The sequence below is a fragment of the Gnatocerus cornutus genome, chromosome 7 (assembly GCF_029298725.1).
Source record: "Gnatocerus cornutus isolate USDA-ARS CGAHR chromosome 7, icGnaCorn1.1, whole genome shotgun sequence".
Classification (NCBI taxonomy): Eukaryota; Metazoa; Arthropoda; class Insecta; order Coleoptera; family Tenebrionidae; genus Gnatocerus; species Gnatocerus cornutus.
In genome coordinates this window covers 13144144-13420873 of record NC_142239.1, presented here as the reverse complement: position 1 = coordinate 13420873, position 276730 = coordinate 13144144, and the positions used below count along the sequence as shown (strand labels likewise).

General features: G+C 35.7%; 34 protein-coding genes and 8 long non-coding RNA genes across 58 annotated transcripts in view; 25 read left to right on the top strand and 17 right to left on the bottom strand.

Annotated features, from left to right (window-relative positions):
* Positions 1–5245, top strand: part of LOC148171211 (uncharacterized) — a 28692-nt gene extending 23447 nt beyond the window's left edge. For both annotated transcript variants that reach the window (XM_088042431.1, XM_088042430.1), the window contains one exon: positions 3569–5245. In XM_088042431.1, coding sequence (XP_087898557.1) covers positions 3569–4052 — 484 coding nt within the window. In that variant the 3' untranslated portion in view covers positions 4053–5245. The remainder of the gene's footprint in view (positions 1–3568) is intronic.
* On the bottom strand, positions 2187–3565 carry LOC148171212 (uncharacterized). The gene is made up of 6 exons (XM_088042433.1): positions 3295–3565; positions 3087–3249; positions 2783–3035; positions 2614–2724; positions 2463–2565; positions 2187–2417 (listed from the first exon to the last, which is right to left on the bottom strand). The coding sequence occupies exons 1-6, from the start codon at positions 3548–3550 to the stop codon at positions 2269–2271; spliced, it is 1035 nt and encodes a 344-aa protein (XP_087898559.1). The 5' UTR covers positions 3551–3565; the 3' UTR covers positions 2187–2268.
* Positions 5246–5263: 18 nt separating the features above from the next.
* Positions 5264–6991, bottom strand: LOC148171210 (PAT complex subunit CCDC47). Its single transcript, XM_088042432.1, has 4 exons — positions 6889–6991; positions 6215–6837; positions 5649–6168; positions 5264–5593 (listed from the first exon to the last, which is right to left on the bottom strand). The coding sequence occupies exons 2-4, from the start codon at positions 6833–6835 to the stop codon at positions 5355–5357; spliced, it is 1380 nt and encodes a 459-aa protein (XP_087898558.1). The 5' UTR covers positions 6836–6837; positions 6889–6991; the 3' UTR covers positions 5264–5354.
* Positions 6992–7275: 284 nt separating this feature from the next.
* STUB1 (STIP1 homology and U-box containing protein 1) lies at positions 7276–8772 on the top strand. The gene is made up of 6 exons (XM_088042440.1): positions 7276–7604; positions 7666–7864; positions 7915–8159; positions 8209–8265; positions 8312–8428; positions 8476–8772. Exons 1-6 carry the CDS (start codon positions 7485–7487, stop codon positions 8599–8601), a joined length of 864 nt encoding a protein of 287 aa, XP_087898566.1. The 5' UTR covers positions 7276–7484; the 3' UTR covers positions 8602–8772.
* Positions 8773–8869: 97 nt separating this feature from the next.
* Positions 8870–10219, top strand: LOC148171208 (PI-PLC X domain-containing protein 3-like). The gene is made up of 3 exons (XM_088042439.1): positions 8870–9267; positions 9311–9964; positions 10019–10219. Exons 1-3 carry the CDS (start codon positions 9183–9185, stop codon positions 10189–10191), a joined length of 912 nt encoding a protein of 303 aa, XP_087898565.1. The 5' UTR covers positions 8870–9182; the 3' UTR covers positions 10192–10219.
* A 318-nt stretch (positions 10220–10537) lies between these two features.
* LOC148171207 (PI-PLC X domain-containing protein 3-like) lies at positions 10538–11639 on the top strand. The gene is made up of 3 exons (XM_088041910.1): positions 10538–10678; positions 10723–11000; positions 11045–11639. Exons 1-3 carry the CDS (start codon positions 10594–10596, stop codon positions 11609–11611), a joined length of 930 nt encoding a protein of 309 aa, XP_087898036.1. The 5' UTR covers positions 10538–10593; the 3' UTR covers positions 11612–11639.
* A 5-nt stretch (positions 11640–11644) lies between these two features.
* Positions 11645–13428, top strand: LOC148171206 (PI-PLC X domain-containing protein 3-like). Its single transcript, XM_088041909.1, has 4 exons — positions 11645–11925; positions 11969–12270; positions 12541–12913; positions 12969–13428. Exons 1-4 carry the CDS (start codon positions 11799–11801, stop codon positions 13175–13177), a joined length of 1011 nt encoding a protein of 336 aa, XP_087898035.1. The 5' UTR covers positions 11645–11798; the 3' UTR covers positions 13178–13428.
* Positions 13429–14882: 1454 nt separating this feature from the next.
* spz4 (Spaetzle domain-containing protein 4) lies at positions 14883–19527 on the top strand. Of its 3 annotated transcripts, XM_088041134.1 has the most exons (5): positions 14883–15075; positions 17903–18209; positions 18489–18603; positions 18655–18933; positions 18983–19527. In XM_088041134.1, exons 1-5 carry the CDS (start codon positions 15052–15054, stop codon positions 19380–19382), a joined length of 1125 nt encoding a protein of 374 aa, XP_087897260.1. In that variant the 5' UTR covers positions 14883–15051; the 3' UTR covers positions 19383–19527. The 3 variants fall into 3 exon arrangements, with proteins under 3 accessions (XP_087897260.1, XP_087897259.1, XP_087897261.1); XM_088041133.1 differs by having other exon boundaries at positions 18489–18933; XM_088041135.1 differs by lacking the exon at positions 14883–15075 and adding an exon at positions 17701–17846 and having other exon boundaries at positions 18489–18933.
* Positions 19528–20221: 694 nt separating this feature from the next.
* Positions 20222–22094, top strand: LOC148171204 (serine/threonine-protein kinase RIO3). Its single transcript, XM_088041363.1, has 3 exons — positions 20222–20737; positions 20790–21772; positions 21820–22094. Exons 1-3 carry the CDS (start codon positions 20401–20403, stop codon positions 22054–22056), a joined length of 1557 nt encoding a protein of 518 aa, XP_087897489.1. The 5' UTR covers positions 20222–20400; the 3' UTR covers positions 22057–22094.
* Positions 22081–23715, bottom strand: LOC148171203 (uncharacterized). The gene is made up of 2 exons (XM_088041364.1): positions 23561–23715; positions 22081–23511 (listed from the first exon to the last, which is right to left on the bottom strand). The coding sequence occupies exons 1-2, from the start codon at positions 23634–23636 to the stop codon at positions 22118–22120; spliced, it is 1470 nt and encodes a 489-aa protein (XP_087897490.1). The 5' UTR covers positions 23637–23715; the 3' UTR covers positions 22081–22117.
* A 23-nt stretch (positions 23716–23738) lies between these two features.
* Positions 23739–25860, bottom strand: LOC148171202 (transcription termination factor 2-like). Its single transcript, XM_088042297.1, has 8 exons — positions 25845–25860; positions 25749–25757; positions 25576–25707; positions 25180–25525; positions 24859–25126; positions 24390–24812; positions 23976–24340; positions 23739–23927 (listed from the first exon to the last, which is right to left on the bottom strand). Exons 1-8 carry the CDS (start codon positions 25858–25860, stop codon positions 23747–23749), a joined length of 1740 nt encoding a protein of 579 aa, XP_087898423.1. The 3' UTR covers positions 23739–23746.
* Positions 25783–29230, bottom strand: LOC148171201 (transcription termination factor 2-like). Its single transcript, XM_088041451.1, has 9 exons — positions 29035–29230; positions 28401–28990; positions 28122–28350; positions 27609–28059; positions 27285–27555; positions 26950–27238; positions 26553–26902; positions 26139–26503; positions 25783–26091 (listed from the first exon to the last, which is right to left on the bottom strand). Exons 1-9 carry the CDS (start codon positions 29078–29080, stop codon positions 25941–25943), a joined length of 2742 nt encoding a protein of 913 aa, XP_087897577.1. The 5' UTR covers positions 29081–29230; the 3' UTR covers positions 25783–25940.
* A 131-nt stretch (positions 29231–29361) lies between these two features.
* Den1 (SUMO peptidase family member deneddylase 1) lies at positions 29362–30239 on the top strand. Its single transcript, XM_088041459.1, has 2 exons — positions 29362–29767; positions 29815–30239. The coding sequence occupies exons 1-2, from the start codon at positions 29442–29444 to the stop codon at positions 30119–30121; spliced, it is 633 nt and encodes a 210-aa protein (XP_087897585.1). The 5' UTR covers positions 29362–29441; the 3' UTR covers positions 30122–30239.
* Positions 30119–35201, bottom strand: LOC148171199 (fatty-acid amide hydrolase 2). The gene is made up of 4 exons (XM_088041456.1): positions 35028–35201; positions 34599–34818; positions 34413–34545; positions 30119–31497 (listed from the first exon to the last, which is right to left on the bottom strand). The coding sequence occupies exons 1-4, from the start codon at positions 35199–35201 to the stop codon at positions 30450–30452; spliced, it is 1575 nt and encodes a 524-aa protein (XP_087897582.1). The 3' UTR covers positions 30119–30449.
* Positions 35202–35734: 533 nt separating this feature from the next.
* Positions 35735–59651, top strand: LOC148171198 (cytochrome b5 reductase 4). Of its 2 annotated transcripts, none has more exons than XM_088041454.1 (5): positions 35735–36063; positions 57806–57921; positions 57972–58758; positions 58807–59107; positions 59152–59651. In XM_088041454.1, exons 1-5 carry the CDS (start codon positions 35913–35915, stop codon positions 59474–59476), a joined length of 1680 nt encoding a protein of 559 aa, XP_087897580.1. In that variant the 5' UTR covers positions 35735–35912; the 3' UTR covers positions 59477–59651. The 2 variants fall into 2 exon arrangements, with proteins under 2 accessions (XP_087897580.1, XP_087897581.1); XM_088041455.1 differs by lacking the exon at positions 35735–36063 and adding an exon at positions 46097–46306.
* On the bottom strand, positions 59626–60552 carry LOC148171197 (rRNA methyltransferase 2, mitochondrial-like). The gene is made up of 3 exons (XM_088041458.1): positions 60318–60552; positions 60069–60270; positions 59626–60022 (listed from the first exon to the last, which is right to left on the bottom strand). Exons 1-3 carry the CDS (start codon positions 60470–60472, stop codon positions 59651–59653), a joined length of 729 nt encoding a protein of 242 aa, XP_087897584.1. The 5' UTR covers positions 60473–60552; the 3' UTR covers positions 59626–59650.
* Positions 60553–61739: 1187 nt separating this feature from the next.
* Positions 61740–73243, bottom strand: LOC148171196 (uncharacterized). The gene is made up of 2 exons (XM_088041630.1): positions 72922–73243; positions 61740–62926 (listed from the first exon to the last, which is right to left on the bottom strand). The coding sequence occupies exon 2, from the start codon at positions 62827–62829 to the stop codon at positions 62074–62076; it is 756 nt and encodes a 251-aa protein (XP_087897756.1). The 5' UTR covers positions 62830–62926; positions 72922–73243; the 3' UTR covers positions 61740–62073.
* A 9631-nt stretch (positions 73244–82874) lies between these two features.
* Positions 82875–85239, top strand: LOC148171195 (poly(A)-specific ribonuclease PARN-like). Its single transcript, XM_088041453.1, has 11 exons — positions 82875–82983; positions 83049–83241; positions 83286–83600; positions 83646–83931; positions 83978–84099; positions 84146–84264; positions 84311–84491; positions 84539–84594; positions 84642–84728; positions 84775–85009; positions 85055–85239. Exons 1-11 carry the CDS (start codon positions 82965–82967, stop codon positions 85179–85181), a joined length of 1740 nt encoding a protein of 579 aa, XP_087897579.1. The 5' UTR covers positions 82875–82964; the 3' UTR covers positions 85182–85239.
* A 10-nt stretch (positions 85240–85249) lies between these two features.
* Positions 85250–88348, top strand: Marcal1 (SWI/SNF-related matrix-associated actin-dependent regulator of chromatin subfamily A-like protein 1). Its single transcript, XM_088041452.1, has 7 exons — positions 85250–85676; positions 85721–85937; positions 85996–86130; positions 86177–86603; positions 86651–86901; positions 86948–87230; positions 87279–88348. The coding sequence occupies exons 1-7, from the start codon at positions 85343–85345 to the stop codon at positions 87627–87629; spliced, it is 1998 nt and encodes a 665-aa protein (XP_087897578.1). The 5' UTR covers positions 85250–85342; the 3' UTR covers positions 87630–88348.
* Positions 87633–88645, bottom strand: LOC148171193 (uncharacterized). The gene is made up of 3 exons (XM_088041460.1): positions 88370–88645; positions 88168–88319; positions 87633–88121 (listed from the first exon to the last, which is right to left on the bottom strand). The coding sequence occupies exons 1-3, from the start codon at positions 88550–88552 to the stop codon at positions 87851–87853; spliced, it is 606 nt and encodes a 201-aa protein (XP_087897586.1). The 5' UTR covers positions 88553–88645; the 3' UTR covers positions 87633–87850.
* Positions 88646–89287: 642 nt separating this feature from the next.
* Positions 89288–96063, bottom strand: Spt6 (transcription elongation factor Spt6). 2 transcript variants are annotated; one of them, XM_088040933.1, is made up of 15 exons: positions 95927–96063; positions 95711–95786; positions 95464–95657; positions 95305–95412; positions 95204–95230; positions 94926–95095; positions 93572–94711; positions 93172–93517; positions 92946–93122; positions 91658–92900; positions 90471–91601; positions 90279–90421; positions 89948–90230; positions 89766–89900; positions 89288–89718 (listed from the first exon to the last, which is right to left on the bottom strand). In XM_088040933.1, the coding sequence occupies exons 1-15, from the start codon at positions 95963–95965 to the stop codon at positions 89507–89509; spliced, it is 5424 nt and encodes a 1807-aa protein (XP_087897059.1). In that variant the 5' UTR covers positions 95966–96063; the 3' UTR covers positions 89288–89506. The 2 variants fall into 2 exon arrangements, with proteins under 2 accessions (XP_087897059.1, XP_087897060.1); XM_088040934.1 differs by lacking the exon at positions 95204–95230.
* Positions 96064–96405: 342 nt separating this feature from the next.
* LOC148171191 (calpain-7-like) lies at positions 96406–99372 on the bottom strand. 2 transcript variants are annotated; one of them, XM_088041840.1, is made up of 6 exons: positions 99267–99372; positions 97973–99114; positions 97246–97924; positions 96988–97196; positions 96705–96934; positions 96406–96659 (listed from the first exon to the last, which is right to left on the bottom strand). In XM_088041840.1, the coding sequence occupies exons 2-6, from the start codon at positions 99107–99109 to the stop codon at positions 96518–96520; spliced, it is 2397 nt and encodes a 798-aa protein (XP_087897966.1). In that variant the 5' UTR covers positions 99110–99114; positions 99267–99372; the 3' UTR covers positions 96406–96517. The 2 variants fall into 2 exon arrangements, with proteins under 2 accessions (XP_087897966.1, XP_087897967.1); XM_088041841.1 differs by lacking the exon at positions 99267–99372 and having other exon boundaries at positions 97973–99240.
* A 4884-nt stretch (positions 99373–104256) lies between these two features.
* Positions 104257–115969, top strand: AstCC (Allatostatin double C). The gene is made up of 4 exons (XM_088041265.1): positions 104257–104652; positions 111494–111637; positions 111697–111843; positions 115476–115969. Exons 1-4 carry the CDS (start codon positions 104491–104493, stop codon positions 115569–115571), a joined length of 549 nt encoding a protein of 182 aa, XP_087897391.1. The 5' UTR covers positions 104257–104490; the 3' UTR covers positions 115572–115969.
* LOC148171190 (uncharacterized) lies at positions 114790–115068 on the bottom strand. Its single transcript, XR_015770518.1, has 2 exons — positions 114993–115068; positions 114790–114946 (listed from the first exon to the last, which is right to left on the bottom strand). It is a non-coding gene; the product is annotated as an uncharacterized LOC148171190 (long non-coding RNA).
* Positions 115970–118304: 2335 nt separating the features above from the next.
* On the bottom strand, positions 118305–119790 carry LOC148171188 (uncharacterized). Its single transcript, XR_015770489.1, has 3 exons — positions 119432–119790; positions 118456–119378; positions 118305–118393 (listed from the first exon to the last, which is right to left on the bottom strand). It is a non-coding gene; the product is annotated as an uncharacterized LOC148171188 (long non-coding RNA).
* A 7279-nt stretch (positions 119791–127069) lies between these two features.
* AstC (Allatostatin C) lies at positions 127070–132701 on the top strand. Its single transcript, XM_088041391.1, has 3 exons — positions 127070–127176; positions 131719–131844; positions 132326–132701. Exons 2-3 carry the CDS (start codon positions 131737–131739, stop codon positions 132530–132532), a joined length of 315 nt encoding a protein of 104 aa, XP_087897517.1. The 5' UTR covers positions 127070–127176; positions 131719–131736; the 3' UTR covers positions 132533–132701.
* A 3375-nt stretch (positions 132702–136076) lies between these two features.
* Samuel (SAM-motif ubiquitously expressed punctatedly localized protein) lies at positions 136077–215133 on the bottom strand. 5 transcript variants are annotated; one of them, XM_088041895.1, is made up of 6 exons: positions 215041–215133; positions 211454–211618; positions 184215–184250; positions 154134–154467; positions 153615–154092; positions 136077–136705 (listed from the first exon to the last, which is right to left on the bottom strand). In XM_088041895.1, exons 2-6 carry the CDS (start codon positions 211584–211586, stop codon positions 136472–136474), a joined length of 1215 nt encoding a protein of 404 aa, XP_087898021.1. In that variant the 5' UTR covers positions 211587–211618; positions 215041–215133; the 3' UTR covers positions 136077–136471. The 5 variants fall into 5 exon arrangements, with proteins under 5 accessions (XP_087898021.1, XP_087898023.1, XP_087898020.1 ...); XM_088041897.1 differs by lacking the exon at positions 215041–215133 and adding an exon at positions 214905–215005 and having other exon boundaries at positions 153615–154083; XM_088041894.1 differs by lacking the exon at positions 215041–215133 and adding an exon at positions 214905–215004.
* Positions 187304–188387, top strand: LOC148171186 (cathepsin B-like). Its single transcript, XM_088041390.1, has 2 exons — positions 187304–188135; positions 188182–188387. The coding sequence occupies exons 1-2, from the start codon at positions 187388–187390 to the stop codon at positions 188385–188387; spliced, it is 954 nt and encodes a 317-aa protein (XP_087897516.1). The 5' UTR covers positions 187304–187387.
* LOC148171184 (uncharacterized) lies at positions 191595–215262 on the top strand. The gene is made up of 2 exons (XR_015770465.1): positions 191595–192095; positions 215173–215262. It is a non-coding gene; the product is annotated as an uncharacterized LOC148171184 (long non-coding RNA).
* On the top strand, positions 215236–218520 carry LOC148171183 (uncharacterized). Its single transcript, XM_088041900.1, has 2 exons — positions 215236–215927; positions 218112–218520. The coding sequence occupies exons 1-2, from the start codon at positions 215327–215329 to the stop codon at positions 218348–218350; spliced, it is 840 nt and encodes a 279-aa protein (XP_087898026.1). The 5' UTR covers positions 215236–215326; the 3' UTR covers positions 218351–218520.
* Positions 218460–223258, bottom strand: PAN2 (PAN2-PAN3 deadenylation complex catalytic subunit PAN2). Its single transcript, XM_088041893.1, has 16 exons — positions 223092–223258; positions 222882–223043; positions 222666–222835; positions 222493–222613; positions 222242–222438; positions 221966–222186; positions 221651–221915; positions 221505–221601; positions 221032–221265; positions 220735–220983; positions 220520–220664; positions 220176–220471; positions 219494–220129; positions 219218–219441; positions 218947–219168; positions 218460–218898 (listed from the first exon to the last, which is right to left on the bottom strand). The coding sequence occupies exons 1-16, from the start codon at positions 223110–223112 to the stop codon at positions 218622–218624; spliced, it is 3537 nt and encodes a 1178-aa protein (XP_087898019.1). The 5' UTR covers positions 223113–223258; the 3' UTR covers positions 218460–218621.
* A 472-nt stretch (positions 223259–223730) lies between these two features.
* Positions 223731–224542, top strand: LOC148171181 (uncharacterized). The gene is made up of 3 exons (XR_015770474.1): positions 223731–224022; positions 224071–224326; positions 224379–224542. It is a non-coding gene; the product is annotated as an uncharacterized LOC148171181 (long non-coding RNA).
* Positions 224478–225538, top strand: LOC148171180 (uncharacterized). Of its 6 annotated transcripts, none has more exons than XR_015770470.1 (4): positions 224478–224568; positions 224803–225004; positions 225067–225296; positions 225357–225538. It is a non-coding gene; the product is annotated as an uncharacterized LOC148171180 (long non-coding RNA). The 6 variants fall into 6 exon arrangements; XR_015770469.1 differs by having other exon boundaries at positions 224803–225016; XR_015770468.1 differs by having other exon boundaries at positions 224803–225019; positions 225067–225218.
* Positions 225539–225542: 4 nt separating this feature from the next.
* On the top strand, positions 225543–227558 carry LOC148171179 (uncharacterized). The gene is made up of 6 exons (XR_015770473.1): positions 225543–225634; positions 225700–225823; positions 226092–226187; positions 226236–226371; positions 227014–227147; positions 227469–227558. It is a non-coding gene; the product is annotated as an uncharacterized LOC148171179 (long non-coding RNA).
* A 125-nt stretch (positions 227559–227683) lies between these two features.
* On the top strand, positions 227684–229361 carry LOC148171178 (uncharacterized). The gene is made up of 2 exons (XR_015770472.1): positions 227684–227768; positions 228543–229361. It is a non-coding gene; the product is annotated as an uncharacterized LOC148171178 (long non-coding RNA).
* Positions 229362–229700: 339 nt separating this feature from the next.
* LOC148171177 (uncharacterized) lies at positions 229701–231473 on the bottom strand. Of its 2 annotated transcripts, XR_015770486.1 has the most exons (3): positions 231109–231467; positions 230133–231055; positions 229701–230070 (listed from the first exon to the last, which is right to left on the bottom strand). It is a non-coding gene; the product is annotated as an uncharacterized LOC148171177 (long non-coding RNA). The 2 variants fall into 2 exon arrangements; XR_015770487.1 differs by lacking the exon at positions 229701–230070 and having other exon boundaries at positions 230698–231055; positions 231109–231473.
* Positions 231474–234662: 3189 nt separating this feature from the next.
* On the bottom strand, positions 234663–275568 carry Ypel (Yippee-like). The gene is made up of 6 exons (XM_088042515.1): positions 275454–275568; positions 248699–248739; positions 246970–247156; positions 243587–243630; positions 236066–236174; positions 234663–236015 (listed from the first exon to the last, which is right to left on the bottom strand). The coding sequence occupies exons 1-6, from the start codon at positions 275463–275465 to the stop codon at positions 235926–235928; spliced, it is 483 nt and encodes a 160-aa protein (XP_087898641.1). The 5' UTR covers positions 275466–275568; the 3' UTR covers positions 234663–235925.
* On the top strand, positions 251403–252380 carry LOC148171176 (cathepsin B-like). Its single transcript, XM_088041205.1, has 2 exons — positions 251403–252131; positions 252175–252380. The coding sequence occupies exons 1-2, from the start codon at positions 251405–251407 to the stop codon at positions 252378–252380; spliced, it is 933 nt and encodes a 310-aa protein (XP_087897331.1). The 5' UTR covers positions 251403–251404.
* On the top strand, positions 254240–255381 carry LOC148171175 (cathepsin B-like). Its single transcript, XM_088041316.1, has 4 exons — positions 254240–254603; positions 254652–254849; positions 254896–255124; positions 255176–255381. The coding sequence occupies exons 1-4, from the start codon at positions 254277–254279 to the stop codon at positions 255379–255381; spliced, it is 960 nt and encodes a 319-aa protein (XP_087897442.1). The 5' UTR covers positions 254240–254276.
* LOC148171174 (cathepsin B-like cysteine proteinase 4) lies at positions 255762–257339 on the top strand. Its single transcript, XM_088042513.1, has 3 exons — positions 255762–256127; positions 256168–256591; positions 257083–257339. The coding sequence occupies exons 1-3, from the start codon at positions 255804–255806 to the stop codon at positions 257292–257294; spliced, it is 960 nt and encodes a 319-aa protein (XP_087898639.1). The 5' UTR covers positions 255762–255803; the 3' UTR covers positions 257295–257339.
* Positions 257400–258535, top strand: LOC148171173 (cathepsin B-like). The gene is made up of 2 exons (XM_088042514.1): positions 257400–258190; positions 258240–258535. The coding sequence occupies exons 1-2, from the start codon at positions 257440–257442 to the stop codon at positions 258404–258406; spliced, it is 918 nt and encodes a 305-aa protein (XP_087898640.1). The 5' UTR covers positions 257400–257439; the 3' UTR covers positions 258407–258535.
* On the top strand, positions 259967–261346 carry LOC148171172 (cathepsin B-like). Its single transcript, XM_088040973.1, has 3 exons — positions 259967–260817; positions 260866–261091; positions 261138–261346. Exons 1-3 carry the CDS (start codon positions 260182–260184, stop codon positions 261344–261346), a joined length of 1071 nt encoding a protein of 356 aa, XP_087897099.1. The 5' UTR covers positions 259967–260181.
* Positions 275569–276730: the final 1162 nt, after the last annotated feature.

The following is a 276730-nucleotide window of genomic DNA, read 5'->3' as shown; positions in this document are numbered from 1 at the left end:
CACAGTTAAGTTTCACACTTTTGCGTTACTTTGCAAAACTCTTCTTTGTTCAGTTTGGGATTAATGGCACTGTACACTTTCAAAGACCAATTTCAGTATAGGGCAAATTCAATGTATTTTTCCAAACACGATTACTCGAAAACTATATGAGTTATTTGCTTTCTGTTTTTTGCATATGAATCTGTTCAACGTGCACTATGTTGAATACTATATATAATTTTTGTAAAATGATTCTTTAAGGACTTTTTGTATAATTAAATACGAAAACTTGGCTGAAAGCAAAATAATTTTTAGCATTCCACATGCGTAGTCTAATTTTACATAATTTCGACCCAACAGATTTTTTTAAAGTTAATAGTTTTTGAGAAATCGTGTTTCGAAAATTTTATATTCCAAACATGTTATCCTTGTCTAGCAGTGACATCTCTTTTCTCTGTACCAGGGAGGTCAGTCTGGTAGGTAGAAACGCGGGTAAGGTGCCATAAATCAATTTTGTAGCCGAAGGGATAGTTTACAACTGAAGCTTTTCCATAAACACACAAACTCTTAAATTTGCCTGAAATAAGATTTTTCTCTTTTATTCAAACTGAACGTAGCTTTGAGGATAATCATTTCAAAATTTTGAACTTTATACATATCTGATGAATTAGAATTTTAAATTGTTTTAGAATAGTTTAGGTGATAAATATTTGTCTTTATCTTTATTTTTTAAGGAGATCTCGAACAAATTTGAATATAAGGCAAATTCAATGTATTTTTCTAAACACGATTATTCGAAAACTATTTGAGTAAATTGCTTTCTGTTTTTTGCATATAAATCTGTTCAACGTGCACTATGTTAAATGCTATATACAATTTTTGTAAAGTGAATATTTAATGACTTTTTGATTAATTAAATACGAAAACTTGGCTGAAAGCGAAATAATTTTTAGCATTCCACATGTGTAGACTTTTCAAAATTCATACACGTATTTTGAGAACAACCAGACAGTAGTATAACGTCTTGTTGTCAAAATTATGACTTTGGGGTGGTGAAAAGACTGAAAATTTTCTCGTAATTTAAAGGTTTTAAAAAATAGATCAATTACTAAAACAACAGAATATAATTATTAGTCATAATTTATATTCACTATTTTTTGTTACATTCACAAAAATCTTGGACAAAATTCGAAGATTGCAGGGCATCTATTAATTCTTTTTATTTTCAATTTTTGCAATTACGCAAATCTCTCTTTTTCGGGAAAAATTTAATTTATTTATAAAGATAAACATTAAATAATAATAATGAGATATTAAATAAATAAATATTAAGTTCTAACGGTCGGAAAAACCGAGGTCTGTGGGCAAAAACCGTCGTGTTGAACTGACAGTTTTACCCACAGACCTCGGTTTTTCCGACCGTTTCGTTCCAACCGTCGAAACCGTCGTTCAAACACGTCGTGCAAGAACGAGGTTTGTGGGGCCCTTTAAGACGTAGTTTTTATTTATGGTTTTATTACCGTAGTAAGCAGACTGACTAAAAGATTGCCGTCTACAAATAATGAGGGTTGAAGGGAGATGCTACATTTGACATTTGGATGTTTAAAATGTTTCATATAATTTTTCCTTTACGCAGAATTTTAAAGCAAAATTTACCGTTACAGTTACAGTTTGTTAGATATCCCCTTAAATGTTGTATATGTAAGCGAGTACGCTCCTGTCCAGGGTACGACTCTGGACAACAAGAGTGTCGTGCGCCTCCCAGTGTAGATGGTAAGATTTCATGTAGAGAAGAAGACTTTAAATTAATGAATAAACCGTATATTTTGGGGAAGTTAAAGTGAGTTTCCATAGCCTACCCTACGGTAAAACATTAAAAGAAAGTTATTTTAAGATCTGATACGTTTTTCTCATTTAACGTCGTGATGAAATTTAACAGTTCAAATATTCGTACGCTTTTTGATGCACCCCGTATATTGACTTATTTTTTTCGCAATTTCCTCCCCTTTTTTTTGTTTTTTTATTACCTTTGCTACACGAGATTTTGGCTTTCATCCTTGACCAATGCTTCTATTTTCCATTTAGTAGTTGCGTTCATTTTCTTAGTTTTTTTGTTGCGTTTTTTTTATTAATCGTCCTTCATTCATTTATATTTTATTGTAGTTTTTATGCTTTGGAATCAAAGGAAACAAAAAAAATAATTAAACAACCCAAATAAAACCATTGTTGACCCTAATACGGAACCGTACTCAATGAAATAGTACATATTTTTAAGTACACTTAAGCCCATCAATCTATTTCTAATTTTTTAAAGTTCCCATAAACACCCAACATGTCATCATTTTCTAGATTTGGAGGACGTTTGCTTTCATCCACTTTCATTTCATCCAAAGTATCGAATAATTTTTGATGATATCCAAACATGTCGTTAAGCAATTCTAAAATGCTCAAGCTATAGTGTAGTAAGAGTCGAAAATTCGTACCTTCAAGTACAACCAAGGATGGTCCTTCACCTCCGAACTCTTTAGCCAACACCTTTAAAGGAACCACTTTTTTCAATTCTTCTGCATCTGTAAAGACATGAATCTAAAAAAAAAATTAATACTACTTAAACTATTAATTGACATGACGTACTCTGCTAAACAGTTTCGGTTTCATCAGTTTTTTCACCAACGCCAAAACGTTTTTTCCAAATGGGTGCAAATTTAATAAGTATATCCCTTTAATTCGTATCGACAAAACTTTCTGAAAATTGTACAGTAAGTCTTTTATACTAAACCCTGCTGCAGTCGGTTTTACTAACCTCGTACAGTAGAACCGCATTATAAAGCACCGTCGGAGTGATCTTCAGAAGTATAGGAATAGTCAACTCTTTGCAATCAGCAATAATAAAATCTCCACACATTACATCCTCTTTAAATCTCATCTCCTGAATGGCAACCATTCTCCTAAAAAAATTCAAAGGTTCGTACGTTTCCATCAAACTCCCATTTCTACTTTTGAAGTAAAAAATTCTAGACAAATCGTGGGTAAGCTCAGAATGCACCACCAAAAACCTGAAAATGGTATCAGTAGTTTCAATTAGAATTAGATGATACAAAATTTACGCCTCTTTGCAGAATTCTTCAGCGTGCGGAAGTTTGGGGTTGCTGGAAACGAACAGATTTTTTAACAAATTCGTTCGAAGCGTGTAATAGTTGTTGATTTTTTGCTTCGCTATTTCGACACTAAACTTGTTGAGAAGAATAAAATTTCGAAGACTACAAGTATCTAAAAATCGCAATAATTATGAAGAATAATTCGTTTTTTACTTACCTATGATATCCGGATAGTGTGGTTGCGTCTTCAACCAAATTCGTAGTGTTTCCACATCGTCGTCTAAGCACTTTTTGCTTCGACCGAACTGTTTAGCGGCTTTTTCCCAAGTTTCTTCGGTTATTCCTAAAGAGTTCATTGTCGATGCAATGACTGCAACAGTTTGGATTCGGTTGTATTTGTGGTCGTCCTTGTCCAAAAATATGAAAACTAGACGATAGAAGAAGAACAAGCATATTTGACCTCCACTTGACATTAACTATGTTTTTTCTAGATATTCGAAATCGCGCGACGTGGACAGCGCCGCGCTGCTTTCGAAGAACAAGAAAAAGGTGTCCATCGTCCCCCCTAGCCACCCCATTCCAAGCACGAGCACTCAAGAGTTCAAAGAGGCGCCAAGCGAAAAAATGAGCCTCCCTCAAATCAACCTTCCCGAAGTCGACGAGAGCAAGTTGTCTCGTGAAGACTCCGTCATCGAACTACAAAACCTAGAACTCGTCTACGATATACAGAGTGTTTCGAGTAACGATAGTGACGATAACGGAGCAGTGACTGTTATCGAAACGACGAAATCGTCGAAACTGACGCGGACGAGGGAGCCGGTGAATCGTACGACGAACGATGATATTGAAACTTGTCTTAGTGTCGTCATTGAAAGAAGTGACAACAGTGAAAGCAGTGATGGACCGAAAAATCAAGACGGTGATAAACAGACACACAGCGGAATTGTGTTGAGTCCGTTGCAATTGGGACAATAATTGTTGTAGCTTCGCTAAATGTGGCGGGAGGGCGCGGGGAAACCAATCAAAATGATTTGAAAAGAGGCGATCCGAAACACCGAATCAAAACGAATTTGTTATCAAAATATGGTGCTAGAGTAAAGTAACAGACAATACTTGATCAATGATCAAAATTTTTGATTAGACCGGCGCATCCACCCGAATCAAACTCTTTATGTTGCCACAAAAGGGATCAATAAGTCGTGCCACGAGAAAACCAAAGCCTCGATGGTTTAGGATCGTCTCTTTCCGAAAATAATCAAAAATTTCGCCGCCCTCTGTCGTCGAAATCAAAAACTGTTAGTTATGGAATTGATTATAATATAAACGTAATAACACTGTGGAGGGAGCGTGGCCCCGCCCCTTTCCAGGACGTAGCCCCGCTCGCCACGCCCACAGAACTGATGACGTGTTGTACTAGAACGAAACGCAATTATGATATTTTACGTTGCGTCCTTCCGTTGAAGCAACGTGAATTAAGTAAAGTAATATTTGCTAAATTATTATAACCTAGCGTGCCTGTAACATTATCTTTTCATCCTAAACAAAATTGTTTCGATATGCTTTGATCACGTTTCTTGATAGTTAGTTGTAAAATTCGAATCAGCAATATATTTGGCCTAATTTGAGTCAGCACAATCATTTTATTTGTAGTCACGATTTTGAATGATCATGATTATGATCTTTGCAATCATTCGACAAATAATGATAAAGTATACTTTGCAAGTTTTCGATTTTATATTAAAATTTAAGAGTCGTGGCGGCGTAGATTGTAACCTACTCAATGTACCATTATGATATTTTTCAATATTATTAAGTTTTATGTCAAGGGCGCTTTCTGGTTGCACGACGATGCGCACAGAAATTGACCTTGCCAACGATGTCAACAAAATTCTTTTGTTTTGATTGGTTCAAAACGGCAGAATTGCGTTCAATACCCGAGACTATTACACCTATATGAAAGTGTACATTATATACTTGCTATATTAATAGAAAATATAAAAATGTACGTAAATGTAAAATATTATTTGAGAATCATGTATAAAATACTTTCGTTCGCGGCTTCTCTCACGTTTTTCGTTACCCTCTATTTTATACATGATTGGCAAAAGTAATTATAATAAAGTTATATAGAAAAGCCAATGGATATATAACATAATGGGTACATATCGATTACAAATAAACTGGAGAAAAACTTCCAACTCATTTATTCAAACGAAACCATCGAGATTTGGCACAAAACAACCATAAAACCAAAATAATCTAAACATCAACAGAAAATTACAACGCCTTTACTTTCAATTGCTTCATTTTCGGAGCTCGCTTCTTCGCCTGGCGTTTCTGCTCCTTCTCTTCCCAACGTCTCTGACGCTCTGGGTCTTCATCCGCCATCACTTTTTCTTTTTCCATGCGACGGCGTTCTTCACGTCTTGCAGCCGCAGCTTCGGCGCGAGCTTGGTGGGTCGACTTCAAGAACGCTTCTTCCACGCGTTGGCGGTTCTTGTCCGCCTTGGCCTTGCCTGAAAAGCATTTTAAACTCAGCAAAAGGAGCAACAGACACACTGAGCTGATTACCTTCCTTGGACAGTCTGTATTTTCTCACTTTCTCCATACAATAGAACACCATCACCAATAAAGGCTTAAGTTGGTTCATGGCCTCTTCCAAAGGCATTCCTTTCAACGGCATGTTGAATCCAAACAACAGAACCTTCTGGTTATCAGGCAGTTTCAAAACTCCTGCATCTTCTTGTTGTTTAGGACCAGAATACTGATCAGAAAAGTGGATGTAATCCACAAGTTCCGTGTATTTATTAAGCACAGCGATCAGTTTAGAATCCAACATGGCAGAGGTGGCTTCAGAGATCTCGCTCATCACGTTGAAGTTGGCCGGAATGTTATGTTTATCCCCAGGTCTCCTCTCAGGGCAATAAACACTCAAATCGGCCATTTCTTTGGATAAATGAACGGCAGTTTTCTTGGAAGCAACGCAAAAAACAAAAGTATCCATATCTTCTTTGTTCATTGTGACTTTAATGTGGACTTGATCGAGAGTGGGGCGCATCATCCCTGAGATAATCGCTACGAGATCTTGGCGCTGAAAAATAATTTTGAATTGTCAGTGGTACCAACAAGGATCTTACTTTGATCAGTTTCAGTTCTACCAACATTCCTTCGCAGCAAGTTCTGCCACTACACCACAAAGTGAAAACGTTTTCGCTCTCTTTGACGAACCCGACGTTCTCAGTTTTTTCCAACGCTCCATCGTCGCCAACCAACGAAAAATTATCCTCCAATATCTGTCGGTGGGTTTGCAACCAAACGTTGGCAATCTTGGTATTTTTGCTTTTCCCAGTAGCAAAATTTAAGAAGTAGACTACCAACCCAGCCACCATCAAAATCTCCAACCAATAACTATCCCAATTCGCCCGGAAGTGGATCGGAACTTTTGTTATAGTAATCTTAGGCTCAGTCGCTGGTTTCTCGTCTTTCCCTTCAAAGCCCTCAAACTCCTCCAAATCTTGGAAGTGCTCAAACTCAGAATCATCATCATCTATCACAATATCTGCATCATCATCGAGCTGCACCGCCTCGTGGCTCGACTCTTTGAATTCAGCCTCTGGCGAGTTCTCATTGGAAATTACGTCTTCTTCTGCCTCAAAATCCTCGAATTCCGCAAATTCATTGTCGTAGACGTCGTCGTACTTCGAGGCCGAACTTGCGTAAAGAACGAAGAAAAAGAGCAGACAACGACAGAGCCGCATTTCTACAATAATTAAGTGAGAATTGACGTGGGAATTGGGAAATACTCACGCACTTGTGGATACGAATCGTTGTGACAAGTGAGGTTAAATCAGTTTGACAGGTGACTTACGTAAGCATACCGACGGACGGGACTCTAGCCACCGGTGATGGGACTATAGCCACCGATGATGATTTAACGGGAATAACGAAATTCTAGAAGGAAGAGGGGATCCGGACACTGCCACATTAGCTAAAGGGAGTTTATTTTAGCCGCGCGAGAATTTTCCGGGCTAATTTTAGTCGGATTAAAACTAGAGGTGGATATTGACGGCATCGACCTTGAACTAAAAACATTGTTCTTTAAGTAAAGAAAAAGTACATTGAGGTTTTTACTAGTTGTCGTCTTGATTTCTTTGAGCAAACGTGTTTCGTTGTAGTTTTTACGTTTTTTTTTTTAAATTTTTGGTTTTTGGTTTTTGGGTGGTGGCGCCCCCTTCAAGTGTCAAATGTCAACTATCAAAAAAATGTTTGTTTGACTCCGAAGATCTAAAAAGTGATAAAAAGCCTCTTGCCGTACTGCTAAGTGCACGAAAATCGCTTAAAACCAGCGCGTCATCATCAAACGATGCCGTGTTTGTGTCCACCTTGAAATTTGCATGAGTGCCAAAAATGAGTAAACATATGTACTCCACTGCAAATCTAACAGATAAGGAGCTGAAAGAACAAGGAAATCGTTTATTTAGCCTCCGGAAGTACGATGAAGCTATAAATTGCTACAGCAAAGCAATAGTGAGTGAACTACCCGCATTACAATCTGCGGAAAATTGAGGTTATGTACCTGAAATTTTAGATAAAAAACCCAGACGTTGCTCACTATTTCACTAACAGGGCTCTGTGTTATTTGAAACTATCACGATGGGAGCAGGCCTGTACGGATTCCCGCCGGGCTCTCGACATGGAGACGAATTTAGTAAAGGGGCACTTTTTCCTAGGACAGGCCCTGTTGGAGCTCGAAAACTACGATGAAGCAATCAAACATTTAATGAGAGGTAATTGTACAACGAGTCAACTCTACGAACTACACGTTGCGTGATTTCAGCGTCGGATTTAGCCAAAGAACAAAAACTTAATTTTGGGGATGATATAGCCGCACAGTTGAGGGCGGCGCGGAAAAAACGATTCTCAATACAAGAGGAGAAGAGAATAGCACAAGAGATTGATCTTCTTACGTATCTCACTCGTTTAGTGAAGAGCGACAAGGAGGCACTGGTTGAAAAACTCAAAGAGGAAGGACTGGAGAGTGAAGAGGAAGAAGATAAAATAAGAGAGATTGAAGAAAAATGCGTAAGTAATGTTTTTAGACTGTAAAAAGCGTGCAAATTCGTTATTTCAGGACTCTAATCTCAATGAACTGAACTCACTTTTTATGAAAGTTGATGAAAAACGACGAGTAAGTCCCCCAACAACTGTTATTTTCTTACAGCGCTTTTTTGTAGAAACGAGAAGTTCCTGACTATCTCTGCGGTAAAATCAGTTTTGAGATCCTACAGGAGCCTGTGATAACCCCCAGTGGGATCACCTATGATAAAAAAGATCTAGAAGAACACCTTCAAGTACGTCGTTTCCATTTTTAATTATTTTCTAATTTTTTTATGTTTAGAGGGTTGGTCATTTTGATCCCGTCACTCGTGTAAAACTCACGCAAGATCAGCTCATTCCGAATTTCGCTATGAAAGAGGTTGTCGATGCGTTTCTTGCCGAAAATGAATGGGCTTTGGACTACTAATCCAGAGATTAGCTGAGGATTATTTTTGTATCTTCTTCCTGGACACTGTTATTGAGGCACTGTTAAATTTAGATTTTCAAATATGTTTTGTTCTATCGTTAAGGATGTAATTGTTCGTTTCGTATGATTTGCGCAATTTTTAGTGTAAATAAAATCGTACATTATTAAGAAGAGGCTGTCGGGCGCATCCACCAATTTGAAAACTCCGATTTTGAATTATTTATCTAGTTGACTGTTACTTTGTGAACGTATGTCGTGATATCTGTCATTGACCGAATTCGACCAATTATTTGATGTTTTTATGTCAAGTTCAGACACACGTTTGCAAGGTCACAAGCGACTAGATAAATAATCTAGAAAATGACGAAATTCTAATTTTCTGCGGGTTGTTTATTTATTCAAACTTTTTCTCTCAGTGTAAATGCTAAAAAAAACTTAAAGCAATTAATACTTCTTATCAATTAAAGTATTAGTTATATTAGAACCTTATCAAAGTATCACACAAAGAACGCGCTAGTCATATTTTTATCAACTATGAATTCTCCCTGAAATCTATTCAGTTCGTTCCAAACTGTCTGAAGATGTCCGACACAGACTTAGAGTTCTGGATGACCAATCTTCCCGCAGAGCTGAGGTCAACCCCGATCATCCACCTAGCAATTCCAGGTACTCCCTCTTTTTACGTAAACTCCTATTAACCCCTTTAAAGGATCCCACGATAGCGGAACCTTTGGAATCACCCCCACGTCAAAAATCGCCCCCGATGCCGACGACTTCTTCAACGACATTTCCACGAACGACACCTCCCGCTGGTCTATAACTCAGCATTACACAACACGCCAACAACTGTACAAAGGAACTCGTTATTTTGACCTCCGCGTTTCCACAAGCAAAACGAGCAATCTCTTCTACATCGTCCACAATTTGTACTCAGTACCGGTGGATGTTTTACTCGAAGAAATTAACGCGTTTCTTGAGCTTCATCCCAAAGAGGTTGTTATCATTGACTGTCAACACTTCTATGCTTTTGAAAGTTATGACCACAAACGTTTCGCGCAACTTGTAAAGTTGGTTTTTGGTGAAAAGTTGGTACCGTTTAGTCAAGACATGAGTAGTCTAACTCTTGAGTTTATGACGGAGTCAAATGGGTATCAAGTCGTTTTTGTTTATCGCGAAAATGAAGATCTGGAGGCTCAGTTTTGGCCGTCAGATTGTCTTCCAACGCCATGGCCGAACTCGATGGATCCTGCAGCAGTAGTGGAGTATTTGACGGAGAATTTGAAGAGTAGAGACTACAGTTTTGGTTACGTGTCGCAAATTCTTATGACTCCCAGTCAAAATGATATTCTAAACAATTTAAACGGTACGATAAAATGTTGTTAAAACTAAGAACGCACTTAAAACAACTCTTTTTCAGATAACTTGGTCAACCAATGCTTTTTGCCTTTGGAGGGAGACAAATATAAATGGTTAATAGCTCAGAAGCCTGGACCTGATGGAATTAATGTCGTAATTTCGGATTTTGTGGAGTACGAAGATGATCAGTTTGCCAAAGCTGTGATCGCATTGAATCAAAAGTTGCTTGTATAATTTGTTTACTTGGAAAATAAATAATCATTAATAAGTTGTGTGTTCGATATCGATCTAATTTATCGATCGATTTAGATTAATTTGATCCGTAGATAAGGTGAATGAACTTCTTTAGATTATCTATTTGATTACCAGAGACCTCTTCAATTAACAAAGAGATCTAACACTCAACAATCTGCAACGAATCGCTATGGAAAGATTTATGTCCCGGCGCATCCACCATTTCTGAAAATTAAAAAATTTGGATCCCGGAAGACAATGACACTTCAAGATAAGCATGTAATTAAAAATAGAAACAATAATTCTTAGGAAATCGAACAAAGGAACTGAGATAAAATTCCTGAATAAATATTGAAAGACCAATCTCTCTTTGAACTTTATCTCATTTGACTAGTGAACAACATGTCGAGCAGCGACTTGGAATTTTGGATGACGAATCTGCCCCCGCAGCTCCGATCAACCCCCATCATCCACCTCGCAATTCCAGGTACTGTTGACTGTAAAGAAAACTAAAAAAGCGCGACTTTGAAGGCTCTCACGACAGTGGTACTTTCGGCATCACCGGAGACTCCCCAATAGCTCCAGATAGTGTAGTCAGAGACTTGCTAGGGGATGTAATAGCAAGATGGTCCATAACTCAGTACTACACCACCCGACAGCAACTGTACAAAGGTATCAGATACTTTGATTGTCGAGTGGCCACTAGTACCACCAGCGATCTCTTTTACACCGTGCATGGATTATACGCAGAACCGGTAAATCAGGTGTTTGAGGAAATCAACGAGTTTCTGGAGTTGCATCCAAAAGAGGTCCGTTCTTTGATTGTCGACTTTATCTTCAACTTCTTTCGTAGGTTGTTATCATCGACTGCCAACACTTTTACGCCTGTGAAGACTACGACCACAAGAGATTCGCACAACTCGCAACCTCGATTTTTGGCCAAAGATTAATACCCTACACTGAACACATGAGTGGTCTGACTCTCGAGTCTATGACCGAGTTGAATGGGTACCAAGTCATTTTTGTGTACCGCGAAAGTAAAATAGCTCTGGCAGCTCAGTTTTGGCCTTCTGAGTGTCTTCCTACGCCATGGCCCAACACGATGGAGCCTGCGAATGTGATCAGCTATTTGACGGAGCATTTGAAGAGTAGAAACTACAGTTTTGGCTACGTGTCGCAGATGGTTTTGACTCCAAGCGCGCAAGATATTTTAGAGAACCTAACGAGTAATTTGATGGATAAGTGTTTTCTACCATTGGAAGACGAGAAGTATAAATGGTTGCAAGAACAGAAACCTGGACCTGAAGGGATTAATGTCGTAATTTCTGATTTTGTGGACTATGGAGATGACGAGTTTGCCACTACTGTGATCGGGCTAAATCAAAAGTTGCTCAATTCAAAGAAATTAATTGTAACTTAAAAATAATGGTAATAAACAGCTCCCCCCACCTTCCTTTTATAAGTAATGAACATTCTAACTAATGAAATCGTCTCATGCATAATGCATGACCTTATTATTACACGAAAAAACCCAAACAATGGTTAGGTAAAATCAATGAAATTAACATTTTCGCAACTCCTCCATCGCGTGCACACTCCTTGCCATCATGGAAACGTTAGAAATTTCTCTAAATCAAAATCTTGACAAAGACATCACCAAGGACCTGGAGTTCTGGATGACCAACTTGCCCCAGAAGCTGAAAACTACCCCCATAATCAATTTGGCGATTCCAGGTACAAATTAATTGAAAATACTTCTAGTAACTGACTGTTTTAGGGTCTCATGACACCACAACTTATGGTATCACTGATTCTTCCAAAGTTTCTCCAGATGCTGAGCCGATTATTCAAAGATTAAAGTTTCTAGGGCCTATTTTAAGAAGTATTATGTTGCAGTGGTGTAAAACTCAAGCTGTTACAGTAACAGAACAGCTGAAATGGGGCATCAGATATTTAGATTTGAGAATTGCAACAAAGAAAGATGATGATCTGTTTTATTTCGTGCATGGATTGTATTCTGACGAGGTGACCAAAGTCTTCGCCGAAGTTAAGGAGTTTCTGGAAAACCACCCAAAAGAGGTAACGTCAGTTTGACAGGAGCATAACCTCAAAATGTCATGCTTTGAAAATTGTTTCTACGAGGTTGTCTCTGAATTATTGTGCATGTATTAAAAACCGCTGGGTTTGAGGAGGCTCTACAGTTTTATGGAATTGTCGAAAATCGCGTTTTTGGTACATTAAATGAAATTTTTCTGTAAAGTGTAATAACCTCAAACTTCGTAATTATTTCACAGTTGGTGATCCTGTCGATTTTTGGCACCAAAATTTTCAAATTACCTTTCTTTACAGATTGTGATTCTCGACTGCCAACACTTCTACGCCTTTGAACAAAGTGACCACGAGCGCCTTATGTACCTCCTAACTTCGACTTTTGCGCACAAATTGCTTCCTTACATTTCTCACATGGAGCACATTTCTCTGCAATACATGACAGAGTGTCGCTACCAAGTCATTTTAGTCTACAGATCTGACGCTGCTAGATTTGGACAGCCTCTTTTGTGGCCTTCTTCTTGTTTTCCAACTCCATGGGCTGATACAGTCTCTGTTTCCACTCTTATAGCGTTTTTAATGGAGAAATTAAAACAGAGAAATGTTCTCATGGGGTTTGTTTCTCAGTGCGTGTTGACACCAACACCGTGGTTCATTATTAAGCATTTATTTAGTAAGTTTGAGCTAGTTTTGGGGAGGTAAATTTTTTAAATAATTCGTTTTTCAAGGTTCTTTAAAACGGCAGTGTTTGGTACCTTTGGAGAGTCGGAAATATGACTGGTTAAAAAAACAGAAGCCTGGACGTGGAGGAATTAATATCGTTATATCAGATTTTGTGGATTACAAAGAGGGAGATTTTGCGAGGGTTGTAATTGGATTAAATCGCCGTTTGCTTGACGAGAGGGATGAGATAACTCCAGTTGATAATACTCAGTAAGATTTAACAATAACACCAGTAGATTTACCGTCGTTGCATTTTTTTACAATAAGTGACAATCAAGATATTATTTTTAACAGTATTTTATATTATTTGATGATAGGATTATTGTAACTTCCAGAAGTTTCTTGTGATATTAGTTAGAGTTAAGTGATGCCCTAACTTGCCTTGTGAATGTTCGTAACAATGTATAATTGGACTGTGATTGTTTAAATAAATGGTATTCAGGTGGAACAACTACATAAAACGTTCTAAAGAATAACTTTTTTTTATTTCTAGTTCAACTAAATTCAGAATTTCACGTTAAACCCAAATCAATTTTTAAATTTCTCCTTACACGACAAAAAACTAATTTAAGAACAAAAAGGTTTTTTTTGAAAAATCGATATTTTTGAAGCTTGATATTTCCGGACTGAGACAATTAGGAAGATTTGACTTACGCAATTGTTTTTCTGCGGTATTTAATTATAGGAATTCGGTCTTATTTCGATTTTGGGGAATTTTGTCTATTTTAGAAAGATTTTCTTGGCTCAAAGGGCTGAAAATGTGAATTTTTGTTGTTTTTACTCTCTCTTCTAAAATACTTGACTTATAGTTATCAAATTTACTCTAATTATAGGTTTTGAGCTGATTTTTCGACTGATATAGAATACAAACAGATTGTTTAACGTTTTCGTAAAAAAAAAACATTCCGAAAATTTATTGTTGCCAATATCTTGCTTATTTGTGGGGTAAATCTAACGCAACTTGTACTTATTTCAAGTGGCATTGAAAACTAAAATATAATTAAAACATGCAAAAGACAGAATTATTAGAAGTTCAGTTAGTTTTGAAACTTGAAATCTCGAGAACTAGGAAAAAATCCGTGAATTTGTTTTCATAATAAACTAGAATTTTAATTTATTGATCTTTTAGATGCTTAAAGTTTTGATTTTTTTATTATTCAAGTTAAAATTGTAGGAAACTTTTAAACTGGAAATTTACGATTCTGAGGATCATCAGGAATCTTCGAAAACGGTCGAGAATCACAGAATCTCTCAGAATCCTATAAAATCTTAAAATGCTTGAAAATTGGGAATTCTGTAGAGTGCAAAGGAAAACCATACCAAGGGAATCTTTAAGAAACTTCAAAGATTCTTGAGAATCCGCAAATGCTTAAAACTTTTCAGATTCTTTTTAACTTTTTAAATTGTCTTAACTGGTAGATCGCCATCGTTGTTCCTCAATCTTCAAAATCTCCAAAAATAAATTTTACCAAAAGTACTTTTTTGTTGCAGAATTTTGTAATTGGACACGGGGTAATACCGATTTTAACAATTTTATTTTTATTTTCTATTTTTATAAACGATGTGGTCATCACAACCTACGCCCTTCTCCCCAAAGAGAGCTCCAAATTTGCGTGTTTTTGGGCTTCCAAAAGATTCTCAGTTTTTCTGCCTGCAGCTTCACAAATTTAGTAGTGTTCATTCTATTGTAATAAATTTTCTCCGGCCGGCACCAGAGCCTGATAAACCACGCAGCCGACTTTCCACACTAGTCCGAAATATCGTTATTGATAGTTGAAATTATAGATTCCTCGAGTGCACCGTCGTTTTCGCACCTACACCACTGGCAGTAACCTACTTCCTCCAACTTTTTCTTACGGTTAAGAGCATCTGACAGTAGAAACCTCATTTCTCGCGTAAACAGGAGGGTCCACCTCTTTGGAACAGTTCAGCGGTACCACTCTGTCGGTCAACACGTCGCTAGTTCTTCGTCCAAGAAAAACAAACGCGCTGCAAACCATGTGGACCAATTTCACTCAGTGTCGTGTATCCCCAAAGAACTCGTATCTCCAAGACATTTAAATAGTGTTTGCCAACAAACTATGCGACATGTTATGTCTAATTTTACTACTTGTAAGTAGAAAATCGAATTTTCAATCAGTGTTAAAACCGGCGTAATTGTTATGTGGGAAAGACTTCAGGGTACCGTTCTCTCTGTTGTCGCATCAGTCTGGGTCTGTAGGCCAAGAGATTTATCCACGACGACCTCGTATATTTACTATTTTTTCAACGATGGGTCTGGTTTTTTGAGTTTCTTTCAATTAGACGAGCCGTCAATTAGTTCTTAAATTTCTACTTTCTCCGCGTCTGTGCACATCTGTGACGTAATTTACATAAAAGACTCTTCAGTGGTTTCGGATAACAGTTTTGAGTTAATTGGACGAAAGTGTACGAAATCGCCTATGGGAATCTAAAATCTTCCAATTGCTACGATTTGAGCAATTAAGTTCTTGGCCTTGTATGCAAATTTTCCAAGCGACAAAACTCTTCAAACTGGGTCAGTAGGACGTTCTTGTTTTTATGCATGTGATGCACTATTGCTTTCACAATTCATTAATTTGGATTTGATCAAGACAAAACATTAATTGGACAAACGCCCCCGAGCTCTGTTCTTCTTTCTTGAATGAAAAATTAAGATAATCAATGCAAATCATGGTAATTTCATGAATGAACAGTTAGCAGTGTTGATTTCTTCCTCAACTAGCTCGAAATCCAAATTTGAAGTGGTCGTTTTTGTGTGGGAATAATACAAAACGTGAACTGGTTGACTCAAAAGCTGAAGGAAATAAAACTGTAAATCACGTTTATGTAGGCAAACAATGTTTCCTGCTCGACAACAAAAGGTACGAAGTGCAACAACGGTCTTTCTGCAAAAAATTTCATGGGGATAAATACGTAATACTGCCGGTGAAAGTCGTTGGAAAATTACGCTTTTGCGGTGCCTTTCAAGACAAATTTTGATTAATTTGATGCGTGCTTAAGTAGCGAAATTAAATGTTTTTTCTACCGTTTACTTACTAAAATATTTGGTGAAGACTTTCTAATGGCTGCTACTGCTATTTTGGGAGCTATGATCAGTTTTGTGCTAAATTGTTTGGATTCCTGGCAGGTTGGTCATTTTGAGGTAGTCTCGAATTTTTCAGATTACTTCAAGATACGAAATTTGCTATGAAACTCGTTTTTTAGCATTTCTACTGAAAAATGAAAATTTCCAAGTCAAATTCTTCAAATTTTCCGATCCCAAATTCCAAATTTTAAATTAAAAGTTTCCGGTTTTTTATTAATTTTAGATTTTCAGTTTTTCTATTAGATGCTCTATTTTTAGATGCTTAAGTTCTGATGTTCTTAGACTTGCTTAGATGTTCGTTTTCATAGATTTTTGTCGTTTTCTTTTCTGAAGATTTTCTTTGAATTTTTTATTAATTATCAAAAATACAATTTATTCTCAAACACCAAATTTCGCCAGAAAATGCTAACGCGCGTTTCGATAGCAATCATCAGAGCGATGATTAAAAAGTTTAATTTTTTGACGAAATTTGGTGTTTACGAATAAATTGTATTTTTAATATTTTTTGTCAACACCAAGATTTGATCCAATAAATGTCTTTGTTGAATTTTTCAGACGTGATTTAAGACGTTCTTAGCTTTTATACTCAAGTTTTTAGATTTCAAGAAATAGCTTCAATTTCTTACATATTTTAGTCCATTTTTCATGTTCTGTATTGAGATTTTGAAAATATTAAATTTTTTGTGTTCATTAACTTTCTCTAATTCTTTTCGAATTTCTTTCTTTTAAATTTCGATTTTCATCACTTCTTTTATAACTTTTTATCGATCCAATTTAGATTAACCCAATCTCTCCATTAGTCATTGTCATTTCCAAGCTTAAAAATTTTCTAATTTCGTGCTAGTTTTAGGATTTTTTGTTTGTTTCAGTTTTAGTTTTTTAGTTGATTTATTTTAGGTTTTCATATTATATGAATTTAAAGTTCTTAGAATTTCTGGATTCAGAAACTTCCATTTAAACAAATTTTGATATTTTGGGCTCCTCAACTTTCTTAAGCTTTAAGTTCTCAGTTTTTAAATCTCAGTTCTTGAGATTTGAGAATCTTTGACTCTGTTTTTGGTTTCTCAAATTTCTCACTTTTGCTTCTTACCAGGTTATTGGAAATTTTACATTTTAGATAGCTCCTCCAGAAGATTTCGATTTTTCAAAGTTCGAACTGTTCGAAGTGTTAACATTTTTCAATTTCTAATTTTATTAGACTAAATATTTAAATTTTTTCGGTTTTCAGTCTTTTGATCTTTCAATTTCAAGCCTCTGGTTTTCTCGAGTTAATTTTTGTGGATTTCCGAATAAAATAGGGATCGTGGAACCAAAAAATTTCGTTCGTTTGCGGCAAGAAATGACAATTTAAGAATCCGCCAATAAAATAAATAAATAAACTGTTGAGTTCCGGCTAAGAAGAGCAAAACCCAGCGCTGATGTAACAAGAAAAAAAAATACTTAAATTTTATCGGTACCGTAACAGGTTTAGGCAGGTCAACCAAACAGTTAATACAAGAAGAATTTATTTGACTAATACTAATCACACAACAAATAAGTACAACTTGTCGCAACAACTTTTGTAATCAGATACTGTTCGTTAAACCGATAAAATCCGCTTCTTGAATTAAAATCATCTTCTTTAACGATGTAAAATTCCCTCATCATCTCCACCAACTCAACGAAATGAAATTTCACCTCCGCCAATGAACTTTTAGAGGTCATAAAAAGCGTGAAATGAAGGTCGGCGACAACTTTCTTTTCCCTATAACAGCCGATCTAATAACCATCGTTGATCGTTGGTACCACCTTTCCCTTCCGGTCAAAAGAAGTGAAATTTTTATTCTGTTATAGTTGTACGCCAGTCGATGCTTCGCCTATGGATTTGATTCAGGAGGCGACCAAGGAGCGTGTGGGAGACAATATCGAGCAGGGAAGATGCACAGACCACCGTGCGATTTAACATCTGGGTACTGCACTTCGGCGGGGACGGCGTATCCTTGGCATGCCGTCAAACGATTCGTTAGGGAGAATCAAGGGCTGATGAGGCGGATGTATGGGGATCAAAGACATGGACAGGTGTTGAAGGAGGAGTTGGAGGATTCTGAACTGCAGATGGTCGCGGAGGACTACTTCAGACATCGTTATGAAGACAGAAAAAGTAATGATTTGCCTCCAGCGGACGATTATCTTCACTTGCTCGCTTAAGTCTTCAGACAGACGGTCCTAATTTCTTTTTGGGTTACCGCTAATCATATTTTTATGTGTTCCAATTAGCACGCAATTACGGGTCATTTATGGGTGTACCATTAGACATTTATCACCGTCTGTTAGATATCTAAACAATAACTTTTTCCTCCAAATTAACACGACTTATCACAGTTCATGCATTTTTGATCACAGATCCGCCTCATCATTACAACTAAATTAATGGTTTCAGTGTACGCCAAACAAGATTTTTCTTTCAACGTCGATAACGAACTGAGTCGTGACGGAACAGAGCCACGTTTCTTAAGAGATGAAGACATCAGCAACGACGATGTTCTAAATACAAAGTTCGTGTACTCGGAAGAACCTGGATTAAGTATTAAACTAGCTGATTTAAGAACTGCGCCTCATTTCCGGCCGACAACACACAAATCAACCACAGTGGAGACACCGAAAACTACGACCGAAGAAGCGACCACCCAGACTGAAACCACGACGGTGGAGTTGACCACAGATACCACAACCAACCAGAACGCGAAAACCGACACGAGCACCAACATCAATCCTACTGAAACCAACGAGAAAGAGACCTCCGGAGAGCCTGGAGCGGTTCTCTTCCAAGACATGGAAGACAATAAAAGTCATAAAGTCCAAATAAACTACCAGATGAAGGGGGTGTAAGTAGAGACTCATTTCTTCAACCTTTCTCTTCATGTTTAGTTGCAGAAACGCTTGTCCTGTCAAAGAAGAAGTCGTTGCTCCCTTCTGGGCCAACAACACTCGCGGAGAGGTTCTGGCTCTTCTTAATATGTACCCCTTCGAACAGTACGTACATTGGGAGAAGTGCACTCATGAGCACCGGCAAATGTACTGCAGAGATGGTTGTCGATGCGAGCAACAGTATCGGCTTCATCGACTTCTTGCTTACGATCCTAACAATGAATGTCGCGGGATCTTTTCAGATTGGTTTCGATTCCCTTCTTGTTGTGTTTGCAAGTGTTACAGTATAGCACCGGCGGAGTTTCGGGTCACTTCGAGGAGTCCACGGGCTTATGAGCAGGTTCAAGTACCGGACTGGTACATGCGGAAAAATGAGGCCATCTTTTCGGCCGGTGATCATGGCTAATGAGGGAAATGAGGACATAATTGACGTCAAGGCTCGTGCTGTTTTATTATAAGAATATGTTATTAATTTTTGTACATTGTTATTACTCATATTTAACATGATTGTGTAGATATTTATGTAGGCTTAATTAAACTTGTTGTGTTCTTGAAATATACAATTAACATAACTAAGTACGCTTGAACGCGATTTTTAATGAGAAAAAGCCCCAATTTAATGAGAAACTTTTTAAATTGCCAACTCTCCGCGCCAGTAAACACAATCTAGTAGCTTATCCTCTCAAGGTTGGTATTACTATTGGTAGCATTTGTCACTAGAATGTATAAAATTTAAAATACGCAGTTTTATATTTAAAAATCGTAATTTTTCAAGTTTTTTTAGTGAAAAATCACGAACACGTGAGTAAAACTTGCGTTCGAAGAAATTTCTCGACATTTTCAAGTCAAAAAACACAAAAAGTTCGTTTCATTGGGCAATCTTAATAATAATAAGTAGAACTTGGACTAATGTGAGACGACGAAACGAAATTCGACTGTAACTTGTATAATATACAACTGTATTGTTGATTGCCTGTTTCACACATCACTTTTGTGAAAGTAAATTCAGCCGAGTTTATTTATGCAGCAATTTAAAAAAAATTGACTCATTTAACGTAAAATTTCGAGTAGAATCCAAAAATGGGCTCTAGATTTACATACTATTTGAACGACCCTGATACTAATAAAAGTGACAACTTCTTATTATACTGTTTAATATTTTATTTTCTTCATAATTTACAGCTAAAACAAACGAATAATAATTCAGCGAACTCGGTTAAAATTGCCAGTATTTTCGGCCTATTTTAAGTCTAGTGGAATCTGAACACATCCTCAAACGTCATCTGTCAAATTTACGTCAAACGTCTTCCACTTTCACAATTACCATTTTCTTTCGTTTCATTGCACAACATTAGTTCACCCCAACGTTTATATTCGAAACATTGTGATATTTCAAGTAGTTTTTAGTGAAAAATAGCGACGCAATGGCAGGTCCGTGGGCAAAAATCGAGAAACTCGACCCTGTAAACTTGGACGAAATAATGTCCGAAGAAGTAGCCCGAGATTTACAAGCAAAAGAAGACAAGAAGTTTGCTACCACACTTCCTCCAGCTCAAAAGGACGAAGAAATCCCCCAGGAGGTCCTCGACGCGCTTTCCTGCGAGGGCACTTGTGAATCCGATGAAATGATCGCACGAATGCTACAGATGCAGTTTGATAAAGAGCACGATGAGAATTTAAGACGCACTGAGGAGAAATACAATGGGGCCTCGAAAGTCTCGGTGTCGTTTGAGAACTACAGACGGACGCCCCACAATTTTGGTAGGAACTAAATTATCACAACCAGTTGGTAGCATTGTAATTTTCTTCCTAGATTTTGAGAGCGAGTCGGAAGAAGACGAAATTGTCGACGTTCGGGACCGACGTGATTGGGACCGCTTCGACACTCTTCAAAGACAGTTTGACTCGATTCCCCCCTGTGGTTACAAAATGGAAAACGGCAGTATGGTTACAAAACACGACGTAACAATGAGTGGACGTAAAAACGCGTGTAAGCTCCTGTCTTTTCCCCCGGATTTCCATACAGGCGACGGCGAAAACTTCGATTTAAAACTATCAAACAAAGTCTTCAACAGTCTTAAAATGCACTCTAAACATGAAGAAGCGCGCCGCCACAAAGTCCGCGACAAAAAAGAAGACAGAGCCACGCAAGAATTCGGTTTGGATGAATACACCAGACTTGTAATCTACAAAATAATCCAACAGGAACTTCTCGAAAACGTAAACGGGGTTATTAGCATAGGGAAAGAAGCTGTGATTTTACACGCCGATGCGAATTTAGAGTACTCAGAGCAAGAATTACCAAAAGAGTGTGCTATTAAAGTCTTCAAGACGACGTTATCAGAGTTCAAACAAAGGGACAAGTATATAAAAGACGATCACAGGTTTAAAGGGAGGATAGGAAATCAAACTGCCAGGAAAACGGTGCATTTATGGGCCGAGAAAGAAATGCATAATTTGAACAGACTGAAGAATGCAGGCGTGGCGTGTCCTGAAGTAGTCATTTTAAAGAAGCACGTGCTTGTTATGTCTTTCATTGGCGAAAATAACAAACCCGCGCCGAAGCTCAAAGATGCGATTTTGAGCGACGCCGAATACATTCTAGCTTATGATCAAGTTATTGACACCATGAAGACGCTCTTCAGTAAAGCGGAATTGGTACACGCCGACTTGTCGGAATACAATATTTTGTGGCACAATGAACAATGTTATTTTATTGATGTTAGCCAGTCGGTGCTGTTATCGCACGAAAACTGCTTTTACTTCTTGATGAGGGACTGTAATAACGTTGTCAATGTAAGTTTTTGTTTGACGAATTCCACGCATCACATTGATTCTTTTAGTTCTTCACAAAGAAAAAGGTTCCTAACGTGCCCACTCCTGAGGAGTTGTTCAAATCGATAACGGGCCACTACTATGAAGAGAAGAAAGAGTTGTTGGCGCTACAAGAAACCTTCAAAATGAAGCCTCATCTTGTGGATCAACCTGGAGTTGAAAGCAGCTTTGATTTTGATAAGGGCTGGGAAAAATCAAAGGAAGCGTTAGGGTGTGCAGGTTTGGTTGATCCACCCCTCGCATAAATTGTTGAATTTGAAGAAAATAAATTATTGAAAATAAACTCTTATTTATTAATTTAGTCGTTCATTGCACTTTGAAGCACATTTCGTAAGCCGGTGGCTTCTCTGGAATTTTCGCAATGTCCAAGTCGTCGCTCTGAAACCATTTAATTTCTTCCTCGGTGAGATCTTCCAACTTTGAGTAAAACTCTGGATTTGGCTTGTTTTGGGACGCGTTTCCAAACGCGTTTGACTGGAGCCCCACGTTCCCGAAAATACTCTGCGTGTGTAGAAACGACGGTTTGCCACTTTGAGGGTTTGGTGGAGCGGTGAAATTACTTTGTTGAGGTGCAAATGGAGTGTTTGTACCACCAAAAGGCGAAGAATTTGCAACAAACTGGTTTGGAGGACTTGTGGGTTGTTGGAAGACGTTTTGTTGTGAGAACGGAGCCTGTTGTCCAAACGGACCGGCAGTTTGCGTTTGCGCCGGTGGAGCTTGCGCGAAGGGGCTGACGTTTTGGGGCGGTTGCCCTTGGGCAAAAGGGCTAGCATTCTGCGCAGGTTGTGTTTGAGCAAACGGGCTCGTACTCTGCGCAGGCTGTGTTTGTGCAAAAGGGCTCGTACTCTGCGCAGGCTGAGTTTGGGCAAAAGGGCTCGTACTCAGCACAGGCTGTGTTTGTGCAAAAGGACTCGTGCTCTGTGTGGGTTGTCCTTGCCCGAAAGGACTAGCGTTCGGCGCCGGTTGTCCTTGGGCGAAAGGACTAGCATTCTGCGGTGGTTGTCCAAAAAGCGACGATTGCGTGGCTCCTGGGAAAACGGAAGCACCACTACCCCCGCCAAAAATTGATCCTGAAGTTGGCTGGGTTTGCCCAAAAATTGACTTATTTTGTTGTCCAAAGACAGTTCCACTTTGTTGGGGCCCAAAAACTGACTTCGTGTTGCTATTGAATAATCCTTGTTGTCCTGTGTTGTTGCCACCTCCAAACACGCTCTGATTTGTGTTTCCAAAAACTGATTGTGAGCCCCCAAAAGGTGAATTTGACGTCGCTGCCGGGGTCCCAAATGGAGACTGATTAGTACTCACAGAATTAGACGTGGGAGTGTCATAAATAGTCTTTAACATATTCACAGCCTCTAAAGAAGGATTTTGCAGCGCCTTAACTTTCATCATTGCATGTTGCAACATTGATTGTAAATTTTGCTTGTACTGTTCAATATTACCAGTTTTTACACACTCATAAAATAAGTATCTAATCTCCTCCATGCTGTGGTCCTCGAATCCTGGGAACGCTGGCTTTTCCTTGAATGGAGCATAAGAAGAGAGCAACCATTGCCCCCCTTTTTCAGCAGAGGTCATATCATTGACCACTGCTTTAACCAACGTATTTGTGTCCACATTTGATGTTGCTTGGGGGGTAACTTGGGGTTTGGATGCGTAATTGTGGAGTAAAATTGACGAGTTTCCTGCATAGTTGCGATCTGAGAAAAAGTACATTTGGGAAGGGGCACTCGAAAAAAAAAGTTTTACCGTTATATTGATGCTCGAATTTACAATTGTCACCGAATCTGCAAGTTCCTTGTAAAAAGAATTTGCACATAACCATGGTTGTAGATAAATTTGACTTTGACGTTTGAGGTTATACATAGAAGTGTCAAACTAAATTCTGCAATGCGATTGGTTGCTTTAACAATTAATTGGCGCGTAATTAAAAAATTAAAATTCAACTTTTATTTTAAAATCAGACTGACAATCCTGTGAATAATTTTCTTGTAAAAGAATTTTCAGTTCCTCTTTGCTAAGTTGCTTGTTTGGTTCAAGCACAGAATCCGCAATAGCAATCTTCTTGTCCTGTAGTTTTTTAATGCGTTCCTCGACGGTGTCACAGGTCAGAAATCTAAATGAAATATTTTACCGATAACTTCACACTTCAAAAATATCTCACTTGTAAATATGAACTGGTTTCTTTTGCCCAATCCGATGCACTCTATCCTGAGCCTGATTTTCCAACTGTGGATTCCAGTGCGGATCCATCAAAAATAAATTATTAGCTCCAACTAAATTTAAACCGACTCCTCCTGCTTTTAGAGATAACAACAACACTTGAATATCACTCTCAGGATCATTAAACTTATCAACGAGAGTTGTTCGATCCGAACTTTCCGTTTTCCCTGTCAAAGAATCAAAAGAAATTTTTTCGTTCTTGATGTGTTTCGCTATAATGTCTAAAAAACTGGTCCATTCAGACACGATAACTGCTTTTTCTTTTTGCGAAATAATTTTTCGTAACAGCGTGAGGAGGTGTTGAATCTGAGAAAACACAATCAGTCGTAGTTCTGGCTAGTTTTAGTACGAGTACTTTGCTGCTTGGATTTTCCACATTGAAGACAGGATCTGAAAGATTCAAGTCGCTGTGATTAGTGGTGTTAACTTTTTTAAAGTCTTCCAGCGCGTAAGTGGCATCATCCTCTTCTAACTTCTGCAGGATCAAATTAGGATGACAGCAGATCTGCCTCAGGATTAAAAGAACAACTAAAATGTGGTACTGTTTAATTTCCTTTTCCGTATTTGCTTCCTGAAAAAACTGAGCCCGGCCCTGGCGCGAAATGTTCATGATGTAATCATAAATCGCTCTCTCATCTTTGTTAAGCTCCACTTTTACCACTTGGGTGGTTTTTTGGGGTAAAGTCTGAAGTTGGAGCTCACTTTTAGTGCGTCTCAAGATGATTTTAGACATCGCTTTTGCGAAATTAACAGGATCGGCGAACAAAAGTGTCCACTTCTAAAAACGACTTTTGCAACTACCATGACTTTATTGATATACTCACTTTGAAGTCGTCGTACGGAGCGTATCGTAAGAATTTGAATAAAGAGTACAAGTCCTCTGCACTATTATGAACGGGGGTTCCTGTTATGGCCCATCGAGATTTAGCAGAGAGCTCAAAAATAGCCATTGCCGTTTTATTCTTACAGTTCCTGATTTGGTGAGCTTCATCGAGAACTATCCTCCGCCAGTTTATGGTGAAAAGTGGCTGATTTTTCGTCTCTCTGACAACAATACCGTAAGTTGTTATCACCACATCTTTTTTTATTAAGCTGAAAGGTACAAATTTGAGGATAATTGAAAAAATTCAAAGGAGTTTACTGACGATTTCGAATCTGTGCTTCTTTTTGGACCGTGATAAATTTCCACTGACAAAAGTCCTTTGGTTGTCTTACTTTCAATTTCATTTTTCCATTGATCTATAAGACTTGTTGGGATGATAAGCAAAGTTCCTCCAAGAGACTTATCCTTGGGAGTTTTTGGAGACTCCACAATAAGGGAAATCATAGAAACGGTCTTACCAACACCCATGTCATCAGCAAGAATACCTCCCGAAACTGGTTGCTCTTCTTGATGCAACATCCACGACAATGCAATTAATTGGTGAGGCATTAAATCAATTTTTAAGTTTTTTCTTGCTTCGCTGTGATGCGCGAACTTTTTTTCCTCTCCTGTAAAAGACAAGACATTTTAAAGACTTCGTACTTTCAGGGTTACTTACCTTCCATGGTTTTATTAATTCTTGAGATTAAAATGAATGTTTTAGAATCGAAAATTACTGCAAAATCAATTTTTTGTTTATCAGTGCACTTAAAATTCTGAGAAATCAATGATAGGGTAAATCCCAGAACATCTCAAGAGTTATCTTAGATTAATTTGTTTGCTTCTAATCACATCGTATCACTTTAAAAGAGGATAAAATAAGAAATGTTTCTTACAAATACTGTATTAGGCAAAATCATAAAAATAAAAAAAAATATAAAACAATACAAAAACTGTATAACATCTTAAAATAAAAAAAGAGAAGTGGGTATTCAATTCTTGGGACACCAATTTCAACAAAATAACAAAAAAACGTAAATGTTCTTATTTAAAATCAAAGAGCATCTTAAGATCTTGCAAGCTAAGTTTACTGTCGACGACGCGCTTTGATCCTGTGAGCATCGAATTGGCGATCTCTAACTTTTGGTCTTGAAGAGTTTTGATCCGCTCTTCTATGGTATCCTCAGCCATAATCCTAAAAACAAATCTTTTATAACTTGACTGTACCAACAAATGACATACTTGTAGACAAAAATAGCTTTTTTTTGCCCCATTCTATAAATCCGGTCCTGTGCCTGACTTTCCAATTGTGGGTTCCAGTGCAAGTCCAATAGGAATAAGTGATTCGCCCCGACGAGATTTAAACCTACGCCTCCAGCCGTCAAGGATAACAACAGAACTCGGGTGGGACTCTTAGGGCTGTTGAAATTGTCCACAATATTCATTCTTTTACTCGTGACGGTTTTTCCAGTTAGAGAATCAAAGGTAACGTCCTCCTCTTTCAGATGGATCGCAATCAAGTCGAGTAAACTTGTCCATTGCGAAACTACAATTGCTTTGTCACCTGACGAAACTTTGCTCTTCAGAAGTGAGATCAAAGTTTTAATCTGAAAAATCAAAAATGTAAGAACGTGGCGTGAATAAAATACGGAGTACCTTGCTACTAGCTCGCTCCTGCCTGAAAACGGGATTGGAAGGGTTTAAAAATCCTTTAGATGCTTCTTTCAATCCAACGTTCTCATCGTTCGTTGGATGGAAATCATCATCATCGTTCACATTCAATTTGTTGAGTTGTTCCAACAAGTTCATTTCTTCCGCTTCTTCAGGGTCTGGTACTTCCCCCAAATCCTCATCTCCTTGCAACATTTGTTTGATCAAGTTTGGATGGCAACAAATCTGGCGCAACCGCAACAAAAGCACGAGGATTTCGTGTTGGCTCACCTCTTTGACGCGGTTTAACCTAAGTAACTTGTTTCTCGTTTTGAAATATTCGCCGTTGGGGTCATCTACAAGAAAACAATGAAAAAGTGTCGCTTAAAGACGACAGACATACATGACGTTCCACCAAACTTCAAGTCAACAGCGTCTTGGTTCTTCTCAGCTCGCTGATGTAAAAACTGCGCGAAGAGAGTGCGTGAGAAGATTAACACCTTTTGATAAACGTCCATTTCTTCTTTTTCGAGTTTCACAGAGATGAGCTCCCATGTCCTCTCAGGGAGGTGTTCCAAACTGCCTTTTTCCATGAGTTCAGCTTTCGTACGCCGCAACATCAGCGTGGAAATCACCGCGTGAAGCCGCATTGCTCCACCTGTGCTTTTGTCGGTGATCCAACGTTTCCAAACCTATTTTTCGCACTACAGAATTTGGAACAAAAAGTTGTAGTCTCACCTGAAGGTCATCAAAAGGAGCACAGCGTAAGAACTTCAAGATGGAGTACATATCAATCTCTTTGTTATGGACGGGCGTACCAGTGAGAGCCCATCTATATTTGCCTGAGAGTTTGAAAACTGCTTCGGCAGTTTGAGATTTATAGTTGCGGATTTGGTGAGATTCATCGAGGATGATTCGCCCCCAACGGACGCGGAATAGTGGGCCGGATTTGTCGCTTTCTTTGGGGATGAGGCCATACGTTGTAATGACGACGTCGTATTTGGCCAAACTGGAATTTGTACCAGTTTATAGGTACATTTAAAACACCAAGTTGATTCTTACCGTTTGGCTTTAGTCTCCCTCTTTGCGCCGTGGTAGAGCTCCACCGACAACAGACCTCGCTTTGTCCTTTTTTCTATTTCTCCTGACCACTGGTTAATCAGACTGGCGGGACAGACCACTAGAGTGCCCCCGGGGTATTTATCACGGTAATTCTCTTTTTCAGAGTCGCCTGGATCTTCACCCATGTTCTCTTTTGCCTTCATGATAAGAGAGATCATGGTTAAAGTCTTACCGAGACCCATATCATCGGCCAGGAGCCCTCCTGAGGGCTTCTGTGTTTCTCTCCACAGCAACCACGCCAAAGCCCTTTTCTGGTGGAGCATTAATTCGACTTTTAGATGTTTTGGGTCTTCTGCCAAGTCGTTTTCGGTAGGGCAGGTGTCGAGAGACTTGTGAAGGTGGTCGAGGGTTTCAACAGCCAATTGCTTCTCGCTATTGAAACGGGCAATTCCTAAGAGAAAATACAAAGAGGTTTTAGGTTCTGCAGCGAGCTAAATAAATGATGATTTATACCTTTTTTCCCAAAAGTCCGGGGGCCCACTTCGTCCACCCCTGCTTCAATTTCTTGCCAAGCTACTTCAATCTTATTTTGGGCATTTATTGGCCCAAGGCTTAGATCTACTTCCATCTTATCAAATTTCATTTTTTCTTCATTTATCGCCTGCTTTAAAAACTTCTCCTTTTCAATTAAAGATTTACCTTTGTCAGGCAAATTACTCAGTTTTATAGTCATTAGGGCATTCTACAATTAAAACTTTTATTACACACAACAACAAATTTATAATATATTACCTTAGTTCTAGTCCACTGTTCTTTAAGAGATTCAATTTTCTGTTTTTGTTCTTCATACCATGTTGGTGTGACAGTGATTGTTTCGTTTAATTGGGGCTCTTCTTTTAATGGAACCAAAAAGGATTTGATAGATTGTTGTTTCACTGTTTGGGAAGTTGTGGGTTCTTCATCACTACTAACTTCTACAATGCTAGAGGTGACAACTTCTACAACACTCTCATTTGATTCTTGTTCAGAAGTGTCTTCACTGAAACCTTCCTGCTGCGCCAACCTTTTTTGGGGGCTCTGAACAACTGGAGATTTAAACACATGAATGTTGTTATGAGACTCTTCATCATTAGATGATTCTACTATATCTTCGTTCGAGTCTGACACAAACGTCTGATTTTCATCGTCTGTTGTATCAATAACGTCATCATTAGAAAAAAATATTTTGTCAGGCGCTTCCTCTTCAAATGAGTCATTTATATTGTCCTGGGAAACGTCTTTTGCCTCATGTTCGTGTTCATCGGAGTCGGAGTCAAAAACAGGCTTCTGTTCGTGTTCATCTTCAGAGTCGCTATCAATAATAGGCCGAATTTTCCTCCTGGCTACAAAGACATGAGATTTTGCAAGGTTTGTAAATTTTTCTCACCAACAAAACTGCCATCTAAGTGAAAACTGTCTTCATTATCACTCATTTTATTATAATAACACGTTGTGAAGAAGTTAAAAGGTAAAAAGTGGCATAAAAACAGCTCCAAAATCTTATCGGAATAAAAATTTTAAACTGACCGTTGGGTTAATTTTCAAACTGTCAAAATTGTTGCCAACATAAAGAAAAATTCAGTGTTCTTAGAACCCGAAAAAAATCGCATTGATTTAACATCACGATCATAAGTTAATTAGAAACACTTCTCTAAGAAGAAAATTAGCGGCCCTTACCATATTATATAATTTTTTCGAAGTTTTTTCATCTTGGGCTTCATGTTCACAGGTTGGTAGCAATGGTAAACATCGCGACATAACCTTAAATTTGAAAGTCAAAATTCTCCATGAACAATGAACAAAGATCCCATTATATTGAGTTACGATGAAAGTTTGTTACGTAAATCCGATGTGGACCTCCTTTTGGGCCCTTTTTGGCTCAATGACAACATTATCTCTTTTTACTTCGAGTATCTGAAAAACACTTTTAAAAGTGCCCCCCTGTTGTTCGTCTCCCCTGAAGTCACCCAGTGTATTAAAATAATTCCTAGTAGTCAGACGAAGGTGTTTTTGGAGCCTTTGGACGCTGAGCACAAGAACTTTATCTTTTTTGCCTTTAATGATAATGAGAGACCCCAAAGTGCCGGGGGTACTCATTGGAGCTTACTCTTGTTCTCACGGTATTGGATTTTTTTGAGGAGAGCTGGGAATTGATCGTTGTTTGTAGGAGTCACGAGAGTGTTTATCATTATGATTCTTCCCATGGGGCCAATGGTGAGCAAGCTAGGGCTTTTGCTCAGAAACTGTTTTCTTATTTTGGGATTGATGGGGAGTTTATAGAAGAGGTGTCGTTGCAGCAGAATAACGGGTATGATTGCGGGATTTATCTCATTTGCAACGCGGAACATTTAGCTAAACATTTGGTATCAAAAGAGAGGCTTGAAGGCTACAATAATCTCAATGAAGATTTGCGGACTAGTGTGGGAAGTATGAGAAAACAGATCGCTAATATCATTGACCGATTAAGGACGTAACAGCAGAGAAATATTTTATTATAAAATTTAACATTTAGTTATAAAAATAATGCAGAATCTGGTTGTAAATTGTATAAATCATACAGTAGAACGTGAATACATACACACTGACAGCGTACTTGTAAAGACATTTATAAAATATATGGGTCGTTCTATAAAAGAGTTGGTACTTGAGCTTCGCTCCTCAGTCAGTTGGCCACAATACTGCGAGACATAATTTATCACTCCAATAAAGCTATCACACTAAATACCCAAATATAAACTTGTATAATTTACCACAAAATGCGCCAAGTTGAAAAACCGTGTCGAAGAAGGCAAATTGGTATCATCAAGCCTCAACCGCCGGGGGCACCCAGCCCCCAAACGCCTTTTCCAGCTCTCGCGCTACCGCTAGACATAATCTGTCTTTTTTGTTCCCAGCAACGACTTGTATCCCTATAGGTAATCCCTCGCTGTTCAAACCCATAGGAATGTTAGTAGCCGGGAGCCCCAAAACGTTAATAACGGCAGTGTAACTAAAGTTAAACGGCTTGATGAGGGGTTCATTGTGAAACGGGGCAGCTGTGGGATGTGTCGGGTACAAAAACACCCCATTGTCCCCTAAAAGATCCTCCATTTCCAACTCAAATCTCTTTTTTTCCTCCACAAAGTACGTGTGTTTGTCATCACCATACGTGCAGCCCCCTTTGTCAGCCAACGCCGTCACGATCCCTATAAAAGTATGCTCGGAGCGCCCCACACACCACTTCACCAATTCCCAGTACGGGTTAATAGAGCCTTCTAAGTTAGCCAACTGCTCCTGGAAAGAGGGGCCGTGAGGGGCCTTCATATTCGCAAACCAAATCGGCGCACTCTTCTTAAATCTCTGAATCGCCATTTTCTTCGCTTTAATCCCATGCGCCTTCTCCAAATGCAACGAAATCTTCATAAACAGTTGTTTAATTTCGTGCTGCACCGGCGACACCGCCACTGACCCCAAATCGCTCTCCTGATAGTAAAACTTCAACTTTGTGACATCCACCGGTTCATCCAACTTCAACACAGCGGCGTTTTTCCCAGTTATAATTTTTAGTAACGGAAGTAAGTCTTCGGCGCGTCTGCACATTGGTCCTATTCCGAGAAAACTCGACTGATCTGTCGTAATGGGAATCGGGTATTGCCCCTTATTAGAAACCATGAATTTGGAAGGTTTGTGGCCGAAAATTCCATTGAAGAAAGAGGGCATTCGAATGGAACCACCGATATCAGAACCGATCCCGAAAGCAGAGCCCGCAGAGCCTTGGAGACAGCCTTCGCCACCTGAAGAACCCCCCACGATGTGGTTAGTGTTGTAAGGGTTCGACGAGCGGCCATGGAGCGTGTTCGCGCTCTCCCACCTAAAAGAAGTAATAAATTGCTAATATTAATCTGAGATGTCACGTTTAATTAAAAATAGATTTTCGTTTTGATTAACAAATTTTATTTGCAAAATAGATTCCCGTGGGATTAATAATTAATTCGAAATCTGCCTCGTCTAGTTTTAAAATGGGCGTAACCAGTTGTAATAACAATTAGTAACCATGGCAACTGTCAGCTTCTATAAATTAATAACTATGGAAACATTGGAAGTCGTTTAGGATATTTAATAAAACGACAGCGGAAGTGATGAAAATTATGTTTGCGGGCTATAGAGGAAACGCCGACTTTTCTAGTTGAATAATTAATGGAATTACAGTCAGGGTTGAGTGCTTTACGTGGTTTTTGCGGTTTATAACAAATTACGTACACATACATATCCAACAACTTTTAGTGTAGCTTAGAAGAGGCAAAAAAAGAAAAAAAAAACAGTTAAATTGATTTGACACTTAAGATTGAAATTAGAACTAATTGCGTTTCGCTAACTAAATAACCGCCCCGCAAAATTAACGCAAAACCGAATTACTGATATTAAAAATGGCTTAAAAAAATTATTGAAGATTCACACCAAATTAACAGGACCTTAATTTGATAGAGGATTTATAGGGCAATCCGAAAATGAAAATTAAACTTTTGCATCAGCAGCGTATTGCAATGTGGCAAAAAATCACTAAGTAAGAAATCAGAAATTTAATTGGCTGTATGCCACGAAGAATACTGACTGTTATCAATTTTCGAGAAAGTAAAGCACTCAAGGCCAACTGTAAAACTCGAGGTAAATATAACAGCGATTCCCATTTTTGTTTTTTGCATTTGTTTGCAACAAGTGTAAATTTTTTGGAAAAATTTTGATTTTCAATTGTCAAAATTGCTTTAATAAGCATGTATTAAACATCCGGTTGGGAAAAAAATCAAATTTATTAAAAAAAAATAATTTCAAAGTTTGAGTTAATTTTGCAGCGCAGTGTATAATAAAGAAAAAAAAAGAAGGCCCAAAATGGATACAGAGAGGATCAAGACACGATACATTCGACGGATAAGCCTAAAATTAAAGTAAAAAGAGATTTCATACAAAGGCCCAAAAATAATAAATCAACACGAGATATAATTAAAGTAGCGGGAGAGAAGTAAGAAGATACATCCACGCGATAGCCAAAAAAGCTTGGCAAGAAGAAGAGATGCCGAAGATAAAAATAAATCAATGAACTATCGATTGGTTCAATTAACATTATTGAGACGAGATTAATTGGAAAGGGAGAATTATGTCAGTAAAAAACAAAGTGAATGAAAATAGGGGCGAGAAAATGAAAATAACGGATTTTAATAGGAATTGTAATGGAATTAATAAACAAAGGTGATGAAAACAACGAAATTCAAAATAGAATTATGAAAGGAAACGGATGCTGAAAGAAAAAAGCCGAAGGTGACTTATTAATCTTTGTTTTTGCTCGGACATTGATTTACGAGTAACAGGGCTACCAAACAAAACGACACTGGAGGCGTATATTGAAAGGTCCAACGCAATTTTATCAATTTATCAAGATTTGCTGCAATGTAAAAACTCCATTGTCTGCAATAATAATTATTGTTATCGTTTTTGTTGTCTGGACGTGATGTCACCTCCGATTACTGTTACCACAGACATGAGATTTTCAAAACAACACAAACAAAACGAGTCCGAACTTTGAAAATATCAGATTTATTTTACCATTAAAGCTCGCTTTATTAGACCATCAAATGTTGGAGTTAGTGTCTAAATTCCGGCTATATAATTTTATGCTTCACTTAATCTTGAAAATAAAATGACGTAATATTTTGCAATATTGTAATCGCAAAAACCTCGCCACTCAAGTAGCAATTGTGTTGTTTTTAAACAAATGACTCAAGCATTCAGGTCAGCGCATGCAGCTATAAAAAATTAATAATATTGAATTTCGCGTTCCTTTTTTATCTAACTTATTATCCATTACGATTGGACATTGTCAGAGCTGCCAACAGTGTTCATGTTCCAAAGGCCGCTTATAATTAAAACACATATGAAAACGCGCTGACAACGCAACAAAAACATGTGAAAATCGTGTACAGGATAGTCAGACAACACTTTTTGTATTGATTTGTATAGAAATGGAGATAAGCTTCCGCGAACTTTAACGCTATTTTTGTCAGTCATTGTTAAAAATAGTCGATTCGTCATCGCCCAAGGGTTAAATTGACACATTTTGTGTAAATGTAAACGCGACAAACTACTTAAACTCGTGGAAATTACCAGACATCCCTTGAACGATAGGACAACAAAGTATTAATTTGTCATTGTTTCGTATTAATTTTATAATGTATACAAAGTTGTCCTTGGTGCGCTCGTACATTTAAATTATACACATACTTGTTAATGTTTCGTATTTAAAGACCAATGTCAAATAAAAGTTGAAATGAATAAATGAAGCCCCCATTCATAGGAATTGGATTATGTAAGCGAACTTCTGAATTGAGTTTTTATCTTTCCTAAAAAAAGCCTTTGGTTGACTTGAGGTAAATAAGAAAAATTGGCAAATGTTTGCATTCTAAATCATTATCATTGTTTTCGTAACAGATACCTTAGATTTCCACAAGTAAAAAATGTTAGTAGTGGTGCTGCGTTGACCTTCAACGATATCACTCCGATAAGGAGCCTTGGGTTATGTAAAACTCGTTATCACTTCCATGTATTTTAGCTAACTGAATTATTAATAAAAACGCCATTAGTTGGTACCTCGCCCCAGTCAATTGAACTTGAATTATCATTGTCGTTCGCTTTCTTATTCAATTTGATTATGCCCACTTGAACTTTCAACCTTGACCCCTTCGAACCGAATAATCGAATTAATTCTTTCCGGAGAAAGTCAGCCGCTTTATTTACCACATGCAAAGCTCCGAAACGTTGGTCAAGGCAATGGGATAAGCTCCAGCGGCTTTGAGACAGGCAACGGCATCGGCATCCTCCTCAGCGATACAATTCCTCCTTTTCACCAAACCGGAAGTGTGAATCATGCCTGTAACGCTTCAAATGAACAAACAAGTTTCCTCGAAGGCCATCGCGTTTTACCCTTTACAGCGATGCAGTCTTTAGTCGTGAAAGGAACGCCAAGGAATGGTTTTTCTCTGGCAAGGGTTTCCTCAGGAATTGTTCCTGACTTGATGAGATCGTCGACTGCTTGAGCTTCTTTTCTTGCATCTTCGAATCGGTTGGCAACCACACAGTTTAAAACAGGATTTACTTCTTTTATCCGAGAGATGAAAGAGTCGAGAACTTGGACGCTCGTTATCTGATTTAGAAAAATAAAACGTTTAGGATGGGTTTTGGTGGTCTGTTTTGTATTGATTGTACACCTGAATGTTTGGGACCGCATGTTTACGAAACCTTGAAAGTTAATCACGTTGATGACAATTAAGCGGTTTTTTACGTGACCATTTATTGCTTCACCTGTGAGCCTCCATAGGGGGCTGCTAGCTGGGTAAAGTAACGAAAACTTACTTTTTTAGTCCGAATTTTATGAGCGATGGAGCTGGCCGATTCGAGCAACAAAAGATCTTTGATGGGCGGCATCTTCTCCCCAGATCCACAATACACAATTTTGAAAACATAATGAAACAGGAGCTCTAATAAACCGTGTACAATCCTGATTACAGACTTTGTAAATTTATGCATTGTAACTACACGAAATTAATTTAACAGTAAAACCCGTGCACTCATAACATACACACTCTGAACTAGAAGAAATTCAAGTAATTTCTCCTGCTGCCAGGCGTAAATTGATATCCCCCACTCACTGTCATCGACTGGAATAAATTTGTGGTTATGAACATTAGTGAGGTTAAGACTCCTCAAACAAAAATCGTTAAAAAAACGAGGACATGGGGGTGTTGTGAATGTGAAACCGCGTGGAATGATTGATTAGAAAATCGAAAAGTCAAATTGTGACAGAAACAGACTTGGTCCCGGCAACCAACCGCTGAAACTGCCAACTGAACTCCGAAGTGAGGTTAGGTTACCTGTCAAACTTTTCCAGAAATTCACGATAATAACATAATTATTCTCCGAACCGCAAGTCGGAGCTTTGAATTATTAAGTACAACCATCGATTGATTGAACCACTTCGATGACACTTCGTTTCTAATTCAAATATTTACATGCTGGCACTCTTTCAATGTTTACTGCAAAGTCCAGTGGTAATTGAAGCAATTAAGGTAGTGCAGTCGGTGTAAAACTGAAATTGCGCTCTCCAGGGGGCTGTCTGTCTAAAAATAGTTGCTGAAATTTCATTAGTGCGAATTACCACATCCCCATAAAGTTTGCAACTTCAGGGGCCCCTCAGTATTGATCTTTTGTCTACTGTTTGAGTGCGCATGAACGGGTGCGATGAGTTCGAGACCGGGTAGTTCGAAAAGTGCAAAATCGAACTTGGAAAACACCCTCCAAAGACCTTTAGTGCCACCTGTTTTACGCGAAGTCGGAAAACTTGCAGCAGGGGTCGCTTCCGTCAACACCAATTCCGGAGGATCAGCAACAGGTAAATAATTTGATCATTTTCGCGGTTCCCGGATCGAAGCTGTATTGATTGCTTCCGTAATCTTATTATCTAATAAAAAACGTATCGATCTCTACTCAGTTTATGCTGTATAATTAGAACTGCCAATGAGAGTAGTAAAATAAAACTGGAAAATTCCCGATTAATCGCACAATTTAACACCTGCGCTTTTCACCCTTTCAACAATCCGCGAGACCTCTTTATTGGGGTGCTCACGCACGAAGGACAAGTGCCTTTCAAGCACGGGAGTCGGAGATCCGAGTCCGGTTGCGAATAATTCTCTATCTTGGATTCTCGACGTTTGTTATTTCAAAGCGTGGAAAATGTCATCCTTTGAAACTAAAACAGCAATAAAGGAAAATCCGTAACAGCGTTTGTAGTTTGATATTTTCTATAAAGAGCGATGTCATCAGAAATGTCTTCTTTATCACGTAGGGAGATCAAAGAAATTGCTTGGAAGCTTTGATAAAATCGTTCTTTGTGTAAAAAGTGGCGCGTGTGTCCAATTAAATGGCGATTTTCGGATGAACGGGCGGATTTTTGGGATTCTACGAAATTAGTTTGGCGGAAAAGGTAATTATGCGGAAGACTTGATTTGGGATCGAAAAGAGAATTCCTAATTCTGGATTTCAATCGACCCAAAATTTACTACGAACAATCTAAAGACTTAGAAGAATCTCCTGACCCAAACGGTTCAAACAGTCAAATTTCTGAAATTCTGACTAGTCCAAATGGCTCCAGATGATTGCTTTTGCTCCAACGTTGTTTTTAGCGCCAGCCATGAAAACGAAAAATATTAACCAGTAAGAAACTTTCAACATAAAGTTTTACATCGGAGCAATCAAAAACATTACTTATTTTCCTAATTTGCTGAACTATTTTCATATTCGTCATAGAACATTTCTACATCGGATACGTCAATAGCTTCGTTGCCATAGCAACGTGTTTTTTATAAATTGTAATTAAGTTGCAAATTAGAAAAAATAGCACAAAAAACGTCGCAGTAATGAAATTCGTTGGTTCTGATTGGCTAAAATTCATTTAATAATTACCATAGTGTAACGGTTTTCAAAAGGGACGAAGTGAGCCATGAAAAGAAATGTCAGTTCATATTTTGACAGTCATTCCATTCGGTTAATTTTTGTGTAATTTCCTTCACATACCTTCTGACAATGCACATATTAAAGTTTCATAAGTAAACAAGTTGGAAATGTTTGCACGTGTTCCGCTCTCTGTAAAAATTAAATTTGTCTGTCAAAGAATTTAGTATTTTTTATTAATTATAAACACTGTGTCTGGTAACTGTAGGTTTCAATTTTTTAAATAAATTTTTCATTAATTAGAACTTGCGTAGTGATTTCTGTTAAATGGTCGTAGATAAAGCATAGTACATACTACACTCGCATGTTATGGCCTTTATTCTCTAGGTTGATTTTTGATTTGCTCCACTCTCTTGTCGCAAATATCAATTTTGTGAATACGGGACCTCATAACATGCTTGTGTAATAATATTCTATATGGCCGATTTTGTTGAAGTTCTTTATTTATCAACAAACATAACTCCTCTAGCACATGTTGGAATTGATGTCAGTGACACCCACACGCTTTATTAAAATCATAAACATGTTCGCTGCAGTTTATTAACATTAATTAACGCAATTATTTCTCAACAAGACAGTTACAGCAAAACTGCGTTTCCGATGCAATTTTAATGATAAAACGACCTGTCCTCGTTACTTCCAAAGTCCGGTTTCCTGAATTACAATAAATCCCTGCTACATCAAAATTAACTCCGAGACGTCGGAAGTAGTTTGTGTCCACTGATAACGCCGACAGGTTTTAAATTTGACACGTCCCGGAGTTTTAAATGATAATGGTATTATACTGTCGGGTCAACTTTTCCTGGAAATTTCTGTTTTTATTTTTAACGTGCCCTAGTTATGTACGCTGATCGATTGCAATCACCGATGTTTGCCAAGATAAACAATTTTTAATATGCAAGCAGGAATAGTAGATTGATGTCAAATATTTAGACTAAAGAACCAATCAGACTATGTTTGTTATTTACGGACGCTGTCGTAAAAAATGTCGTAACCTTTTTTGGTGAAGTTTTTAAAACTTTCATGTTCATCCTCCGGGAAAATATCAATGCCCCAATTCGGTGTAAGCGAAGTTGAAATGAATTTAATGAGTCTGAACTGTGCTAGTTTCACAACTGCTATGAAAATCAATCGTTTTATCGAATTCCCTCGGCAAATGTCGATAGATAAGTGTGTTGACATTAAATTTAATTCTGGATGACATGATGAAGAAAATGAATATTACCCACTCTGCAGAAACCACTACAGCTCTCGCTGTGTTTTTTCCCATTTATTAATTTTGTTTCAATTCTGAACTCGCTACTACTTACTCAATTGAGTTATTTAGGATAGGTACAAGTTTCAAAAGTAATTATTTATGCCATAAAGGGACTTTTTAAATGTGTATCTTACAATGTTTTATCTGCAATTGTTCTCCATTTCTAATTTCTAAAAAAATTAATTAGAATTGTCATCAAAATTATCGTTTTTCTATATCATTCCCAAAAAAAAAAACATCTAATTAGTGAGTCACATCAAACAACACTATTATGTAATGTAATAAAACAATGTTTACGCTTCCATCATAGTACGAATTGAATTACCAGCTGCAGCGACGAAATTTTGCGCTCGTGTAATAAATAAAATACAAAACTCTTAAGAAAAAAAACCTAAAAAGAAAATAATTGTATACAAAGACGAAATCTGGTAGCTCCAAAAACAAAATAAGAATGTTAAATTGTTTATCTCTTAGGAAATAACGAAGTGGAAACCAAAATGATGATGCAAATGCAATTTTACGAATTCATTTTGGTGTTTAATTTACAGTAGGAGAAACTTAAATAAATATAATAAATAACGCTCCCAAAATGTAAAATCCAAAATAATATAAATGAAGTTTTTTTTATTTTGATTTTTTTTTGTAACATACAATAGAAGAAATCGAAAAGTCCAAAGAAATTAAAATATCTAAACCTATTTTCCTGTTGAATTATAGAAATCCTTAATTCCAACCCAATTAAAGTAATTTAATTCTTCTTCGCCCAATTAGCCCATTTAGTACAACCGTCAAGCCTAATTGTCCACTTAATTTGATCCCGACTTGTTAACTTTTAGAAATGTATTCGTCCTCTAATCTTTGTCACTTTTCTTTCAACACTTCCGCCAGTTGCCTTTGTTAAAATAATTCCTGCACCACCATCGCGATTTCTACCGATCCAGTTCAGCAAACTTCTTCCCTCAAACAAGCTGTTTATTGTCGCCCGGAAACTCCGGGGACCTAGCATGACTTTTTTCGCTGTTGCTCGAAATTAATTTCTACCTTAAATCGTGTCGATGACAATAACTTAGTCAAGAAGATGTTGATGGAATTGGATTATCCTTAAGATCCTGCAGAGGCGAGTTTTAATCTTGTTAAAAATTATCCCGCGAAAGAAGTAGACGCTGCGAACGATATTTTCCGGGGGCGGGAACTCCACCGCAAATTAATTACTTTCTTTGTAATTAAGCAAAGGATGAGAAAATGGCTTTTTTAAATGTCGCGGCGGTTTTATTCGCATGAAATTTCTATCGTTAGAAGTTCGGAATTAACTTTATCAACGCCCCGAGTACTTAATGAAATGAATCATGTCGTGTTATTTATTCATTTAGAAGTTTAATTCATACAAGAGGTTTTGGGATTAAAACACAACCAACGCAACAAAGTAAAACTCATTCCACTGTTTACTTTCAATTACAAATTTAGAAAAACTGGTTTCAGATACACAATTCACGTTCATTTGCTCGAGGAAATCTTCGCGATTAAAACGGAAATTTGAGAGGGGTGCTCGAGCAGAGAATACTTCTTACTCTGACCTTTTCCATTTGGACAATTTCGTGGTGAAGTTACCGAAGTTCGATACGTTTTTTTACTAATTTAAATATCGGATAAATAAATTGACTAAAATTTTGTTCACTGAAAAGTTTTTTATCAACACAAAATTTCGCAGCCATTTCGTTTGAATTAGGTAAAAGGTCACATAAACAAATAATTAATTAGGTCTGTAACGCCGCGACTCCGTAAATCTCCGGATAATTTAAAATCTGGGGGCGGCGAGTGTGGGTTTAGGGTTGTTTCCCTTCGTTGAAACTCACTACTTTGTTAAAAGTCACGTTCCATGAAAAAGTCGGTTCAAAATCACGCCTATGTTGTGGTTTGAACTTATTTAGTTAAGGATTTTTTTAATTACGTCGTTTTTTAGTCGTTTAATTCGGTTCTAAGAAAAGTACGCATCTTAATTTCACCCAATTGACTGCCTTTAATATCACTTACTGCGTTGATATTATTACCAACATAAATATCGACTTTCTGCTTGAATTCGAAGGGTTGGATTTATTAATTTCCAGTAATTTTCTCTAATGAAGCAACAGGGAAAATTTCCGTCTTGATCTAATCACCACCCACATTGTGTCTCTTTAATTCCATCTCCGTACAAACAAGCTAATTAAACACGACGAGCCTTCATCGACTGAAAGAGTTGTAAAAATTCCACGTCACAAGACCTCCATCTCTTGCGTACTCATGGCAGTTAATATCTTGTTGACACTGGATCTTCCGACGCTTTCGTATTTAGTTCGCTACTTAACACCCCGAGCTAGGAAGAAAAAGACCAAGAGCGTGCGTTTTAGAGGATTTAAATTGGCAATGACATGGTATTCGAGAGTTACACTGAGCAGATGGGGCAGATGGTGGCCTAGTTTGAACGAAAAAAAGAGTTAAACATGATAATTGAGCCATTTCCGGTTGTCCCACAATGATACGGCAGGATCGCGAAAGTAAACAGCAATTAGCCGCAATTCAGTGCTAATATTGATCAACTTTAATAAACAGGCGGGTGGACACTAATTTTAAGTATTCAAAAGCTACGATGAAGAACGTTAAAATGGAGAATCAAAACCTGAAGACTCAAAACAAGTAGCATTTCAGTAATTCACGTCACGAATTGGTGCGCGCCCACAAAATGTTAAACTAAAATAACGCCGACAGCCGGATGATGATAGTCCTGAAAACTGAACTTCGGACAAGTTAATCCCGAAATGAAGCACAGGGATAAGAAACTTCGCCGGTTACGTTCATCCAGTTGCGAACAAAACGAAACGTAAGAATAATTCCCACTAAAGTTCCGAAGGTGGACATTTCCAACTTCCATAAAACTTAAGAGGATTGGAGAAGAATGAAGATTGAAAAAGTGTTCGTATTTTCGCGGTCCATTTAAAATAGGTCAGGTGTTTTCCGCCCGCCGGTAATCTTCCCGGTAATATCTCCGTTAGTTCAGCAATTACCGCCTAGCGAGCTCGTTTCACGGCAAATATTTGCATCGGAAATCAAACAGAAAGTAATTAGAAATGCACTAGCGGAAAATACAAAAATCGATTCTAGTTTACCTTTCTTCTTGACCGGAATGGGAATTTTCATCCACTCGACTTGAAAATTCATAGCAGAGTCGGCACGTACCAAGTTAATGCCGTCGTAGGCGGTCACAAATTGAGCCCTTGTGGGTCATTATCATCATCTGAATATTAAAAATCTTTCAGAGGCGTTTTCCATTTTACCACTAGTGATGGTGGTAAACAAAAATAAACAGGTCGAATCAATAATTTTGTTTCCGGAGCCACTAGGATGGAAAAAGGTGAATCAGCTATTCTTAGAGGGTCAAAAACATTTGAGATTTTGCCATGTTCATAAAAAAAGTCATAAAAAGAGTGCTGATTAGCTCTCGAATTATTGTCAGAGCTCTTCTTTCTAATAAGAAATTGCTACGACCTTTTCGAGTTGACGAAGCAATTTTTTGATGGTTGTTTTCGCAGAGTGGGACGTGGACATGTGTCTTGTATTGATGAAAATCTTGCTGCAGATGTTTGGAGCAAGACGTGTTCTGCACTTTGCTCATTAGTCACAAGTCGGTTTATTTAGATAAATCAGATTCAAGTTGATTCAAAACAACTCGAAAGTATAAAAATTTTAAAATTTGAGGGCTTATAAATGTATAACCTGAAAACTTTTTTTAAGATTCTAAAAAAATCATTTTGGATCATGTGGTCAAAATTATTTACAGGGAATTTCTAAAGCATCCTCTTCATTATTTGCACTTGTTATTTTGTTCCCAATATAAATTTTATGAACTAGAATATTTAAAAATGTTTAAAATAACATAAACGCACTAAATTCCCCACAACTTGAAATATAAGTTTACCCAACGTGTAAATTAATGAGTTTACTTTAATTCAAACACTGACTCTCCCATTGCAAATATGTAAACACTGAAAGTTCCTCAAAAATTGATGAACTCTCGAAGTAATTATTACAAAAATCGCTTCACCTCCCTGAAACGCTATTTTAATTAATTTCACTGTAATTAGCTGGGGATTCGTTACAACGCTTTGCTTTTGCATCGAACTAGATACGCAATTATTCTCTAAATCAAAGTGGATAAACCGACTTTTTTCCTGCAGCATAAATCAATTATTATTATTATTACAAATTGTACAACAAAATCATCACGAGTTTGCTCAATAATTATTTGCACGTATCGTTTGTTTATGTATGAAATTTAATTAGCGCCGAGATGGTAAACAGGCGTTCGTTTCTTGTAAATTTAATGAAGAGTCAACAGTTTAAGTTCCATGAAATATTATTCTTTGCAATCAATTAATAGTCTATAAATGGAACTAATTAAGAGCCTCGAAATTGGTTTGTATAAATAAGTAATTCAAGCAGTCGGTACTCTAATGAGTCGATAACATTATCCTGCGTTCGATACTCAACAACGAATTATTTTGTAAAAGAAAATTTCTCTTGAGAGTTCTCAACAATAGGTTTTTCCCTTTGTCTTTTTTCTCATTGTATCGTCCAAGTTAAATTATCATTTCAGTCTTTCCCACTGAGGGATATTGTACACAATTTTAAGGATTAAGCCAAATCGATAAAGCTCTAAATTGCGACACTCGATCAGAAGGGAGAAAATCTCAACCGAATTTTTTATGAGGTTTTTACGGAACTCTCCGCAATTTCGATATCGAAATGAATTGATGAGAATGTATTGAATTTTTTTTACAGAGAAAATTAAACGAAACTTGAGTGTAATTAGTAAATCACGAGCGGATTTGAAGTTTTAAACGGAAACTGCTTTTTCTCTTGTCGGCCATATCGTGTTAATTTTAATTTCCCTCACACTTCGCGTTTCGCAAAACTTTGGTAATTTTCATGTTGGCAATCTCCGCTTCGATTGTGGTGGTAAGCACGCTTCACCTCTTGAGATAAAGTTCGAGACGCAAGCTTATTATCAGACGACGTTTGACGTCTTCACGAATGCATATTGTTAGAATTTCTGCTGGAGGCTCTAAATGTTTACGATAGAAACGGTTCTACACGGAGTTGAATTTTTCGAACATTATGTACTATCTAATTGCTGCGCTCGATAGATAATTCTCCAGTTTTTTCCCACGAGTGCATTTCCTTTCGTGGATCTCAAATTTATCCTCACAATTACCTCCAATAACTCTTCAGACGGGAGAAAACTGCTAACAGTAATCCTTCGAATTTCAGTCGGGGAACAAAATATCTGATCAATAAAGATTTCAAATTTTCGCAAGACGTTGTTCCCTTCAATCACACGTCAAATCCGTCGGTCCCCAAAAGAATTCGGTAAAAAACGAGCTGAATTTTTGCTTATATCGATCTGTTGATTTCCCTGCTACAAATTGACGCCAGTTAACTCCCAAATAAAATAGAAAACTTTAGATTTTATCCTTTTGTGTCTTTATAACGCTGTTTATCGATTGTAAGCTTTTTTCAATCCACGCGAAATTGAGAAAGCGCACAGTTTACGATTATTAAATGTGCTAGAAGTACATCGTTATGTTTTTAATACCGACCGAGTCGGTTTTTTCACTCAAAACAAGTCTTTGGTGAAGAAATCTGAAAAGAGTTTTTGTTCTTTGAAACCCATTCACCTTGGAGTTTTTATTGTTTCATTATAACGTCTGTACATCCGCCGAAATCATATCTTGATTGAAATTTTACGAGATTTTTTACAACTTTTATGTCGACGAACATAAAAGAATTTGTTAATTTAGTTCGAGGATATTTTGTTACAAATTAAATTGAGTTAAAAGTCGTGTTGTTATCAGTGGAAGAGATCCCATTTGCATATTGTCGCACGAGTTGATCGAAACTTTTTCAAGACCTAAAAACTAGGTATCTTGGCGCCGATATTCCGTTATTTGTCCCAGCATTCGAATACTTATAATCGATTTCTTGTTTGCAGTTTGGTGTTTTAAAGTTCAAGTTTAGATAAAGTGGAGCGGGCTTATTTAGTTAGAAAACTTTCTAACAATTCGGGAAACAACACCATCTGTTTGAAAGATTTCGGGGCTCTTTGGCTACGAATTTCGAAAGAAATTCAAAGCGGTCAAAAAGCACAGAATTAAAACAACCTAGCGAAAATAGGATCAAAAGAAATTGACAATTATTCTAGTTTTCTTTACAAACTTCATTAATGGAAAAATGGTGGAGGCGCCGGGCCAAGTTTTCACTATAACTAGTTTTATTAAACATGTTGATAACAAACTAGAAGTGCACACACTTAATTTACCCGTCTGACAGCTAGATAAACATTGTAGAGCAACTACATGAATTAATTAACCGTAAAATGTATAAACTTGACATGACTGCACCAAATTATCTCAAACGTGGCAATGAAAAAATCTTCAGATTCTTCTACATTGTTGTTATGACTGTAAAAATGAATCATGCAAGAAACCATAAATTGCCACAGCGCTCGGGTTAAAAAGATGCCAATAAAACTCGGTCAACCGCCATCATGATGAGTTCCAACTATGTCAAAACCGCCGTGGTTTCCTCCCTCAATAAATGCGAAGCCACAATCTACTTTCCCAATGTTCATAATTTTAAAAGCACACCCTTCACATGCATGCCGTCACAAAGACAAAAAGAGAAATCCGGCCAAACATCGCATCAAGCAATGAAAATTAATGGTGCACGACGAGTACTCGTGTAATCGCCAATTTTATCGTCCTTCTTGTCGATGAGGGTTGGCGCGGATTAATTTTTATTGGAAAAGACAGGAAAAATGAACGTGACTGTACCTATATAAAGGCGCGATTTATAATTTTCTAATTGGTTTCAATTAAGGTGAATGATTGATGAGTTTTTAACTTTTCGAATAGAGGCGTGGAAATGACGCAACTTTTATGATACCTGATGCGGTTACATTATAACAAATTACGGTGGAAGGTCAGTTTACGGTATAATAGCGATTAATATTCATGGTGGCGACAAGAGAGATTAAAAGAAGGGTGTGTACACAAAGTGAGCGAGGACAAGGAGAATACATTAAAGTGGAAGCCACTTATTTAGTTTTAGTGGTTCTTTCAGCAGATTTGGTTAAGAATGAAAAAGCTCGGGTGGAAATGAGCCTCTTTTGGATATTCAATATAGTTATTTGCAGCACAAGCGTCGAAAAGCTCTCATAATGGAATGAGCGATATTGCGGGCTTTCGCTATGACCTATTCGCGAGAGTACTGTACATTATTATTTATATTTCCTTTACTATAATTATATTATTATTATTTTATTTTAGAAAATATTTTAGTAATGTTATGTTGGTATTTACTTTGTCAAAACTATGACAAATCAGTTTAAACAAACATAAATTCTAGTGGTGAAAACAACTTGAAGAAATGTGTGTAATAAGAATAAAACTTTATCTTTTTGAAACAAAAACCGAGTGCACCGCTCACCCCAAGACGTCCTTAAATTCTCCTCGAACTTCCTCCGGAAACGTCGCCTCAGCTGACCCAGCGTGGTGTTTGATGGCAAGGCGCCTCGACGTCGTTTTCTCCCCGTATAAAATCGCGCTTGCGGCACATCCCCGTCAGTCGGCCGTCGGCTTCGACCGCGTCTAGATCGTCCTTCGCGATTATCCTTGCACATGCCTTATCGATCACGCGATAGATGAGTGCAGTGGATACGGTACTACACGCATGGCGCGCAGATTGGCTACTCTCTGCTGTTACTGCTGCTCCAAGAACCGACAAGATCTCGAGGACGACAAGAAAGAACCAGTCGATGAAAAGGATGATTCAGGTTAATTTCATTGGAAATATGTTAATTGGGGGTGGAGGGCAATGAGAAAAGTTCGCCGGTTTTTGTTTCGCTTTTCCGAGAAGTCTCAGTCTATTTTCCGGTTTATGTTCTATTCAGGCCGTAGCCAATTTTCACTGTCCCGTGCAGCAACATGCTATATGAATTCTCTTTTGTTTTAAGCAAACGAAGCAAATGCCTTTTAAAGTTACCACGCAAAGTTTAGATTTCCTTTAAACTACAAAAGCTGTTTGCATAATGAAAGAGTATACAGAGTGTTGCTGTACTGTATATTTTAGTTTAGAAATCGGTGGAAAGTTTGAACGGGCACGATTTACTAAGTTTAGAAGTTACAATAATATAACGGCAAGAATCATTATTTTCGCGAGAAAGGTAGCAGCTGTGTTTTTGAAATCACGATTGTTCTGTTATTTCTGAATTAATGAAGCTCTAGAATGGCCACATTTTTACACTCGCATTTTAATTTTTGGATGGAAATGAATTACTTACATTTTTTTTTATCTCGGCGCATCCACCATTTTTCAAAAAGATGGCTATTCAAGTAAAATGTCATTGAAGTTTGGAATAAAATTCTGAATCGAGAAATTGTAAATTTGTCTCAAGACTAATTGAAATTTAGATGGTATTAAAAATTTACAATTTAGAAAATCTATAGAAGAATCGAAAAGATGATCTGTTTGAGAAGTCTAGGAAATTTAAAGAATGAATACAAAATTTCCAACAATAAAGGGAGACATTTTAAGTTGGAAGAATTCTAAGAGAAAATGAGTTGAGAGGAATCTCAATTTGAAAATCCAAAAAGAAATTGAAAAAAAACTAAACAAAATCTAAAATCCAATGAATTTAAAGATTCTCGGCCATTATAGGATCTTGAAAAATTTGAAGTCCGTTGAAATTCGTTGAATTAATTTCCTTTTGTCTGTTTTTCCGAAAAATAAATTGAACATAAAATTGAAATCGAAATCTATTCACCCTGGCGAATCCACCATTCTAAAACAAACAAACACGAACATGGTTATTTTACGGATAACACATAACTCTACTCTGCACGTTTTGACTCCAAAAATTGTATTTTCCACTGTTCTGTATTTTACGATCTATTTGCAACCCATTTTATCTAATAAGTAGCACAGAAAAATCCAAATTTGCCCTCACCATAAATTTCCCGTTTTTTTAATGCTCCTCTTTGCTCAACACATTTTGAATTTAATCGATAAACACTGCTGCATAGTTGGCTTATAATGTTTGAACATAAAATGTAATAGCAGTGCTCCATTTAGAGCGGAGAAATGAAACTCCTCCCCTGGAATTTTCATATTTAGTCATCGAAATAAATCTTTCAATCCGACACCACCCGTATTTATCAATGTATCGTGATACGACAAATAAACATTATAGTCCTTTCCAAACTTGGGTTCTCTAATTACGAGCAATATGTAAACTCGGATAACAAATTTCCCCTAGCCATTATACCATACAGTTTAATATTAATTAGAGTTATAGTTCGGAATTTCTGGTAATTTCTGGTGCGTGATGGGACGATACAAAAGTAATTAATTTATTCACGCGAAACGGTTTTTGCTGTTTGCGAACTAAAACAAAACATGTTAGTAGCAGCGAAAGTGAATATTTCAAAAGCAAAGGGTGTGAAAAAAGCGTAACGGACAGCACAATGAAATTAATTTTTGTTTGTCGTTAAATTTGAAACGAGTTTATAAACATGCGAATGTAAGTTGAGGTTATTCGGCTGCTTATTTGTGTAAACACAGTTTTCATCTTTTTTGAGAACAAAGGGAATGTCAAGTACACATTCCGACGACGCCAGTTTGGTCAGTTGATTGAATTGCTTTGTAATTTTTGTTTGTTTCTTTGAGTGTATCATAACCATTAGGAACTTTCATGCATTATTTATGGCAGCGCTTTCTTTGTTTCGCGACTGCACTTTCAATTTGTGACGTCGTTCCCATCTTTTGAACCTAAATTAATTTATTGGCATCGTATACACTTTGCCTTTGAGCATAAAAAAGAATCCTCAAACTTGAAAAATCGTAATTGGATTAGTACTACTTTAAGTATAAGTGTGCGAATCTACTCAATAGCACGCACTTTTTAGACTGTGTAAATATTGACGCATTCACGCTAATGAAGGACATATCCAATTAGACCTTAATGACGGCTTCTTTGTTACATTTTAAAAGAGCTTTGAGCCCGGTGATAATTACTTTAATTGCGTTTCGAAATGTAATCACAGAACTTTGAACCCATATCAGACCGAAGATCTCAAATTGTACGAAATACAGTCACTTCTATATCATGAAATTTACATTTGGTCATAACTTTCCTCTCAAAGAGCTGTTACGCCAACGAGTCACGTTAATGGTATTTTAAAATCCGCAGTAGTAGTATAGATTATTCGAAATTAATGAAGGTAATTTCTGGAAAGCAGACATTTGAATTTTATGAATGTTGGATTTGGATTTTAATTTATTTGTAATGAAATGTCTGGATAAAGTTTACTTGCTGTTTACTTTATCGAATTCGTGCAAAATTGTGTAGGATGAAGATTACACTATTGGGAACTCCACTGATACTTTTGGGAGATAAAGTCGAAAGGCACGTTTCAACGTTTTTTTTTAAGTTTTGTAGTGTCTTTCTAGCTGAAGCGGTTTTTCGAGTTTTTGAGTCCGCGCATCCACCATTTTTGATGGTTTGTTTTATATATCTAAAATTGTGCCCAAAATCTCACTTTATTAATTTTAGTGCGATTTTTCATTAATACACTAGCCAACAAATTTTGTCAGGTCACGATTCAGAGATATTTGTAAAATCAGTGTTGCAATTTTTCGCAGTTTTTTGACTGGTGTTATCGAAGTCTTAGCTGATAAAATCGAAATCTATTATCATGCTAATTGAATAAACCATTTGTAGCGTGAATTCCTAATATTTCTCCGAACCAAATATTCCAACAGAACCAGAATTTCTCTTGCAGCCCACACAAAATCCCTTCCTAAATCAACCAAACTTTCTTCGTAATGAAAATTTAATTTCTCTATTAAATCCCCGCAAAGGTTTCTCTCCTAAACGAGTGAGCTGGAATTGAAGGTCTTAAAAATTTTCATTGAAAGTATTACCGTCAATAATCCCATTTCAATTGGATATGGTTCTTTATTGATTAAATTTGAGCGTAACATGAAAACAGCTTCTATTAAAAAAACCAACAACTATGAAATTAAATTGCGAAGACTTTGAACTTGCTAAAAGGGTTTAATTAACGCAAGAACAAAGATCGTCTTGTTTTAAACGTCCCCGAAGCGAAAACTCTTTAAACTTGGAGATGAAGAAAGTGTGGTTTAATGCCCTTGGTTTTATTGGGGATAATAAAAAATTAATTGCTTGGGGGAGGGAAAAACGAGGTAAACATAACAAATCGGAATTGACTGATGAGGTCAACGAAAGTTGTCATAAAACGGATTTATCGGGGATTCCCCCATGAATTGGTTTAATAAAGTTTATGGTGCCACCGGCTGGGCTGAGAGGTTGCTGACTCTCATTAAACACATACTCCGCCAATGACGTGGGTTTTCGGTCAAAACGACTTAACATTGTCTACAAATTCACGTCCTCCCGTGGAGCGGTACACTAAACTGGAAAAATTTCGACGTCAGTTGCATGTTATTCTGCTTAAAACGCCGGAAGCGTAACGTTTTATTTCGTAGTTCCGAATAAAAATCCCAACCACATTTCAAATTGCTGGTATGATAATGAATGGAAAATACGCGATCCGCTGAAAATAACGCAGAAAGGACAAATTCCGGTATCGTCCGGAACCACTTTGTCTGATTCTCTCCGGGGAAAAGTTATCTGACAGCAAATGTACATTATAGTTCAATACAATGGCTGTTAGATCTAAGCATCTTTGACGTCGAGACTTATTTTTGGAGCAAGATTTGATAAATGGGGGATATTTACATAATAATGGCAGAAATAATTAGAGACACTACAGTCACAGCTTCGGGGATTATAATCTTCGTGACGCTTGAAGATAATATGGGATTCTCTGTTGTTGCTTCCTTGTAAGAATAAATGAAAAGAAAAAGTTTTTCCCAAGTGTTTTCTTTTTATATCACACCATTCCACAATATTATGCGTCCCGCGAGATCTTTTAGTATGACAAAATGCGGTGTTTTACTAAATTGCGAAAATCTGATCTGTGCGTCTCCACGGATTAATAAAAACAGAAATGAACATCAATTAGGCCAGGAAATATGTACCGTACATTTTTTGTGGCAATGTTACGACCGGAGTTTGATCGTACAAAAAATAAACATAATTTACTCCTATGGAATTAATTACAAATAACAAACAATTTACCTCCCATCTGTATGTAGTAAAATTGCCACATTATGAACTAAAACCGTCAAAACGCAATTGCGACATTTATAGAAAATGTAAAATTCAGAGTGACATAACTCCGGTACCTCTCGATCTCAATCTGCTGGGACTGCATACACAAACAGACCCACTTAATTTGAAAGGATTTCTCGGGGCAACGTATAAATAAATATGAAAGTCTGCACAAAGTAAACTTTTATAAGGATCCGTCATCCCCAAGTCTTAACTCGTGTTTTCTCGTTGTAATCTTGTAATTAACTAGTGCCATCAAAAGTAGTTTCAAGTGTAATCGCTTTAAATTAATATCCATACATTAACGAAAGCAGATCGGTTTATTTATTATCTCCAATTTTTCTCTTTCTCTCGGCGTAACTAAAACACTAAAAATAAAGTCTACCTGTCATTCTAAATAAAGATAAATGTTTTCCAACACACACGGCCACGTAAGGTAATGAAAAAAGCGGATTTTTCATCACAGACCTCTCTTTCCATCACATGACTTACCACTTTAATAAACACGAAAGGGTCAGTCTAACAATAGTACAAAAAGCTGGAAGAGTGTGAGTGACAAGCACTGGACGTCTGTCTCTGCCACAACCGATGAAAATCCGAGCCACATGAAAAACGAGAGAGCAAGAAAATTCGATTGAGAAAGTGGAGAATTTAAATTGGTAATAAGACGAAACAATGTAGCTCGTGATTGAGGCCAGGAAGTCGTGCTAAAATTGATAAAACTCTTAGAGTTGTGCATTTTTAATGCGACATCTTGTCTTGTTTCGGGTGAATTATTTTGTAATTTTGTAAGGACTCCGGGCAGTGTGAGGCTCCCCTGATGGGACGACCGTCAATTAGTTCTTCCCGCTTCGCCGTTCTTTCCCTTAAATCTCCATGAAGTCCGCCCATACAGGTCCGCCAACGCCATTAATTCTACTTCTAACTGCGCCCAGACGTTCACTAAAACCGTACAATTACCAAACTACAACGTAAACCCACGCTGTTTTAATTAATCAGATTCCGCTCCGTACAAAACTCTCCGGATATTATAACCGAATCCGTGAAGATCTCAAAGGATGAACTGCTTTGATCGAAAAAGGGCCGCTCCTGAAACCTCATTTAACAAGTTAACTCGTCGTTTAGGAGTGTAGGTAGGACTCCAGACTTGGCGCCTGTAGGCGTTAATGGTGGTTTGAAAATTGTAGAAATGGCGTAATTAATTCAAAGCGTCCGGTCCTCTTCGTATTTCCGACTCCGGGACAACTTAATTAGTTTAGTTAGGAGCGGAGATGACGGCGACCGGAGCTGGGAAATGGGGGCCAATGCTTTTTTTTCACCAGACGCCCATTAAAATATGAAAGACTGATCTATTTCCGGGGATGAATGTTTCACGCCACAATGCACACCCACAAATCTAACCTGAAAAACTTACTATTATTTTTCTCCACGAACTTGCTCAAACATAAATCTTTATTGTGACAAATTACCTGCTGAAAAGTGACGAAGAGAAAATTACGTGTCAAGGTGGCCTCCAGTGCGAACAATTCGATGGGATCGCAACTATTTCTAGAAGAAATTCGTCGCGTTTTTGGCAGAAAGTTAATTATTTGAAGGCGAATTCCGGAGATCATTCCCGGAATTTCCTGATTTATTTCTTGGGGATTTTATAATCTGTTCTGTTTTTTTTTGCGCCAATTCCGCGAAGGGGAGAAAAAAGCGTGTCTGACGTTACTTTAATGGAAAAGGAGAAAGAAGAAGCGATGAATGATGGATGGAAAAAGTTGCGAACATGTGTTAGAAAAGTGCCAAATTATTATGCCATCTTTCAGAAATTTTAATGCCTGCGTTTTAGCATATTTAAGAACGCGCGGAATTTAGTTATTTAGTATAATTTGGCCTAACATTTGAAATATGTCAAGTCAGAGCTTTTGGGTTTTAAAAATGGTGGATGCACCGGGTACCAACGAGGAAATCTGTCACAATTTTCCAAATTGCAACCTTCTCTTCGTCAAATAAATGCCCTGCGTGTTCATATATTTCAGGTTTAGAGGAGCTGGAATCAAAAAACGAAAAGAGCAGCCCACCCGAGCTCGACACATATTTTAAAACGCCGCAAAGCTCACATAAAAATTGCATTTTGCACTTTTGGAATGCAATCAGATTTTGCATTTAAAACAGTTTCTGATGGCGGTGAGGTTTTTCCACTATTGCAATTTATAAACCTTCCATACAAGCATAAGAGTTGAGGCAATTTGGGCTTAACAAGAAAATCCCGAACGTGCGAACGCTGTGTTAGCTTGTTATTATCAATTAATATCGAGCGATTTAACAAACAATAGAACCTAAGCAGCTCATCACGTTAAATTAATTAAATGTTAGGGACTAACAATTCGTCTCGATGGAATACATTTAGACAGACAGTGGCAGATCCTATTACCGTAGGTCGTTGATTATGCACAATCACGAAAATAGATCGATTTAATTCAAGTGTGTTATGTGATATTGGAAATTACGTCCAAACAAAAGGCGCTTCTGCTCTAATTGCCTAATTACATGCGTGTTTAATCAATACACCTGAAACCCACGGGGATGCCAAAAAAGGTTTTTTTTTTAACCAAAATCCATAAATTATCAAGTTGCCACTTAAAATTCCCTCTGAATTTATGGACCGGTATTTCACGAGTTGTCGAAACAATTCCTTTGATGCGTCGAATTATGAGAATTTCCTCGTACAAAGAAAATTCCTAGTCACGTAAGTTCGAAGAACAATTTCCTAGCGCTGTTTGCTTTCAATTTATGTGGAATTAACTGTGTTTACAGACCTCAAGGGATGCAATTAACGGGAGTCTTTTTTAATTAGGGGCGGCGATAATTGACCCAATGTCGGGTAGGATAATATACACTTGCGGTAAGACGATTACCCAAAGCACATAATTAATTTCGCCAAAGGGTTCGATCGATTTCATCGACGCAATGGAAATAAAATAAAATCTCCAGTCACGTCGGCTGACTCAATCTCGCCGTTTTTTATTAAATAGACGGTAAATAAACAAGAACTTGGCCATTGTAGCTTTTCTGACAGCGAGATTTATGCTGTTTAAAATTCGAAAAGCGGAGCGAACAGACGGGAAATGATGGATCTTCGACTCTTCAGTTGGCAACAGATTGGGGGTCAAAGGAAAAATGTATTTCAAATGGAACGAGATATTACAACTACAATAGAGAGCGCATTTCCTCCTTCATGCGCAGACTTCTGTAAAAGTGTTAAGATATCGTGCCGGAAAATTTCTCTTATTGTGATAAAACTCAGTCATTTGACATGTCAAAATTGACAATTAGCGAAAATGGAAAAATCGTATACCGCAATGTGATCGCCTTCGGCTCATGAGTTCCACCCGTGATTAAAATTCGACTTAGCTCACCCGTTGAGTAATTTACTATTGTTGACTATTCCATGCTTATAAGTTAACATCCAATCAGATCTGAGATCTATCGTGATATTATCGCGGCAACCCTTAACACGGTGCTGGTGTTGTCAACCATGGTTACAGAAGCAAATTAATTTTTTGACGTTTAAAAATGAGTCGCTTTGCTAATAATTCCGCTGACGAAATTATCATTATTATTACTACTGCATGCATGGAATAGTCGTGCAAAATACAATTCGTAGGATGAATATTCTGTGATAATTTAGGCTTTTATTAGCAAACTCAATTTATGTTGCTCTTAGAAAATACCACTCGTTGCTACGCAACTCGTGGTATTTTCATAGCAACATAAATTTCGTTTAGCTAATAAATCGTCTAAATTATCACGAATATTCATCTACTCATGGTATTACTATTGATAATTGGCCAAATAATGTTACTGTCGCTGGGGTGACCGTATTTTGGTTATTACTAGAGAGGAGCATTTTACATTTGGCGCCTACAGGAAGAATAAACATCGCGACAGGAAAACAAAATCGTGAAAATTACCTTAATTTCGCTTCTTATGACTGCTATCAGAACACTCGAAACACTTTTGGATGTTTTGGAACACTAAAATTCACTTAGCAACACCCAAAATTGTGTTCTATCGCGGATTTATGTTATGCACCGCACTTTAAATTACGCCACCAGCAAAATTATTGACAGCTTCGCTCCACGGCCCGCTTAGGTGGTCAACTTCGAATTTGAAAAAATGTGGAAATAACCTTACTTCGCTTTTTTTGACTGCTGGAAACGCACAGAACACTCACAACTTGTTCATTATTGTTCTTTTTGAACACTAAAATTCATTTAGAAACATTAGAAATTGTGTTTTTATCGCGAATTCATGCACCGCACTTTGAATTACGCCACCTGCAAAATTATTGACAGCTCCGTTCCACGGCCCGCTTAGATACACTTTGGATTCGAAAAATTGTGGAAATAACCTTATCTTCGTTTTTTAAATTCACAGAACATTCACAAGTCGTTCATTGCCCTTTTTGGATATCAAAATTTTTATTTTTAACACTAAAATTTAGGTGGGAATACTTAAAACTGCGTTTTTATCGCAAATTAGAACACCGGCAATTTGAATCTTCCGACAGTGTCACGGCCGCCTCCGTTGGTCTGTAGCGCGGGATTTTTGAAATTTGCGTCTGATGGAGTCAGTGAAAATTAAAACTTTTCAATAAAATTTGAGAGTTTAAAAAGAGAGAATGCAGCAAGGCTCTACAAATTGTTTAGAAAATCCAGAAACTGCGATTTCTTAAGTTTTAAATCCGAATGGCAAAATTTCGTTTCATTTTCATCCCATTCGGTGTTTTGGGTGCGAGTTGAGGGTCAAAGGAAAATGCATTTCAAATGTAACTACAATAGCTGAGTGCATTTCCTATATCTTCATGCGCACACTTCTGCTTGTTGCACTCATGCAAATATTGAGCACTCTGCTCAAATCAATGAGACACGGTTTTTTTCCGGGAGCAAAAACGTGTTTTCGCCCGCAATTCCACGAGTTTTTATGAAAATAAGGAATTGAATTAGGTACGTTTTTTGTTAATCTTTCGCCGAGACAAATTGCCCGCAGAAAATATTGACAAGGTAAACGTTATCTTACGAATTATTGCTCACTCTTGATTTATGAAAGTGTGGGCGTGAGCGTCGGTGGGAATAGTTTCATTGATTTTGCAGGTGTCCCAAAATTTTTTGTTTGAAAGTTGTAGAGCGATTCGTTTGTCATTAAAAATGTATTTCAAAGAGAGAAAAGTTTTAGTTACAACCCAATGAAAGTTGATATTAATTGAAAAAACAGTAAACTCGGTGTTTCTCGTTTTTTAATGGTACAAAAAGTGAGCGGTATCAGTTGCAATGATTGAAAGTGGGCGTCTTTTTCAAAGGGCGAGAAGTAAGAATTTAACAATGGATTTCCGGAGGTTCATGTTTCATTCAGACGTCGATTCTTGCATGAAATACCTATATAGAGGCCGACAAGATCCTTGGGGTGGAAAGGGGTTGTTTTGTACCACGAGGTGTAAGATGTGAGTTGAATTGCATTTCGCAATGCTCCTCCTGTATTGCATCGTTTTTTCTTCCGTGCTTTTTTGGACTCAGGCAATTTTACTTTGGACTACCCACTTCTCCGGTACACATTTTTCGAGCTTACAGGGAACCTAATATTATTACGGGATGGGTAAATATACTGGGATCAGACTATTAATAACGGGATTTTCCCTGCTTACGAAGTTTCAAGTTTACAGGATCGAACTTAGTTGCTGTAAAGTACTACCCTGTTATCCAGGGATTCAACATGTCCTTGGAACATCAGGACAAATTCATTTCTTCTTTTGTATAAAGCGATGGATATAAATTCGCGCGCTTCAAGATAAAGAAGCGTTTCCGGAGCAGGAAGTTGAAAGGTTACCTCAATATTTAACGAGCCAACATTTCACTTTATTGATCAGACACATTTAGTAGATACGCTCATATCTAAAATAATAATTTTATCAGGTAATGAACTTTATGTGTTCAAAATCTCCTGTTTACACCACTAAACATTGTTCTCGCATTCGTTTTTGCAATAAAAGAACACAAGACCTTTTAAAATCGATATGAAACAAGTTTATCTCCAATATTTACATAATACGTCGTCCGCGCGGCAGAATTTTATTTGTCGGACGAAACATCAAGTGCTGGAGTGGCTTAATACAATTGAGTGTTTGAGTTGCGAAGGAGAGATTTAATAAATTCAGTATGACGGTGCTGACATAATAATAAAAATGGCATTTTTTAAACGGCCGGAAAATGTGATGGAGCCAATAATGCAATCACACTGACGCGTGAAACCTCCCTGTCGCATTAGATAAAACAAAAAGGTTTTCTACTTGGAGAACTCCGTCAATTTAAGGAACTTTTATGTATCCGCTAGTGGCAGAACCGGACTTGCCCTCACGCTTGATTACCTTTAATTACACGTACTGGTAAATTGCCAATCAGAGAAGAACATTTTAAATTTCGCGCCTACAGGAAAAATAAACATCGCGGCAGATACACAAAATCGTGAAAATTACCTTAATTTCGCTTCTTATGACTACTGTTAGAACACTCGGAACACTTTTGGAGCACTAAAGTTCACTTGTAAACACCAAAAATCGTGTTTTTATCGCGAACTTATGAACAGTTCTTTGAATTACGCCACCTGCAAAATTAATGACAGCTCGAATCCACGGCCCGCTTTGGATTTAAAAAAATGTAGAAATTGGGTTAATTTTGCTTTTATTGACTGGTAAAAACGCACGGAACACTTACAATTTGTTGATTGTTCTTTTTGAACACTAAAATTCGGGGGAGAATACTTAAAACTGCGTTTTTATCCGAAGTTAGAACACCGGCAATTTGAATCTTCCGGACTTACCGACAGTATCACAGCCTTCTCAGTTGGGCTGTAGCCCGGGAGATTTGAAATTGGAGTCCGGTAGTAATAATTATGTAATTAAATAGTTCCTTAAGGTACCATATATTTTGCGCCCTTTGATTGTAATCCGGGCCTGGAGCCTCTCCTGACCGAGGGCCCTCGGTTTAGCTAATTACTTGCCTCTAAAGTTCCCAACTCATCTCCTGTTTCTTCCAGGAAACTTGCGCAACAAATATGCCCTGGCGCCCGGTCATTCCCTCATGGATTGGATCCGCTTGGGTTCCTCAGGAAAGGATCTTACTGGAGTGGGCCCACAAGCGGGGCATCTATCGGTAAAATCCCGACAAGTCCGCCTCGGCCTCTAATTAAATTTCTCAAATAGGTGACACCGACCGAGCTCGCCTTGCATAACAAAGAGACGGACGTCTGGTTATGCATCAGAGGGCGGGTTTATAACGTGACAGCATACTTGCCATTCCATCCAGGGGGCCCGGAGCAACTGATGAAGGGCGCGGGGAAGGACGCCACGGCGCTTTTTGAGGAGGTCCACCCGTGGGTGAACTACGACCAAATCCTCAGCAAGTGCTACGTGGGCAGGCTTAAAACGCACGTCGAGTTCGAACCTGAAGAAGTCTTTAAGTCGGAAAAAGCCGTCAATGTTGCTCCGAAAACACCCAACGAAGAGACTGTGAAAAATGCCACAAACCAGGAACCAATTTTGTTACCGCGATTCGACTGGATCCAGAAGTTGGATTACATAACTATTATTTTTTATACAGGGAACTTTTCTAATCCCATGCTAGAAGCTAATCAAATCGATGATAACACCTTTCATATTTTTTTAACGTATAATAACAGTATATTTGAAAATGAAATTATGTTCACTGAGAGCGTAACGTGGCCGTGCCAGATAAAAGTTACTTGCGAAACAGGGAAAATTGAGTTAATTTTTAGAAAACGCGAGGGGCGGATTTGGGAAAACTTCGGAGTTCTCAAGCAAAAATCAAGGTGTAGATCGCACTCGCTGGTCGAGGCTAAATTAAAATGTAGAATTGTTAATAAAGTCAAAGTAAATTATAACACCGTCTTGATTGAGATGGAGAGAAATGACGGCAATAAAAGTATCGTGCCTCTGGGGAAGCACGTTAAAGTTTACGAGACAATCAAAGGTATAAAAATGAAACTTACATTTTATTAGACTGATTAATTTATTTCAGGGCAAGAAATCGCAAGGAGTTACACCCCAGTTCCCACCAGCCTCTTTACGAAGTTACGCAACCAACCATACACGACCGACAATGTAGTTCTCATGGTTAAAAGATATCCTGAAGGAAACCTCAGTAAAGTCCTCGGGGACTCCCTGACTGGGGACACAATCACGATTTCGAAACCGTTAGGATCGTTTCATTTACAGGACATTGAAAAAAGGGAAACTTTCGTCATTTTGGCGGCCGGGACGGGGATCACCCCCATGTTTTCAATCATCCTCTTCCTCTTAGAAAGAAGAATACGAAAATGGTAAGACACTGGGGTGAAACCACTATTACACGTTCTGTTTTCAGCCAGCACTTGCGTCTCCTCTTTTTCAATAAGACTCCCGATGATATCCTCTTTAAGAGCCAATTCGACGAGCTTCAAAAAGAAGATCCGAGATTCAAAGTCTTTCATGTTCTCTCCCAAGCTGATTCCTCATGGACGGGTCTTAAAGGCCACGTCAGTAGGTCCATTCTTGAAGAAACGATTTCCGACCATTTAAGAGACACCACTTATGTCAAAAATGATATGTATTTTATGGTTTGTGGTCCCACCATCTTCACCACGTTAACGCAACAGTTGTTTAAAGATTTGGGATTCAAAGAGGATCAAATTCACGTTTTCTTAGGATAGCAGTACTTAAATGGTTTTGTGTTCAGCATTTAAAAGAGCAATAAAGTTGAAATGTTAATAGAACGCACGCGCTGACAATGAACACAGCTGGGTAGCGGTTTTTCTGTGTTTTTATATTGTGATAGGGCGCTTTATGTGAATTGTACATATTTATAAATAAAAGAAACATATTTTTTATTCGTTTTTCAGTCCTTTGAAACCTCTACCAAGTAAAAAGACTTCAGCAGAGTCTGAGCGACTTGACGGAGGCTTCACGTGTCTTACACTACTATAAAACTTCTGGATATCACATTCTAACTGTTTAGTCTGTCCACACTGCCATAACTTCACTACAAGACTAGCCCCAACTTCTGATACTTGCACAGCGAATCTCAAAGTCATATAACACAGATGAACAATATTTTCAGTGTCTAAATCAGAGACTCCAGAGGCTTTTGGCGCCATATCTGAAAGAACAACGTTGGGTTTCTGCCCCGCGAGCATTTCCACGACTTTTCTCTGCGTCTCTTCAGCTGTAAAGTCCATGTTCCCGAGAATGACGGCCCCCTGGAAAGTCACAATATTCTCTGATTCTCCCCATTATCAAACTCACTTCAATTGGAAAAATTTGTTGCCTATCGATCGAAATGACCTTTCCTTGAGGTTGCTGAGGGGTTGCCCCATCTGCATTGACTCGTTTTACAGCGACTTGGGTCCATGAACCTGGGGCAGCCCCACAATCAATGACGACTTGTCCAGGCTTCAAGATTTGAAATCTGTCGTCGATTTCTAAGAGTTTGAAGGCGCTCCGACACCTGGGGACCATTACAGTGAATAAATTAGAGAGAAAAGCACTTTTTACCTGTAATTCATTATTTTTGCTTTTTCTACGTAGGGGTCTGAGATCTGACGGGATAGCCAATTGTGCGAACTTGTACCTTTGGAGTTTTTGAGTTTAACGGATTTTAAATGATTCCGCGAGGTGCTGAAGGTTCTTTTTAAGTGGTTTATTAACATTTTGTTGGGTGAATTTAAGGTTATGTTTATATTTCAAAGGTGTCAAAATTGGACATGGAGGTTTAGGTTGGTAGCTCTGTGAAACCAAATTTTTTTCGCACGTTTTTTTTTAATGTTTATCGTTAAATAAGGCTCTTAAGTAATGCAGTTTTTATGTAGTTATTCAATAGTTTGAGTTTAAACAATTTAAAGTGTGTAGTTCAATGTTTCCAAAGCCAGAATTTAAATATTTAGGGAAATTACCGATCAGAGTTGGCATCGTTGCAAAAGCTTTGAAAACGCTGCCTTTGATCTTAACTTGTTGAAAAAGTTTCTTGTTTTTGTGCTTCAATTTCAAGATATTAGAATGGCTAGTTATAGGTAATTATGATCTTTAATTAAGAAAATTACGAAACGAGGACTTTGTACGATGTCCCAAGACCGTTTTTGCAAGCATTGGAATTCCGGAAGTATTCTCGATTTTTCTCCCCTAATTGATTAATTTAATTGATTAGCTTGTTCAGTTTACGAAAATGTGACCAATTAATTAGAGTTTTTGATAGGCACGTGAGCAAGCGAGCTGTGGATGGTTGGCAGAACCGCGCGAGTTTGAAAATTACCTTCACAACAGGACCCCCAAAAGGGCTTCAGAAGCAGCAGGTAATCTTACATTTAGTCACTGCCGAACTGCGTCAATTCAGATGCTCCAAATAGTTTCACAATTATTTTCAATTCAACAAAAATAAACAATATACAGGGTGATCCTCATAAATCGCGGTGACTCAGCGTAATTGTACGGATTTAGCACAATTTGTTTTAAGAGCCCCCACGATGCGGAAGATTTATATACGAATTGACGTCTTTTGCAAATGACGTCAATTTTCAATATATTGCTTACGGAAGTCAAATTGGGTGTATTGACTTTGTTTATAAACGTGAGGAGGTCGTATTTGACTAGATTTAATCCTTAAATACGGCACGTAAAGGTTAACAGATATTGTTTCAGTGGAAGGCCTTGGTAATGTAAAACTGTCGTCGGTTTTATTATTTTATTATTAATGATACTGGCACAAGTACATAACATGGAATATTTGACAATAAATACCTTTAACTTAAGCTAACTTTACATTTGTACCTAACAGTCGAACGAAAGGTTAATCAGTCTATTAGGAATCTAGAGAACACAATATCGAAATGCAGTTAAGCAGCACAGGACGTGCGATTTGGACTTGGTAATAAAGATACTGAAGAATCACGAAAGACGTTTGTATTATAGATTAACCTAGTCCTACAACATTGAGTTAAAATTGACAGGATTAGTAGTTTGTTGAAGTTGTAATACTGTGCTTGAAAACACGACAAGCTCTCCAACTGATGCGTTAGTAGAATAAATTATACGCAATACTTATTATATACAGACAAATTAAAACATTTGCATTCCATATACACTATATACAAAATTAATACCATAGTTATAGACTAAAAATCACAAAACATTATCATCTACTGCATTAGCCTAATTTGGTTTTGACCCGCCTGTGGGCACCCTAAGGTGTGACTGTGCGATTTCTGGGAGTGTTCTTTATTGTCTTACTGTTTGTTTGTACGTGATTTGGTTTACTCTATACCCTCAACTGGAAGAAAAGCGCCTCCCCTTCGAGCACCGTGGTGGTCTCAACACTCTCCGTCGTCGTGGACGGCGTCTCCGTCGTACCAACTTCCGTCGTCGTCTCCAACGTCGTTGTTTCACCACTCAGCGTCGTCGACATTGCCACAGTAGTCCCCAACTCCGCTATAGTCGTCATTTCCACCTCTTCAGGTTTCACCCCTAAAATCGCAGCGACGTCTTCAACATTAAACTTGTCCCCACTGTTCCTTTTAAAGTCAATCTGCACGGTTCTGTCGTGGTGACTCTTATTAGCTGGAGTCACCACGATGGCGACATCCGTCTCGTTCTCTTCGGATTCACCTCCGAAGAGCGGGATGTTGATTTGGAACGGACCATGAGTGACCGGTTCCGGTTCCTCTACAATCTCCTCATAGTCAGAGAACTGCGCCGAGAGTTTCTTGCCCAAGAAATCAAAATGGACAGACTCGTTGATTTTTATTATCTTCACGCAACGACCCATGATGTCGGATTTGTAGCCTTCGGCGCACGCTGGGAGGGACTCGGGGCTGAAAGTGGGCGCGATGAAAACACTCTTCGGGGTGATTCTTCGGCGGAGCATGCCCACGTCGCCTTTGTTGCTCTGGTCGACCAGCAGCCAGGCTTCCCAAGCTAATTCTGTGGACCTCTCGTTGAGCGGTTTCGAAGGGTAACAAAAAGAAACGCACACACAGGATAAGATGGAGATGAACACAAAGCATTCAGTTTTCATGGTGTTGGTTTGTTGGAGGCTCAAGTCATCTTCTCTGTTCTAGCTACAGGTGCGGACTGCGAGCGGGGCACATGTGTTGTGGATTTTCCGATCTAATCTGCAAAAACGAAAATAAACCAATTATAAAAATAAACAACCACTATTGTGAGGGAGTTGTAGATTTCCTTTGGCAAAGAGCCAAAGTGACGACTCATGGAAATGGTTTACTTCGCATCGACAGTCTGGACTATGTCCAGGAATAAGCATAGACAAACTGTCTACTACTTTTCGAATGGCTCTGAATGAACTTGATCCGACAGATTCGCTTTTTAATTGAATTAAACTTGAAAACATCTGGACGCGAATGAATTATGTACTTGTTTTTGTCCCGAATGATGTAAAGAACACGTGGCATTCGCAGATAACTGAACCAATAAATGCAATTCCACAATGGATTGCTAATCTAGATCATGGTTATTGTCGCACTATATGCGAGAAAAAGACGCGCACGGCGCAAAAAGCGGGTTAGTGTGATAGACTTTTTGCAATCTTCAGGGTCAACAGTAACTTATGTCTTCAGAATTCTGAAGAACCGGCGCTGTTTTAATCGCGTAAGCGACAAAAAAATTTCCAACTTTCCCTTGTCGCGCTTACTGTGTATCTAAATAATTTTCCCAATTAACTTAAGTGTACTTAAGTTGTTTTCTTTGGTTTGCAGATTCTGCTTGACCAGTTCCTAAGAGTTTTGCTTTTTTGCTGGCGTAAAAAGATTTTAACATTTCGTGTGCTTAAAAATTCGCAAAGGCTTCTCAGGTTTGAAGGTGCCAAGGGCTCAGGTGTAGTTTTTTAGCCGTTTAATTTAGATTTTGCTTGTCATTATAATCAAAGATTGATCGCTGCTTGTCCTGCTGCTTATTAATTCTGTGCTTGGAAGGCCCATTGCATGTCATGGCAGTTCCAAGAAAAAAAAGTAGTAGTTAATGAATTTTATGCGTGTTTCTGAATCTGAAGCGAAATTGGCGATTTGTAAGTCGACTTTTTAACCGGTTAAGTGGTGGTTCTCACTTAGGCCTTTGATAACGATCATGTCGCAAGGTAAATCCAATGTTGGCCACCATCGTACACCGGTTCTATTTATAGTAAGGATAAGGCAGCGCCCGCTGACCTTTAGGAAAACAGAAGAGGTATGGAACAGGTGAATGTTGCGGTCTGATCAGACCTTGACGGGCAGATTTACCATCGGCGCCATCTGGACCGAGATCTCTAATGGCGATTTCGAATCGATAGCCATCGATATTACGTATTTAATTACTTGACTTTATATAATTTATCGCAAGAAACTAGGCGCCAGGAAATGCGTCGCTAAAGAGCAATCACGGAGTCGCCGATACACCTAGAAGTTCTTCTTCACTCTTGCGTAACTCATCACGGGAGCATCGACAGCTAATAACAGTTCTTTGTTCGTGTTTGTAAACAAGACGATTTGCCTTGTCATGCGAAGATCGATTTCGAACGCCCTTCCGGAATCCGACCGATCCAAGGATGAAAGTGAAAGTGTAAAGCTCCCAAACGATTTTCGTGCTTTCACCGAGTCCGGGATGGCCCAATCTCACCTCCGGGTCATTTACCACCGGCATTCCAAACGCAAGAAAGTGAAGGTGGAATGTCAAAAACGCGCTCTATTGTAATTTTCGCCTTGTTTCTCACCGGAAAGCTGTCATCCGCCGTCGAAGACATCGAAATAATCGTAGCGTGACCGTGTCTGGAACTCCGCCAAGCAACAAAATCAAAATTGCGAAAAAAGCAGCGGATGAAACAAGACCGTCTTTGAAGCGGCAACCATCTGTGCCCATTCACATTAACTCTAGCGATCTTAAATGCGTAATGAAGCCAAACAACGTGCGCTTATTTCGAATACAGAGAACGTAGATTTCTAACAGTAGCTCCTATTGATAAGGTCATTATGTGGGTAGGGTTTGAATTTCGCGCCCTCTTAATTGCATTAATCCGCTATGTGTGGTAACAGTACAGTTTCCGGTCGATTTAGGGCACTACTGTTTCGACCTTACAAGACTAACGGTCGTCAAGGTTTATTTATTGTTTGCGAAAAGTCGACGAATATTATGAAAATAAATCGTGACCTAGTTTGTTCACATTTCCATCTCTGTGGATCAACGCCAAGAAATTTCCCCAACCTTGAGGAGCAATTATTCCTGATTCACTTCAATTCGAATGATTGAATAATTAGTGGAAAAAATCGCGACGTGATGTAACGCCGAACGCGCCCTTTGTTTGTTATACAACACTCCTACAAATATAACGGTAACGTCGGTGGTGAAAGTGGAAATACTTTACAATTGATCGAGTTTTATGGGAATTGGTAATTGGCGTCGATCGATATTGATTTGATTAGAAGGAGAAAGTGAATTGGAAGTAGACACAAAAATTGTGGGCACGATTCAATTAAGGAAAGGTCGAGCTTAGAATGTTTGAAGAAATTATATTTATTGAGGAAATTAAACGGAAATAAGACAATAAAAATGGACTAAACACTAGTTGGTATTGACACTTTTGATTGAGTTCGATTTTTCGTTTTTCTTGACAAAAACTTAACATTCCACAATAAAATGTAATATTCTTAAAATTAACAAAATTAGGGAATGTTATCCACAAGATCCATGTAAACAAAAGTGGGCTCAAGGCAAATTTTTCTGTCTTAAATTTTTGGTCAAACATTTTTTTACTAATTATGAGTCGTTTATAAACTCCATCAAATCTCAAAAGTATAAAGATTTCGAAATTTTTATTTGTAAGACCAACCAAAAATCTCCAAAAATGTTTGCTAAAATTCGTAATTACGACAATTTTAGTGCTATAGCAATCAAATTTGGTGAGATTACTTAATTTTGAGTCGATTATTAACTCCACCAAATCTCAAGTGTATAAAGTGGCAAACACAAATTTTGTAATTTTTTTATTTTTAAGACCAATCAAAAATCTAATAAATAATAATAAATTTTTTCATGATGATACCACAAAACGCGGTCGCTCACTAAAAATAATAAACATATTTCGTTTAAATTATGCAGCTGGCAAAAACTGTGTTATGCAGTATAATCTGTTGTTATCCTAAAGGTTTTATAGGCTCCACGAGGTATAGATCTCACACCTCGTTAATTAATCGAAAAATATTATTTTAATAATAATTAATCTGTCAATTCTCATTGATTTGTTTTTAGTAATTCATTCGGAAAGTTTGCTTCAGTTCCTCAATAATTATAATTAAAAAAATAAAATCCTGTTTAAAGTAATATTTTCGTTTCTAGACCTAAAAGTTTAACAGCAAACTATGATTTTGGACTGAAGGAAAAACCCACTGCCAACACCCATATTCAACCCCCTTAACCTTTTAACCGCCCTAATGAAAATTTATGGCCCCATAAATACGCACCATTGATTTCATTGCTTTCACAAGTCTTAAAGTCAGAGATAATCTCGTTTAAGCCTTCCATCAACTGCTTGAGCCTTGCACCTGTTGGCTTTTTAACATTTTGTACGAAAGTAAAGACGTTCAGCGGTTCGTTTCTTGTTGAATTTCCGTGTGATAATTACAAAGTCCACATTTACGGTTTGTGTTATGAAAGTTTCATTTAAATTCGAAGAAATGCACAAATGCAAAAAGACACGCGAGGTATACCTAAATATTTTATTATTACCAGGGAGGGACACATTCTATTACAACTATAGTTTCAACAAGAAAGTTATAAAATCCCAAATTATGACTTTGTTTATACGGCGAGTTGGTAAATAGGTTGCAAACTATCATTACATCGTGAGAAAGACCTTGCTTTTAGCTTTGATTCGCATGGATACACCATTATTAGGTTTCAGTTTCCACTTTTTCCTAAATTTTGGATCTGTGAGAAGCGTTCGCACCCTCTCCTTCAGCGTCCGCTTTGGTATTGATTAAATAATAAAAGCGAGTGTTGTCCCCACAGGTGGATATTAGTCACTTTTGACATCCACAACCATGAACTTCATTTTGTGGAAAACTGTCGGATCGTTGCGGATATCCGGTTGTTTCCCTTCATCTCGTTAATGGATTAATTTACTCGGCACGTAACAGTACAGGCCTCCAACATTGCATACTCATTAGAAAAGACACCAACTGATCAGAATACAATTATCAACTTTCACGACTTATGAGGTCTCCTTCTGCCAAGGTCCGTGAGATCCGCACTTTACCTTTCGGTCATTACTCACTGATGTTTCAGCGAAGAAGAATTCGGTGATGTTGGTAGGGAAATCCTCTACCATTTAGTCAGGTGAACGTCGTTTCCGTTCTGCGTTCTTTGTTGTTCCAACCCCTGAAGTTAATCCTCTTGTTGGTATAATGGATTAAGGTGAACGAGGCGAACAAAAAGAAGATAAATATTTGAGTCAAAGATTGGTTATCGATCCGTGCACACCTGTAAATCCACTCTGTTTCCACCCCATTTGATCAAACTTTAAATATTTCACTCCACGTCTTAATTCTTGTGAGTCACTCTGGCAATTAGCACTGTCATTCTTCATTTGTGGACTCCAACAACAAAACAATTCCCAAAGTTTCTCGCTCCGACGGTATTATTTAGTTTCTTGCACTTTGCTTTGTCGAATCAAAACCGCTCGGCTTGATATTTTTGACGTAGTTACTTTATCACAATTACTCTAAATTAGTAATTCATCTGCGGCGTAGTTGAGGAAACTATGCGAACTAACGTCAACGACTTGCGCAAATTAAATTCTTTGTGTTAAATCGTGAATGAAACTGCTGGAATACTGGACACCGTGTTATGTGGAACAGCTCTAGAATTTTATTTAATCAAAAATATTTGAGACAGTGACACTAATCCTGTTTTGTATCGAAATTTTGAAAGTTAGAGAAAGCAAGTTACAGAACGTCGGTTATGGAGGTTCGGTTGTCATTAATTTGGTTTTAAATGGGAGTAGTTCGGATGCTGTTTTGGATAAGAGAACCGAATTTATAGGCCTGCAGGGACCAAAAGCAGGGACAAAATATTTTTTATTGTTCCTAGAAACGCGCCACTCAATTTGGCCCTTATTCTATAGTTTCTTTTTGAATTTCTTGCTGTGTCAAAAATTTGACCCTTTCGCTCTACGGTTTTTGTTATTTGACACAGTTTATGAACAAATCAAAAATTGTTCCTAATATGTATGTAAACATAGATAAATACAATTAACCTTTACCTCTTCAGTAATCTTTTAGTTTTAAATCTCATTAAAATCGGTTCATAAATAACACATAACTAGAATGTTTTAAAATCAACCATAAATCTCCAAAATTTTTACAAAAATTCGTAATTCCGCCAATTTTAGTACTATAGCAATCAAATTTGGGGAAATTACTAATTTAGAGTCGTTTATTAACTCCACCACATTTCATGAGTATAAAAAATTAGGCACAGATTTTAGAAATTTTTATTTTTAAGACTGACCAAATATCTCCAATATGTTTTGCAAAATTTCGTAATTCCGACGATTTTAGTACTACAGCAATCAAATTTGGAGAGATTGCTAATTTTAAGTCGTTTATTAACTCCACCAAATCTCAAGAGTATCAAGTAAAAGCCACAGATTTTGGAAATTTTCATTTTTAAAACCGATTGAAAATCTCCAATATCTTTTGCTAAAATTTGTAATTCCGCCAATTTTAGTACTATAGCAATCAAATTTGAGGAAATTACTAATTTATAGTCGTTTATTAACTTCACCAAATTTCATGAGTACAAAAAATTAGGCACAGATTTTAGAAATTTTTATTTTTAAGGCTGACCAAAAATCTCCATTATTTTTTGGAAAATTTCGTAATAAATTTGGAGAGATTATTAATTTTGAGTCGTTTATTAACTCCACCAATTCTTAGGAGTATAAAGTAGAAGACACAGATTTTGGAAATTTTGTATCTCATCCTTATGACGAGCAATAGACACGATCACCAACTCGCAAAATTTTGTGATTTAGCACAGTCGATAAGCAAATCAAGTAATGATCTTCATTACCATAGCGGAATTACAAGCAGTAGCCTAGAATTTTTTTAAACTTGTGCGATGCTGCCCGTAATGATCACATTCAAACCACTAATTCGCATAAGGCGGTGATTTCCCGGAAAATTATAATCGGCGGTCCCTAATACTTAAATTTTCCAAGAAGTATTTTTCCAAATAATCATTATTTCGGTTCCTTTTGTAAATTTTGGACCACATGGCCACAACACCTTCATCCCAAGTCTCTAATTTAACATTTTTGCTTGGTGGTTAAAAATAAAGTTTCTCGATTTTTTCCAATGTTAACCACAAGAACCGTTGTGTTGTAGGAAACAAAGTTTAACATTTGATAGGCAGTTCTTTTTACGTTATCGAAGGTCGGTGACAATAATAACAACTTGTAACCGATAAAAATGTTGATTCTTTGTATCAGCCTCTGAATCTTGTAAAATATGCGTTAAAAGTGTTATTATCATTTCATCACAAACGTTATGTTTCACATAAAGACGTCTAAACGATGTTCCCACCGCGAGATGATCATCAGTTGTGCAACTCTTATCTTCCCATCGCCAAATTCGTGTGGTTTGTGCCTTGACCTGTCTTAATCTAGTTGTATTTTCAAATTACAATGAAGAAGATACCAAAAGTACAGTTTTAACTCGGTTAAAATTTGTTGGTCGGTGATTTTTTCCTCGCTTACTTGCGTCCGAGGACAATGCTCTCTGATAATTTAGTAGTGAGGGAAAAGGACTTGTCCAAGCGTACACTTGTTTACTGTCTGTATTTTTAATTACTTTTATTTCAAACTTCTAACTGACCTAATTCAATAGGTATTTCTGTCCAACTGTTGACAAACAACACTTGATCAAGAATGGAAAAATAGGTCCTCAAGTGTTTATTGTTCTTCACAATTTGGTCGGTAATATTTGTTTAAACTATTCTTATCGGTCTGAATCAACAGTGAAGAAATCGAGTTCGATTCTTCCAACCCACTTGCCTCGATTGGACCTTACTACCAATTTTAAGCAAAAACGTGACACCTTCACCAAATTGTACTTTCCCCACCGGAATAAAAACTAGTTCAGTTCTGATCAGTCTTCAATAACCATTTCCATTACATAACTGTATGGGTTAAGTCTCGTGACCCCCCACAATATCAAATCATTGTTCGCATAAAATCAACCCATTACAATGTAGAGAAGGTCGTACCATGACAACCCATGTATACGCCGAAACAAAACCACATCGATTCACTTAGTGCATTTTGATCGATTTGACACGCTGGCAAACTTGAGAATTGCCGATGTTGTCTGGAAATGAAGAGTCGTTTGCGGAAAATCATAATTATCAGGAGTTTGCGACCTTAGTTTTTTTATCAATGAAAATTACTAGAGAACGTTGATCTTTGTCGCTGGGTCAATCGTACCATAATAATGCGTTTAAGTTCTACTTAGTTTTTTAACGGAGCACTGCTGGTTTTAATCATAATCGATACCAGTAAACACTTCGATGTACAAGATTTTTTATGCTCCATCGACAAAAGTGACCCATTTTTTGAGGTAAACGACTTGAAAATAGAAAAGAGTTCATTTTGTTGGATTTTCGTCTTTAATTCAGCCTATTTAGGTTCTCAGATTTAAATTATTTAAAAAAAATAGTTTATGATTAGATCAGGTTTTAATTTTTAGGATTGTCCAAATTTTAGGTTTTTATTTTGATTCTCTCTGTTTCCCAGTTATTGAAAATCCATATTTTCTATTTATAAGACTCCCAGCTTTTCTGCTTCTTAGGTTTGCAGGTTTTTAAACGCGCTTCATTTCAGATTCTCTCATATTTACATAAAAAAATTCCAACTATTACATTTCAAATTTTAAAATCTCAGTGTCCACGTTTTTAGAATAGATAAATTCTTCAATGTTTTTATTGATTTTTCAAATTATCTTTAGAATCTTAACATTAATTGCTTATTCTCTATTTTTTAATACTTCATAAGCTGATCCTTTGGATTTTTTAATTCTTCTTTTATTAAAATCCTATACATTTTTTCCTATATTTAACATTCTACAGATTCCTTGTAAGTTACTCTAAACTTATTGCATTCTCTATATTTATTTCCTTTGAATAATTACTATGATCCTATTTTTGTATTTTTTAGACTGTAAATTCCTTTTTTTCCCTGCCAATTCTGCAAATCGTCGAAATTTCTTTCCATCAATTTTTGCAAATTTTTTAGTTGCTTGCAATTCTTTAAATACTTCAAATTCTTTTAATTGTATCTTCAGTTTTTGTTTTTTGAATTCAGATTTACTTATTTGTGTTCGTTTTTATGCTTCTTATTTTTCAAATTTGTTCCAACTTTACAGATTTTTCTTTCTTATATCATCTAGACTTATAACTTGACCTCTAGAACTAGAGCTAGACGTAATTTTCGCATTGAAAAAAATCTACATAAAAATGAAGGTTGGACTTATAAATCTTCTAGAAGCAATGAGCCTGTCAAAGTCAAGACTTTTGTCCTGTCGCTAGTCGTACGACTCGGTTTCTAAAATTGGTATAAATTTTTCAAAATGAAATGTCAACATAATTAATTACTATGCATGTCAGTGGTACATTGTCATATTTTCTGCAGTGAAAGGTTGAGTATAAATACAATGGACTGTTCTGCACAATTGAAAAGGTCGCTTAAAGCTAATGCGCAATTAAAACCCCGTTCATCTTTTGATTTCGACTTATCATAATTCTACAACTTTAAAAATGAAATAGTTGTTTTTGAAACCTTGAAAAACTTAACAATCCTTGACCTCAACTGGTAATAAATATAATCACTAATTTCCTACTATCTTTGAGTCACCCTCACTGATGAAACCTCTAAATCCCAAACTTCTTGCGAAAGACACGAGTTGATCCTTTCGAAACTCCAAATTATGCAAATGCGGCGTGGGACTTTCTCCGTACCGCAGGAATTAAAACTTCCAAGAACTCCAAGCAATTTAATAAATGACCTGACGTTAATAAGGATGACACAGGATTACTCCACTATTTTCCCATTGATTTACGTCTTAATAAAGCGAACAGTAAGAAATAATCGCGGCGTGTGCAATTGCAGGCAGGTCGCAGACGATAAGAACCGATCGTTAGTTCGATTAAATTGAGTTTTATGAGAGATTTAAAAGCAAAAAGGAGAAGAAATGAAATTATAGGTAGACATGTTCTCTAATGACAGATCGAGGTAATCCGGGCTCGGCAAAAGTCATAATATTTCTTGACAAAGTCGAATGCGAAAAATACGAACTGGGCCGATTTCACCCTACGAATTCCATGATTTAATTATCGAGCTTGGGATTCGAAATGCATTGGCGGCCCTGCTGTAGTGTCACTGTTATGATAATAATTTCTCAGGTCGCAACATAGCATAATAGACCGCAACGTCTTACATAAGAACTTTCGATTTATTTCCAATTTTGTAGCTTTATTAGTTCCTCTCTTTTGAAACACGTTTCGTTCTCATTGAATTATTTAAAGCTCCACTCCAATTTCGATCGGTAATTAGTGGCACAAACGAAAGAATTTGTTACAGTTACCGAGCAGCGTACTATTTAATTACAATGATAATTTTGGAAAGTTTCGAGTGTGTCAGAAAGTCCTTCAGATTGATTCGGTATGGTCAGAGTGTACAGGGAAAGGTCGACGCCACTGCTTTAGTCCGACTAATTGCTCTGTAATACGTTGTTTAAACAAATTAAACGATTTGTGTAATGACGGCTTAAATAAACACTTTTAAAAAGCAATTATCGTAACGACTTTGTTTTTTAATCGGGTGCACCCCAGGGATCTACCTTTGGCCCACTTCAATTCGAGCGAATCTTTCCGTCACCCCGGAGGTTATCGTTTTTGCAATTATCAAACTTTGAAAAGTCATTCAGAAGCCGCATGCGAGGAAACTAAAGAGTGTGAAAAACGCGTTCGACTTTCGACAATTTTTTAGGTACAAATCCGAAATCGGCTGATCCACTGACCTTAAACCTGTCTTACACCGAGATTAATTGTGTAATAGACGAGTACTCACCGTGATTATTTCACTTGGAGGAAAAGTCGTCTTTCCAATATGGAAAATTCAAGTGACCTGATCTCTGGTTGTCGGGTTACCTTGATTTGCTCCAGTAAATATCTACACGGGCACCACACTGTATTTCCGGTGTGTCAACCGCACTAAATGTCACTGAAGGGTTGTTGAAGTTGAAAATTTGACAGTTCTTCAGCCGGCTCGGAACGAAATGTTAACAAAGTAGCGCGAGCACAACGATATCAACAGTCGAACTGGGGAGAAGTGGCGACCTCACCAGTATATATCGCTGTGTCGACTGCAACTGAAAGAACAGGTGCAATGCGAGAGGGGATAAGCCCTTTGATGGATTTCAAAATTCGGTACTTTCCAGGCGAGTGACGACAATTGGGGCAATTATCCAAAGATCAGATAAATTTTCATTGTGGGACTTGTGAAATCGATAACACAATTTAGGTGTTTCGGAAGGAGTAAATGCCAGAGCGTTATATTTATGACAGAAGCTTCAGACAAAGACGAGGAAATATTAAATTCATTTTATGACGTCGAGACGCACGTGGTAAACAGGTGCGATAAGAATAGTTAAATTACAATTTCAACCCAAATTAGACCACGGATTTCCAGACCGGTGCTCAAATCACTTCACTGAGTCACAGTTCTGCCAAAAATGCGATCTTTTTCCCATATAACTCGCATTTCATTTAATGGAGTTTTACAGTTGAAGGATGATTTAATTGATTGTGAAATTAAAAATATACGCCTGTAATTATTTAATTACAGAATTTCATTGTAAACAAGTTTTGATTCTTTGCAGGAGTACGATTGTCTTTGTCGCGATTTAGCACGTGGTAATAAAATTTATTGTGGCGGGTTTATTGATTGGTCATTGTTTATGTCAGTTGTGATGATAAATGAAAATCAAAGTTGTGACACCGTCGCAGTTGATTAAGTTTATAAAAATATTTTGTTGGGAATTGAAAAATATGTGTAAAAATTTTCTGTTTATCAGTTCCTTTTTGTTTTCTGGAAGAATTCCTATAACTTTGACGGGATTCTTGGCAAAGGCGTGAGTTAATGAGATATGGCAGTCTTTCGATTTTATAAATTTTCTCTAGATTGCGAGCTAGATTGTCTATCATTTCTCATTTGATATTTCGTTAAAACAAACTTTTCTTCTAATTTTTATAAAATTTCTCATACGATTTAGTTCAAAATTTAGATTTTTACTATATTTTTCTTTAGTTCTTTTTAAAGTCTCGTAGTATGTATTTTCTTCAGATTTTCTAGATAATCTCTCAATTGTGTTTGAATTTTCTAAATTCTTTTTTTTTTAAATTTACTCTAAACTGTCTTGCGTGTTCTACATTATATTCTCCCTAGCCTTTCTTAGAATTCTCTAGACATACTTTTGAATCTTTTTCAATTTTTCTTAAATTCGTTATCTATTATCTATAGATTTTATAGACAACTTTGTCTGTAAATCTGCTTAAATTCTCTTAGATTTTTTCTAGATTCTCTGGATTCTTTTCTTCTTCTTTTTTTTTCTATTTTATCTAGATCTTGATTGTAGATTCTCTACACATTTTTAGTAGATTTTTATTTAGGATCTCGAAATTTTGTTTGTAATCTCTTAATTTTTTGTGTAGACTCTTCTCAAGATTTTCTTTGAATTCTTCTTTTCGTCTCTAGACTTTTTTGACTGAAAATACAATTTTTCACACTTTAATTATTTTTCCCAAAAAATGTAGAAAAGTCTCTAAATGTACCTATCTACAGAAGTTTTCATGATTCTATCACCAAATTCAGACTTAATTGAATGAAATTATTGAGAAAGATACGCTCACATTTTTTTCTCATCATCCAATTATTTATTACATTCTCATGAAATTCTTTCTGTACATTATTACATCGAACGTAATTTTCTCACCGGAAAGAATCTCATGTCAAAGCAGCAATAAATTTTCAATAAGTTTTCTCTGAATTACTTTAATTAACTCAGTTTACGCCACTTTTCTCTTCTTATCTCCGACATGTTTTTGCAGGTAGTTTTTCTAAATAAAGACCTTCCCCACTATGCGTGGTGGTGGCCGACAAATCCGCTTATCTTCACCTGTTAATTGCTGTGAAATTGAAGCACTTTCATTAATTTAAGTAATTAGATTAATTACATTAGGTTTATTTCCATTAGTGAGTCGATTGATTTTATTCTTTTGGGGAAATCCCTGGTAGAGAGCGAGCACCCACAAAGTTGATTTCCCCATTGTTAATTTACAAGCTATCAAACGCTCGTAATGAGTGTAGGCAGGTGACACGACAGTGAAAATATTTTCACTTAACCGACTCACTTATCGATTATCCCCGTAAGAATAATAGCAAAAACGTGTATTTAGTATAATTACTATCTCAGGGTTAGAAAAAAATAACCGAACTTTATACACTACCATTACTAAATCATCCACTTGCAAATTGATGTGTTTAACTACGTAATTAGTGAAGTAGCATGTCGTATTTTATTTCAAAGTAATAAAATTAATTATCTAACGGGATACCAATTAATAAATAATGCTAATGGGAGATAAGATTAAATGCGTCACTTCTAAATATTTCTTTTATGATATAAACAAAGTTGATGATGCTGGATGAATGTTACAAAAGTGAAGTCACTGAAAACAACATTTTTGTTGTCTGACAACTTTATCAGAATCATATTTTACGGGTTGAACTTTGGGTGTTGATGTGAAGTTGGTCAAGGATCGGTGTTTGCAAGGGAAAACGTGGAAAAACCGAAAGAAATCGATCGTTTGGTATGCATTTGGGGACTCAGAACAAGGACTTTTTATTTTTACGTTTTGTAGAATGCACGTGTAGTTAACAGTAAACAAGACTGTTTTTCTTTTTTGCAGTGTTTTCCTGTTTTTACACGATAACCTGATAACAATTTAATTACATGTTTTCTTTTTTTCAATTTTGATTAAGTTAAAATTTATTATCTTTAATTTATGTATCAATTTAAACTCTTATTAGAATTGGAACATCCTATTTTAAAATTTTAGACTGCCAGGAAAAATAATGTACAGTCAGCAGCAAAAGAAATGAGCTCATGAACGGAAGGTAACGAGGTGTAGTAAACTCTTAAGGGTCTACGAGCCAAAACAGGGCTCAAAATCCACGTACGGCAACAAATAACTGAGTTCTGGCCTACCTTTGATTCTAATTTATACTATTAGTACTCATTTTACGCAGAATTTCACGCAGAATGCAAAAGTGGGCAATATTTTCACGTACGTCAATAAATAACCGAGTTATGACAGTTTGAAGTTTCGGATTGTTGATTTTTATTTTTCAAATTGTCAATTCACGATCGATATCTTCGAAATTACAACAAATAAAAAGAAACGGTTTGCGCCATCGTTTTTCTTGCGTTTTTTTTTCTTTAGAAAACGCCCTCAAATACCCAAAATTTTTGAAGGGTTGAAACAATCCTTGCTCAATATCTCAGAAACTATTAAAATTATTGGAAAACCGTTTGCGTAATCGTTTTTCTCGCGATTTTTTACATAATAGTTCTTAGATTTTTCAAAAGTTGAAATTTGGAAATTTTCGCGTAAATTCATGACTAAAACTATGCTTCTGATATCGATATCTCGCTTATTTTTGGAGTAAGGTTAAGTTATTAATGTCATTATAACATCAGTGTACGCAGAATTTTACGCAGATTCTAAATCTAAGATTTAAATTTAGATCCGACAACAAATAACTGAGTTATGGCCGATCAAAGTTTGGGAAAGTTGATTTTCTTTTTTTCTCATTTTTCGTAATTTTTAAAGTTAAATATCTCGGAAACTATTTGAGATATTAAGATGCGATTTGCGCCATTCTTTTTTTCGGCGCATTTTACGTTAGAAAATGTTCTCAAAAGCCCAAAATTCGATAGTCGATTTTTCGCGAAAAAAAATTCCGACTCAATCGATGAAATTTTTTTTTTATTTTTCGCCATAGCTTGTAAACTATTTGTCCTATCGATCTCAAATTTGGCCAGTAGATAGATTTCGAGCTCCTCTTTCAACTGATGTATAATTGAATGCTATTAAACGTCGTTTTCATTTTGAAAACATTGATTGAAAATCACCCTAAAATGACGTTTTCAAAACAGTTTTTGGCCAATACCTCGTTGATTTATTAAGTAAAGTCAACGAATTTGGGTCTCATTTTACGCAGAATTTTACGCTGAATTCAAAAACATGATAATTTTTTAATTTTTGTCAACAAATAACTGTTGAATTTTTGGATTGTCGCCAGAGGGCCAACTTTTTGAAGGTTTGAAACAATTCATGCTCGATATCTCAAAAACTATTTCAGATATTGAGATGCGGTTTGCGCCATCGTTTTTCTCGCAATTTTTTACATAGGAAACAGTTCTTTGATTTTTCCACAAACGAAATTTGCAAATTTTCGTAAAAATTCATGATTAAAACTATGGCCAAATTTCTGATATCGATATGTCGTTTATTTTTTAGAGTAAACTTAAGTTATTATACATCAGTGTACGCAGAATTTTACGCAGATTTCAAATCTGGGATTTAAATTCAGATGCGACAACAGATAACTGAGTTATGACCGATCAAAGTTTCGGAAAGTCGATTTTCTTTTTTTCTCATTTTTCGTAATTTTTAAAGTTAAATATCTCGGAAACTATTTGAGATATTGAGATGCGGTTTGCTTCATTCTTTTTTTCGGCTCATTTTACGTTAGAAAATGTTCTCAAAAGCCCAAAATTCGATAGTCGATTTGTCGCGAAAAAAAAAATACGATGGAAATTTTTAGTTTTTTTAATTTTTGGCCATAACACGAAAACTATTTGTCCTATAGATCTCAAATTTGGCTAGTGGATAGATTTCGAGCTCCTCTTTCGACCGATGTATAATTCAATGCTATTAAACGTCGTTTTCATTTTGAAAACATTGATTGAAAATCACCCTAAAATGACGTTTTCAAAACAGTTTTGGCCAATACCTCGTTTATTTATTAAGCAAACTCAACGAATTTGGGTCTCATTTTACGCAGAATTTTACGCTGAATTCAAAAACATGATAATTTTTTAATTTTTGTCGTCGAGAAATAACCAAGTTATGACCGTTTTAAATTTTGGGTTTTCGGCAGAGGGCCAAATTTTTAATGGTTCGAAACAATTCATGCTCGATATCTCAGAAACTATTTCAGATATTGAAATGCGGTTTGCGCCATCGTTTTGCTCGCAATTTTTTACATAAGAAGTAGTTCTTTGATTTTTTTACAGTCGAAATTTGCAAATTTTTGCAAAAATTTATGTCTAAAACTATGCCATACTTGTGATATCGATATCTCGCTAATTTTTTTTAGAGGTATTTAACGCCGTTTAAAAATCACTTCTGAACCACCTTCTGAAAACAGATTTTGGTCATTCTCTCGTTTATTTGTGAAGTAAACTCAACTTATTCGGGCTTATTTAACGCAATGGGCCAAATTTTTGATGATTCGAAATCATCGGTGCTCAATATTTCGGAAAGAAACAGCTTTTGCCATCGTGTTTCTCTCGATTTTTTATATAGAATTCGTTCTTAGATATTCCAAAAGTAGAAAATTTGATTTTGTCAAAAACTTAATTTCGTGAAAAACAAATTTCATCATAAAAAGTATGTCAAATTTCTGCGATCACTTTTTTACGAATCTTCACTTCCCAACAAATCAGTTATTTTACCTCAAAAATCGAACATACTCTTGTATTTTATTATATGATCTGCATATTCAAACCTCCGCAACGCATAACTAACATATCAAGAACTGTTACACGTAGGTATCATTTGCTTATTAACATTCATAGCTACAAGTAATTAAATACCAATAACATTAATTATTTCATTTTTGAACATTTTCACATTTATGTCACACTCTCATTGTTACTTCCTGTCCATTACACGTTTAATCACAGCTATTAACAGCGTGTCTTAATTTTTCTGGAACGGTGAAAATACATTTAAAACTAATTAAGAATCACAAGAATGTGACTTCTTTGTGAATTTTTGATCAGCGACTTTCACGGTTTTATGACTGATGATATTTGGAGCGTCCGAAGAGTTACCAAATTGGTCTCAATTCCATATTTTATCTTAATCTTCAGTTGACTCAGGACTTATCTTTATGTCTACAAGAATTAATCAAAATGCCATTAGATTGAGGTGAGTGAGAAGTGTTTCTAATAATGGGACCGCATTTTTCAACACTTTATCATAATCTTCTGGGTATTTTTTAAGGATCGCTATTGTCGTTTTCTCTTTTACTGTCTTCACTCAATTTCGCGAGAGATTTTCGGTTTTAGAGGTAAACAACCCCTCGCGCATAAATTAACCTCGTGGGAACCCTTTCAAAGTGATAATTGCTTGAAAAAGTCGGCCACCTCGAAACCGCCCCTTTCCCGAGCTATAAATTGGAATTGTCGCACTTTACGATCCTCTATTTCGACGGAATGTTATTGTTGCTGGCTAAGTCGTAAACTATTCGGGCAAATTTGCACGTTTTTGCATAAATTCACGTTTCGCTTCATAATTGTCGCACAATTTCGTAAATATTTTCATGGTCGAAGGAAATGATCCAAATTGACTTTTACGTCGCAAATTTACATAATAACTCCTTTACTGCTGTTATAATTTAAACTGTTTGGTGGTTTATGACCTGCGAAAATCATAAAATGTAATTTTGTCGATCTTCGCTCTGTGCGAAAATAGACATAAATGCAGTCGATCCACGTGAGGTAATCGAATGAATTAACTTCTATTACGAAAGAGAAATTGAGAATTAATTACCATTTTATTAGTCCTAACTGTTACACGTGATATTGATAATTCAAGGTAATTGCAAAAAATATTAACAACGATCTTTGTTATTCGAAGAAGTTGGTTTTTATGATAAACCGGTTTGTTTGGGTTTTGTTTTTGTAAAAATTACTCACCAACAAAACTTTTCTTTATCAGAGCGTGGTCGCTTTTTCTTCTAAAATGCATTCTGATTTATGTTCAACAACCGCAAGATGCAAATCTGACTACTTATCCATTTTTCTCACGGGAGAATTGCAAAAAACTAAACCTGAAGTAATCGCCACGGAATAAATTGCAACTTTATTACGAAATAGAATGCATTATTACCACTCCACGTTAACGTCTTGCCCTTCTTTGTTTGCTGCTCATTAACAAAAAGCCGGAACTTGTCGAAGAACTCGTCAAACTTTTCGGTGGAGTTGTCATAGACGAAGAACTTCCATCTGTGTCTTTAGCACCTCTGTATTTCATTCGTCGTAGTTCTTTGTTGCTTGGGAGGATCAAAGATCGCTTTATGGAAGCCTGAGATAAACTCGATTTCGAGCTTGATCTTGATGATGGAGTTCTGGAGGATGAGAGTTGTCGTTTCGTTGCTAAAAGTCTAGAGACTGATTTTCTTAAGAAGTTCGGTTTTGGAGCTCCAAGTGGTCTGACTGTTGTCTTGGTAAACGTTTCGCTTTTTATGACAGAATCGGAAGCTCGGGAAGTTGTTGTTGATAGGTTTTGCTCAGAGGGCTCAGCTACGTGGAGACAAACATCAATCTTCTTGAAGAATCTTCGTATGGATTTGTTCTTTGCCATTCTAGGACTCTCTTTAGGACAAGTACAGGGATCAAGCAGTTGAATCAATTTGCTGGGACATTTACACACATCTGAAGATTCTTTGAAAGGCTGTGTTTCCTCTTCTGATTCTTTCAATGGTATGCCACTTGGCTCTTTAGTATGGAGGCAGAAATCGTCTGATAGTATTTCTACCCGCAGTGGTACTATTTCTGATATTTTCGATTCCACTTGGACTAATTCTGATATTTCCGGTTCCACTGGGACTACTTTTGGTATTTTCGGTGTCATTGGTACAACTTCTGGTATTTTCGGCGCCACTGGTACTACTTCTGGTATTTTCGGAGCCACTGGGACTACTTTTGGTATTTTCGGTGCCACTGGGACTACTTCTGGTATTTTCGGTACCACTGGGACTACTTCTGGTATTTTCGGTGCCACTGGAACTACTTCTGGTATTTTCGGTGCCACTGGAACTACTTCTGCTATTTTCGGTTCCACTGGAACTACTTCTGCTATTTGCGGTTCCACTGGCACAATTTCCTCCGGTCCTCCAGTTTTGATCGTAAATTTCACATCTTCGAACTCTTCCAGCTTTTGCAGAACTGACGGAGGCGGCGACTCCGATCCAACTTCGCTGATTTCGGGTTCTGGCTGCTCTTCTGATTCTGTTGGTTTCACTTCCGGCTGTTCTTCTGATTCTGCCTGTTTCAGTTCGGGCTGTTCTGATTCTGCTCGTTCCAGTTCAGGCGGTTCTTCTGGTTCTGCCCGTTCTAGTACCGGCTGTTCTGATTCTGCAGGTTTCGGGGGCGCCGACTCAGGCTCACTCTCTATAATTTCTGGTTCTGGTTTCTCTTCTAATTCTGTTGGCTCCGGTTCTGGTGTTTTGTCTTCCAGCGATTCAGCTTTTACCTCCTCTTCTAGTATCTCTTCTTCCGGTTCGGGCACCGGTTCTTCTTCTTTCTCTTCCCGTTTCTTCTTTTTGGGCTTGAAAATGCTTGATGACAGCTTCCGTAGAAGAGGTTGGATGCCTTCGTCGTCAACCACAGGATGCTTCCTGGGACGTCGGTAATGTTCAAGATCCAAGTACAGTTTAGATTCATCGGATTTCAGTCGTCTTAAACCCGAGTCGATGTACTTCCTCGTAAAACTAACAGTGAGATCACTTTCGGTTCCTTCGAAATTTTCTGGCTCTTCGTCTGACTGATCTCCTCCTTCCATAGGTGCTAAGATTCCTTCAAATTGTGACATGACGACGACGTTAGGAGGAGTTGATGGGTGTTTGTCCGTTCGAGAAGAAGTGGTACCTGGTGGTACCTTCAAAATAGAGTGAGGTTCTTCCATGGGAAGCTGTTGGGTAAAAAATGCCGCCTGCTTGTAGATGATGCCTTCTGATGCCAGATGTTTAATGAAGATGGTGTCCGAAGTGGTGGAGGTGTCCGATTCCTCTTGCTTTGTGAACTTACCATGATAATCTGAGACAAACTGAGGAGGATTGTGCAAACATGTAATCTTCAAGTCTTCTTTCTGGTCCGTATCAGAAGCATTCGTTTGGGAAATCGATCCCACTCCCGAGTCCTTATAATTTGATCCATGTCTTCTCAACTTCTTCGAAACTCGCTTCTCTCTACTTCCAAGTTTTGACACCAAAATTGGTATTCTCGAAGGTCTCTTCTTTGCGTACTTTTGCAACCTGCTACTGATCCCATGTTAGCCAAGAGAATCAAACTCAAGAATGTTACCATTTTAATTGATTTTGATCAGATGAGCCTCGCTTTGCATGGACTAAAACTCTTTGAAGTCTTGAAGTCCCAGACTTTGAACGAATCAAAAGTATGCCTCCGGAGACCTTGACGCTCTCGTTGCTCGCATCGCTCATTATTTTGTTTCCAAACAATGTTAAAGCCCCATTATGTGTACCGTTAAGTGCTTTACTGTAAAAGCTGTTTTTTTACGAACGTGACTATGCGAAATTTTGGTGACGATTTCCGTTTGGACGATGATTTAGACCATGAACTTTGGGGAATTTTGAAAGTCACAGGGATTTATGGATGGGGTGTCAGAATGACGGTCGGAAAAGTCTCAAAGACAACTTTGTTTATTTATGATAAAAGAGTTGAGTTGTGATGACATTTTTGGGAAATTTATCGTCAAATTTATCTTTCGGGGGTATTAAACTGTGACTGAGCCTAATTATTCATCGGATTTTTAAATAAATTGATGAAATTAATTTTATAAATTTGACGTATAGGCAACCAATTAAACACCCGCTTTGAATTTTCTTTTAGGGGAATTTCTCTGTGAAGTTGGCAATAAAAATTACCATCTTCGATGCTACCCATGTGCGATTCTTCAAATTTAGCATTGAAAACCGAACAAACCACCCCGTGAAAACAACCCCCTGGATCACCCAACATGGAAGTAACAATCACAAGTACGCAAATCACCCCATCTGTCACCAACAGAAGTGAGGTTATGTCATTGTAAACAACTTTTTAGATTTCAAAGAAGTGCTCCCAGAAATTGAGGATGTCATCAACAGTGCAAGTTTTTTAGCCATTGACTGTGAGTTTTCCGGCCTCAATGTCGTTTCTGAAATCAACGCCTTTGATACCCCCAAGCAGTACTACGAAAAAGTCCGGAAAAACTGTAGAGACTTTTTGGTGCTGCAGTATGGAATAAGTGCATTTAGGTGAGTGTTTAAAAGTGCTGATACGTTCTATGAGTTGGTGTTAGGTTTGATGCCTCTGAGAAGAAGTTTAAGCAGAGGAGCTACAACTTCTACATTTTTCGAAGACCTGTGAATAGAAACATTCCTGATCAGAGGTTTTTATGTCAGACTTCAAGTATCCATTTTTTGATAACTCAGGGGTTTGATTTTAATAAGTTATTCAAATTTGGAATTCCCTATTTGAATATGTCAGAGGAGGAGGACTATAGAGAGAAGCTAGAAGACAGGCAAAAACTGAGAAGCAACCAAAGCAACCAGCAGAGTCCCTCAGAGATTATACCGATTCCTGACGATGTTCAGCCAACTATCGACGACGTTACGTGAGTTTCTCTCTTAATGCAGGCCCGAATTTATGGGGGTTGTAGTAAACAGTTGGATGACTTTTTGGACACAAATGCGGCAGAACTGGAGCTACCAAAATGTAACGCGTTTGTGAGGCGCCTCATTTATCAAACCGTCTCACAAAAGTACAAAAACAAGATTATTTTACAAACTAAACAGAATAAGAATAAAGACAGGGTGTTGGTGGCGTCCAAATTTAAGAGCAAAAAGGAGCAGGAGGAGATCCAAAAGCAACTTTTTGAGGAGGAATTGGCACTGTTGGATGACTTTATAGGTTTTACTAAAATCCTAAGAATTATCGTTGACTCAGTAAGATTCATTTGTGGTAGTTCTTCTCCAATGACTATTTTTACAGGGGAAACTTATTGTTGGACACAACATGTGTTTAGATTTTCTACACACTTTGGATAAATTTTTGACGCCTCTTCCTGCAGAATACGAAGAATTCAAAGAGTGCGCTCATTCTCTATTTAAAAAGTAAGCCGTCTTGGGAGTCTTCACCATGACTGATTCATTTTTGCAGTGTTTTAGATACAAAGTTTATGGCCAACTCTGAAGAATTCAAAGAATTAATAACTTCAACTGTTTTAAAAGACGTGTTGGAAGCGGTGACGAAAAGTCCTTTTGAACTACCACCTGTTGGTATGTGCTTCTTTTGTTACTTCTTCCTCTGGCAGTGTTGTTTCAGAAATTGACAGTGGAGGACAAGGGTACAAACTTGAGGATGTAAAAGAACATGAAGCTGGGTATGATGCATACATCACAGGGTTGTGTTTTCTATCAATGTGGAATTATTTAGGACTTGCAAAGAAACTTCCAATTGAGACGACTTTCAAAGACTTTTCCTTATTGCAACCTTTCTTAAACAGGTTTGTTTTTAACATCAAACTACAGTACAATTAATAAGAGATTTTAGATTGTTTCTAATGGTGTTGAGGGATAATCAATACTTGAATTTGGCAGGGCGCGATCGTAAGTCGATTTGTTTGATGGAATTCCTCTAATAACTCCAATTCCAGCTACTCCCTCAAGAGATCATGTCTTTTATTTAACATTCCCTAAAGAGTGGAAACTAAACAACATAATAGAACTGTTTAGTCCTTTTGGTAAGTGGAATTAACTCTGACACAGGTAGTCATGTCAGAGTTACAGGTGGTGTTTATGTAGCTTGGATTAACGAAGCCTCTGCTTACGTTGGGCTCCACAAAAAGGAGCAGGCTGCCGTTGCCTTAAGCACTTTATCTCAAAGTGACACTTACAGCATCATGACTTACTCAAAACGTCAATCAGACTTGACTCAAACTCCTGCCCCTGCTATCCGTAGGAAACGGACTATAGGGATCACTCCCAGGTGCAATAAAAAAATTAAAACCGATAATGTCGCTCAGTATGTATCCAAATAGTTGTTTTTTGTCCTCACTTGTTATTTCAGGGGAAATTTTAGTAGGAACTCTCAATCAGGAATGGACGATCTAGAATCAGAGAATGACCACACCCCCATAAAGTGTCCCCGAAAGGAATCAACCAAAACATTCGTGGAAAGTGATGCGTGGGATTGATGTTTTGTTTGAAAAGAATTTAGTTTTTGAACTAAACGAAATAAAGAATTTAAATTTGTTAGGGACTTTCGTTTTGGTATTGGTACTTCTACTGACATTTGACAGACTGTTGACATTTGGTCGTTCAAAACTTTGAATTGAAATTGGTTTTTGTGATAAAAATGTGTTCGCGTGAAGAAATTGAATTAAAGAGACGCTTGGCTCAAGAGAAGTTGGCCAAAAAACGATTGGTCAGCCCTGTGAAGACACCTAACCTCCAAAATGGATCTCCCGCTGCACCCCGTTTCAATTTTAAAAGTTCCAGTAGTACGGGTCAGTCTAATCACTTCACGAAGCCGTATGAAAGGCCTAAGGAATCCATGCAGTTCTATGGGAAAGACAAAGTAATCACTGGAAAGTGTAGTTTAATATCAGAAGACAGGTTTGTTGTGGACTTGACAGGGTTTAGTACTCCAGCTATTGAAGTGTTTAAGACGATACAAACGCGACATTACGGTGAGTTAAGCTTGGGTTAGTGGAAATTTAACTTTGTGTTGTAGATGTCAAGAGTAAAAACTGGGATTTTCATATAAAAGACCACACAGAGTTGATGGGGAAGTTGCAGAATTTGCGGCCTCAGGTTATGGTGGAGAAGTTACCCAATTTCGTCCTGAGTTGTGTGAATAGAGAAAGGTCTGATTACTCTAATATTGATTTAAGTAGATTAGAGCCTGAATTGGGTGATTCTTTGATGCCCTTTCAACAAGAAGGAGTGAGGTAATAATGCAAATTGTTTTAGTAATGTTACTTTTAGTACTAAACGAATTTATTTCAGGTATGGAATTGATAAAAACGGGAGATGCTTAATAGCCGATGACATGGGTCTAGGAAAAACATTCCAAGCTTTGGGCATCGCTAGTTATTACAAAGAAGACTGGCCTCTGCTCATAGTGACAACTAGCTCCATGAAGTATGTTTCTCGTTCCTCCAATCCACATTCTCATTGTCTCTTTTAGAAACATATGGGAAGAGACGATCCACAAATTCCTCCCAAGCGTCCCACTTATGCAAATCCAGTACATGACTTCAGGAAAAGACTACATTGGAGACTGCAGAATTCTCATCGTCAGCCACGACATGATGTCCCGCTCCGTCGACAAACTTCTACAAAAACAATTTGGAGTCCTCGTAATCGACGAATCTCACACCCTCAAAAACTTCAAAGCTAAATGCACTAAAGCCGCGACTGCACTAGCGAAAAAAGCCCGACGTGTCGTTTTATTGAGCGGCACGCCAGCTTTATCACGCCCTAGTGAACTCTTTTCGCAGTTATCTCTAATTGATGACCAGTTTTTTGGGAACTTTTTTGATTACAGTCGACGGTACTGCGATGGCAAGAACACGAACTTCGGTTGGGACGCTTCAGGGAAATCGAATTTACCAGTAAGACCCAAAGGTGCCGTTTCTTTCTGCTAATGATTGAATTAAAGGAGTTGGAGATTGTTCTTACACGGAAGTTCATGATTCGGCGGACGAAAGAAGAAGTCCTGAAGTCTCTCCCGAACAAATCACAAGAAGTGGTGACTTTGGACGTGAATTTAAACCAGTTCAGTGAAGAAGACCGGAAATGTCTAACAGCGCTAGCTGCCAAGTACCAAAATCAGAAGAGGAGTGTGGAGAAACACGCGTTGCTTTTAACATTTTTTAGTGAGACGGCCAAGTTGAAGATACCCTCAGTCTGGTGAGTGTCGTACCAACAAGAGTACCATTCAATGCCGTTTTTTCAGTTCGTATATTTTACAAGTTTTGAAAACTAAACAGAAATTTCTGGTGTTTGCGCATCATCAGATCATGTTAGATGCGATCTGTAACGTTCTGAATAAGAAAAATGTGAAATATATGCGGATAGACGGTACTACAACCAGCGAGCAAAGAAAGTACTTCGTGGATAAGTTCCAGAATAACGAGCAATACGTCGTGGCTGTTCTCTCAATCACAGCAGCTAACGCGGGGTTGACGTTAACAGCGGCACAGTTGGTACTATTCGCAGAATTGCACTGGAATCCTAGTGTGAGTAACTACGTTTTGTGGTCACTCTGTATATTGAAATTTCTGTAGATTTTGAGTCAAGCTGAGAGCAGAGCGCACAGAATCGGACAGTTACATCCCGTCGTCATCAAGTACTTATTGGCTCCTGGAACTGCAGATGACTCGATATGGCCGATGCTCCAAGAAAAACAGAAGATCCTGGAGGAAGTTGGACTCTCTAAGGATTCTTTTGATAAAGTCTCCGTGACTAAACAAGCAGTGTCACAGGAGCTGACTGAAAATTTGAACGTGACGTTGAACAGAACGAGCGCCAACACTTTGGACATTTCCAGTTATTTTAAAAGTTCCAAAAGTGATATTGGTGATACAAGCGTTTTTGATGACGATCTGGATGATATTTTGGGTAGTATGGATATATGACCCTTGCGATTTTACATGTTTATATTCCGTTTATTAACATTAAGTAATTTATTGTGATAACCATGCAGATTGGGAATATAGTGAACTCTCGACGAATCGGACGGGAGTGACAATACTTTTTAGTAGATTAGTCCGCAGCGCGGGGTTTCACTGTATTGTAAAACTTAGACCGTAATTTTGGTATCTTATCTTTGTACAACTGCAAAGTTCGTTCATTCACACTAAATGGGTAGCGTGTTGCCAACAGACCTAGAAAACATTTTGGAGAAAAACGTAATTCCACTGGTCCCTCCAGGAATGTTGGATATCACAGTCCACAACAATGTTATTATTTGACCAACTGCACACAACACTGTAAATGGAGTACTTTGCAAGTGGAGCGCGCAATAGAGTGTAGCAATCAACGTGGTACCGTACGTCACTGTTAGAAGCATCCTCTCCTTTGAGAACATGTGCTTCAAGTATGCCAAGGGCCCCCATAGGAAAAAGAAACTGGAATTTAATTAATCAGACTTTCAAGTGTTGAGTGTGGACTCACCTGAGGATGAAGAAGAGACTCCCTAGTGTGAACAACAACGCGAATTTCCTCGCTTTAAATAACAGAACGGGGATGTACATCAGAGAGAGTGAAAAACATAGGATCCCCATTATTATACATACCACAAAAAGAGTGATTCGTTGAAAACGTGTCTAAAGTAAAAATATAATTCTTTTTTTAATACTATTGTAATTGTACTCACTAATGTGGGGCAACATCCCTTTTTTGTCTCCTGGAACCAAGAGGTATCTTCTGGGGGTTGTTCTTTTTTAAACCAACTAGTAATGTTAGGTTTTTGGATTGTGGGTATTTGTAGCTTGAACGATTTCTTCTGGTCACTTTGCAGAAGTAGATACTCGTCTAAATCTTTTTTTAAATCAACCATTTTTAAGGTGTTGCATTTATTTGAAGTGTTTTCATCTGATGACAGTAAAAAGTGAGGTTTAGTGCGCACAGATTTTTTTGATACCGCGCCACCTCGCAGAATAGTGCTGAACCAGAGAGTCAACTTTTATGGTTTGAAACTTTGCCAATTAATTTAGTTTGGATTTTTACCAAAAATTTTTCGATTAAGCGCTATCTAGCAGAATAATGCTGAACTAATTAGTTCATATGTTTTCTCACCAGAGGGCTAAACTTTTGGTTTGAAACTTTACTAAATAATATAGCTTGGATTTTTACCAAAAATTTTTTGATTAAGCGCTACCTAGCAGAATAATGCTGAACTAATTAGTTCATATGTTTTCTCACCAGAGGGCTAAATTTTTGGTTTGAAACTTTGCTAACTAATTTAGCTTGGATTTTTACCAAAAATTTTTGATTAAGCGCCATCTAGCAGAATAATGCTGAACTAATTAGTTCACATGTTTTCTCACCAGAGGGCTAAACTTTTGGTTTGAAACTTTGCTAACTAATTTAGGGGTCAATTTCAAGTTATTTAGCAACGTCTCTAAATAGCGACGTCGCAAACGACTTGAAATTGACCCCTTAGTTCGGATTTTTATCAAAAATTTTCGGCGTCTTTTTTTCAAAAGCAAAAAAAAATTATTTTAGATTTTTGGCGTAAAATCTACCTTACGTAAAAATTCCCCATTTCTGTCCATGCCCAAAATCACACACATTTAGACAAACAACCATTTATTCGTAAAGGACAAAATAAATATAAAATAACAAATATTTGATAATAAATGATTGTCGCTACAGCACGAACTGAAAAATAAGTATAAAAACACATGGTTAATATATCTTTCATAACTGCTAACTTATAGCTAACATATCTCTGGATATTTCACTATTAAAAATAACTTTAAAACCAGAAACTGTACATCATGTCAGAACTTTATACGTTCTCATCATATAGAGGAGTAGCGTCTCCTAATGACATGGAATGGGGAGACGTGTTGGTCCTTGGGGTTGATCGCAGCGATCGGGGACTTTTCCCGACGTTTTTCATGCGAGTTCTTTCTAGCTCGCTGCGAATATCGTCAAATCTGGGAGTCCTCTGTCCTCCTGATCGAGGAGTATTTCGCGCTCCTTCACTCCTCGGTGTACCTGCACAAAAGTCAGTACCATTGCCTGAAAACATTTCTTTAACTTACCACTTTTTGATCTGTTAGCCCAAGCCTCCGCCGCCTTCTGCCAGTCAGTAGATTCAGTATTGTACGCTCCTCTTGGACCGTCATAACCACGACTACTGTAACCCCTCGGCGACTCACCGGGAAATCCTCTGGAAGCTAATAAAACAAAGTAAGCGGTACAATTTCGAAGTTGCGCTACTTACAATCTCCATAACCTCGCCCATGGTCGCTACCAGCGTAGGAGCGAGCGTGGGGACTCGGATGGGGGCTGTTTTGTATGAGCGGTGACTGCGCAGGGTTTCTGTAAGACGGCGTTCTTTGACTCGGAGTGGCAGCCCCTGGATGGAGGAATGGTCCGTTCATATGGGGTGCTGTACTTGGCGGCAGATGTTGAGATGGTGTTTGCTGACCATAACGTGGTGTCTGTTGAGTGTGGGGAGTCTGATAAGGCGTCATGAATGGTGTTTGACCACTTGGAGTATATGGCTGAAAATCACAACGTCAGTACAAAGAAGACACATCAAACCAACGCACTGTATTGATGTAATTGCTGGCCCCATACGCCCCCCCTGGAGTATGGGGGTAATGCGGCGTCTGATTCGCCACGGCAGAGAGAGTCTGCATCATGTGAGTGGGTAGATTCTGGGCAACCCTTTGGATAGCTTCAGGATTCATTGCTGGAAAACATTTCAATTGAATAGGAAAGGGGGCTAAATTGTTTTTTACCGTTGAAATTCGGCGTCCCTGTCGCAGTTTGGTACGGAGTACGTCCACTACTAGTCCTGGGAGTTCCAGGAGTCATTCCTCCAGGAATAGGATCCCGGAAATGCTCCTTGAACCATTTAAACAGCGACGCGACGGAATCAAACAGTTGTTTTCTGAACCGGAAACCTTCGGGAGTCACTGATATAAATTCGTGTCTACATTTGTTACGAGGAAGATAACTGAGCAAGAACTTCCCAGGACAGCTCTTTGACGCGCTGACGACGTAGTGGATTTTAGACGGATTCTTTTTCTTCTCCTCTTTAACCACTTCTTCGGCTTTATCTTTCAGTCCTCCACTAGTGTCTCGGTAATACTTAAAGTACAACAAATCTCGAGCGTGAGCTGCCATCGGCGTCACATGTCGCGCTATGATTTCATCCAAATCCTCGAACTCTTCTCCACCAATCCACAGCGTTTTCCCTAGTGAAAACGCGTTCGTTTTTCCTTCTTCCTTCACATCAATGTGTTGGTAAATGTTATCGGCAACTTTCCATGTGATTGTTAAATGATCAACTCCTTTACTCGACGGTCTTATTATCACCTCTCCTTGATCCATATTCACCATGCACTTCTCTGCTTCCACGTACGAAATATTATGGAAAGCTGGATGAACTATAACTCTCTTAATATACGTCTGGCGCTGTTTATTCTTCTTCATCTCAGCCTCAGTCCTCGTGTCTTTATCTTCTTGTTCTTGGTCATAGTACGGGTCTCTCGGAGGCCGCCACTCGTGGTTTTTATCCAAGAGATCGCTAGATTTCGACGTGCAATCCACAGAAAACCGTTCAACGTCGATCTTCATGATTCTGCAGTGAATCAGTTGACCAATACCAACGCGCTCTTCAGGGTTTGAAACGTTCTTGTCACTGATATTCCTTATGTAAATGTACCCAGATATCCCGTTATCCAGACGCAACTTCACACCAGTGGCTTGTCCAGGACAAGCACCAGCGTCGAAGTGGTTCCACACCTCAGACAACTCAGGGAAGTCGTTTTTGAGACAGAAAGGACACTGCCAAAGTCTTGTTTCGTCGTTACGAACGGGATTGGCGTGGTCGAGCTGCTCTCCTTGAGGTTTTCTTCTAGCAATACCTATCGAAATTCTCATGGTAATACTGAGAGACTACAAGAATGAAAATGAAACTCACCTATTACCGTCGCTGTGACCATCTTTCCAATATAAAACGTCTCTGGAGTTTCCTTCGTTAGCATATCAAACAGTTCTTCAGGGTTGGCGGAGCGGAACGGTGTCCTAAGATCCTTGTACCGACAATTGAGTTCAGCTCGAATATCATACAAAGTGATACTCTTGTTGCCAAATCCTTGTCGCTCCAATTCTTCAGCAAACGCGTCAAGATCCAAATCTTTCAGTCTTTCTGGAGCTTCTAGGATCTCCTCCAACGCTCCCGCAGGATTCGCTCCTTCGTCATCATCGTACTCCAAAGCGTCCACAGCCATCTTCCTCGCCCACTCGTACGTCTCTGGATGGACTCTAGACCCGTCAAGAATCTCAACATAAGCTTCGGTACTATCGCCTAAACTATTCGTATCGATTTTAATGAAGCCCGAGCAGTTGATGAAGACTTTCGGACCCATGTGGCACGCTGTGACCAACTGCGTGCGGTTTTCGAGTCTCTGATTGGTCTGTTTGAGTAGTCGCAGAAGAGCTTGACCTTTCCGAGGTCCCAAACCACAAATAAATTGCACAAGATTCGATTTGTGGGCTTGTTGGACGGCAAGATTTACATCGACTCCTACTTCGTTGGTGCGATTGACGAACTCCAAACAAAGAGCTTCGAGGAGTTCCTCTTTGGAGAGTTGTTCTTGGAGTGGATGGAACCGCAAACTGAGGATTTCTTCGTCACCATTGCAGAGCTGAGAATATTCAATCAACGGGTCTTGCATTTTCCGGGCTAAAGAGATCGCTTGTCTTAACAACTCCGGATAGTCTCTGAAGTCCGACACGCCTTTGTTCGAAATGGCGTAAACTTTAGCCAGTTCGTTGTCAATAATCTCGACTTTGATGGTCGGGAACTGCTCGTTTTCCACGAGGTCTGTGATGATGGCTTTGAGGTCATCGGCAATCATGAGAGCCTCTCTGGATTCACCTCCAATCGCTATCACGTGTGGCTTCTTAGTATTGATGAAGTTTCTCAACGCGGTGATGTCAGACTCTTTCATCATTTTCTCTTCGTGTTTATAACTGTTTTTTCGCTTCAGAACGTGCGGCAAACGGAGGTAATCGGTGATTTCTCCATCCGGAGCTGAGATGCAAGCGAAAGCTGACTGTGAATAGTCGGGAACATAAGCTAGTCCCATCACACGAATCCCTTTGGAGGTGTCCCACTCATCTTCGTCTTCCTCAGGGAAAGTGACCGAGTAGGGAGCAATCTAAAGAGAAGTGTTAAATTAGTTTTTTTGACCGTATGACTTTACCTTGATCCAATTGTACAGTTTCCTGCAACACGCTTTCAACACCGATTCTTTGGCTTCCGCCAACAAGATTCGCTTCAATTCTGAGCGCAAATCGGGAAAGACACATCGTGTTAAGGCTCGTTCCACACATTCCATTCTGAGGGCGTTCCAGTCTTGCACGTTTTTACTAAATTCGTCCTACAATCAACAATTAACACCGACAGTTTTTATACAGGTAAAATCTTACTCTTATGTACAACTGTTTGACTTCGTCTATGTAAGACGATGAAGTGCTACCCTCGATGGTGTCGTTAATATTAACAGTCAAGAGATTCTCCTCTTCTGCCAAAGTCAGCTTAAGGAACTGATCACTCGTCAAGTCTCGCACTGGTTTATCTTTAATGTACTTCATACTGTAGCAATTGTGGGTCTCGTCGATGACTTTCATGCCTTTCTTCGTCGGTTTCACTGTCATTTTCGCCCTCTCGAAGAAGACTTCCCGGACACATTTCCGTACAAGAGGTTCTCGAGCGATCTGCAAGGCCACCATGTACTTGGCAGCTTGGAGCACTTCGTCAACTGAAGGGAACTTCCTGCAAGAAAACAAATAGTTGCATTTACTCTTCATTCATGCTTTAAGAACTTACGCGCTGAGGAACTGCTTCGCGATTTCCTGCGGCTCCACAGGGTCCTGCTCAACCTCGTGCCTCTGGTAGTTGTCTCTCAAATTCTCAGCGAAGTGTTCCGGCGTCAAACCAAACTTTTTGGACAACGCATCCAGACCGGCTTTGGTGCATAAGGTGTATGATCCAGATCGATTCGCGTACTTGAGAGTTTCCGGTTCTGGTTCGTCCTCCATGTCATCATCCGGTTCTTCAGGGATATCAGCTCCATCTTCGCTCTCTGCAATTAGTCTTATTCTCGCAGCTCTCTTCTCTTGTTTTTTTCGTTCTTTTTCTTTGGCGCGCCAAGATGCGTGCATTGCTGGTAAATCAGACGCGTAGTAAAGAACAAAATGGTTGTGCACATCTTGCAGCTCTTCAGCGGTTTGGACAGTGTGCAAGCGATCGATATCGGTGTCTTTGATTAATCGAACGTTTTCAGGGATTGGAGCGTCTGGGTTTTTCATAATTTGATCGAGTTGGTAGGAACGCATCTTCTCAAACAGAGCTAGAAGGTTTTCTTTTCTGCTCTTCAGTTGGCACCACTTTGCGTCGTACTTGTAAACCTTCCACAAGTCGTTGATGTTGAGCTCAGGTTGGACGTATTCTTTGCGATAGAACGCGATGAAAGGAACTTCCAGTTGTTGGTTTCTCATGAAGTCGAGAGCCTTTCTTATTTTACCGACGGTTTGAGGACCCTTCTTCTGTCGTTCTCTCGCTTCAGCGGAGAGATTCGCATCCATGTTCGATACGGTTGTTTTACAAAAAGCTTGTTTATAAATCCACTCAGCTTCGACGTCTAATTCTGTCGAGTCTTCTGGTACTGAAGTTATCGGTACTTCTCGAATCTGCATTCTCTCTGGAATATCAGTGTTGCGGATTTCGTTATCGAGATCAGTGAAGAAGCCTCTTTTAAGTTCACTCGGCTCGTACACTTCAAAGATGGATTTCTTTGTTGGCTTCTTCCGCGCGGTTTTCTTTGGACGCCTTCGCCGCTCTCCTTCTTCATCCTCTTCGTACTCGTCTTCTTCATCTTCCTCTTCTTCGTAGTCATCTTGCTCGTATTTGGAAAACTCGTCGTAATCGAAGTCGACGCCGAAGGTTTCTTGGGCTTCTTGGAGAGCTCTGTAAAGCGCGTGAATCTAACTAACACGTTTAAGACACAAGAAGCTGTAGTTACAACTAAGGGAAAATTAGTGGCAGGACTAACTATCTAAGCGAAATTGTTTGAGAAATATTGACAAACCTCCGGAACAAAATATTTTTACTGTGTAGTAAATTGCTAAAAATGTTATCACCTGTGACTATGTACGTTTTGGGGAAAAATAAAAACTCTTACGCGTCTGTAAAGATGGGTTTTCTTTTCTTCTTCTTTTCAGCAATGGGACGCCCGTCGTCGTCAACGATGAAGTCGTCGGCGTCCGAGTAATCGCCTTCGTCTTCCTCTTCATTGAATTGCTCAGGTTCTGCCGCTGGTCTGCCGCTACGTTCCGAGCGACGTTCGTCATCCTGTTAAACACAGAATCTTTAAATGGTGTGAAGATAGTAAACGAGTACAATGAGAATATAAATCGTCTAGCTACAGAACAAAAATAGATAGCTGAACCACATTGTTACCTTGCGTTGATTAGCATCGTCTCTCTCCTTTGTAAATCCATGAAATCAAATTTGTAAGTAATGCGCACCTACAGAAAAACTAAAAAACGAGGACTACTTACATCATCAGAGAACAAGTCCATGGCAATGGCATCTCTGTCTTGACTCTCATCTCCTTGCTCTTCTCCATCACTTTCTTCATCTTGTATCCGCCGTAATCTCTTGAATTTCTAGAAAACACAGAATAACTCCGATCGCTTGTACTTTTTGAGGCAACGCACCCTTCTTTCAACTTTGACCCCCAAGTTTTCTTCAATGAGGTCATAATCTTCATCCTCTAGCCTATCATCTAATTCATCGTCAGATTTCTTCCTTTTTTCTCCTCCCGACGCGTCAGAGTCTTCGCCTTCACTTTCCTCAATTGGTCTATCATCAATCAAATCTTTCAGTTCCTCTCGTAATCGTTCATCATCATCTACAAAAAAAAAATGTATGAAAACAAAGGCATTGGAGTCAAACTGTTGCTACCTTCTTCTTCTTCGTCGGAGCTGTCCATCGGTTTAATTTTTTTGGGTTTCTTTCGCTCATGGGGCTCCAATTCTTCCTGTAAAAAGTGAGGTTATGTTTACAGCAGATGGATAATGCGAAATTCACAAATTAAGACAAACGCGATGATTAGTTCACGTAGAAAACGTTATAAACAACCAAACTTGATGAAAAACAACTTTAAAAGCCCAAAATTACCTCACTCTCGTCGGCTTCAGATTCGATAAAGTCTGACATCCTTGGTTTGGTTTAGTTTGGTTCTACAGCTTAAATTAAACAAACTCGGATTGTTTATTTCTTCAAGATGTTGAAGAGTGACCGAAGTTCTTGAAACTTTTAATTTCGCTGTTGTGATCACGAAACAATACTTGGTGGTTACCCTGTTGGTAATTTTCTGACTTGCGTGAAGTTGGCGCTTTATTGTAAGGACAGGTGACAGGGTACGCCCACGGTGTACCTGAAAAGACGCTAGTTTTATCGCTAATTTCTCACTTTAGATTGATCGATTAAACAACTTTAGTGGGTTTTGGAAGCTTTCTAAATACAAAAATAATGAGTAATTTTCACTGGTTGTTTCAGAGTAGGGAAATGTAAAAAATGTGGATTGGATTGCAAGTGCAGTGGAATCTGAAATGGTGTATTGTTGGTTGTCTATGTTAAGATTTTGAGGCGCAAAATTTAAATTCGTTTTGTATAAATTTTCTTCAAGCTGTAACAAACAACAAAAATTATGGACAAAAATATAAAAGCATTTACATTGTAATCACATTATTGTAAGCATAAACTTAATTAAACTCTCGTGAGTTGTAACGGTGCAGATGATTTAACCAAAAGAAAGAAAGGTCCTTCCTGAGCAGGTAAAAATGTGGACGGGGTAATTTGGAGCACTCCTGCGGGAACATTTTCCAACTCTAATATCACATATCCAGATCTACAAAAAATTCTAAGTTCCACTCTTAGAAAGAAACCTACAAACCTAAAGGCCCCAGACGATTTTGATTTAAAGGGGGCTGTAATAGAATCATCGTTGAGTTTTATAATGACGACTTCTACCCCAATTTGATACTGTTTCGGCCCTTTTAATTCGATGAAAATTTGGTTGTTTGTCCCTGAATCTATCTCTAATCGGAATCGAGGGTTGTTTTTGAACGTCAGGGGGTGGTTAGAGCAGCCTCCAGCTGTTGGTCCCCGCCATTCGTCTGTGATCTGTGAGATACAACATTATCTTCAACGTAAAATTTGATTTTTTCAAAACTCGCCTGTTTCTGATACTTGTACGGGTCCCCAATTTGGCGCAACGTGAAAGGGCAAGTGGCATACGCTCTAAGAGTGTAATAAATCGTCGTGGATTTCTCATACTGTGAAATCACAATAGTGTACTTGCTACTGCTTCCAGGCCCCAAAATGATCTTGCATAGATAATGGGGGCTGTTTATTTTCACCCCATCGATGTAAGGTGGAGGATCATCTAAAAAACCTCGTTAACTATTTCAGTGGTATTTACAATTCGTCCTTACAAGGATAATAGATTTTCTTCCCACTTTTGTAGACCAAAACTGTTATATACTCTTTGTTCTCCCTGAAATCCTCAATGTCTGTAATGTGTCGCGTTAGCAGCAACCACACAGCTCCTGAAGAATTCTGTCCGACATCCAAAGAATACTGAGGATTCGACCCAACCGTATATAAATCCTTCACCGGTCCAGTACCGGCATTCCACGACTGGTGAATACAAAAAGTGTATTTAAACAACTCCGGATTCCAGTTCATGTAAAAGACATCAAAGAAAGCACAGACGCTCTCATAGTCGATCCAGAAGACCCCATTATCAAATTGAGCCGCACTGCTCGGATCGTAATGAAGATGCTTCTGCAAGTCCGGAGTCCATCGCTTCACATCCAACTCTGAGTAGCGACCTCGCCATCGCAGATGCGACCATGGATTCTTCAGTTTGAGCAATCGGATCCCGTTTACTGTTTGTACGTCCATGACGGCGTAAGCGTGAGTTGGAACAAGACCGCTTCGATCGGCGTCTGCTTCAGAGAGTTCCCCTGTTGCTACTGTTAGGAGAACATCACCTTTGGCCAAACGGGACTCCAACGTGGAGAAAAGAGCGTCGCGGTTGAAGTCGGGGTCGTTGGGTCTTATAGCGGTGCGCTCAGGAATCCACCCGGTGAGGGCGTGCAGATCGATGTTCTACAAACGGGAATGAAGACTCTGACGTGGAGATAAAAACAAACTTACGCTGTTGCTCCCAGGGAAGTCGTACCCTCCCATCACCTTCATATACGCCTTTTCTAATAAGGAAATCCAGAACTCTCTTTTATTGCTGGAGTAAGAGCACAAAAGGTGGCCGTACCTATCAATGGGTAACTGGTCGTCGATTATGACTTTCCTGGAGACTCCGTTGATATGCAGTTTGATCATGTACTTCCCAAAAGGGTTGTACCGCGGCTGCTTGTTCTTCCCCTGTGGATAGATGATAGCAGTGACCAATTTCCTCCCAAAACGCTTCTCGTAACTGGCGCTCACTGCCAAACTCGCCACAAAAGAACAATCAGAAATAACCGTTTGTTTGATATTTAAGTAGTTTGGTGCAGGCCCGTCGACAATGGACGGTTCGCTGCACAGATCCTGGGGGCGTACCCAGTTGGAAAACTCTTTTCTTTGTTTAGGCGACAGTGCCAAATGACCATCTTTATCAGTAAAAGGAATGGTAAACTGGAATCTTTCAGTCAAGTCCACGTCCATGAAAGGAACATACTGCCGTTTGTTAATATTAGAAGTATGCAACAAAACCGCTTTCTCAGCATCAGTGTATGAATCATTCCCTGCGACTTGTAAATGAGCACTGGAGCCCCGATGTAACGTCGGTTTAGTTTTAACAGGAGTAGCCACCGTGGGAGTCTTCTCAACTTTGGGGTCTCTTTTTATACCCTTCAGCGCCTCCGCTCTATCCAACGCTTGTAACGCGAGTTGTTTCAACTCCCCTTGCATCAAATCCGGAAACTGAGTAATAAACTCGATCGCTTTAGCATACATTTCAATCGCATCTTCTTTATCTCCAGCTTCATCCTCTTCAATTGCTTGTTGCAAGAGAAAGTAACACTTCTGCACCCTTTGCTTATTCTCATCCCCTTCTATTATCTTATTTTCTTTACTCTGCGAGCTTCGTAATTCCTCGGCGCGGTTTCTATACTCTGTTGCTTTCGTCCGAAACGACTCCGCTTTGTCGTCCAAAAAAGTGGCAGCATTTTCGAGTAACGTGGCGGCAGCTTGATAATAATAAACTGATGGTTCAATTTGGCCTTGTTGATCGAATTGGACGGCTTTTTTCGCTGCTTCGACGGCGTCTTCAATCAGCTGGCTTGGACTAGACATTTATTCTACAAATTACGATGTTATGCAGCTTTGACATATAAAAGTGAGGTTATGTTTTTATTTAAAAAAGATAAAAGTAAGATAACGTGTTATCGTTTGATGGGGATTTTATTGAGGAAAGTGCTTGGGATGGCATGAAGTGCAATTAATGACTCACTCGGTAATAAAAGTTATTGTTTTTATTGTTGTAGTGACACTCCAGCTGGGTGACATGACATTTTACTTAGGGATTCTTTTTTCTTTGGAGTGCTTAACCTGAAAACGAAATTTGAACTGGTGGAGGGAGTTTGAAAATGGTCAAGCTCATTACGAATTTTTGGAGTATTTAATGAAACTTTTAGGTACATCTAGGTATTAAATTGGTTTCATGTTTCATTAATTGAGCTTTCATGCTAAAACAGACGTGTCTATAGAATTATTACCAATGCTGGAGCAATGGACAGTGAATTCAATAACAATCGGAATTTTTAATGTAGCTGTTGAAAGGCAGAAATCACAGGCTTGTCAAAGTTACAAACGTTTTCAACAGTCCTGCTAATCGTCAATTCCATTTTTCTGCGCTTTTACTGAGAACTCATTGATTGCGTTCCACATAATTATATGAATAGAAGGATAAACGGAGAGATTACATGCAAAAATCTGCCCCCGTTACTTCATGGCAACATTGTTCGGTTTTAGCTCCGTTAATTCGTCGGTTTAGCTAGAATTAAAGCACAATATACGTTGAGATTAGTTTTCCCAATTTCTCAGAGCTTAACGTTGGTTTATTTGACGTGGGGCCCCCACACAAGTAAACAAACGCTGATTGTCCTTTCGAAAAAATGATTAATTTTTAAGCACCCACTTATTCCTCTCAGTTTCTATTAATTAATTGTCTTAGTGACAGCAAGGTAGCAACTCAACTATCGTCATTCTCCTCCTTTGATCAAACTTTCTTTGTGTTATCTTGAGCAAGGCGTGAAGTCATCAAATCATAATTAACTAGCTACCGGGCAATAATTAATGAAGTAAACGGTGTAAACGGTGTTTGTCTTTTTGAAGGAATTCTGTATTGTGTCAGATTCGTGAAGGATTAGACAACAATGGCTTTTTCGTGGGAACTTTTGACTGGTGATGAGCGCTGAAAACCCTCCGTTATGCGAATGAATTTTATACGTCTACCCGGAGTGTGTAGGCGTATTATAATTGTAGAATGAAATGGTGACGCAGTGCTTTTAAATATTTCCATTCTGCTTACTCAGCATTTCGGAGAATTGGATCCTATGGCTGCCAGTGAAAGAATTCAGAAATAATGACCGAAGAATTCACCATTTTTATTAACTGCAAATTAAATTAGATAATGCGTCCTATTGAAATCGAAATGTGGGTTAACATAATTACTTTTCGCTGTAAAAAACAGTAATTAATCAATTCAATGCTAGATGAGAACACACTTTTTTGCCGCTGCGAATTTGCATCCCCTCATTTCATCGCTGAAATTAGAGACGCACATTTAAATATTTTCTGTTGAAGAGGGTGGCCTCCAGGCAAAATTACGATAATTCTTATCATACAAAATCACCGACGATTTGCGCTGGATTTAGGGGCGACTATTCATTCTAAAAAAATCGTAGAAATACTTTGGAATGATTTTGTTTCGAGTCTTGAATAACATTGCTATTTTTGTTGACAGTGGACAGGTGGACTATCTTGCGGCGGTTGAATGCATTTCGCTTTTATATGTAATCTGAGGCACATTGTCTGTTGTTAACAAATCTGCAACAAAGGCACTGTATGCTTGTCCAAGTGGTTTTTCTTGTTTCCAACGGTGAAATGAAATTTAACCCGGCGCATCCACCATTTTTAAAAGTCAAAACTTCGGGATCTAGGTCAATAAAATTACGCGCAATGCCTTTTGTTGGCTCATAAATCAGAGAATTCAACCAGTTAGCATTTGAAATACGATATTTGTTACAAGGTCAAGTTTTACGATACAATAAAGACGACAGTTATTACAACAAAATCATCTGAGCCAATAAGAAAAATAAATAAGAAAAAATTGATACAAACAGATCATCGTAGATTCGTTGTAATTAAACCTTCCCACTTAATGTTGAAACTGTGTCTTCCACATACGACACAAACGTGAGTCTTGCGGTAGCGTAAAACCTCACTCAACCCACGACCGGACTGAAAATATCATCTCAAACCAATTAATTCAAGTCAGACTTCTGTTAACAATCCGATACTTGCTAAACTCTTTAGAACGAGAAGATGTTTAACAAGGTGCATGTACACAATGAGAATGTGAACTTTTCCTTGCTTTCCAGTCTATTTAACTGTCAGCGGCGAATTTTAAATAATTTTGTGGAAAAAGTTATGGTAATTAGACGGAAGTTGAAATTTAGTTGGGGATTATAAAGTTCTTTTGTGGAGTTTGAGGTGAAAATTAAAATTGGAATGGATCTGCAGTGATAATGTAATAATATTGTAGACGGAAAAGTTTCGCAAAATTATTACAGTTTAAAGGTGGATTTTGAGCGACGGTTATGTGCGTTTTGTTGTAATAAGAGCTGAGCCGAAAGCAAAGCGCGAAATGGAAGGAAAATACTGAGAGGATTGAGAGAGAAATCTATTTTTGTTGTGGTTCCTTTGTTTGGAGTTATCTTTAAAAATAAAATGTAATGAAGTAAAAATGGTTTTGTTGATGCGATTTTTGTAAAAAAATAAAAAAACGTTTGAAATTCATAAAATATAAAGGATTAGGTCCAGGGATTACGAATTTTAGACATGACGTAAAACTGAACAATTTATTGTACTTACTAAAAATAAAACTTTTTCATTCAACCAACTGATTTTTTTCTATTTTCTTTTTTTTTTACTTTTTTCTATCTCGTTATCTTTGATTGTCTCCTTTTGAATTTTTTTCTGTTGCTTCTGTGTCATTTTCTATTTTTGATTTTTTAGTTTCTCTAGAGGGCTTTTTCAATTAATGTTGTTTTGTCACTTTCATTTTTAGATCCCTACCTCTACTTCTATCGTTTTATTTGCGTTTTTACCAATTTTCATATTATTTCTTTCACTTTATGTTTTTCAATGTGTTTTTTTTGTCCCGACTTCCATTTTTATTTATTTATCTCATTCCTTACCTAATCGTCTAGATTTTTTTTTGATTTACTGTTTTATATTACACGCGCTATTCCTATCAAAATTGTTGCCTCTTTGTCTGTTATTTGGTTTACTTCTTGTTGTACTTAAAACTTATCTTTTCCTGTCTTTACCTTCTTAACACGTTCTTCGTCCTTGTATCTAACTTGCGATTTCAATTTCATCTTCATTTTTGTTTGTATTTTTCCTGTTTCTTTCTTTCTCCATTTTTGTTTTTAGCTCTTTGCCTGTTGTTCTTTCCTTTTATGTATATTTTTGCTGTCGTTCAGCTTTCGTTGTTTTCTAATATTTAATATTGATTTATTTCTTCTATATTTCTCCTTTTAGTCTTTAAATGTTCGTGTAACAATTTCGCCTTTTTCTTTACCTCGTTTACTGTTTCAGTTTTTTTTGTTCTTTTTATTTATTTCGCTTTTATTTGTTTCTAGAAGAATCTCACATTCTAAACTTGTTAAAATTTTACATTATAAACATCATTTTTTGTAAGCGCCAAATTGAAAATACAGCTTTGTGATTGGTCATTTGGAGGTCCAAATTACACAACCCTGATTTTTAAAACTCCTATAATTCCTGTGATATGTCAAATATGAACTGTCACAGTTGTCAAATTCGTACCAAATTGTGGGAACATAAGTAACAAGCTTAATCTTGCAAGTTTTTTTCGTGCAGACTAGCAGAATAGTATTAAAAAAACATGTATCCAGGACAGGCGTTTGATTTATCCCTTTTTAATCCAGCTGATTTTTAAATTATTTTCTTACAGAAAATTTGCCGCATAAAAAGTTACGTAGGTGTAGATGCAATCTTTAAACTTAATTTTTCCTGCAGGGAATTTAGCAGGTCTGTGATTGATTATTCGGCAGTCTGAGTTACACATTTCTGATTGTTTGCAACTCTTGCAAGTCTTGTGACATGTCAAATAACAACTGTTACCGTTGTCAAAGTCTCACCAAATTGCAAACTGATTTTGTTTTTGAAGCAGATGATTTAAAAAAATTGACATTTATCCAGAACAGACGTCTAACTTATCCCTGCTGATTAAATTTTTTCAATGTAAATCGGTAAATCCGCTGCAGGAAAAATTACGTATAGTTGCAATCTTTAAACTTGGTTTTCCAAAAAAATTTTGTAAACGCCAAATTTAAATGCAGCTCTCTAATTGGTTATTCACCACACCGAGTTACACAACGCTGATTTTTTTAAAACTACTGCAAGTCCTGTGGTCGACTTACTCTTTCAAATTCTACTGATTTCAAAAATTTCTCTTTTGTAAACGGATAAATTCTCTCCAGGAAAAATAAAGTGCACATATTTAGATCTATGGTCGTAAAGCTTGATGGCTTTGAATTCCCATATTTTAGATTCTAATCTTCGAAATTTCAGGATTACTAACTCGAATAACTTAAAATCGGTAAAATGGAGTAATAGTGCTAACTAAGTCCTTCGTAGTTTGTTCAATTTTATATTGGAAATGTGTCAAATAAACATAAATTCATAATATAATTTCATATAAATGTGCAGAGGCGGATTTAACAAATGAGATGGAAATGAAGAGAAAATATTATAAAATAAGCAAGCTATGAATTTTTTTCCATAACTTGGCAACACTGAAAAAACAAACGAGAAATCGAACGACGTACACAACCTCATTGACACTCAGTGTTACCACAACCTCATTGAAAATCATGGCCCACCTGATATTTTTTTAAATGCAGCAACATAAAAATCTCACCGCTTTTTAATTTATTGTCGGTCATTAAATGGGCGCGAAAGCTGCGCTTTCGGCATTTCGTGTCGTCGTGCTAATTGCCGATTGATGGTGGGCGACCAAGTGTATAAAATTTCTCGATAAAATTCCCCTAAACCGTTAACACTTAAGACGTTAAAACATAACACTTCGTCCATAAAACATAAACGACAAAACAAAATTATTTGTCGGGAATGCGATTGCGTATTAGAGGGGGTTTAAAAGCAATGGTGGCTCTCAGCCCCGTACAGTACAATCGTATTTCCACCCTAAACAAGAACGCAACTCTCTTAACACCGCACACTTCTTACACGCGCCATCTCCAAGAAACCTCGTAAAAGAAAATTACGTTATCGCATCGTAAATATTTTTAAAAGCTTTCATTCAACTCTAATTTTTGGCGGAAGTTACCAACAAAACTGAATATGTTTTAAAGCGTCGCGTTGGTGATAACAAATTGATAAAAAGTCCATCGTTCAAGGCCGATATGAATCGAATATTGATGGTCGTCTTGGAGTCTTTTCTTGTGGTCGTTTTATTTGAAATGAAAACTGATGGATTTCTCGTTGACAGACGCAGTGCAGCATCAGAAAGGAACTTCGATGATTATCCGGATTATCAACTAGGTGTCAAATATGACGAATATCCGGTAAGAATGCTCGTTTATTTTGTGTTTCTTGTTACGCTAAAACTGTTGAATTGTCCCTGACCCACTTGCCAAAGCTCCTTCAATGTTATGATTATTCCAAACTCATTAAAGCCGATTCTCATTTAAATTTCCTTCGTGCACCTGTTGCACGCTGACCGTCGAGCTTAATTTCGGGGACTGAAAGTGTTGCATTAAGTTTAACTGCGCCACTTTGTGCTTTTTAAGCTCGATTTAAGCCCCATTTCGTCAACGATCAAAATCAAGCAAGTTTTTGCGTTGCTCACTCATTAAAGATCGATTTTAAATTAAATCTCTGTAAGAAGCTGAAAGCTGAAAGCTTCTTTAGGTGTTTACCATACCGACCACTTAATAACTAATAAGGCTGCAGAAAGAACTAAGAAGGTTTAAATTTTATTCTAGTCCCACTCGCGATGTCAAAACTCATTTAACTTTCATTATAACGATGGTAATAAATTTATCAATATCGTGTTTTGCGTCCGAGCTTTGGACGTGTCAGACTAAAACTATTGTCTGGATGACCAGTTGACATGTTTTGTTTACCGAAAATTGATTACTTAAGTTAAGTTTGGTGGCAAGATGACAAAAGATATGAATTTCTTTAGATAAAGTTTACACAACTCAAGTGGAAACTTTGAGGAATTCATCACTTTCAGGTTTCCGATACAATTTTTTGATCTTCTGGAAATGACGGCAGATACATTAATAAGAAATGAAAAATGTAAATAAAATTCGAAATTCAATTTTTCCATGCTTTTATTTACATTTAATTCAATTAAATAAAAATGACAAAGGATCGAATATTATTTTATAATCGTGATATTAAATTTTCAGATCGAGTTATTAATTGATAAACAGTTACAAAATGCACTCGAAAAAGCTAATACGAAAACTTATTAAAAAATTATTGCTTTATCTTGATTGATTACATGACATTTATGTTAGGGTGATCGGCTAAAGTTCAAAGAGTGCTTTTATTGTCGGAACTTTCTGTTGCAACAAAATTAGAAATATTGTTTGTAATGATCGGTCACTGCACCCAATTTAGAAAAAAATCTAAAATTAGATTTTTACAGATTCAAAGTTACTTTAATAAAACCTTTGGATTCTCTAGATCGTTGATTCCTTTGAATGTCATATAATTATTGACTTTTTTAATTTGCACAATTTTAAAGCCTGAAAACTGTACAAGAGATAAAAATATTAAAATCCAAAATTTAAGGTTTTAACAAAACAATGAACCTGACATTTAAATTTTTAATTTTCATTTTTGAAGTTCTCAAAAAGATTCAGCTTTCTAGGAAATTACTTTCAGAAAGTTTTAGATCTTCATACTGCTAAGTTTCCATGCAAAATCATAATTTAAAACTACAGTCTAAAAATTAAGAAATTTTTAAACTAAATTATTATAGCTATTGTAAGAGGTGCTGTATATTCGAGCTTTTTAAATTTTTCAATTCTCTAATAGGTAGATATCCGACAAATTATATGGAATGACAAGAAAATGCCAAAGTTCCCACATGCATTTTTCGCAATTTCATAATTTTCCACCACCAAACTAAATTTATTGTTTTCATTGAGAACCGAATCGATTTTTTAGACCGTTTTAATTCCCAGCGGTGTGTCATTTTGTTTCAAATTAAGTTTAAATTATGTTCTTTGTTTTGAAATCAAACCTCTCGTGTCTGGATAATTTCTGTGATTTACTGGAGTTCGTACCTGTAGCTTACCGAAATTTATTGTTTTGAGCCTACGTAAATTTTGTTATAATAAAATAAATTGAGAGAGATTTTCTAATCCAAAATATTCTAAAATATTGTGGAAAAATAAGCTTTTATAACGTAGAAACACACTCAACTCCCATACAAAGCCGCTGAAATTCCTCGAAAGTGACAAATAAACGTTTTACACATTTCAGTAATTTATCAGTTTCAGTCACGTGAAAAACGTGGGATCGGTATTTTTCGCCCACTAAAGCAATTTCGCTAATTAATGGGTTGTCTAAATTAGTATCGAAAATTTTAGATGCTTAACACTTTGGAGGTAGGTATTCATTACAATTACAAGAAATTGGAGTCAGATGAACTCCCATCCCAAGAGAACGCCCAATGTCATAAAAATTCGCAATTTTATTCAATACGTTTTTTAAATTAAAATTTTAACATTATTTTACGTAACTCTGGATAACGAATACTCGGAAATAATTATTTTGATGACCTAGTTTTAGTTTCGTGCTCTAATAATTACACAATCAATTTTTTTACTTACATCTTACATGTGATGATTATGAATGAAACTTCTTTCTAATAATTCATTAAAAAAGATCGCCATTTTGCGTTATTTCAATATCGTGTAACGTAATTGGAAGACAAAGTAGACAACGAAGGAGAATTAATGGGTTTTTTCAGAGTGGTTTAATTGAATAGAAAATAAATAAGCAGAAAAGGCAATTGCGTCCAAATCGTTTTGTTTTGTGTCGGGCTATCATTCATAAAAGCAGGCCATGGCCTTGTTTCTTAAGTTGGTAACACTAAAAAAAACAATTGCAACAGTTAGACTGACAGTCAGTGTTACCACAGATCATTGAAATTCACTGTCTACTTTTTTTTAATAAACTTTGACGCTGAATTCTTCTGAATAGATAATTTTGTATTAAATAATAAAAAACTTTGCTGTTTTCTCGTCTTTCATTTCAAATTCAAAGCATTCCAAAAGTTTTTATTATCAGCATACTAGCAAAGCAATTTTACTTTTAATTTCGTATCAATTTTGTTTCAATGAACTAATTTAAGACTCTGCGAACTCCAACAACGTGAAAACTTGAAAATATTAAAACCTTTAATACTACGAAGAAGAAAACCTAAAGGACTGTTGTAAATTTTGTTAGAGAATTTCATTGTAATAACCTAAAAACCTAAAAATATTTGATTCTGCAAATCCAAAAATATAAAAGCTTGAAAGACTATAATAGTAAAAACTTTGAATCTGAAAACCCTAAAACTTGAAGCCAAAAGCCTTTTCTACATTTAAGTAGCCTTAAAATTTTGCCATAATCGCCTAGAAACTTGAAAAGCTCTCCAAACCCTAAAAACTTAAAAATATCGCAATTTAAAAAATTCAAAAAAAACAGATTGCAAAAAAACCTGAAAACCTGAGGATATGAAAACTTAAAAATATGAAAACCTAATAAACTAAAAACTTCAAAAAATGAGAAGACCTTAAAAACTCAAAGAACGTAAAAACCGGAAAACGTCCAAAGAAACTGGGAACCTCAAGGCCTAAGACTTCAAAAGTTTAAAACCTGAAAACTTAAAAATTTAAGCTGAAAACGGAAGAGCTTGAAGCTCTGAAAACCTAAGACATAGAAAACTTAAAAATAAATAATTTTATTACAAAATGTAAAAGCTTCTAGAAGTATCAAGTTAAACAACAAAAGCGCTCGAAAAGCAGTAAAACCTTTCCATTATTTGAGTCTGAGCACTACCAGAGTTAAAAAATGGAGTAGGAATAATGTTGGTTTTAAAACTAAAATATTTGTTTAATGGCAAAAGTAATTTTAAAATAAATAACACAGCTTTGTTAAATAAGGAATCAATCAAACTTCCTGGAATACGATAATGGCGTGGCGATATGTCTGCTAAAATTGGTCCAGACAGAAGCTTTTATGGCGACTTCGCCCGTAATTAATTCATAAATTACCCAAACAATCGATTTTGAAAACGACAATTCCTCTTACGAGACATAAATCGACCTTTCATAACAAAATCAAAACTGTTGATATCTCCAGGAGGTAAATGTACTTCTCAGCACGTCCAATGTTCGTTCGATCAGCTTTTAACAGAATTGATGCACTAAAACGGTTTCATATTTAACTTACAGGACTTTGCGTTAAAGCGAACTTAGAGGGGGTCGAGGAGTGACCTCAAGTTCTAGAGATAACTGACCTTATCAAGGAGTTACCGGAAACTACCGACCTTTGATCTCAATTTTACAATTAATTGATTGTTATTCGGATTTTAATTGAGCTGAAAGTCAACGCTCGGCGTCATTAATTAAATTTCGCAATTATACGAAAGCATGTAAAAACGGCTGCAATTAGTCAAAATAGAAAGTTTGGACATGTTGACGTAGGTCGGATCTAAAAATACTAATTTTTCGTACAATTACACCGCGTCCTATTAATTTTAAATGGAGAAAAGAAAGCCGATTGTTGGAATTACACGAGCCCACCACGTCCTTAAACTCTCACGTTCCTGTAAGGAGTCCTAAGAGGATTTCTTTGACATTTTCTAAATTTCCATTCACCGGTGTAATCGAATCGGATTGAATAAATCAAATAGTTATGATGAAAAACGAGTGAAGCAAACATAAAATTCCGTTCGTTTGAGAGAAGCGTACAAACAAGATGGAACGAAGACGTTCTAATTCAAATCTACCTTGGAGTAAAATGCATCCCATTTAGTAAATAGGCTTCATGTGGAAATCAAACAGAGCTGTTGACAACACGAGTTAAATTAACCGAGTTTGGCAACTTTCAGTAGTGTAGTTGGTAGAATGAAAAATGCATCAGAAATGAAGAGAAAATTCATTAATATTCAGGTTGGGTTTCATTTTAAAATTAAATGGAGGCTGTGTTTTTAATTTTGCAAAGCACCGGTGTAATTAATCTAATTTAGAATGTCGCAGGCTTGATAACCAATTACTGAAAAGCTCTTTAATTTAAGTAAAAGAAAAAAAAATTAGAGACCCACTTTGGTTAAAAAACGAAAAGAAAAACTATTTAGGTTTAGAATAGTATTCAAAGTGGAGACAAATCAAATCCTGATTTGGAATGCCAGTAAAATTATTGTTGTCTTTGTAACTTGTAATTACTTATAATTAAATATTGGTTTGTCTGCTGTCAGTTTGCTCAGTTTCAAGAGTTTTGATTATTGGAAGGAGCTCGCTAATTAAATTGAAACAAATAATTGCTCTTATGACGGACTCAAATCCATAGTTGATTGATTTTTTGATTTAACGCCTAATTGGTCTAAATCTCATCTGATCAGTGATCAGTCATCGCATCGTTCGTTTTCTGGACAAAGAGTTGAAAGATACCTCCTTTTCTAAATGCCCTTTCTTTCCTCTGAAAATACTTGGAATAATTGGCAGAAAAGCAGTAGATTTACAAGTAGTCTCGGACTTTCATGTACAGAAATAGGACTGATAAAGAAAAATAGAAAAGCTTAGATGATTTTGAGAGGTTTTATTGCGAGTAATACCGAACTACTAAAGTTTAAATAGGTTTGTTAATTCAAATAATCTGTAACATAAAATTTCATGAAAAAAATATTAAAATTTAAGCGAAAGTTATACAGTTTTCAGGTCAGTTAAGATTACCTATCCTATCATCTTATACCTAAAGTTCTAGCATTTGTCTATTCCTATTTTTTTATTTTAGGATTTTGGATAATAATTAAATTTCCCAGATTCTTAGAATTGTAAAAATTGGGATTCAGATTTCCGGGAGAAATTTAGGGATGAGCAAAGTCGAGGACAGTGATAAAAAATCAAACAAAAAAAATTGCAAATGGGTTTGCTAATTTACTGTTTTCCAAAATTTTTCTATAAAGTTTCGGATCTTTGTCAGTTCATAAACATGACTAATAGAGCGCTGAAATTGACAGGACTTACTCATTTTGATCTTCTGATTTCAATTATGACAACGCCAAAGTCATAGAACATCGAACAAAAAAAAATTGTAAATGAGATTGCTAATTTACAGTTTTTCAAAATCTTTACATAAAGTTTTGGATCTCAATCAGTTTATAAATATGACTAATAAAGCGGTAAAATTAACAAGACTTACTCATTTTGATTAATTATAATAATGTCAAAGTCATAGAAAGTCAAACAAAAAAAATTGTAAATGGAATCGCTATTTTTCTGCTCTTCAAAATTTTGGATCTTTGTCAGTTCATAAATATGACTAATAGAGCGCTGAAACTGACAAGTCTTACTCATTTTGGTAAATTATATAACAATTCTTTGAATATTTTCCCAAAATTTTAATAAAAAAAATCGACATTCATATCATCTTAAAATGCGACATCTCCAAGAGCTTCACTGGCTGAACTTTCATGAGACGTATGTCTTTTCTTAGCTTTAATCTTCCAATTAGGAACTGAACATCATATCATGAACTCTCAGACATGCCAACTTTTTCTGAGACGATTCGGAATGTTAGGAGAATAAAATTTGCATAATCAGTGAACGATATTTTTTAAATCTATTCTCATAATATTGGTTTATTATATACATAACTGCTTGTGGTTTAAAACAATTTTGCGGCTCCAAATTATTATAAGTTTCGGGTGCTCCAATTCAGTTCTGTTTGCCAACGCCTTGAGAGTAAATGAGTAAATGTCATTTTCCGCTCAAATATTGTCTTTATAAAACATTTTAATTGCTTTACATTTGCAAACGATTAAGGAATTTTTACTACCCACTACACCATGTTCGTTATTACGATCACACCATTCCCAGGTAACATTTCCCGCGAATATTTCTCATTTTTCGTCACTATAACCGCACATACCTCACATAATCCCTCGAGAATTTTAATAACAAAACAGTTTCATTAGACGAACTATTCCGAATTTCCGTCCAACCTGGATTCTTTTGAGGAAAGCGAATCGATGAAATTAGAGCCATCACTGTAATTAAAACGGGACATTTCAAACGGCAAATTTAAAGTCTAGTCGGGTGGTTAAAGTCACGTTTTCGATTGTTGTCGACAAGGAGGGTGAATTTTTAATTTTTAGCAAGTAATGAATGTTTTTAGATGATTGTTCCAAAGAAGAGAACGACGTCGTTGGCGGACAGATTAATGGTAGCTTTACAACGGGCAATTGAGGATGAGGAAGCAGCCGGTAAAAAGCTCGATTTGACAAATTCTTACGCGTTAAGTCCGGAGAAAGAGATTAAGGTAATTATTTTCGATTTATTTGGATGATTGGGTCGTTCTAATTTAATTCTGTGTCTAAGATTCCTCCCAAGAAAAGAACGGCGTTATTGGTGGACAGACTAATGGTGGCTTTACAACAGGCAATTGAAGAAGAAGAATCAGCTAATAAAGTCGATGGACCACCTTTGACGAATTCTTACGCGTTAAGTCCCGAAGAAGTGAGAAAGGTAATTTATTTTTCCATTTGTAGCGAAATTATAGGAAATCATATCGCATTTCCAATTATCTTTCTTTCTATGATTTTTACGATTCAACTTTAATTAAAGATCTCCGTTGAAATTTATTCCCACAATATCCTCTGATTTAAGAGAATGAATGTCTACTTATAACATCGCAATTGCAAATTGAATAAGTACCGCAGAGAAAGAAATAAAATTAAAATTTAACTCGTGTGGCTTACTGAAGCAAACTTGAAAGTATTTCGACGACTTTGAGAAAAACTTCTTTTATAAAAAGTGGTGCAAATGAAACTTCTACACGAGTTATTAACACGGCGACAATCTCTTGAGTTAATTTGCAATCTCATGGTAGAATACAACGTCCCACATTACCTTGTGGTACAATGGTATAAACTTTAGTAAACTTTAGTAGCTTTAGTAATCAGCATTTAATTGATACCACAAATTGTACATTTCGTTGCTTTACATAATTATGACGGAAAATATGCACTTATCTTTTTTGTAACTGTGGTAAAGTTAAAATTATCTTGTTTTCTAAACAAAGTAGTTGCATGCGCGCTTTGAACTATTTTTCATGACATAGAGAAACTAGTTTTGTTTTCAGAAAATCGTATTCGTAAAGTATTTAAATGCAGCAAACGCAGGTTTTTATGAAATAAATATTAAAATAAATAATTTTGAAATTTAATATTAATAAATATTAAAATAAATAATTTTGAAATTTAATAAAAAATAAAAATGTTTTATTTAAAAAAAAAATAAAATTTGCATTTCTGGTAATTTTAACCCCATGGAGATAAAATTTAGGCAATTTATCATACTTATCATGATCTTCAACTTCACCAACTTAGAATCTTTTTGGGCAAAAGAAACAGTTTTTAGAAATTTTTATTTTGCGGACGAACTAAAAATATTCGATTTTCATAAATAAAAATTTGGATTTCTGGTAATTTTAACGCCATGACAATGGAATTTGGGAAGTTTATTATTTATACCATGATTATCAAGTTCAACAAATGTTTATTTTGCAGACGAACTAAAAATGTTGTATTTTCAACAATAAAAATTTCTATTTCTAGTAATTTTAACGTCATTTCAATGAAATTTTGGAGTTTATTATTTATACCATGATTATTAACTCCACTAAATTAGAATAATTTAGGGCAAAGAAAACAGATTTTAGAAATTTTTATTTAGCGGACGAACTAGAAATGTAAGTATTATTTTATTTAGGAAACCATCCCCAGTCATGAGAATATACTTTTACTCAATTAATCATTGATTATTCAGTTTTGATATTGTGGAGTGGATATCCAACAATTAGAAACTAATTCGAAGCAGTTTAATAAATGTTACTGACATTCCAATTATACGTTACCTGAATATTTATTGCATCCAATATATTATCATTTTATAATTTGTTACTTTTCCGTTGGAGTTCTCATCTCTAGTTTAGTAAAGTGTTTTTGCCCCTTAGCTATTCACACTTTTTATTAAAATTATTTTGTTGTTTAAATTTTTTTTTTTTACAAATTTTTCCATGCTACTAGCGTTTTTATTTCCGAATAAATAAAACTGTAAACTGGCATTTTAATTTTTCGGTTCAACTCTCCCGAGACTCCACAATATTATTTTGATTCCAAAATTTCCGATACAATTTTAACACAGAAATACTTCACATTTGAAATTTTCACGGGCTTTTGCCCTTGGAAACTTGCTTTGTTATTCTATTTGTGGGCGTCCCGAGCCGTATTAATGATAAAAAGTTTATTTTTTAATAAACTTCTAAATCCCAGAGAATGTTTGTAATGAATTCAAATATTTTCGCCCATTTTATAAAATTTAATCAACAAATGGTGGATGCGCCGGGCCAATTTAACAATAAGTTTAGTATTCAAATATTGTCCCTAAACAACGAAGTAAGGAAACTTTGTTACAGTTTTAAACTAAATTCCGTGACAGCGTCCATCACCTTAACAAGTCACACTTCCAAACAATATAAATCTATTTTTGCGCTATGACGATAATTATTTTGCGATATTACGGAACGATAACGTCGAAACGTCGCGTCGTAGGAAGTTCGCGGTTTCGCCCCGATAACGAGCATTTAGCGGGGGCGTAGACGGACCATCTAGTAATTACTCAGAAAGTGCACTCAATTATTCTAGAGCACAAAAGACGACTCCTCTAGAAAGTGTCGAACGAACGGTTAGCTAAATAAATATCGCGATCACAACAAAAAAAGTTAATCGCTTTTAGACGGTACACGTCAGGAGTTTTAAGAGAAAAGTTTGAGGTTCCGGATTTGGGTTGAGTATTTAAATTAATAAACAACCCGTTTCTTAGGGGAGGTTTTATTCGGAAAGTTTATACAACCGGTGGAGTATTTCTAGGAAAGACGGGTCATTGGATTTAAATTTAGATATGTTTTAATGAACCTTTTAATTAGCAGTTTGTCGTCTTTTCATCATAATTACACAAAGTCTTCAAGATAAATTGTTTCGTCAATTAATTTTCAGATGGACTGCGCGTTTCTAATGACAGGTACATTGACGTTGCGTCGCGACGCGGAAGTCATTGAGTTTAATTTAGGTGGTACTTAACAACGCAAAGATGCAACGACGCAATCATAATTCTTTTTATTTCATTTTTTATTAAAGTTAATTTAATGAAATAAAAACCCTAAATTTTGGAGTCTAGTCCTATCACCGACCCGAGCCTAATTAATTTGAATTAAAAGAAAATAATTAGACTCGTTCAATTTCCCCTATATTCAATATTTAATGAAAGCAACCCACTTCAATTACATCCAAAACGAAATTATTTCCAAATGAGCTACTGTCTAAAACTTTTAAAAAGTTTTGTTATGTTTTCAAAGTCCCAATTATTCATATTTCATGAATACGTAATTGAGTCGGTAGTTATAATAATAGATTTTAATTTTACAATGCTTTATTTGACTTTATGAATAATTTTCAATCTGTTTTGTTTACTTCCCCATTTGTCGAAAAGTTGAGACCATTTTTTGACCTTCTTCAGCCATCATCACCCCCTTACTCAAGATTTCCTGCGCTTGCTTTACACTTTCCGGCTATAAAAAATTAATAAATTCAAAGAAAACTTAGTAGAATTCTTACAGAAAGCTGCGGTGCCGCCAGACACACTGAAAAAACGACAAGAATTCCCAACAGAGTCAATAAAGTCTTCATTGTAAAAATGTCAACTAAAATCGTCAAACTCGAACAAGTGTTTTATATGGATATTAAGCCTTGACGGCAATGTTTTAATTAGTTTTTTCCTTTTTATTACACAAAAATTTACATGCAACAGTTCCGCTTAAATACGTCGCACTTTGTTGCAGTTATCACGCACCTGTAACCATGAATTCTGTTTTGTGGTGTCAGCATCGTTTATCTCGTACAATCACTTTGAGGGTAATTTGCATTTCCTGCGAAGAAAACTCACAATAACACTCGTCGGGCTTCGTTTGTAATTGTTGTAATTAAGAGCGAATTTTATTAAATTCGAAATAATTTCTTTCGACCTTTATTTTCTCAAAATTTATGATTTTTCAAGTTTTGCATACTTCGGCCGTTTGCTTAAATTGCGTTTTTTTGCAGATGGATCTGCAGAGGAGGGGTCACGGCAGCATGTCAAGCCAACAAAAAGGACGAGTTTATTGGAGATGCTACTTCAATGCTGTTACTTGTTTCTAATCCTGTGCCCGGAACCGTTTTGTTCGTCTACCTGTCTTTTGCGTTGGACCGAAGCACCTCTGGGGCTCTAATTTAATTTGGTCTAAAGTGCATTATAATTCAGTTAGTTACTCTAGAGCCACGTTATGCAATTATTTAAATTTCGTCTAATGCATCTGTTAATGGCGATTTGTTCTGTAAAAATTAGAGTGAGGCTGTTACAGGGGTGTTTGTTGAAATCAATACGCTTGTAATATTAATACTCAGTTTTCGGTTACTTGTTTTTGTATCCACTGTATTTACGGTATCTAGAGGAAATATTAGTATTAATAATTTGTAAATAACTTGACTTGATACAAATGTCTACTTGTCCATGTGTAGCCGTACTCAATGTAAAAATAAAGCAAATCTGAACAAGATCTACTTTAATTTTATCCCAATTTTACAGATCCCGAGGGAAATGTCTGGATGTCACATTTATTAAACACATTCGGACTTCTTTTTATTAACCAGTCCGCATTACCATATACATTCGTGTTGTGTCTGCATCACTTTTTGCACTAATTTCAGCTACATTCAGTACAATTAACAAAAAATATTTTAATATTTACTGTGATGCATCAAGTAAACGTTCGAGGTAAACAAATCTGTTATTATGAGAGGAAGACTCCAAGAATACTCTAGTCGAGATAATCATGTCATCTGGAACAAAGAGACGCAATAAAATGGTGTTTTGTAGCCAATATTTATCTGATCGATCTACAAATTTCTATAGAAAATGAAGACTTTGTTCGATTAAAATTACAGGGTGTATAAAAAAGTGTGAAATATTGTTTCAACATCTTTTCGGTATTAATTAAACAATTTATTAAACAATTAAATAATTAGTTTAAATGATAATTATTCAAAAATTGACTATAACTATGAAAATATTTCTCAAAGAATCCAGAGAATCTAAAAAAATAGAGAATTGAAATTATTGCCACTGAATGCTAATAAATTTAAGAAATTTGCTTAAAGAAATCCAAATGTTATTTGAGGTATACAAAAATCAGAAGAACTTAAAAGAATTTCATAGATCTATTTAGATGACTTTAAAAATCTAAAGAAGGTACATATAGAGTGTCCCATAACCCAAAAAAAATCCGTTAACAACATTAATGCTGTTTTACATTCTAAAAGTAAACTTGCAAAAAAAATAAACTCATTAGATATTCAATTAGAGCAATTTATGGTTCACAATCATAAGCGTTAATTAATTTTCATATAAACTACTTTTTTTTTTTTTCGCAAATTGACTCTCTGAATGCAAGGCAGAATATGTGGTAAATGAGTCCTTGGCAAATTCTACAACAGCCTGTATCTAAAGGTTTCAAAAATTAAAGCATTCAAGAAACTCGAAAAATTCAAAATCGAAAAAGTGCAGAAATTTTTTAGAACCAGCTGAACCAAAAGAATTCAGATTCTTATAGAATATTTATAGAAAAAAAATAAGAAATTAAGGGCTCAAGGGAGTCAAAATTCAAAAGAACGTATAAATTTAAAAAAAACTACAAAAAAAAATGTAAAATTGTAACTCTGTAGCTTTAACACCTTCAGAGTCACTTTTTTTTAAATCTGTACGTATTTAGATCATCGATACTAATTAATAATTAATTAATTAATAATAATTTCAAACCAAAAAATATACCCGGTTACACCAAGAAATTCTATGTTAATTTACCACATAACCAAAAACATAAAAGATTCGCTGAAAATAGAAAATTCCGATAACATGAAGCATCTAAAAATAAAAAATGCCAGGAACTCTGTAAAACTGATAAAATTAAAAAATCTAGAGGATGTGCAGAATTTGAAAAAAAAACATAGAACGTAAGGTACTTATAGAAGTGCAATAATTGCAAATTTTCACTGGGCGCCTTCACCATTTTCAAACCAAAAAAATCCAAAATAGTGTAAAACAACTAATTGATTAAATGCAATACATAATTACCTACTTTAGCATTTACAATTACAGACAATTTCATGAAAGTTCTCGATTGAAGTTTCTGATTTTATCGGTAATCCTCATCTCTAAATAATTGTGTAATTGTGTAAGTGAGTAATTGAACCATCTCTTCTAGTGCTTCACTTGCTTTTCCAGAGTTTAACAAAGTCTAAACTTTAATTAATATGTGAAGCAATTAAACTTTAACACTTCGTCGCTGCAGATATGCATTAAATTAAGTTATTTTCAATTTAAATTTACGAATCACATCGCCGCTAACTGGCGGAAGCACATATTATTATTATTAACGACTTTCAAACTTCCTGTCAAGAAGAGTCAATAATTTGTTAGGAAATTTTCGTCAGGTGATCGACCGATTAAAAATGAAAAATTGACGCCGATAAATTAACAGAATTTCCTCTGAACAGTTGGATGCTCCTTAAGTTCGCCTAGTTGTCACTAGATGTCAGGCGAGTCCGGGAAAAACTAAGGTCACTAGATCAAATTGTCTGTTTTATAAGGTACCGCTGTTAGTGACAAAAAGAAAGACAACGATATCTTCTGTCTATCTCTACATGCGCACTAAATTTAAATGTTGTTTGTGTGGACACATTGCTTTATGAACTGTCAATTCTTGTCAAATATCGTTTGTAATAAAATGGTTTGAATGTGCGATTTCTCAACACGAATCGTTATGGTGTATTCGTTTCCTCCGCCGTAAGTAAATACTATTTGATGTTTTATGTACGACGACTTTCCACAAATTTCAGAAAACTCCAAATAGAAGGTAGATGGAAGCCCTATCGAAGCCGACAATCATTGTGACATTGGTTAAGCAGTACGTAATGGGGGAATACTAAAATTGGTTTTTGTATATGAACCCTTGAGTACTTCTTATAAGATTATGGAATTTTGTACCTGTTAGTTTACGAATTCCGTGAACTAAATTTAAATAATGTTCCCCCAATTTGTCTTCAATCGCTTTTGTGTTTCAATAGCCCCAATACCAACATGAACTTGTTGCATTCAGGCGAATAACTCGTTCATCTTATTGTTATTATGAGTTGAAAATCAAATCTATGGGCAAGAAAATGGAAGAAGCAAGACCACTCACATGTGGTACATCACAAAACCTGCGTTATGGACAGAAATATTATTTCAAATGCCTAAAACACAAGCAATGATATTGTAAAGTGTAAGTATATCGGCCTCAACGGTAAACGTTCTCAAAATGTGTTGTAGGACCAACTGACTGCTATCCTTAATGTAACAGCGGGGCCTCATAAACTAGCAGGTGGACAAGACACAGTCATTGCACTCATCACTTGAACAGTGCAGATACACAGTCACATGAGGAAGACACACCATCGCTTTCAACATCAGCGGCAGAAGATGGTTGGTTTGAAGGCGCTGCTACTTCCTCATAATGAATGTGAAAACTGAAAATGCAATGGGACATGAAATATACATAAGATATGCAAAACTGGTTCTATAGTTTAATGTGGCCTACGAAGGTCCTTAAACGCATTCAAATGGTCTCCTGTAGTGTTAAAAATAGATGTAATTTTGTATTTCAGGGTGATTTAAGTAAATAATTTTAACATAACCTTAATATTTGTTCTTGATATTCATTCATTTTGTTGCAGTTGTTTTGCATAAACTCATTCAAGATCTTAAACATGTCTACTTCTTCAAACTTGTAAATTCTTTCTTCTTAGTAGCCCCTTTAAAATATCTCATGTACTTCATTTTCTGCTAATGTACTTGCTACTTCCATTTGTGCAATGCTTTCTCTCAGTTACTTTAACATCTCATCATTGTTACTACATCGTCGGGAGAAGCTACAATATAATAAGTGCTAATAGCATATTCTAATTAGGGCGTTACTGCATACAGGTCGAATCGTTGGAGATTAGAAAAGACAGTGCTTGAAGTCCGAGACCGTTTCTGAGTGTTGCACCTCCTTAACGTGCTAAAATGGAATCGGTTCTAATGTCGGTTCGCTCACCTCTTACGTATTCACATAGTCTGTTATAATGTTGGAACCAATTTTCTTTTTGTACCCACGGTTTATTTAAGTGTATTTTAAACAAATAAATTTAAGATAACCTTAAATTTTGTCAATGACAAATTTTACGTCAACAATTTTATGACAATTCCCTAGAATCTTGCGTCTCGTTCTAACCCATTGATTTATGGACTATGTCTGTCTCTCTTGAATTGCGCACTGAAAACTAACAGCGGTACCTTATAAAACAGACACTTTGATCTAGTGACCTTAGGAAAAACTCAAATTAATCGTTGGAAGGGTAAGTAGTTCTCATTAATTTTGATAACATACACCGCGTGGATCGTGTGCTTGTATCATTAAGACGATACTTGAAACTTATGAGGAGACTAGAAAATTCCGGAAATTTTACACTGATTCGTTTCTGATTCCGATAGACGTGTCGGTGATAATACCGCAAAATCTTTCAAGTTTAGCCGAACGGAAATAGGAATTTAATCTAACAAAATTGAGGTGTTGCAAACGCAAAAATTCTAAGAATCTATTTGCCTACTGAGAATTTCAAACTCTCGATATCGCTCTCTTACCGGAAACAATATAAAAACAATCTCGTTGATTTCCCTAATAATATAATTTCGTTTTATCATCGCCATCAAGTTTATGAAAAGCACGCGAAATGAGCTTTCGATATCCATCAAATAAATCTCACTTGACAGCTTTATTTCGCTTCAGATATTTGTATAAAGTTTATGAAGGTGCCACAGGGCATATTTTTGAACGCGTGTCGTGTTAACGTAATTTAATTGTTATGCCAGAAACAAAGCAGATTAATCTCACAAGTGCACATAACGTCAACCAGCGACTTAATTCGTTAAGTTGTTGGGAAACTTTGAATCAGTTAAATTTGACCTACGACTGGAATGGCGGGGTAAATTAATTTCAGTTAATGCGACTAACAAGAGGCGTGACGTTGAAAGTTGTTAGAAATTATTAGAAGAGAAAAAGAGGCTGAGCTGGTGCAACAGTAGGTTTTCACATTATTTATCTAGTTGGCTGGTACTCAGTCAACGTATGTCTTGTTATCTGTCATTCCCTACCAATTGTCAATTATTTGACGTTTAAACGTCGAGTTCAGACACACGTTTGTATGAAATAATAAGTTGCCAGCTGAGTAGCTTAATAATTATAATTGAACATTCTGCATGAAATCTTATAAATTATTATATTATTATTTTTTAAAATCTTATAATGTAATAATTATGCAGTTTAAAAATTATTTATTTGTAAATAAAAAATTAAGATGTTTAAATGGTCCAAAAATATAAACAATTTTACATTAATTATTATCTAAAAAATCTAAAAAAGGATCAAAAGAGACCAAACATTTTTAAAAATTTGAAAATAATAAGGAACCTAAATGGTGGATGCGCCAAAATTCTAATTTATAAAAACTGATTAATTTTTGAATACAATTTACATTAAATCTAAAATGTCAACTGAGATATTTTTAACACATTTATATTGAAAAAAAATTAAATTAGAGGTTCATTTCATAAAACTTCACAATTAGCTAAAAAATACACTTTTAAGGCGTCGCGACGCCAAAACTATAAGTGATAAAAAATAAATTCTTGCGTCGGCTTCTAGAGCTTGGTCAACTATGAGTGTATGCAAATTTTCAAAATTTTATCTTTAAAATTAAAGACGATTTTGGGGGTGGAGACAAGTGTTGCCGGACCCTGTATAGTAAAGTGGCACCGAGTAAGCATTAAAAAAATATATCAGACACACCATGGCTTTCAATGAGATTGTGGTGACTCTGATGTCAATTTAAGGTTACATCATGTACGAAATGTGTCATTATCAATTGTTTCATCAGTATTACCAAATTATAAAACAAAATCCAGGCCTACTGAATTCGGCACTTTAAGATGAACCACTTTTAGAGAGTTTTAAATAAACTTTTAAGTTCCTAACTTCTCACTTGTCATTGATGTTAAAATGAATCTTTCCTATAAAAACTGGTCTGTTTCGGAGGTTACAGCACATGCTAGAATTTGGATTTCAGATGTACGAATATTTGTAACCCAGACTTAGCTGTGGGCAATTGCCATTATTAGCCAGCTCGAATTGGATCTAAATTAGAGGATTACCAGCAGCGGTCAGCGTTGCTGACCTCTGGAAATATAATAACTTAATAGTAGAAAGGTCAATTTACATACCTGTATAATGAATAGATATTTGGACTAATTCCGCAAGGATAAATTTCCACTTTTTCATGAATTTAGTTTATCACCGTTTGCTGTGCCCACTCTGTAATAAAAATGCGATTACTTATGAATATTTGGAAGAATCTTCATAAAATTGCGCTTTGATGTAGAAATTATGTCAGTAGTCTCCCTCTCGTTGGCTGTCATGCTTATTCCAAATGATGCTCTTTGAAGTAGATAACATTTAGGTGTCGTGGGATCCCTCTCGGAGAGACACATACATATTAACCTTAAATTGCCAATTACCGTATTTATGACGTTGTTCATTAAACTCGATGATCAAATAAAAAGACGTTTAATAATATATCAAATTAACGCCATGACTGATGTCTTAATCCTCGGTTAATCCACGTATTTGCTAGCGTTATTTGCTTGTAATAACAAGTGCGAGATTTCCCGCAGAGATTAGCAGGAAAACGGAGGTTTATCTCTATTGTGCGACAATATTCTCTAAAAAATGACCTCAATACCGCAAAAATGACTTCGGGTTAATTGAAGCGACTTTTAATTGCTTTGCTTACGATTCATTTGAATTGAAGATTGGGGAAGTTTGAAACAGCACAGAATTGAATGCTTGAACTATTCCTGGAAAAACAGGGGATACAATTGCGAGATTTTTAAATTCCAGCTGATGCCTGCTTGGAGGAAAGATCAGGAATAATTCCAGACGTGTTCGAATTTCAATCAGTTCCATTGTGTGGAATTTTTAGGTCTTGTGGTAATTTTCTGGATGCACAATATAGATTGCGGTAATAACGATAACACGGAAATAGTAAAAACAGTTATAAAGATAATAGAGTCGTTAGGGGAAGATATTTAGGTGTTGTTACGAGGTAGTATAGGGAAAATAAACCGAAATATGATTTTTCATATCGAGACCAAGAAAGAAAGTTTTTTTTACTTTCTACTGTCATCGAAAATGTAATATTTTTTCAAGGATGTAGAGCGTTTATTTTTATTTATTTATATAAAAATAAAAAGATAATTTTAGAAAAAGCGGTAAAAAAGTCATGTACAGTACTCTCGCCAAAAGCTCATAGCAAAAGCTCGTTTCGTTATGAGAGCTTTTCGGCGTTTGTACTGTAAGTAACTACTTCCACCTTTGAAAATTATATCTACTACATTGGAGGTTTTTGCATTTATGATTTTCTTGGTTGTTGGAACTCCTAATCCCTTTGCTTTATCTGTCGCGATCATTACACAAATCTCCTTTGATCAAAATTTTATGTTAATCTGATACTTTCACGGTTCCAACCTTAATTTGCCGACTAAAATTACCATCATTAAATAGTAAAGAAACTCTCATAATCCCAAGACTTAAATTTTGTTTCAAGTACAATTAAATTATAATAAATGTAACAAACGCACGACTCATTTAACAGAATTAACGGGGGCGACACCGAAACACTAATCCGTAAGCACGTAAAAGAAATTCTTGTGTTTTTACCTCGACAATGGGAATAAGAAGTTGTTTTTCAGTGCAACTCTATAAATTCGTAACGCTTTAAGTACTTGCATAATTTAGTTGTTAAAATATGCACGAAATGAATTTAAAAGTTGTAAACTTTGATGTTGGATAATTTCGAAATTTCATTCTAGTTCATTACTGGTATAAAGTAGAAACTACTTTTAACTTTTAACAACATATGGATTTAAAGTGCACCAGTGTAATTTTATCTCTTGGTTCTGTGGTAATTTTTTATTGTATTACAGTTTGTTGCCCGGTTTAGTTACAGCTATCAACTGTGACATTTAATATTTTCGAACTAACAGTATTACGAGTAAAAACTAAAATTTTATTAATTAACTTAGACGTACATCTTCTAGTTTCATTGTTAATTAAAAGGCTCTTATCATCGCTACTTTCAATTTAGACGTGGAGGAGTGGCAATTACAGACTACCTAATGGATTCCACAGTTTTTGCGCTTTTATCCCATAAATAAATATTTCATAAATCAACCTCGACTTTTAGCATAAATCGCGAAAAATTTATCGCCCCTGTAAATTAAAAAGGAAATGACATTCCTGGATAATTGCAGTAAAATCCCATCACTTTTACAATAATCCCATTCTACAAATCCATCAGTCAGAACAATTTAATTTAGTTTCAATAGGATCTCAACGGGTCTGTTTTGTTGGTTTAAATAATTTTCTTGGGCGTTAAACAACGAGATTTGAATATCAATTTAAAGGGAGCAGACGTGGAAAAAATTTCGTTCATTTATAAGGAAATAGTTCTTTGGATGGCCCTGTCAGCAACAGGTTTCGTTTCTAACATTTAGCTTCGAAAGTTTTTGTGTAGTGATAACATTTCTATTTTATATTTACGCGTAAACATGTCAATTCACATCAAAATAAAATCAATTAACATCACGTTTCCTATTTGCGCCGTCATAGACATGGAGGTTTTATTTTTAGGGATTGTTAAAACAGAAGCTAAAAACGTCATTGTTTCCTGTCAACAAGCTCAAAAACCTTTACAAGATTGTTGGTTTTGTATCATTGCAGCCTATCTAGTTTACTAATTGCACGAAATGGTTCCTTAATAGGAATGTTATTACAGAAAGCATCCGTTATTTCTTTTTAGATGGTTTTATGACCAACATAAATAACTCGTGTTGTGGTAAGGACAAAGTCGCGTTAGTTATCCATACCGTCATGTTGCATTCTGTTTTTATAGAAAATTTAAAGCCGGTCGCTCGTAGAAAGTTATCAATGATTGCAGAGATTCTACAAAGCTGATAAAGGTGGTGGCGATCATAAATTTTCATATTTCATATCTTGGTGTAGGAAGATTATGTTATCTAAATGATGCTGAAATTTCAGCACGTGGGGAGAAGATAAAGTTGAAGTTTTTATTAACTCGCGTTGCTTAGCCGTTTTTGAATCAGTGAAAATAAAGAATAATGAAAACAACACAAATTCAAGCAATGATTCACTTTTGGATTAAAACTCCGGAAAGGACTTTCTCCGGAATCCACCACAGAACATTCGGAGATGATCAGTGGATGACTATTTGCGAAATATATCACGGAATCTCCGGAAAGAGTGTAAATTTGAAGAGAATGAGTGGATGACCACACCAGACCATTCCTTTATCCGAGCTTGGAACAGGCAGCTTAGAAAATACAAATATTTAATTAAAATCTGAAAGTATTAAAGAATGTTGCTCCAAGTAGTAATAAAGAATGTTGCCCAAAGTACAAAAATGCAGCTTTTCTTCTTATAAACTCAATAGTGCAATAATCTGCAATAATATTATTATTATTATTTGACAAAATTGTCTAATAAAAAAATCTGAGTAATTTTAAAATTCAAGAAAAATTTGAGAACGCACCAAATAAAAATCCAGATACCCACAAAATCCGCATAATTGGGTTAACTCTCAAATCAATAAGAATCTATGATGATCTATTATGATGATAATTTCTCGATTCTCTTGCAGCTGGTATTTCGAGTGTCAATTATTGATATTTGCTTTTGCATATAGCCCTTCAATTGACCAACAAATCAGTACAGATTGTTGCCAGTTATAAATAATAATATGGAAATTAAATTTAAATGAATTCATTTGATTTTTTGGCGTCATTACAGTTCAATTTACAGTACATTGCAGTTCAATTTTGAACAAAATTACATTGACATACACAGGGTGGTCTTCTACGAGCTTATTCGTATTGTCATAAACTACAGATAATGAGAACGTGAAATTTTGAAATATAAGCGGATAAGTCAAATTGAATAAAAATATTCACACTTTTGTGACACTTCCTGTAATAATGTATGAGGTGTTCTATTTAAAATAAAATTAGTTAAAATAAGCAAAATGTGAGTATTTTTGTTTAATTCGTCTAATCAGCTTAATTTTGCTTCCAATATTTCAAATTTCCACCAATTGCAGTTTTTGAAAAAAATTTCCAATAAGTTCATCGTGGACTACTAGGTAGGTATGTATAATTCAAATTTCCAAAGTTATAATAAAGAAAATGTTGAATAACAAGGTCGTTGGAAATTTCCCGTGTTTTGTTGATAAACTGCTCTTTACATAACAGCAATGCGTCTCTTAATTTGCATGAAAAACGAAATGAAGTGATTATCGAGCTTTGCTATAAAACATAGTTGTGATGGGCAAATCGTGGATAATGAACCCGAAAGATGGCAAAAAACAATATCTAATTTATTGCCACATTTTATTGCAATATAAATCAAAACTGTTGATAAAACAGTTCTAATAAGAGCAAAGGTGACTGTGCTTTTTACTAGAAATCATGGAGGAGTATGAGGAGGTGTTATTGCGTAAGAAATTTGAGAACTAAAAGATTTTCCTTATTTCGCTTGGAGGGCTCTATCAGAACAACACGCTATTATAAATTTACCACAAAATTGAACAAAAGCTCGTTATGTATCGTTGTTATGCAAGCACAGCGTGAATTTTGATTAAGCAAATGTGTCCGGAGTTTTAAAGGAAACAAATGTTGTCACTACATTTTTTTTGAGTAGAAATGGAATTTTTTGCATAATTAATTTCAATTTCGAAGCAATTCTAGGTCAAACATCAAAAACAAACAGGACAGGCTAATTTGTGCCAACATACACTCTGCGTATTGATGGCAAATTACAATTGTTTCTGCGTGCCTAAAATGACAATTGATTCGGAAATAATGTCCTGTAGAAAAGAGATTTCTGTTCTTTTATCGACGAAGAAAATTGTCAAGAATTTGACAATGAAACTGCCGATAATTTAGTTGAAACCACAGTGAATTGCAAGTCATAACTAAACATGATGACCTAGAAACGTAGTGTAATTAACTGTGAAAGCTACGTCACATTCAATTGATTAGACAATAAATACAAAAACCGAGAGCTTTATTTTACACGTATCAAATTATGCTTTTAAAATTTCTCACGACGAAAATTAAATTAAATGCATTAAGACGGTGACCTGGTAAGACTCACCTCAAGGAGAGCTCCCGCTCTAATATCAAAAGCTCTGTCTCGAAATTAGATTACTCAATAAAGAGAGACTTTAATAAATTATGCATTGAACTATCACCCGTACAAATCAATTACCAATTTTAAACTATTTACTTAATTCGAATCCAATTTACGTGTCCAATTGGTGATTTCATTTCAACGTGAAACACGAAACTCTTGTTTCACTCGTGATAATGAAACGTAAGAAGTCGAAACATTTTAATCTGTTGCTTTCCATTGATTGGTTGGCGGCTCGACGTCATTTTAGCGTGGCGTACGGTTGGTGGGACGCTGAGCGCCGCAACGTTCATATAAAACTGAAATCACTTCACATTTGGCTCATTGTAGTACGTGCGTCCCATCATCGTGTTCCTGAGTCCAGCGAGGTAAGACTAATTTTCTTAAATTTGTTGTTAAGAGGGCGCTTCTCTAGTCTAATTAAGCGCAAAGTGCGGGTCTAATGGAGCATTTTGGGTCATCGCAATCCTTCTTGCTCTTTGATGTGAAATGGTGGATGCGCCGGGGTTTTTCTTTCTTGAGCGGGATATTTCTTATGTATTTGACAGTTTTTGTGTGAGATGAAGTTGCTAGTCATTTTGATGCCCCCCCAAGAAGAATTTTAAATTGAATTTCGTGTCGATAAAGTTGACATTCTATTTGAAAGTATATTCGTCATTCTGTATACCAAAAATTTGTAAAAAATATTGGAATAACTCGGGGTATTTGTTTATTTTTTTAAAGATTAGTAAGTAACAAATAATTAAACTGAATAAAATTTCATTATTTATTTGAAACATAAAATTGTACGAATGTTAATCAATAAAATTAAAAAAATTATTGACAGCTCGAACAATTCAACCCAAATTAACAGTTTAATTGAATTTTATCACAAAATAAAGTTGTGAAAGTAAATAGGAATATTTGCAGAAAAAAACGCGAATTTTATATTAGCATGAATTCCTTTCTGAGAGCGATATTTATTAAAATGAAGTGAATTAAAATTTTTAACTTTAATTGACAAGTTTTGGAGTAATAAAAAAACACCGAAACTGCTTCAGATTTCGATTAGACTTGTCAATTGTCTCTTGTTTGACAGTTTTACACAATGACATAATACAAAAATTTTTACTTGTATGTAAATCTGAAATGAAATAAAAAAATTGAAATTACAAGATGTTACTATAAAAAAAAATTTAATGACTGATAACTTGAATCAATGTCACTTATGTTTGATAAAAAAAAACGTTTAATTAAGACCAAAAAAATTAAAATAAAATTTGATATCTTGAAACTACACACAGAAAATTCGAACTTTTGAAAACATGACATGTTAATTTCGAGACAATGAATTTTTGCTTGTTGAAGTATTTAGATTTTTGAAAATGTATGTATTAGCAAATTAATTATTGCGATTAAAACTTTATAAAGTAACGTTAATAATGACATTATCATTAATCTAAAAAATAAAAAGTTAGATACAAAAAGACAGTAAAGGTCGAAGTTTGATGTTGAAAATTACCAAAGAAACATTTCAGAATTTTATACAATTGATTTTCGCAAATAAAAGTTCGATTCGTAACATTAATTTATTAAATTCAAAGTTATAAAACTTTGCTTCTTTGTCTTTATTATTCATTGTGATTAATAACAATTTTAAACAAAATTTTTTATCTAATAACCGAAACGATTATTTTGAATTTGAAGTTTTAAAACTTCGCGAATTTTGTTATTATGCTAAATGGGATTAATTAGGTAAGAAACATTTTATGACGAAAACTTTTATAAAACAAAACTGATGTATGCGACCACCACCTGCTTTTATTCTTTCTAAGACCGTAACGCCTTTAATAAAACATTTTTTATTTGTTACAATAAAATGTTACTGTGTAGCGCAACTTCTTTATTTTTAAGGACGTTCATTTTATACTTTATTTACTTTTTTACGGCAGTGTTACATTTCCAACATCGGGAAAATTAGCGTAATTCGCTTTTACAACAAACTCCACGTATGCAATACATATTTTTAAGTCCAACCGCTAGAGCAAATAATTCCATCTTTGATTAAACTTTAAAACGATTCATAATTAATTTGAAATTTCCATTTCAATAACCAGAGACGTCACCTGGATATTTTGAAATTGATATCATAGGATTTCAAACCTGAAAATTCCCCCGTTATACAAAGTAATCAATCAGCTTCGAAATTGTTTGTTGTAACCTTTCAATTTTAATTTTCACTTCGGATATTGCGGTTTCCCCCAAAATTCCACAGCGACGATTATCCCGTAATTCTGTTAAGTCGTGCGAATTATTTTTAACACCTTGTATAGTTTTACGTCTAATCGGATTTTCTGGAACGCTCCAGTTTTATTGTTAGTTTCGCTCTAATGCGTGAAAATTTACAGTCTGGACGAAATTGGAGCCGAGTTATTCAAAGCGGAAACTACAGCTTTGTTGTTTAAACATAATTTATTCTGAAGATTTTTTTGTATTTGCACAAGGTTGCTTTGGGAAAAATAACAGAAATTAGGCAAACACTCTAATACCTGCTCATCCCATCAGTTCAAACTTTCTTCAGTAAACAGAGAATCGTTTCGACATATTTTTCGTCTTATCTGGGAAATGTCTTTTAAAAGGAAAAATAATGTTGGGGTTGGGTCGTAAATGCTTTAGAGAGATTTGCGAAAAGTATAATTGAAGAGAAAGGAAAGAGCATTGTTATTGGCAGATTTAAATTAGTATTCCAGAAGGCAATTAATTACAAACAAAATGATACTTAAAAAGGAAAAGCTCTTTATTGGAAAATTAAGGGTTTGGCTCTAAATATTCCGTAATCTTAATAAATTTAAATAATAATTATTGAGCATGGTAAAAGCAGCAGCAGCAACATTCAATTTAGCGTTATTTGTTTTATATGCAAATCATTTGTTTAATTATTAAATGACAGAATTAATTGACATTCAAACAGAATTTTAATGGATAACAACAGAAAAATTTATAGGAGTACTAGTTATTTACGAACCATAAAATTAATTTTAAATGAGAAATTTAAAAAGAGATTTTTATTTAATGACATTTTGTGGTATCGTGGTACGAGAAAAATTAACACAGTTTTGAGTTCTGCGTGAAATAAAAAACAAGAAACTGTAGTTCGTCCGAAAAAAACAATTTCTAAAAGCATCTGTTTTTGGTTCTACAATTATGGCATTATGGAGTTTTGAAACATTTGAACGAATATTTCTACCGAAAGCGCGTTTATCTGCACGGTTTCGCTTGCAAGCGCATTATGGCCAAAAAATCGTTTCTAAAATTTTCCAGTTGAAAAAGTCGCACCGGTTAAAACTTTTGATGAAAAATTTTCCAATTCCAACACAACTTTCCCAAATTAGTCTTTCATTATTACAACTTTCTAGATCACAACTTTTTCACCTATGCGAACTTGAATCTCATTTAATTTGACGCCATATGTTGTCTAATTGTAAGTTTCCCAACACCACAGACAGGAATAAATTAAAGGTCTTAGAAAATGACTCAATTAACAGAGTGCAGTCGTGCAAACTCGAAAAAGGTTAAATTTTGATAATTACAACACACGTTCGCTTGCTTTTAATCCAACTCTATTTTTTTACACTTCGATTCGATCAGTTTCGTCCCGTTTCTATGTTTACTCAATTTCGGTGTAGTGTTATCGTTCTCGACGTATTGTCCCATTTTCTTGGAATTAACTGGGCGCCGTTAAATTCTTAAAACGATATTTATGAACTTTGTAACAACTAAGGAAATTGCACGGCTTTTTCATTATTTTCTCCACGTTTCAAGAAAGCGTCCATTAATATAATTGTATTTAATGCCGGCATTGCTATTTTCGCTACACTTATCAATCTTGGGCTATATTGATCGTTATTAATGGTGAAAGCGATTAATTAGCCAAGCCGTTACAGCATAATTAATTTCATTTATCATTAAGTTTAAGGGATGGACAATTAGGACAATTATCCCATCAACGTCGTGGATTTTATTTCGGCTTTCCCAGATTATTTAAACCCGCGGTGAGCTTTGTTTCGCGGATTAGTCTAAAAAATCTTGTTGCACGTTATATCAAGACGCGATAATCTCACTTTTTGAGTTGAGAACGTGCGAAAGCTTAAAGCTCTAATCCCTTATTCAGTCATCAGTTTACCTAATTAATATAGAATTCAAGGCACGTCAAATAAGATCCTCGTTTTACAGGTGAAAACTCAATTTTCAAAGAGGTACTGTAATTACAGAAGGTCACACGACTAATCAGACCTTTTATTCGACACAATTAATTAAATATCTTTTCAAGTGATCCGTCCAACTACTTGGAAAGCTTTTATCGGTATAAAAATTAAAACATCACTTCCATTTATTGGTAAAAATATTGGATTTTTACGAGAGGAACTAAAAGTGTCGTAACCGTATTTTTTCCGCAGTTCTAATTGTGTAGAGTTATAAAAGTTAAGTGGCGCAGTGTTGCGCCAATTGTAACTTCTGTTTCTGTAGAAATTTATTATTTATTATTAAATAAGTCAACATCTGCACGTTTCTTGCAAATAAATCCTGCAAAATAGATGCGGTGGCAGGTTTATACCGCAGGAAAATTCAGATTCAAGCGAGTAACTTTTGCAGCTATTTTATCTTTATTTGAGAAATTGAATGAAAAATCGCGGCATTGAACGGATAAATAACACTTGTGTGAACTTGGCGATTTTATGGGACCTGACAAGAGACTCAATGGAGTTTGATGGCTTAATCGAACGCGTTTTATCGATTTCACTTAAATTTAATTGTTGCTTCAGCTGCATTGAAACTTTACAGTTAACTAAAAAGTTTGTTTCGAAAATGGTGGATGCGCCGAATTGCTTATTGCCCTCTTCGACACTAAATCATGTTCCCTCATATTTCAGGCAGAAACATATCACAAAATGTCACCACAAACTTCTCACTACTTCGCTAGAACTTTACTTATCTTCGTCCTTGCAACGTTGGCACTTTCGTCTGCAAGACCCAACCACTTCGGAGAAGGCAACCAGGTACGTTCATTAATAACCCCCCGCTGTCATTTAAATAAAGTCACGTTCGTTATAAATTTCTTACTTTGTTCTTCATCGGATATTCAATTTGGAAATAACATCATAACCCCAGCGTAAAACTAATATTCCGCTGGACAACCGGTCAAAATTTATTTCCAGAATACCTGACAGCCATGCAAATTGGAGAGCAGGAATTAGATTTGGAGCAACGAAATTGTTGCCACTTTGGAAGAAAGTTCTGTTGCCGAAAGGCAACGCTCAAATTGATATGTTCCCGGAGTTTTTGTTTCAAATTGGCAACATACACCGGATTAACTGAAATTTCACTTAGTGTCACATTACGAATTGCAATATCCCGGAAAATGCAAGTTGAAAGAGCGAACGTCAAAAACAATAGCGCTCCGTTATCGTAGCGGATTAAATAAAGCCTCTGCATCAGTTTCAATAAGCTTTTGTTGAGAAAGAAACATTAAATTTTCAGGTGGTTGCCGAGCAAGATGCCAACAACTTGTTGGATCCGGGGCTGAAACCGTGGCAATTGGAAATGTTGGCGCAGCGACTGTCGGAAATTTCCAGCCAAACAGGTGGAGAATATGGTTGGGATAAATCTTTACGTATGCCAGAAACTAAACGTCAAAGTCGCTACCGTCAATGCTACTTCAATCCCATTAGCTGCTTCAGAAAATGAACTGTCGGAATCCCGCAACCGCACTTGTGTTTTCTTTTTGGAATTCTTGCTGTCTCATGTAATATAAAAATGATGGTATAAAAAATGTTTTAAATGTTGCATATTTTTGATCTGGACTACATTTACGTGAACGTAGAACTGTAGAAATAAAGTCGTTGAAAAATTTTCACTCTTTTTGTTTTATTAGAAAACTCTGAGATATGACAAGAATAAAGCGCGCCGCTGCTGGAGGAAACTTCGCTGGTATCAAGGAAGTGTTAATATACGAACGAAACAATAACCTGAAATAAGATAAATAATTCAAAAGCTGCCAAAACGTTTTGTTGCAAGACTTCACTTGCTTATCAATAAGGAAATCTAAAGGCCCGAGAGAATTTAATTTCCAACTTGATGGAGTTTCTTTATCGGTCAAAGTATTACTTTAGCAACAAATTTCGAGGTAACTAAATTACAGTTTTATCGTTCTTCTATGTATGTTGTAAAGTAAAAAGTGCTCCAATGCACAAAAGGAGTCGAACAGTTTAAAAACAATCAAAAACTTTATAAAAGTTAAGCTAAGCTAGTGTATGCACGGAATTTTTTCCTTCAAAAAATTATTTCCAATTTTGTCTTCGCAGAGGCTCAATAAATATAAACAATCCTGAGCGTTTATTAGCACGATTTCTTTAATAAAAAAGCAACGCCGAGTAGCGAAGATGTTCAATTTCCTCTGATACCTTCTAATTGTACACGGTGTTTATAAATGTTTCTAGCATCAAGGGTGGCTATGAAATGTCAAAAAAATTTGGCGCTTATTACAAATGTGGGTTTAGATTTTTCAACTGACATCTGTAATTAACCTCAAACATAGAACAAATTAAGTTTTAAAAAAAAACTATACAAGTTGTGGTTTAAAGCCTGAAAATCTTAAGCTTTGACACAAAACCTTAACTAAAAAGTCGTTGACATAAGCGACATTTTAAATAATTGTGAAAATAGCTATATTCACTATGACAACAAAGCGGAAAAATAGTGCTACACAGGAATTCCAAAGCCCCCCTTGATGCCAAAAACATTTATAAACACCTTGTACTTGTGACTGATTGAGATCTTTCAGAAATGCTCAAAATTTCCAGGAGCACGAGAGATTTCTTTAAATTAGTGATGTGGTGCAACAAAAATTCGTCATCAAAGACGCCTCTAGATGTTGTTCAGCATGTCGTGTTATTGATTCATACGTAGCTGTGAAAGTGATAGTTCTAACGCAAAACATTCTGAAATTGGGATGTTAAATGGCGTGAGATAATAGTTATTTGCATCACAAGGCCGGAAAATGCTATTTTGTAAGTCTTGAGTGAAATTGCATTGCATATTTACATGTCCACAAAAACGTTAAAAATGGACATCGGCCTAAAAAGATTTTTGGATGTTTGCAGTTAAGTGTATGTAATCAATTTTCAACATTTCTTTCAAATTTGTCCACGCAACAAATCTGTGGTTTTGAACCATCATTTTAAGATTTATTAATATGGTTTAATAAGCGACACACCGAGCAACATTCGTAGACGTCTTGATGCAAATTATCTACTCAATATCAAAAATATTGCAATAGTAAAAATATGTGCGGTAAGTTGAATTTTAATCACGAGTGGACTGCCTTTTATATCAAAATTGAAAAATCTACATCTTCAGTTTGGTACCTAAAACCCCAAACACCCTGTAAAAGATGTTTAACTTGAGTATAAGTTCACCAAATGCAAAATGAACTTATTGCAGTAAACTTTTCAATTCAGACAAAATCAATCAATTTTTTAAGGTTAGAAAATCAATATAAACTTACCAGAAGGTCTATAAAGGTCCACAACTAATTTCAAACGCATTTTCAAATAAAATTAAAAATAATGACATTTGTTCTTACAACCGACCTCCCCTTGGGCCGGTACAATAAACTGCTCCCTCTAAATGCAAAAATCGTGAAAATTGCCTTATTTTCGCTTCTTTTGGCTGGTGCCAACGCGCAGAACACTCTAAACACTTTAATGGACTCCTTAGAACACTAAAATCAGCTTCGAAACACTTAGAATTTAAACAAGGCACTTTGAATCACACCACCGCTAATGACAGGACAAAATCACGCATTGCAATTTTGAAATTTGAATTAAACAATACATTTTATGAGATCATGGGGAAGAGACTATCGCCGCCTCAGATTGCCGCCACCGCGGTGGCGGCGGATTTAGCTCATGCAACAGACAAAAAAAAAAGTACTACACATAATTTTTAGTGTAATTTCAAAATGACATTTGGCGCTTACAACCGAACTCCCCTCTCGTTGACAAAGATGGACTGACCCAATTGTGATGGAAAAATGGTCAAAAAGTACCTTAATTTCGCTTCTGTTGTCTGGTGTCCATGTGTAGAACCCTGGGAACACTTCCATGAACACTTTGAAACACTCACACTCCGTGGGAAGACTCAAAATCGTCATTTTTTGCGACTTTAAACACGGCACTTTGAATCACACAACTTGAGAAGTTACCAAGATTTCCACGGCTGCCTCAGTTTAGTTCAAGCGCGGGGTTTTTGAAATTTGAGGCTGAAGCTGGAAAATGATAATTTTACTGTAATCTTTCAAAATAAAACTGAATTCTAGATAAGTGTAACAAGGTAAGTTTCTGGAAACTGCTCAGTTGCGGCTAAAGTTCTTTGTGCATTTTTAACACTCCCTAAAATAATTCTCTTATGAACTTCAAATTAATTAAGCAGTTGCCTTCGATGCCTTTCAGTTTCCCTTCAAAATGTCATGTCGCGTCTATCGACATTCTCTCTGATTTCCTCCAGCTTTTAACCTTTCCTAGAACTCTAATAAATCCACTTTTTTCTTACTTTTCAGACTTATTTAGTTGAGACATTTTACCGAACTCTTTGAAAACCTCTGAGAAGATTACAGTACTCAATTGCTAAAAGACCACACTTTTATTACTGTTTACTTATCGGAACAACTTCCTGTCCACAAACAAACATGTATTTGAAGTTCAGTGGCGATTACAACAGTTTAGATTGTCTGCAACTTTAAATTTATTTATAAGTACATATGGTGTGCTTTTAACAGTCCCTTGAGGGTCTCGTCTCATTTCTTATTCCGATTGCTCGGGCCTTGGATGTTTGATAATATCGCCGCAATTCAATGGAACTGAAAGATCTGGAGGCTTTTAAAGGAATCGACGGTTTAATGAGATTTTTGGGAAAAAGTAGTGAAATTGGTAGGGTAAAAACTAGTCGTACAGATTTAGAACTAGACACTTGAATAAAAAAAACACAATTTTTTTACGTTTCATACGACGTTTTGCGTAGATTTGAGATTCCTCCAGTAATGAAAATACAAACAGAAGTTGTCTTAATCCAGTCAATTTAATTAATGAAATTTCGGGCGAGGGATGTCTTTTAATTAATAAACTACACAAAAAAACAAAAATTGTGGGTGGATTTTTATACAGTCACGTCTCAGTCAATTTATCATCGGAAATTAATTCCTTGGCAATTACAAGAAAATGAAACGAAAGTGTTTTCTTAAAAAAACTCGTCAATCGGATTTGATTTATTTATATAAAATTATTTTATAATCGTAGAACATAAAAGGTACATAAAACACGATATTTAACAAAATACTGTACAAAATACTTATCTACTCTATCGTAACCTTAGTCTAGAGTAAATTAAAATTTACAAATTTTGCACAAACCGAGAAAATTGAGCAAAAACACACAATTCGTTGGATATGGGTGTTATAATTAGGAACTATACAACTACATAAATACACTGAGCAGAACTGTCAACAGGCACTTGAGACTTCAGGATTTCCATCTGGCGCGCTCTAATCTAAAAATCCTAGATTCTTTTGTACTGTCTCCCGGAACATTAAGTACAACTAAAACAATAAATTAAAAGCTCCAAAGACGATCATGAAGCGCCTCCAGAATCCGAAGTGTTTCCGGTTGTATTGGACGGTTCCGGGGATCCGGTGTTGTTATGACAATGAGTGCAGTGCAAGCAAACACTGCACGAGCCGAGCTTTTTCGCTAAAAGCGACCGGAGCTTCAAAGCTGGCCCCAATTTCATACTCATAGTAGTGGTGAGGTGTTCCTCGGTGAGAAGAGGTAGACCGGAGCCATCTATCCTCTGGTCGCGGAAGTTCTGAAAAGAAACAAGAAGTTAGTACGAGTGACTAACGTAGTGGAGATACAGAGGGCGCTTTATTCAAAAATTTGTAATTTTGGTGGTGTCCTCGGTTTTTGTACCAGAAAAAACGAGTAATTACCTTCGCTCGTTGTTGAGAAAAAGAAGTGGAACAGTTAGTGAATGGCGTGTGCTGGTCTGGCGTGCAAGACAAACACGCGAACTATTAGAAGACCCGTGCCACAATGTTCGTGTTGTTCTCGGGCCACCGCACACATTTCTACACAACTATACTACTTAACATCTAATCTTCTGCCCACTTTATGTTCTATCGTTGAGTGTATCTAGACATTAGAATTATTAAAGGAGCACAGATATGGTGCTTAATTGCGCCGAGCGGATTTTAGAATGGTGTTATAAAACTGCTTTTGTTCATTCAAAACTTTAATTGTGCGATAGACAAATAAAGGCGACTTTTGTTGCTCGTTGAATAGCCTGCAAGTGATAGTTGTGGCAGGTTTAAATAGACAATTTTAGGATAAACATTAATTAAAATAACTAGGCAAATCTTCTTTGATTGGAGTGGGATGACTGGCTCTTTTGGGAAGAAAGAAAAACTTACTGAGGTTTAAGTCCTTGTTTTGTGGGTCAGGGAGAGTGAAATTTGGTGTTTGATGAAGCCAATAAATAGACTAGTCAATCCTACATATCATTTTTAGAACGTTAAAAACAACAAATTTGAAACGCAATTTATGGGTGACAGGGTCCAAATTTAAATCTTTTGCTCTTCATTTTTATACCAATCGATTGGGCTAGTCAAAATTGGTAACTTTCGAAAATTTCACTTTTATAGCGTTAAAAGCAAGCTTAAACTTAATCAAAGCTTGGAAGTTTGAATTAAGCGATGAAATAAAAAATTCTCAAATTTTTGAAATTAAACTAAGTTAGTAAGGCATTCGAAATTAGTAATTCCGTAAATTCCGTTTTTATAGATCTCAAAACAACATAGTTACAACGCTCAAATTAAAACTTTAAAATTTTCATCTTGCGCAGAGATAAAAATTTGTCAAAATTGACTCCTTTGCTGTATATTTTTAGTAATTTAGCTAAGTTAATAAGCTAGTTGAAATTAGTAAGCTCCGTAAATTTCATCTTGTAACCTTAAAACCAACATAGTTACAACACTCAAACCAGAACTTGAATGTTTTCATCATATTTTATGTAAAAATAAAAATTTGACAAAATTGACTCCTTTGATTAATATTTTTGTAATTTAGCCAACTTAATAAGCTAGTCAAAATTAAAAATTTCCGTAAATTTCATTTTCTTTGGGCTAAACACTATAAAGTTACAACATTCAATGTAAATCTTGAAAATTCGAATCGAGGAAAAAATTAAAAATTTTCAAAATTTGATTCTTTTGTTTAACATTTTTGTAATTTATCTAAGTTAATAGGCTAGTTAAAATTAGTAATCTCCGTAAATTTCATCTTGTAACCCTAAAAACGACATAGTTACAACGCTCAAATCAGAACTTAAAAGTTTTCATCGTGCGCAAAGACAAAAATTTGTCAAAATTGACTCCTTTGCTCAATATATTTGCAATTTAGCCAAGTTAATAAACTAGTCGAAATTAGTTATTCCTGTAAATTTTATTTGATTTGGAGTAAAAACTCTAAATTTACAACATTCAATGTAAATCTTTAAAATTCGAATTGAGGAAAAAACTTAAAAATTCTCAAAATTTTATTCTTTTGTTTAATATTTTTGTAATTTTTCTAAGTTAATAGGCTAGTTGAAATTAGTAAATTTCATTTTTGTAATCCTACAAACGACATAGTTACAAGGCTCAAATCAGAACTTCACAGTTTTCATCGTGCGTAAAAACAAAAATTTGTCAAAATTGATTCCTTTGCTCAATATTTTCGTAATTTATTTAAGTTAATTAGCTAGTCAAAAGTATTAAACTCCGTAAATTTTATATTTCTAAACCTAAAAATGACATAGTTACAACGCTTAAATTAAAACTTTAAAGTTTTCATCGTGCGAAGATAAAAATTTGTCAAAAATGACTCCTTTGCTCAATATTTTTGTAATTTAGCTAAGTTAATAAGTTAGTCGAAATTAGTAATCTCCGTAAATTTTATTTATTTGGGACTTGAAACTACAAAGTTATAAAGGTTCAAAGTAAATCTTGAAAATTTGGTCAGAGGAAAAAAATAAAAATTCTCAGATTTGAAACCCTTGCTCGATATTCTTCTAATTTAGCTAAGTAATTTGTAATTAAGCTAATCCATCTGGTCAAAATTAGTATTTTCAATAAATTTCATGTTCAATAAAGTTTTTAATTCTAATTTTGTAATTTGATAAAGTTAATAAAATTTAAAATTTCACAAGAATAAAAATTTCAAATTTCTCGTCTGTTGCATATTCCGTTCGCCTACAAGAAACCACCGAAAGAATATCCATAACTCTATTATAACCTAATCATAATTCATCAAACAGAGGGCAAACGTCAACATACCCTTTCACGAAACACGATCTCGTAGGACGCACCCCCGCAGCATAAAAACCCATGACTTTCAAACAAAATGTCGCTTTGCCTTTAACATTATTAAAATGAAATGTCAGGCAATTATCATGCCAATTAGTCATTCAAATCACCGAGATAAAAATCAGAGTTTTTATTCCATAGTGAGCTGAAATAAAGGGACGATATGTCTTTTTCCAAAAAAAAACTGCAGCAATGTCAACCTTGACCGGCTTCGCGTCGGTCTCTTTAATCAAGCATTTAAATTTACCTAGCATTAAGCGCAACATACTTAACTCGTTATGATGACAAATTATAATGTTTTAGTGCTAAATTTACTCAAACCACAGAATAAATCACAGCAGCGAGCGCCTGAAGGTTATTACTCATAGAGTCAAGATTGCCATTTAGAGTTTCAAAAAGTCGCCCTGCCCACGACTCCACTAATGAAATATTCCAGTTCGTAGGCTGTCAATAAACAAAACTTTATTCCTTGATGGAATGCGCCAGTTGTGCGTGTCATTCGATCTTTTCCGTCGTCGAACACTTCATCATCAGCGGTTGCATCTTGTGCTTTTCCACCAAATTTCGTGACAGAGAGAGGAGAACAAAAATCACAAGTCAATATTTGCTCTCATCCGATAAGTAGACGAATTTCGCGTTGGTTTGTTACTCGAGAGTGAAGAACTGTTGAAAGTTAAATAAACAATTGCACGTGTTAGATGACTGTTGTTTTCCCACATAAATTCGCTTTTGTGTGTTTCGCACGTTTATTTTTATGGTGATTACGACGAGTCTGTCCTAATCCAAACGGGAATTTCTACCGGTGATTTCGATGCGAAATCTCAGCAGGAACTCCTTCCAATTTATGTCTATTCAAAAATTTCGGCAGTTTACACTTTCTGACAAATTAACGATCCAATCTCACGACTACTTTATGTTTTCTTCTGCATCCGCTACCGGACCAGAAATCAAATGAGCCAATTTTGATTATTTATTATTAGAGTTTTGTTGTTGAAAACAGGCGCGCCGCCTCTCACCACGCACTCTTGATTGATAACTATTCACGTGACCTGCGACATCTAGCGGGCCATGAACCCTCGTCCAGCCATCTCGATCTTCCCATTCCTGGCGCGTATCTAGTTTTACCGAGGAAGAACTCGATTGCCAGGTCGCTTTTTACGGCCGAAGAAATAAGTCGTCAGCTGGAGGACTTTTCGAGGCAGGTTTTTAGGTTGGAGGAGTTTAGTGTTTCCGGTGTTGAAAGTTCCTCCAGCGGCTTTCAGGTTTGTGTTTTCGAGCCGCCTGAAAAAACGACCCAACAAACGAAGACCGGCTAACGCGCGGCAGGTTTATGGGGTACTTAAAATCAACTATAAGATTATCAGATCTGTTTATGGTTAGAACAAGTGCGATAATTTATGGGCCGGTGGGCCGTATGTAGGGCCTTAACGGGCCCGTTCCTGCTAATTTCGCCTTTTTACGACGACGTCGAGGAATTATCTAAAACGTGTTCATTATGTCGGGCAATTTGTACGCGATTAAGGCTTGAAATAGTTGTCAAGGAAGTTTAATACAAAAGCGGTGGTCATAAATTACACAACTAATGAACCCAGTCGCGCTTTTCATTGCGCTTCTAATTTTTTCCTGATGTTTGTCATTAATTACGCGATTCTAATTAAAAGTTCACGAACGGAGGTTTATCGAAAGCTCGTTATTATTTTCTTGAGGAATTTATTGGAGTTTTCATTGCTTCTTGGACTGGGGACGAGGAGCTGATGCTCGGGTAACCAATTAAAATTAAATAAACTCAGCCGTCATGGTTAAGATGTTGGAGAAAATTGCATAGATTACCTTGGGAACTTCATAATTTATTCCGGGAGATCCGATGGCATTTATGATCTGCAAATTCACTTAACGCATACATGCACTTTTTCTTTGTTTTACTCTCTTTTAATTACGACGCAGATGAAGTCATAACGACCTCAACTATCAGAAAAAGACGAATTGCTTGTTTTTTCATTTATTTTTTAAGGATTTTACAGTCAAGCGCAAAAATCTTCTAATAGAAATACTCCAAAGGTTTATACATACAGCGCGATTTTATCTAGTTGGCTGTTACTGAACGTATGTCTTGGTACGTTATCCGCTGACATCTGTCAATTATTTGATGTTTTAACGTCAAGTTAAGACACAAGTTCACAAGGTGCCAGACGACTAGATACCGAATTCTATTGATCTTTCTTATTTTCCTTTATCTGGGTACTTTTGATTCCCATTTTCCCTAAACAATTTTTTTTTATCCTTTGGACACAAGAATTTTTTGCATTTCCAGGATCCTCTGTAGATATTCTTTGGACTGTTTTGATTTCTTTCCTGCTTCCTTGGTCTTTGGATTTTTGAATTCGTGGATCTTTTGGGTATTTGCCACTACTAATTCTTTGAATTTCTTAGATACCTACTTTTGATTCCTTAAAAATCCTTTAAGTTCTGCCAATTCTCATTCCTTCAATTTTTTGTATTCTTTGAATTTCTGGACTTCTTTGATATTCTCAAATTTTTCTAGAAAACTTTGAATTCTTTCCACTTCCTCAATTCTTTGCATTTTTGAAATCTTATTGCTGAAATTTTTTAATAGGAAAGACATTTTTCTTTTCATTAGTTACATTCTTTTCTTTGCATATTTCGGTTTCTTTGTATTCTTTGGAACTTCAACTTTTATCGTCGAAAGTCCCAAGTCAAAAATTCTTCCAATTTCTAAAATTCAATTTGCTCTTTTTTAATTATTTTAACTTTTTTACTTCTTAATTTTTTTTTCTATGTGTGTTTTTATACCTATTCTATCTTTTTCTAATTTTTGAATTTACATTCTTTCTTTCCTTGGATTTTTGCAAATTACAAACTTTGGATTCTGAATTTTGACATTTTTTTTTAATTCTAAACTTTGAAATTTATATTTTTCTGATTTCCTAGCTTCTCTGGATTCTCAAAACTTCCAGTTTACTTTGAACTCTTTGGCACTATTTTCAAAAATATTTAAACTAAAGTATTTTCACGGAAACGAGCCAACACATGATAATTCAACTTCACCTAGCTGCAACTTGCGTAAAATCGTATCAAAAAAAATTACATCTCTTCTAAAAATAAGTTATCTGACACTTCTGCAACTTCTGGGAGATTTTTTGGCCTATTTTTCGATGTCGTAAATGTCTCTCCTCGAGTCTCATTATTATAAAAATTCCGTAATTTGCACTCCGTTGAAGCGTAAAGACGAAGACACCGAAGCAACCAATAAAAATGCTGTAAAATCTGTACTGGGCGAATTTAACAGAGAACTGATTGTTTTGACGAGTTAACTTGTTTCCATAAACATACTATAAGAACCCGAATTTCCTAGATTTTCTGAGATTAATTGAGATGAAATGAACACTATTTCTGTGATATCTGCTTCCGGAATCTTCCGGAAATATGCCTTTGACAGTGTCCTAAAATAACTTTTTGTCCTCTTAAATTGCAAACACATAAAAATTAAACACCAAAATATAATTTAATATAAAAATAAAATTAATTTTGTTGTAGTGTTGCTTACTAGAAAATTAAAATACTGCAAATGACATTCTGGTTTAGATGGTTAGTCGGCCAAAAAGCTTTGTACAAATCTAGCACTCTAAGAATGTAACGACTCTCTAGCAAATGCCGCAAACATTTGGGTACAGCTCGACTGCAAATAATAATTTCTCTATGATCCTAAAATTTTAGCGTATCGCGTGTTTTGGAGGTCTGGCCTGAGGTGAAACGTAAGAAGTTGGACCGCCGCCCACCTCGCTAGATTGCATATTTTAGAAAAATATTCCAATAAAACGCAAAAAGTTCTCAGCCTGGGAACCCATCTGTTCAAATTTTAAATTAGCCAAGTTGATGTAGCTGCCTGAAAGATAGCAATCGGTCGATAAATAAAATATCTAATAGCCGTGCATTTTTAACTTTTTCTGTATTTACGAATTCAGTGAATGACCCTTGATCCAGTTCTTCGATTGGTCCGTTGGAAGTTTTATGTGTTTCGCGCGGCGGTAACGTTGAAATCTCTGATTTATGAAGTTCTTATATCATCAAGTCTTAACTGAAGCAATAAAATATAGCAACGATCTTTCGGTGATTATGTTAATGAGTGAAACGAAATCGAAAAAGTACAGGGACGCACTTAGTTTATTAATGCAGCGCGTGGTCATACAATACAAAGTGAATGACCTTCTTCTGTAACACCGTCCAGAGAGATAAAAACTCGTGTAGCTATCGGCAGCCATATATATAATGTGTATAAAATAAATTGCGTCCGGTTGTCCGACCAACCTTGTATTCGCTGATGGCTTTTTCTAATCTAGCGCGACGCGTGGGGAAATGTCACAGGGCGCAACCCGAACGCTCGTCTCATGCAGCATCATTGAAGTCTCCTGTTGGGTTCGTCAGAACGCCCTTGCTAGGTCGCACACACACGCACTGAAGGAGCGGCGATACCGAGGGGGCATTGGGAGTTCAGGGCGCGGCTGTGACCCGCAGCCACTCGGCAGGGCCGCGCCCCGCACTCGCGAGGTCACTCGCCGGCTGAACCAGATCAGATCGGCTAAATAACCTGTCCTGTCTTGTATTGACCACCGGTGAACGGGCTCATGCACCACGGTCGCTGCATTCCTGCCCGGCTACCGGTCTGCAGGGACGACTTCATTACGGTCCTGGTGATTTCGATGCGACATCGCAGCAGGAACCGTCCACCGATTTATGTTTATTGGAGATTTTCGGCGGTTCACACGCGATTTCGACTAATTCAAGGAGAGGATGTTTATGAGCTTTATTTGCGCGCGGGTCGTGGAGATATTTAGATTTTATTGTGGAGCACCATAAATGTGATATTTATGCAGTCGCGGAGTTGCTTTGTATCTACCGATTGCGTGAGACTACCAGAGGAAACAATGTTTAGCAAAATTCGTGGATCCCCATAGGAGTTCTGTAATTTATTATTTAGTTAGATCACGCAACAAAAGCAAGAAAAATGAATATTTATGCCTTCTAACGGTTATTGAACCAAAAAGCAATCTCCAATAAAAATCTCCATCAACCGCTGCGTCCTAATCCCTATGCTTAACCACACGAATAGCGGAGCTTCCGTTCCACAATAATTATTACCCGTTGCACCGGAATTGCTTCTGACTTTCTACTCTTGAAAAAAAATTACTCCACTTCCAGAAAAAAATCCTTCTGGAGTTCGCTAAGAAATGTCACGACCAAATACAGAACGACACAATTAACGACAACTTTAGCAGATTGACGGATCCAGGCCATGGCAAACATTCTTTCAATCGATGATAGATAGTCTTTTAAAAGACGATCTTCTTGTACATCTCTTTAATTATACACCGCCTAGTAGCAGGATGTTTTGTGCGTATGGAAAGCACGACCATTCATAAATTTTAATGGTAAATTATAACATAAAAGAAAAATTTACGAGCCGGCGATAAAATCAACATCGTGCTCAAAGAAAAATTATCAGAGAGATAAATGCAGCTAATAGGAGCCGATCTTAGTGAATATCTGATCATTTTAATTAAAACTAACTTGTAGAGATAGTTCTGTAATTGAATTTTGAAGCGAATGCTGGAAACTTTGATTATGAATTAATGCGGTTTGTTTCAAAAATCTGGAAATTGTGAAATAATGAAAGGTTCTAAGTGTTTTGTGCTCCAGTAGGCACTGTTATTGCCTACCTTTCATTATTTTGTCATTTACGTTTCGATGATTTTACTGCCGCGGCATTCAATTAAAGGAAGCAAAATAGACGATCGAACTTAATTCAGATTGAATTATGAGAACGGCGTTCATGCAGTTCCGTGTGAACTGATTTGGCAGCTTTATCAAAAATTGGATTATTGATATGCGCCCGATAAGCAGGATTTTTAAAATTCTTTGATTTTTGTTACTTTTCGATTCCTTGTAGTCTTTACTTGCTTTAAATTTTTGAATTTTTGGCATCCTCAAGAGTCCTTTGAAGTTTTAAATATTTTTTCGATTTCCTGAATTCACTCGATTCTTAAGATTTTCTAAGGATCTAGAAAATCTCTGGGAATCCAAAATCTAACAAATCGAATTAAAAAGATCCAAAAACTTTAGGAGAAAAAAGAGAAAATCTGAAAAATGTCTAATATCTTAAAAATGTTACGAATTCATAGGAAATTTATTTTTGGGCTATTTTATTCTACGAAAACTTTTAAAATGAGCCCTAAAATTAAAGATCTCCAAGAATTCTGCGAATTTTAAGGGCGCCCAGAATGTTTAAGAACCTCTGAAAATCTTTGAGAATTTTTGACACTATTGAAGAAAACAAAGAGTCTTACAAACAAATCGGAACATTTTGAGAATTTTTGAGAAACCGTTAAAAATTCTGCAACATATTGAGAATGCTTAGGATCTTTGAGAAGCTTTTCAAAATATCTAAAAACCGCTGAGAATCAATAAAACTCTCCTGTAAACAAAAAAAAAATCAAGGTTCTCTAATAAGTTTCCTTCTGCCAATTTAGCATTTTTAGACTCTTTATACATTTCTAAGAACATCAGAAAAGTTTAGAAACCATCTGAGATATTTAAGGATCTAGAACAACCTCACAAGAATGTCCAAAATCCCAATGAAAAGTTTTTTAAAATTGATTTTGAGACGGCTGAAAAGAAGAAAATAAAAAAATGATTCTAAAAAATTATCGTCATCAATGAGAATCTTAAGACCTGAAGATCTAAACAGGTAATTAGCGCTTGTAATTTCCTGTAACTTGTTTAAATGAGTGTCTATTCGCATTAAAAAAATCATTTAGCGCTAAAGAAAAATGTGTGTTAATTTGACGTGAAACAAATTGTACTTTGAAATGATCTTAATAAGTATAACTTCTGTTTAACTGTTCCCACCGTTATAATTGCAGGCACGTTCATGAATAAATTAACGTTTCCTATTGTAGAGCAAGTCGAAAAATCGAAAAACGGAACAATTTCAGCATTTAACCAGGAGCTCAATAACAGTGAAGTTAATGAAAATTCTTGTCTAATTGGTCGGTTATTAGCCGCGATTACGCGTTAATATTCTAAAGTATAATAAACGCTAAAGATATTTCGGTTTTTCTGTATAAGAAAAGCACTTGACCACCGTCTCTTATCATTATTTTAATGATTCTACCGCTAATTACGTTTATGTAAAACGTTGATTAGTTTTACTCTGTACATGAAATAGTTGGAATTCTCGTCCAACGTCTAATAACATAACTTAAGAATAATCGACTTTTCCACACTCCATGGTCTGAATTAAAATAGCAGTCGCGACCGTGACAATAACAGTACGTGCCCACCGATGGATTATCATGGGTCGAATCGACTGATGAGTGCACCACTCAAAATTGTCTCATCTGGATCGGATTCTGGCACGTCTGCCACGGAATTATCTACGTGATCCAGACCAAAGAATCTATATTCCCATTTTACGATTATACCAGAGAAAATGGCCGATTATAGCCGCATTTTCTACGTTTTTTGTGCGAGAGTAATCACGGGAAAAGTCGGTATGATTAAAGGTTCGGAGATAAACATATTAATTAAGCGTAAACTTGTTTGTGTTTATATGGATAAAATGCCTTTATAGTGCATTAACTACCGGACAAGTTGCGGTTCTTAATAAATAATCCGGTGAGCTATAAAGGCTCTTAGGTCATTTCCGGCATCGAGAGATATTATTATATTTAAAAAAGTGATACCTTGCAGCTGTTTAAATCAGCATGCTCGTGTATCCGCCAGTTATTCTCTCTTTCTTTTTTAATGTCACTGATTTGATTACGAGAAAGAAAAAGTTCAGCGTTACACTAATGGGATTTTTTGACCCGGTACTGGAAGGAGGAAGTTTAGTGCATGTTAACACGAACCTTTTACTTACTGTACATTTTAACATTTCTTTTGCGCTTTTCGAGCTCGAAGATTGTTAATTGCTCGTTGAATCAACGGATCGTAAAAGCTAAACTGTAACCTTATGTTATTTATAAAACTATAAAGATGTACAGGTGTCCCAAGTGTTTGAAGATTTCATCACTGAAATGTTTGCATTGTGCGCGGAGAAATAAAACTCTTAAAATTAAAGATAAACGTGGCTCAACGAAGGAATATTATTTGCCTACAGAACTGACAATTCGAACTTACTAGTAATTATACATTTTATTATACAAGGTGTTTATAAATGTTTCTAGCATCTACCTCTGGAATTCCTGCCATGCACTAATTTGGCACTTTGCTTTCATAGCGATTTTTTCAAAACTAAGTTGCTCTATTATCGAGGTTAACTAGAAATTTCTTTGACTTTTCATAGCCACCCTTAATGCTACAAACATTTATAAACAAACATCTTTATAAGTACCCAAAAAAATTTCAAGAAATTCAGGAGATCAAAGAGAAACACGCAAAAAAAAAAACAAAAAATACTTAGGATTCAGAAAATCCAAGAAATTTGAGAAAACCAGAATCCTAGCTTTAGAATTTAAATAATCCAAGGAAAGAATCTGCAGCTTAAAATAGACCAAGCTACGAAATCAAGAGAATCAAATGAATCGAAGTAATTCAAAGAATCTTCGAATTAAAAAAAAATAAAAATTTAAGAAAGTTTAAAAGATTCAAAAGACACCAATCGAAACACTCCAAAGGCTCCAAAAATTAAACCAAAATATCCTGAGAAAAGAAAGATTTCAGACGCAGATTTCTATCAAACTAGTGAAATTTTTGGAGGGGTACAGATGTTAGAAATTTATTTTTTGAAATAAAAAACTTATTAAGAAATTTACTAAACAAAAACGGGACTTTAATTTAAATTTTTCCAGCCTCTGCAAGTTACTTGGTCTCTAACACTGTCCAACAAATTGTATTGTTTAACCAATTGACATTAAAATTCCACAGGTGGCTGTAAAATAAACACCTGTACGTATTAAAATGAACCTGTGGAAACTGCTAAATTTTGTAAATCTCCTCGCGGAGTTTGTTAACATTCAGTCCAGTAACTACCGTAGACGAAATTAGATGTTAAACCGCCCATTTCTATTCAATTCCATTAGAAGCTTTTAGAATTCTTTATTTAAAACCATATGATCACTTAAGCAAAACAGTCATTAGATAAATGAAGTGATGGTCTAGAAACACAATAACAAAAATTTACACAAAAATGTAGGCTCCAGTGAAAGTACACGCTTGAAAGAAGACCCACTCGTGCATTAAGATACGAGAGTTTCAATCAAATTTGATGTGACAAGTCGTCAAAAGTAGGTTATGCAAAATACTACACTAGCATTCAAAGGTTGTGCCTTAACCCGTGTCGAAGCCTCTGGAATGCGCTATTCCTCAGATAACCGCAATTAACTCGAACAAGCACCAGTTGAAATTTTGAAAGTCAAAACATCCATTACAAGACCTCGAATGTCTAAGAGCTCCGTTACCATTTTCGGCTTTCAACGATTGATAATAACACCATTCCCATATAAAGAAACTAATTTGTTTCCGAGTCATCACCACTCTGCAAAAATGAGAAAGAAAGAACTTTTTTATGCTAATCCACGTCTACATTTTTCGTGTGTCGGATGAATTTGTTTGGGCACGAAAACCGGAGGTTCGCTTGGTTAAGAAAGCATCTCGAGCCGCGTGTCAGAGGTCGGTGGAGGTAGCTGGCACGTGCCCGGGGGCTTCCATAATAATATGGTGCTTCGGTGCCTTGAGGCTGCCGGGCCTCGCGTGCAACCACCTTATGCGTTCCAATGCAATGTACTTTTATAATTACTTTCAATCTGTTTCTTCGTTGTTCGCTAATTCATATGTTTAAGGAGTCTCGGGTTGGATGACGGACAGGTGCGGTTTGGAGGAGATGAGCTCGGGATATTCAAGGCTGTTGCTAAAGAGCCAAATGTGCTACGAAACACAGCTGCGATTTTTTTAGATCTTTTCTTATTACGAACTTCCACATCTTTTGTATCTTCCTATTTTCCAGATTCTTTCTTTTAAAGCCTTCAGGAAAGTATTTTAGATCTTTCGCAACTGTTGGCTTCTTCAGATTTGCTTTTAGAATCCTCACATTCTTTGGAGGTCTTGTAACTTCTTCTCGGATGTTTGAAATTCTTTAGGTCATCTGAATCTAACCAGAGATCGTTTTGATTCTCTGGGAAATTTTCTGTTTGTGCTTGTAATCTTTTCGCTTCAATTCTTTAAGTTTTCAAATGCTTCTGCAACTTTTTGAGTTCATCTTATTTTTTCTAATTTTTCATATTTATTCGATTGTTGAGATTTTTTCGGATGTTTAGAATTACTTTACAATTTTTTTTGAGAATTTAAAGTCTCTGACACAGTTTTGGTTTTTAACTCTTTTTAGATCTCAAAATTTCAGAAGAAAATGAAGAATTAGAATCATAATTTTAGAAGCAGACGAACGTTAAAGTTTGTAAAATATTTAAAAAAAATAACAAGCTAAAAGTTAAGGTCCTTTCTTATCTTTTTCAGATTTTGGATTCTCGTCATTCTTCTGTGCCTTGAGAATTTTTTAGGAATTTTTTGTAAGGTTTTCACAATATGGAATTTATTTGGAGTTGTTCCGAAGGAGAGAGAATGGTTTTCCGAGTGAGAATGAAGTCATTAGGTGTGGAATAATTGAGTTCCGAGACATTGTAGTCTTCCTACGCGTGGACAGAACTGTTTAGATTCCGTGGTGTCAGCGCGATAAAGCGTCGTTTTCTTAATTATTGAAATTTATTGAAGTGTTTATTTTCCGTGTCCATTGAAAGAGCTGGCGTTGTTCTCGGCACAAAAGCTCGCTCTACAAATGTTGCACAAGTGAGCCCGCACATCCTCAAAAGGCTCACGGTCACGTTCTTCGCTTCCTCACCATCACGTACAAGAGTTTACGCGCGAACACATCTGTAGCATTGTGGCAGCGTGAAACGTAGCCCGATATAGATCAAGTCCTGATTCGTGACGCTTTCAGAAATTTCCGAAAATAATTGTGAATTCACACGATGGACGTTCCCACCAACCCATAAAAAACACTTATCGACTCCCATTACATCGCAGCATAAAAACTCAATCAAAGTGAGCGGGCAACGGACGCAGCCTACTGGACCGGACCGACACTAGATGGTCATACAATTGAATTTCAACCACAACGTTCCGGTCATGGGTTGCGATACCTTTGCCGATGGGTTATCTCGCTTTTATTGCCATCAAGTCGACCATGCGCTCTTCGGAGCCAAAGCGCGATAATTAATTACGTAATTTCAGGCAGCCTTCAGATGCCGCTACTTGCTGAAAATATTAATAATTCAACGCTTCTTGTAATGGGGTCGGTGTTAATACTTTTCAAACGAAATGCGAACGGTAAACATTCATTTTGTTGGCGCGAAAGTGGTTCGATATTAATTAATTTATTGCTAAATGGGAAAAGTGAAAGAAGTCACGAGAGCTGTTACGGTAAGTGATGGACCGTACGTGAGCAAAATCCAAACTTACTTTCCTAAAAATCCGGACGAGTCACACTTTCCTCCACCAATTACAATTACATGACATAATAATTTTAAATTTTAATTTATTACGCTATCACTCACTGAAAACTCTAACGAGGTACGGCTGCAATTGCCGTTGATTTTTGTTTACCAACGACGAATTAATCATTCCAGTCATCAATCACCATTCCACCTTCATTAACTTAATTTAAAACCATATAATTCACTTGACCATTATCCATTTCACTCTCTTTCATAACATCGTCGACGAAATCCAAATTCGGGCTCATTATTTCAATTAACTTGAAGCCACGATTCGGCTCTAATTACTATTTTAATTAGATCGAACAGCATTGTGCGAAATGCCTTCAATTAACGCTTCATTTTTCTAATTAGATAATAATTTAGGAACTCTGACGGGCCTATACATAATTTGGTAAAATTATTAAAAGTAATTTAATTTATAGCGGAGGTGCGGTATAAATTAATGTTAACAGCATTCTTGGACAGAATTTCGGAGCGGAGGTCGGCGAGATCTGATTCAGATATCAGCGCCCATGCAAAATTTATCGGCCATATTTTTGGCGCATAATCTACGAGTTTTACTGCGATTTTGGATTTTGCGGAAAAATGTGGTTTTTGACACTTTTATGAACCACTTTTAGTGGCAAATCTGAGAACCAAATTTGGAAATCTCACCACGTTGAAATTCAATTTCGAGTCCAATTATTGTCAATCCAGCCCTGGAATTTCCTTGACAGGTGCACCAGTTTCAAGCTAAAATTTCCGAGTATTTCTTAGACATTTCTTAGATTTTTCTACAGGTTCAACATTTACCAAATCTCATTCCGTCAAAGAAATACAAAATTTAACGATTTTAAACGACTTTCACTTAAAATTTAATAACTTCTAATCCAGTCCTGGAATTTCAATAACAGTAAGACCGTTTTATAGCCAAAGCTTCAGGCCTCTTTTACGATTTTTATCAAATTTTTCTACGCATTAGTTTTCTTGTTGTGGCCGCTCAAAATCACATATTTTCAAAGTGAGACGAAAAGTTAACAAATTTTGAGCGGGTTACATTTTAAGCCCCAGTATTTTCTAATGCAGTCCTGAAATTTCATTGACGATTATGCCATTTTATACCTAAAGTTCAACAACACATTTCGCATTTTTCTAAAAATTTTGTACACATTAGTTTTCCAGTTATGACCGTTCAAAATCACATCTGGTTAAAATAAATGAAAATTAACTATTTTGAACCAGTTTGACACTAATTTTCGTTAATCCAACACTGACATTTTAATAATAAAAGTTGTGAATATCGTCAAAAAGCTCAAATTTCGGACTTGCTTTAATATTTTTTTTAGATTTTTCCTTTTATTAATTTTTTAGATATATGTAGTCGCTCAAAATCCCATGAAACGAAACTTGACAATATTTGAGGTTCAATAATTTCTAATTCAGCCCTGGAATTGCAATGACAGTTATACTATTTTATAGGTGCAGTCTCGGACTACTAAGAATTTTCGGTGCATTAGTTTTCTATTTATGTTTGGTCAAAATTACACATTTTTGAAGTGAAACAAAATTTAACTAATTTTGAATGAGTTATGTTTAAGGGCTCAGTATCTTCTACTCCAGTCCTGGAATTACCATGACGGTTATACCATTTTATAGCCAAAGATTGAGAGTATTTTTTGGATTGTTTTAAAAATTTTGTAAACATTAGTTTTCTAATTAGAACCGTTTAAAATCACTCCTGATCTAAACAAAAAAAATTTTAAACCAGTTTGGGACAAATATTCGTTAATCCGAGACTGATATTTTAATAATAATTACATCGCCAAAAAGCCAAAATTTTGGACTTGCTTTCCGATTTATTTTAGATTTTTCCTTTTATTAGTCCGCAATAAAAATGACAAGAATTACTAAAAATTGCAATTTTTAGAGACGATTGTAGCTTATAAATAACAATTATTATTATTTAACTGAAATGTGCACCTGAGCGTCTTAGATCTTCCAAAATTGGAAACCTGAAGACTTGAAATCAAATATTGGAGGACCTAAAAACCGAAAAAAATTAATCCAAAATGAAAAATTGAAAATTTCAGAATCCAAGAGAGACAACTTGGAAATAATAACTCAGTTGTGACGTGCTTACATAATTTGGTAAAATTATTAATAGTAATTTAATTTATAGCGGATGTGCCGTATAAATTAAGTTAACAGCATTCTTGGACAGAAAATCTTCGAGATTTGATTCAGATATCAGCGCCCGTACGAAAAGAAATTTATCGTTCATAATTCTCTCGCATTATCCATCATCGTAAAAAGAAAAATTCGAATGAAACCCCCGAAACTCGCACCACGCTGAATTAATTTATTAACGCATTGAACGTGCGCCGTAAATCAGAATTATCCTTTCATTAATTTATGTTTTTCGAGGAAGTCATCATTCTTCGAACACTAATCAGTAATAAAATCCCCGTTTACTACTAATGGAATTTTTGTACATCTTTTTGTCCGCGCGAGGTTAGTGTTTCCGGTCTGAGGTCACGTTGAAATCTCCACGAAAATTGGTCTGCTGACGGCGCAAAATCGATTTTATGCCCTGCAGTTCTATCTGCAGGAAGCCGCAAATTAAAATTATTGAGTCCTACAGGTCAATCCGTGATTCATTATTATTTATACGTTTTAACCAGCACCTTGGTACAAATCATTAAATTAACTCTCCTTTCACTGTACGTGCAGGGAAATGCTATAATCATCATCATACAGTAGATCATAAAGTATGAGTAAATACGTTATTATCGTAATCTTTAAATTTAATAAACATATCGCTCCTTACCTGTGCATATTCTGCGCAAATGTCGATGCTCGAGACGAAGTTGCAGACGTCATCCACCGTCCAATTGGAGACGTCTTCATGCAGTCGGGGACTCTCAGATTGTGCTCTTTTCGAAACAGTACTCGGACTACTCGAAGACGACGTCTTCACCCGCGCTCGTTTCATCGGAGGAGCTGCGGCTGATAGATCCAGCGGTGACGAAGCATCTTGCCGTTTCACACTTTTCAAGAGCCCTTGAAGCTCGGCTTCTTTAGCCGTCCGCACCATCGCGAGCAGAGTTTGCGTCGTCGACATGTCAATCAAAGGCGCAAACATGTGACTGTTTGCGAAAGGATTTAAAAGAGAGGTAAAGTCAGTTTTTTTGGCAGCATTCTCCGGTTCTTTGCTCTGAAGATTCGGAAGAAGATTCGGGAAAGTCGTCGACTTGAACCGCGGATCCAGCGGCGGCGGAAAACCATTCCGAGCCGAGCTAAAGTAACTAAAGAAGTGTGAGGATTTTTGAGAGCTTCTTCAACTTACTCGTTGGGGTTGACGTTGTTGTATTTGGCGGCGAGGCTTCTCATGTAGTCGCTGTAGTTCCTCGCGGAGACTGGGGGTAGAGGGTGGTTGTCAGCGGCCGGTGGTGTGTTGGGATGGGAGTTGGAGGATGGAGTGACGGACCGCGATCTGCTGGAGATGTCCGGAGTGCCCGGACTCAGCCTCTCGTTCTTCACATTATTGTTATTGTTATGGATGGAATAGTCCTGCGTGGCGTTGGGGCCATTATTGTTCGTCACTCTCTCCATTCTTCGTTTTCTAACTAACTTCGCGTTCGGTAATTGAGGACTGTCGATGGCTTCTGTTGTGGTCTCGCCTGGAATCAACACCAGAAGATACGTTAGATGGGCGTAGCCGCACCGCGTTTTAATTTATTAGATCTTTATAATTACAGGTCTGCGCGTTCGGGATATCAAGGACGTGCTTATCCTTTTGGAATGTTAATACCCGTCGCTACCGAATTTTTACGCGCAAGGACAATCCATTATCCTTTTCGAGTTTCACTGATAATGGACGCTACTGTATCCAATTAGCATTTATCATGGTAATACAGGTGTCCATTGTTGTGGTTTTGTTACGTCACCTCCTCCTGAGACTCGACATTTGATACTTTTGGTTGAATGCCCTGGTTTTGTTTTATGGAAGAGTTATGGTGGCTTTTGTGGTGGTCAAAGGGAACAAAACGATGTAATTTGTCATGAGGTTGGAACGCGGTGGCTGACTTTTAAAATTAATTTGTTTTGGTGTTTGTATTGATAATGGGAGCGTTAAAAATAATTAACCTCGTTTAAAAAAGACAGTCTTCATTCATTACACCAAATGCAAACTTTGGTAGAACTTTTATTAGTCGGGTCGAATTCGTGAAACTGGTTACGGCAGCGGAGAAATTTGGCCAGGAGTTACGTCATTCATGGCTTTTTAATCGCATGTTTTATGCGAATTAAAAAAAGACTGTTATTAAATTCGAGAGGAAACCGTGAAATTCGCATTTTTATTGAAATTTAGGTGATGCTTGCAGGTTTATTGTTCTGATGAAGCTTCTTTTTATCTAATTATATGCTTTCATCGCCCGACAAGAAGCTCAAAAATTCATAAATGTTACAAAATCATATGTCATAGTTACTGCACGTTACATCTGAGCCAGCTTAATTACTTAATCAAAGCTTCTAGAAAGGTTTAATTTGAAATAATTATACGTTTTCATCTTCTGATTTTACTTTTAGCCGTCAGAAAAAATTCAAATAAATTATTACCAGACAGAAATCACGATTCTTACACCTTTCATATCGGCAAGGTACAAGTTAAAACCCTGAGAAGCTCTAAGGTTCGTTGAAAAATTTTCCATAAACTAGCAAAGTTAGAATTAAACTTTAAAATCTGCAAAAAATCCAGAAACTTGAATACCAAAATTCTTCATCTGAGGAGTCTGTAAAAAATACCGAGCAAAAATTATTAAAAGTCTTAAAATAATTGACCCCCCCCTTTTTAGAATCTAGTCTTTTCAAATCTAAAATTAAAAATTTTTGACTAAAAAATCGACGCTAATAACGTGGAAACTTTAATTAACCCACAAAATTGGAGACTTCAATGAGTTACAATTTAGGCTTAGTTTCCAATCCGGCCTTTGTATTTCTATTATAATTATGCCATCGTAAAGCCAAAGTTTCATGATGTTCCTGTAATTTTTTTCAAATGTTTTTGAATACTGGTTTGCCAGTTTTGATCATGTAAATTCAAAGTTCATAACAAGAAATTTAACAATTTTGAAAGAGTTGCAGTTTGGGCGTAATATTTTCTAATCTGACCCTGCAATTTCAATGATAGCGACATCACTTTAAAGCAAAACTTTCAGAGGACTTCTCACATTTTTTTGTAATTTTTCCATGCACTAGTCTTCCTCTTATAGACGTTCAAAATCACATCTTTAAAAAAATAGCAAGGATTATGAAAAATTCTAATTTTAACAAAAAATCTTACATCTAAAAATTTAAATAAATAGGCACCTAAAAGCTTGAAATCTGAGAACTTGAAAATCAGACAATCTATCAATTTTAGAACCGAAAAATATGTCATTATTTAAGAACTAAAAAAAAATATAAACCTGAACACCTAGAAAACAATTCAAGCGATCGAAAGAAATAGTTTTTAAAAAATCTCAAAATTCTAAGTAGAAAGAATATAGAATTTAAATAGCAGAAAACAGTGAAAGCTATATTAAAGTAGTTTAAAAAAAGTTTCCTATTTTTTTCAGATTTTTCCATGCACTATTTTCCAGTTATGGCTGCGCAAAGACACAATGACACGAAACAGGAAAACTTCAAACTTCAACAGAACAAAATTACAAGTAAAGACCTAAATAAATGAGCGCCTAAAACCTTGAAAACTTGAAAGTCTACATCTCTAAACATTTTAGATCAGAAAATAAAAAAAAATGGTCATTTTAAATCTAAAGAAAATATGAGAGTCGATCAGACTCAAAAACTCGAAAATCCAAGAAAACCTAAATAAATGAGCACATAAGAGCCTGAAAAATTGAAAATTTTAAACTCTGAATGTCTACACACTTGAAACCTAAAGATAAAATAAAAAAACTAATTATTTTAGATCTAATGAGAAAAATAAGAAAATTTGAGACTCGAACAGACGTAAAAAACTCGAAAATCTAAGAAAATTGAGAATTTGAAAATCAAATTTTAGATCTGAAAGCAATTAGAACATTGACTAATTATTGAAGAATTGCAACAGGAAACATGAAAGATCTCTTGACTAATTAAATTAAAACGATTGTAATTAATTAAACCGAAGCAATTCCTCGAAAGCTCGAAAATTCGGACATTGAACTATTGAATTTAAATTAGGTGCGATGATATCTAAATTTATTAATCATCCTGTGCCTACGAAAAATATTTTTACACGTTATAAAGAAAAGAAAACTTATCATAGCGTAATAGGGAGAATAAATCATTGAAATCATTTTCTAAAAAGCTCCCGCAGTCATCTTTATATTCGATGTCAACACTTACACAAATTATATTTTACTTTTTATTTATGTTTAATATCTTAAATATTAAAATATTCTGGTTGAGCAAAGACGTTCTAAATTATTACGGAAAGTGTACAATACGGACGGTGTTAAAAATGGAAATGGTGAAATGTAATTAGAAATTAACAATGAATACGTTTAATTAACTGTTCAATTTCTCTTCCTATTTGCTTAAATGTTAATTAAGAAGATCAGTTAGGAAAGCGTTGCGTCATTTATTATGATATAGTAATTTTTCAAGTTGTAATGAAATGCACTCATTAATGCCCAATTTATGACAGACATTTTACGTTTATAGCTATAATGATAAGACAAAATCCATAAATAATACCAACATTCAACATAATACTTAACGCGACAAACATCGGTTCTAGTTATCGTGTTACAAAGCTCCAAGCCTAATTTCAAATTCGAGATTCTCCGATAAGTTAAAAAATTAATATCCGAAGAGTGATAACAGCTTTCTCAAGAGTCGTGTTTCCCATTTTAGCATTTTCTCGAGTTTCCTCATCATCAGGATCTTTGTTCTTGTCACACTCACGTGCAAATTACCGTTTTTGTTTACAGCCAATGTTATTGTACAATTATCATAAACTGGACAGTGTTGATCTTTACATGTATTTTTAGATTCTCCGTGGGAATCCGAGTTTTCGCACCTAATTGCAATTTCTATGGTTGTGAGGAGTCATCGAGGGGGTAGGTCAGACCCTTTGGGTCAAAATTCTTCTTCCATCCGGTGCTAATTGTGTCTTTCCAAGAACATAGCGGACTTGGGCCGTTCTAAGAAGGGTGCCGAAAAGAATGTCAGGTGAAGCAGGTAGGTGACCTCAACCCCGAGTGAGAAAACGACACTATTCTCTGGATTTTATTGCCCAATAACTTGAAATTATTTATATTACGCCCAATAAAATATGGAAGGACTGTATTAAAGCCGTTTCCTCTTCTTCACAATCGGATTTTTCGTGTGGGAATGGGCTTTTATTTATTACGACCGCAGCTTGTTTACAAGCTAATAAATAGGGAAATAAATCGCGATTGGTTCAAAGTTCGATATTGAGCCATCAGGAGGTTGATTAATAATCACAAATCCTTTTCGATGTACCATGCTGGGCTGAAATCCGCACTTGCAGCGAGAAGAATGGGAGGTATCAATTTTGTGGCGTGATTTTGAGCAGTTTGGATGGAGAAAGGATGACCCAATTCGGAGAAAAGCCTTTTTCAAACAACTGCAATAAAATTCACACGTCATGTGACGCTAATGGTACCAACCTTCATAAATATTAATTCCTCGCGGCGTGACCAAACGTGGACGAAACATTGTCAAACTAATCGAAATTAACATAAAAGATATAGCTCAATTACTATTCCAACATTTTTATGGGCAGTACCAACGGTACTTTCCCGGAAGGATTACAAGGGTTGACAAATTTAGCGACAGGTGATAAAGTAAGCGGTTTTCAAAAGCATTCGACTGTTTTAGGATTACAGGAGTTCTGGTGAAATTTTCAGAGATTTACAGCTGCCACGGCATTCAAATTCCTGTTCTTCGTATTAACGTTTTAACATCAGTCAGGAGATTTTACTACTTATATTTAACTGTGGGGGGTTGCCAGGTATGATCATTGTTGCTTATAAATATGTATAATAACTTGTCTTATTCCTTGTTTATTTTACCGAGTCGTTTATATGGAGCTAATAAAAATGGCTGAGTATTTACTTTAGACAGTGAAGGTGGAGTTTATTGCACCGAGTGGAAGAAAGAGTTAAAACTGCTAAAATCCCAAAATTAAAATTATATCATCAATATTTTTTAGATTTCAATTTATAAAAAAAATCTATACAGGATGTCCCAGAACTCGCGCCCCAGAGAGAAAGGGGTTATGGAGGCAACAATTCTGAACCAAAATTTTGAAACCATAATTTCTTAACTCAAAAAATAACCGAGATAAGACAAAAGAACTATTAAATACTATTAAACTTAGTCAATTTTTGTTTTGAAATTTACCATCTGTATTGCTGTCGGCACCCTCCCTTGCTCTCTGGGGCGCGAGTTCTGGGACACTCTGTATATAAGGTATACTATAGCTAACAAAAGTCGATCTTAGACAGTTCAAACTCCAAATTTTCTTTTTTTCAATGTAGAAGTTACCAGCCTTTCAGTCTCTTATTCAGACTCGATCGCTCTCTCGCTTATTTATAAAGCAATCTTAACGTATTCTAGCTCATTTCACGCAGAATTTTGCGTGGAATCCAAATCAAAATTCGTTAAAATCGGTTTAAAAATAACTGAGTTATGAGCGATCAATGTTTCGGATATTGGATTTTGGGTTGGGAAAATTTCAAAACTCGATATCTCCGAAACTAAAACAGATTTTGAGAAACGGTTTGCGCCATCGTTTTTCTCTGTTCATTCTACTTTAGAATAAGTTGTCAAAAGTCGAAAATTTAATGGTCAATTTTTTGGTCAAAAAAAATTTCCGACTCGATCAATGAAAAATTTTCAATTTTTCGTTTTTTAATCGTTATTCGTAAAATATTCCCCCTGTCGATCTGAGATTTGGCCAGTAGATAGATCTCGAGCTCGTCTTTCGATCGATATATAATTCAATAATACTAGTTGCAGTTTTCGGCCCAAAGGGCGTTTTGAAAATGACCCTAAAATCACACTACGAAAATCTAATTCGGTCGATATCTGGGTTATTTGTTAGTTTCTACATATATGTTATAAACCTCTAATTCGATCGATAATTTGAAAAAAGACTTGACAATGATGGAGATAAGACTTTGTTGTTGCTTAAAATCAATAATCTCAATTAAAAATCTTTAATTTTTATCAACATACTGAAATTTTATAGGTACTTACGCTAGAGAGAAAATATGCCAAATTTGACTCTCACTCTCATTCTAGCAACGCTTAAAAGACAACATTCTTCTATTACGAAATTAATTAAATTTACCTAATTCCTCGTAACTGTCGAACAATCGATTCATTTACCACTGCCACGTAACGTGTTTTCGTTGTGATGCAAGAAACTTTTCACTTACTTAAGTACCTTTTTACCCAAATGAAATTGTTCGAAGATATAATAATTCTAGTCATTGTCCCACGCTAGTCTATAATCGATGCTGATTAAAGAAAATTGAATTATATAGCATGAATCAACCTTACGTATGTGCTAATTAGGTAAAGTGTAACCTTTATCCTGACAGTTCATGCGTAATCGCTGTCGGTAAAGTAAACTGAAAATCCACAAGCAAAACCTTTTAAACAACTTTACTCATAACCATATAAGTCGGTTTTAATCGAGAAACTGAATAGAAAATTCTGCACGCCCTGTAGTAAATGAAAAGTGAAGATTTGTTGGCATTGTTAAAAAGGTCAAAGCCTAAAAAATAAAAAATGATAGGAAATGTCTCGTGTCAGAGGTCATGTGAATCTCCCCCAAAGCCCCGCGACATTCGATACACCAGCCGCATATTTTATCTCAAGACTCTCAACTGTAGTGTTTGCTCAATTTAACTAGACTAGGAAAGAATTAAAGATTTCACGTGCATGATTTATTCCAAGCCTGTTTACATTCTCGATTGTTATTCCAGTCCAGTCTACTCTCTGAGACAGGATGGACATTGGAAAAGTCGAGTTATTGTAAATGTCAGACGGTAGCACAATCTACCACTTCCTTGGCGTGCCATCCGTCGTCTTTATCAGTCACAAAGAACGTCAATAACAGAACGAAACAGACGTGTCTGACATGACCGATGGCTAATAAATATTCTTCATGTGTTTGCTTAAAGACAAGACCTGATGGAATCCGATGTGACGATTTTTCTTGAAAAATTTGTGCACCGACATCTGCAAGAATGTTAGGAAAGCCATCAAGTTCACACCTTACCTATACAATGGGTAGTTATAGTGAGGTGCTCACATTTGGTTTTATCTTAACATTAACATCTTCGCAGAAATGACAATAAAGGACGGACATAAAGAAGTGCAGGCCGAGGGGCTAAGTTCAAAAGTGAGGAATGGCTGTGCATCTTCAATATTGCAACGGGCTTCGTGGGAAACAATAAAATAAATTATTTCGTTTCGCTAGTTTCGGTCTAGAAGCAGAAAATCTGACGGAGAGGTTTGTTATTTTTGACGGTAAACATGTTTTCATTGTGTTTGTTTAGTTTCTGGAATTTTAAAGAGTTTTTTTAACAGCGACCACAACGCGAATTAAATTTTTAAGACGAAAACTTGACCAGAAACTCTTTTAATTTCTCTAATTAATTAATTAATGGAAAGTCATTTCTAATGCAGAACTGTTTCCTGATTCTGAATCCGAAGCCCGTTTTGCTTTATCAGGACCGAACTCTCAGATATTTGAAAAATAAGTTTTTTTGAGTACACTTTTGTTTTCTTCAGTTTTGCCAAACAACTTGTAAAATCATGAAACTCCACAATACAGACAAAAAGTACCACTTTTCTGCCGTATAACAAAATCTACCATTATTCCCTTGCGTTTTTCTTAAAATTTACAAGAGATTTCATCTTTATACCTCGAAATTCTATAACTCGAAAATTTCTATAAATCGAATTAAATTTTGCCAATATACGATCTGTACACTTCCATAACTCGAAAATTTTTTCAGAATTAGTTTGTAAAAGTAAAAAAAATATTGTGGTACTTTCCTAAAATTTCTGAAGGTGATTAGTAGCTTTAAATGTCACCATAAATCTATGGTAATGGTAATGGTAATCTAGAATTTTATCAAAAGTATTAGATAGCTATCAAACTTGCAACAAGATGCTCACAATTCAATTATCTTTTGAGTTGTGTAAAAATCGTATCCGCCATATGGACTTCAAAAAACTATTCAGAATTTTATTTCAAAAGTGTGGTTTTGGTAAGTGATAACAATATTTCTCTAGAAAAATTGAGCCAGAAAACAAATTTCTAAGTGCAAGAAAAATAATATTCTAAAAAATCAGATCAAAATCAGATCTTTAACAAAAATTTCAGAAAATTATAAAAATTGCAACTCGAAACCATGTAAATTTTGAAAATTTAGATTTACAAGTGAAAAATACAAAATTTTCATTTTTTCTTTAGTTTTTCTTTAACTCGAACCAATTGTGGTTTCCCATCAAGTTTCGAGTTACGGAAGTTCGAGTTAGTTTTTGCCAAGATATTTAAGAAAAACCAATGAAAAATTCGGAAAATCAACAATTTAAAAAACTTCATTATTTTTTTGCCTAGAACTCCTAAACTAATGCTTTGATTTGTTGATGTAATACGTCATAATAAAAGCTGAGTCAGATCTCTGCTTTCTACCGCGTTCATTCAATTCAAAATTGTTTTATTCTGGCCTGCGTTAGCATTAAAGTCACTTTAAAACTGAATGTGTGGCTAGAATTTACTATTTTGTAAGAGGCTATCGTAATGGTTTTTAATGAAAATGCCAGAAAACAAAAAAAAAGTTTAAATTTTATGAAAAATCAAAATAAATTTCAATGTTTTATTGTCCTGTAACTTCTAAACGATAAGAGATAGCGATGCATTTGTTAGTCCGTTGAAAAGGCAAGATCTCAGTCTTTGCAATGATGCATTACAATAAAAAATCGACGGAATAATTCTTGAATTATGTGCAAATTTCCATTATAAAGATTTTTTGACAAAAATTTTTCAAAAATATCATGCGAAGTACTGATCCAAACCTTTCGTTTTTTAGTTCGTTGGAAAGTTTATTAAATTGTGTTTCCTAAACACTGTCGAACAATTCCATAACTTTGGAGGTTTTAAAGAAAAACTGAAAAAAACAAATATTTGTACAGTAGAACCTAAAAAACACAAAAACCTCTGAATCCGAACCTGATTTTGCCTAACTTTTCACTTCTCCAGCACAATTTTCTTCCAAAATCTGTTAACTAGTGTCAGCGACAGTAATTTCGAAACGGTGAAAGGACTACAGGCTATAAAAAGTTCCAAAGTTATTATAACGTGCAGGTCCGGATTTTCGAAAAAACTGGTCGTCATTTTACTGCCTTTAGATTAAAACTCATCACTTCTCTTTTTACTCGCAGTGTCTTTACGATAGTACACGCAACCGCAAAATTATAGCTCAATTAGTCGTTTTATCACTGTGGTTCTTTCGTGATTGGTAGAAATTTGCGGTGCGATCGGTTATTAATAATAAAAGCGTCAAAAAGAAAAAAAACGGCGCTTCATTATACGACTGGCGAGGATTTTGAGTAAACTAATTGCGCATTGCCTTCACCTCGATTCGAAAATGACGTGTCAACTGTCATTACGTCTTTTATGGCGATTGCCAAATGTATCGATTTTGTGTTTTTTGCGTGGGAATGGTTTCGTGGTCGGCCACTGAAGAAGTTCCATTTTCCATTTGGAAGATCGTGCGTCACTGTCGGGGTCAGAGCGATCATTTCGCAATCAAACGTTTTGTTATACGATATTGCCTAAGGATGATGGTGCACAATCCTGTTGGGAAAAAATGCATTCAGAAGCACACATCTTCACAATCCGTGACAATTTCAAATAAACGTCATTGAAAGAGCGTTTTCTGGAATAAATCTACAATAATTGGACTTTGCAACAAAATGGTCGTGGATTTATATTACAAATCGTGTTTATAGCAGACATAAAAATCGGCGGTATTAAGTTGTCCCGAAGACGTTTATTATTTCGATATGTAGAAAGTCGGCCGTAAAAAAGCCATAGAGTATAAAATTGTATCGAATATTTCTCCCAATAAATGTCTCGAGCTTAATTTGAATATCTCGTTGCGTGCCTGCAACTGCTGCATTTACCAAACACTTTTCAGCTCGGACAATAACTTCCACTTTACTGTTAAACAAACAACGTTCAGTTGACAGATGGACAGCGGCGTGCCCCCTTAAGCCCCCACAAATCGGAGATTTTCCCCCAAGTCCAATGACTCAAAATTATAATAATGACGGTTCATTATAACAATTAACCGGAGGAATTCCGCGCCAACACGACCATTAAAGAAATCACTTTTTGTGCATGTTTATTAATCACGATTCATCGCTCTTTAATTGTTATGTATTGTGTGTGATGTCGCGATGCGTGTTACTATGACGTCGAGGATCCTTTACCAGGAACAATAAGCAAATAAAAAGGTCAAAGAGATTTTATTCTCTGATTGAGACTTAGGTTTGTGGTACAATGCAATGCGAAAATTGAGTGGTAATAACCATGAAGTATCGATTCACCAGAAAATTGGTACTTTCTATTTTATGTTGTGCACATTTCGTCTCAATATATCTTAATATTTTCAAATGAAACTAGTCATTTCTTGGATGTTTCCGCGTTTAATTTATTTTATGACCGTATAGAGTTGTCTGCCGGATGGAACTTCAAATATTTGATGCTAAATTAAACGAAAAACTAGAAATTTTCTCAAAAAAATGGTTTTAGAGTCCTCTAAAATAATGATGATCACATTGAAACCACTAGTTCCCCAAAAATTTTAAGTTCTCGTTAAACAAAATTGACAGTTTTTTTTCTCAAAATTTTCTGTTTTGCATATTCAGCACCTTATTTTATAAATTTACTGATCCTCCGATTTTTAGGCTTTTAAAATTTTGAGTATTTTGGAAATCGGAAAACGTGGAGCTTTGTGCTTTCATATTAACAAAATTCAGGTTAAAATATTCGAAGATAAAAACGATGCCACTTTAAATATTCATTTTTGGCTCTTTTTTAGTTTTTTAAATTAGATAAATTTAGATTTATCCTCAGGTTCTCAGGTTCTTTAATTTTCAGTTTACTTAGATTTTCAGAGGTTTTTAAAGCTTTAATACCGAATCATATTTTGAGTTCTTACATCATTAGATCTGATTTTGTGCTCTGAAAGTTTTAGATTCTCAAGTGCTCATTTATTTAGATTCTCGGCTGCTATATTTTCTATTGGAATTAAAATTTTTCATACGTCTTGCCATTTTTAGCAAAAGTGACTTTCAGAGGCCATAACCGGAAAAAATAGTGCTTGGAAAAATCTGAAAAAAATCAGAGAAGTGCTTTAAATCTTTTACTTTAACGTGATTTAGCTACCTTTAAAATTGAAGGGCTGGATTAGAAAATATTCCGCCCAAACTGCAACTCATTCAAAATTGTTAAATTTCTCGTTCCAATGAATTTGAATGGTCAAAACTAGGAGGCCAACGTACAAGAAAATTGGAGAGAAATAAAAAAAATACCTCAAGATTTTGGCTTTCAGATGGCATAATTTTAATAGAAATGCAAGGGTCGGATTATCATCGAATGCGCCTACAAAGTAACTCATTAAATTTCACTAGTGACAAAATGTTCGTCTATTGATAAAATAGTGCTACTTTTTGCCACTAGTTTTAAAAATCCGACAAAATATAAAAAGAAATTGTCAATCTTAATCTGAATGCGTTATAAATATCAAATTAGAAAAAAACTTGTGTGGAACACGAGACAAAACAACCTTTTTTTCAAAGGACGTGTTGCCCATCTTGGTTTTGCTTCGTCTAGTGATATAATAACGCAGTTTTGCTTCTAGTTGCAAAAAGAACTATCATTGAAATTGCAGAGCTGGATTAGAAAATATTACGTCAAAACTGCAACTTGTTAAAAATTGTTAAATTTCTTGCTTCATTGAATCTGAATGGTCAAAATTGAAAAACCAACGTTCAACAAAATTTGAGAAAAATCAGAAAAAAGCTTTAAGATTTTAGCTTACAGATGGTATAATTTAATAAAAATGCAAGAGCCGAATTAGAATCATTGAGGGAAACTAATTCCCCCTTGCCAGTCTGAGTTCTTCGCATTCTATGCAGATTATTAGTTTATCAAAAGAATCTAAACCGCGAGAATATAAAAAAGAATTATTTTGAAATTTGAAAATTAAAAAACTGGCTAAAAATATTGAAAATAAGCTTTACAATGTAAAAGAGAATCTACGTCTAAATCTCTTCTTTCAGCGTCTTTCAATGAGCGGAAACCATTGCAAATTCGCGAATCTCAGTCTTTTGCATAAATCCACACTCAATCTCTGTAATAATTCACACAAAAAGCCGTTCTCCACCAAAGTTATTTCCAATCAAATCTCGACCTTCAATTATCCAAACAATCTTCGTTTATTTATGCAAATTTATGGAATAAGTAGAATCCACCTTACAATTAACGGAATATTTTTACGATGATGATTTCAAAATATCTCTAATAGAAATAGAGCGTCAAGTCAAAGGACCGGTTTCGTTCAGTTTACACAATTCCGTAATTTGAACTTTGCTATTGTCGAATTCCATTCTTTCCCAATTTTATTAATTACCAGTGAATAAATTCATTAAAATAAATGTTATGACGAATCTTCCCAGTTGGAGACTCTTGTGTACTTTTCAACACACTCGTCATAATTATGAATGAAATTAATATTTACTGTTTTCGGATTTCAGGAGTGTGCCAAAATTCGGCGTCTTTGTAAGCCAACAACTCAATTAACTCTCCGATTACACCTTCGAGGATTTTTTACTTTTCCAACCACCATAAACCCAAGATGAAGACCTTACTTTTACAATGCCGCCACGAAACCTCTGTCATTTTTTCCCGCTTTATTGCCATCCCCCATAAACTCTTTGTGAAATTTCGGGAAAGTTTGACCTCCCAGTTTGTTTTTGTACCTGTCACACCAACAAACGCCCATTATATTGACACCGTAAAATTGCTAGAAAAGTTTCTTTCGACTTTATGTAATTAGAGTTTCTCAACACGTGTGTTGCGTCACGAATTGTTTTTTGGGACATTCCTTCGTGGCGGTTTTGGAAGAATTTCTAAATGGTCTCAATGGGATTTAGATTATCGTTTAGATGAGATTATCAGGACCACCGTCGGGATTAATTAGTTAATTTGGGCGGACTGAGATTGAGGAATTTACATATCAAAATTTAACAATTTGAATTTATTGTGCGCGGAGGATGACGTCAATTGTTCTTTGATTGGTTGGTTGGGCGGTATGGTGAAAAATAAAAGACTCGGTTGTTGTTGAAATGATGTTTTTATAGATCTATAAATAAATTATAAAAATAAAGGAAATGAACAAAATGGCATAAACAACTTAGAAGATGTAATTCTTTGACTGTTAGTTTTAATTGTTCAGACAGCTTCGACAGTTGTTGAAGAAATTTTTAATTAAAATGGTACTTTAATGGGTAATTATCAATCAGATTTCTACAATCGAGTGACACATGTGGTAACAATCAGCCAAAGTTCGAACTTTCTACGATTTTAGAATCGTTTTTTCGATCTAGTTAAACGAAAAGAAACGTGAGCAAGTGTTAAGTACCTTTAATTCCCATCTTCCAAATACGTAGATTTGAAAATGATGTTTGCGCAGTCAACAGGTACTCGTTCATGGTCAATAAAACGAAAGAAACAAATGTGGTACCGCCTTGTGTTTTAGTACTTCCGCGAATAAAATTTAGCTCTAACCTGAGTAGCACCAAGAGGGCCAAATGACTGGACTTTCAGTATCCATCCTGTACTAGCTGTCTTTACAGCCACATTTCACAACACAACAAACACTGATATCACAGTCAGTACTACCACATGTCACTTAAAAAAAAATGAAAATGTCACCACAACAAATCACAAGGGTCACAATCTATCACAGCGCGGCACTCTACGATCTTGTGACCACGGCAGGTGCAAGTCAGGTGAGATAGTTGGCCATGGACGGCCTCGGCAGGTCGGCAAGGCGCGCACTGATCAAGAGTGCTCTGCTTTGGAATCGGTCGCCACCACTCACCGCGCTGTCATTCACTATAGAGACCAGTAGGAGGCGGAATCGCCACGGTGACAACACCCGAATCCTCCCACCACCCAATTGCCTGATGGTCCCTATAGTGTGCCAAAAACACCCTGTATAAATAGAGGTAACAGGATGACCTTACCTGCCAACCTCTGAGGTTTCGACAAAGTCGCGAAGCGAGACGGTTCAACACGAAAAACAAACATGTTGGAGTGAAATGAAAGACGACAGTAGCTTATTGGTCAACAAAACAGGTACATGGAAGTTAAAAAGAGAAAAAACTAGTGCACCTCAAGAGATAAAAAGAGTTGAAGGTATAAGTTAAGAGAAGTGACGATAGAAAACCACAGGCGGTTTTCAATTCTACTTCTTGGGAGGAACGAGATGAGGAATTGAAGCAAAAAGAAGGAAGATCAATCACATGATGGGAGACATTCATTTTATGATGGAAATTTATTCAACTCCATTACTTATAAATTAGCGACTTTTTTAATATCGAGCTCTTTAAAAATATACATATGTATGTAGTACCATCTCATACTGTTTCGTAGTACCGAAATAAGAAGGGTTTCAGCACTGCCAATCTTTGCCTTTCTAGTTAGTCCTAATTTGTTATTTTTAAACATGACTTTAAAAAAAATTAATTTTTAGTAACCTATAGCTTGTACTAAAGAAATCAACAAGAATCTGAGAGTGAAAAAGATTTCAGCGTGCTTATAAAACTAAAAAATTTGAGTGCAGATCCTTTAGAACTTTAGAGCTGTAAATTTAGAACATAAGAACTAATCCTAAAAATATTATCATTTTTTTTCATTGCGCGAATTTAATATTCGAAAAATTTATAATTCTACAACCAGAGAATTTCAAATTAGAGAATAATCATAAAAACTAGAAACCAAAATTTTGACAAATTGAAACAATTTGTATCTGAAAGATTAAAAAAAAACAAGAACCGAAAAGAGTAAAAAGTCTAACAGTAATTAATTTGATTTTTTAAATTCAAAAATTGAAGAGCTATAATTGTCAAAATCAAAATTTGATGATACTTTTTTCAGGCTTCAGATTATATTTAAATCACATTGAAATAATAAATAATAATTGAAAACAAATCACTTTCTGGAACTAAATCTAAGACACTGAAAAGAGAATACTCAAAATGTCAAATCAACATTTTAGAATCAAAGAATTTAATTTAAACATTTCGTAAATTCATAAACATCTGATAAATTGATAATGATTTGAAGCTAATTGAATCGTAATAATTTGAAATTTTGGAACTATAGAATTCGGAATTTATAACCCAAGAATCTTAAAAATGAATTGATTTCATGCTAAAAATATTATTCTGGTAAATATATTTTTTGACTCCACGAATTGAACATTTTAAAGTTTTATAATTTTAGAAGCAGAAAAAATCATATTATATAATACATAGAAGCCAAAGATTTGATAAATGGAGATTTTATTATTTGTTTCTGAAAGATTAAACGCTATAAAAAGTCTAGAACATAAAAATTTTACAATTTTGATTTTAATTAAAAGTTTTTTTCAGTCCTCAAATTGATTTTTCAAATTCACAAAATGCAGAGTTAGAACCTGCAAAATTAAAATTTAAGAATACAAAAATGTAAATCTGGTAGAGTGTTTTATACTCAATTTGCTCCTGAAAGCCTAAAATACAGGAAGTCACAATTGTTGTCGGGCTTCAAATTGAATTTTCAATATTTTTCAGTTTATACGCGAAAATCTGTTCAACTGAAAAAAAAACACTAATACTCAAACGATCAACATCTTTAGAATCTCGGATCTTAGTTTAAGAAAATTTAATTTAAAGATTCTACAAATTCATGAAGTGTTGGTAAATTTATAATTATAATATATTGTGATTGATAATAGCCTGAAATATCAAAATTGGTATCTTTAGAATCGAAAAATTTAAGAACTAAAAATGAAAGGGACGCTCAAATTGTGATCCTATTTGAATTCTAGGAACTTTACGCCTAAAATTTTGAATTCGAAAGGATATTATTTTTAGAATTCTAGACAGGCAATGTATTTTGAACACATGTTTGGTTCTTGGTCGAAAACAGTCTCAAGTATTAATTAGAAATCTCTCATATATTTTCATACGTCCAAACTATTGCGGTGGGCTTAGTTACATCAAATTATTTCTCCAAACCAACTGCGAACAAAAAATTTAATTAATCACACGAAAGAAATTGCAAATGTGCTAAAAGTTAATAATTTAGAAAAAAAAGAGCTGAAAATCTGAAGATCTGATCACAGTCTCCAAATTTAATTTTTAAAAACCTGATTGAGCCAAAAATGTTCAAAAGATCTGAAGACAAGGCATTTGACGTTGAAAACACTCAAATAAAATATGAATGTAAATAAACACAATTCAGAGCGACATTTGTTTATCGCGAAGTGAATTCCAATCTTCATTTGATAATAGCCGTGTAAAACAATTTCCATTTGTTTATTGTCGCATGTATAAATTGCGATGTGTCTTTCAGAAACAAATATCTTTCCACCTAACAAATGACCTTCAAAGTCTGCGATATTCACACCGCGAAAAATTGATTTTAATGAGATGCACAAAGTGATGAGTAAATTTATTAAGAGTAGGTGTGGCTAACAATAAAAGACTCTATAAACTTGGCTATTATTCCGCCGCTTTTATGTCTGTAATCAGTTGCTCGTGCTTAAAATTGACACACACACGCCAAACTGTCACACAAAGTCAAAAAAATTCACATATCCGCCTCTGAGCACTTCAAATCAATATCAGTCATTTGCTCCACTTTCGACACTTCTTAAATGAAAGTGTTCAATCCATCGACCTGTTCCACCTGCTCGCCTTTGCGTCAAGCAGGCCATGAAATCCTAAAAGGTGTCGCGACCCCACATTTCCAAAAGTCACAGATTTGATCTGAGTTTGCATAAGTCTAATTTATTTTAAATGTTCGAGCCACGATCAGATGAAAGTTAGCGAGTCTCTAACATTTTAAGCGCAATCCGCACTTAAAACGTTTTTCTGGTTGGTTTGATTCATTCGAATTCTACGACTTATTGAGATTATGGCTTGTTTAAATGAGTTTTTAATTTATCGGAAAGGTGCCGCCGATGTCTCCAGGCGAGCGAGGAAGCGTCCAACAACAGTTAGTCTAAAGAAGAATTTCGAAATTTTAGAAAAAATCTTTATTTTGATGGTCTTATGGAGGACAAAATGCAGATTTCTTTGCACTCTGATTAATGCCCTCTCATTTTTCAGCCAAGTTTGTTTTGACACCGATTAGCATACCCGCGCAGACATACAAAGAAGACAAAATTTACACTGAAGACACAAAAAGACTCGAATCGGATTTTCCTCGTTACCACACAGAATGACGTCAACTTTTTTTACGGCTTTGTAATTGTAGTGATTATGATCTGTGTAAAAAACACGATTTTTTCTTTTTTTCGTTTTTGAAAGCTTTGGTACTTTTGTCCAGTCGTGTGTCGCCTCGAGTGGTCCATAAACCAAAGTCACATTAGCAGAAGAAGCTCGTCTGTGGGAGTATTGTCATTTGACAAACAAGTCGTAAACTAAATTACTCACAATAAATCAAAAAAATCTCATTTGCCGCGTTGCCATGTTTAATAATGTGTTCGGTCAATAGCCACGGCAACACGGGAGAATAATAACACCTCGAGCATATTTTAGTGATTTATAGCGCATGATTTAGTTTATGGTTATTCCCACTTCTGGATTCTGGAGACTTTCGGGACTATATAAGTTATGTTGAGATGTTATCTGGTTAAGTACTCATAATTTATAAGCGTCTAATGACATAAATGAGATTCTTAACTATAAAAACGTAATCTCAACACTTATCTCGCTTTTCCCGCAAGAATTCCAGATTTTAATTTAAAATTAGCGACTGCATTGGTACAATTCGAGTTTGATGGGTACTGTCTGAAACAAATTGCACCCATATGGTACCATGGTCGTCCGTCGTTTATCACAACAAATCCGGAACATCTCCCGTTACTCTATATCAAAAAACAAAGCCAGTTCCTGCTGTGTCCCACTCGATCTTTCGACCTTTTAATCCCAATGGTACTAATTAGTCAGTGAATGTCGGGGTTGGGTACATACCATGACGCCCAATAAATTCTCGCGGTATAAATTATTATGGGACAATAGTCGCGTCATAGAAAAATGTCGTGAAAAATTCGGATTGTTTCCAAATGGCTTTATTTGTAATGTTTTGACAATTAAATAGATGTTCTTGTCTGTTTCTCGAGAATAATAATAAGTGGAATTTGTTTTTTCTATAAGCGATTTGAATAATTCCGTGAATTAACACTGGCGTACGTGTAATAAATAATTCGGTATGTGTCGAATACTTTACATATTCGGCGTTCGTGGACGGGAAATATCTCTATAAGTGGGAGAAAAGGTGAAATTGATTAGCATAAGAGTGTAGAAACGACATCTGATCCGATTATAGAGGAGCTAGATTTACCGAGTAAACATAAAAGTCTCGCAGTATTTTGCTGATTTACAAGATACATTTTTATCTCGAACTTAATTACCTGAATTCGGAAGAATCAAGAAAAAGGTAGGAAGAAAACAAGCACAAATTTCTCCAAGTCTCTAGTTTCTAAAATTTATTTTTATCCTTCTTTTCAAAGTTACAGATTTTCATGTTCTAAGATAATTTGATTAATTTTTGCAAAAATACTCTTAAAAAAGGTAATCAATAAACTGAAATTTTAAATCGATCTACGTCACAATTTTTGAGACAATTGTACGTAAAGTTTACCAAAAACTCCCTCGGAAAACAAAAATTTTCTCCGTAATAATCTGATCAATTTTAAGGAAAATTATACCTAAAGAATGTTTATATTGTGTGATTCATTAAATTTCCATTCGCAGTTGGCTTTGAGAAAAAAAATCATGTCGTAACTAACACCATTACAGTAGTTTCGACTTAATATTTGCGAGATTTGCTAGTTATCGAACAAGAAGAAATTTAATGAATCACACGATAGTAAACTCAGTTGACATATACCTAGTAAACATTTTATGGCTTAAGTCAAACCACCCTTAGAAATAAAACTGGATGTTGTAAACTGCAGCCGACAAATGTCTAGATAGAGGGTTGATCGATGGTTGAATAGGCGTACGTCTATTTTTATGGTCCCCAACCGCAAGGATTAGACTGCCCGGTTCTCTCATAATGTGGCCATAAAATTTACTAGGTGTATGTCAACTGGGTTTACTATAGACATTGGAGAAGTACACCCAATTCACAAAATTCATTTTGAGCGCTTGGTTATTTAAAAAATTTAAAAAACGTGTGAACAGACCGAGAGGTGTAAACGTATGGAACTGAGCTTTGCAGTTTGGGCTCAGTTCGCACATTTTTTAGATTTTTTGAAAAACTTAGCGGTCAAAATGAATTTTGTAAATCGGATGTGTCAATTGTCCAGGCATTTTTTGCGCATGATTTTACTTAAAATTAAACTATAAAGAGGAAAATTGAAATTATCCCAGACCCTTTTTTGACAATTTTACATACGATTTTTTCAAAACCTGTACAGTACATCGATTTATAATTTTTGCGTATTACTACTGAAGTTCTAGGCAACATTTGTGAAAAGTTTCGTTAAAATCCAAGGAACATGGTGATTAATAAAAAAAAATTTTTTAGGCGACTTAAACTAAAAATACAATTTTTAGGCCTTAAAAGCGGCCTAAAAGTGAGTCTTTTCTGGCCGCAAACATTTTCGGCCGATCTATGGTGGCGCCATCTATACATAGTTTTGCATATTACATCAAGATACCGATATTACCCTCAATTTTGTAATTATTTGGGTAAAATCAAATCGACAAACTGCTGTAAAGTGCATCAAAGACGTATTGATATATTGAAAATGAACATGGATAGCAGTGCTGTCGCAACAACATCAAAAAGCACATCAAACCTAATTCATACAAATTGTGAAGCTACACATGCCGAAACTGCAAATGTAAATAAAAAAAATATGAACTTTTCTAAAGAATTCATAAATAATTCCAATTGTTCAGTTGTTATAAATAATTAAATCAATAAAGCATAAGTAAAAATTAATTAATTAGTAAATTTAATGATGTCGCCTAAAAAATCTTGTGTGTATCACGGCCAAAAAAGAACCACTTTTTGGCCTTGGTACACAAATAGCTATTACTTTGACGGCTATAAAAAAGTTGGCATTTTTTCAACACCCTGTAATTCCTTAATTTGTGGTGTTACAAACATTTTTATTTAAAAATCCACAAATTCCCCACATAAAATGGAGAATGTGATTGAAATCAGAATAAAACAAAAAAAGGCTCATTGATTGGCTCGCATTTTCTTTATCAAGTTTTTTTTTTAGCAGTTTTTATAACAAAAAACCCCCAGCTCAGTCGTAACTTTGCATTCATTCGTTGGATGTCCAAAACACTGTTGTTGATTGGGCAGATTGCTAAGCTAACAATATTATGCACAAAAAAAGAATAAATTCATTCGATGAACATGATAACAAAATCGCACGAGAAAAAAATAGAGCCACGGATTTGTTGCCTAACTGTTTGACCCAATTCGAAATAAACCATTTACTTCAGTGATAGAAAACAGTAAACTCAAGAACAGACGCTTCAATTCAGTGGAACCATTTTTTTTACCCCCTGTATTTCCTTCATTTTTGGTATTACAAGCATGAAAATTATGAAAGTTGCTACTCTTGTCAGGCCTACTAAAGCACCCAATTTACAGTAATTTAGATGAAAGGTTTTTTTTTAGAAATTTTTGTTTTAGGAGTTAAATACCATGTTTTTGATTACAAGCTCACCAACTTTAGCTCTTCAGGATAAGTGTCACTTATGAATATCTAAAAATTTCTTCATATCAGCCCTTATTTACTTTCAGATTGAAAATCCTTAGATTCTTTATTGTTCATTTTTTCAAAATTTTGGATTCTCATTTTTTACTCAACAAACCTCAACAAACCTTTTTCCCTAGATTATAAAATTTTGAATTTTTTAGTATACATATACATATAATAATATTATCTCAGTTTATTTAAATTTTTTCTCCGCGTTCGTAGATCTTGGTCTTTCAGATTTTCATTTCCAAAGTTTCCATTTTGTTGGATTTTAGCTTCTTACTTTAATTAGTTCGATTCAATTTTTTTTTAATTTCATAATCTTTCTTTCATAATTTAGTGTGCTCTGGAAAACAAGACTTGAACCAAAACCGCAATTTGCCACTTGCCTACGTCAGAAGGTGACCAGTTTTATACGGTCAAATTTTAAGATTAAAACTTGTAATTAAAGATTAAAGACGAAAGTAGAGAGTTGGAAAGAAAAATTTCTGATTTCAAATTGACGAAATCGGACCAAGGCTTTGATCCAGTTATTTCAACAAAAGCATGCAATAAGAGTAGGTTTGACTGTCAACACTGTCAAACTTTGACAGGTGACGTTTCTTACCAAAAGACGACACATTTTGACTTGTTTTCACTGCCAACTACAATCTTATATTTTTTTATAAAAAGTCTATTTAAAAAAAAATGATCCTTTGAGCCCAAAATTGGTCTTAGGATGCTTGTTACCTTTGAAGCCTAAGCACGTCTGACAAATTATGTAAAAAGGTATAAAAACAGCAGTAAAAATGAAGTAACTCTTCTACGCAAGAATTCTATGATCCATAAATAAAACCGTGGTTATAACTCATCTGAGTCCGAACATAACAGCAATGACATTTTTACAAGTAGTAGCATTTTTTGCTTTAGTTTTCACCTCAATGTTGCATAATAACTAATATTTATTGGTTGTTCTCCACCTTCTTAACAACTTGAAAGTAATAATTCACATAACTGTCATAAATTACAAAATAACACACTCCGTTTATTTAACCTGCTTTTACGTTTCCAAATAGCACTATATCAAATAAAAAATTAGTTTTTTCAGATTCCTCAATTAAATTCCATCTTGCAATAAAACTTTTATTGACAAGCTCGTATCAGTTGATCGAAAAAATGCCTTTTGAGCGACCTCCCGAAAGTTGTTTCGACTCGGAAATAAAGAATACACTCAGCAGGAATGCCGACTCATAATAAAAAATCTCACAAACGAAAATAATTACAAAGATAAGTCGAGAGAGAAAAACGAAAATTGAACTTTTACAAAAAGAGAGGGGTTATCGCATCGAGCTGTCTCCACGGTCCAAAACCGCTCAATTTATTTTTAAAACGCGAAATGGTCTGAGCCAGGTCATCTTTTAATGGATCTCCATTAAAAGTCGGAGAACGTTGTAAAGTACAGAGGTTATTTCGGAGGCCATCGAGTCTCATCGAACTGTTCTGGTCCAGATTCTTGATAATATAACAGGTTGGGCCGCCAATTAGGAGATGTCCCCGGGTCACAGACTCCGGACCCCGCGCCTTCTCCGGTGCCCACACAGGAAGCCCGCGCAGGGGCGGACTGCGACCCGATGAAAAGAAGTTTTTTTAGTTGGGCGTGCACTCGAGGGAAAAGGTCAGGATTCTTTTGCAGCTTTGTGTCCTTATACAGTTACGACGATATTTAGTTGCAGTTTAGTTATCAGAGCAAAAAGTCGTCATAACTCCCGTGATGCAGTGCAAGAACCCAGTTGATGACCTTCCTGTTGAGAACATGTAAGTAATTAGTGGTTAGCTGAGTGTCTTCGACCATCCGTTGCAGAAGAGTGTCCGGACAGCATCCTGTGGTCGCAGTTGCTGACTACTAAAAAGAAGCGAGGCCGCACACCGGTTGTCGGTTGACCAGAGGCGGTGTTCGCAGCAGTCGCAGTCCTCGACAGTGGGCAGCGTGACCGCGCTAGATAATGCCCCGCTTCCGGTGACCTGCGTAACTAACAGCAACACAACTATTTTGCTTTTATTAAACAGTAATAGCCAATATTCGATGATAACACGTCTCACGCCATCTACTCGCGTAATTATGTCTTCGGGTAGCCGGGAGGGGTGCAACGAGATTGTTTTGATAAGGTAATTCATACTTGCGAGGAAAAGTTGGCTTTGTGGCGTGCGCGAAAAAGAAGTAATCACTATCGTTATGGTCCAACAGGAACTTTTAATTACGAGAGATCGCAAGAGGCATGTACTGGAACCTTTCAGCAATGAGCGCTGGCGAAGGAAATGCTTCTGTTCTGCAAATGCTCCTGTCAACTCTTTGACGAGTTATTATGATGATAATCATGAGAGGCATGTCTGCCAACTAACTGCTTTTTCTGTTGGAACTAAACACCAGAAACATTTACTGCAGAGCAAAGAATTTTTTTAATACATATATCGTCTTACAACGTAACACTTCTTCTTTAGAACTCTATAGAAAATTTTGGAAGTTTGGAAAAGAATTCTTGATCATTTCTCTTCTAAAAAGTATCTTAATAAATGGTAACACCTGCTAGTCTCATTATTTTAGCTCTAAAACTAACAAAACTTGAGAAATGAAAAAAAAAATTAAAATATTCAAAAAATTCGAATTTTTTGTTCAAAATTTTGTAAATTGGCGCACTTAAAAAACATCTCAAAAGTAATAAAAACTACAAGTTTCATATATCTAGCGTAAAAACTGGCAAAATTACGAAACTGCAAAAAAAATTAAAATTTTGAAACAACCTAAAGACAAAAAATCCCGTTTCTTGTTCCTAAATTCTGTAATTTAGTACACTCAAAGAACGTCTCAATACAACTCAATTTAGAGTTACATCTCTAAAACTAACGAAATTTTGAAAATAAAAGAAAAATTTGGAAATTTGAGTTCGACCTAAAATAACAACAAATTCTAAAAATTTCTGTTCTTTGTTTTAAAGTTCTGTAGTTTGACTCACTTAAAAAACGTCTCAAAAGTAACAAGTCCCATAAGTTTCATAGTTTTAGCGTTAAAACTACCATTATTAAAGAATTAAAAAAAAATAATTGAAATTTTGAGATCAGATTAAAGGCAAAAAATTCTAAAAATTTCTGTTTTTTTGTTTCAAAATTCTGTAAATTGGTACACTCAAGAAACGTTTCAAAAGTAGTAATACCACCAAGTTTCATAGTTCTAGCTTTAAAACTAACGGAATTTTGAACATAACGAGAAAACTTAGAATTCTGAGCTAAAATTTAAAAATTCTAAAAATTCCTGTTTCTTCTTCTAAAATTTTGTATTTTAGTACACTCAAAAACCGTTTCAGAAGTACTAATATTTCCAAGTTTCATAGTTCTAGCTCTAAAACTAACGGAATTTCGAAAATAAACAGAGAATTTGGCATTTTGAGCTTGACCTTAAAATTTAAAAATTCTAAAAATCTCTGTTTCTTGCTCTAAATTTTTATAATTTGGTACACTCAAAAAACATTTTAAAAGTAGTAACACCTCCAAGTTTCGTATTTCTAGCTCTAAAACTAACGGAATTTTTGAAATAAAGGAAAAACTTGGAATTTTGGGCTTGACCTAAAATTAAAAAAATTCTAAAAATTCCTATTTCTTGTTCAAAAATTCTGTAATTTGGTACACTCGAAAAACGTGTCTAACGTAGTAACACCTCCAAGTTTCATAGTTCTAGCTCTAAAACTACCAAAATTTCGAAAATAAAGAGAAAATTTGGCATTTTGAGCTTGACCTAAAATTTAAAAATTCTAAAAATCTCTGTTTCTTGCTTTAAAATTCTGTAATTTGGTACACTCAAAAAACATTTTAAAAGAAGTAACACCTCCAAGTTTCGTAGTTCTAGCTCTAAAACTAACGAAATTTTGGAAATAAAGTGAAAACTTGGAATTTTAAGCTTGACTTAAAATTTAAAAAATTCTAAAAAATCCTGTTTCTTGTTCAAAAATTCTGTAATTTGGTACACTCAAAAAACGCTTCAAAAATAGTAACACCCCTAAGTTTTATTGCTCTAGCTTTAAAACTAACGGAATTTTAAAATACTAAAGAGAAAACTTCTAAAATTCGTTCTAAAATTTTGTACAAAACACAAAAAAATCGTGTTTCTTGTTAAAAAATGTAAATTGGTATCCTTAAAAAACGTCTCAAAAGTAATCAATTAGAAAAAAAACACAAAAATTTGCAATGAACTTTTTTTTGTTCAAAAAAAGAACATTAATTCCTCAAATCAATTGTCTGCAAGCAAAGCAATCAAAGCCAAACGCACCTTTCTACTTATAGTCTCTAGCATGCACATGGGCGCGCCCTAAGCGCCCGACTAAAACCCACATGTCCTATAACTTCGCACTGTTTCTTCTCCATTGCATCACCTGTTAAAAAATCGTACACCTGTTGACCGGTCACCGTCCGAATTGTCAATTAATTGATCTTGGATTTGTGTCTCGATCTCGCAAATGAATGTCTTAATTCCCCATTAATATTTATTACAACTCTCGAATTACAATAATTGATCAAAAACGGATAAACTCCACGACTTTCCACCATCCGACCGGCCTCAATATATTATCCGTTAATGGTGTAACTGTTAGAAATGTAACAGAAGAAGTAGAAGAAGCACAACCGCTTTGAATATTTACTTGGTGATATAATTCGAAAAGCTGCGTATTTATAGAAGTGTTGTCAAAAATTAAGCGAATATTTTAGTGTCACTAGCGGAATTTGAATTTGAATCGGTTAATCTTGCAGGAAAGAATCTGGACTATCGGAGAGAGGAGTGACCGCGAGACGACCGAGCCATCTGATACCTCATTAACAAAAATCGTTTAATTCGTTATGCCCTGCAAATATCCTTGCCGGATTACAGATGACACTTAATTGAGAGCAAATTCCATTCGTCAGGTTTAATCCCACGAAATTTTGGGGTTTGACAGTTATTTTTTACGATAACGATGTGGTTATATGGGATCAAACTGTCAACAGATGATACCATAAACACAAAGACAAAATGCTCGTCCCATATCGGGTATAACTGTTTCTAATTTTTTGAAGCATCACGCTTGCACAATTTAGAGTAAACGATTAGTTTTTAATATAGGGGCACTCCTTAATCTGGTGATCACCGGTTATTTATGGCAAAACTATCGAGAAATGAGATCAAAGGTAAACAGAGGACGTAGGTGGGCATCTGGTTTGGAGCGAAGAAAAGAAAAAAGTTGTGCAGAGTGGAAAAACCATAATTCATTTTAACAAGGTAATTAAGCATTCTGAGTTATTTGCATTGGAGTTTTGGGTATTTTACGACGCCCAAAAAAGTCTAATTAGGCATAAAATATTTCTTTTCTACAAAATTCCAGAATTTTACGAAATTTTGGATCCCGCTCGGGCTAGTTAATCTATTATAGAAATGCATTCGAAAAAAAAAATTTAAAGCAATCATTGCACTTAGAAGAGAAGAAAAAAATAGTGTTTAATGAATATAGAATAAATTCCAAAAAATGAACTAAAAAATCCAAAAAATATGCACAATTTAGAGCATAGAAAAATGTTTAGAAAAATTTCAAGACAATTTGGAGCAACTATAAGAAGAGTTGGAGTAAATCTAATAAAAATGCTGAAATTAGAGAGAATCTAAAATGAATCTAAAAAGAAACTAGTGACTTAAAAGGAATAATTGGTGAATCAATTTTAGGCGGCCCATTTTCTTATGCAGACCTTAGTCCTCCTCTATCAACACTCAAAACTATTAAAAAGGCTTCTGAACACGTACTATAACAAATTTTAATTATTTCCAGACGCCATAAACTTCCTGATTTTTTTCCAAAATGACATAAAAGACAAAGAAAATCGTACATTCCAAGAACAAGAAATTTACAGGATATAAAGAAACAAATGAGAACAAATAATTACGAATTTCTTAATTTTTTTATGTCAACTTCACACAGGAAATTGTAACTTTCCTGATTTTATGTTTCTCCCATAAATAAGTGTTTTGCTCTTTTAATTTCCTAAGCTCACCTCTTATAATACCAATGAACCAAAAATTAATTGTAAACCAATAAATCAGCCGAAATTACCACTGAATTTAATACAGTGCTAATATTTGTCATCCTTAACGACCAAATTTTGCAATAAATTCCCGTGAAAAGCGGACCAATTAAACATTGCAATAAAATCACTGTAGCATCATCTCCATAAACTATCTAATTTACTAATATTATTAATCTTGTGATCTTTCGACCCGAACTCGGAGCGTCTTTATTGGAGAATTTTAGTTATTCCATGTGACATTCGTGGGAAATTGTCGACTCGGAGTTCGAATCCGAATCAATTTGTTAATTAATCAATAAATCCGATGGATTAACAGTTATCATTCGATCAAAGATTAAGATTAAAAATGACTCGTCCGGAGTTATCAGCCAGTCAAAGATCATTAATTATCTAATTATAAAATGACATTTTTCCATTTTTAATTAAATAAACGGTCGCGTGATTTAGTCTTCGAGATATTTTAATGCGATCGAAAACCATTAAGTTGGTTCGATTCGATACCATCTACTGGGTGTTTAATTCCAATGGGAATAATTTAATCGCTTTGTGTAAATCTCGATGTTTCGTTCCATTAAAGCGCATCCATTGTTGTAATTATCAATGTTACGCGGATCTAAGCTACCGGGTGGTCTAGAAATGTATCAAAATAACGAATTTCCTTTGAACCTTCGGCTCGTTTATTAAGTGTGTGAATGCTCACCATGTTGACAATTTCTATCCGAAGCTATTCTGTTATTTGAATATTACTGTTTTTTATCGCCTCCGTTAGAATTGATGAGTGGATAGGATTTCCACGATTTAGGAAACGAATTCTTCGTATCTTTGACTTGTCATGACGTTATTATCATTGCGTGAAATATGAACAATTCAAATTCAGTTTTGAATAACTCAAATGCCAGCTTTCATTGATTTGTTCGTCATGATTAAACGAGACTTCATTCAAAAGCTGAGAGTTCAAGTAATCTGATTGAAATTAACAAGGAAAAGTGAATAGAAGCGCCAAGAATGGACACTTTTACTCTCGATGAGGGAATCTTTGGTATTTTGCGTAATTCAACATTTACGGCTTGTTTGTATTATATTGAACGGGACGCTTCCGCTTTCATCGCCATTGAACACCGAAGACAAGGACGCAATTTGTTATTAATTAGTTTTACATCTATTACGGAGTCGCAAATGGCATTCTCTTCGATTTTTGACTTCTTTGGTGGTTTTGAATAATTTTTGAAACATGCACAAAATTGAAATTTTACGACTAAGACTTCTGCGGTCGCTATCTCGCTTATTTTGGGGGAAAACTCGCCTTATTTGGGCTCATTTCACGCAGAATTTCATGCAGATTCCAAATCCAGGCTCAACATCCAAGTACGACAACAAATAACCGAGTTGTGGGCGTTTAAAGTTTAGAATAGTTAATTTTTATTTTTCAAATTTTTAATCCTCGATATCTTTGAAACTAGAACAGATGAAAAGAAACGGTTTGTGCTATCGTTTTTCTCGCGTTTTTTTCTTTTAGAATTCGGCCTCAAATACTCAAAATTCGATAGTCAATTTTTTCGCAAAAAAAATTTCCCACTACATTCATAAAAATTTTTGATTTTTTGTTTTTTGACCGCCATTCGTAAACTATTTGATCTACCGATATGAGATTTGACCAGATAATAGATTTCGACCTCCTCTTTCGATTGATGTATAACTAAAAAATTATAAACGTCGTTTTCATCTATTAAAAAATGATTCAAAATCACCCCAAAAAACCCTGTACAAACAGATTTTAATCAATGTCACGTTTATTTGTGATGCAAACTCAAGTTATTTGGTCTCATTTAACGCAGAACTCCACGCAGAATCCAAAACCGGACGAATTTTTAACGTACGTCCACAAATAATTAAGTTATAGCCGTTTGAATTTTTGAGTAGCCGCCAGAGAGCCAAATTTTTGAAGGTTTGAAAGTTTCGGTACTCAATATCTCGGAAACTAGGACAGATGGAATGATACGGTTTTCGCCATCGTTTTTCTTGCGATTTGTTAGCTAAGAATTCGTTCTTAAATTTTTCAGTAGTAAAAAATTTGATTTTTTTGAATAAAATTTACAACTAAAACTATTCTTGGCAAATTTCTGCGCTTATTTTGAGGATCAACTCGCCTTATTTGAGCTCATTTTAGGCAGAATTTCACGCAGAATTTAAAACTGAGTTCAAAATTCACGTATGACAACAAATAACTGAGTTATGGCCGTTTAAAGTTTCGGGTAGTTAATTTTTATTTTTCAAATTTTTAATGCTTGATATCTTCAAAACTACAACAGATACGAAGAAACGGTTTGCGCCATCATTTTTCTCGCGATTTTTTAGTTAAGAATTCAGTTTTAGATTTTCCGTTTGAATTTTTAGGTAGTTTTCAAATAACATTTCTAATTTTTTTAATTTTCATGTTTATTTATAAATTTTATTAATTTTTTTTTTATTGATTTTCAATTTTATGTGGTAAATTTCAAAAATTATGTTTAATTCCATGTTCCTCAGGAAATTTGATTTGTAAGGACGTCGCCGCACCAACAAGACCCAAAACAGGAAGCGTGAAGACCTCTTTTAACTCGATCTTTGTTCGCTCTTTCATCACATTAATTTACGAGCATTTCACCTAAAAACTAATTTGCGGCTGTTTTGATTACCCAAATTCCTTGTAAGGCAAAAGCGCTTCCAGAGCGGTCAAATTTAATCATCAATTAAACCGAACTTCCAAAATTAGATGCAAATCGAGTTGAAGCAGCAACAAACTCAGACAGCGGATGACACTCTTATATTTATTTTACAAGAAAATATTTTTAGATCATGCAAATCTTCAAGGCATCATCCACACATAAATAATTTAGAGGCTAACGATATTTAACATAAACGTAAGGTATTTCTAACGGGACCTCATAAAAAATCCGCCAAGGTCGTTGGTGTCAAAAATTCAACACACAATGATGCATTCAAGAATATTCAATCGAAAACAAACAGTCTTGAGATGAAAGCTTAACTAGTTCTTGTATGCACAGGTTGTGAGCGTTGCAGAACCACAATTTTAATCGCAAGATAATTAGATAGATAAGAAATGTTGCTACCAATCAGATAACAAAACAGATTGTGCCAGGTTCATTGTAATGCTGATGGAATTATTCGAGGGAAAAGTTAGGTGTAGCAATTATCGGAGATGGTTTTTCCTTAATTAGGAGTAATTAAAAAGACAGGACGCTTACCATATTTGTCGAGAGCTTCCGCACCGGGCGAACTGTCTGCAACAAGAGAAAGTTCAATTATTCGACATCGATAGAAACATTGAGGAATTAGTTAATTGTTTAATTCGTTACAACGTTGTAAAAATTCTGATTTACGAGGGGAAAGAAGAGTAAAACCGGCAGTTGTGGTGGTAAAACTTAATTATTTAATTGCGGTAATTTTTAATTAAATAATTCCACTACCAAGTTGACCCGGAAAATAAGCTCTGAAAAATAGCCCACAACTCCGCTTTTGATTGCAAAGAAAGTCGTCGCATTAGCTCAACACCCACAACATTTACGACTCCATCAATCACGGAAAAATGTGTTGCAGGTGTAGAGAAATTTTATTAACATATTTAGATTCCTGCGGACATTTTACATAATCGTGGCGAATTCGATCAAGATAAAATTTTTCCGTAATTAAACGTTTTAGAAATTGTATCGGTAGAATCTCAGTCCGCACCTGTGCTGCATATGAAATTTCAGCCTTTTTTGATTAACATGTAAATTAATTAAGGAAGTTTGTTTTTCGAGAATCCACGATTTTTTTGATATAATCACCTCATCAAGATTAGGTGAATTATTTCGATTTGATGTAAATTCGTGGAGTTTGGTACTGTAACTACTGCGAGTGGTAATATTGGTGATTTATGGTACAAATTTAAATGATCGTTTACAACGTTACATAAGCTCAAGCAGCGTTTCCCATCGCGACATAAATAAATTAAATATATTTTTTAATTACCTATAAAAATTACGAACAATTTCAGATCCGATCCATCAAAATAGTGGACACGCATAACTCACGTCTACGATAATTTATGCTTAATTACGAGGTGAAATTAGATAATTCTCACTAAAATTGTGTAACGTATGTTGAAAATTTCCGTCGTTGATTTATTGCAAAAATCTAAGATTTTTTGTCGTCCTTATAAAGCTCATTTTTTGTCGTCTTTTAAATATAGTGTGATGGCTTTAATGGGATTAAATAAACGACGTGCAATCATTTACCGTTTCTCTTGATCTCACCTTTTTATTTTCACTTTCGTGCCATTAACCATACAAGGATTGATCTCTTTAAGGTGTTAACCTCGAAGACTTTGCTCTAAAAATGGGATAATCGGTCCATTTGTACGTATTTTCTTAAATGTCATTAACAAAAAAGACGAACAAATCGCCAACAGATGTAAGTGCAGTGTTTGCGACATCGAATTCAAAACAACTTCATTTTCGTGTGTCACAACTATCAATTCAATAATAAAGATAAAAGTGTGGTAGTAAAAGTACGTGATTTGATAAGAGACCGTTTTATAGCGATGGACCTGTAAAATTAAACTGTCTCTCGTGTTTATTTTTATTCCCAAGAACAGTTTTGACTATTTGTATCTTTTACGACAAACAATTTTATGTCGTGTTCAAATGTACGAAAAAGAGGTTGAAACAAGTCGAAAATTGCAAATAAGAACACAAAATGGACAAAAAAATTGTAAAACAAGATACAACTTTCTATAATGAGATGTCACGACGCGTCGCTTGTAGTGGAAATTTATGTTCGTTGTAAAAATTATGTAGGAAAGAATTATAATGAATGAATAATAAATACATAAAAATGGGTATAAATGTTTATGTTGGTTACGGTATCTGTTTTATTGACAATACGCATGAAGTTAGAAAAAATCTTATTTAAAACACATAAAAGTTTGGTGTTAAATCATAAATTACGTCGAAAGGATTAGGAGAATTTTCCAGGGCTGATTTTTAATATTTTCAACTTTCAGAATTCTCAGAGTTTAACCTTGGCACTCTCCAGGTGATTTTAATTCAGATCAGGATTTAAAAAGTCAAAGCCATAAGCGCACTAAAATTTTGAGTCTAGTATACAAAATCACCTGCGATTCAATGGAATAAAATTTTGACTCTCAAAATTTTTATTAGTGTTAAAATTAAGAGACATTTAAATGTGTGTTTACCGATGCTCTACTCTGCTAATAAAACAAAAATAATTTTATCAACAATTTTTGTTTCCTTTATATTCTCTAGGTTTTGGTTCTATTTGAACTCATCTGAAATTCTTTAGCAGTTCTCTCAATTTTGACATTACAATTATGAAATTTGGAGACTTTATTACCCTTGAATTGTTTACTAAATGTGACAAGTTACAAAATTCTAAATACAGATTTTTTTTTTAATATTTTGATTTTTTGAACCGACCAAAAATTTTCAATAGTTTCTTTAGGATCTTATAAATCTTGTAATTTTGGTATAACGACAATAAAATTAAGAGAATTTATCACAATCGACGCTTTCATTAATTGTGTCAAATTTCAAAATTCTACAACCGTATACAGAATTTTTAGGAATTTTTATTCTTAGGACAAAAAATGTTTCAATATTTTTGGGTAGATCCCGTAACTTTTATAATTTTGACATTACAACTATGAAATTTGGAGACTTTATTACTCTTAAAATGTTTACTAAATGTGTCCAGTTACAAAAAATTTAAATTATAGAATTAAAAGTCTCTGTTTTAGAACTTGTGTTTTAACACACACATTAATTTTATTTATTCAGAGAACGTACTAAAATTCCGTTGCACTTACAAAATATCTATAAATACTTACAAAATGACTTTAAGTAAGCAATAAGGCAATCTACATCTAGATAAAAAGTTAATTTAAACTCATGAATACTATCTTGACATTCCACTCTACTTTTACTCTACAAACAGCTAATCTCTTAGATGTGTACTACCAAATTTGAATTGAATTCAAGCTCACAATCTCAACATATTTACAAAGCTGATAAGCAATCACACCTACTAACAAGGTGCAGAAAACAGCTGATCCAAGTTCACCTCAAAACTGCAAAAATCGAAAGATAAAACTGTTGTAATTTGTATGATCAAAGTGATCATCACGTTAGCACTGAATGGCGTCGCAAGTTCTTCGGTACTACAAAAGCCGTAATCTCAACAACATGTCATTTAAGACAACATAAATAACTTCAATGAAATCAAGATGAAGTCAAAACAACGAGTCCGATTAAATTTCTTCAAGTACCCAAACAAAACGTCAAGAAATTGCACTTATATAAACACAGAAAGTTGCTGCTAACTTTAGTTTCGGTCTGATAGCACCAGATCGATCCAGAAGATGAAGTTCCTCTTCATTGCTTTGGCAATTTTGCCATTTTCCTACGCCATTTCGGACAATCCCGATCTGTCCGACGCCTTCATCAAGGCTATTAACGAAAAACAACACTCGTGGCTAGCCGGCCGCAACTTCCCCGAAGACACTCCTCGCCAGCACCTAAAGCGCCTCGCTGGAAGAATTGAAAGCAAGGAAAAAATCAACATCACCACAAAAATCCACACTGTGCTTGCTGATCTTCCTGAAAACTTCGACGCAAGAGATTATTGGCCAGAATGCCCCTCGACTAGAGATATAAGAGACCAAGAACAATGCGGATCCTGTTGGGCCTTCGGTGTTGTCGAATCCATCACCGACAGACTGTGCATTGCTACCAACGGTGCTCAACAATTCAAATTTTCAACAGAAGATTTGATTGACTGTTGCGACGACTGTGGAAGCTGTGACGGTGGTAATGAAGCTCCGGCTCTTCAGTATTGGGTACAACACGGAATTGTGTCTGGAGGAGACTATAATAGCAACGAAGGGTGTCAACCGTACTCTGCCGACAGCGTCAGTGGACACACTCCTGCGTGTTCCACCAGTTGCTTGAACAAAAACTACGCAATTCCGTACGAACAAGACAAGCACTATGGCGAGAGCTTCTACCAAGTCTCCATGGATCAACAACAAATCCAGACTGAGATCTTTATGAACGGTCCCGTTTCCGCCGGATTCGACGTTTACGACGATTTTCTTAATTACAAATCCGGTAAGAGGAAAGAGATAATGACAGTTGACTAATTTTTATTGATTAGGTGTCTACGTCCACACCTATGGAGATGAACCTGGTGGCCACATTATTAAAATTCTTGGATGGGGAGTAGAAGATGGGCTTCCTTACTGGTTGGTTGCTAACTCATGGGGCTCGTGGTGGGGTGATGGTGGATTCTTTAAGATCCTCAGAGGAGAAAACCACTGCGGAATTGAAGCAGCTGTCTTTGCCGGTACTCCAAGAGTTTAAATTGTTGTTATTGTTTTAAATAGCAATAAAGATGCATTTGGATTAAATGTTGAAAAATTCTAATAAAAGTTTAAAAATCCAACATAGATTTTTTTCGTAAGTTTTGTTATTGTGCAGAGATAAAATTTTACATTTTTCTCCAATAATAACTAATTTACCGCCGCGCATTTTCCTGTATTCACCTGACGTCAGCTTTCACAACCTAATAAATAAACCAAACTTCATAACCACTCAATTTTCAACTATCCCAATAAAATTACATAGCAAAGTTCCCATCGGACGCAGTATTCCTCCACGTCACCAAACTTGTAATCGATTTCTAAAAGTTTGATGCTAAACACAGTGCAAAGTATCATTTCTCAACACTCTAACTCGCACTTGCATAAAAAACTTTTTCGATCGATCGCTCGGTATAAAAAGCACCCCCACACTTGGAGGAGTAATAATGAAGACGAAGAGTGAATATTTCACTTGGTTGTCCGACCATTTCCGCGCGAGTATTTTCCTCGAGAAGTCGCCAAAATATCGGATTTTAAACTATTTCTTTATTTCAACCTTGCTTGTGTTACTGCTGGTTGCAATCTACCAACTGTCTATTACCATCGAGGACCACCTGGCTGCTTCATCTTGTTTCAAAACGATAGCATGCGCCGCTCAAGTAAAACAACTTGTGTAATAAAACAACATTTTTAGAACATTTTTAGATCGCAATGAGACAAGCAATTCTAATGTTCTACTCGGACGATATCCGAAACATCCTGAAAGAAGGCTCCCATTTCTGGAGCTACGACTCTTTTGGAACGAAACTCGGGAATAAACTAAGAAAACTCCCATTTCTCTTCGCCTCGTTTGTTAAATTCTTGAGAGGAACAGCTACGATGATTCTCGTGATAACATTCATCGCTCCCTTCTTCTCCAAACCGATCGATTTACCACGAAACTGCTGCATTATCCGGTCAAACTTCTGGACTCCTGTGCTCTTCGCCCTGCAAGTCGTAACTTTCACTCAGTGTGTCATTACCATTATTCTTTATGATGGACTGCTTTGCGTGATGAGTGCCGAAATTTGCAATCAAATCGTTTTGTTGAAGAAGGCGATAAGTTGTATAAAGTTGGGTCGGGATTGCACGCTGGAACATGAAGAATTTTGTCTTGGCAAGTTGAAGTTGTGCATTCTCTACCACCGACGCTTACTCAGGTTTGTCCCTTTCGTACTTCTTCGGCTAACTTGTATTTGCAGGACTCACGATGGATTGAAAAAAGTGTTTTCTTTACACTTCGCTGCCAATTTCATCTTCACAATTGGACAATTCTGCGTGTTTACTCTGATGATGATAAGGTAAGTTCCAATGGTTAAACACTTTGACCGTGTTTTCAGTTCTAGTTTTTCCGACGATGCTATTACTACAATGGCAATATCCGTGTGTGGTTTAGGACAAATCACTTTCACAGTTATGACAGTTAGTAACGTGGAAATCGAGGTAAACGAAAAACTCTTTTTTTCTTCACTTTAGAGTAAATTTTAGGCGGAAAGTCTATCGGAAGCGATTTACGAAATTGACTTCTACAATGCTAAAACTCCATTCTTTGGAAAAAACTTGGTGTTCATGATGATGCAGGCACAACAACCTCTTCGCTTTTCTGGAGGTGGTTTGTTTGATGTGAACAGGAATATTCTACTTCAGGTATGATTTTTGGCAAGTTTTCTGTAGTAAAGAATTTTGGTTTTAGATAGGAAAACTTTCGTTTTCTTTATACACTTTGTTGAAGGATATGCAAGTCAATCATGAAGTCATAAATGGGGAATTTACATTGTAGTTACAAATCATTTATTATTGTAAGTAATTTTGTTAATGTAGAAAAATTAAAACAATTAAATGACACTGCAAGAAAAGAGGTGTTTCGTCAATAAAAGAGATTAAAGTCGATTTAAGGCCCTTAAAAATGGATACAAACAGATTTTGTTAAGATTCTTTCGATTAATTTTTACTTTTTTAATTCTCTTTAAATTCTTCTGAAATTCTTTTTAAAGTTCTAGAAACCTACTCTGTAAATTGGTTATACATTTTTTTTCGATTTTTCTTTTGGAAGTATGTTATCCACGTTTGTCAGATTTTCTAGATTTTTCTTGTGTTTGCTCCAAATTTTCCATATCTACTTAATTAATTTATTTTTAGATTTTCCCTGGATTCTCTATAACCTTGATCTTTTGATTTTTCTTAGAGTCTATTTATTCTTTTTCGATTAAATTTAGCGTCTCTCTAGTTTCTTTACATTCATTTTTGTTTTACATTTTCTTGTAATTCTCGGTTTTCTTTAAATTATTTAGACCGGGCTTAAATTCTTAATAAATTATTATTATTGTTATATCTTATTATTATTTTTTTTATTATTATCCAGACTGACTTTAATTTTCATTTTATAATTTTTTATAACTGAAACTCTCCTTTAATGCCCTAAAGTATCTTCATATTTGAACCAAATTCTTTTAAAATTATCTACATAAAGTTTCTTTGATTTTATATTCATTTTTTCTAAATAAATTTGTTTTAAATTTTTCTTAGATCCTCTTGAGTCTGTTTACATATTTCCGAAAAAATCTTTTAATTTCCTTCTTAATTTGTCTTCCGTTTCTTCTAACTTTTCTTTCATTATCCAAATTTTTTTTGACTTTTGTTTAAATTTTCCGAAGATTCTCTATACTTTTTTGAACCGTTGACCTTTTTTGAAATCTTTCTTTTTTTGAGCAAATCCTTTTTGCATTTTTTTTTAATTTTCCGTTCATTTTCTTTGCTGTGAGACTAAAATTTAAACAAGATCTTGATATTTCCTTTCTAGTTATCCATGACTTCTTCGTTACGTCATTTTGGGTGTCGTTGATCAACTTCAAAGCTGTCAGTGAGTATATCAGTTGTCAAAATCAATTTGTAGTTTTGTATTATATTCATTTTCCTAGTTTTCCCGTGTGTTTTTCCCTTTTAATTTCCTATTACATATATTACCGATTTTGAACAATTTTCTCAGCGGCAGCAGTAATTGAGGTTAGAACCTGATTCCAATGTGAAATACGTTAATTTTTCATGGGTAACTAGAGAGGCAATTTATTTGAACTTCCGTAATTTTCAAACAAATGGTGGTGGTAATGGAAACATTGTGAAGGACAATATTTTGCAGTATTATGCTAAGTAAATTAATAAAAATTTAAATTTATAGTCTTAAATTTCCTTTCAGAGCACTATTTTATTTCCATTCTATTAACGAACTTTTAAGGCAGAAACGCAATAAATTTAACAGAGAAGTTGGATGAATTATGGCTATAATTAATAAAATAAACGGCATTCATTTTCAATGATTTGTATTGATCACTTTCTTTATTAATAATAATTTATGCATAAACACCAATTAATGGAAAATAATTACCCGAAATGAGAAAACATTAATATGTATTTATCCATAATAAATTCAACCACACACGTTAATTGTCTTTTAATTGAATATTATTGCGTTTATGAATAGTTCGGGGTGTCAAAAAAGTAATCGCAGGGGCACCAATAGAAACTTTCGCTTTATGAGTCATGTAATCTTGAATCTGTCACGCAGTTATTCTGGAGTTATCTCCATATATAATTTCAGCGATAGTTTCATATTACGTTCACTGACTAGTAAATTTCACCGTTTCTTTTGTTGTGTTGGCGGCCCTGACCAAAGGTAACGTGGTAGACCTTAATCGACACCAAGGACTTTGTGAAGATCTATCATTTCTTAACCTATTGATTGATTATTTCCTACTTTTTCACACCAAGGATTTATAGAACCGTAATTAAAAATTGTGTACATTTCTCGATACTTACATAATCTGAGGAAAAGCTCATAACTGGTTTCGGTTTTAATCATTTTTAATGCACACACGAGTCAGAGAAGAATTTACGACCAATTACCGGAGATTTGTCATAATCCCGAATTCGCGTATAAATCACCGGTAAGCACTCTCACTAGCACGAATTGTCACCGGCGCTAGCACCAACTTCCAGATGGCAATGGGTTAAAGCACGTTGTAGTAGTCGAAACAACAGCAGAGAACGAGCGCAAAGTGTGAGTAAGCAAACGTTGGTACAAAAGCGGGCTCAAGCGGGTCGTAGGTCAGGGCCGGGCCAGAAGACCTATAACCTTAACCATATATGACTTTGGTGCACTCTTGACGGCGGCATTTTTGGGTCAGGGAGGGAGCGAGGGCTGCAGCTAATTAAATCGAAACCAGGAAAATTAAAATGTAAAATCGAGTCGCGGTTAGATTCCCATTTCTGATAACTCAATCAATAACAGTTTGTTACGAATGATTAACCTACACAAAGTCTAAGGTTTCAGGTTTCGTGGGATTATATTTTATGTATTTCCCATCATATAAATTTGTCTCTGTCCAGCGCGACAACGAGGATATTATTTTTTTGCTGCACCTGTCGACCGCCAAATTTCCCGAAAATCTGTGAAACTAATTGCTTTGCACATACGCAGCCTTCACTTGGCTCTAAATCAATTATCTCTCGGCCACAGCGAAGTTTGGCCTTGTTCCTCTCACGCTGATTAAAAATTAAACTTCCATCAATCTAATCACCGTTCATCTATAATTAAATCAGAGCTCGCATCTCGTCCTAATCAATTTTTTCAATCGTTTACATTCTGCGTGCTTTCCTTTCGGTTTTATGTAACAGGCAAAGAGTCTGTTCGTGCTGACCCATGGCCAGACCTTCGGGTCAGAGGTGGTAGTTCAAGGAATACTCGCACATTCAGAATCGTGCTTTTTAACCTGCTTACGCTTAACCCACCACATAGTTCAACGATGTCAACACCGTCAATGCACTTTGTATTGAAATCGTCAAAACTGGGAAAAAAAACAATTTTATTCGGATTTTGCCAGTGGCACCCGCATAAACATTATCTTTTGTTGTTTTCTCTTGTTAAGAACCATTTTACAATATATTTATGCTAATGGTTTTACGTGTTAGTCTGCATTAAATTACACTTTGGCCGTTATCTAGTTTGTTATGTGCGAGTGCAACGGCGTTACGGATTTTTCCTTCGGGTAATTGAATGTAACGCAAATAGAGTTCGAGTGCACTGATCCTGTATCAGGAGACTTTTCCCGTGGTTAACAAGAGCATGAAAAAAATTCTTATGCTCAATTTATCTACAGAAAATTAAGATCCTAATAGATAGTAGTCATTCAAACTTTTTTTTTAATAAGTCACATTTTGGGGTGCAAAAAAAATGAAGCACAAAGAAAAATGTTATGTTATCTTAAATGTTATCCATTAAAACTAGAATTTTGATATTTTGTGCCTTTAATATACAATCTAAAGCTAGTAAATTTTGAAAATTTGAAGCCTCTAACTCTCAGAATGAAAATTTGACAAGTTAATATTACGCTCTGCATAAAATTGCAGTTTTTTTTTAGCCTTTCTCAAGCCAAATTTCTAAATTATTGTTTTCTCAACCTAGAATTTTGAAATTTGGCGAGTTTAATAAACAGTCCAAAACTAGTAAATTCTGAAAATTTTAAGCCTTTAAACCTCAGAACAAAAATTTTACAAGAGTTAAAATTACGCTCTACATAAAATTGTAGATTTTTATTTGGTCTTTCTTAAGCAAAATTTCTAAAATGTTATCTACTTTACCTGTCATTTTGAAATTTAGTGTTTTTAATAAATAGGCCGAAACTAATTAATTCTAAAAATTTGAAGCCTTTGAGCCTCCGAATAAAATTTAAAAGAGTTACTACCACGCTCTGTATTAAATTCCAGATTTATATTTGGCCTTTCTCAAACAATATTTCTAAAATCTTGTCCACACTACCTAAAATTTTGAAATTTGCCGTGCTTAATAAACAGTTCAAAACTAGTAAAATCTAAAAATTTGAACCCTCTATCCCTCAGAATCAGAGTTAAATTTATGCTCTACATAAAATAGCAAATTTTTATTTGGTCTTTCTCATGCAAAATTTTTAAAATCTTGTTTACTTTACCTACAACTTTGAAAATTGGCGTGTTCAATAAACAGACCAAAATTAGTAAATTCGGAAAATTTGTAATCTTTAACCTTTAGAATAAAAATTTTACAAGAGTTACTACCACGCTATGTATTAAATTGCAGATTTTTTTTGGTCTTTTTCGAACAAAATTTCTAAAATCTTGTACTCTATCTAAAATTTTGAAATTTAGCGTGCTTAATAACCTATAATTTTGAAATTTGCCGTGCTTAATAAACAGTCCAAAACTAGTAAAATTTGAAAATTTGAACCTTTTAACCCTCAGAATCAAAACTCGACAAGAGTTAAAATTACGCTCTGTATAAAATTGCAGATTTTTATTTGGTCTTTCTCAAGCAAAATTTTTAAAATCTTGTTTACTTTACTTATAATTTTGAAATTTGGCGTGTTTAATAAACAGTCTAAAGTTAGTAAATTCTGAAAATTTGAAGCCTCTAACCCTCAGAATCAAAATTCGACAAGAGTTAAAATTACGTTCTGCATAAAATTACAATTTTTATTTGGTCTTTCTTAAGCAAAATTTTTAAAATCTTGTTTACTTTACTTATAATTTTAAAATTTTGAGTTTTTAATAAACAGGCCAAAACTAGTAAATTCTGAAAATTTGAAGCCTCTAACCCCCAGAAGATTTTTACAAGAGTTAATATTACGCTCTGCATTGAATTGCTGATTTTTATTTTATTTATTTTTTTATGTTTAAAAAAGCGATTTATTTATTTACTCCTATTATTCTTAAACATCGCAATCAAATTCCAGCATTCGTATAAAATTTATACCATTACTTAATATTTTGTGAATTTTGCAATAATTAAAATAAAAATTCAAAAGGTGAGTGCGATTTCCAAGTTGTGTCACTCTAAAAACGGCCAATTTAGATGTAAACTACCGATTTAATTACCCCGAACGCTTGCAATAATTAAGTAATAACAGCCAATAATTAAAATAAAGAAATTAGGACAAGTCACGACATTATTACAAAAATTGAACTCTTCTCTGAAGAGGATTTTATTTCGCGCCGTTACAAACTGCAGCATCATCACAGCAATTTACAATAATAATTCCAAGAGCTGCGGCAATTAGTCAGTCATTCCCAACATCATTTACATTGTGGGTGCATCTTGTACACTCTAAAAAGTTCATCTATCTTTTGAAACGACAAAAACAAATCATGTTGTTGCCACAATAATCGGTACGACCTTTCGGGGTTCAGAGGTAACAGTAACTCTGCCCTGCTTGGCCTGGCCTGAAATATCAAAATCGTGCCACTTTTTTTGGGATCCAGGACCGTACTAAAGTTATGATCCTCGTGGGTGGTTATTTAAACAAGTCGCACGTTTCGGCAGGACAAGAAGAAGAGATAAATTATCCGGTGGCGGTCGACTGGTTAGTCCAAAGACTATTAACAATTGTGTAAGTTGAAGATTACAAGTTGGGATTTCGGTTCGTTCGCGACGTAACCTGTTGACATAACTGAAGTTGTCAGTGCGAAAGTAACGAATTAACATCTCGGACTTTTGTTTGAATATTCTAATCAGTTGAGTAATAGAGACATCGGTTTATCGGAGGATACTTAGCGGTCGATGGATGAGGACCGTCAGCCAATAAATGAGTTCAACAACTTTACTTGGAAGGAAATGTTAGATGATTGCTCGAAAATTATATACAATTAAAACGCAGTATAGGCTGAATTTATGGAATTCCAATGAACTTCACGGTGCTAGTTTGCACTAGTTTATTTTAAACTTGGCGGGAGTCGTAAAAATTAAACGGCACTTTCCTCATTCAATATTCATTTTAGAAGACAAAATCAACTTCTAACAGTTAATTTATTGCTCTTATTAAATCCTAATTTTCATTTGAACTTCCACACTAAATTTTTAAATTCATCCCCGTTTCAGCTAAAATTTTAAAATTTTGTGTCTTTTATAAGCAGTTCAAAACCAGTAAATTCTTAAAATTTGAAGCTTCTAACCCTCAGCATAAAAATTTTACAAAATTTGATATCAGACTGCGAAAGATTGCAGATTTTTATTTGGTCTTTCTCGAACAAATGTTCTAAAATCTTTTCCACTCCACGTAGAATTTTGAAATTTGTTGTGCTTAATAAACCCTCTAAAGGTAGTAAATTCTGAAAATATGAAGCATATAACCCGCAGAATAAAAATTTTACAAAAGTTAATATTACGCACTGCACAAAATTGCAGTTTTACGTGGCCTTGCTCAAAAAAAAATCTAAAAACTTTTTCACTCCACTTAGAATTTTTAAATTTAGTGTGCTTAATAAACAGTCTACATCTAGTAAATTCTGAAAATTTGAAGCTTCTAACTCTCTAAATGAAAATTTTACAAGAGTTAATATTACGCGCAGCATGAATTGCTGATTGTAATTTAGCTTTTTTCAAACAAAATTTCTAAAATCTTATCCACTTTTCTTACAATTTTGAAATTTTGTGTGCTTATTAAACAGTCTAAAACTAATTAATTCTGAAAATTTAAAGTCTCTAAGGGTGGGTTTCACCAACCGCAGTTAAATAACTTAACTGTCGAATAACGCTATTTTTTAAATAAATGTGACAGCTGTCGTTTCACCAACTTCAGTTAACGTTTATTAATCAAATAAAACCACAAATAAACTATCTGGGCAAAGTTGGTCGGTTAAATCAAAGTTAAATCAAATTCAATTTTTTGTGCAATGTATCCATTTTCTGTTTTCTAAATCTCAACTTGTATATAATAAACATACATATTTTATTTGTATTACAAGCTTTGTAGGCATAGATTTACAACACAACTGCAAATATTCCACCTTTTGCACTATCGACCTCCAAAAACCTCGGTCTGTAACTACTTCCATCCACTCTTTCAAGATCCTCCTCGACCTTTTCTAACCATTGTTTTCTTAGTCTCCCTTTTCTTGTTTTACCTATCGGTCTCCTGCATAGGACTTGCTCATGGTAGAGTGCCATACACACCTCTTGGTTAATTCTTCTCTGCCATCCCAATATTTAGATTTCAACATAGCTTTTAAACTTCCGTATTTTCAGTTTTTCCTTTGCAACTCTGGCTTTTATTTCTTTCTCTTCTTTCCCCTGTTTTCCTACTTGCACTAGATGCACGAAGTCTTCAACATCTTCAAAAATATATTTTCTATTAATTTCGCCGCCTCTCACTTCACATTGTCTAGCTCATTCTCAATCTGGACTCGCTATCACCATGTAATTTTGTTTTTTTCTCATTAATTTCCAGTCCAACTTCAAATACTTCTTCTTATTCTAATTTTCTTACCACCCCCTTTAGCTCTTTTTCCGATTTAACTAACACACAGACATTTATAAAGCGATTTGCCAACCCAAACTTTCCTACCAATTGCTTGATTTCCTCAGAAGTTAGGACCACCATTTTGCCAATAATGCAATGTCGTTCGCAAATGCAATGCACTACCTCATTTCTTGTTTCTACCAGCGTCATTCTTGTTAATCTTACTGATTTTTTCGGTTTTACCAACTGTAGCATTGCGTGATAAACTTATTCTCTATACCCTAATATAAAACTAGTAAATCCTAAAATTTTGAAGTATATAATTCGTAAAATAAACTTTTTGCAAGCTTTAGTATGACACTCTGATTAAATTCCTGGTTAAAAAGGCAATTAAATAAAATTTCTAAAATCTTGCGTATTGCAGCGATAATTTTGTAATTTAGATTAAAATGATGATAAAGTTCTATTTTAGTCCTTCCATTTTTTTTTCGCTTATCTCTTCGATACTTTCTGATTTTTTGGAATTCTTTAGATTGTTTAGAAATTTTAAGCGTTGTTTCAGTTCTTAGATTTTGGTTCATTCTCTTTTAGACAACACAAACTCTTTGTATTCTTAAAACTTTTTTAGATTCTTTGAATTCCTTACATTCTTCAGAGTATTTATCTAAGAATAATTGAAAACCGTGTTTTTTATGTCGCTCGATTTTGTTGAATTCTTTTGAGTTATTTATACAAAACCTTTGTAATTTTTCAAATCCCGCAACTTTTAAAGACTCTTCAAGTAAAAATATTCTGCATTCCTAGCACCCATAAAAATCATATCGTACCATTCTCAAGACAAATTATATCCCTCCGAGTCCCGTCATCCAACAATGCGGGTCTCCAGAACTCAATCCATCCATCTTTTCTTACCTCCTAATTAGCGTTAATTCTAAATAAGAACCTCCGGACAAAGCTCCAAGTTCGAGGGCAGCAGCAGGAGCCAAGAAAAGACGAGTCATTACAGCAGCGTCTAATCAGTGAGGAGGCACTTTGTAAGATGTATTGTATTAATAAGAGCGAACTAATCTCGCCATCGCTGACTACATGTCCATCCGCGTCCATTTCCTCCCTTTGCTCTTATTACAAGACCTCCATGGCTACTTCGCTTGGGTTGGTTCGCTGTGACCTCCGGCGATCCGCATTGTTACTTTTAAAATATTTTTTGCAATTATCATATCGACTTTTAATCTTTCTTGACGAGTACATGTGTCTCGTTTTTGTGACTGCTTCAGGAGTGTCATAAAAGTTAATGATAATCCGGATTATCCTATTACTATCATTAAATTATAGTGTATATACTTTACAGTTATAACGTCCGCGGGTACCTGTTGCTTTTATGATTTTCCATTAAAATATTTACAAGTTTAATTTCTGCAATTAACCACCCAACTACTAAGACAAAGATTCGAGTCATTACGAAACTGTCGCCATGTCGTCATCGCATTTCAATTTTATTATCTTTCAAGTCCGAGCCGAAATATTTCGAAGATTATGGATAAAATCATATTAATATGTTAAGCAACACTATAAACTTTTAGCCTCTAACAAAATCGATGAATTATTGCTTACTCAAAAATTGAAACATCATAAAATTATAAGACCATAAAAATATATAATGATACAGATGAAACATTGAAAGGTGTTAAACTTAAGAAACTTCAAGTGGGAATTAATTACTCACATTATAAAACAGATTTAATTAAATCTATCGATTTGCATGTAAATAGCCTGCGTAAATCAAAATCATTAAACGACGATAATGAAAGGGTTTGATCGAGGAATGTACAGAAGCGGAATTGGGTGATTTCAAGCCCCTGGCGGTACAATACAAAATTTATGAAGTCAGAGCGTTACAAAAAATGTAATTTTAGTACAGAAGAGGCGTTTATTGTTGACGTTTGAAATTTATAGGCGCTTTTTGCATGATTAAATTATGCATAGTTTTATTCATTAGTTATTAATTTCAATTTTATAGACAATGGAAGCGAACTAATTTAGTGTAACAAAGTCTTTGTTACGCTAATTTGCTATTAATCAGGGACGGCTAGAGGAGGAGGATTTTGTTCGGCAAAACAATCGAGATGTAAGGTTTCTAAAATATTTCTAAGATTTGAAAATGACATTAAGAAATAAAACGGGAATCTAATGGGATTCAGAAACAAGTGCGAGAAAAACGATGGCGAAAATCGCATCTCTCTATGTGTCGTTTGGCGACTTTCCGAAATTTCAATTGCTTTTACTTCACTTATTTGTTGGTATACAAGAAAAATTAGCACAATTTTAAAATCTGCGTGAAATTCTACATTAAGTGAGCCCAAACAACGTAAGTTTGCCCTACAATTAAACTAAATATTGACTGAAATAAGTTTTCAGGAGGCCTTTTTTATGGTCATTTTTAAGCAGCGTTTTTAAGACTAAATCGACATTTAAAACCTTTGGGTTATAATCAATCTAAAGAACAGTTCAAAGTCTATCAACTGACCAAATTTTAGATCCGTATAAGAAGTATTTCACAAGGATAGGTTCAAAAACCAAAAATTCTTTTTTTATCATTTGAGTCGAAAATTTCAGAACCGAACCATCCAAAATTTCCTTCGCTTCTGATTCCGTTATTTTTTGTCATACGAGAAAAATTAACACAGTTTTAGATTCTGCGTTTAATTCTATGTTAAATGAGCCTAAATAAAGTAAGTTCGCTTTACAAATAAACTAGATATTGACCGAAATAGGTTTTCAGATCGTCTTTTTGTAATGTAATTTTCAAAAAAAATTTTTGAGGCTAAAACTCCGTTTAATACCATTGAATTATACATCGATCAAAAGAGCAGCTCAAGATCTATCAACTGACCAAATCTCAGATTGGTCTCTCAAGTACTTTATAAACGAAAGTCAAAAAAACAATTTTTTTTATTGCTTGAGTCAAAAATTAAAATTTACTGTCCACAACTTCTTTCGCTTCTAATTCCGTTATTTGTTGACGTAGGGGAAAGTAGATTTTGACATTCAAAAATTTTAAGCATGTTTTTGGAATTTTGCGTGGAATTCTGTATGAAATGAGTACCAATATAAAAATAAATTTACATCGCTTTAATCAGTGTAATTTTTTTTTGAAAAAATATAATTTTTGGAATTTGGGATATGTAAGACCAGAAGAAACATGCCAAGAACCGCATTATTCTATATGTCGTAATTTCGAAGATATGGAGCACCGAAAATTACGGAAAAAATAATATCCACCGTAATGGCTTTACCTTGTAAATTAAAAAAAAAAAGAATTTTCTAATTCTGGATTCATCAAGAACAGTTAGAAACCGCAAGAAGAATTTGAATAAAAATAGAATAAATAAAAGAAAGAACTACACCGGCCAAAGGGCCAAAAGATCCTGAAATTGGAATACAAGCTGCTGGAAGAGTTCTAGGGACGTTTTACTAGAAGTCCATTGCTGTATCAGATCTAATAGTTTTGACAAGCAAGTTACAGAAGTATTAGCTAACAAAAATTGACTCAATGAATTTCTTCAAGCACCGAAATAGAAAACCGAAGACTTTCCAAAAGAAATGATAATATCTTTGCGCGAAACGCAGAGAAGGCATGAAACCCGAAGAAGATAATTTCTCCCAAGTACAAAAAAAGGAGTAATTTGCTGGTTTAGTTAACATCTGTAGAAAAAGGAATTGAATCCTCGTTGGTGTTATAAATCAGTGAATGTGAAAAAGGCATCGCCCGGAGTTCGATCATTTCCGTTTGATAATCACTGATAGATACATTATCTCGCCTCGTAACCCGTCCAGATGTCAAACATTTCCTCATCGCAGCCGCCCATCAAAGAAACAGGGCATTTTCCTCGCGGCTCTCGACTTTAACGACTTCCTCTATGTTTGTTTGTAGAAGGCATCGCCGCAAAACATAATAACAAATATTAAACGTAATAAAATCGTTCGAAAAAGCAAACGCGCGAGTTGCATTGACCTTGTTAGCACCTCAGCAAAGAGATTAATACACTGGTGAATCAGGATGTAGTTATTGCAATAATCCGATACAAGGCTGCGTCGTGGCGAGGATTCGCCCACAAACAATCATCTCGCCACGCCTACGATTCCGTGAACTCCGACCTTAAGACAGCACAATTCCATTTCTGGAGGCAGGGGTCGTCTCATGCCAGTCACTACACCCTACCCTCTTTTTTTATGAACGCCATTATTCACCTTGAATATTAAATTGTATTGTTCGCTCCGGCACGAATTCATTTCGGATCAAGCGCTTTTTCTCTTCGTGGCTTCTTCACTGTCCCATGTCCACTTCGTCCGGTTGACATTTTCCCATCGGAAACGGACATTTACGCGCGTATCGCACACTTTAATGGACTGTCATTTCAAAAGATTATGAAGATGAGAATGGCTATTTTGTGGCGCAATATGACCGGTTTGCTTCGTTAAGGAAATTGTTTAAATTATAATTGATTCCGTTCTTTGGAGTCACTTCGACCAAGACGTGGAAGGCAAAAACGTTGGGTTTTCTGTGACCTTCACCTTTTCTTTTATTATCTCATTTTCTGAGCTTTCCATTTCAACACGTCTTTGATTGTTGGGATTGACCGCGGCTTGCTTATGTCATTGTTTTCACAAGGGCGAACGAAATATTATAATAACACTAGTGAGTTTATAAGGTTTTATATCCATTATGAAATTGGTTCAAACTGAAAGACTTTTTTTCAACCACGTCTGGTTTTTGAAATTTTACGACTTCACAATCAAATCTGATGAATTCCTATTAAATGTTTTTCATCATTATATTTTGCGATTACTAAAAAATTTGTCAGTTTCTTGTGAAGCTACCTATGAATTAAAGACATCTACACATTACAGGAATTTAACTTACCCTTTCAAATCCTGCTGATTTCAAAAATTGCTCCTTTGTAAATACGTAAATTCTCTGCAGGAAAAATGACGTGTGGTTAACAAATTTAGGAAAATTTATCATTTCTAAAGTGGAATGGCCTCCTTATTACGAATCTAAAGTCCGTTTTGCTCTATCAGGTCTGGATTCAGAGATATTCTTGAAAAATCGATCGACTCCACAAAAATTTGTTTTCTTCTGTATTTATTGAAAAGTGGCAGTTATGAAATTGCTCGACAGTGTTTTGGAAAGCCAATTTAATAAACTATCTAAAGACCTTTAAAACTCATTGCTAAAGTTTCCATGATATTTTTGAAAAACTGATATCATGTGTTAAAAAATCGTTTTTAACACGTTTTTAACGATTTTTATTTGCAATTTTTCTTATAACTCAATAATTATTACATTGATTTTTCATTGTAATGCATCATTGAAAAGACTGAGGTCTTACCTTTTTGATACGTTGAAATTGTTATTGTTTAGAAGTTACAGAACAAAAAAAATTGAAAAGTTTAAAAAAAAAACAAAAATTTTTGTTATTTTTTGTGATTTCATTTAAAAATCAATGCCTTTGCTTACAAAATTGTAGTTTCTAGCTACATATTAAGTTTCAAAGTGATTTTAATGCTAACGCAACACAGAATAGTTCATTTTAGAAAACTTCTTGATGATGAGTTCTTAGTTTGTTTATGAACCAAAATAATTATAACGTAAAAAAATTTAAAATAAAGTGTTCATAATTTTTTCAGAAACACAATAAGTAACTATTAATCACAAATACTCGCAAATCTGTTGAAAAGTTAGCACAAAATTAAAAGAGGAATGTCTTTAAAAATTAATTTTTTGGATCTTTTCTTGGACTTTGGTGGCAGTAACCGATAGGATATCATCATTTTTACAAAAATTTCGTCTGGGGCAAAAAAAAAATTTTTGTTTGATACGAAAAAGTCCCCAAATTTATTTAAAATAATAAAAATTCGACGTCTTTTTAACAGTTGTTGCATAACTTTCATCTATCATATTCCAATCTAAGTAAAATTAATTAGAAATATGAGATTTATAGAAAAACCAGAATTTTGTGGGAATTCAAATAAAAAATTTGATAAAATTTTTGAAAGTCAACAAATTTTTTTTTCTAATAATCACTGCAAATTCTTCGACATGTAACTTCTAAATGACAAGAGATAATAACGTGGTTAACACCGCATTAAAAAGCAGAGAAATTTACCCCTTTATTATGACGTATTTGCATTAAAAAATCAAAATACTAATTTAAAAATTGCAAGCAAAAAAGAATCAAAAAGTTTATAAAAATTGCTTGTTTTTCGACATTTTCATCAGTTTTTCTCTAATGTCTTGGCAAAAACTGACTCGGCGGCGACTTCTTTAGTTAAATAAGGACCTTATTTAATTAAGCAAAACTCAACAAAACAAAAGTTAACAAAGTGTACTAAAAAAATAATTTACAAATATTGCTAAGTCTTGACCTGATGGAGCAAAATGGGCTTTGAATTCTACTTTAGAAATAACTTTTTTCAACTGAATCAGTATGAATTTCTAACATTTTTAAAATTTTCCCTCTTCGACGAATTTGTTAAAAGCATGAAATACCTAAATCTGTTGGAAAATATGAAAATTTCGGCGCCAAAATTCTACAATACTAGAATAATGAACAAATGATAGTTTTGCATGAGTGGCATTGTTGGTAATAAATTTAACATAATCTGAATGATTGAAACTAGTCTGGAAATGTAAAAACTGACGTGTTAAGGTCAGATATGTAAATGAAATAATTAAATGCCAGTACGATTTAACTGAAATTTATACCTTTAACATTACAAGTAATGATAAAAATCATATTTATGTAAGTACCTGCGTATTTTATTAGTAAACAATCTGACATTTGTAATAATTTCATATTACCAACTGTCAATTATCATCAATCGATTATGTAACAACACAAGTCGTTCATGTAACATCTTTAAAACCAAAGTCCTCTTATAAATTACAAACCGAATAAACCTGATACCCCTCCAGCAACGTTTTTATTCCTCCATACCATCATAAACTGAAAATGATTGCCCCAAAAATTATATCCGTGCTGCTATAATCCTAAATAACAGTCGTCGCACAATTCACAAAAGATAAATAACCTTTGTGGTTAAAACATGAGTGGAACCAGGTGCCAACCCAATTTTTTATGATTTTACGCACGCCTTAAATTATTTATAAAGCGGAAATGGTTTTATTTTAAATTTGTAGGTCGCAAAAACTTTGAACTTGTGCCCCCCAGGTTGAGAAAATGAACGTCCGCGAGCGGTTTGCATCATATGGCAGGCAACTTCGGATTAATTATTACAGGAGGCAACAGAAGTTGGATATTACGTGAATAACGACATGAACCTGCTCATTATTGACATCCTCTTCATGTCTTGGCGGAGGAGAAAAACGCCAAGCCGCGCTTACAATAGGTTGAGTTTTAGCATCGAACATATTTTTTATTTGTCTCACCTGTAAAATTCCCGAATGAACGAAACTAAGAAACTAGTTAAAAATCCACAGCTTGCGGCTCGACTCTTCATTCATTGTGGTGAACTTATGATTTATGATTGCACGAAGCGAATTTATTATGAATTTACATTTTTATGAGATGAAGACCGGAAACGTCCCAATCATAATTCAAAAACTCGTTAGCTTCTTGTAAAATAAACAGCACTGGAAGTCTTCAAGTGAAATCTCTCACCTACCATTACCGAATCTAGATAGCATAAAGATAATCAGATAAACTCGAGCTTGAAATTTATTGTTGTGCACTCGTTATTTTATTAATTATACGAGAAAAAGAAGAGCGCGTGCTGGTCCAATTAAGGGTCGTTATAATTACAATGGTTCTTTCGATTACAATTGCAAATAGAGATGGGCGCGTGGCGGAACGGTTGCGCCTGACCCTTGGTCACAGGTCACCGGTCTACAATGTTACACATCCGCAAGTTAACATAGAGGTAATGTATGAATGAAAACAGGAAGGATGAATTAGATTGAACGAAACTCGGTAAAAAACATGTTTACAGCACGTTCTCTATTATTATGATACACGTAATGGGCTAAGGCTGATTTACACGCAAGAAGTACCAAGACTTCAGCACGAACTCAAAAATTTGGGTCTCTGAATCCGAAGTTCGGCTGTACAGCGGATACACGCCAATATCTCGTTTATTTGCAGGAAAAGTGAAATGCATTTTGTTCTTACTTTACGCAGAGTTTGCCAAAGAGTCCAAATCTTTTTTTGAAAATTTTCTAGCACAACAAATAACTCAATTACACTTATTAAAATTTCGGAATTCTGTCAAATTATACAAATTCTTGTTTTTTTCTTTTCCTGACATAAAGAGCAAAAATAATTTCAATTTTTTTTTCTAACTTCTAAAGTACTTGACTTATGTATGCCAGATTTGGACAAGTTATAGATCTTGAGCTGTTCTTTCGACTGATATATAATACAAACAGATTTAAAGCCGCTTTATAGTCAAAAAAATATTTTGAAATTATTCTCAAATTTTTATTCCTAAAATTTGTTGACGCCAATATCTGGTTTATTTGTTAGGTAAATCAAATCCAAGTTGTACTTATTTTACGCAGGATTTCACGTAGAATTCAAATCTATTTTTAAAATTTTTCTCAGTCAACAAATAAGTAAATTGCAAGCAATTAAAATTTCGGAACCGTGTCAAATTATAAAAATTATTTTTGTTTTTAATTTTAATTTTTGAAGGTTGGTATTTCTGGAATTAAGGCAAATAAACGGTTTGTCCAATTGTATTTCTCAGATTTTAAACAAGAAGAATTCAGCCTTATCTCGATTTAAACTAATTAGGCTTTTCATGAAAATTTTTTCTGACGTAATAAGAGAACCATTTTTCGTTTTTTGTCTCTAACTTCTAAAACACTTGACTTATGTATGTCAGATCTCGACCAGTTGTTGTTTTTGAGCTGCTCTTTCAATAGATACAGAATACAAACAGATTTAAAGCCGTTTTAGTGTCGAAAAAATTTTTTGAAATTGGTCTCAAATTTTCATTCCTAAAATCTATTTTACGCCAATATTTTGATAATTTGTTTGGTAAATCTAAAAAAAATTATGCTTATTTTACATAGTATTTCACATAGAGTTTAGTTCTATCTTTAAAATTTTTCTAAGATAACAAATAACTGAATTAGAAGCCATTAAACAAACATATTTGATGACGTTTAAGTGTCGAAAAAAATTTTGAAAAACATCTTTAATTTTCATTACTTAAATTTATTGACGCCAACATGTTTATTAAATCTAATTCAAAGTGTGTTTATTTTACGCAGAATTTCACGCAGAATCATATTTTTAAAATTTTTCTAAGACAACAAATAACAGAATTAGAAGCAATTGAAATTTTGGATTGCTGCCAAATTGCAAGAGAGTGAACAAATATGTAGAAAGATCGTCTTTCTTCAATCTTCAAAATATTTGCTTCTTCTAAAAACGTTTTAATGGGAGTATTTTTTTCTGTTCGATTTTTTCCGTCTTCGAGCCTAAGAAATTGAAAGGAAAACGTTTTGTCCGTCGCTGTTGTCTCGCCTCGTCCCTCGCAACCTCAGACTCATTACCAGAAATGATTCGGCAGATTCCCGGCAGGTAGCGTCGGGGTCAGAGTGACCTTTTGCCGGTGGAAGCGGCAGCCGCTTCTTTCAACTCGATAATGATTATGATGACCAACTGTTGTGATTGCTGCATGATGAATTGGGATTTGAATACAAGCACTATGTTCGATTCATTCCGTCGAGATGTAGCCAGCGATGGTACATCCATTGTTGTATTTTTACGTTAAAGTTTCGTATTATGTTGGTACCGCGTGCTTACCATTGTACCACCATGGAAAAACGCGTGGAATTTTATTGAACAAGGGTGGACACAATTGAGCGTATGCTCGCTCGTATTATAGCTCGGCTACGGTACTTCATAACTAAAAATAATTGCCGTATTAGCATATGTTGTTGTTGGTATTGTCCGCTTTGGGACAGCATAAAGCCAGCGAAAACAAATAGCCCAGCATGGTGTGCAGAAAGCGACACAATAGCAGCTCGCACCGTCCGAAACCAGCAGAATCGGCATAACTCAACGGATGCTGGATTTTAACTACCAGTTTAATCAAGAGTTATTATGCTGATGCCGACACTTCTTAACTCATTCTATACAACTTCAAGACTGCACCAATTCTCTTAGGACCTAATGAAGAAGATACCATCTTATAAAGAATCATTCCAAAATTATTTTAGCCAAAGGTTACGGGGTTAACTGTAAACCCGCGACTTAATTAGATCTGATTCCTAATGGAGATGTTAATTTTCTTTAATTGCTCGACCACAGAGTTCGTTTTTTTCTTCAATCGGTAGAAATATCGCGGATTCCTTCCGATTAATTAATATCAATTAATTCGCGAAGATTTTGTGGTGAACATAAATTTTGTTAACTTAGTGATTTGTCTCGCGTTTACTTTTAAACTTGGAAGGAGATGTCATTTAGAATCCGCCACATTTGCATATCGGGTGTAAGCATACTCATGTAAGAAGTTTTTTCGGCTTTTCAGCTATTTTATCTTGTAATATTTATATTGGCCATTATACACGCGGTAAGTGGTCACTGCACGAAGAAAATTACTTTTCCGATTTAAAGCGTTATGGACAAAAATAGGATTCGTTTTTCTGGAATGTAATAAAAGGAATTTACAATCTGTTTATGGTTATTAGGTATTATTTTATTACATATTGCTTCAATGGAAAATTTTTGATTGATACTTTCAAATCGATATTTTCCTATGAAAATATGATTTTAATGTTACAAAAAAGGAAGTACGTGCTTTTATGAGTCTACTAACCAAGTACTGAAAGCATGCAGGTGTGCTGAAGATCTTAACATTCATTTGCAGTGAATGTGGACAATATTATTAATATTTTAAAATTTTATGTCTTATTATTATTACTCGTGTTTGTTGCACCTGGCTGCAACGCACGTCCTTTCAAACCAAGAGAAGCATAATAAATTGTGAGAATTTTTTGTAAAAAAAAACAAATTTTCCAAGATTTTGTATTCGGGGCTGTAATTTTAACAGTTTTGACTTTGTTCCTACGAAAATTGTTCACTTAGGATGCTAAATTACAAAAAAAATAAAATTCTAAAAAAATATGATTTTTAACGTCTATTTACAAAATTATTATACAAAAAAGACAAATTTTAAAACTTTTAATTTTTAGGACAAACTCTGTTACTTAAACTCACAATTTTAGAGTTAAACGAATAAAATTTTACGACGTGAGTAAAAGTATTTTCAATACGTTTATTACTTGGACCAATTTGCATAATTTTGGGATAAGAGAGAAGTTTTTTTAAATTTTTATTGTTAGAACCAAAAAAAAAAATGAAGAAGTTGCTTTGAAAGTTTGTAACCCTTGTAATTTTAGATCTATAAGAACGAAACTTAGGGAGATGACTACTTTAAATGCGTTTATTAATTCTACCTATTTACATCATTTCAGAATGAAAAATAAAATTTTTAGAATTTTTCATTTCAAAGCAGTCCTCTCATTTCGAAAAGTGAGTTTTTAAATCTCGTTATTTCCGCAATTTTAGAGATATGAGAACGAAATTTGGAGACATTACTATTTTTGCCACGTTTATTAATTTTAATAATTTCCACAATATTAGAATAAAACATTAAAATTTTAGAAATTTTTATTTTTCGGATAAAGCCAAAATTTTGCTAAACTACTTTTAAATCCTATAACTCCGTCAATTTCAGAGCAATAAATTTTAGAACATGAGTATTTTCAATACGTTTATTACTTCAGCCAATTTACATTATTTTGGGATAAAAGAGCAAAATTTTAGGAATTTTTATTCTTAGGACAAACCAAAAATTTCAAAAAATTAGTTCGAAAGTTTGTAAATCTTGTAATTTCAGAGATATAAGAATAAAAATTAGAGACATTATTACTTTCTACACGTTTATTCATTCTACCAAAATACATAATTGTGGAACGAAAATTACAGGTTTACCAATTTTTATTTCTAGACCAAAAAAGAGACAATATTGATTTTTAAGAGACAAAATTTCAAAATTTCAAACTGTGTAAACCAACTAATCATGAAAAAAAGCCCCAGACGATAACGCAAGTCAACCTCCTAATTCCGATAAGCCTCAAGTACTCCGCATCAAATCGTCTGCGTTGGAGTACCTCCACTCAAATAACCTTGTTAACAAATCCCAATAAACGCCATTAAATTGTAAACAAATCCAAAAAGAATAATCGTTTTTGATAGTACCGCAGTCACGGAACCAAAACCGCCGCATAAATCTCCATTCATCAAGCATGCGATTTAGCATGACCATCTTCTGCGGCAGCCGAACGACTATTGTGGCAAGACGCGTAACTGGTGGTACCGCCGAAGAACCGACTGCATGTGGAACCAAAGCCATCTCAAAGGTACCGCCTACCTGTTCTTGATTTATTCAACGCAGATGCGCCGCTGTGAGCTTCCACTCTCTTCGGATCATTGTTCCCACTGACAGGGAGCGAAGTTATTTCCTCGAAATATAAATAAATTAATGTATAAACAAATAAAATCGAGCTGCGGACTTCGCACGTATGGACAGCGAAAATCAACCGCTTCCAATGGTCGTAAATTATTTTTAAATGTGACGCACCTGATTTGAATCTAATTTAAAAGCTAGTTTCTTGCGTCGTAAACAATTCGGGGGACGAGTTTGTCAGTACCATGAGAAGTTAGAAGACGATTCGATGCGGTTATCACAGTTTGAAGGGAGAGACGGTAATTGACTTTATCTATGCGAATCTCAAATCGTCGTTTTGTGACGTGACGTCGATGCCAACGGCGTCGGAGCAGGGGCGGACTCAGAATTATTTTTCTCAGAATTGAATTAAATTGGCATGTCCGCCGAGGAAACACAAGTCAAGAATAAACCCTCTGCGGCTACAATCCGCTTTGATTTTTTCCGGTAGCGAGTTACAAAGAGCATAGTGCACGTTTCCGGTGAGGTCGGCGAGATTTCCGGTCGTCGCGTGCCGACTGTCATTCATGCCTCCGTGAACATGATAACCATAACCTCGACATGTCCATCTTGGGTCGTTTCCTGTCTACACATCCTCATCCTTTCACGTCACGGAATACACTTGTCTGATTTTTCGGTGTGTGACCGTTATTAAAGCAATATTTCATTTTTAATGATAGAAATACGAGATGATTAAAATCGTGCAAGTTCGCTTCCTTAAAAATTTTGTTTATTGGGACAAGGAGGTAGAGTTATGGGACAGATTACGTCAGCGGTTGTGGGATTATCAGGACATGAGGCGAATTGAAACCACAGAAGTGGAAAAATAGAGACAAAGCAACAAGTGTTTGTAGGCATTTTTGTTACAGGTACACGTTTCTTGCCACACCTTCCCCAGAGGCTACTGAAATGATTTATGCACATTATTATAACAGATAAAGTTGAATGAAAAAATTCCTCCTTGCCGCCGCAATGTGGTTCAATTTTCGACAAATTTTAATTAAAAAACGAAGAAAACACTCGCCGCCGATGCGGTGGTTTTATCTTGACACTTTTAGTCTGTCTCCTTCTCCAGTTTACAGTTCTCTGGATGTGACAATAAACTTTATGGCTTTCAGATAGCCCGCTACAAAAGTAGATACGAAAACACACACCCTACAACTTAATTTTACTATTCCGGTCCAGATCTTATCACCGCCATAAATACACCTTTCAACGGACTTACCTCTAGGAAGAATCCTCTGGTTTTTGAGATTCTCAATAATGTTGGACAATCCACTCTTTTTCTTACAGTAACTGTCCTCGATTTTCTGCACTATGTACTTCTCGTCGCACAACAAGTTTATGTTTTTGATCATCGTACCGCGACGGCTACTTTCCGGACATCACCCTGAAAAAAATCCGGTCATTGTAAAAAGTCCACGCCACAAATCAAAACTGGGGGTCAGAAAATTCGAATATAAATATTTGAAACGTTTTAAATAGAACGAGATCGAGACCGAACTGAAACGGAACGTGACGAGTTTTTGCTGAAACTTTGACTTCAGCACATAGGTTAAAGTTAAGATTATGACCTGATATGACCTCTCGATCTAAAAATGTACAGTTCAAAATAGCTGACACCTTTCAGTGGAAATGAAACATAAATCTGACCGGCGCCGCTGAAAATAGACGGCGGAAAAGGTTTCAGGCGGGTGCGTGGACTCCACTTATACAAGAGTGTATTGTTTGTTGCATAAACAAACTTTATAAACGCGTTATCTCGAGTACCGATTGACTTTCGTGGTTCTGTTTTGATCGAAATCAAAGATCAAAATTACTCATTCTGTGTAAATACTCTGAACGATAAGCTGAGATATCACGACTGATTAAACAAAATGTGGGTCATGGACCAACTCGCTGAAAACCACCTTTCAGTACTCGTAGAGGAAAATTATACTTTAGACGAAATTATCGGTGTCTGCAACGACTTTATCTCAAATTTTGACGTCAAAAATGGGGCGATTTAGATTCATTGATTGATTTGATAACGAGCGGTGAAATCTTAGGTCTAGACATGCAAATTTATTACGTTTTCTTATCTTTACATGTAATCTTTGTAATTATTTTAGGATTTAGAGGTACTGAACTGTACCAGTTTCAACAAGAATAAGTCGATTGTTTAGTCTTCGTACGTATCTCTCGTAATCCAGAGTTTTTTCTAGTGAAAAAAAGCGAATATTACAGCGAATATTAGCAATAATTTCGATTAGTTTATGATCTGAATATCTGACATATTTAATATTGCCTGCAAGGACTTATCATTTACTGGAATTTCCATAAATTGAAGCGATATCAATGATAACGCTTCTCTAGGTATTAGATGCGGAAATAGCAAAAGCTTATTGAAGGTTTTTTCTTTGCTGTTTTTGAATCAGTAAGTTTGCTTTCCGATTGGTCTTTCTTTCTTTCCAGTTTTTGGATTTTTTTGATTCTTTAAATTGATTTGATTTTTTAAACACTTTCGAGTTTTTCTAGTCTATTGAATTAGTTACTTCTGGTTCTTTCAAGGACGCGAGTTTTCCAATACTTTCAACTCGGCAGATTCCATGAATTCTTTGGATTCTTTAGATTACTTTTTATCAAACCTAGTTCTTTCGATTCTTTGAATTCTTTCCAATAATTTGATTCTTTGGATTCTTTTGAGTATTCGCAGTTTATCGAATTTTTTGGAATCATTTGAGCCATTCGATTATTTGGGTTCCTTATAGCTTTTCAGTAGTCTAAATTTGTTTTCAACTCTTCCATTCTGATGTTCTTAGAATTCATCGACTTTATGGATTCCTTGAATTTTTTTGGACTTTATGGAAGTATTTGGGTTCTTTTGAATCATACAATTTAGAATCTTTTAAGCGTCTCCAATTATTTGAATTTTGTTGCTTGTTTGCGACTCATTTATACTCCAAATTCTACAGATAACGTACATTGATCTTGATGACCAAAAATGCAAAGAATTGAAGTATTTTCGAATGTAAAAAGAGTAGAATTTGGGTCCGAAAAAACAAAAAATTGTGACTTATTAATTTTTAGTTTGTAAGTATCTAAATTTTTTCAAGTTCCTTATTCATTTTAATTTTTATTTGTCTAGAATTGCAGTTTTTATCTATAGTCTGAGAATCTAAAAATCCGAGAATCTCATTATGTCAGAACTTGAAAGAATCTTGAAAATCTGAGAATTTAATTTTAAAAGACTGCAATTTTCAGTTTTTAGTGGTTCAAAATGTACGAAACTTCAAGATTTTTATTTATTATATTAAGATAGATTAAGATCGTTGAATTTTGTAGCTCTGATTTTTTTTATCTGCTCTTCTTCATCTGTAAAATTCTCAGTTTTAACATATGTTCTACTCAAGTTTCTAGTTCACCAAATACAAATTATTACTTTATAAAGCTTCTAAATCTGCGGGTCGGAGTTTTTTCTCAGTTTTTAGATCCAGAAATTCTTAAAATCTGAGATTTATTATACTTCAAAATTTTTATAAATGTCAATTAAAAAAATCTAGCAAAAGTCAAGAAAGACAAAATTTCAAATTAAAAGAATTCAAGGTTTACGGTTTTTATTTTGCAGGATTAACGATTTAATTAAGCTAGCAAATTCCAATTTTGTGGTTTGAGTGCCAAAGGAAGTTACTCCTAAGATTATCAAATTCAATTTTTGAATTTCAAAGGTACTAAATATTTTTTAGTGTAAAAGAACGCAATATTTGTAAGAAAAAGAAAATTCTAAGTGTAAAATTCAGAGCATTTTGCTATGCTAGCTTTATCTAGAAATCTGAGAATTTTAGAATAAATTTGGAAATAATCTGCAAAGAATCAAAAGAATTTTTAAAAGATCTAAAAATCTAAGATCACGATATGTAAAAAAAAGTCAAAATTTGAACGAAATTCAAATTGTTTTGACAAAAATCTCTTAATCCTTATTACCATGATTATAATGAAAATTCGAATTAAACTGATTAAGAACAGTAGGATTTGAAAAAATTTCGTATTGAAACATTTTTAGACATGACCCAATAAAATCATAAAACCTTTATTACTTATCTCGATGTTTAAAATTGTAAACAGAATCTGTTTTAACGTCTGATGTATCAAAAGTTTCAGTATCAGAATAAAATTAAATAAAAATTTTGCACACTTTACGACTGTACCTCAAGCTTTTGTCGTTCAATTTATAGGTGTTAAAAATACCTGAAAACAGGAAGTCCGTAACAGTCGCACCAGCTCATTTAAACTGTATGTGCAAAGATAAAAATCCCAAGCTTGATTTATTTACTAAATTTATGGAATCATGTCAAGGTCTTGTTTTGCACCTCACACAATTTCCTTCGAATCTTCGTATCTGGCAGACAACTAATTTTGGAACATTAGAATTGGCGTTACTAAACAGCAATTAAACTCTTTGAGTGGGTGATTTAATATTTTCTATTTCTGTACGTGTTAGTGTTCTGACGAAAACAGAAACTGGTGCTGGCTGTCAACATTCAAATTTCAGAGTACATTTTCTTGAAAATCTCGTAGAATTGGTAAAATCAGACTTTGGTTTATTTTTCCAAGGTATGTATAGCTCTGTTTGCAAATCAATTCGATAAACGCTAAAAGCTTATAGTTGTTTGTTTAGAATCTTTGAAAATACTCACGGCAAAGAAATTCCCACTGGTAATCACGCAGTAAAAGACGAGCCACTTTATAATTACGAAAACGCGAGCGGTTTATCGTGGGCGCTTTGTCACACTACAGGTAAGAAGGAAACACGTTTCTTATCTGGGGTCATACCTTATCAGCTAGTTGCGCCTGATATCAATGTGTCATGAAGTCATAAGCATAAAGGTCACGCACCCATTTCCATACCCACACTAGAAAAAAAATACTCGAATTTCTTCAAAAATCGACAACTTTTGAACACAGGGCCTCCAGACGCCTGCGCATGGACAACAGCAGCCAAAGCAAATAATCCTGCTGAAAGTTCCGGTATCGGCAGGAATAATCTCGACGACCCAGCAGGATACCCACCCTCGTTATCGATCTCTCTCCGTGTTTATTTAACAGAAATGTGGTGAAAATGAGTGAAAACGAACGTCGCGACAATGCGAACGACACATTAGTGATGTTTTGCAAAATTGTCATTCTTATCGTGTTTGTGTATCCTTTATTGCATTATACTATCCTGAACAAAGGTCACGATTCCACCGACAATGAACAAGCAGAGAACAAAAGCGAACTCTCGATCAACGACACAAAAGTGGAAACGCGACAGATCAAAATCATCCAACAACCGTCGTGCCCTCTCTCCTATTTAATCGTGGTCCTCCAAGACTTGTGTCAGGACCTCTGGGAACAACACGAGCAATGCACTCCTGAAGACATCCATGACCTAGAAAAGCACAAGCTTCCGAAGAACACCGCTAAAAGCAACACGTCTGAACCGAGAGGAACTATAGTTGGATGTGTCGCGGCAGGACTCCTGGTGACTTCACTAGGGGCTGCTTTTCTTGAGCTTTACAAGGCGAAGAGTCAAACACCAGCTAAGAATACCAAACCGACGATCAGTAGGAAATGTTCTTTGGCTGATTTGACTGTTTTGAAGCACAACAGGAAGGAGTTGGTGCGGAGGGAATCTATTATGGAAATCCCGGAAATTGGGGGCCCTTCAAAACAACTGGGTAGGAAGGTGTCGAGACCACCTTTGCGTTTAGATTAAGGTAGCGCATTTGGTGGTGTGATTGTTGTGTTGTTATTTTGATATTTCTAGGGGGTGTTTTCGAGGGGATGATGTTTTTGAGGTATTTTGTGTTTTCAGTGCTGATTTTTCCTGTTCCCGATAATAAAATTGACGTTGGACGGGTGAATTTTTTGTGAAACCTACCCAAAATAGGATAGTCGTTTTAGAATCTTCGATTTTTAAAGCAAATAATTTAATTCAGAAACATCTGAGGTGGCTTTAAAATGTGGGGTCTGTTGGTACCCTTGGAAGTTCGTCTTGTTATGACAGTTCTGAAATGTCAAACTGGGCAAGGCTGCCAACTTTATAGTTTTCGATGGAGTTTTATCTTTATTATTTCAAAATTTTGCGTACTCTAAATAATCCACGATTTAGTAAAGCAGTATTTTCTAAAAATGTAAAGTATTCAATTCAACTGCAAACTGATTTGCAAAGCTAAAATTTTAAAATTTTGCTTACTCGAATTAATTTTTGCTTTTTTTCAACAACAATAATTTCTAAATTTTGTGTCTTTTGCTTTAAAAATTTGTAATTTGGTAGAGTTATTTTACGACTCAAAAATAGTAACTCGTCCAAATTTTATAGCTGCATCACTAAAATTTACAAAATTACAAATTTTTGCTCAAAATATACGAAATTATTGTTTCTTTTTAAAAATAAAAATTTCAAAATTTTGTGCCTTTTGTTCTGCAAATTTGTAATTTAGTGGAGTTATTTTACAACTCAAAAATACTAACTCCTCCAAATTTCATAGCTGTAGCACTAAAATTAACAAAATTACAAATTTTTGCCCAAAATATCCGAAATTTTTGCTTCTTTTTAAAAATAAAAATTTCTAAATGTTATGTCTTTTGCTCTACAAATTTGTAATTTAGTGGAGTTATTATACGACTTGCAAATAGTAACTTCCACAAATTTTATAGCTGTAGTACTAAAATTAACAAAATTAAGAATTTTTTTCCAAGATATCCGAAATTTTAGCTTCTTTTTAAAAATAAAAATTTCTAAATTTTGTGTTTTGCTTTACATTTGGAATTTGGTGGAGTTACTACGCGACTTACAAAAAGTAACTTCCCCAAATTTCATAGCTGCAGCACTAAAATTAACAAAATTACGAATTTTTGCCCAAAATATCCGAAATTTTTGCTTCTTCTTAAAAATAAAAATTTCCAAATTTTGTGTTTTTTGCTCTACAAATTTGTAATTTTTTGGAGTTATTACTCGACTCAAAAATAGTAACTGCTCTAAATTTCATAGCTATAATACAAGAATTGTCAAAATTATGAATTTTAGTAGCTGAAAATATGGCGCATCCACCATTTTTGCTTTTTAAATTTTGTTTATGCTGTTAGCAGTTAAAAAAAATTGTTAAAATAGTAGAAATCTAAAAAAATAGGCAAATTTTAAACGACTGCAGCTTCCAGTAATAAAAGTTTCTAAAATCCGTCTCGCTCTTTCAATAGTTGGTAATTTTGTAGATCTAAAAAATAAAAATGTTTAGACTGTCCCGTTTTTTAAACGATTTTGTCATTTGATAAATCTCACAATCAAGTTTAAGGCATTTTCTTCAAAAAAAGAAAAAATGTGAAGTAAAAAATTTTCTCAGTTTCAGGGCATTTCTGACGCCGAAACTCTAAAAGTACCGTGTTTTTGGAGCTATCTAGAAAATGTTTATACCACTTTTAAAATTTAAAATATGTTGGTAACACTATCATAATTCTAACAATTTATGTAAAAGGCATGAAATTGAACTGAAAAAAACCTAAAAATAACAAACTTATTAAGATCCTTAAAAGCTTAGAAAAACCTTAAGAACGCTACTAAAAACCGAGCAAAACATGAATTACAAACATTAAACAAAAACAAATTCCCTACGCTCGCGCAACATCTTTACTTTATCAAAATCGGCAACTGATGAAAGGAACCCGACTTTTGTTCAACGATAACATCTAAACAAAAAAAGTTTGTTGACTCCGACGCCGACGGCTTTGTTATCAATTCGGTTGGCAACACTTTTTCAACAAAAGCATTCTACCGCTGCTTTTTATGTTCAAACCCCACCCTAACCCTCGCTTTTTATGTTCACCCTAACATCTCCCACATGTGTTACTAACACCGTTGGTAGGTTTCAGACCACCCCCTTTATATCGAAGATGTTCTTTCCCTGTCGGACCCAGCGAGATGACATGTGGAAGATCCTACTTTTATCCAGAATCTCGACGAACTTCCATAGAATCTCGTCGATTTTCGATTATTGATAGTAGAAGAGGGTCAATTTCTGTCGAATGCAGCAGGAAAGCCTCAATAGTGGATAACGACTCACCCGAGCGAAGGCATTGGACAAGGCTTGTGCACAGACATTAGACGCCCTTTCCGCAATCATATCAATGGTGTGCACAATTTATTTATTGTCGTTCTTAGATTCATATATTTTATTGTCAGCTTTATCAGAGGTAAATAATTATACACGGTGTTCCATAGAAAATTATTTATTTTGAAAAAATAATTTACACTGTATTGTTTGACCTTGACTTTGATATCTTGTATAAATAATAAAGTTGGAATGGTTCGGCACGACATAAACAACAGACACTAAAAACGTAGATTGTAAACAGACACGATAAAAAATTACAGGCTAGTCTTCAGGGACTTTCCAATTGAGGATTTTCCCCCGATCGTACAACTCGGCTAAAGCTTCTCCTACTTTATTTTGAGCTTCTAATTGCTTATATTTTTTGTACAAATGCAGCGCCGCTCGCGCATCCTCCACAGAATCATGAGTCTCCGACTGTATTTTCACCCCCAAAAAGTGCCACGCTAGGAATCTCAGCGACACCATTCGATGATGAGGTAGATGGAACAAATGTACCGTGTCCGCCACCTGCTCCGGTGGTACCACCAAATTAATAACCCTAGAAAATCACAATAAAAACTGTCGCCACCCTCCAACTCCAACTCACCTAAAATCGTTCTTCAACCCGTGTCCCACGAAAATAACCCCACTATCCTGCAGGAACCTCAATTTCGTGTAAGTCGACTTCAAAGTCGTCAAGTGCTTCGAACTGAAATTGGCGTCCAGATCTCCAGGTTTGATTCCGGAGAATTTCGTCAAGTAATCGACCACCTGCTCTTGGGTTGAGATGTAGTCGTCGATGAAAGGAACACCTTCCATGGAACCGGAACTAGATCAAATTTAACATAAAGAAAGAAGAGTTTTGGTAGAGATAGTACCCTCGGATGCACGTTATGCGCGCTACAGACATCTGAGATGGTTTAATCATCGACATTTTGCCGTCGCTCCGCAGCTCTGCTTCTTCTTGGTTGAGGGTGACGAACTCGGCGTCCATCGCGACCAACTCCCCTTTTTTGGGGAACTCGTTGTCTGTTAAAGGAGTGAAGGTTATGGCGGAGGTTCCCCAGCTCCGCGCGATGCAGGCGTCTTCAGTAAAAACCTCCTGTGATCAAAGATTGAAAAAAATCGAATTAGACCACCGAACACTGTTGTACCTTTGATATTGGCGGCGAGACTCTCGTCTCCGACTCAATAATCTCCCTCGTCGAATAATACAGAATACAAGGAATCTTCCAGTCCAAGCTGAACCACACCGCCTCTTGCGCCGACACCGGAGCAATGCTAAAATCATTGAAAAGGAACCACTTGTGCTCTGAACTCGTCGTCTCCACCACATAAGACTCCGGTACGTTGATCAAAGCGACGATATTCCGTTTCTCACTTGAAGAGGGATCGTTGATGTAACAAACCACCGCTGTTAGATCATACACCTTCTTCTGGCTCAATTTTGCATTCCCGCTGTCTTCTTCCACTTTCTTGATTACCAATTCGTCCTCACTCAAACCGATGGAGATGGAATGTGGCAACCAATTGTTGCTACAATAAGGGTTGTTTACGGGGGCCGGGGGCGGTACGTTATCAAAGCTGTGTCTAAACCGACAGCCCGGTCGAGAGCAGTGGTCGCCATACCGACACGGCTTTGATGAACTCAAAGTGTTGGTTGGTATAGACGGAATTGGGGTTTCGGAGTTTGTAACTTTAGCCACGATCTTATCCATTTGGCTTTGCCAGAATTGTTTGTGTTGAGGGTTGTGGAGACCAGTGTTGATCGCTAGGAGCTTCGGTAACGACTAAACACAACAAAATTAGTTCGGAAATTCCACGTAAACAACACACCTGTAAAACTCGGGTTTGTTGCGTTGGGGAAAACTTCTTGCATTCTTCGCACCAAGCAGGGGTGGTTTGTTGAGGACACAGCGAACGCGAGAGGATGTCGGAGAAGCTCCATTCTTCGCGCTCCGGCTCATTGGTCGGGTAAATCAAATTGCAGACTAGAAGAATCGATTCTTTTTTCACTTCAAGTTTGCATTTGAGACAAGTGTGGACTTGCATTTGCTTGGCGCCGATTAATTGGATGATTTCGCTTTCGCTGTCTTTTTTTTCTTGCTCGATGTTGGCGTTCACCTCGGAAGCTGCCAAAAAAAGAAATGGAGAGGAGAAAAATTAGGAAAGGAAATTACCTGAACACTTTTTGCGGTCATCAATCGCCGGGAAATCGGTGACGTTGTACGAAAACGGAGTTTTATTACTCTTCCTCTCGGCGTTTTTCTTTTTCGCTTCGGCCAGCTCCACGTGGAGTTGATGGATGATGAACCTGTTCCACGACTAAAACATTGAGCGGAGATGGAGATTTTAATAAAATTTCTGCAGATTTCTCTACGAGCATAAAAGTTACCTGTATCAAAGCTCCGAGATTAATTTTGGTCTTCTGGTCCGGCGGCAGGTCGCTGTACACCAAACTCAGCGCAGACGCCTCCGGAATAGTTCTAAAAGCTCTCAGGAAGTTCGCAGGTTGACACGGCGAGTTGTTGGACGAAGTCCTGAGCATGTGGAACAAAAATCCCAATTCACACGACAAACAAAACTCCTTGTTACACAAATGGGAGAGTAGTACCGCTCTAATCGGTTCAATAAAGTACAAAACCTTAAAAATAACAATAAAAATGAGTGTATTGAGAAATGTGGGCCGTACTTGGATCATTGCATTACAGTAAGCGTTCGGTAACGTGGCTTCAAGACCGGTGTGACCAGTTTTGTTGAACTGATCAAACTGGCATTCGTCGGTCCCCAGTTTATTGTACTTTACATCGATTTTTCTGTAGCGTTTCGGAATGGCAATGAAACCGTCGTGGTCGTCTGACTTTGGATTTCTTCCGTCGCTTTTCATTTGTGAACGCACTCGGTTGTTGTCAATTTCGTACATTACCTAGAAAGAGCGTTAATTAGTAGTTTTTCCAACCGCGTGAGTACAGGGAGGGACGAATGAAAACCTCCTCTAACAAACTTAGGATTTATTGCTTCATATCACATGGCTTGGGAACTAAATATTAAATTCGTACTAATATAAACGAAACGAAATTCTTTGGCAAAATTAGAGAGCATTCTAGTGAGAATCGTGCAAAAATTTCAATAAAAATAAACAGTCGGTAACTTATCAGGCCTCACTTGGTTTCTCCTTGTTGTGCGGGAGTTGGGGGCGTAGCCGATGGGGCCTTTCATCTTCATAGAGCGCAAGACCTCGGTATCAATCCCCACAGGGCGCCTTTAAATAAGACATTCAACTGACTATCAAGTGGATGTAATAAATCTACCTGTAACACTTCTTCGTTAAAACCTCCGGCCAATCCGACGACAACGAATCGTGATTGATCGGCATGGGAATAACAGACAACGGCGTCTCGTAATCGTCAATAGCAAAACTTTGGTACGTCACTAAGGGATCTCCATGTTCAGTCATCCGCGAGTACGTATTAAAAAGGGGCTGAGGCGTCGATGAAAACAGGTGAATTGAGCCACTGTTATCTCCAAAAGCCAGAGCCTGACTTGTTGCACTTATATCAAATGTTAAACACATGGCTACCAATAGAAGAGACTGTAAATTTGAAAAGGAGGTACAGAGTACAGACCTGGACTGTCCATTTGCATGAGACATAGTCTGGGTTCGGCGAAAGCTACAGTATCTAAAATTTGAGCATGGCCCAGTGCCGACACGACTGCTAGTCTCGATGACACCGACGGTAGAAATCTCAGGTACAATGGGTCTAAGACCGTTTGGATAGGGGTGACGGCTCGCATCATGCGCAGGTCGTAGACCATGAGGAAGCGGTCCACCGCCAAGTTTCCGTGTCTGCAACATTAGATTCAAGAAGTTACGACGCCCCATAATCAAAAATCTAAATCACCTGTTACTGAATCCACAGGTCACAAGCAGATTCCCTTGCACATCAAAATCGCTCAAACTGCCGCTGTGGGTCTCCAAAGTATGCTCAATGTTCAGAGTAGAAGGGTCCCTTAAATCGATCCGCCCCAAAGAGTTCCCAGCACACACAAATCTGCTATGGGGGCGTAACATAACGTACCCAGGCTCCCCCACATCCAGCTAAAATTTTTGAGGTAATAATCCCAGAAGTAAAAACAGAACAAAACTACTTACAACTTGAATTTCCTTACACAAATCGATGTTAAAATCAACGAGTTTCTCATGGTGGCCACCTATCAAAAGTCTTGTGGCCCCCACTTGGAGCATACATTGCATTTCATACATATTTGCGGAGCTAAATCGCAATTTTTTTAATAGAAACGGTAAAGAAATTGTACCAAACTCACGTGTGCGTAAAAACTGGGATTCCTCGCCTAATTTGGTATCTCAGACTGCTTCCAGTGAGCCCCAAAATGCCCTCATTTATCGTAAGTACTTGCCTCACGTCTTCAGTGGCGTGGATTTGAAACGATGTGTACTTCTGCATACCACCAGTGTAGTATGAAGTGACATGACCCTTGAAAAAAGTTTATAAGTCTCAGAGAGCCTTGAGGGCAACTCACCCCTTGGTTTCCCATCCACAGCAGTTCTTCATATCTATCAAAAACCAACGCGCTCACACCGAAACGATCGCCCCCATCTGCTAAAATGCATTGTGTTTGGACGTATTCTGATTCAATTCCCATCAACTCGGGGACGTCAGGGGGTGGCGCAGCCACTGCAAGCTAGAGACACTTTGAAAACAGACCTAACCTCAAAATAGGAATACGTACCCCACTTTGGTCGAAAAACATGTTTCCAAATTGTATAAAAAATAAAAAGACTAATTAAAAACGAATATTTGTGCTACATATTAACTTAAAAATTACTTTGTACATTTCAAACGGGACTGGGAAAATGACAGATTGAGATTGGGGATGTGTAGTACCAACCTAGTAACCTCAAAGTCTCTACAGTTTCTAATTCGACATAAAAGTGGACTTCATTTTTTAAGATTCATTTTTGAAAATCCGCACCAATAGTCAGCCCGTTCGCGCTTACAACATCACATTCCCCAGGCCGGGTCGTCCAAGCAAAAGAGGGTCTAAAATGGAGAGGACTTTAATTTCGATTTTTGTTTTAGGTTTGGGCAGATGTGAAGAGTGCTAGCACCCACTTGTATTCTTTTTTGATTTTGCTCTTTTGTATTTGTGTTGTGTTTTATGTTTTAGACACCCAGAGTTCCCGTGGTCACTTGTGGCGTGCGCGCTCACAACACCAACCCACCCCCGGCCTCCAAAATTCACACAAGTACTTAATTTTAATGTTTGGAATTGATCAGAATTGGAATGTATTGAGTGTCAACAACCATTTGCGGTACGAATTTTGAGCTGTAAAGGTAATAAGGTTCAGTTAATGAATTAAATGTAAGTCTGATTATGATGGCAGCAGTTGAAGAGGTTGAAGAAGTTCGTTTTCGCCATAATGTATTTTTATGAAATTTGAAATTCCCGCCATGTGTTTGTTTTTACGAGGCCAAAAATACTTGCTTGTGATTGGGTGTTTTGATTTTACGGAATATGCAGGGTGCCTTGATTTTTGACATTTAAAATTTCGTTTGTTGGAATCGCAAGTTTTCATAAAATTGTTTTAAATTGGTGCTGTTGGGCAAAATTTCAACAATTCTCGGATGAATTTTGGATAAAGAAGATAATTTAGATAATAGTGTTTGTAATACAGGTTTTTAGCACTCCTCTGTACCTACAATTTCAGGTTTTTATTGGGAAGAGGAAGAGGTATCTAGAGCTCTGCTGCAACAAAAGCAAGTTTTGGTTAATTTGACGAAAGTGTGGACACAAGCTTCAATGTAGCGTAAGAAATTGTGATTTAGAGATGAGATGAGAGTTGGACAATGATGAAGTTCATGGACGTGTAATTTTATACTCTTGGTTATCCCAGTGCTGTTCAAATGGAAAGTCATGTGGTTTCGCAAACCTATTGTCCTCATGCGGTTGAAATTTGGAAGAAAGTAAGCTGAAAATTGTTTGCTTTCAAGTTTTCAGAGAATACTTAAGTTTTAGGCTGTGTTGGTGGTGAAAAATGAAGAGTTTTGTGTTTTTAAAATTGATAGAGGTAGAAAAAGCACAAAGAAGTTAACAATAGGACAAAAAAGTGAAGGGTTCTAACTAAGATCTACATGAAAGCCCTTTCAATTGCAGCAGACATCAAATTTGTTTACTTTTCAATGACTGTTAACACGAAAAATTATTGGTATGGTAATTAATAAGTTTATTATTGGGCGCATGTCTTATTATTAGTAATTTTACTTTGTCAAAAAGGAAGAATTGGCTGATGTTTGATGATTAAAAACTAAAGATTGAATTTTCTTCCATTTTGTTGAAATTTTTAGTGGACGTAATTTTTTTTTTATGCCTACTAATGATTTTGCCTACGTTTAGGCATGAGTAATTTCCCTTAATTTGAACAATTCTATGGTAATTTCAGATTAAAACATTAGAAGTGGGGCTGCATGGATAAGAAATGGAAAACATCATTGTCGATTTTATTATCAGCTTTTTGGAAATGGAACAAAAACAATTTTATTCAAAAATCGTTAACAGTTTCTTTGGAAAATGGAAGAGTTGGACCTTGTTACTTGAAAAAAAGAAGGAAAAAAGTCTACCACCTTCAGAAAAATGGAATCAGAGTGAGTAAGCAGGTAGTATTTATTGAGTAACCAGAATTGGTAGTTAATTCATTTATTTATAGATCATAATTTTCAAAAACGGTCGCAGAAGATCCAGAAATATGTTTTTATGAGTTGAGCAAAGACAGAGTTGGAGTGTTAGTACTCATGCTGCTTTTGTTGATGGTTCAATATAGCTGATTACTCTGAAATGTCAAAATCTGGTAGTAAACAGGTCTGCCAACAGCTACAAGATTTAGAGTTTTATGTAAAGTCAAAATAAGAACAAGAATTTGAAATTTACAAATATCAGGTAGATTAGATAACATTGTTTGTAATACAGCTTTTTAGTACTTTATACCCACATTTCCAGGTTGTTTTCATGCATGTGACCTGCAACAACAAGAAGCTTAACTTTGGTTGACTCAATAAAAGTGTGGTAACAGATATTAGTTGAGAGCATTGACTTTAACTAAATAACATGATATTATAACATGTCACTGGTTCAGAGTGAGAAAATGAGAAAATGTGACCAAGATGTAGTTCATGGATGTGTGATTGTATACACTTGGTCATCAGTGGTGCTGTTCAAATGGATGTCATGTGGTCTTGCAATCATGCTGGCATCATTCGGTTGAAATTTGGAAATGGGTAAGCTGAAAATTGTTTGCTTTCAAGTTTTCTCAAAATAGTTTAGTTTTACGCTGTATTTACAGTGGAAGTGGATGGATTTTGTCTTTTACCAGTCGCCAATACAAGGAAAAGCACTATATTGAAGAGAACATCAGAATATGGGCACAAACAAGTGCCAGTTTTTAGAAAAGGACAAAGAGAACTTGTGTGAGTCGATATTTGAGCAAAGATGTACCCAACTTTTTTACTTTTTTGATTTCTCTCTTAATTTTTGTTTGTCAAACTGGAGAAAAGATTGCATTAAATAGTCAAGTTTGAATTTCCCTTTCTTTCGTTCAGATTCCACTGGACTTAAAATGGACCAAAAATACTTGAATCTGATTGGTTGAATGAATAATGTCTTTTTGTACCTACCGAGAATTGTGCCTACTTTTTAGGTTTAAGGCTTGCTAAATTTGCTCTTGCTTTCAGAAAGTGGGGTTATAAAATTTGAAGAAATTAGAAATGATCTCGATGTTGTTACGTGAGACGAAAAGAACAAACTTACCGCTAACAGAGAAATAGGATCGGAGTAAGTAGTATTCATTAAGTAACCTGTCTTTAATTCATTTACTTAAAGATCATGCCTGAAAACTCGGTTGCAAAAAAAAACAGAAATGTACGAAGTATTTACTGAAAAGTGCCAATGATTGAAACTAGCAAAGTATTCTACTTTGTGGATTTTGGAGTGGTATTGCGAGTTTAGAAAAGACAAGGTTAGAGTGTTGGTATTGTTATTGTCCCTGATGATAGTTTGATGTGGCTGATGCTATAGAATGTCAAAGCTTGATAGTTAAAAGCAAGTTTTAGATTTGGAGCTTTATCTAAAATCAATCTAGGATCATGAATTTGACTGAAATCTTTGAATTCTTTTTGGCCATGATTAAAACATTGAATTTCACCATTTTCATCTTACATGCACTGCTAAATTGAAGCCATTGGTGCAAGAAGGTGTTAATTCATTCTGAAATATTTTTAGAAAACGACGTTTTACGTTTGTGTTCAGAACTGTTTCAGTTTCAAAAGTGCTTTGTGCTAGCAAAACATCTTTTCTTAGGAGGTTTCATTTATTCAATATCATCTACTAAAGTAGAAAAAAATGTTGCAACGTTAACAGATTTTATGAAAAAAAAAAGAGTTAACACATTGCACCAATGGCTTCAATTGTGTGTTATCTTGTCTCTAATTTTGTCATCTTTTTATTTACATTAAGTTTGATATTTCATGTCTTGGGAATTGTTTAACTTCTAACTGCTTTTGTTTAACTTCTAAATAATCGAGGATTAAATTTGAAGCAGTGAATTTTGTCATTTTGTCACTGGTTGTTCATTTATTTTTACACAATTGTTCTCTCTTAGGTTATTTGTGGTGGAAGAGGACAAGCACAAAATGAACACAAAAGAGTGGAAGTTTCTGGAATAGGAAAAGTACTTTAAGCTTTCAGTTGTATTAGACATCATTTGTTCACTTCTCAAAAAGAGAAAATGAAAGGGTATGTTATTTAATAAGATTTTATGAACAATGTGAAGTTATGTGAGTTATGAACGTCTTTATTTTTGTTTGTCAAGTCGGAAGAGAGGTGACTTTCTGTTAAAAAGTAAAGTTTGAATTTCCCGCAATACTGTTCAGATTTCCACTAGACTTAAAATGCACCAAAAATAGTTGAATCTGATTGGTGGAGCGAAAAATGTGTTTTTGTGCCTACGATCAGTTGTGCCTACTATTTAGTTGGAGATTGATTTGCAAAATTTAAACAATTTTATGGTGCATGGATAAGAAATAGGAATTATTAAATTGTCAATTTCATCATCAGCTTTCCGGAAATGGAACAAAAGCAATTTTGTACAAAAATCGTTGACATTTTTGTTTTCGAAAATTAAAGGAATTGAAAGAAATCTCGAGGTTGTTACATCAAATGAAAACAAAGAATTTGTTGTCTTTAGAGAGAGTATAAATGTAAGTAGTACTGATTGGGTAACCTGAGTCTTTAATTCATTTATGTGTAGATCAGCAATTCTGAAAACCGTGTCTCAGAGCATCCAGAAATCGCCCAAGCGCTATTGAAAAGTCCCTCTTTGAAAGAAACGAGGTGGATACTTTGTGGATTTTGGAGGTGAGGAAAGATAAGGTTGTAGTGTTGGAGTTCTAGCATTATTTGTATGGTTGGTTGTTACTCATGACTCAAAAATGTCAAAATTTTGTAGTAAATCAGCAGCTAAAAGATTTGGAGCTTCATACTAAAGCAGTGAATAAGTTTTACCTAGTTTCATGATGAGTAGAATGATGGTCTGTTTGTGTGCCTAGTCGCAGCTTAACTGAAGTGTTCTAATTGTCATTTTTTTTAATGGTAATTAAGACTCAAGTAATTTAGTATTGAAATTAAATTGATATCAAATAGGAGAGAGGCAACTTTTCAGTCAAAAAGTTTTGTGTGTTCACCATTGAATCACAGAATCACATGAACCATTCAAATTGTGTGAAATATTGGAAGGTGTTTATGTGCTTGTGTTAGCAACTTCGATAAGCTTTTGTTATACTCATCAAAATACCGAAAACTGTGTGCTTTAAAAAAAGTTTGATCAAAGCTTAATTTAGCGACATAGTATCAGACTAAATACAAGTGACGTTTTGAGAGCTTAGATTTGAACAGAGATTGAGTTAGTTTCATAATTTTTTGTGAAACCGGAAAAGAGGTGTACTTATCTTTGTGCTAAGGAGCAAAATTTTAATTTCTCGCCATCTTGTTCTATTTCCATTAGACTTACATACACCGAAAATACTTGAATTTCATTGGGTAAGCGAAAAATGGGTTTTTATGCCTGCGAACAGTTGTGCTTACTTTTTGTTTTGCTGATGTTTTGCTGAATTTAAACAATTCTGATTTCAGATTGCAAAACATCGGACGTGGAGCTGCATGGAGATGAAAAAGAAATCATCAATGACAATTTCATTATCAACTTCCCAGAAATATAAGAACAGTAATCTCAAACCGACATCGCTGGAGAAGATCGAGATATTCATTTTGGAGTGGAATCACAAGTTGAGGAAACAGATTTGTGTTAGGTACTCACTCTTGCTGTTTCTGTTGCTAGTTTGATGTGGCTAATGGCTGTGTAATGCTAATGGTAGTACACAGATCTATCAACAGCTAAAATTCTTTCAAGCAACACCTTTAAACCTTTAAACTAACAACAAAAATTCTTCTTGGCCAAGTTTAAGAGAAATTTTTCTAAGGCATGAAAGCACACTAAAAGAAGCTTTTCACCAGCTCTTATGAAAATTTCTTGTCAGGATTGTTGTTCAATTGTCTTCTAGATGTCAGGCTGTTTAAATGTGTGGCACATTTGGTAATCAGATTTGAAACAACTTCATATGTTCAACCAATTGTTTAAGGATGTTCATTTGCTTCTAAATTTTAGGATTAGTCATTTTGTTCCCCGTTGTAAATGTATTGTTTTCATCTTAAATTATTTTTAGGCTACCTTTCCATTTTGCCTAAAGTTAGATGTTTACTTTAGTTTAATTTCCAATTTTGGCCTCTTAACTTGAACTTACTTTTAGCATTGGTTAAATTCTACACAAGTCGGATGTTTTTATTTGTATTTAGTTTATTTGAAAAATATTTTTGCTGTTCTCAATGCGTTGTTCTAATAAAATGTCATGTACTTAATTGATTACTTGAATAAACAAATTTAGAATTTTCAAACATTAGTTTTTTTTCTTAAACATTCCAATGTTTTTATAAGTTTAGTTATTATTCTGCAAAGTAGCAAGAAAAATTTCTAAAATCTTGAAAAATTGTAAAAAATGTGCTTAGTTTAGCCAAGTTTCAAACCAAAAGTTTAGCCCTCTGGTGGCAAACACGATGAACTAAATAGTTCAGCATTATTCCGCATAGTGGCGCTTATTTAACAAAATTGAGGTAAAAATCTAAGCTAAATATTTTAGTCAAGTTTCAAACCAAAAGTTTAGCCCTCTGGTGGCAAACACGATGAACTAAATAGTTCAGCATTATTCCGCATAGTGGCGCTTATTTAACAAAATTGTAAGGTCACTAGATCAAATTGTCTGTTTTATAAGGTACCGCTGTTAGTGACAAAAAGAAAGACAACGATATCTTCTGTCTATCTCTACATGCGCACTAAATTTAAATGTTGTTTGTGTGGACACATTGCTTTATGAACTGTCAATTCTTGTCAAATATCGTTTGTAATAAAATGGTTTGAATGTGCGATTTCTCAACACGAATCGTTATGGTGTATTCGTTTCCTCCGCCGTAAGTAAATACTATTTGATGTTTTATGTACGACGACTTTCCACAAATTTCAGAAAACTCCAAATAGAAGGTAGATGGAAGCCCTATCGAAGCCGACAATCATTGTGACATTGGTTAAGCAGTACGTAATGGGGGAATACTAAAATTGGTTTTTGTATATGAACCCTTAAGTACTTCTTATAAGATTATGGAATTTTGTACCTGTTAGTTTACGAATTCCGTGAACTAAATTTAAATAATGTTCCCCCAATTTGTCTTCAATCGCTTTTGTGTTTCAATAGCCCCAATACCAACATGAACTTGTTGCATTCAGGCGAATAACTCGTTCATCTTATTGTTATTATGAGTTGAAAATCAAATCTATGGGCAAGAAAATGGAAGAAGCAAGACCACTCACATGTGGTACATCACAAAACCTGCGTTATGGACAGAAATATTATTTCAAATGCCTAAAACACAAGCAATGATATTGTAAAGTGTAAGTATATCGGCCTCAACGGTAAACGTTCTCAAAATGTGTTGTAGGACCAACTGACTGCTATCCTTAATGTAACAGCGGGGCCTCATAAACTAGCAGGTGGACAAGACACAGTCATTGCACTCATCACTTGAACAGTGCAGATACACAGTCACATGAGGAAGACACACCATCGCTTTCAACATCAGCGGCAGAAGATGGTTGGTTTGAAGGCGCTGCTACTTCCTCATAATGAATGTGAAAACTGAAAATGCAATGGGACATGAAATATACATAAGATATGCAAAACTGGTTCTATAGTTTAATGTGGCCTACGAAGGTCCTTAAACGCATTCAAATGGTCTCCTGTAGTGTTAAAAATAGATGTAATTTTGTATTTCAGGGTGATTTAAGTAAATAATTTTAACATAACCTTAATATTTGTTCTTGATATTCATTCATTTTGTTGCAGTTGTTTTGCATAAACTCATTCAAGATCTTAAACATGTCTACTTCTTCAAACTTGTAAATTCTTTCTTCTTAGTAGCCCCTTTAAAATATCTCATGTACTTCATTTTCTGCTCATGTACTTGCTACTTCCATTTGTGCAATGCTTTCTCTCAGTTACTTTAACATCTCATCATTGTTACTACATCGTCGGGAGAAGCTACAATATAATAAGTGCTAATAGCATATTCTAATTAGGGCGTTACTGCATACAGGTCGAATCGTTGGAGATTAGAAAAGACAGTGCTTGAAGTCCGAGACCGTTTCTGAGTGTTGCACCTCCTTAACGTGCTAAAATGGAATCGGTTCTAATGTCGGTTCGCTCACCTCTTACGTATTCACATAGTCTGTTATAATGTTGGAACCAATTTTCTTTTTGTACCCACGGTTTATTTAAGTGTATTTTAAACAAATAAATTTAAGATAACCTTAAATTTTGTCAATGACAAATTTTACGTCAACAATTTTATGACAATTCCCTAGAATCTTGCGTCTCGTTCTAACCCATTGATTTATGGACTATGTCTGTCTCTCTTGAATTGCGCACTGAAAACTAACAGCGGTACCTTATAAAACAGACACTTTGATCTAGTGACCTTAAAAATTGTGGTAAAAATCTTAGCTAAATACTTTAGCCAAGTTTCAAACCAAAAATTTAGCCCTCTGGTGTCAAACACGGTGAACTAAATAGTTCAGCATTATTCCGCATAGTGGCGCTTATTCAACAAAATTGTGGTAAAAATCTTAGCTAGATGGTTTAGCCAAGTTTCAAACCAAAAGTTTTTGCTTTTAAAGAATGAACGAAAAGAACGAAAAAAGAAACAGAACTCACAGAAAAAAAATCGAAAATTTCAAAAAGGTAGTGGGTTCTTAAGTGGGTTCTTAATTATTATAAACGACCAACAATACACACAAATTCACACAAAACTTTATTCACAAACAAAACAACAAAATGATAAAACGATTTGAATTAGAATCACTTTAAAGTTTCATAGCTTGTCCTTTTTCCTAAATTCTACTCAAAGTCCACATATCGCGATCTTTCAGCGTTGCACCTTACAGTAACTGTTGAGTATCTAGTTGTTTACAACGGCGTTTTTAAAAACAATCCTCTGCAAAGAAATCAAAATATAAATAAGTTACTAGATAACTAGATAACTCACTCTTCAAGTTCTTCATCTCTTTTGGCACATCTTGGATGGTTTGTTTTCTTTTCGTAACATGATCCATCTCATTTGCGTTCTTTTTGAGAAAAAAGGTCTTCCCAAACATGTTCCTTTACTTCAAATACCTTAACCATTGTTTTTTTTGAAAACAGCATAACTCAACAAAATTAAAGGCTTTGTTGCAACTTGTCGCCCTAACATGCAATAATTACCAAAAAAAATCTGACATTTTCTGCACAAGAGGTTATCCAGATAAAGTTCAAGTAAGTATTATTCGCCTGCTTCCTCCATTTCCAAGGTTTTCCAGTCTGAAATAAGAAAAAACTGTTCAAATTTAGTTAAACCATCTGCGTCAAAAAAGTAGGCACAACTGCCCGTAGGCACAAAAACACAATTATTCGATCAACCAATCAGATTTAAGTACTTTTGGTGCATTACAAGTCGAGTGGAAACCGAACAAAATAGCGAGAAATTCAAATTTTACTCTCAACAAAAGATAGGTAAGCCAGTCACTCCTTCAAATTAAAAAATAGAGAAGTAAACTAACCTTTGCTCAAGTCTAAGATCACATAACTTTACTTCCCACTAAATCAAGCTAATTTGATCAAATTTATTTCAAGGTTTTATCAAACTAAAGTTTTTGGTATTAAGTAAAATAAGTAGAATTAAAATTTGTTGATGAGTGAAATCGCACTTGACCTAATTAACATCTTGATTATGGTAAATAACACTTGAAGCGATCTGTTAAGTGTTTCGCCTTGAAATGAAGTGCACACAAATCTTTTTCTAAAGTACAGCTTCCTGTCCATCATTTCATATTAATTTCATCACAATACTAACTACCTACTCAAGTGCTAATTATCATTATCAATATGCTAATTGAACCACTTCAGTCAAGCTGCAAGTAGGCACACAAAGAGATCATCAATCTACTCATCGTAAAACTAGATAAAACGTATTTACTCTAAATATTTTAGCTACTGACATTTTAGAGTCATCAGCCACATCAAACAACACAGAGCAAAAATTCCAACACTCTATCTAACCTTCTTTCCTCACCTCCAAATCCCAAAAAGTAGTACATCTTGTTCCTTTCAAAGGTTGGCACTTTACAATCACACTTCAAAGATTTGTGGATGTTCTGTGATAGCGTTTTTGAAAATCCTGATCTACAAATAAATGAACTGAAGACTCAGGTTACTCAATAAATACGACTTACTCTGATTCAATCTCTCCAATTGCGATAACTTTTTCGTTTTGGTCTCAGGTAGCACCGTCGATATTCCTTCAAATTCAATTTTCCAAACAAAAGTGGACGTTTCTTTTACGTATGAAAATGCTTTTCTTCCATTTCCGGGAAGCTGATGATGAAATTAACAATGATAATTCCTATTTTGTATCCATGCAGCCTCATTTTCAATGTTTTGCAATCTAAAATCAACAGAATTGTGTTAACCATTTATGGATAAAATTGTAACCTCACTTTCCAATGTTTTGCGTTCTAAAAACTGTTCAATTTTGCAAATGTCTAAAAGTAGGCACAACTGATCGTAGGCACAGAAACACATTATCCATTCAACCAATCAGATTCAAGTATTTTAAATCCATTTTAAGTCCAGTAGAATCTGAACATGATCAAGGACAATTCAAATTTTACTCTTTAACACAAAGATGAGCCAATTTCTCTTTCAGTTTGACACTTTCTTTATAAAATCTTATTAATTAGCATACCCCTAAATTTTCTTCATAGTCATTTCAAAAGAGTGTGTTACTTAAAGTATTTTTCCTCTTCCAAAAACTTTCACTTTTCTGTGCCCATGTTCTAAAGTTCACTTCCAGTTTGTGCTTTTCCTGCCACTGGCAACTTGTAACACACAAAATTCTTCTATGTACTTCCACTATACAACCTAAAATTGAGCTATTTTGGGAAAACTGGGAAGCAAAGAATTTTCAGTTTACCTGTTTTCAAATTTCAACCGAATGGGGGCGGTAGATTTGAGAAACCACATGACTTTCCATTTGGAAAGCAGCATTGTTGACCAATAGTACAATAATTTAAATAATTACACATCTGTGAAGTTTATCATTGTCCAATTCTCTTCATCTTTAAATCACAATTTCTAACGCTAAACTCAAATCTGTGTCCACGTTTTCATCAAATTGAGCAAAATTACGCTTCTTATTGTTGCAGCAGGGGACTTCATACTTCCACATCCCTGAAGAACAACTTGAAATTGGCAGAACAAAGTACTGAAAGGCTGTATTACAAACATTATTATCTAACTTACCTACTTTACTTGCAGTTCATCCAAGAATAGTCGAAATTTTGCCCGTCAGCACCAATTTAAAACAATTTTATCAAAACTTGCGATACCAACAAACGAAATTTTAAATGTCAAAAATCAACGCACCCTGCCATTTCTATAAAATCAAAACAGCCAATCACACGCAAGAATTTTAAGTCAAGTGGAGTCTGAATACATGGAGGGAAATTCAAATTTCATAGAGATGCGCTCACGTAATCCTGAAACCATAAAGGAGTAAGTTTCTGATCAACATAAGACTTTGCACACAATACCATTGGGCACTAAATCATGGACGTGGTTATTAACGTTTATTTATGTAAATTTCGCATGAGTCACAAAAAGAATCATAACCCAGTTAAACAATAAATAAGTCCATATCAAATGGAGGCTTGTAAACTTAAAAAAATTAACTAATCTAGAAACAATACAAAAGTCTATATTACTATAAATATGACATAAATGACACCACTATACTACTGGCAGTATGAATGAAACGTGAGATTGCCGCGTGACCTTACAACTATTTGGTTTTCGATTAAAAAGTAACTAGAGTCACACTAAACTTAAGAAAATGAAGGAGAACCGTCTACGATAAAAGAGGAGGAGGAGGAGGAAACATAATAGTGTTAAAAAAAATAAAAGGGAAACGTTCTCCAACACGAAAATATATCACAAAGAAACTATCACAAAAAATAATCAGAATCTCCGATCTTTCAAAGATTGATCACCGATGAATCTTGGAAAGTTTCGGCAATAAGGGTATAAGTTGTCCGTTACATTGGTTACATGATTACAAGATGAATACAAAAATATGTGTTACATTGTATTACAAACTAATTTTATTTGTTGTGGTTATAGAGCGAGCAGAGTAACCAAAATTGTAGGTCCACTGAGATCAAATCGATGAGCTGAGGAACATTTCCAAGTGTAATTTAGCCACCTACAAGTTTGTTGTCTGCTCGAAAAAAAAAATGAAAACGAACACCTTAACTCTAGTTACGGTTAGAAAACCATGTGATACACGAATTATATATAAATAAATTACTTCTAAATATGCACTCGCTATCAGTTTCTTTCATATAAAAAATGGCGCAAAATACGTAGCCGCCACGTTGGGAAAGTCCTGGTGATAGCAGTGCACAGTGCCGCATTGGAGCACGAATTCATTCGTTACCACAGATTCATTACCACAGACACAGTTCATCTACCACAGAATGCTTTCATCAGAGCTGAATTGTCGTGTAGTGAGGGTCAAAGATAGGGATCCCATTCTTGAAATAATTAAATAGAAAATTCTCATCCATCAAACCCATCGCCATTCATCTAAAGAACACCCAGAATTGACATCAATTAAATTACTCTTTCGGTATGGTCCGACGTCACCAACTGCAAAAACAAACAAAAACCCTCCGAGATTTGAAGAACCGAAAAGACACGAGATGGCGAAACCATGTATAAAATCGTCCGAAAAGCTAAGTCCAGTCGAGAAAACAGAAATTATTTCGTGACAGTCCTTTGTTTGTTTGCATGCTTTTGAGTGTGGTTCGCTTCAAAAAGGTCAGTCCCATCCGTTTTCTTTAATCATATGTGCTAGTTCGATGATGAATTTGCCTTCTTTGTATTTCTGGCTGGACTCGAAAGCGTGTTCCTGCAACAAATTTCAACAGTTTCGGATTTATTGGAATGGGGGCCACTTACATATTTCCAGCCTAGAGTTGTCTTGCAACATTCACAGTAGATATCGGCGACAGCGTGAAGACCTGTTAAGAGGACTCTCTCCTCTGCAGGACCACAACCCACGTTCACTCTAAAAAAGAAACGAAATTCAGACTTGCGCAACACTCGTTTTGAGAGATATAAAGGACTAAAATTTCTACAATTTTTGCACTTTAGTGTTTTCAGTTAATTAATTGTTTGACATAAGTACGAGCACATCTTTAGATTCTGTGTATATTTCTGTATCAAACGAGTCCCAAAAAGTAAATGTTTGATTCACAAATAAACTATAAAATGCCAGAAAAACAATGGCGGAAACTGCATCTTTCTATCTGTAGAAGTTCCAGAGATATGGAGCACCAAAAATCCCAAAATTTCCAAAATATTTGCCGTTTGGAACATCTCGACATTTCAATTAGTGAAATTTGATGATTAGTGAAATCAATTAGTGAAATGTGAAAATTTCTGCGTCAAACGGGTCTCAATAATTGAATGTTTGGTCCACAAATAAAATAGAAAATGCCAGAAAAACGATGACAAAATCCGCATCTTTCTATCTGTCGTAGTTCCGGAGATGCAAAGCACCAAAAAACCCAAAATTTCCAAAATATTTGCCGCTTACCGACTTATCGACATTTCAATCGCTTCTTATTCAGTTATTCTTTAAGGCGAGTGCCAAGACATTTTTCTTATGGAGAATCCCATGTAAAGTATCGTCTAAATATTTCGCTTATTTTTAAATGTATCAGTTTCGTTCTTATTCTCAACTGCTTGTATTCATATTTTCTTCTAAAACTAAGAATCAAACATTGGAAAAAACATTTAATTTAAAAGTTAAAGGACTTGAAAATTCGATAATTTAGGGGTAGTTTTACGAATAGAAGTTTATGTCCGATTTTTGTGAATTTTTAAACTTAGAATTAGTAAAGAATACTTTCAAAATCACTTTCCCGCTAAATTTAAATCGATATCATTAAAATTGGTCTAGTTATGAGTGAGATAAACTAAAAATTTTTCAATCGAAGCTCTGAGCTTTGCAGATAATTTACGACTATGGTGATTTATAACCGAACCCTCATTTGCGGTTTCTTGACCAGCTTTGGAAGTTGTAAATCAAGGGATTTCTTCTAAAATTTTTACCTGCTTCTTTCGCACAGAGGATAATAAAATGGTTACAATTAGAAGAGCGTTATTAAAAGTGCTAATAAGTACAAGCACATCGAAGTTTCATAATGCTTGATGTATGAAATTATAGAAACAACTATGTAGTATGAAAATTCATTTAATTTATAGTCATGTTTTCAACTAAAGTCTTTCAATGACACACGAATTAATTTCTCGACTATTTCACGGTGTTGGACGTAAAATTTAGAAAATGAAATTTAATAAAATAGTAATTTATTATTATTTTTCTTATTACATATTTTATTATTTATGTTTATTTTTTTCTTATTTCACTAGAATTTAAAAGTTCATCAATGAATAAAAAATGTTGAATGTTTTGAATGGTATGACTCTATGGAGCGACCTGACCGGATGCAATTTACCTGATGTTTGCAATATTGGATTAGAGTTTATCTAAGAAACTGACCGGAGTTTTACTAGGTGATGACAATTTCTTTCATTTTGCCGCCGGCCGGTTCAACTTTTACTGAAAAACCCACTAAATCTTGTTCCTTTGAGAACAATATAAATTTTTTTTGGGAGAATAAAAAGGTTGACTTCTGGTAACTAGAAAAAAATGGAACATACATTGTAAATTCAAATCATAATTGGTATTACCAAATCCAAGGGCAGTTAAGAATAACACGAAAAAAAATGTGTATTCTGGGTGTTTGGTTTGGACAAGAAAGTGATATGAAATATTAATATACAGGGTGGGCCAACGAAAACGAAACAGAGGCGTTTTGAGGCACTTACTGGTCGAATTTCAAAAAACGCTGACACCGGTCAATTTTAGTTGTGAGGGGGACACACAACACACGTATTTTCAACTTTTTATAGTCAGCTCCCTATGAGGGTTGAAATTAACCCCTTTCATTTTTAAAGATAGGTATAGGACATGGCACTTTTTTTGAAAGGTCCGTTAAAGACCTTTACAGTGATATAATATTTTTTTTATTTCTAAACCCTATAAAAAATTTTTTGAAAACGAAACTGAGGCGTTTTGACGCACTTATTGGTGGAATTTCCAAAAACGCTGAGACAGGTCAATTTTAGTTGTAAAGGGGACATACAACACACGTAATTACAACTTTTTGCAGTCAACTCCCTTTGAGGGGGTGAAATTAACCTCTTTAATTTTTAAAGATAGATATAGGACATGGCACTTTTTTTGAAAGGCCCATTGAAGACCTTTACAGTGATATAATTTTTTTTATTTGCCCTTTTTGTTAGAATGTATTTTTCAACTTTGGGGTGATTTCCACCCTGTTGATAGGGTTATTCTAAAAAATACACTATTGTTATTGTTTTTGAAATGAAATGTACGTATTTTAGTGCTATACATGCCTGTTATGTTGATAGATATGTACGTAAATTCGTCGCAACTGTTTAGTTCTAATATTTTTTTATAGGGGTTAAATATAAAAAAAAAATAATTATATCATTGTAAAGGTCTCCAATGGGCCTTCAAAAAAAGTGCCATGTCCTATATCTATCTTTAAAAATTAAAGGGGTCAATTTCACCTCTCATAGGGAGTTGACTGCAAAAAGTTGTAATTACGTGTGTCGTGTGTCCCCCTCACATCTAAAATTGACCTGTCTCAGTGTTTTTTGAAATTCCACCAGTAAGTGCCTTAAAACGTCCCAGTTTCGTTTTCGAATATTTTTTTATAGGGCTTAGAAATAAAAAAAATATTAATATTACTGTAAAGGTCTTCATTGGGCCTTTCAAAAAAAGTGGCATGTCCTATATCTATCTTTAAGAATTAAAGGGGTTAATTTCACCCCTCAAAGGCAGTTGACTGCAAAAAGTTGAAAATACGTGTGTTGTGTGTCCCCCTCACAACTAAAATTGACCGGTCTCAGCGTTTTTTGAAATTCCACCAGTAAGTGCCTCAAAACGCCTCTGTTTCGTTTTCGTTGGCCCACCCTGTATATATGAAGACACAACTTTTTGGAAAACAACATGGAACCAAAATTGATTAAGTTTTATTTTGATCACATGTTGCTGGAATTAATTGACTCTAGGAAACAAAGATTGTCTATTCCGATCTGCCGTCATTGAGTTTGTATTACCTATGTATTAGTTAATTGTCAATATTGTAAATAAGTACCTATTATGTAAATACCACTTTTCTTATAAATACTTACTAACATGTACATATTATACACATTATTATACTATGAATTTTATATCTTTTGAGTATACCTTCTTACCAAATACGTTCTATTTGAAAACAAATAAAATTAAACATAAAACAGATAAGTTTAGTTTTTTTTAGAAAATTTCTGTTTGGCATTCTAATATTAAATAATACTTTAATCTATTTATTATTTGACTAGTTAAATTATTTTTTGAACAACGTACTAATGTACTTACAATTTTAAAATAAATTTTTTTGATTCATATTATTTTACCCATGAAGAAGTATTTCTACCAGACAGAGGCAAAATAAGCATTTATTATTTTACAATCACTTTACGATAGCACAGTAAGGGGTGTTGTAAACAGAGGTACCGCTTGACAACCTTCCCGATGTGACAGCTCAGCTCGAATTCTGACCAGCGACGAGTCTTGGCACTCGCCTTAAAGTACGGAAATGTCGACCACAGCTTTGAACTACGCGTGAAATTACGCGTAAAATGAGTACCAATAACTTAATGTTTGCCTCCCAAATAAACTAGAAAATGCGATAAAAACGATGGAAAAAGCTGCATCTTTGTACCTGTCAAAATTCCAGAAAAATGGAACACCAAAAATCCCGGAATTTCCAAAATATGTGTCGTTTCCCGACTTGCAGAAATTTTGGTCGCTTCTAATTCAGTCTTTTACGTACGGGAAATTCAAACACAACTTTGAATTCGGCGTAAAATGAGTACCAATAACTTAGTTTGTTTCACAAATAAACTAGAAATTAACCGAAATAGATTTTCATGAGGTCGCTTGGTTGTCATATTTGTGTTTTTTTTCTGGGCGAAAACGACGTCTCATGCTTTTGATCAAAAAAAATCAAATCAACTAATTATCAACGAATTATGTATCGATGCATGACGCAATTAAACCATTTTCTTCATATTTCACCCCATTTTTATTTCGCCCTAAACGGACAAGTATTTCCGCTGCTCATGTCACCGATGTCCTGCATAATGAATTTCAGCTTCGTCTCCGATTTCTCAAGAGTCCAATAAATAAGTTATATTTATCCATAGCCTTTTTTACCGCCTTATTTGTAACATTTTCTCCATTAATCCATAATGAGCTCTTTTAGTACTAAACACAACTTAAAAACGAACTTTCAGTATTCCAAGGTTCCTTTTTACTATGCCACATAACACCAAAATCGGAAACGAATCCGTCTCTTTTAAAATATCGAATTTTCGTAGTCTTCAAGGATAAAAACCTCTTCGCACGTAAAGAACAGGAGAATTTATTTAAAATCGAAATCGATAATGTAAATTATTAAAACGACAGAAAAACAAGTACACTCACAGCTTGACTTTCGCCCGGATCGGGATTTTCATAAAAGACAATAAACTTCAATAGAACGTACATTCTACCGACTTCAAAGCTTCAATAATTGAATTGTGCTGTTTGGCACATTCCAGCGCGAAAATGCATTTTTTAAAACGACGTTTCGAATAAAGCCGTTTCCACAAAAATGCTGTTGATTCTCCAAATAAAACGAACGCAATTTCCGTCGAACGGGACAATTCAGGAAAACGCGATATCATTTTTCACGGCGGTGGCGGTGCTAAACATCGAAACCCTTCGTACAGCGTTGAGGAAAATTCTAACAATTAGAAAGAAATAAACAAAACAATCGCTTTGTTTACTTCCATTTCACAACAATTCGAGAGCACGCAATCGGCGATATAATCAATAATATCAGGGATGTGTCTATAATTGTCAAGATTCAAAAATCCACGCAGCCATTTCAAATAGTTGAGCAATTATTTCGAAAATTGTCACTGGAGCTGATTTATCGTGGTTGAAATGGAGTTTCTTTCCCAACCGCAATATTGTATTTCCCGGAACTCTATACAAGTAATGCAAACGAACAAAGCTGCCATTTCTTTTGATCTCATGCAATGCTGGAAATAAAACCACTTGAGCAATATATGTACTTTAGATGGCTTCTCACACATTCAATATTTTCAGCGGTTGAAAACGGTAAAAGTAAAAATTAATTTTCTTATTGGAGATGTTGGAATGAGTTTATGAACGAATTTTGCTCGCACTTCGATAATTAAGCGATAAAATTTAATTATATAAACGATGGGAATAGCCAAAAATTTACTTTGAGAAACCGCAGGCCTTGTTCGCTCGAAGATTTACAAAAGTGCACGTTCATTATAAATGTTGGGAAAACATGAAAATGCAGTATTGAATTGTCAATATGCATGTGTACCAACATGTAAAAGCAAACATGCAGCCGCTGTTTACATTTAATTTCTGATTTACTGTCGATACGGTTATAAAATTGGTGCAGTTTTTGTTGCAATAGGTGCATTCTTCAAATTATGGAGTTTAAAGTTTTTATTGGTCCAGTTTCGAGTCGAATTTGTGATCTGATTTGCTGATTTTAAACTGATGAAGAAGATAAAAAATTGAGAAATTTCTGTCGTTCAATTTTCAAATTTAGTGTGTTTGTTAAAGAAGAAAAAATTTAGATCTTTAGAATTTTTTACCTCGATTTCCCGAAAAATGGCCAATTAATGGCAATCAAAAGACTGTTTTGTAGAAGATTTGGTAGTTTTTAGACTGCTTCAGCAGAACAAAAATTGTAAAATCCCTTCTGTTCTAGCTACAATTCTGAAATTTAGTGTGTTTGATCAAGAAAGAAAAATTAGCATCTCCAGAAATTTCCAACTCAAATAAACAAAAAATGGCCAATTTATGGCAATCAAAAAACAGTTTTGTAGAAAATTTGATAGTTTTAGACTGCTCTGGAAGATAAAAAAATTGTAAAATCCCTTCCGTTGCAGCTACATTTCTGAAATTTAGTATGATTGATAAAGAAGGAAAAATTAGCATCTTCAAAAATTTTCAACTCAATTAAACAAAAAATGGCCAATTTATGGCAATCAAAAGACAGTTTTGTAGAAGATTTGCTAGTTTTAGACTGCTGCAGAAGAAAAAAAATTGTAAAATCCCTTTCGTTTCAACTTTAATTCGGAAATTTAGTGAGATTGATAAAGAATGAAAAACTCGCATCTCCAGTAATTTTCGATCCGATTAACCGGAAAATGATCAATTTAAAGAAGACGAAAAAGAAGAAGAAAAAAGTAAAACACCTCCTAATGTGGAAATTCTAAAAACAGACAATCTAGACGCATGATAAGAAAAATTGTTATGATATACCGAATTAGAACAAACAGATAAAAAATGAAAACAAACTTCAGCGATAAATAATAAACATCAACAAAACATTTTTAGATATTAAAACTGCAAAAGTCAGCCAAAGTGGAAATTTCGGACGAAAAACCAATGAAGCGACTTCAAGAAATCGGAAAGAAAATAAAGGAGCCATCGAAATCTAACAAACAACAGGTAAAAACTTTCAGAGGTCATATAAAATGTAGCTATAGAGCACATCAAACTTCAGCCACAATAAAAACACTGAAAAATGAATAAAGAGAATCGTTTTTTCTAAAAAGCACCACTTGCTAGAAATAATTTGATTAGTCCTTCTATCACACTTTTTACTGCCTTATTATTGAGATTTACTCTCTACTATTGTATTTATAAAGAAAACCGAGAATAAACGGGATCTACTAAGCCACAAAATAAGATAATGCTACAATTTAACGAAGATAAATGATGTTCCTCGAACGAACGGCAATTTTCGGATCTTATTTCTGCCGCCATTTGAAACCAATAACCCGTCATTACGGAAAAATCATTTTCACCGCTCGAATTGCACAGCTTAAAAAAGTTGTTTCGGTTTCTTTCCAACCGGAAATGAATTCGTATCTCGTTCGAAAACAATCAATAATTTCAATAGAAACTCCCCGGTGAAATCCTACAGGGCTTAAGTAAAATTTATGAGACTCCAAAAGTGCATCCTGTCTCTAAATAGAATTCAGAGCCGGGAAATCAAGAAAAAGGTTCGAAGCTCAACGAGCATGTTTACAAAGAACTGCATAATTAACACGAGCCACTTGACGCTCTCTCGAATTAATTAAAACGTCCAACTGCTCGATTTTTTTCGAAATTCGACATTTATTTTTAAATTTAATTACGGGGTTAAGGTCAATGTCGGTTTAACCCGTCCACGTAAACATAACAGAAAATCGTTAGTTCAGTGAGATGTATCTAATATTAATGAAAATACTTACACCGAGTTGAACAAATACGCCCGGCCTTGGCTGCCTTGGAATGACTGAAAAAAAATCTTCAGGTTATTTCAAGAAGCTTTCGTCATTTCCTTAAAAACTAACAGATCGATTGGGGAACGAGGAAATTCCGGTGTACAGGACACTACAAAATCGGGTTAATTCCGAATTAAGAATGCGTTTAAAAGAGATAATCCGATTAGGAGCGAAGAGGGAATAATGCACGAGTGCACACTCCTGTTGATTAATGACGTTGAGTGAGAGCAAATTTACCATTTTTGGTGCTTAAGTCGTTGAAAAAAAAGACTTTGAGGCACACAAGACGTGATTTATTGAGTGTGTGAACTGACAATCTTTGCTCCAGATTCCGGAGCCGGGATCACAGATAATCCGGCTTTTTTAAAGTCAAGGTCTGTGCAGATTTTTACTCGGACTTTCAAGTGCCTTTAGACTGCTTAGTCGTGTTGAAAAGAATTAATGCAAAATCTTTAAAACGTTAGAAAATCTAAAACGGACGAAACTGAAAGAAAGGCGAAAAGAAAATCTAATTAAATTTTTCTTAACTTCTATATGATTATGAAAGAATTGGATTTAGAAAGAATAAAAAAATATATAAAAATCAGAAGATTCTAAAGAAAATGAAATAAAACTTTCCTTTAAAAAAATATGTAGAGAAAAAGTAAAGATAATGTAGAAATTTTAATTAAATAAATAACTGAAAAATCTAGAGAAAATAGACGAATCTAAACGTTAAAAATCAATTTTAAAAACTTGAAAGAATTAAGAGAATCAAGAGAAACAACAAATAATGTAAAAAGAACGAAAGAACAATGTAAAACGTATTCAAAGACATTCATACAAAAATTAAATTAAAAATTTAGAGAAATTACTAACTTATTTATTAATTAAGCCAAATTGCAATAGTTTAGAAGACGAAAGAGCAAGTTTAGCAATTTTTAATTATCGAATTAGTCAAAATTTTCGATTGAATTTTATAAGTTTTTATATTTTAATACAAAAGGAGTGAAATTTCACGTTACAATTTCCATTAAATTTCGCACTTTTGGTAGTGGCTTCAATGTGATCATTAATTGCGTTTTTCATGGGAATGAAAACAATTCTGAATAGCAAGCAGACAGAAAAGCAGTTAGACAGTCCGACCTTGGATACAGAAAAAAAATCCCTACACCACTTTTTAACCAACTTTTGATACACCTATTATACAGAGTGTCAAAATTATTAAAATCGGTTAAAAATTACAAAGTGACGAAAGGGAGCAGGCCACCCCAAATGCGATATAAATTTTCAAAAAAAAATAAAAAAAATAAAACCTACAGCACCGTGATTGGGGAGCGATCTTGTCCAGAAGAAAGAAATAAAAGCTGAAAAATGATACACACTTGATTTAGTCCGATGGAATGTTCCCAAGCTGTAAAACAAAAAATCTCTCTGCCCCTCCTAAAAACGTCGCTTTATTTTTACTTTTATTGAAAAACTATAAAATTTCTAAATTGAAACCTGCTTCATTTCGATAAAACGGCCGCAATAAAAATATTTGGAAGACAGACGTCTCTCATTTTATATCCGCTTGGCTTATTTTCGCACCGCGTTCGAATCGCTCTTTGCCCACAACGAAGTAGGTGTAAATATTTCATACTAGAAAATCCTTGACTATTAATGATCGGTTCGAAAACAAAGAGGAGTTTCAAGGACCACCGTTGTTTGAGTACGCTGAACCACAAGAAAAAATCGACGAAATTCTACCTCCTTTTCTGCAAAAACCGAAGATGAGTCAACGAATTCTGTTTTTGTCGACTGTCTGATTAAATTCGTAGAAAAATTTGTTTTAATTCTTCATAAATGAGTGGAAGGTTTATCGCGATTCTTCGTTGACTCACCGCCTTGGCGATTTTCCAGGTGGTGGAAAATTATTGAGATTAAATATAATCAGATCCAGAAGTGATCAATGTTCCAACAGTTATTAACATGCAAATTACAGTCACGAGCAGATTCTTATATTGCGTCCCTCTGACTGGGTAATATTTTAGAGTGTTTGTATTTCCCAAGACAAAATACAAATTACACAGTAAATCTGATCCCGGTTTTAATATTTCAAAATAAAATTCTGGGATCATGTGCGAATTACTTAGTCGAGATGAGTTTCGCTCCTAGAAATATTTCAGCTTTCAAGAAAATTAATTATCGATTTATAAAAAATCTCTGCTGAAAACTCGCGGAATAATTGACAAGAAAAATTGTCTCTTGAATAATTTTAATGTTTTGTCATTTCACCTTTCGACTCAAAGCACACACATACGCTCTAAATCATTTTTTATCACCCCGTAGCTGCAAACTAACATACACTTGAACCACGAGCGTTATAAATTACCCTCAGAGAAGGGTTACCACAAATTTAACGTCCACCACTGACACCTTCATCTTTTTATCCGCCATTTCCAGTCACAGAAGTCCACTTGACGAAGGATAAAATGTAAATTTTGTCTCAAAGACCGCCAGTCTCTTGGCGATTTTGGAACGAAGGGAGAAAGATTACTGGAAGCGGTTGTTTGTGGAAAGTTGGTGGGTTTAATCTGTTATGTCAAGCTGTCATTAGGCGAGATCCTCCGTTATCACAACAACGCGCCATTACCTTTGATAATCTATTGTTTCCGAGAATTGCGCTATTACTTAATAATGGGGACAGGCTTCCATTTACCGTGATGTACAGTGTGGGGCGAGCATTTTTATTTCATGGAAATGTCGAGGATTTACTGAGGAAAGGTGCATATTTATTGTGGGCCGCGGGCGAGTTTTTTAATCGTGCATTGTTTAGACGGCAAAAGCAGTGTAAATTGTACAGGTTTCCAGCTTTGCTGGCTGTCAGCTCTCGTTTTTTGTCGTAAATAACATTTTATCCAAGAATCAATTACTAATTTGTATTTACTAGAGAATTCAACTCACCATAGATTCGACCAATAAGAGACATTTATTTTTTCAAATAAACCGATCACAGCAAACTTTTTTTAGAAATTTCACTAGTGCTGAAAGTAATAATTCCTCTAAATTTCATGTTTTTAACATCAAAGTTACACAACTTGTAAAAAACTTTACAAACTGGTGAGAATTTTTGATTAAATTGGTCGAAAAAACAGAAATATTAAAAAAAATTTCTTCCTCGTCCCAAAATTTTGAAACATTGCTCAATCAATAAACGTCCTGAAAGTAGAAATGTTCCCAAATTTTACTTCCTTGATGATAAGATGTCAAAATTTACGAAAATAGAAAATTTTTGAATACCTCTTCCGTACTGAAAATAGTAATTCCCCTAAATTCCATTTCTTTGGAAATTAATTAGTGCAAAATGCAAATTGTAACTTTGGCTTCACCTTTGAGATAAGCTCGTCGTGGTTGGCAAGATGGGCCCGGCAGTGTATGCACGAATAAGTGCGATGGCATTGTGGCAAATAGGCCTGGAACGTCTTCACCATGGTGCTGTTGCTGCTGCTTGTGGCGGCGGTGGTGCTGCTGGTGCTGCTGCTGGCTGCGACGGCAGGCCATGCGGAGCTGTCACACCTACAACCACAAAAACCAAAAATCAATCACCCCGGAAATTCCAAAATCAAGAAAAAAAACTATTTTTAGCTGACCATGAAGTCCCGTCAATTCTAATCGTATCGACTGGTGGGTGCAAGTCACCTATGCTCACCCACCATCGATTCGTTCCATTTCCAACAGGAATATGATAAACTCCATTTAGAAGGTTGAAGGTTTCTTTTAGTCTCGACTTTGCGTTTGTCGCATGGTCACGTCTCAAGTTGACGAGACAAAGAATCCATCTACGACCGGAAAAGCTCTTTGTCTTGAGGGTGTCGCATGCGAAACTGTTACCTTGAGGGAAAACGTCGATAGAGCGGTTTGTCGTTGTGTAAATGTTTGTATTGCTCTCTGTATGAATTCCGTTTATAGCCGGATTGCGGTTATCTCGTACCGGAGGCGATGCACCTCGTGTTAACCCAGAAACTACACGGTTTAATTGGCGAGACGTCTGAGAGCTCTTTTGGCAAAGAAACGCGCATTCTGGATGATCGATGGAGCGAATTTCTTCGTTATTCAATAAAAAGATACCACACTTGAAGAACTGACTTTCTTTGTTCGTCCACAAATCCGTTACACTTATTTTTATGACTCGTATCAGTTCAACGGTCCTTTTATGAATGTATTTGTCTATCCCTGGCGTCATAAATCTTTTATTACTTTATCCTTCCTTCTGACTGGAGGTGATACATACTCAATAATTTCAGTACGATAAGAAACTTTACCAATTGTTGAGCTTCTCTTAATATTTTTTGCTCCAATATCATCAATCGTTCGAACAAAGCACGTACCTTCGTTACAATTCGTTTCTTTGTGATTTTATGTGTGTTGACAAGACGACTTTATTTCTGATATAAAACCATAAAGTTTCATGCGATCAAAATAAAAATATGTTTCATGGTTTCTTCACAACAGAATTTTCCTAACAAAGTTATAATTTGGTATTGTAAAACCGATCTCAATCTGAGCTAATCTCCCGAGTTCTTGTATCGCCTCGCAAAAAACCTCATTCTGATGAACGGCTCGGAAACCACTACTTCACGAAACAGCACTCTTTTATTTTCTTTCGCCCCAGTTAAAACGCTTTTAAGAGGGTTAAATGATTGATTTTAGTGCAAAATTACCACTGCCAATTTCCGTTCATTAAAAAAACATGATTTGATGCAATTAATTCGCAAAACGAAGAGGAAGCGATTACGGAAGAGTCAATATTTGGGGGCGAAACTAGATAAATTAGTCACCGTGTTTGTTTACTTGTTAGCTCCAAAGTCACGTATTTGAGTGAATTATTCCGAATTTTGTAGCGACGAGGAAAATTATTTTTAGCCAGGAAGTCCAAGCGATAAATCTACGTCGTTGAGCTTAAATAAACCTGACGAAAATCAATACGAAATTCTTTCGGTAATTACAAATTTAGACGGTGCAGTCGCAACAGAATTACGACTGTACAAGGTAAAAATTCATCTTAAAATTAAGAAAACAAAGAGAAAGGAAACGAAAAGACTTAGCTTAACTACCTACCCTTTACAAACATTACCGCATGATGCTAGGCCCAAAACAACCTGGAAGATTTTAGTGTTAGAACGCAGTCATCAATAGAAAGGATAATTGGGTGAAGCAAACGTAAACAAAAGGACGGTGATCCAAAAACAACAAGAAAATAAATCAGGTAAGCGCATTCAAACAAAGCAATCGAGTGGAAAAAACGAGGGGAGTGTGTCCAATCAATACGCAGTCTAAGAACAATTAAAAAAAATAGTTATTTGGATTCGAGCAACTGTAAGTAGGATTTTACGGCCCGATAGCAATGCTTGCCGCCTGAGCAGCGCGGCATTTGCTGGAGAGACGCACAATCCTTTGTGCCATTTTATTTTGTTATTTTTAGGTGGAAAACTTGTACAGGTTTTCCGCATTAACAGCGCAAAAACAGCGTGCAAGTAAAAATTTGCTATTTTGTAGAATTTTCGAAACTTCAGACATTTTCCCACAAAGCGTGAAACTAAACATAAAATTTAATTATTTAGTTGGAATTCATTTATGCTAAGTTCCAATTATTTCCGCAATGAATAAATTAAATTCTCTTTAATTACCTCACTTCATTTATTTCCCATCAGAGGAGTAGTGAAAATCACAATTTTCCTCCTCGTTTAAAAAACCAATTAAAAATAAAACAAATGGTCGTTGCTATGACAATCACCTATCGATTTAGCACGGAATAAAATCACTCCAAAAGTGCCCCTTGAAAGTTACAAAACTTATAGAAAATATTGCAAAATCGTGAGGAAATTTCATTGTCTAGTTCGAAAAACAAAATTAATTCCTAGCTCTAAAATTGCGTAATTTAGCTCAATGCAGAAATAATTCCATTTATTTCAAACTAACGTCATAGAAATTATTGAAAAATAGTACAAATTTTGCCCAATTAGGTACCCCTTCATTACAGGAAAACCTTGAGGCCGCCCCTGAATTTTTGTCATTAAATTTACAGTGGCAAATTCCCCAATATTTGAACCGTTGCGTGCAACCCTGAACTTGACTATCATCTCAGCGGTTATTAAACTGCTCCGGTCATTCACACATTTTAGGAGCTACGAATTGACGGAAACGGAAGTTCAAGGTCGTGTGAGATTCATCACGCAAGGACGGTCATCCTCGGAGTCAAATTTGACGCGTTTTTTAGGAGCAACTAGTGTCTGTTTATATAATATCGATCGGGGAAGAGTCGAGACAGTAATTTAATGTTAGACCGCAGTTTGGGCTAGACTTTGTGTCCGGGGAAACAGAGGGAAGATGTCTGCTTTTTGTCAAGAAGTTAAAGTAATCCCGAAAGACCGAGACGTGGCGTTTGCTCATATTTTTGACGGGGAGAACAGCAAGGAGAGCTTTTCCCGAGGAATAGTTTAAAGGAACATTAATAAAATTACAGATTACATCACAACATGAAAAATGCGCTCGTAAGAATTTTACGGACGTTTTAACTGCTGCGACGAAATGCAGATATAACTTGAAGAGCGCAACAATTTAATTCCATCGAATTATACAAGAATAGGAAATTTTCTAGTGACACCGCATCGATATTCTAATAATAGAAGTTGGCATTTTCTAACTAATGTAGAACTGGTAAGTTGTATTAAACTTTAATAGGATTACGTTTACGTGGGATGTCGTAAATTGGTTTCAAGACGTCCAAAAGCGAGCAACAAAATTCAGTTTATTAAGTCCACGAAAGAAACGAGCGCCAATGACAATACAGCGCTCTAATTAACATTTTAATTAATTATGTACTTAATTGGTAATTTCCGGTGACAGATATTTGGATTCCAAAGAGTCCCAACACTGCTCAATTATTCAAACACTAAATTAGCAATAATTGTTTTAGTACAAAGTAATTGAGGCATTAAGTCCGTCATAAAAGCAAACGCTAACGGAGAAAATAAATGTTTTGAAATGGTGGAGGCGCCGAGCAAACACTCATTTCATTTAAATTGGCGATATGTCTTCGACCGAATTACACGCGTCCAATTAAAAGTTTATTTTCAAAACTCCAAACGTGTCCTTCGTGATCAAACACATTTATTATTCAGAGCACCAACTGATCGTTTCGGTTGAATAAATGAAACGGAAAAGAGACAAGTGGAAGTTTACAGAGTTACGGAAATGGTGGATGCGCCGGGAACAACCAAATTATTTTTAAAGAGGTTGACCGACAGCTTATCGCTCCGCTTGTTTCCAAGAAAATAAAGAAATTGAGCGAGTTACAAGTTTGTACTAAAAATAGTACACAGCGTCTAATCATAGACTTATCAATGGATCAGACTAAAAAGATTACAGAGTCAACGGACTAAATTTATTATGAATGGAAACTAATGAAAATGCTCCTACTGCTAATTCCTCGGACTCGTGCACAGAGGCGTTTAATTCAAATTTACATGCATTTAGAATTCCTTCATCACACGTAATGAGTCACACAAAGGGTCAAAAGTTAAATAGAGTCGTTTCATTCGGCGGCACGTCTTTGAAAAGTATAAACAAATACGTTTTAGTTAAAAATAATGTTGTAGCCAAAATAAACAAGTGTGACATTGATTGATTAGGCATATTTCATGTTGGGAATTTCAGTGTTTGATACTGAGAATTCAATCAATAAAACAAAAACCGACAAATTGGGACACGATTTTGAAACCCACTGTATATAAATGCCACGACGCGAAAACAACTCGAATCAAAATGTTTCGTTTCTCGCTCGTGTTGTTCATTTTGCCCCTGTGCCACTCCTTCATATCCCACGAGTTTATTAAAACTATCAATTCCAATCAATCGACGTGGATCGCTGGGCGAAACTTCCCTGAAGATACACCCGTGGAGCTGCTGAAACGTCTCGCTGGTACTTTTCTAGATCCGCCCACTGAAACTCGTCCAACAACTCGTTTTTTTGGTACCATTTCTGACACTTTCGATGCAAGAGATTTTTGGCCGCAATGTGAAACCATTAAAGAGATAAGAGACCAAGGCTTCTGCGGCTCGTGTTGGGCTTTTGGCGTCGCCACAGCGATGACCGACAGACTCTGTATTGAATCAAATGGTACAATCATCTTCAAGTTTTCACCGGAGGATCTCCTGACTTGTTGCGACGAGTGTGGGAGTTGCAGTGGCGGCTACACGGCGAGAGCTTTGAATTTTTGGAGTAAAAGTGGAGTTGTTTCCGGGGGAGATTATAACAGTAAGGAAGGGTGCAAACCGTATTCGTATACTTCGCAGTATGGAGCCACCCCCAACTGCTCCACCACGTGCCTTAACCCCAATCATACCAAAACCTACGAAGATGATAAGAAGTACGGCGAAAGTTACCACCAGCTTTCAGCGAATGTTTCGGAAATTCAAGGGGAAATTCTGCGAAATGGTCCGGTCATCGCTGGGTATACAGTCTATACAGATTTTTACAGCTATAAATCAGGTAAAGAAAGAAGTGTGATGTTGTTATCTCATGGTTTTTCTAGGTGTTTATATTAGGACCACCGAAGAGAAAATTGGCGGTCATGCGGTGAAAATCATCGGATGGGGAGCGGAAAATGGAGTTCCGTACTGGTTGGTGGCAAATTCTTGGGGGCGCGATTGGGGAGATCGCGGATTCTTCAAAATTCTGAGAGGAGAGAACCATTGCGGGATTGAAGAACGAGTTCATGCAGGATTTCCGCGGTTATAATAAATAAAAAGTGCGAAAGTTTTCTGTGATAATAAGATAAGAGTTCTAATTATTAATGTCGATTGTACTGTCAATAAAATTAATTTAAATTTTCAATGACTTTTATGTCGAATTCCGGAAGGATGTATTAGATTTCAATAATATCCTAGATCTAATTGTGATATAAAAGAAACTCGGATTTTCCAAAGAAACACATCGAGGATAAAGTCACAAAAGGTGCGAATTCATTTAGCAATATTCGATAAGGACAAAGCAGTGTACAAAAATGTAAAAAAAACTGGATTTCTTTCTTTTAAGGTCGCAATATGGATTATGATTGGAACAAAATAAAAAATCTTTTCTCGGAAAACTGCGTATTTCGTAACCCTCACAATGTGATAAAATTAAAATTACCTTTTCAATGAAAATAATCTTTGATCTTATCATTATATTTATAAAAAATAAATATTATCAAAAAAAACAAACTTTAAAATCATATCATAACATTTTAAATGACGAAAAATTGATAACAAAGTTGAACAAAAAGATCTAATATAACGACCTAAATAATAATTTTCTAAAAATCGTCATGTAAACAACATTTCCATATTAATTTACGTGCAGGTAAATTATCCTGACATTGTCTGATAGAGACTTTACTATCCTGACTCTCAACTTTACATATCGATTTGATGACAGATATACAAACAGGTGAACATTTTATTCAGAATTATCAAGGTTTTTACGATTTTCGAAAAATTGAATACAAAACTCGTCAGTAAAACGTTTTACTTTATTCGGAGCTTTAAAATACACGGCACAGTGTTTCGAGTTTGTTCTCAAACCAATGTTTAAATAAAAAATTAAAAAAATAAATAAAAAGCAGAATTAGATTCTAACAAAAATTTATAAAAAACATTTAAAAAAAAAAAACAAAAAAATCAGACAAAATAAAAATATCTAAATGGAAGATAAAGAAAAGTATCCGTGAAATATTTATGCATAATCCAGAGAAAAACAAGATAAATTCCATATTAAAGCAAGAAAGAGTTGGAGGAAAATCTAAATAATCCAAAGCAAATCTGTAACATTTAAGAAAAATCTAAATATGAAAGACAATATAGGCAGAATACAGACAAAAAGTAAAAAAAATCAGGGATACTAAAATAAACTAAAGAAAATCTCCAAGATTTAAAGAAAACCCAAAAGTTAACCAAAAATTCTGAGAAAAATATAGACGCCAACGAGAACTTCAGAAAAATCGAAGAAACCCATCAGGATAACAAAAAATAAATATTAATTTTAGGTAATAAGAACATAAGTCATTATTTTCATTTTTTTTTTTTTTTTCAAAAGTTATTGGAGATAATAGAGTTTTGCCAATAAACTACATATTTGGGTCGCCTGATCTAACTCCGGTGGATTTCTTCATGAGGTAAAGATGAATATTAAAGAGAGAGTTCATGCTAAATTATCATGGACATAAATAACACAGGTCGACACAATTTTTGGGTCTGGTTTTTCCACGCCTAGCATCAGAAACTATGCATTGAAACAGAAACTCAAAAATAGCATATTTGTCGACCTGTGTAATAATTGCGCACTTTTTCTAGGACCATAAAAAACGGAAACATATCATAAATTTTTCCAGATTTAGTAAATTGAGATTATGATTTCAACAACCCAATTAATCTACTGAATAAAATATATATCGCAAGACTACATTCAATTTTCATTGAGTATAAAGTGAATTTTCGCAACTTATTTATTACACGTAAAATCCTAGATCTAAGATAAAATAATTTCCAATTTTCCAAACAAACAAACTCGACATTAATTTCATGGCATTTAATTTCCTATATAAACCCCACAAAAAAATACAGATCTCAGTTTCAAAACAACACCATCCCATCAAAAATGAAGTTTATTCTGCTCTTAGTGGCAGTTCTGCCCTTTTCGGCCCATTCCGTTCCAACAGCGCATCCGCTCTCGGAAGAATTCATTGCATCCATCAATGCCAAGCAAACTACATGGAAAGCCGGGCGCAACTTCCCAGAAGGTACTTCTTTAAAAGAACTAAACCAACTTGCTGGAACTTTACCAGAGATCAAACCCCGAAACGCGCGTGTGAAAGTCCACGATGCAGTTCTCAACCTTCCCGAAAATTTCGACGGGAGAGACTACTGGCCCCAGTGTCAATCACTCCACAATATAAGAAATCAAGAATCTTGTGGCTCCTGTTGGGTGAGATAAAAAAACTTGGAAAAATCCAAATAAAATTTTTGGTTACAGGCATTTGGAATTGTTGAAGCCATCACAGACCGCGTATGCATAGCTTCCAACGGAACTACAAACTTCAAATTTTCAGCAGAAGACGTGGTAACTTGTTGTACAACCTGTGGAAGCTGTAAGGGTGGTTACGAAGAACGAGCTTTAAAATTTTGGTTAGAAACCGGAATTGTATCAGGCGGAGACTACAACAGCAATCAGGTAAGATTGCGTTTGAAGAAAATACGTTTAATTCACTTTCTTCCAGGGGTGCCAACCTTACACGAATCAGACTCGACATGGTAACACTGCCACTTGTTCAACTACTTGTAAGAATACCAACTATAGCGTACCATACAATAAAGACAAGCATTACGGTGAAAGCTACTATTATCTTCCCAAAAAAGATGTGGAGCAAATCCAAATTGAAGTTTTTAAAAATGGTCCTGTAACTACAGTCTATGATGTTTATAACGACTTCTTCAGCTACAAGTCTGGTAAGATGAATCATTTTCATAGGATGGGTGGTGTTAAAATGGTTTGTTAAGGTGTTTATCAACATACCACCGGAGATAAAGCGGGTGGCCATGCTGTTAAAATTATTGGATGGGGAATGGAAAATGGAGTACCGTACTGGTTGGCGGCGAACTCTTGGGGAAGCAAGTGGGGAGATGGTGGCTTCTTCAAAATTTTGAGAGGGGAGAATCACTGCGGTTTTGAGCAGCGAGTGTGTGCAGGTTTCCCAAAATTGTAAATTAAATTTTTTTTATTATTTTAACTCTACAATTCGTTCATTTATATCTATGTTATGCACAACACAATAAAGAAAATATTCTTATTGGATTTCAGTTGGTTTTCTTAAGTTTATTTATGTCTTGACATCCGCCATTCACCAACATGTGTCAACTATCAGACGTTTTAATATAATGGTCAGACACACGTTCTCAAGTTGCCAGCTAGCTAGATAAATAATTCAATTAATCACTTATAGAATGCAATAAAAATCCCAAACAAGTGTTTGTTTAAAATTTGCAAAAGTGGCAACCTTTGTTACAGTAAAGTTAGATAAAATCAACTCCATCCTTCAAAGATTAGAATGAAGTACAGTTTACTTTGTAATGCTATCATGATATAAAAGCCCAAAACCGATGATCCAACTTCAGTTGAATTTCAACGATGAACTTCTTTCTCCTCGTACTAACGATTCTACCCCTTTCGTGCTACTCCAGCACAAAGGTGTACCACCTCTCCGACGACTTCATCAGATCAATTAACGAGAAACAGAACTTATGGAAAGCAGGCCGCAACTTCCCCGAAGACACTCCTCTCGAGTATCTTAACAGACTCTCTGGAAATATCGACGATCCCGAAGACCAAAACGTCCCTGTAAAACTCCACACTGTCACGAGCATCCCTGAGACCTTCGACGCAAGAGAACATTGGCCACAATGCAAATCTCTTAACAACATCAGAAACCAAGAGCAATGTGGCTCCTGTTGGGTAAGACGCTTAAAAAATCAACCACAATTCTTTCTCTCAGGCTTTCAGCGCTGTTGAGTCCATCACCGATAGATTGTGTATCGCATCCAACGGAGCGATGAATTTCGAGTTTTCCGCCGAAGATGTATTGACTTGTTGCGGAACTTGTGGAAGCTGTAACGGTGGTTCCAAGTTAAAGGCAATCGATTATTGGATAGTAAATGGGATTGTGTCTGGAGGAGACTACAGTGACCAGCAGGGATGCCAACCGTACTCGGACGAGTCCAGACATGGAAATAGCCCCGCTTGCTCCAAAACTTGTCATAATAAGAACTATGCCACGTCGTACGGTGCCGATAAGCACTACGGGGAGAGTCGCCACCGAGTCGGCAATGAAATAGAGCAAATTCAGGCGGAAATTCTTAATAACGGGCCAGTGGTGGCTTCCTTCACTGTGTACCAAGATTTTTATAGTTACAAGTCGGGTAAGTTCAATGTGCGTCTTGATATCTGTCATTCCTCAATTATTTAAGGTTTAATCAAGTTCAGGCACACGTTTGCAAAGTACCCACTAGATTCAATTTCGGACCAAATATGCGGTTATTGAAATAACCCATTATTACACTCTCTAGTGTTTTGTTTTGTTGATCAGTACTGATTGGTAGAAAAGCAATGTGGGACCGCCATTTTACTTTTTTTCGCAAAAAAGGGTTGTCTTTGTTTCCGTACCGACACGTTTTTGCCGTTTTCTTTCAGAATTTAACATACATAACAACCAATAAATTCTTTAGTTAATTGCTGGTAAGTGATAAGATAATGTAGGCGTTCATTAAACAAGGATGGCGTTTTGACAGCATTTTTGGTGTGCCAACTACCAATCGCGTGTAGTGTTGCTATTTAGCCTATTATAATACTTCTAAAATTTATTAGGAACGTAGTAAAAACTAGATTTTGTCTGAACTAATTTTTTGGACAGGGGTCTACTACCACACGACTGGAGATACGACAGGTAGCCATGCTGTCAAGATCCTTGGATGGGGAACAGAAAATGGTACCCCCTATTGGTTGATTGCGAATTCGTGGGGGGCCGACTGGGCCGACTTGGGAGGCTTCTTCAAGTTCCGACGAGGAAAGAATGACTGTGGATTGGAAGAATCTGCCATTTACGGAGGTGTTCCCATGCTTTAATTCATTTTTATATGTAAAAAAAACACAATAAACAATCTCTGTCTACTTCAGTGATAAATTATCTCGATCACGATCAAACCAGCTCCTAGATAAGAAATTTTTTCTATAAAAACGCGCTGTCTATATCACCTGGAGAACCACAACGATGAACTCCTTCCTCTGCATACTAGTACTGCTGCCGCTTTCGTGCCTGGGCACCTCAAAAGCACCCTTCCTCTCCGACGCCTTCATCAAGTCAATTAATGACCAACAAGCTACGTGGACAGCTGGCCGCAACTTCCCCGAAGACACTCCTCGGGAGCATCTAAAACGACTTGCTTCAAGAGTACCATACGCCGGAAATGCCAACATCACCGTGAAGCTCTACGCTCCGCTCGCCGACATTCCCGAAACGTTCGACGCAAGAGAACAATGGTCACAATGTAGTTCGATAAAGAATATCAGAGACCAAGAGCAGTGTGGTTCTTGTTGGGCGTTCAGCGCCGTGGAAGTCATCACAGACAGATTATGTATCGCGAGTAATGGAGGTGTTGTCTTTAAATTCTCACCGGAGGATCTCCTCGATTGCTGCGGCTACTGCGGAAGCTGTGATGGTGGTAACGAAGCGTCCGGCATGGAGTATTGGGTAAAAAGCGGTATTGTCTCCGGGGGAGACTACGGGAGTAACGAGGGTTGTCAACCGTATTCCCAAAGCAGCATTAATGGTAACACTCCTGCCTGCTCCACTACCTGTCTTAATACAAACTACCCCACTTCGTACAACGACGATAAGCACTACGGTGACAGTTTGCACCAAGTTGCCAACAACGTCGAACAAATTCAAACTGAAATCCTTAAGAACGGCCCTGTGACTGCTGCTTATGAAGTTTACGAAGACTTTTACAACTACCAATCAGGTAAGATAAAATTATAGTTACCATTAATAATACAAGGGTGTAAATTTAGGTGTTTACATTCATACGAGTGGAGAGGATGTTGGTGGACATGCCATTAAGATTTTGGGTTGGGGGACAGAAAATGGAACTCCTTACTGGTTGGTAGCCAACTCATGGGGGGCCTATTGGGGCGATGCAGGATTTTTCAAGATTCTAAGAGGGCAGAACCACTGTTGAATTGAAGAGTACGTTTTCGCCCCCACTCCGAAAGTCTAAACGTCATCACAAGACGATGAATTGATAATTGTAAACAATGACATTCCTTTAATATCTGTAAATAATAAATATACTATCAATTATTATAAATCAGATATTTTTATTGTGCAAGCGACCCTCTCAAAGTCAAGGGCAACGTGAGTTATTTGCGTCATTACTCACTGAGTCAAAGTCAAGGTGAACATAGAAATGTCGTTTATTGGAAAAGAAGTCAGGCACTATGTGAAAGTGACATTTTAATATACGCCCTACGACATACGTTACAAAAAAGTCATAGGTAACCTGAACTCTTTTATTTGAACACTATACATACAAGGTAATTTTGAAATAGAGGCGGAAAAAAAAATCCATTGCAGCTTATTGTAAATAAAAAAAGTTGTCTGGTTTCGTTTTTTAAATTGCTGTCTCAGTTTAAAAAAAAAACAAAAAGAAATTGATTCCAATTTTCATGCTACGCCAATGATTACTAAGATTGCTAAGGTTACTATGCATAGGTACATTATTAACGAACAAAATGCTCTGCGTTGTTGTTAAGATTATTTTGTGCATATCAGTGGCGCCGAGTAAGGTCCGGATTTTGGAATTTTTTACCTTTACCTTAAAATTAATAAAAATCATTGAAAATGTCTTCTACGTATTTCCGTAAAGCCGTGTTTTTTCCGCTACTATTTCAAAATCACCCTGTATACAGTGACGACCAAAAATTAGTCAAAATTTTAAAAGCTATTTATTTAAATGTTTTCTTCAGGAGGTGCGTTTTTGGAGTCTTAGTGAAACCATGGCGTGTTAGTAGTTGAAAAGACAAAAAAAAGACAAAGACTGTTTTAGTTAGTCTTCGAGACTTTTTCTTCTGTTTATAGCAATTTACCATTTATGACGTATAAACCATCAAGTTTAATTCTTGAAATTGTATGAATATCACGTAAGATGTGATGACCGAGATCTGATTCGCGTAGGTACTCCAATAAAAATAACTTTCAATAAAACAAAGACTTTTCTTAGATAAGACCACTCACAATTTTTACTATATAAAAACTACAAAAACTCAAAAGTTGTAGTATTTATCTACTCTCCAAAAAAATAATTACTTTCTCCTCCTCTTGGTGACCTTGCCTCTTGCCTCCCAAAGTGCAAAGCTGCACTACCTCTCCAACGGCATCAACGAAAAACAGAATGCGTGGACAGCAGGTCGTAACTTTCCTGAAGACACTCCACTAGAGCGTCTAAAATGGCTCACTGAAAGACTACCACCGCGAAAAAACCAGAATATTGCCATCAAAGTTCACCCTTTGCGTGATGATATTTCTGAAACTTTCGACGCGAGAGAAAAATGACCGCAAACATCAGAGACTAACAGCAGCGCGGCTCTTGTTGAGTAAGACATCGAGGAAAACAACGAAAAAAAAATCAAACGTATTTCAGGCTTTTAGTGCCGTTGAAGTTATTTCAGACAGAACGTGCATAGCCACCAACGGTGCCGTTAACATCAAGTTTTTACCAGAGGAGTTTATTAATTGCTGCGACGGTTGTGGATCCTTGACGGTGAATATGAAGATCTAGGTTTGGAGTATTTGTCTTAATAAAAGTCTTGTTCCTTTAAATACTAAAATTAAACTGTAACGCAGTCCTGCATTTTCCTAACAAAATCTAAAAACCGCCCAAAAAACCCGAATGACTAACTCTACCATAATCGGGTGAACTCTTTCTATCAAAGCACCGCGACCTTCAAACCTAACATGGATCAATCGATTTTTAACCACAAATGCCAACCATTCAAAGGTCTATCGATAACACTCAATATAAAAAAGAACCAACGCACGGTACCACCAGTACACTACCAAATCAACATGATACCCACTCTTTTGGTCGTTATTTACGTTTTCTCGAGCGGCTCCTCGCAAACCCACATCCTCTCAGAAGAATCAATCGAATCCATCAATCAAAACCAAACAACATGGATCGCGGGTCAAAACTTCCCCGAAGACACACCAATCGAGTTGTTGCGCCAACGAAACGGAGCTCTTGACGATACGGACTTTTACAACAATCTTAGAGAGGAAGTTCACAATGTGACTGAAGAAATTCCGGAGATGTTTGACGCGAGGGAACAGTGGCCCCAGTGTGAATCCTTGGGGATGATCAGGAACCAAGGACACTGTGGATCGTGTTGGGCTTTTGGGGCGGTGGAAGCGATGTCTGATCGTCTTTGCATCGCTACCAATGGAAGTGAGACCTTCCAGTTCTCCGCAGAAGACTTATTGTCTTGTTGCACCGACTGCGGGTCTGGATGCAACGGTGGCTACTCCAGTAGAGCTTGGAGTTATTGGGTGACACACGGAATTGTTTCAGGGGGTGACCACAACACCACTCAAGTAAGTTCGCCTCTTTGCCAATTTTTTGAACTAAAGGTACTCTTTTAGGGTTGTAAACCTTACACGAGTGACCCTTTCATGCACAGTACCACCCCTCAGTGCGCGTCAGTGTGCTACAATGACTACAACACCTCTTACAACGAGGATAAACGGTACGGCAGTACCACCTACAGAATCCCAGAAGATGTTGAGCAAATCCAAGCGGAAATTATATCAAACGGTCCAGTTCAAGCTAGTTATGTCGTTTATGACGATTTTTACAACTACAAATCAGGTACTTAAGCCAATTATTAATTCAAGATTATACAGGTTTGAACCAGGTGTCTACCAACACACCACGGGAAACTTTTCGGGCCGACATTCAGTGAAGATTTTAGGATGGGGCACTGAAAACGAAACGAACTACTGGCTGGTGGCAAATTCATGGGGAACCGAATGGGGCGATATGGGATTCTTCAAGATACTCAGAGGGGAAAACCACTGCGGGATTGAGCAGAATATTGTAGGAGGGCAGCCGAGACTAATTTGACGTATTTATGTTTAATAATTTAATAAACGAAACGTTGCTTCTTCAAACAAACCCCCAATTAGAGGATTGCGTTCTGTATTACAAGTGTTTCGTAATCTCACTTAAATTCGGCGCACAATAAATTACCGACATTTCCATTCCTATTCATCAGAGATCTTATGAAGGGGTGGATTTTATGAAAAAAGAGTTATTGGCTTTTTTGGGATCTGGAGCATCAGGTAGGTATGTGGTTTAATAATTCCAAGGTAGGTCGATTTATACAATACTTTAATTAAAATTAAGTTAAACTAATTTGATCATTGCTAACATTTCATTGGCGAAAAACATGACAATGTTGTAAAATTAGGAAAAAACTTGTAATAATAAAATATGAGACAAAAATGTGTTGTTTCATCTCGTCTTATAAAAATCTACCTCTAGTTTCAACAAGAGCGATTGTATCACCTACAGCGTGGCGTCGCGACGCATAAAAAATTCCATATAATTGTATTAAAACGGAAGTGTCTGAAGAATTTGAACTTGAAATTTTACGAGAAATTTAAAAAAGAAATCGAATGAATACGAATCTTAAAGCCCAAAATTAACAATTTGAATATCCTAAGACGATACAAATAAATTACAGACTCGAAGAGACTTCGGGAAATCCACATTTTCATGTTGTTGCACAAAACCGCAGATTAAGTCGCAATTGCACCGAAGGTCGCTGAACCACCAATCAAGCGACATATCAAAGCAGACGTAGCGTGCACATTGCACCAGTCTGGATTCGATCCTCCATTAGTTACACCAGACGATATATGCAAGTTTGGAGTTTTACGAGCGTCCAGAATGTTCGAGACAAAGTCCAACAAAAGGACCATTAAACATGAAATTTCCATTAATTTTTCAAGTCTCCAATTGTCATTTATATTTATCGGCGTTCGATGTTTATTCAAGACAAATCCAGGATGCCTAAACCGCTCGCACTGAGAATGCAATCCTAAAAATAAAACAGCCCGAGGTTATATTAAAGCGAAATATTTCACGGATTCGCAGATGTTTGCGTTCTTGGAAAATTCGGAGCTGGAAGACAATGGGATGCATAAATAAGCGGTTTGGAAACCTATGATTAGAGCTTAACGGGATAATTACCGGGTCGTGTTTATCGAGAGAAGAAATTTATAGTGTCATAACTGTTTTCGGTAATAACCAATTTGGTCCCTCTTTAAACACTCGTAAATTCGAAATTTATGAATTAAAACAGCTTCAAAGAGATGTCGTGTTTAAACTAGATTATGTCATGCGCGTGTCATATCCAATATTTACCAGCTCTGTTCTGTGTAAATCTCGCAAACGGAAAATGTTGAAATCCAAACCAAACACGGAAAAACCGTCTTCATGTTGCAGCATCGCATCAAAAACAGTTAAGTTCCCGCGAATAACTCTTAATTACCCCCAAGACCCCGATACGAGAATTAAACCCATAAATCAGAGAAAAATGCGTAAACCGCCTCCACATCTTACGCATTTATCCGTTCAAACTCAATTAAAGAAAAGCATGTCGTCACCACTGCAGATGGTGGAGGCGCCGGGAAATCCCAACAAAACTAAATATATTACCTTCTTTAATATTGCAAAGTTCTCCGAAGCATGTAAAACATAAAAACGAGTCGTACGTCACGACGCTCCCAGGTGTAAGACGCCGACGCACGTTGGCGCTTTCTTAGACGTTCTACAGGTGTCCTTTTCTCCAATTACGAAAAACGGAATCGCGACGTGATAACCTTCGATACCTGCGTTTCCGCGTGGAAATGATCGCTTTTACGCCGCCCCCGGGTAGATTAAAGTGCAACAAGTCTTAATTTCTGCTTACATGTTTCCCATCACTGATGCGCACTAGTTGGAAACTCTGTCTAGACTGAGCTGCAGACATGTGCTAACTTTCCAGGTAAAATTTCTTGGGGTCCATTCGGATATACCTGCTCTAATGAGCGGGATTTTGAACCCAAGAAAACACCTGAGTGTACATTTCCAGGATTTTCTCGAAACAAAAACAATTTGTTCGGGTTATCTGGACGGGCGGCGCAGGAAATGAGCAATGGAGCGTGTCATTACCAGAACAATCAAAAATTGAAAGTTCTCCGAAATTAACTCCTTTCTACAGTAATTGAGCTCTTTGTCCCGTCACCAGATTCCGTGAAATTATTTTTTAACTCGCGCAGAATAAAGGGAATTTCCTCCTTTTCGATGTAAGTAATCCCTTGTACCGAAACGCACAAAGAAAACTACACGATCTAACAACCTTTCTCAATTTAAAGATTTATTTCTAAGATGAAATGTTGGAAAGTTTTCAGACGGAAAGTCAAAGACTTGTTCAAAGCATTTCCGATTATCCGAAAACTTTAAATTCCTCGTCCTGACACCACATAATCCGGCAGATGCTTGAAAAGCTACAACTATAAATTTCAAGAGATTAACGACGGGGAGGAATTGTCCACAATAAATTATCGTGAAAAGTGAACCGGTCTGTCATTACTTTTTGTTGCTTGTTTACGGGAGCCACTTTTCAAATTTAATTCGCAAATTTGGGCCAATTTAAAAAAAGGATGCTTGAGTAAAAATAAAGAGAACTGGAAGAACGCTCCTTTTACATATCTGTAAACTCCTAAAAAAATATAAAAATTTGAGAAAACAAACATGAAAATCTGACTCTTCTGAGAATTCAAAAACTAATAATGTAAAGTTTTTAAAATTTATTTTTAGCTTGTAGATTCTTCTATTTTCTCTAGATTCTTCACTTATTAATTTAATTAAAATTTTTAGATTATCTTTACTTTTTCTCTACATATTTTTTTAAATGTTCTTCAGAAAGTTTCATTTTATTTTCCTTAGACTTTTCCGGTTTTTATAATTTCATTTTTATTCGTAAAAATTCTCAAAATTTTTTAATTCGTAAAAATTTGAGAAAAAATGTGATCGTGTCAAACAGCCTTAAGATTTACAAAACAAAAAATTGAAATAAAAGAGTTTGAAAAATGTACCTCAGAGCCAAAAAGCAGAAGCTGAAAATAGTCAATTCGATGATAATGCAGCTAATAAGATAAAATTGAAGACCCAGACGAGCCCGGACATTTGAAAACTCAAAAGTCCTTTATTAAGCGAACCTTGAACTTGAACAAAAAGGCAAGTTTACTGCCACAATTAACACGGCGGCTTCCATTAAAAAGCTTTCGTTGCCTACAGTCGGCGTTAATGTACCGAATCAATATTATATGACTGGACGAAAAAAGAAAAACGTAACAAGAACAAAGGACTTTTTAATGATTCATTCGTTGATGAAGTTGGAAGATGATTTATATTTGACTAAGCGCACAAAGACCGGTATTTTCGGAGTTCTGTCACAATTACTGGAAATTCAACGTGAATGTTTCTGGTAAATGAAAATCGATGGCGGTAAACAGCTTCGGAAATGTATCGAAGGACGAAGGATAATTCTCGCTGTTTGCTTTTTGATATTGTCGTGTTGAAAGAATGATCCGCCAATTCGGAGAAAAATGAACACAGGCGAATTCTACAGTGGTCAGCTAGGCTATTAATATTTCAGAGCCAAGTTCAAAAATCCTTCCTCCTTTAAACGTAAAATGCTTCCGCTGGAAAATCCATTAATTTTTTATCATAATCTTTCAAGTTATGTATTTCCAGACAAGTCTGCACCTTTCCTAATTTCCTGCTCACTTTTCAATACTCAAGTTCCGAGGCGCACGACCTGTAATTTTCCAGACACGTGTGCAAAAAACTCTTGAAGAATTCAACGAGTGTCTGCAATTATTGCAGTCGTTATCACATTCATAGCCGCCGAGCGAAGAGATTAAAACCTTCATTAGCATAAATCAATTTTCATGGTCCGAAACGAAGACACGTATTGTTGGAGGGCGATAATTGGTACTTAATTAAAAGCAATCAATTGAGAGAATGTGGAAGCGAACTGAAGGTAGAAATAGCTCGCTTATATAACCATTAAAGTTCAGTGTGAAATAGCCATTATATTTACAAACAGCAAGACGTAAACACGCTTTTGGCAACGCGTCCTGTTATTTTCGTTGAATTTTTTTTCACGAACCGAATTTCAACAGTATCAATCGCTATAAAAATTGCATGAAGATGTGAGTGACCTCACTAACGGTGTTTTTTGGAGGTCTGCGACCTAGTCCAATCTGCAATTTAACACGTGACCGCGTTCCGGAAGAATCCGGTGTTTTTCTCCGGTCTGGACGGAATTAAGTTAAATGGAAGAGAAATAAGGGTCCGGAGAAAAATATCGCCGAGTTGACTAGTCCTGCTAAATAAAACACATTAACGATTTATGAACGCGCGGTAAAAACGATTGTTGGCACGAATTTCCGCATTTGCATACAACATAACGCCGTGTTTCGTTTCGGTTAAACTTCCAACTCTGTTGAATAATTGAGGAGTTCACTGGGAGGAACGAATAAACGATTAGATTCATTTTTAACGAAGAGGGGCTCTTCGTGGTAATGAAACCAATTAGGACTAAATTGCGCGAGTTTTTTAGGTGTAACAAGCCATTGTTCTGGGTGGAGGACATTGCCTTGAAACTAACGGATTCATGACGAAAGTGTAAACGGAAAAATCGAATTTTTAGGTCTGCATTTTGGTAAACACGAGATCAATATCCTTTAAATTGTGGGAGTCATCTAAACAGAGCTTTACTGGCGAATTTCAGAATTAATTTAAGACCTCAAGTACGTTTGAAGTCCCGAAATACTTTACCCTTGACTAAATTTCTAAATAATTTTGCATTCGCTTTATCAGAGCTGCATCGGATCTCTGGAGACATAAAGTGTCGTCTACAAAGTTGTGAGTCGCACTGAATTTAATAAAGGTCCTCTTCAAACTAGACAAACAGAGAATTCATATGCCAAGTAAATTGAGCAAAACTGAGCATTTTTCGCCAGAGAAATATCGGGCGTTCAACTAAAAATACCACCTACTGGTAGTAGTTTTAAATTGAACACTCAAAGTTGAAGGCACGAGACAATTAGAATACATTTTCGCAACGTTGATTAGGCCTCGCTCGACCGAAAATAACCTCCATAACTCACCGTCCAACCTAAATTAATGAACAATGAACCACAATTTCATGAATGAATATTACTTATTGATCACTGTCAGGGTCGTTTTCCTCACCTGTCGTTCATGAATACTTTTTAAACTCGAGTTAGATAATTATAAAGATAAAGTTCAAGTTCATCGGCGTTGGAGCGATTTAGCTATCTGCGTCTGTTACCATAATTAATCATTTGTCTCGAGGTGTAAGTAGCGAACTCACTCAAGTTGCGTTAATTAAGGCGATAATTTGAGTTCATAAAATGTTGGCAGTTGCTAAACTGGAATTTTAGGAAGACGGGGAAAAATTGAATTCTTTACGTTCAGTTTTTCTTTATTATAAAATCGTAGCGTTCTTTCAATTTTTTTTATCGTTACTTCCTCTTTGAGCTCTCACTTTGGTCCCTTGAATTTGTTGTGTTGAAATCTTTATTTTATTTGAGTTTATTAATTATTTTTTAACTTTTATGCTTCTACAAAGTTCTCAGCTTTCTGGATTCTTGCTATTCTTCGGAGAATCCTTGGAAATTCTTTGCAGCCTCTAATTTTTTGGAGTCTTCTGGAGGTTTCCTGGAGGTTCGCCGGCGATTCTTTCGATATTTTTTTGGAGGTTGTTTTGGAGATTCGTGAGATTTCTGAGGATTCTTGAAAAATTCTTTGCACATTTTTTCGGGACTCTTTCAAGCAGTGTTTAGAAATATTTTGAGTATCTTCAGGAATCTTGGAGATAAAGTGGATAATATCCATTGAAAAATCTATGAATTTGTTCCTCGTTTGACGATCATTCCTTGGATGAGTGAAAATAAAAATTCTTTGACAATGTTTCGAAAATTCGTCGTTGAAAGTTGTTTCGTTGGTTAAAAATTCTGAATAGTTTCATTGAAAGTTTTGGATACTTTCTAGTCTTTGGAGTATCTAAAGATCACGCTGTTTGTTTTTTTTGTGGTTAGAAATTCTTTAATAATTTTTTTTTTATTTAATTTTAAACCTCTTTGGAAATTTATCGAGATTCTTTAAAAAATCTTTAGAAAATCTTTCTTCCGATATTTTTGAAAGTTTTTTGAGGATTCTTGACTCTTTAAAGTGTTTAGAAATACTCCTATTTTGTTTCCTTCCAATGTGTTAAGATTTTTTGAGTATTCTGGGAATTTTATGGAGATTTAACGAAGGTGCATTGGATAATAATCTTGGAAAGTTTTTTTGGAAAATTTTTGTTTCGTTAAGTTTGTTAAAAATCCTTTAAATATTCGCGATGCTTTGAAGCATCATGTAGTGTCTCTTAAGACATCTTACATTTCCTCTTGATTAATCCTTTGCAGATCCTTTGAAAATCCTCCCATTTTTAGCTGTTCATTACATTTCCTTCCGAATCCCCTGGGATTGTAACCAACAACCTGGACACATCATCATGTAATACCACACCACGCTACAAATTCGCATTCCGGACGATCAGTCAGGAACCGGACCAAATAATCGGATAATACTCTGGACTTCCTGAGAAATATGAAATTCCAGTGCCGTGGTGCTCCCACTCGCACCACCAGAAAATCCAACTTTTACATTCTAATTACAACACGACGATTTAAATATAATCAAATGCCAGTTTAACTTTATTGCCGTCGAAAATTGAAAACTTCCCAGTCGCTCCGGATAAAAAACATTAGTGACTGGATGTAATTCCAGTTGCGGAAATTTAGAGACGCAATAAAATTTTACCTTATGCCCTGGATATTTCCAGGAAGATCCGGATGCAAAAGCCTCCAAGGCAAAGCATGCAAAAATGTCGTTCGTAAGTTAATTACATTCGTAAAGATAATCTTGAAAAGCGTGGAGTAATTAACGGGCCATGCTACTTGAGATACAATCGCGTCTATAAATTTCGTGTTAGTGATTTTGTTCTATAAATATAGGTTTTATGAGACGTTCTTTGTTCGCGCTACTAGCAAGAGTTGAAAGTTTACTTTTACAACGAGGGAACTGGGGAAGGACAAAGTAAGGATTATATGGGATTGTTCTGTTTAGAAATATAGGCAACACAATACACATACAGTACGGAATGCACAAGTGCATTTTCTAGAGAAAGAATGGCTTATTCATCGTAATTCAAAAGGGAACAAAGACTGAAGGAGAGAGAATTATCGTAACACGATGTAGACACGCTCGTAAATATTTAATAGAAACATCACAATATTTGATATCTTGAAGCGCAGATAGAACAGTTATCTTATTCTACGTGGATTAAAGAATTAGTGGTCTTACTTCAATGTAGATAACCCAGTTTTTCTCTTGACAAGCTCAGGAAAGCTCTCGGCGCAATTTGAAAAATTACCGCAAGAAAATTTAGTACGAGAATAATTTAAGACTACAGTAATCACTCACAAACTGTCTTAAGAAGTATTATTTATTATTGTTTTTCCGATTGGAAAATGAGGTAATTACGTACTGCATAGCTCTCAAATAGTTTGAAAGATAAACAAAGCACAGCCATCGCCAACTCCGAAGTGTCAAGAACGGACATGGCACAATTTGTTGGAAATTAATTAAGGAAAATGAGAAATGGGAAGGTGAGGTAATGAATCGTTAGAAGACAAAGTTTTGCAGTTAGTTGGGCGTTTCTGATCATAATTTTAAGAGGCCCAATGATTATTCAGGCACAGTTAAAATAAAGTGAAAAGTTTAAATATACTAGATTTATTTTTTTTTATAATTACATTTGGGTAACTCGGTAATTTCAACTTATTTTGCAAAGAAATTCTGCGTTAAATAAGCACCTATAACATAACTTTGAGCTTCACAAACTGACAGTTCTAAAAATTATTTGTTTAATAGCCTAGACTCAAGGTTTATTGTATTGAAATTTAGGCTAAAATATGCTTTATTGCTTATTGCGATGGGAATACAATTCAATCCTCACTAAATTTTACGACAAACAATAATTCAATGAAGACATGAAAATTAACATGGTAATAGCGACCAAACAGTTCAATGCCTCTAAATTAAAATTCAACACTGATTTAATACATGTGCAAAATATTCTTTTCATTTCAATGCACAAAGCAAAAAAGTCCCCGATCAAGATGAGAACGCAAATGAGTGTTTCAAGAAAAGTGAATAAAACCCCTTCGAAGCCCGTCCTTGGCTGAAATTAGATGTTAACCCCGTTTCATCTCGAGTTAATCTATCCCCGCTCTGGAGGGACATTGACACAAAATTGTTAATAAAGTCGTGACACAAGATCCCATGCATATTCAATGGCCCAAGAAAATCCTGATTTGGTTGAAGATTGGATGGGTCAGCCGAAACGAATCTTTCCGCTCGATTTCTAGCATTTTTTCGAATGAAACAGTGCCGTGGTCATTGTGTTTTTGGCATCGGTTTATTTACGAAGGTGTGTTGGACCGAGACCAAAGGCAGAACGAAGGTCAGCACTCTTTCAAAGAAACGTGTATTAATAAAACAATGCATTAATCGATTTAATCGGTCGCTTCACTCCATAAAAGCTGATTACTCGAGCGAGAAGAACTGAATCTTCCACTTGTAAATAATTAAAACGATGTTGAACTCACTTGAACAAAGATCCTAAAAATAGACAACAGTGTGGAAGTGTATAAATTAACAGCGAGACGATGACCCGTGAAGTTTTTGTTTTGATAACATGATAATGACGTTTGTTTATTATTTAAATTGGGGTTTTGTGCGGCGCAGTTTTACTGCAAAACACTTTTTCACAGACAACGAAACCTTGAAGTTATTGACATTCACCTATTAATTGCACGTCAAACATGTAAACCTGTGAAATGACCGAACTTCACTCCAATCAATGCACTTTTTCATTTTTTCCTAATTAAATTTAGATTGAGGCCAACGGCGGCAATGAACATCTCGTTAAGCAAATGGATATACCGAGCGTTTAATTTTTAATTACCAGTACGTAACTTTTTTCAAAATCTTAGTTATCTTGTTTTATTGGTCGTAACTTTGATAAGTTAACATCAAGAGATAAACTCGACAATGAACAATCTATTAAATTGAGGGAATGGCTAAAACACTACGGTCTAATGATACAGCGGAATTGCTTGGTAATCTGATTGAAATAGTACCAAGCGCATAAAACAAATCTCAAGTTCATTGTATTTTTGTTGGTTTTCTAGCGGTTTTTAGAATTGCGGATAATGCAACGTTTCACTTCTTATCACTGGCAAATGACGAGCAAGGTTATCAAGAAAATTAAATTTAAGGGTTTAGAGATATAAACAAACTGTAAAGTTGTTTTTTTCCGCTGTAAAGAGAAGGAAATGCCAACAAAAAGTTCCATGAAAGTTAACATCTGCAGCGTTCACTGGTCAATAAACTTTTATTTCATTATTTTTGTTAGTCGGCGTGTTGTTGCAAAAACAACTTTCAAAAATTGTCAGAAATTTAGGATTTCCCAAAAAAAAAAAGAATTCAGAGCTTGCAAGGGTCAAAACAATTTTAAGATCTGTAAAAAGGATCCATGAGTCTTTAATTTCCAATAGTCAAAATTATACAAAAATGTTTAATGTAAGATAAAAAAAAATTGAAAAAAATCTAAAAAGTACTTCAAAGTTTTGGCTTTAAAATAATATAGATGCCTGCTAAATTCCAGATCAGGATTAGAAAATATTGATCACAAACGGTAATTCGATCAAAATTGATTTGATGAGTTTGAGATGCCATAACTAACTCGAAAAATCACCAACAAATCACAGAAGAACTCTAAAGGTTTAGTTTTAAAACGATACAACAATCATTCAAATTTCTAGACTGGAATAGAAAAAATTTAGCCCTTTCAGTACACCTTCAAAAATGATAAATTTCTTATTCAAATTTACTTGGATTGTAGCTGAAAAATAATGCATAAAAAATGTAAACAAAATTAGGGGACATTTTGAAACTTTAGCTTCCAATGGTATGACAGTAATAATTAAAATTCAAGAGCTACACCTAGAACAAATGTGACTTTCAATGACCGTAGAAATTCAGAATGTCAAAATAGATCTTTTTAAAGAAAAAAAAACGGATTCTCATGTATCCATGCAAATACAGAATTGAAGAAAGAACAAAAACTCGAAGAAAAAACTGTAAACCTGCCGAGCGTCAATAACTCCAAAACAGAAGTGAAATTGTTCCCGTAACCAACTCTAATTCAATTCCAACAGTTTTGATAGTCAATTTGACGAGCACAAATTCAAATCTGCATGCAAGAAATCATATAAATATGTATGACTAAAATGTGCATTGTTTTACCTACATTCAGTTTTTGCATATTTAGTTCAATGCATTTCATACGTCACAGTGACGCGAATTGATACTTGCATTACTTACGAATGAATATGGCTCAATAAAAACAGAAGAATTACAAAATTGCGACTGATCTTAAACCCGTGACATTTCATCACTAATCCGAAGTAAAACAGTAATTACTAATTTTGTCGCTATTCTGGAAACTTTCCCAATCTCTTCAGAATCCCCGTTTTATAAAACACCGTTTATTAAGAATTTTCCAGGACACGTCGTCCTAATCCTTGAATTACCTTGCATTTCTGTCGTTTGAATGGAAGCCCTCACTTTCACCGTTCGAGGAGTTTCCTAATTAGAGATTTTCCTGTCATGACGTTAAATGCAAGTGTCGATCAAATCAGAGCGATTTTATTTCCCCTCTGTTTTAATAATTCCACATATGACGTCAAAGGGTTAAATTCAAATGCAATATTCGATTTCCATCCACTTGACATTTATCCAGTTAGTTTCAATTATTTATACACTTCACCGAGATAATTAAAACGAGCGGTTCTTGAAGTTATCGATTTTTTCGTGGTATTTGATTAGACGTACCGAGAATTATCTCAAACTGCGACTTAATAGATACAAATAGCAAGTGTTAGGCGTAATTGCTAGACGTCAAACGAATAAATCCCTCGTGGCGCCTTCAAACCTTCAATACCCTTAAATTATACAAAAATCCGCAAAACAAACACAACTAAAAATAAAATATTCAAAAATAACGAACACCGAAATATCCGTATGATAGAACGCAGATTGAAACAACAAATCGCAATTTGTTTAGTCGGAGTTTGGCGATTTTTACATTTCCGCGTGTCGAAACATTTTAAATTACAACACGAGTTATTAATTACATACTTTCATAAAAATAGAAGAAACAAACACGACGTCAGCGAGCATTCTCGATAAACACGGTGCAAGTTTTAATCAGAAAAAACACAAATCAATAACCTCGCTTTTAGCAAACATCTTAAAAATAAAAAAAGCTTCCATCTCCAGAGAATGGCCGAAAGTCCCAGAACGCGAAATTTCGGAGTGAAAGAGGCTTTACCTTGCCGCTCACGCGTACAAAATCAGGCTAAAAATAACTAATTATGGATTGTGAATAGTATGACGAAACTTTAATGCTGATTTAGAAAGAGAATATTTGAGAAAGATCTAAAAACTTTTAAATACAAACGGCAGAAAAAATCAAAAATAGTCCAAAGGGATGAAAATAGGAAAAGTGATGTAACCGCAATGGATTATCCAACCTAAAATGATGATGAAACTGTCCAGAGCCGGGATTAGGGAGGACGAAAATTTGTGTCAAAACATAACACAGTGAATAACCTTTTCGTTTTATCTCCGATTGCTAAACATGATAAAACACTTTCAATCTTGAAGCATCAAAACAAAGTGTGATGTAAACAAAGCTAAGCTACTTAATTTCAAAGACCATTGTTAAGTTTTAGCATTTTTCAATTGTCAGATTATCAGCGAGCTACATTAAACAAACTTCCACTTAATGAAGAATGTCGGAATCACCGATTTCCTCCAACTTTTCATTGAAAGTCGGCCCCTTCAGAGTCGACGCTTATGCAAACATTTGTCACTTAACATCATTGTTGAGAATAATAGTAGTAATAATAATGGCCACAAAGTGTTTTATAGGATGCACTTTAGCTTATTGGCTTGTGTTCGGCTGATAACGTTATAATACTGACGTGTATAAATAAAAAAAAGTGTCAAAAGAGTTGAACGAAGGTGTAAAATCTAGTTTGATCGTTCAGCACACGGGTCAAAGTAAATATGTAATTATTAGGTCATAAATTGTCGGTTAGCAATTACGCCAATTTGATAAAAAATTAGTTTCTTGCAAAAAGTTCTAAACTTCATTTTTCCTACAGCGAGTTTTTGTAGGCGTCTAATTTTAGATTTAGTTCTATTATTGGTCCTTTGTACACAGCGTGATTTTTTTATTTGAATGTTCTTTAATGATTCACGTTGACTTACCTACTATTGACGATAACGAAATGTGCACGGCAAAATTGTCTAGCGTAATTTTAACTTAAAATCATAGGCGCACTTCTAATTGTCATTTATGACAATTGATGACATAACGTTAAAATCGGCTAAACATTGAACTGTGGTCGAAAAACCAAGAGCTATTACAAAATTTGATAAAAATCGGTCGCTAAGAGCAGTGGCTGCTATTAGTAAGAGTTGTATAAGTAAAATAAAATGTTTAGAGAAAAATCAAAAAGAACTTTACTGGTCAAAATCTGATTTACATTATGGAAATTCAGAGAAAACTCCATGACAACAAAAAACTCGTTCACAATTCGGTGTCGCTAATAGTATATAGAATTAAAAAAAAACAAAATGTCAATTTTTAGTGAAACTTTGATACAAGCGCTTAAAATTTTATTCTAAGCAACTTTTCTTAATAGTTTTTGTCAATATCTCTGTCGCGAAGCAAAATATGAGAAAAAAAATATTCAAAAAAATCGTATAGGCTCTGTATTTACGAACATACAGGTGCACCAAAAGATTCACCTCATGAAGTTCTGATTGTAGTAAATTTCAAAACTCCAAAACTACATAAAAATATGAACTTAAGTGCGATTCACACTAAAATAATTAAAATTTCTTCTTCGTAAAAAGTAAAACCGCTTCAAGAAAAAGTAAGTATAGACACAAATTAAAAACCCCAAAAAATCAAACAATCTAAAATTTCAGAAAAATGATAGTAATGTGCAGGAAAATGTCAATTCTAATACCACTAGTACTATAATCGTAGTAATAAAAAGTGGTTCGAGTTTTTCACCTGTTCAAAGTGGTGTTTTTGCGTCTTGAAACATTTCAGTGAGTCAGTATTTGTTCATTTTTGCAGGAATGAGAAGCATCTCCCCCTGAATCACCTGTATTTTTCCGCTTTCCGGTTCTACAACCTGCTCAGTTATCCCGCATTGTACATTTCCCGTCACGTCGAGACCTGTCGTATTTACCAAAAAAAGCGTCTCGACGACTCTTTCGCTCTCGATGCATTGTTCATTGTTTAGCGCAGTTCTCCCATTCCACCGTCCTCATCTTCGCATTTAGCCCAACAAAAGCCCAATTAGACGCGTGTCTATCGAATGCAGCTTCCTCTTAATTGACACCATGGACCTGTTTGGATTCAGGTAAAAAGACAAGTTCGGTGGTCCGTGAGGTCAACAATCTGCACCGCACACCTCTACTCTCAAATGCGCAGATCTCTACACCTCCGCGTCGTCAATCACCGACGTACGTCTTGTCGACTTCCGCGTCGAAAGACGAAGAGAACGGTGGGACGTGACGCGGTGATAGCACGAGAAACAAACAGCTGACTGCCATAACAAAGACTTGGCAGAGCTGCCTCGATTTGATCAATCAATGGCAACAATTGCATTGTTGAAATTTGGGGAAAACCAACGGGGGGTGTTTTATAAATAAGTTGTTTAGTTCCGATTGGCGCGGAGGAAAGAAAAACAAGCTTTCACTTTTTGGTGAAGCGGTGAAAATGGAAAAACTCGGGCGAAAGAAATAAATAAAGCTGGTCCGGGCACGATTTTCCCGTTTGGGAGCGAAACGGGGCAAAATAAATAAACTGCATGGGGTAAAATGGCAGCCTGTGTGCTGCACACAAACAAAGAAAATCATCGAAAGCTACTAAAGAATTTAAGATTCGACTTACTTTTGAAATCATGCGTGTGTGAAATGATGTGAATTACACGTTGACACTTCACAATTTGCGAATCACTTCAAGTTTTTCTCAATAAGACACTAAATACAAACTTGGTGTTTTCGAACTGTTATCTGTCACTGCTGGGGACTCTGACAGGCGCACACTAGATGCTTGGCTTACGGCACGGCCGTGTAATAACAAGAGGGCGCTGCGAGCGCAATGCGCAATATAAACATCGGATGGAACAACAAACGGGAATTTATTTTTACTCGACTGTGTTTATTTGTGATTATGAACATGAACCACTAATTTACACAATGACAGATTATCAGTGTTGGTTTAATCTCGATATCTATTTTTGTGGCGTTTGTGGTGGTTATGAAGGATGCAGGGACGGAGTGGCTCGATATGTTCTCATATTTTTTTGTAAATAAAATAATAAAAAATAAAACACATCGCACGCTTTATGTCGAGGTTCTTCTATACGTCGTTTTAGTTCGAATTCAAAATTTTAATTTTTTCAATGTAAAAGTTGGCCTTTTGGTCTCTAATTCAGACTCGGTCGCTATCTCGCTTATTTATGAAGCAATCTTAAAGTATTGGTTCTCATTTTACCCAGAATTTCACGCAGAACCGTTAAGATCGGTCCAGAAATAACTGAGTTATGTATGAGCGATCAAAGTCTCGGATATTGAATTTTGAGTTGGAAAATTTTCAAAGTTCGATATCTCTGAAACTAAAAAAGATTTTGAGAAACTGTTTGCGCCATCGTTTTTCTCGACTCTATCTACTTTGGATTAAACCCTCAAAAGTCGAAAATTCGATGGTCAATTTTTTGGACAAAAAAATTTTCTGACTCAATCGATGAAAAATTTAAAATTTTTCGTTTTTCGTAATTCGGTCGATATCTCGGTTTTTTGTTGAAGAAATTTAAGCTATATAAGCTCATTTTACGCAGAATTTCACGCTGAATTCAAAACCACCCTTTTATCGTTAGTCAACAAATAACTAAGTTAGACGAGTTTGAAATTTCGGCTTTTCGCCAGAGGACCAAAATTTTGAAGCTCCGAATACGATTTTCCCTTTTCGGAATCGTTTTTCTCGCAATTTTTTAGCTTAGAAATCGATCTTCGATAGTTCGAATTCAAAATTTTAATTTTTTCAATGTAGAAGTTCAGTCTCTACTCCTCATTTATTTTGAATACCGGAGTTCAAGGTCATAATTTGTGACAGTCGTGGAGCTATGCGACAAATTTAAGAGGATTTATGTATTGAAAAGAATCGCG

Excerpts from the sequence above, each read along its gene's own strand:
- LOC148171212 (XM_088042433.1), bottom strand. The coding sequence starts at position 3,550 with ATGTCAAGTGGAGGTCAAATATGCTTGTTCTTCTTCTATCGTCTAGTT. Across the intron at positions 3,036-3,086 it reads GAAGAATTCTGCAAAGAGGC|GTTTTTGGTGGTGCATTCTG; the intron begins GTAAATTTTGTA and ends TACCATTTTCAG. Across the intron at positions 2,566-2,613 it reads AACCGAAACTGTTTAGCAGA|ATTCATGTCTTTACAGATGC; the intron begins GTACGTCATGTC and ends TTTTTTTTTTAG.
- LOC148171210 (XM_088042432.1), bottom strand. The coding sequence starts at position 6,835 with ATGCGGCTCTGTCGTTGTCTGCTCTTTTTCTTCGTTCTTTACGCAAGT. Across the intron at positions 6,169-6,214 it reads TAGAACTGAAACTGATCAAA|CGCCAAGATCTCGTAGCGAT; the intron begins GTAAGATCCTTG and ends ATTATTTTTCAG. Across the intron at positions 5,594-5,648 it reads ATACAGACTGTCCAAGGAAG|GCAAGGCCAAGGCGGACAAG; the intron begins GTAATCAGCTCA and ends AATGCTTTTCAG.
- STUB1 (XM_088042440.1), top strand. The coding sequence starts at position 7,485 with ATGAGTAAACATATGTACTCCACTGCAAATCTAACAGATAAGGAGCTG. Across the intron at positions 7,865-7,914 it reads AATCAAACATTTAATGAGAG|CGTCGGATTTAGCCAAAGAA; the intron begins GTAATTGTACAA and ends GCGTGATTTCAG. Across the intron at positions 8,160-8,208 it reads GAGAGATTGAAGAAAAATGC|GACTCTAATCTCAATGAACT; the intron begins GTAAGTAATGTT and ends TCGTTATTTCAG.
- LOC148171208 (XM_088042439.1), top strand. The coding sequence starts at position 9,183 with ATGTCCGACACAGACTTAGAGTTCTGGATGACCAATCTTCCCGCAGAG. Across the intron at positions 9,268-9,310 it reads CATCCACCTAGCAATTCCAG|GATCCCACGATAGCGGAACC; the intron begins GTACTCCCTCTT and ends ACCCCTTTAAAG. Across the intron at positions 9,965-10,018 it reads TATTCTAAACAATTTAAACG|ATAACTTGGTCAACCAATGC; the intron begins GTACGATAAAAT and ends ACTCTTTTTCAG.
- LOC148171207 (XM_088041910.1), top strand. The coding sequence starts at position 10,594 with ATGTCGAGCAGCGACTTGGAATTTTGGATGACGAATCTGCCCCCGCAG. Across the intron at positions 10,679-10,722 it reads CATCCACCTCGCAATTCCAG|GCTCTCACGACAGTGGTACT; the intron begins GTACTGTTGACT and ends GCGACTTTGAAG. Across the intron at positions 11,001-11,044 it reads TGGAGTTGCATCCAAAAGAG|GTTGTTATCATCGACTGCCA; the intron begins GTCCGTTCTTTG and ends CTTCTTTCGTAG.
- LOC148171206 (XM_088041909.1), top strand. The coding sequence starts at position 11,799 with ATGGAAACGTTAGAAATTTCTCTAAATCAAAATCTTGACAAAGACATC. Across the intron at positions 11,926-11,968 it reads AATCAATTTGGCGATTCCAG|GGTCTCATGACACCACAACT; the intron begins GTACAAATTAAT and ends TGACTGTTTTAG. Across the intron at positions 12,914-12,968 it reads CATTATTAAGCATTTATTTA|GTTCTTTAAAACGGCAGTGT; the intron begins GTAAGTTTGAGC and ends TCGTTTTTCAAG.
- spz4 (XM_088041133.1), top strand. The coding sequence starts at position 15,052 with ATGTTATGTCTAATTTTACTACTT. Across the intron at positions 15,076-17,902 it reads TATGTCTAATTTTACTACTT|TTGTACGCCAGTCGATGCTT; the intron begins GTAAGTAGAAAA and ends ATTCTGTTATAG. Across the intron at positions 18,934-18,982 it reads AACTACCAGATGAAGGGGGT|AAACGCTTGTCCTGTCAAAG; the intron begins GTAAGTAGAGAC and ends GTTTAGTTGCAG.
- LOC148171204 (XM_088041363.1), top strand. The coding sequence starts at position 20,401 with ATGGCAGGTCCGTGGGCAAAAATCGAGAAACTCGACCCTGTAAACTTG. Across the intron at positions 20,738-20,789 it reads ACGGACGCCCCACAATTTTG|ATTTTGAGAGCGAGTCGGAA; the intron begins GTAGGAACTAAA and ends TTTTCTTCCTAG. Across the intron at positions 21,773-21,819 it reads ACTGTAATAACGTTGTCAAT|TTCTTCACAAAGAAAAAGGT; the intron begins GTAAGTTTTTGT and ends TGATTCTTTTAG.
- LOC148171203 (XM_088041364.1), bottom strand. The coding sequence starts at position 23,636 with ATGGTTATGTGCAAATTCTTTTTACAAGGAACTTGCAGATTCGGTGAC. Across the intron at positions 23,512-23,560 it reads ATTCGAGCATCAATATAACG|ATCGCAACTATGCAGGAAAC; the intron begins GTAAAACTTTTT and ends ACTTTTTCTCAG.
- LOC148171202 (XM_088042297.1), bottom strand. Across the intron at positions 24,813-24,858 it reads CTCCGTACGACGACTTCAAA|AAGTGGACACTTTTGTTCGC; the intron begins GTGAGTATATCA and ends AGTCGTTTTTAG. Across the intron at positions 23,928-23,975 it reads AAACCAGTTCATATTTACAA|ATTTCTGACCTGTGACACCG; the intron begins GTGAGATATTTT and ends TATTTCATTTAG.
- LOC148171201 (XM_088041451.1), bottom strand. The coding sequence starts at position 29,080 with ATGAGTGATAATGAAGACAGTTTTCACTTAGATGGCAGTTTTGTTG. Across the intron at positions 27,556-27,608 it reads AGGGAGACTAAAGCCAAACG|TTTGGCCAAATACGACGTCG; the intron begins GTAAGAATCAAC and ends TACAAATTCCAG. Across the intron at positions 26,903-26,949 it reads GAAGTTTGGTGGAACGTCAT|ATGACCCCAACGGCGAATAT; the intron begins GTATGTCTGTCG and ends GTTTTCTTGTAG.
- Den1 (XM_088041459.1), top strand. The coding sequence starts at position 29,442 with ATGAACAAAGATCCCATTATATTGAGTTACGATGAAAGTTTGTTACGT. Across the intron at positions 29,768-29,814 it reads AGCTTACTCTTGTTCTCACG|GAGTCACGAGAGTGTTTATC; the intron begins GTATTGGATTTT and ends CGTTGTTTGTAG.
- LOC148171199 (XM_088041456.1), bottom strand. The coding sequence starts at position 35,201 with ATGCATAAATTTACAAAGTCTGTAATCAGGATTGTACACGGTTTATTA. Across the intron at positions 34,546-34,598 it reads AGACTGCATCGCTGTAAAGG|GCATGATTCACACTTCCGGT; the intron begins GTAAAACGCGAT and ends GAAGCGTTACAG. Across the intron at positions 31,498-34,412 it reads GTTTCGGAGCTTTGCATGTG|GTGGGAGAGCGCGAACACGC; the intron begins GTAAATAAAGCG and ends TACTTCTTTTAG.
- LOC148171198 (XM_088041454.1), top strand. The coding sequence starts at position 35,913 with ATGAGTTCGAGACCGGGTAGTTCGAAAAGTGCAAAATCGAACTTGGAA. Across the intron at positions 58,759-58,806 it reads AGTTTACGAGACAATCAAAG|GGCAAGAAATCGCAAGGAGT; the intron begins GTATAAAAATGA and ends AATTTATTTCAG. Across the intron at positions 59,108-59,151 it reads GAAAGAAGAATACGAAAATG|CCAGCACTTGCGTCTCCTCT; the intron begins GTAAGACACTGG and ends TTCTGTTTTCAG.
- LOC148171197 (XM_088041458.1), bottom strand. The coding sequence starts at position 60,472 with ATGTTAATAAACCACTTAAAAAGAACCTTCAGCACCTCGCGGAATCAT. Across the intron at positions 60,271-60,317 it reads GCAAAAATAATGAATTACAG|GTGTCGGAGCGCCTTCAAAC; the intron begins GTAAAAAGTGCT and ends AATGGTCCCCAG. Across the intron at positions 60,023-60,068 it reads AACAAATTTTTCCAATTGAA|GGGGCCGTCATTCTCGGGAA; the intron begins GTGAGTTTGATA and ends GTGACTTTCCAG.
- LOC148171196 (XM_088041630.1), bottom strand. The coding sequence starts at position 62,829 with ATGAAAACTGAATGCTTTGTGTTCATCTCCATCTTATCCTGTGTGTGC.
- LOC148171195 (XM_088041453.1), top strand. Across the intron at positions 83,242-83,285 it reads TATGGAATAAGTGCATTTAG|GTTTGATGCCTCTGAGAAGA; the intron begins GTGAGTGTTTAA and ends AGTTGGTGTTAG. Across the intron at positions 84,595-84,641 it reads GAATTTGGCAGGGCGCGATC|CTACTCCCTCAAGAGATCAT; the intron begins GTAAGTCGATTT and ends CTCCAATTCCAG.
- Marcal1 (XM_088041452.1), top strand. The coding sequence starts at position 85,343 with ATGTGTTCGCGTGAAGAAATTGAATTAAAGAGACGCTTGGCTCAAGAG. Across the intron at positions 85,938-85,995 it reads TTTCAACAAGAAGGAGTGAG|GTATGGAATTGATAAAAACG; the intron begins GTAATAATGCAA and ends AATTTATTTCAG. Across the intron at positions 86,131-86,176 it reads GTGACAACTAGCTCCATGAA|AAACATATGGGAAGAGACGA; the intron begins GTATGTTTCTCG and ends TGTCTCTTTTAG.
- LOC148171193 (XM_088041460.1), bottom strand. The coding sequence starts at position 88,552 with ATGGTTGATTTAAAAAAAGATTTAGACGAGTATCTACTTCTGCAAAGT. Across the intron at positions 88,320-88,369 it reads AGGGATGTTGCCCCACATTA|ACACGTTTTCAACGAATCAC; the intron begins GTGAGTACAATT and ends TTTTTACTTTAG. Across the intron at positions 88,122-88,167 it reads AGTCTCTTCTTCATCCTCAG|TTTCTTTTTCCTATGGGGGC; the intron begins GTGAGTCCACAC and ends ATTAAATTCCAG.
- Spt6 (XM_088040933.1), bottom strand. The coding sequence starts at position 95,965 with ATGTCAGACTTTATCGAATCTGAAGCCGACGAGAGTGAG. Across the intron at positions 95,787-95,926 it reads CTGAAGCCGACGAGAGTGAG|GAAGAATTGGAGCCCCATGA; the intron begins GTAATTTTGGGC and ends CACTTTTTACAG. Across the intron at positions 94,712-94,925 it reads AAACCCATCTTTACAGACGC|AGCTCTCCAAGAAGCCCAAG; the intron begins GTAAGAGTTTTT and ends CGCGCTTTACAG.
- LOC148171191 (XM_088041840.1), bottom strand. The coding sequence starts at position 99,109 with ATGTCTAGTCCAAGCCAGCTGATTGAAGACGCCGTCGAAGCAGCGAAA. Across the intron at positions 97,197-97,245 it reads GAAGAAAATCTATTATCCTT|ATGATCCTCCACCTTACATC; the intron begins GTAAGGACGAAT and ends GAGGTTTTTTAG. Across the intron at positions 96,935-96,987 it reads CGTACAAGTATCAGAAACAG|ATCACAGACGAATGGCGGGG; the intron begins GCGAGTTTTGAA and ends TGTATCTCACAG.
- AstCC (XM_088041265.1), top strand. The coding sequence starts at position 104,491 with ATGAATCGAATATTGATGGTCGTCTTGGAGTCTTTTCTTGTGGTCGTT. Across the intron at positions 104,653-111,493 it reads TCAAATATGACGAATATCCG|ATGATTGTTCCAAAGAAGAG; the intron begins GTAAGAATGCTC and ends GAATGTTTTTAG. Across the intron at positions 111,844-115,475 it reads GTCCCGAAGAAGTGAGAAAG|ATGGATCTGCAGAGGAGGGG; the intron begins GTAATTTATTTT and ends GTTTTTTTGCAG.
- AstC (XM_088041391.1), top strand. The coding sequence starts at position 131,737 with ATGTCACCACAAACTTCTCACTACTTCGCTAGAACTTTACTTATCTTC. Across the intron at positions 131,845-132,325 it reads ACTTCGGAGAAGGCAACCAG|GTGGTTGCCGAGCAAGATGC; the intron begins GTACGTTCATTA and ends TTAAATTTTCAG.
- LOC148171186 (XM_088041390.1), top strand. The coding sequence starts at position 187,388 with ATGAAGTTCCTCTTCATTGCTTTGGCAATTTTGCCATTTTCCTACGCC. Across the intron at positions 188,136-188,181 it reads TTTTCTTAATTACAAATCCG|GTGTCTACGTCCACACCTAT; the intron begins GTAAGAGGAAAG and ends TTTATTGATTAG.
- Samuel (XM_088041895.1), bottom strand. The coding sequence starts at position 211,586 with ATGATCAAAAACATAAACTTGTTGTGCGACGAGAAGTACATAGTGCAG. Across the intron at positions 184,251-211,453 it reads CCAGAGGATTCTTCCTAGAG|ACAGTTCGCCCGGTGCGGAA; the intron begins GTAAGTCCGTTG and ends CTCTTGTTGCAG. Across the intron at positions 136,706-153,614 it reads TTTGCGCAGAATATGCACAG|AACTTCCGCGACCAGAGGAT; the intron begins GTAAGGAGCGAT and ends GTTTCTTTTCAG.
- LOC148171183 (XM_088041900.1), top strand. The coding sequence starts at position 215,327 with ATGAGTGAAAACGAACGTCGCGACAATGCGAACGACACATTAGTGATG. Across the intron at positions 215,928-218,111 it reads GGGCCCTTCAAAACAACTGG|GTTTCAGACCACCCCCTTTA; the intron begins GTAGGAAGGTGT and ends CACCGTTGGTAG.
- PAN2 (XM_088041893.1), bottom strand. The coding sequence starts at position 223,112 with ATGTTTTTCGACCAAAGTGGG. Across the intron at positions 222,836-222,881 it reads TGTGGATGGGAAACCAAGGG|GGTCATGTCACTTCATACTA; the intron begins GTGAGTTGCCCT and ends ACTTTTTTCAAG. Across the intron at positions 220,130-220,175 it reads AACAAACCCGAGTTTTACAG|TCGTTACCGAAGCTCCTAGC; the intron begins GTGTGTTGTTTA and ends TGTTGTGTTTAG.
- LOC148171176 (XM_088041205.1), top strand. The coding sequence starts at position 251,405 with ATGTTTCGTTTCTCGCTCGTGTTGTTCATTTTGCCCCTGTGCCACTCC. Across the intron at positions 252,132-252,174 it reads TTTTTACAGCTATAAATCAG|GTGTTTATATTAGGACCACC; the intron begins GTAAAGAAAGAA and ends TGGTTTTTCTAG.
- LOC148171175 (XM_088041316.1), top strand. The coding sequence starts at position 254,277 with ATGAAGTTTATTCTGCTCTTAGTGGCAGTTCTGCCCTTTTCGGCCCAT. Across the intron at positions 254,850-254,895 it reads GAGACTACAACAGCAATCAG|GGGTGCCAACCTTACACGAA; the intron begins GTAAGATTGCGT and ends ACTTTCTTCCAG. Across the intron at positions 255,125-255,175 it reads CTTCTTCAGCTACAAGTCTG|GTGTTTATCAACATACCACC; the intron begins GTAAGATGAATC and ends TGGTTTGTTAAG.
- LOC148171174 (XM_088042513.1), top strand. The coding sequence starts at position 255,804 with ATGAACTTCTTTCTCCTCGTACTAACGATTCTACCCCTTTCGTGCTAC. Across the intron at positions 256,128-256,167 it reads AGCAATGTGGCTCCTGTTGG|GCTTTCAGCGCTGTTGAGTC; the intron begins GTAAGACGCTTA and ends TCTTTCTCTCAG. Across the intron at positions 256,592-257,082 it reads TTTTTATAGTTACAAGTCGG|GGGTCTACTACCACACGACT; the intron begins GTAAGTTCAATG and ends TTTTTTGGACAG.
- LOC148171173 (XM_088042514.1), top strand. The coding sequence starts at position 257,440 with ATGAACTCCTTCCTCTGCATACTAGTACTGCTGCCGCTTTCGTGCCTG. Across the intron at positions 258,191-258,239 it reads CTTTTACAACTACCAATCAG|GTGTTTACATTCATACGAGT; the intron begins GTAAGATAAAAT and ends GTGTAAATTTAG.
- LOC148171172 (XM_088040973.1), top strand. The coding sequence starts at position 260,182 with ATGGATCAATCGATTTTTAACCACAAATGCCAACCATTCAAAGGTCTA. Across the intron at positions 260,818-260,865 it reads GTGACCACAACACCACTCAA|GGTTGTAAACCTTACACGAG; the intron begins GTAAGTTCGCCT and ends GTACTCTTTTAG. Across the intron at positions 261,092-261,137 it reads TTTTTACAACTACAAATCAG|GTGTCTACCAACACACCACG; the intron begins GTACTTAAGCCA and ends GGTTTGAACCAG.
- Ypel (XM_088042515.1), bottom strand. Across the intron at positions 247,157-248,698 it reads TGCGGTAATGTTTGTAAAGG|GTGTGACAGCTCCGCATGGC; the intron begins GTAGGTAGTTAA and ends TTGTGGTTGTAG. Across the intron at positions 243,631-246,969 it reads ACGACGAGCTTATCTCAAAG|TCATTCCAAGGCAGCCAAGG; the intron begins GTGAAGCCAAAG and ends ATTTTTTTTCAG.